We start from the raw sequence: 245,874 nt of genomic DNA on the forward strand, positions 1-245,874 counted from the left end.
AAGAGTTGGTCAACTTTTCGCTGCTGCTGAACGAGCAACTATTTAAAGCGATAATGATAGAGAATGAATTAATGAATATGTTTACAGTGCCAATATGTTTGCAGTTACTGTCAATAACTGGCAATGTTCTTCTGTATCTGGTTTATCGCTCAAAATCCATTGCTTTTAGCAGTATATATTAATGTTCACTATCCACAGGCATACATTAACAATTAAAGATGTTGCAAACTATATAAAATGAATAAATAACTGAAATGTTTAAAATCAGATCTAATAAAAAAACGTCAAAATATAAATTAACTGCTGCTTTGTAACTACTTGTGAAATAGTTCCTGCCAGGTTGACACAATAAAGGAATGCTGTAATTGCATGTGCAATTATACACTATAAATATGCACAGCCATTGTTTTATAATTTGTGATTACCCAAACTGTTATTTTAATTTTATATTTGACCAATTACAGGCTAAAATCATTTTAAACGTGCAAATAAGAAGGGACTGCCTATACAGTGATTTAAATACATTTAACCGAATGTTCTTAGCCTTTATCCATTACATTTGAACATTTTGTGGCGTTTAATAACACATTACGAAATAAATCTCACTTAAGATATGACTTTGCTGACTTTATTTGGATTATTTTGTCTTTTAATTTAGCTTAAACTATTTTATGATGACTGTATTATGAAGTTTGCTGAAGGACAGTTGTCATTTTGTTAAGTAGAATGTATTTGTAGATCCTCGGGATAAAGTAAAAATGTGTACATTTTGTCAATTTACATGTTCTGAAAAATTCGGAGAATAGGATCAGTTATTAGTCCTCAAGGCACACCATGATATATAAACTAAGTGCAGATATAGAGAATGTCTCGTGCACATGCTTTGGGTCTGCCAATGTGTCATCTGAATTTCATCACGATTAATTAGAAGCTCATACATTTTTTTTCCTTCAAACTATCCAAATCTTAAACGTTTCATGAAGTCACGCCATTGTGCCATGGATGAAAACAGAGGAAGTAGTTATCATGGAAAACATTTAATCCCATCCTTGTGTAATCACTGGGAGGAATTAAACAAGTGTTTTTTAAGGAGTCAGCATTTTTAAAGGAACAATTTCTTTGGTTTTGTCAAATGAAAATAAATCTGATGTGCTTAAAATATTTGTATTTTCCAGATGACAAAAACTGCAATGAAAGCGACAACGAACTTGACCAACAAGATGATGGAATGAACAGAGTCAATAGTCCGGATCAGAGACCACGATCACCATTCAGCCCACGTTGCGAGGACAGAGTCAAGGACAGATCTAACCCAGAAAAGAAAGGGGACTACTCGGAATCGAGGAAAGAGAATGATTCTGTCTTCAGCATCAGAAACTTGGAGAAGGACAAACTGGACAGCAGGAATTTGAAAGAATCAGATACCTCCAAAAAGGATGCAGACTCTGTGGGCCTGAGCACAGTCAAAGATGGCTTTTCCCCTCTGATGGTTCAAACGGAGAGCCCATCGCATTTCAGCGCAAGTCACTTGCAAAGTCTAGCTCTCTCTGGTTTACACAATCAACATTTCTTTAACCCACTGAGTACAGGACAACCACTCTTATTTCACCCCGGGCAGTTTGCTATGACTCCTAGTGCTTTCTCAACCATGGGCATGGGACATTTGTTAGCCTCAATGTCTGGAGCAAGTGGACTAGAGAATGGCAGCCTCTCTTCTCAGAGTACCAGTTCACCCAACCCTTTCCCATTCCACCTATCACAACATATGCTTGCATCTCAGGTATGATGATTATGATTATTTATGACTATAGCCTATAGTTGATACAACGCATTTCAAACCTATTTTCTAAATATTTGCCAACAGATACTATCACAACATCCCCAAGATCAAATATATAGCCTAGCCTAGTAGTTCTTGTTCTTTATCTGTTGAAAATCTATATTTTCTGCCATAATTTTACATTTCATCAGTTCTCTTAAACAATGTAGACTATCACTGCATTTGGAATCAAGGCAAATTGGTGTTAATGCTTAAACACAGCTTTTTTTTCATTATTATATCACGCAGTAAACGAATGCAGATCTTTGCTAACCGTGTTCAGCAACATATGTTCATTTCGATGGTGTTTCGCGCAATTGCAACACCATTGGCTACAATGTAACTAGGCCTAATTATCATATTTATTAACAAGCTGAATTTTTTCCTTTATTTTGGTCTGACAATTAATTATACTATCTTGTTGTTGTTGTTTTTCATTTAGGGTATCTCCATGCCACCATTCGGAGGACTGCTACCCTACCCGTACACGTACATGGCGGCTGCAGCTGCAGCGGCCTCTGCTCTCCCCGCCGGCAGCGCCGCGTCCACCCTCAGCCGGAACCCCTTTCTCAGCAGCACGCGGCCAAGGTTGCGATTCAGCCCCTATCAGTTCCCCGTGTCTATTCCTCAAAGCGCCGGTCTGCTCACCACCGGAATACCAAGCACTCTAAGCGCGGAGTCAGAGTCATCGAAATCAGGCAGCAGGGAGAGCAGTCCCATATCTGAGCACCACATCCATAAAACCGGAAGCAGACAGAACACTGGATCTCCCAAATCTTCAGGAAAGGATTCCATTAACGAACTGCAAAATATACAAAGATTAGTCAGCGGACTGGACAAACACAGAGACGTGTCACCCCGTAGCGATTCACCAAAGTGACCCCGTGAACACAACCACTGACTCTTTTCTTATTAGCCTACGCTTCAATGAAAAAAGAACAAAAATGTCGGTTTAAGTTATGGCTCAGACAATGGAACATCCCCTATCAACTATAGGCTATCACAGGCCCCACACCTGGATTTCGACGAGAACTGTAGCAAATCCGTCCCCCTTTCGGATCTAGCAACAATGCATGCTGATTTCGTTCCTCATTGATTTGGCGATGAAATTATACTATGAAAAAAAAAAAAAAAAAAAATTTCGAAGCATTTTGAAAAAGGACTGTAAACGCAACAATCTCTGACAACATCTGAGGATGCTCAACGTTTAAGTTGCCTATGTCTGGGACCTGTTTGTCTAATTATTTATAATAATAAAAGTAACACATATGTAAATAAGGTTAATGGACTGGAGGAGACAGATTTTAATTTATTCAAAACTGTACATTGGTGTGTAAATATTAGGTTTCGATTTGTTACATTTATATATATTTTCCCATTTACAAATATATTAGCGCTTGATAGCGGGAAACCGAATGTTATGTTTGTGATATCCTGCCAGATAAGTAAAGGAAAAGCCACTGTAAATCTAAACCTCTGGTGATAGCCTACAAAATTCATTTGTAGCTAAATTCAACAAAAGATGTTTAAATGTAATGATGGTCCATAGGCAGGGACAACTCAGGTTTCTTTCTAATCTTGCATTGAGAAGGTCATTGTGCAGTTTCTCTTATGAGAGCTATCGGTTTAAACATCTCGGTGCTGGATTTTCGGGTAAATGAGCGATTTTTCTTGCATTCTCTCAGTTAAATAAAACGAAAGTGTTCATTTAGTCTTTTGTATTACTTTATTCATGTAAATAGAACTGTATATTTATGTAAATATGATTCTGTGTGAATTATGAGCATTAAGTTTTATTTTCTGTATTGTCATTCTTTATCAGATCACTCATGCAGCTACTGAGCATGGTTATTGTCATTATTTTAGATAAAATGCGTCAATTTTGCGGCTTTTTGCCTTGCGTGATCCTCCTGGGATTTAAACAATTGTAACTCTATTTGTGAGTTCAACATATTTTAATTTAATCAAACAATGTCGTCGTGCTTCTATAAAATAGGCTACATTAATAAAGGTAAACTGATTAAACTGCCTGTGCGACATTCTGCAGTTAAATGTGATGTAGCTGCGCCATCTGTTGATCGCCGGGATGTAATCTAGTTTGTTGACAATGTTGTGACAAATAATCCCAGATAGAACACGTAAGTCTCCAAGATGTCTTATAAAGAGCACTTCCTCGGGAAAGTGCTGTGTACAAACATCTGATAAACGTTCTAGATTCTAGATCATAAACATCTTAAATGCATTTTCTATAGCCAATTTAACATTGGACATGAAACGTCTCACGAGTTGCAGATGAGCAAACACTAAAAACAATACCGCTTTCACAGATGAAAACACGCAAATCTGTCTCTGCGATGTGTGCTATCTAAGCAGTGATAGGCTACTCTCATTTAATAATGAATAGGCTTTGACTTCTGTTCTGTTGCCGTATAAAGACTAAGAGATTGGCAATATCTTCAAAAACATTCCCATCTATGTGTTCACCATAATTCGTTCACCAACTTGAAAAAGCACATTGTGTTTGGCTACGACGTGCTCTGTGCTTGTTACAATGTGTTGTTTGTTCTGTGCGGGACTTTTCTTAGGTTTCGGTCGTTAATACACGTATCTTGTCTTCTTCACCTGTTATATCTTTATCCTGTACCATTATGCCCGGGTGGGGGAGGATATAGGGAGTCGAGAAAAGTGTCACCGTCCTGGTGGAAGGGTTAATCGCCGCGGCAGGGACGCCTCACAGCCTCAGCAGCAGACAGTCCTTTGTTCACAATCCGGCGCCTGTCGCCTGCCTGCCGGCCACACAGCCTCTGCACACCCGCGCACAATGGCTGACGGGATCTCCAGAGTCCTGGCTGGTAATTAGAGAGCCCCCTCGCCTCTTTTCTTCTCTTTCTAAAACCATAATCACAAAACTCGTTTTATTGAGAGGCTATTGTTAAATTCTGTTACGTCCAATTAACAGAGCCAAATTCTCGACCTTGTACTCTCATGGAGAAAAAAATGTTTGTCTAAAACAATTAGTCAATGACTGATCACTTGGCTCCAATAGCCGCCTCAGAAAGAGTCCCAAACAACTGAAGAATGAGTGCATGTCTATCCCTCCGAGCCCTTCAAACGGCGGATTCTAGTGTTTTAAACAGTTAGTTAGGCCTACCACATATTCAACGAACGTGCGCAAATGCTATTAGCAAACAGTGTGTAGCCTATTTACATATATTTAAAGAGAAAATGATTATTATGATTGTGTGTTTCTTGTATTATAGGCATGTATAGCCTACGCCTACATATAACAAGTGTGGGTTGTTGTGGTTGTTGTTGTTGTTGTTTTTAAAATCCGGTATGGTATCGGACGGTGATTTGACAAATAAAAACCCTAGTGCCATTATTAACTAGCCTACACAGCTTTATCTACATATCAAAAATGTATCACAAAAACTAAACTTAATAAATGTTTTGTTTAAAACGCTTTCTTAGCTACACTGTTAGACATTTTATTGTATTTTTGCGGTAACTTACTGGCAGCACTATTGCCAGTAAGTTACTGTAATTGCCCCTTTACAGTAGCTTACCTGTAAATGTGTTTTACAGTATGATGCCCTTACCGTAATTTAATTTTACAGTATGATGCCCTTACCGTAATTTAATTTTACAGTATGATGCCCTTACCGTAATTTAATTTTACAGTATGATGCCCTTACCGTAATTTAATTTTACAGTATGATGCCCTTACCGCAATTTAATTTTACAGTATGATGCCCTTACCGCAATTTATTTTTACAGTATAATAATTTTTACAGTAATTTTACTGTAATTTATTTTACTTTTTATTTTACAAAATATGCATATGTTAATATGTTATTACTTTATTTTGAATATTTTACATGAATGCAATAAAACAAATAATACATTTAATAAATTCCAAATAAGAGACTTGAGTCCATGTACATCAGTATATTTTTTATTCACCGTCACAATCAATTACAAAAAACAGAAAAAAAATAGAGAACTGAATTCATTACAACAAATCAAAGCAGAGATCATGACGATATGGCAACAAAAAGTATGAACAAAATACCCCAGCTGGTCTTGGCTGGCCTCCCTACTGGTAAACTACTGATGGCTGATCTGAAACAAAACAGAGGGACAATGTGTGAGAAATGGTTTATCTCATCTAAATTTGTTCATGGACAGATGAGGTAACAACTTGTGCAACAGCAGTTATTCATAGTTATACTTGTTATATTATTATTATTCATAGTTATACTTATATTATATATCTCTATCCCGAGGACAAGCGTGCGCGCTCTGGAGATTATCATGTGAAACGCAACAATACCCAATCAGAAAGCAAGCTGCTGACGGAAGACACCTCCCTCCAGCTCACGCTGGAACATGTAAAGGCCATGTTCACACCATCTCCATTACTTCATCTAAACATTTTCCTTTCCCCCCCCGCAAATTTTCTTTAAAAAGCATTCCATACACTATCAGGGTATATACAGAACTTCTTAAGTTGAATTTAATACCTTTTACTACCTTTTTTAATACCTTCAAAATATTTTTTAATACCAGCGCGACTTCAAGCTGCAACTATAGTAGTGTAAATGAAATATCTTTCCAAATGGAATAACATATTGCATCACAATGTAACGAGGTCATTATAACTTAACATCAACTGCCCAAAGAGATGAGAATAGAAATAAAGACAGAAGAGGAAGGAGACATCTTCTTCATAGTTCATGCAGTGTACAGAGCAATTTTCACGGCGCAATACAGATTTTTTTTCTTTTTCGTTTTAAATCATGAAGGCGAGTCAGTGGATATCACACAAAAACGTAATGTGTGCGAGAGTCGGTGAAGTCTCAAACCTGGTCAATTATTCACTACTGAAAGTGAACGTAAAATCTGACAAGCTTTCGGCGCATATTCTCACAGAGACAAGAGATATCTCTTTATTTATATAAATCTGCTTTAACATATGCTGATAACGTATAGCCTATAACTGTCTGAATTTATATTCTTAATATTTCTCTTTTGGCCCATATTGTGAAACAAATTAGAAGAGAAGTATAGGCCCATTTCGTGTTAAACAAGTTTTTTTTTAAATAAAGCTGCTCTTACTTTCTGATAATACTGATATTATTGTAGTGTTCTGACATATTATAGACTGATAATAATTTTAATTATAGGCCTATAATTCCTTGTTTAATTGTGCAAAATGTATTTAAATAATGAGGAGTAAGCTAATATATCTATTCTTTTATTATGCAGCGTGTCGGTTGTGCATTGATGCATTATGAAATTATCACGGGGGCAAATTAAATGTATTATCAATTTAATAATAAAAGTAGGCCTACCCTAATCATAATAATAATCATTTATATACATAAATAGTAAATGCTAAATCTTCACTCATACAGTGAGCAGACAAGTCGCGCTCGACGATCCGAGCCATGGTGTGAGCATATAAACCATGAGCTTTGGCTTTACATCGCATGCGATCTACTCGTACAGTGTGAGTAGATAACCTTGCTGAAATCGCACAGAAATCGCACAGTGTATGCCAAGCTTTAAGCAACTTGCATATTTCGAAACAGCTCTTCAATGCCATAGATTCAAATTGAAAGAGTGGTGTTTAGTTGCAAGGTCTAAACACCACAGCACCTCAGCTCGCAATGTAGCGGTGGTGATAGGGCATAGCGTCTGCTGTCTGACGTCTGTCACGCACCTGTTGATGATGCTGCTAGACTAACGTTAGGCTACTGGCAGTGGTTTGAATCGGGAGAGCAGTCGGGGTTGAGGGCAAAGCAGTGGAGGTTGAGGTCGTTGATGCATCTGTAGCGCAGAACATTGGTATGGGAAGCTGCTCGCTACGTCCGCGCATCCTAGCTTGGTGGCTATTTGATTACATATGCGATTTGACGCCATTCACCCCCACCCAGGTTATATTAATTGTCTTCTTGCAGACGTGGCAATAAGCCTTGCGGCTGTTGCAAACTACTGGCCTAAGCCAGTCTTTAAATCGTGAGTCCTCCAGCCAGAGGTCCGAAAACTTGCATTTCCCCATGCTTTAATTACTGAATGGAAGCGAGCTCGCGTACATGTTTGTCAGCAAGCCAGCCGCGGACCCAGTTTGTTTCAGCGCGCGTGAACGAACACCACCTCACACGATATCGCGCAGGTCCTACTCTAAACATATAAATAAATCCACGCAAATTTTAGAAAAAAAAGGCCAAATTGACAAATTTATCTAAAAAAAATTTGACTCGAAAATTTAATACCTCGTCAGATGACGTTTAGTACTTTTTACTACTTTTTAATGCCCTTAATTTTGGCTAATTTCATTTACTACCTTTTACAACCCCGCGGACACCCTGACTATAAGAGCAATTTCATGATATGATATACTTTATATCACCTGTGGTGTGGTAGGCAAACGTCACCTCCTGCTCAACTGACATCTTATGCTGCCTTCACGTGCTATAGGAATTACTGAACTAGTTTCCTAGTTAAAAAATTGGACATGAACGCCCTCTCAAGTCAAAATCTGAATGTGATGAGCTCGTAATCACAACTTCAGAAGTGGGAAGTAGGAAATTTCTAGCACATGAAGGCAGCATAAGACGAGGTTGGCTGAAAATGAAAAGATAAAAGTCTCTCAGAAATTGCAAATAATTAAATACTTGCACCTGTACATACTTGCATGATTAGTTTTTAGTTCAGGTTTTAGTTGTAGTCCAGCTTTGTCCGTTTCTCCGTCTATTCCTCAGTCTCTCTGTTTTCTGGTCACTGGTTGGATATGATCTGCATATAAAATAATGTATACATATTTTGGTAACACTTTACAATAAGGTTGTATTAGTTAACATTAGTTAAAGGGTTAGTTCACCCAAAAATGAAAATTCTGTCATTAATTACTCACCCTCATGTCGTTGGACACCCGTAAGACCTCCGTTCATATTCGGAACACAAATGAAGATATTTTAGTTGAAAGCTGATGCTGAGAAAGGCTTCAGATAGGCCTCCATTGGCATTCAGTACATTGACACTTCCAATATCCATGAAAGGCACTTAAAACGTCGTTACAAAGTCTATCTCACCACAGTGACTCTACAATAATTTTACGATGTGACGACAATAGTTTTTGTGCGCAAAAAAAAATCTAAATAACATCTTTATCCAACTTGTTCTTGTCTTCCGTGTGTGCCTCCACGACGCATGCGCGAGAATATGACGCAGATTCGGCGTTCGGACACATGACCCAGAAGAGATTTGTTTACGAGCAGAGGAAGACGCGCGTGTCTAAGCTGTTGAATTCTACATTGATCGTGCTTTAGGTCTCGGCGTAGTTCTCAAAATGGGGCTTAAGTGTGCATTTCATGGATTCCCGAACGCCGGATCTGCGTCATATTCTCGCGCATGCGTCGTGGAGGCACACACGGAAGTCGAGAACAAGTTGGATAAAGGTGTTATTTAGATTTTTTTTTGCGCACAAAAACTATTGTCGTCGCATCGTAAGATTATTGTAGAGTCACTGTGGTGAGATGGACTTTGTAACAACGTTTTAAGTGCCTTTCATGGATCTTGGAAGTGTCAATGTACTGAATGCCAATGGAGGCCTATCTGAAGCCTTTCTCAGCATCAGCTTTACACTAAAATATCTTCATTTGTGTCTGAAGATGAACGGAGGTCTTACGGGTGTCGAACGACATGAGGGTGAGTAATTAATGACAGAATTTTCATTTTTGGGTGAACTAACCCTCTAATGCATTAGTTAACATGAACTAACCATGAACAACACCTCTGTTCAGCATTAGTTAATCTTTGTTAACGTTAGTTCATAAAAATCCAGCTGTTCATATTAGTTCACAGTGCATTAACTAATGTTAGCAAGATTTTAATAATGCATTAGTAAATGTTGAAATTAACATTAACAAAGATAAATAAATGCTTTATAAGTGCAGTTCATTATTAGTTAATGTTAATTAATGTAGTTAACTAATGAACCGTATTGTAAAGTGTTACACAAATTTTTAAGTGCATACAATGAATCATTTTTAATTACTTTGTCATGTTATGCTGTGACATATCCCACATGAGACTAAACAGTCACAACAAGATAACAAATAGATGCCAAGTAGGAAATGCAGGCAACAAGTATTTTTGAAATAATAAAATGTTATGCATTAAAAGACGTTAATCACATAATGTTAGTCAAAATATATACTTACAAAGCCAAAGATGCTCAGTGCTGTGGCTCTTTCTGGGGTGTTGTTAGCTCCTGTTGACACAAGAGAGAAAAAGAAGAAATTTTCATTAATGTTTATTGACTATAATGGTGCCTAAATGTTATGCACATGATAATTCACAGATATAGGATGACTGCTAGATTGACCACTTACACAATCAAATGACTATCAACACTGAAAAAAGAGAGAAGACAATAATAGAGCCTTCAGTGGCATGTAAAAATGAATTCATATGAAATAATATAATAAATAAGAAGCCACAATGAACATACTTGAACTAATTATTATTTTACTTGAATATATATTAATCCTCTGGTGTATACACTGGCGTAAATGTTCTATTTTCGAGAGAGAGAGAGAGAGAGAGAGAGAGAGAGAGAGAGAGAGAGAGAGAGAGAGAGAGAGAAAGAGAAAGAGAGAGAGAGAGAGAGAGAGAGAGAGAGAGAGAGAGAGAGAGAGAGAGAGAGAGAGAGAGAGAGAGCCTTTGACACCGCTAACGTTACTTCAAATGGCGTCACACACATTTAACTGTCAACGAAAATATGTAACTATAACTGGCCGTGAAAAGACGGAAACCATTGTTCGCGTAAATACAACATTTGGTACATAATGTACAATGCAGGTAACAGTTAGTCAATTGTATGCAAATTTAATGGGTTATGAAAGCGGTTCTTGAGGAAAATGAACAGTTCCCCGAGACTGTCATATAGTAATAGCAATTCGATATTATTATTTACTTTCTTCATATATGTAGCTATATTTAATGGATATTGGTTTACGTTTTAAAAGTATCAAAGACATTTGTGACAAATTTGTCAAATAAAAACTTCTTACCTCAGGAAAGCTCGCAGCTGGTGTCTGGCGATCCGATCCACAGGCAGGGACGTCCGTTATGCGCGCACTCGACACAAACCTCATTTGCGCGGGCTTGGCACGCGAGTAAACAATTTAAATTGTGTGAAGTGTAAGCAAAGTTTATAAATATATTTTTTAAACATTTAAAAATTACATTTATATCATCACACTTGTACTGGTATTACTCTGGCATTAAAATAATAATAAATAAAATAAAATTACGGATCATGAGATATAAAATGCTAACAGTAGGTGTGTGTGTGTGTGTGTAGCCTACCGTTAGCATTTTATATCTCATGATCCGTCATTTTATTTTGCAACGTACAGTTATAGCCGAAAAATAAACAAGTAATGAAACTTCACTTTGCCCTCAGCCTAAACGATTTGCCAGGGAACAAATTATAGATCCATGAGAGCAAATATGGGCCGTTAAATCTCCACAAGACTAATTATAGCTGGAGAACGCCACAGAGACATCAGAGCCAGCGGCAGACGTCAGAAGGGCTAGCCGAGGAAAGTCTACTCTCGCCGGGTAAACAAGCGCTGAACGCCGCTGACTCACTGGAGCTCACATCTCCGAAAACACCAGATAAAATGTTAAAATAGGCACTCTTCTTATAAATAAACCACAGATTTGAGCTTTAAACAACTACATTACCGACTAAAAAAGTCTTAAAACTACGTTTTGTCACACATTAACAGTTTTAACACAAAAAGACGTGTAAACACAGCCCATGTCAGTCATTTCTCAACAAGACGAGCCGCTGGCAGAAGCTCCTCCTATGAGGCGAATTCGAAATACATTTATAACACTAATACTTTACTCTATTTATTCTATACTCTATTTTTTCCTCTTTTTGAAAGTTGTGAAATCACTATTGTGGAGTTTTTCTTTTGCTATTTGAGCAAATGGGCACACAAAAAATATATAATTATTGTATTCTCTCATTCACCGCTATAAAATTTAACCCAACTATGACGACTTCCGCTCTGAGAAACCCGAAAATGTGAAAAGGGTAGGAGAAAATACTAAATATAAAAATTACTTCTTTGTCTCCCACAAAGAACTAATTTTACATCCTTCCATCCACATGTTTTTATTTAACTTTTAAACATCCAGTGTGTGTGTGTGTTTGTGTGTATTCTTTGTTTACAGTAGCACTACTGCTTTTACGTAAACAGTAAAATACTGCAAATTCCCATATACAGTAAGTTACTGTAAATTTCATTAAAAATACCCACAATGCAGTGCATATTACAGTAGCTAACCGTAAATAATATAAATGGTATTTTACTGGGCTTTTTTGCGGTAAGTAACTGTAAAATTGCGGTAAAGTCTAACAGTGTAAGACAACTGAGGTAAACAACCTAAAAAGTAATGACAGAAATGAATTCTTGTAAATGATAAAACATTTGGTGACCATAAATTCGGAATGCAGTTGTTTTCTTAGTGGGGGCTTCTTCTGTTGCTTCCAGCAGAGAGATACAAATTAAATCAGCATTGCTATAGCCAACAAGCGGAAAGTCAGTCTGTCGCAATAGAATTTATAGTTTGAAGAAGCCTAACAGTCGATTCTTGCCAGAATCTTGGATGACTACAAATCAGTGTGCTTGATATCCCTCAGATTGGATGCATGACCTGTCATTCGTTTTACTGAAGTTTTTGTTATTGCCCTTTTCAAGTTCACATCGCCCTCTGCTGGTAAATAATGCAATGTATGAGCCCATCATTTCTTTGAGAGGTGTGTATTGAATTTATAATCTGATTTTGAACATAAGTTGATTTTATTTTTGCCTCGAAATGAGGGTATATCACTAAATAATTAAAATAACAATGCTATTTTTGACCCTTCATACATTGATGTTTCAATGACTCCGAACTGCTGGGCAAGTCAAACCAATTTACTGTCATGCTTTGAAAGTAAATAGTGTTTAGCTCATAGCAAGACTGACACATTAGACAAGGAATTAATCAATTCAAGTTTTTAAAATAATTTCTGTCAGTATTGCGCAACCTAAATTGTTTTTGGTGCCTTGTCAGCTATCTAAAAGACAACTCAACAATTTCAGTCTTCTGATTCAGGATGTCAGCCTGCAGACTGGTCTGCTTCAAAACATTGTGTTTGGTTGAGGTTACAGTGTCTGTGTTCAGTCGAGTCACGGAATGTAACCATAACCCTGTATTTTACCTCCCTGTCTGTTTATTACACCAGCATTTTTAGTGTATAACTCTTAAGGAGTGATGAAATATTTTACTAAATCAATTCATTATGTCTGAAAATGGAAACAGGTTATGCGTTGTTTTGGTGTTGTCTTTGTTTGTGACTAAAATTATATCAGACATTGAACGACTGCACCAATGCAAAACAACTTGGATGAAACAAGGAAACATGTCAGTCTCATCTAAGATCAAGTTTTAAACTGTAAGATGTTTAATGCATTGACAATGAGAGTGCACTCGTCTTCCGACAGCTAATAAAAAATAAAACAACTGACTTTTTTAGAGGAACTGGATCTTTAGGGGACTGAAAATTATAGCAGAGTAAAAAATGTTTACTAATGATAAGATCTGCAGTGCTTATTAAAATAAAATGCACTTCATACAAGACAGTGACTAATACACTTTAATAAACTTCTCTGATGTATGTGTTCAGTTTCTAAAAGACATTTTATTTAAAAAAATAAATAAATGGCTAGGTGGTGTTGCTGACAGGAAACTGTAATAAAGAAAGAAAAATGTCATCAAAAGGCTAAAATTCTCAGGAAAAATAGTTTGGGATCTTTTACTGTTGTTGTTCCCTTAAGGCATATAACCTATTCCTTAAAAAATATTACTAACATTTGAGTCAATGTAGGGTAACCAATATGTAGGAAGTCATTTTGTTGTTAGAATATCAGGAAATTATATCTTTATAAACAATGTCTCGACTATGTGTCCTGTCTAAAGATCAGAAAGGTTTCCTTTTTTTATAGGTCAGTTCAGGTCAAGTGGAGTAACCCCAATAAAATTCGCACCCGCCCTGCCCTAGACCTACATAGGTCATCTGACATGTCATACACTATATAAAATAAAAAATTATTTGATCAATAAGTTATGACAACATATGTTTTTACGTTGCTTTAACTCATCAAAATAAGTCAAGCAATTTTTAACTTTTTTATAAGTTATACAAGATTCAACAAATTTTTTAAGTCTGTTTAATGTGTTAAGTTGAAATGACTCAAACATCCAAGTTGATTGTACTTAATTTAAGGCAGCACATTTTTTTTTTTTACAGTGTACAGAGGCTATATAATGCATGTTACGTATGCCCATAAAATTCAACATATTGAGTCAAAAATGCCCCATATGAGTTGTCTCATATTTATTTCATAGTTAAGCAATATCACACGAGTGCTGTTTTTTATCCCGAATAGCACGAGTGCAAATGTGATAGGCCTACTTATACAACAGTATAATAAGATGTTGATATTGTGTTATATTTTAGTCTGTTTTTGTCAATGAAAATATTAAATATTTAATATTAAATGAATGAAATGAAATATACTTTATTGTCCCTTGTAGGGAAATTTGTAATGGACTCATTTGAACAGAACCTGATACATTAAAAATGGTACACAATAGTCATACACACCATACACATAAGAATTATATTTATATTGTATTATATTTAATATTAAATAAAAAGCCACAGCAGAATGGATGTGCGTCTCCAAGCAATACAGCTGTGTTTCTGAAACAATCGGGTGAACCAATGATTCAATGGCCCATTCATAAAAGCTGAACTATTTTCATATTGAAGGACAGTTACAGTACAGCTTCAAATCTGTCAATTGTCAATTAAATAAAGCCAAGTAGTCTATGTAATAAACGAATATACTAATACAATGATTTGATTATATTTATTAGATACATACTGTGTGTTTGTATATAGGCCTATTATATGATTTTATATTTGAAAGGAAAGTAATTTACAATATTTATTTACCTATATCATAAGCTGCACAACCACGTCATTGCCTTTCTTTGATGACGTTGCAGGGCGTTCCAAATGAGCGATTATTGTCAGCGAAGTCCACTTCAACTGATATACCGTGCTCAGTGCTTCATTGCTGAATTACACTTTTAAACACAAGTATTGGGTTTCAGCTTCGTTATCTAATGATACAAATGTAAATACATATATATATATATATATATAATAGGCTTAAAATGTTGACGTATATCTTACTAAGATGTGATTATATAGTTTATACTCTTTATCATGTACAGAAATGGACCATGATGAACATATTCAGACAGGTTGTGAACCCTGTTTTTTTTTTTTTTTTTTTTTTTTTTTTAACCCTGTTTAATATAACTTTAAAAAAGGCCAGTACAAATATTACCGGCACTCATCAATGGCAGCTTCACAGTTGCTAGTCAACAAGAACAATCCTCTAGGCTGGATGTCCCATTTTAACAATGGTCGCTCCGACCTTCGCGGCTTTCGAAGGATGCAACCTCTGAGGCCCTGTCCCAAATGGCACCCTAAACACTCGCGGTCTTCCTACGAGTCCGCACTGTGACGTTACGCCACTTTTACTGTCCATAAGAAGTCTGCTGCTGAGCTCGCATAAGTGTGGGCTCAGCAAAAGTGCGCATCAAGAGCACATATCGACCTCAAAGAGGGCATTCGCAAGCTCTCTTCTGAGACATAAGATGAAAAATGGGACACCCTGTGGTCTCATGGACTTAACAGACATGCGTACGCAGCAACCATTTCAAGTCCACAAGACCGAAAGTACATAGTGTGTAATTTGGGACAGGGCCTGAATTGGGACACAGTTAGCAAGAGCCATTTACTTAATTCCTGAATGAGTAAGCCTTTTGAAAGAATCGATTGAATGAATGACTCAATGACTTACTCATTTAGACATTTACTACCACCTACAGACAGTTTTAGTTTTATTTAATACAAAATTATTTCATATTCCATATTAATTAAAAAAAAACATTATAGGTTTAGTCATCAGAGTATGAGCCATTATAGTGGGAGTCATTAATTAAACCAAACATTTTTAGTTATATATACATCGACATCGAGTTTACACACAAACCCGCCTCCCCTCACTCACTTTGGGTGAATATTATTGGAATTTTGGCATGGGATTGCACATATTTTGTGCTCAAATCCAAAGTGCGCGCACATAATGCTGCCTCTCAGTAGTAAATTGAGTTCTTTTTTGCTGCTTATTGTGCTTAAAAGTCAAATACACACAAAATAATGTCAAAATGCCGGTCAGTTATGTTTCATGAGAACATAAACAATTGAGAAAGAAAACAAATGTGTTACAGTATAATGGATCCGTGTGTCAGGTCTTAAAGTGACAGCACCCTAATATATCTGCTGCCAAATTATGAGCTAATATAAAAAAAAATATCTGTATGGCAGTCATTCCCCATGGTATCAATGTCAAAATTGTGGCCAGTGAAAATTCTGAGTGCCTAGTTACTTTGGAAAACCACTAGCCACAGTGGCTGGTGTGCAAAAAAAAGTTAATGTCAAGCCCTGAATACAATGATTACATTTGTAATATCTAGCATTTGGGTTTTGAACTTTTTTCGACCCAAGGTTTCTCTGACATGCTTATTTGTTATTGACCCTTACTCAAAAAGAAAGCCTTCTGTGGTGTCTTGACGAATATTATTTTAGGTGAGCTATTCAGTTGTTGAAGGCAATCCCAGGCAAAAGTGCTCCAGGAAGTGGAGAATTACTGTGATCACAAACCTGGTCCATTACCACGGTGCCCTTGAAGGCGGCGCCTTGACCAGTTCACTCTGAGGCAACTGGCGTGCATTAAAGGTGCTTTTGGAGGAAATGTGTCTGCTATAGAGGCAGTAACTGCGAAGCAAACCTTACCTGGGAACTCAGGCATACCTTTATCTAACCTTTTAAACAAAAGCTGGAATGTATTTCGAAAAAACATAGTTTCTGTAGTGCTGCTCAAAAACAACAGTTTTGCTTGGCATTATATTGCCACAATTCATTTTGTGCCAAGGAACCCACCAACTGCAATTATTGTACTGGGGGTTCACACAAGAGCCTCCATTTCCCTTTGCCATGTGTGGGAACCTTTTAGCATCTAAACCTTTGCCAGCATCGGTTCTGAGTTTCCTCAGCGCCACCTTGGTGAACAGCATGATCAAAAGCAAAGCTAATGTCAAGGCACCCTCCCCCAGTCCCCTGTAATCATTCCCACAATATTGTGGGCAGCCAAACCACGCGTGCTCTGTGTCTGTCATTAATGGACATGTGTTCCATATAAAATAAACCTGACTCACAATAGCCTGCCACTGAACCTTACTGCTGGTTGCGTGACAGAGGAGAGACTGTCTCCATGTGGATCCATTATTGCAATGTTGTGATGCTAATGTTCAAGAAACGGTTTAAAGAGCAAGGGAGCTAAAAGGGGGAGAGGGCAAAGGAAGAGTGGAGGTATGGTTCAAGATCATGAGCTGAGAGAGTTTCAGGTTGTTTGAACAATGTAAAAACTTTAATTTACACACTTTACATATACCAAGTAATGGTATTTTCTGGGTTCAGTATAGAATGGCATTGCGTTGAATAATTAATTTCAGGGTTACAGTGAAGAACTTACAATGGAAGTGAATGGGGCCAATCAATAAATGTAAATAAACTTGAATGTAAATAATACATTTTGCAGCTACAACTAACTCTCATTAGAGCATCAGTAGACTGTCTGCTTAATATCTGCTAACTCTTTATTGTGATGTCCTCCAACAGACATTCTACTGACTATAAGTAACTTTGCAACTACATGTCAACTTATTCTAACCCTAACCCTACCAGTCTACTAATACTCAACTAACACTCTAATGAGAGTTAGTAAACATGTAAGTGCAACGTTACTTATGGTCAACATAATGTAATGTAAAGGGACCATATAATAAAGTGAACCCATATTTCAATAGTATAGACACAAGATGTAAGCAATATACATCATGATCATATATCATGATTTTAGTGTGAAAAAATGCTTACTAATCTTTTCTGTGTAAAATTATTTGTTGCCATGGCAATACAACACCAGAAACCCTAAAAACAACTGCAAAAAGTGTTTTGAACAGGTTTACTGCTCAAATATTACAGTTTTAACAGAAGAAAATTCACATTTTCTGCTTTTAAATCCACGATAAAAATGGGCTTGCGGCCTTTATGTTACAGTACTTGTACTTAGAGAGTTACACAATAATGCACCAAGTAAGGTAATTATGTGGACTTAAAGGGGTGATGAATTGAGAAATCAACTTTCCCTTGAGCATTGTGATATAAGAATGTCCTGTAAGTTTGAAAACTTCCTTGTTAGTCAAAGAAAAGCTTTTATTGACACTAGGCAAACGCTCAATCTCAGAATATGTCGACCCTTGACATCATTGCAATGCTGAAACACTGCCTCAACAGAAAAATATGTACGCCTTCTGTAGCCCCGCCCACCGACTCGTGGAGCTAAACTGATCGCGCGATACCGAGCAGTAAATATGCCGAAGAAAGCAAGATATTGCGCTGTGCCTGGTTGTGGAACAACACAGTCACTGCATAAGCTTCCTTTTTTGTGGGAATCAACATCATGCCACAGATGCTATCAAATAATCTTAACTGAACATTGGAATATTACCTTAACCTAAAAATCAGCATTGATGCGCTCACCGTTTTTTAAAAGGAAATCACTAGCTCATTTCCCACATAATCTCATTCTCTGCTAGACTGTAATTGTTGTGAGAAATCATTGTATCAGGGCTGTGCTCATTAGCTCTATGGCTGCTGGAGCTTCTGTTATTCCTGCACTTGGATGGACTGTCAAATCCAGTGGAATGCTTGAGAGATGATGGGGTAAATAATGAGAATAGAGGGGGCAAACAGACCCAGATGGAGCCCTTGCACTCATTCTAAGTTAGGCTGGAGAACAGGAATGGACAGTTAGAGTCCAGTGCCTTCTGGGAAATCAGACAGTCCCATTCTTCATGTCATCACTAAATAAGTTGTTCACATTTATAAGTTGTCATTAACTGATTCACCGTAGCATTGTTTGTTGCATCATAGGCTCATTGGAAAAATGTTGTTCTACCTACATTTTTGCAATAGGCCTACTCCAAAAACATACCTAGACAACCAAGTCGATGCACTTCGGAAATGAACACTAGTGGCACTAAAACACCAACAACTTTTATTCCTTTTCACAAAAAAATGCTCAGACGTGCAGATTATTCATTAATAAAGACTTGTTTTATTTTAAAGCGGTTCCTAGCAAAATGCTGTTATTATTTTGTCATAATGTTTATGATCTCCAAACACTTTTACCATAGTGCATCATTTGTAAATTAATACAGTTTGACGTTTGCATCACATAACCTGTTCCATATGTATGGCTTTTCAGAGGTAGACAGATTGCTCTCTCACCTGGAACAGCATTGCTCTTGTGGAGTGCTTGGATAGTCCAGTGAAACATGAGAAATGATAAAAGAGCTCAAAGATTTGTAGAAACAAGCTTCAGGGAATGTTGTCTTTTTTTATACGGGTTGGATTTTTATATAGGCATTCTAGGCACGTGGGTAGTCTATTAACCTTGTATCTCCATTTTCAGTTTTTTCACAAATCATTACTATTGGTCACACTTTACGTCTGTCAATGAAATCCATTAAAAAGAGCTTGTGACTAAACTTGTAATATGTGTAATATATAAATATACACCGATCAGGCATAACATTATGTGATGTGAATAACACTGATTATCTCTTCATCACAGCACCTATTAGTGGGCGGGATATATTAGGCAGCAAGTGAACATTTTGTCCTCAAAGTTGATGTGTTAGAAGCAGGAAAAATGGGCAAGCGAGTTTGACAAGGGCCAAATTGTGATGGCTAGACGACAGGGAGACGGTCAGAACATCTCCAAAACTGCAGCTCTTGTGGGGTGTTCCCGGTCTGTAGTGGTCAGTAACAAAAGTGGTCCAGGGAAGTAACAGTGGTGAACCGGCGACAGGGTCATGGACGGCCAAGGCTCATTGATGCACATGGGGAGCGAAGGCTGGCCCGTGTGGTCCGATCAAACAGACGAGCTACTTTAGCTCAAATTGCTAAAGAAGTTAATGCTGGTTCTGATAGAAAGGTGTCAGAATACACAGTGCATCGCAGTTTGTTGCGTATGGGGCTGCATAGCCACAGACCAGTCAGGGTGCCCATGCTGACCCCTGTCCACCGTCATAAAGCAAAAATGGTTCAGGAATGGTTTGAGGAGCACAAAAATGAGTTTGAGGTGTTGACTTGGCCTCCAAATTCCCCAGATCTCAATCCAATCGAGCATCTGTGCTGAACAAACAAGCCCAATCCATAGAAGCCCCACCTCGCAACTTACAGGACTTAAAGGATCTGCTGCTAACATCTTGGTGCCAGATACCACAGCACATCTTCAGGGGTCTAGGGGAGTCCATGCCTTGACGGGTCAGGGCTGTTTTGGCAGCAAAAGGGGGACTAACACAATATTAGGAATAATCATAATGTTATGCCTGATTGGTGTAGTTTAGCATTTTCCGTTGAGTCATAGCCAGTACTGTCTTAAAAAGCCTGTGCGTATCACTTTGTCTTTTATAACATAAGATTTTGGCCAAATGGCAGAAAAAAACTGAGCACCCAGGTCTGCAGCTACAATAAAAGATGATAAAAACGTAATGCAATGCACTGACTGCCTCAGATGCGACTGTTCTAATGATGGAAAAACACACAGCTAATGTCTGACATTTACTGGTCAAAACCTTCATAACTTCATTTGAGCTTGATTTTGGTAAAATGTTAATAAAATAATGACTCATGGAAGAAGCCTATATATAGAGCCACAGCCACAATATCAACTTTCACAACATAGTGTTTAAATTATTTCCTGAAAAGTAGCAGTTTTGGTCAATCGACCCTGGCGATACGTATACCAAAACCAACATAATACAATGCTAACAGATTCACATTCATCTGTTTTGAGGAAAAACCAATGTGCTTTAACTGCCATTCAATGGAGATTTCACTTTGAAAGTAAAGTACCACAAACCGTGCAGGAAGCAAGGTCTGTGCTGGTTTTTATTGCATAGCTTTGTTGTTATTGTTTATTGTGGCGTCATGTCACAAATTTCTATTACAAGTTGCGCTGTTGTTATTTTTCTTATGGTGTGTAATGAGAATGACATTAAACCTGACTTGACCACATGAATGATGCAGGGCTTGTTAGTTTAGCAAAACTGTTCTCTAGATCACTGCTTGCATTCTTTAAAATATTTTAATTTAAGTCAAAAACTGTATTAATTTCTTTAGGTTTAAATACTGCACCAATGTTGAATATCAAAAATTGTGTTCGCTAACATTGATAACAGTCGATATTACCTGCAAAAACAAATAAAGCCTGTGTAACTCGAATTACTGTTGGACTTTATCCACAAAGTTACTCTATTTGCATTAGAATATCATAGAATAATTCTCTTGTATTATTCAAGTATGTTTGGCAGTGCTCTGTGGGCAGTGAGTGTGTTTTGACTGCTACTCATTTTGCACTGTGGTTAGAGAAAAGTGGGGTTGGTAATCTCAGGATTACCTCAGAAAATCTCAATACTCAATACTCCGCTCTTCTTAGAACCCTCAGGAAGCACTCTGTATCGCAGCAGATCGAGTGTTTGCTCCTTAAGTGTTTCTTTTGACAAAATGGGGATATACGCAGGCAGACTGAAGCAGGGATTAAAGAAAGGCCGCACCAAAACGGATCAAGCATAAGGCAAAAGGTGATTATTTGTCTAAAGAAAGCCACAGAGGTTCGTCAGGGCAACTTTGTTTGAAGATAAGCCGTTGTTAGGCTAGTCAAGCTCATTATGCTAACTCAAAGCTCTCCTCCATATAATATGGCAAAACCCTCCTAACATTATGACACGCAAGGCGATTTGTTTATCGCTTCCTTCGTGTAAAGTTCTGAGTAGAGAATGAGAACAGCAAACTGCACTTCTGCATAAACTCACAAAGTTCAGAAGAGCCATATCCTACTCTAAAAGTTAGCTGTCTAAACCATGTGTTGGACTAAAGAAGCTAGTTGCTTTCAAGGTTACAAGCAAGCATGTGACCTGTCCCATTTCACAGGGGCAGACATTTCTTAGATACCGTCAGCTTATCTGACCAAAGTTACTTGGTGATCACCTAAAGCTGGTGCATGAAGTCAAACTAAGGGATTTATTGCCTCATCCCTGGCTTAAGAAGGCTCTTATCTGAGGGATGAGCCACAGCTTACGGCCTAACAGCTTCATCCAAGCTGCTCCCATCTGACACAGATCTTAACTATCCAGTGTGTGTGTGATCCCCTCAAGGTGAGCGTACATCTTAGAGGGCATACACTTTTGACGTGAACTCACGAAGCACCACAACGCATGCACGAGAATATGGCGTAGAGCTGGCGTTCTGACACATGGCCCGGAAGCGAGGAGCTTTGTTTACAAGCAGAGGAAGATGCACCGTATCTAAGCTGTTGAATTCTACATTGATCGTGCTTTAGGTCTTGGCATAGTGGTCAAAATGGGGCTAAAGTGTGCACTTCCTGGATGCCCGAACCGTGAGAAACGAACAAGTGAGTGAGTTGATATATAGTTCACGTCAAAAGCCCAGGCGGAAGACAGAAACTTGTTGAATAAAGTCGTTATTTTGATATTTTTTTGCGCACAAAATCTATGCTCGTCGCTTCATAAAATGATTGTAGAACCACTGTAGTGAGATGGACTTTGTAACAACGTCTTTAGTACCTTTTATGGGTCTTTTGAGTGTAAGTTACATTGCTGCCAATGGAGGCCTTTCTGAGTAGTGTCATTTTAGTTTTTATTAGTTTTAGTCACGTTCATACTCTTTTTAGTCTAGTCAAGTTTTAGTCTACTAAAAGTCTGAGCATTTTAGTCTTATTTTAGTCAGAATTATCCATGACTATTTTCGTCTAGTTTTAGTCGACGAAAACTGATGACATTTTAGCCTAGTTTTAGTCAATGAAAATTGTATTTTAGTCTCTATTTAGTAATGCAATTCTATTTAACCCAGTCAATATAGTATAAGTACCTAGTAGTAGAAAACCAAAATCTTCTTTTAGCCAAACCCATTTCAAACAAGGTTATCTTATTATATTATTGTTACCTTATAGACTCAAGAATACATCCATTCCAGACACGGAAGGCACTCTGATTTGAATTTACAACATATTTATTTTACCCACCAAACATGTTAGAAGTACACACACATTTAAATAAAATGAATAAAAACACTGAGATGTCTCTTAAGGTCCGTGGTGTTTTTTCCTGTGATTTTGTGGCCACATATCTCCCCATCTTTTCCCACAACACCCGTTTTATTTTCCACTTCAATGTAATGAAAGTTTTTCCAAATGTCGTAATAAGAATAAAATGCATATTTAATTTAATAATAGGAAAATAATATCCTAATTATTATTTAATTGTTTAAATCTGTTTAAAATGAGCGGAAATAAGTCAAGTCAAGTCAGCTTTATTTATATAACGCTTTTTAACAATGTAGATTGTTTCAAAGCAGCTTCACAGTTTTAAACAGGAAAATAATGCAGCAGAATTTTATTCAGCCGTATAGCCGTTCTGGAGGAAACGGTGATGTCATCAGTTCATTTCAATTATCATACAGTGACAATGTTGGCTTTAGATCAGTAATTTAGTTTATATGGTTAATTTAGTTTAATAATTAGATTTATTTGGATATTTAGTTGAAAAATTGAGTGTCCCCAACTGAGCAAGCCAAGCCAGAGGCGACAGCAGCAAGGAAACCAAAACCCCATCAGGTGACCTAATGGAGAAAAATAAACCTTGGGAGAAACCAGGCTCATGTGAATACAGCCTCTTATTCGCTTATGGGGTAAACATAATGCTGCGGTTATTTTAACATATACAATTGCTGCCGTTATAACGGCACATTTCTAATGTTTACGTAGGAATCGATTCCGATTCCTGGTTCCGGAATCAATTGGAGACATTTATTTTCTGGTTAAAACTGTCTAAAATGCTGTGTAAAGTTTACTTAAGTGCTTTTGCACAGAATGTACGAGGCAAAATAACCACAATATTAACAAAAACAATGATATAAGACTGCACAGTTTATTTGTCAATCAGATGCGCGAGGAAGTTGCGTTCGTTACTACAGCAACAGTAGGCTCTCGGCCATTAATCTGTGCTCTAGGTGCATTTTCTTTCAGAATTATAATTGGATTATAGAAAGAAAAAAACAGCATTTTATTTCAAATGAAAATAAGACCCTTACATCTCCATCTGTTATCGTAGATCAAGCAGTGAGCAAAACCTACCATTGTGGACAACATAACCGTTTCATGATTTAAGCTAAAATTATGTTTTTGGGTGCAAAATGTTGTAAACTTGTCCAAGATGCAGGATCGCAGAAGGAAACAATGACAATAAACACCATTAACCTAAGTGAATGAAAGGTAGGCTAATAATCAGCGGCATACGTTCACGTAGCGTATGGCTTTATTTGAATGTTTCAGCGTAGCATTCCATAAAGCTAAGGCCCTGTCCCAAATGGCACCCTAAACCCTCATGAGTCCGCACTTTCACAACGTAAAGGCCTGTACACACCGGGACGAATATCACGCACGCTTATCGCCAGCGTTTTTCGGCGCGTCTTGAGTGTTCACACCCAATCGATTTTCACTGCCGATGCGCCAAGTGAACGTGCACATTCAGTAGATAGCGCTCCCGGTACACAAGGTGGTGCTGCGGCACTTTATGCTTCTGACACTCGCTTCAGTCGCTTGTCACACAGAAGAAGAAGAAGAGAGAGACAGTATTTACGTGCTTGCCAAAACCATAGATATATTATGTCTATGGCCAAAACCATTCACACACTTTTTGCTAACTGGCAAGCAGCATTAGCAGCTCATCTTCTTCTTTGTCTACTTACTACTTCTTCGTCGTATCAGTGTGTGCTCAGCAAGACCGTTTTGTGCTTGAGCGCCACCAAGTCGTGTTTTACTGTCACTTCAGCAGCTCCAGGCACGTGAACAAAAGCGCTGATCTCATTGGTCGGACAGTTTTTAACGCGCCGAGTCAAAATAAAAAAACAAACCCGAGGCGTTTTTTTTAAAATGCCGCTTTTATGCCTGACTTTTTGCGCGTCGATGTGCACACTCACATTGGCGCCCATTGTTAATCACTAGGCGTTAAACGTCAGCGATTAAAGGCGTGCGGAAATCGTCCCGGTGTGAACAGGCCTTAATGCTGCTTTGACTGCCGGGATGAAGTCCGCTGCATAACCAGCAACAGTGCGGGCTCGGCAGAAGTGCCCATCGAGGGCGCATATCGACCTCAAAGGGGGCGCTCGCGAGCACCTTTCTGAGACCTAAAATGACAACTGGGACAGCCTGCGGTCTCATTGACTTAACGGGTTCACGCAGCGGCCGTTGTAAGTCCACATGGCCTAAGTAGTTAGAATTACGCTCTAGTGACATCATTACGCGATGCCGCAAAATAAACGCTGAATTGCTTTATTTTTAACTGGTTCATTTCAACTGTCCGAAAGAACCTTTTGCAGAAATTAAATTGACTTCCAATCATTATTAGTGAGCGAAAGACAAATTAATGCTAAACTCTGTTGAAGTGTAAAGGGCTCTTTAAGAGGAGTCGATTCCCCACTCTCGATTCCCAACTCCTTGGAATCGAGGAATCGATTCTTTTTGGAATCGATTCCCAGCCCTATGTTTACGTGCTTTTCTTTTCTTTTTTTTTTAGCAGTGATGAAATATCTTGCTCTTGTAAATACTTGCCAGCATTTCAGTAATAAAAGTCTAGATCTTTAAAATTCATCCAAATTACAGCGAAGCGCAACCGTACGGTGCCTGCAGTGGTCAAAAAGGATATAAACAGTGAATTCTGAAGTGATATATTCTTGAAAACTCAGGGATGTGGATTCAGACGGCACCACACGACCTTGGTGTTTGTCAAACAGTAAGTTAGGTCATTCGGCCGGGGATTTTTACACGGGTGGTGGGAGAAAAACACTCATATTCTGGATTAATACGACAATAAAAATCACTGACTAGCCCCTGTAAATGATGAAAACACCTTACGACTACAGGAGAAACAATTACCATGCAAATAGGGCTTACGAACCCCGACTGGCCGGCCACTGGTCCCTTTCTCTGTGTCAGACTTAACTTTGTTTGCTGTCGTTAACTCACCACAGCTGCATCTTCTAAATAATGCCGCGAGTGGGGCTTGAAGAGAGTGACGTCGCCTGCGTCTGCGCAGTGCGACCTGATGCAGCCCCTGAATGAGACGCACAGAAAAACTGCAAAAAAGAAGAATAATAACAAGACTAAACGATACGAAATAAAGTTATAACATTTCGTCTCGTCTCATTTTCGTCAACGAAAATGAAGAGACATTTTAGCATAGTTTTTATTTTGTGAACCACATTTAGTCTCGTTTTTATTCTTCAACAATATTGCATTATACATTTGTTTCTAGTCATCGTCACATGACCAGCATTTACGCTGCGTCTCATCTCATTTTCGTCACGCGATAAAGGTTCGTTGACGACGATATTTAGTCATACTTTTTGTTGACGAAAGCAACACTACAGGGAGTGCAGAATTATTAGGCACGTTGATTTTCTGATTATATTTTTTTTCCAGGCACATTTGACCAATTCCAAACCACAGTAATCCTAATAACTACTATTGATTTAGTATTTAATAATGTATAAGTGATATATAATTGTTCATGAAGGCTGGAAATGAAAATCACCTTATATTCAGGTGTGCAGAATTATTAGGCATGTTTTCTTTTACAGATAAATTGAGCCAAAAAAGAGATTTAACTCAGACTGAAAAGTCAAAAAGTATTAAATGCCCATGAGAAGGATGCAATACTTATGCAATACTAGACATTGCAGTTAAGGCATGACCATTGGACAGTGAAATGCTCGTTGGGTCAGCAGGATCTGACAAAAACAGGTGGTGAAGAAAAGACACCTATTAACCGCAAAAGAATTAAGAATTAAGGTGAAGAATTAAGGGTGAAACCATCAGGAACCCTTTAGTCTCCAGCGCCACCATTTTCCAGAGCTGCAACCTACCTGGAGTCTCCAGAAGTGCAAGGTGTCAGGATCTCAGAGACTTCAGTTAGGTAAAGAATCCTAAAAAATGACCCCCACTAGATAAGAATCACAAGCTGAAGTGTTGTAAAATACATGAAGAAGGTTTTTTTATAGGCTTTATGGACAGATAGGTTGAGAGTGACTCTTGAAGGACCAGCACCACATCCTCTAGTACCACTGTTTGAAGAATTCATCTTCCAGAATCTGGCAGTACGTTTTGGGAGTTCATTTTTAGTCCATCTCTGCAAAACGGACTTCAGGATGGACTAAAATGAACTCCCAAAACGTACTGCCAGATTCTGGAAGATGAATTCTTCGTGGAAAACAGTGGTACTAGAGGATGTGGTGCTGGTCCTTCAAGAGTCATTCTCAACCTATAAAACCTATAAAGCCTATAAAAAAGCAGGCTTCATGTATTTTACAACACTTCAGCTTATGATTCTTATCTAGTGGGGGTCATTTTTTAGGATTCTTTACCTAACTGAAGTCTCTGAGATCCTGACACCTTGCACTTCTGGAGACTCCAGGTAGGTTGCAGCTTTGGAAAATGGTGGCGCTGGAGACTAAAGGGTTCCTGATGGTTTCACCCTTAATTCTTCACCTTAATTCTTAATTCTTTTGCAGTTCACAGGTGTCTTTTCTCCGCCACATGTTTTTGTCTGACCCTGCTGACCCAACGAGCATTTCACTGTCCAATGGTCACGCCTTAACTGCAATGTCTAGTATTGCATAAGTATTGCATCCTTCTCATGGGCATTTAATACTTTTTGACTTTTCAGTCTGAGTTAAATCTCTTTTTTGGCTCAATTTATCTGTAAAAGAAAACATGCCTAATAATTCTGCACACCTGAATATAAGGTGTTTTTCATTTCCAGCCTTCATGAACAATTATATATCACTTATACATTATTAAATACTAAATCAATAGTAGTTATTAGGATTACTGTGGTTTGGAATTGGTCAAATGTGCCTGGAAAAAAAATATGATCAGAAAATCAAAGTGCCTAATAATTCTGCACTCCCTGTATATTTTTTAGCCATCGGATTTCAACAAAAATATCTTAATTTCTGTTCCGAAGATGAACAAAGGTCTTACGGGTGTCGAACGATACGAGGGTAAGTAATTCATGACAGAAGTTTCATTTTTGGGTGAACTAACCCTTTAAAACGAACCCAAAATAGGTTGGAAATTACAAATCAGACACATAATTACTAGAGGCAACAATAATAATCAAAAGGTGAACATTTATCAATAAGCAGTTTAATAAATGTGTATTGTTTAATTATGTTTCATTAAACGTATTAATAATGCTCATGTATTAAACAGTATTAATAAATGCTCATTTCCAACTTTGGGTTCAATTTAAGCTATACAGCTACCCAGCAGGTTGGGCAAACATTTAACCCAAATTGGGTTGTTTTTAACCCAGCATTTTTTAGAGTATAGGCGTGAAGTGTTCCTTTACAAAGTGAGATTGCAAGCTACAGGCCTGGCAGCATAATACAGTGTTTTTAGTCGTTTTCGCGGATCCGTGTGAATAGGGATTGTTTTGACAACATTGTAGTCTGTACACGGAAAAACGCAAAGGAAACACTTTTCACAACCCCCCACAAACACGCAACCACCTTCCACTCACCAAATTATGTGATATGTAAATGTAATATATGAATGTAACCGAGAAAAAATTAGAAATCCCCCTGAAGCTCACTTCTCCTCCCCGATGCACAGCCCTCCTTTCACGTTCGTAATTCATGACTGATAGAGGACCTGCTCTTAGCCTCTTTGATAAGATAAGACACAATCAGCCCCACAGATAAAAGAGGGCCTGCTGACCCTGCATACAGGCTCCAGATGTACCATGACTCACAAACATACCGCTGGAATGAGAGCAAGAGAGAGAGAGGCTGATATATATCAGTAAGCATTCGCTGCAGGCTCTCTTCCTTTTGCAGGACAGGAGGCTGTAGTCTGAACAACAGCACTGGACGCTAGCAGATACTGGCTGAATGTGAGTTATGCAATGCAGATGAAATCACGCTGAAGAAGTGAGTTATGCTTTCACTAGGAGCGACTATCAGATAACCTCTCTACCTCTGCAGGGCATGAATGACTGACAGCCCAGACATCTCAGCCTGTTATAGTCCTTCTCTCAGCACAAGTTAAACACGTAGAGTCGTGTGTCTGTGCCTGTGTGTGTTCGTGTACAGGGGTGTTAAGGTGAACTACTTAAGCCTGTGGGCCTCTGTGTTGTGACAATTGTTGCTGATGTGCACAGCCGAAGATGAAAGGTGAGATAGTATGTTTGCTTGCTTTGTGTCATGCCTCTTGTTTCGGCTCTGTGACGCCAGTGTGCAAAGAGAAAAGCAGGTAACGCGCATGAGCACGCACAAACATGCTGAAGTGCTTTCGGGAATGATGGATGTTTGGTTCTGCGACTCCAACACCTCCCATCCTCCACCACCAAATACAACTTAACAGCCTAGTTAAACACTAATTCGTCTGAAAAGACAGTTTAACATCAATCAAAGTGTGAAATGTCTGGTTTTTAGGGGCGTCGGGCATTCATGCTTTTGGTGGTGATTAAACCTTTTTGTTCTTATCTTACTGATTACTAAGACATTGAGAGGAGGGAGCTTACTCGTTCTTATCCGGTGGGCAACGACTTTCCTGGATTGTGAAGAATCACTGAGCAGATATTTTGTCTTCAAGAATATTTCGGGTTCAAGAAAAGCTCAGTCCTCATTGCATGTGGCATAATGTTCATTAACACAAAAAATACATTAATTAATATTTAAAAATGCTGGATTATCATCAACTAAAACTATTAAAACATTTTTTTAAATACAGCGGATGTATTTGATTTGAATATTTGATGAAAATTAGAAATGCTGCCTTGGCAACTAACTGAAAAAAGTTTAAATTGAAGTATTGAAAAAAATTAAAATATATATTAAAAAAAAAAATTCAACTAATACTAAATGAAACTAACAAAACCAAAATGGAGACAAACACACACAACAACATTACTAAAAAATAAACTAAAATTATAGTTTAATTTATATATATATATATATATACACACACACACACACACACACACACACACACACTGCCGTTCAAAAGTTTTTGATCTGTAAGATTTTTTATATTTTTAGAAGAAGTCTATTATGCTCACCAAGGCTGCATTTATTTTATTAAAAATACAACAAAACAAAAAACAGTAATATTGTGAGATATTATTAAAATGTAATGGGTAAGTCAGAATTTGTATTTATTTTTCATATTTTTAGGGAAAAAAATAAAATAAATGAATACATTTATTCAGCAAGGATGCATTCAATTGATCAAAAGTGACGTTAAAGACATTTATAATGTTACAAAAGATTCTATTTAAAATAAATTATGTTCTTTTGAACTTTCTATTCATCAAAGAATCCGGAAAAAAATGTTTTACACCACTGTTTTCAACATTGATAATAATCATAAATGTTTCTTGAGCAGCAAATAATCATATTAGAATGATTTCTGAAGGATCATGTGACACTGAAGACTGGAAAATTATGCTGAAAATTCAGCTTTGATCACAGAAATAAATTACATTTTAAAATATAATCAAAGTTATTTTACATTTTAATAATATTTCAAAATATCACTGTTTTTTATATTTATAAAAGAAATGCAGCCTTGGTGAGTATAAAAGTCTATATCATATAAAAGAGTCTAAAATCATAAAAAATCTTACCGATCAAAAACTTTTGAACGGCATGTATAGCTTATTTATATATTTCTGGTATTTAAAAGTTTTAGTATTTAGAAGTTAACAGATTAGCTCCATTCACTTCCATTATCCATTACCCAGATTTTTGCTTTTCTTTTAAAGAAAAGGATGGACAAGAACAAATTTTGTGGAAATCAACACTATGCTGTCAACTAAAGTTGAACTTTTATTGAATCCAGAATATTCCTTTGATCAAGTAATCAAGCAACTATTAATGTACATAGTTTTGTGTTTCTAGTCTGTTGCAGTTACAGTAGTCCCATTTTGGTATTTGGTACAACATATCAAACCAAGTGGCAAATACCAAGTGTTTTTTTGTTTTTTTCAAGAAAATTGACTTCATGCATGACCTAAAAATTACGTTGGCACCAGCTGAATAAAAGTGAGTATGAAAATGACCTACACAAGAGGAGTTAGTTTTGAAAAAAGGTGCAGCAGCATTTGTTATTTTATTGAATGCAATGTCAGCATGTGAGGTCAGTGCAGTGTTCGGAATTTAAAACTGTAACATGCAAATCTTCCCTAATCATTTTCCTTGTGAATGTTTGGCAGACCAGATCGAGTGTGTGTTTAAAGCTGTAGAGCTTTGTAAAGTCACCTGTGAGAAGCAGGTCGGACAGTGCAGATTATCCCATCAGATTATCCAAACTACCTCCTGTACCTGAGTGAATCCCCAGTAATCCCTTTCCAGATTTGCCAACGCTAAATGTCACCCAAATAAGTTGTACTTTTTTTTTAAGTAATGCCATGAAGTTCAAAAATATTTTCAAAGGTGCATGATAAATAAATAATAATGAACACCCTGTGATATATTGTATACATTTTATTTGTAGTCATAAGCAATTTAAAGATCTGACGATATAAAAATGAGGTTATGATACTTTTTCAAGATTGCAGAAGAGTGTATTTGCTTTATTTACTATAGCTTTAGCGGAAACCATACATTGTACAGTTAATTTGTCCACTGATTATTTTTAAGTGCCTTATTATTTATGAGGTTATTGTTCAATAAAATACTGCTTCAAATCTCACAATGTTATGCATAATTACCCTATAATGACTATTATGATTGTAAGATTGTCAGTTGTAGTGTTGAGATTTTGTCAAAATATAGCAATAAGAATATACAATATAGACAAAAATAAAGATATGTGCATTCATGCATTTGTGTGGTATGTGGTGTTTGGATCCTGACACTTTGGTCTAGTTTGGTTTCAGTTCTGTGTCGGGACATTCACGCTGGGCTCTGTGGTGCACCTTTTTATATGGTGTTATTTTAGGGGCTCTGTAGCACCTCTTTTCACTTACAGTAACCAAACTACACACTTATAGATCTCATCGGGCCAAATAACTTTCGCACTCTAAGTCATACACCAGCCCAACAGGAAGTCCGCTATTATGGGTTGTTTGAAAAACGCATGCTCTGGAATTTGATATACTCCACCTAGGAGCCATCAAACTCAACAAGTTCTCACTCCCAACTTGTCACATATTGACGCTTGGTCAGGACCCATTGGCGTCATACACAGACGCGTTAAGCAAGGAACACACCAAACCGACGCCGACCAACTTGTAGCGACGAAAGCAGAGTTAGCTCACGTTGGCTCCATAGACCGTAAAAAAAATAGGTTGGCTCACATCGGCAGCGTTTGGGTCCAAAGTTGCCCTGACACACCAAGCCGACGCTCGACATCCGACGGCCAAGTAGCACGTCCGTTCTGCGCCTGCGTAAGAGTAAACAGCTTTCCGTACCAGCTGGTGGCAGTGGTCTGTTTTCATTATTCAAGGCGGGAAACCGGAAGAGCTACCCTGTTTACCCTATACAAAGCGCACCTCATAATCTCGCTCACCACAGACGGTCACTTGTTGTTTTTTTCTTCTTGTGCACTGGTTCGCTAGCAAAACAACCAATCAGAACGATCAGATGGCCTGACTGACCGACAAGCGAAGACGCCGATTCAACATGTCGAATCGGCTGAAAAATTGCCGACGAGGACAAACGTCAGCCGAAACCGTTGGCTTGGTGTGCTCCAGGCTTTAGGCATGGGAATGTTATCGTCATGATTAAATTATATATTGAGTTGTGACATGTTGGAGTGTGATTCTCAATTTAATCATCCAGCATAACGTTACTTTTATTTACATGTATTTTTTTTATTTACGCTATTTAGACACGTTTGAACATATAACCCAACCCCATCCCATCCCTAAACCTACCCATTTGTGTGTTATATGATATAAAACTAAGGATATAACAGGCAGATACGACTGCAGGCACAAGTTATTCAAAAAGTACAAATATTCCAAGTGTTCCGAGGCCAAACGATTGATTTGTGTGAAGAAAATCCCCCAAAGCAATCAGCGTCTCCATCCGATCATCCACATATTCAAAAATTGGCGCATGAACAAATGTTACATCAGCTGTGATAGTGAAATTGCATTGGCTCTCGTATGTCTCGTGACCAACTGCGTCATTACATCAGCTTTCATTGTAAAATGTCATTGGCTCTTGTGTGACTCTTTCTCGTGACCGATCGCGTCATGCTAAAGAGTCGCGTGTATCTTTTGAATGAGATATGACAATAGACTGTAAAAAAAATATGGACGTAGTGTCAGTGACGTCAACCATAAGATTCTGAAGAGCAGTTTTGAAGTGTAAAGTAGGGACGAGCTGGCAGTTGCCATCTTGACAGAGCGTAATCGTGCATCACTCCCGGATAGAAAATAGAAAATGGGCAAAGAGTCGGGACGTGGGTGGAGCTGAGGTGACGCGATGACTAACAGACAGCAGATAAATGGCTATCCACCTGTCACTCAAAGTGGCCACGCCCTTAATTATGCAGAACTTTAAGGCTTTATATAAAGTAAACGAATTAGTTATAAAAAAAATTCACCCCCTCACAGTTGTCATGAAGGGAAACACTTGGGGTTACTTGACTGTAACCCTGTTCCCTGATAAAGCGGAACGAGATGCTGCATAAGCTTATGCAAATGGGAATGTCTTTGACATAACCAGCTGTGAAAATAGTGTGAAAACACGTCAATGAAATTGACCCGGAGGTATTTATAGCCTCGGCCGGTGACGTCATAGGCGCACCTGCTGCACGAGGCTATAAATAGATGAGCTTCCGCTGGAGCAAACCAGATCTTCTTTGTTTGAAGACCAGTCCTGAAGCATCATCAGCACGGCCTAGCAATGCAGCATCTCGTTCCGCTTTATCAGGGAACAGGGTTACAGTCAAGTAACCCCAAGTGTTCCCTTTCAAAAGCTACACTCAATGCTGCATAAGCTTATGCAAATGGGAACGAGAATACCCACGCCGCCGTGCTTGATGGTGCCTGGACCCCTTACGGTTGTGTAGGTGTGCACAAGAACGCAAGAAGCCTCAGGCATTAGCCTGTGATGTCGACTCAAGGACATGAGAGCCCAGAGTGGCATGAGCATCCAAGCTATAAAGTCTTAAGAATGTGTGCGGAGAGGACCAACCTGCCGCATCACAAACACTTTGTAAGGGAGCACCCCTTGCTAACGCAGTAGAAGAAGCGACTCCCCTGGTGGAGTGAGCCCTTAATCCTATAGGCGAAGCTTGACCGCGCACCTCATAGGCAAGAGCAGTAGCATCCCTGACCCAATGTGACATTGTTTGATGGTGGCAGAACCTCTGTTACGGCCCCCATGGCAAACAAACAGTTGCTCTGACTTACGCCACTGGCTAGTGCGGTGGACGTAGGCCTGAAGAGCATGGACTGGACACAGTCTATGAAGTTTCTCCTGATCCGGCGTTGTGAACGGCAGAGGGCAGAAGGTTTCAAGAGTGACAGGATGTACAGTCGACAAAGGAACCTTAGGCAGGTAGTCAGGGCGGGGATGCAAAATCACTTTCACCAAACCTGGGGCAAAGTCTAAGCAGGATGGCGATATTGACAGAGCCTGCATGTCCCCAATTCTTCAGAGAAGTTATAGCCATAAGAAAAACCATCTTTAGAGTCAGAAGTTCGTCATACGCTGATTCTAGAGGTTCAAAGGGGGTCTCAACCAGACCCTCGAGGGCTAAAACTAAGTCCCATGAAGGGATCTTGGCTCTTAATGGAGGCCACAACTGCCTGGCACAACAAAGTGAGCAGGCAGAAGATGCCTCCCAAGCGGCACCCCATCCACCAGGGCGTGGCAAGCCAAAAGAGCGGCCACATAAACCCTGAGAGTGGAGGGGCAAGCTAATGTTTCAAAGGGGGTCTCAACCAGACCCTCGAAGACTAAAGCTAAGTCCCATGAAGGGATCTTGGTTCTAACAGGTGGCCTCAACCGCCTACCCCACGAATGAAGCGAGCGAGTAGAGGACACCCGAGCGGCACCCCATCCACCAAGGCGTGGCAAACCGAAAGAGCGGCCACATGAACCCTGAGAGTGGAGGGGCAGGTGCCTGATGACAACTTTTCTTGCAGAAAATCCAGAACTGAAGTTACCTGGCAGTTGACTGAATCTACATTGTGTCGTACACCACCTTTCAAAGACACCCCATTTATTAGCATAAACTTCCGAGTGGAGGAAGCTCTAGCACTTAGAATGGTCTCAATAACTGCAGGCGAAAGCCCCGTGTCCCTCAGTTGGTGCCCTTCAGGGGCCAAACATGAAGGTTCCACAGGTCGGGCCTGGAATGGAATATCGTGCCCTCTGCCTGAGACAGAAGGTCCCTCCTCGCCGGAATCGCCCAAGGCGAGCCGTTGAGGAGAGACACTATCTCCGAGAACCAAACCCTGTTCGACCAACGCAGCGCTATTGATAAGAAGCAAGACCCTTGTTGGCGAACCCCGGCTAGAACTCCCAGGAGCAGAGCGACTGGAAGGAGGGCATACAGACACATTTTGGGCCATGTATGAACCATCACATCCAGACCCAGCGGGGCTGGGTGACAGAGAGAAGCAGGGACATTGCGCTGTCTGAGAAGAGGCGAAGAGGTCCACTCCCTGTGGTCAGCTCTGTACTGGTGATTATATACAAGATATTTAGCTGTACTGTCCACCCGCACTAGGACATGACAGCCCCTCAATTGGGGGAGAAAGTATTTCAGGGCCAGAAATACAGCCGTCAACTCGAGGCAGTTGATGTGCCAACTGAGTTGATGACCCTCCCATTCCCGTTGGGCTGGACGACCACTTAAGGCCGCACCCCAGCCCGTCAGGGAAGCGTCCGTCGTTAGCAACTTGCGACGACAAGGTACGCCTAGAGTGGGACCCAAGGCAAAAACCGGGGTCTGAACCACATAGTTAGTGTACGAAGCCACATGGCGCGCCACTTTATTTGCCTGAGGATTGGCCCTAAGTCCTCTGGCTTTGAGCCACAACTGAAACGGTCTTATGTGCAACAACCCCAAAGGGAAACCCGTGGATGCTGATGCCATTAGACCTAACACTCTGGTGCTGATGATCAGTAAGATCTTGGTCTAGCCTGACTTTGCTCAGGGAATACTGAATGGTCTTGATTCAAGCGGGAAACCATTGTGCCCACCTTGTGACCAAAAACCGAACAAACCCTAGATAAGTCGTTCTCTGGGCAGGAGAAAGAACACTTTTCTTGGTGTTGAGTCTCAACCCTAGAGAAACTAGATGAGCCAACACACTGTGTTGAAGCACCATCTCATGTGATTGTGCTAATTTTAGCAATCGCCTTTGTAATTCAAAATTTGAATGCCCCGGAATCCCAATGGAGCCGGTAATACATCCATACATTTTGTTTATGTGCGGTTACAAGGCTAGCCAAATGGAAGACCCGAAATTGGTAAGCTTTTGCCCCCAAGAGCGAACCTCAGGAACTTCCTGTGTTGTGGCAGACTTTATATGCGAATACATGCGTCCTTCGGATCAATCGTGCCGAATCCAATCACAATGTTGAATATGCGACACGACCGCCTTCACTGTAACATCTTGACCTTGAGTACTTTAACTGCTTCACGGTTTAAGACTCGAAGATCTGAGATTAGACACCCCCCCCCCACCCTACTGGGGACCAGGAAGTAACTGCTGTCACTTGTGACAGTACAAACGCCAACTCCGCCTTCACGGAAGTGGAGACCACGCCGTTCAAACAAGGAGGATGACAAATAAATTAGTTTACTAATTTTTACTGTGCTTAACACCCATGCAGAAACGCCTGGCAGAAGTTCACACGCTGCCTGAGACTCTGAGAGTGACAATTTTAACACTTCCTGTTGAGGGGATGTTAGACGTTCTATGTCCTGGATGATAGCAGGATTTAAACACTGAACGTCTAACATTTCACTGGAAACCACTGCCCCCCCGAATCACCAGAGGCGGCGGGGATGGAGTAGTTTTGAGGATAACGGGGTGGGGCGAGCAAATGTTTGACACGCCCTGTCCCGTGGGGGCAGACTGGGCACCAGACCACCGGACTTCTTATATTGACGAAGTCTGCCCTGGGAGGTTGTTGAGGATGACGAGCCGGTCTCCAGTCTTTACGAGGGAGAGCGCGACTCGCCACAATCTGCTTATTACCCCCTTAAATCTTGAAGGACTGAAGAGAGGTTTTGTGGCTGATAGCCCCTCCCCTTGAGTGCATTGAGGAAGAAACTGAGTGAACACTTCATGTTTTTTTCCACTCCTTTAAATCTGGCCACTACAGAGTTAACTGAGTCACCAAATGAACCACTCAAATCCTTCAGAAGGTCAGCCTGATATGCTTGCAAGACAGCCATAGTGTGCAGCGCAGCACCAGCCTGTCCCTTTATATTTATTATTCTTATATAAATCATATACAATACATATTCCATATAAAATAATATATTATATATATATATATTCCATATAAAAAAATATACAATATATAATTCATATATATAAGCTTTGCCCATGACAGCCGACGTTTATTTTCTACATGGCTTTATGGGGAGGTTTGTCTCTTTAATGAAAATGCAGACCCAGGCGAGAGATAGCTCGTGAGCGTTTCCCACCTGGGGTATTCTCACATATCCACGCGATTTCGCACCCATGATAGTCGAAAATGTCGACGTCAAGGGTACAAAAACACGTGAAGTAAATGGTTTTTTTTTTTTTTCTAGACAGAAACCTCAAGCTCACTGCGTTCGGGGATCTCTCATTCACGGTACCAGACTGCCCTGGCCACCGCGCGAACAACCACCTCGATAAATTCCTCGTATGGATTCACTATCATGTGAGGAACGATCGCAGGCGGCTGCTCGAGGTCCGCGGACCCAGAGATTCATCATCATTCCCCGCGCGAGCCGAAGAAACGCCGGAGCGCGCTTCGGGATCACGCGGGGAAACATGCATTTGTTGAGCGAGCAAGCGAAAGGGACGGACCCGTCTCTTGCTCGTCAACAAACCCATTCGAGAGCTCCGAAAACTGGTGCGGACTGAAAGTAGCCCAGACGAGCATAAAGCATTCTAACTGCAAAGGCTTGCAATGCTCGCACTCGTCTGACTCAATGCAGCGACCGCATACTCTTCCCCAAACACACACAGCAATAAACGTGTGCATCCAGTTCTGTTATTTGAAAGAGAACATGGATATACAGCGTTTTACTCTGCTGACTTGTTTCCAACTGATCAGATTTAACTAGAACTCTTTCCACATATGTTTCTTTGTAACAGAGATGAGAAAGAGAGAGAAATCTGCACACTGCCATGTTGAAAACTAACTCCTAACAAAGATCTCGAGTTGAGTCTTGAAAGAGAGAGAGAATTTTTTTTTTTTTTCAGAGACTTTGTAACACACCATAACACAGAGTTGGTCTGAAAACAAAAAGACCTGGTTTGCTCCAGCGGAAGCTCATCTATTTATAGCCTCGTGCAGCAGGTGCGCCTATGACGTCACCGGCCGAGGCTATAAATACCTCCGGGTCAATTTCATTGACGTGTTTTCACACTATTTTCACAGCTGGTTATGTCAAAGACATTCCCATTTGCATAAGCTTATGCAGCATTGAGTGTAGCTTTTGAAAGGGAACATTTGATATATATACCAGGCTGTAAACATTTTTTTTCTGCTGTAAAGTTGGGCATTTTAACATGGGGCTCAATGAGATTCTGCTCCCTTCTGGAACCCTAGTGGCCAGTCGATGAATTGCAGTTTAAGGCACTTCCGTATTGGCTTCAAGAGAAACTGCGGGAGGTTGCCGCTTGGATATGACTGAGTGGAGTGTGTGTGTTCACAGAGCGGCGGGATCATCATTTCAGCGATTAAAACATTAAGATCAACTCTGTTCTTTACATGAAGGATATCGTATGACTTCAGAAGAGTCGGAATGTTACATGAGTTTGGTCAGTTTTTCGCAATAAATACCTGACTGTACTTTTATTACGGGTTTTGTATTGTTTAGAGGTGAGTTGGTTTAGGGTAGGAGTGGTTTTAGTTGCTCCAAAATATAAAAGTATACATATTCATAAAAGCATGTCTACTTTTACAAATGCAAAGAATTAAATTTGTCTTTATCTGACGCATTGGGCAAAGCAAGCACATAGCAAGTGCCAAAACCTTTACCAAGTTTTGTACCATTCCCATGAAGTAAAAATGCGGAAAAACCAACAAGTAAAATTTGTCTATAAAAAAATGAACAGCACCAGAGGGTTAAATAAAGCCCATTGCAACTCTTCACTTGAGTCATCATTCCTTTCATCACCCTAAACCTGTCAGATTTTACTTTGAAAAAACTTTTACTCAGAAACTTCTAGTAAATTTTACAATTCATTACAAAGAAACGGCAAGTAACACATTTAATTAAATGTGATATTCTGAAGTAGAAATAATATTTTATTTTCATTTTTTTTTTCTTATAAAGCCTGCTCCAATAATCTTTGTATTATTGATGATTTTGTTTATGTAAAATGTGGCAGGGAATGCAGACTACATATATTATATTAAATATAATTATTGCGGGTTTTTTCACTTTGGTCTAGTGGTTACCACGTGTTCAAGAGTTTGAAACTGGCATGACTTCCTGATCAGTTCCTGTCCAGACTTTGTTATACTTTCAATAAAAGTTTCAAAAAGAAAACAATTCTAACAGCATAAAGTGCTCGGCGAGAATACAGGCACTGCACTACGTAGTGACATCTACTGGCAAGAGTATTGAGGTCTAAATCTCCAGAATTTTCGGACTCATTAACACTTCATTTGAAGAAGGATAAGATTAGTAAGTATTCTTAAGTCCAGACAGTAAAGCAAACACTTCTATGGAGCAGGCATGAATCCCAAAAGGGAGGAAGGCAAACCTGAGCGCAACTCTCACTCACAAACAGCAGTCAACAAAAGCCAAGCGCAGGCCTCTCCACCTCTCAAGTGTCTCACAGTCTGCGGAGGGCACATCAGTCTCAGTGCGGCTGAAAGGCAAATACAGTCTCTAACACAGAGTGCATTAGGATTGTTTAATCAGCGAGTTTACAGGGAGTGTCCTTTTATGCTCCGGCAGTGACAAGAGGCCACTGCTAATTGTCTGGCCATTGTCTCTCACTGTCCCGAACAAGGGAAGCTCTGTGAGCTAGAGAGGAGCAAAGAGAAGAGCGAGAGAGAAGCTGTGTTTATCTTCCAGGCGTTTCTCTCATTTCCCGTACGTCTGTGCTGTCTTTGTGTGTGTGTGAACCAGCACTATTATCTGTTGGCACGATAAGTCTCCGAGCCTGGAGGGCTACAGATGTGGCGGGGCTGTATTGTTGTTTTCCACCTGCTCCGACTGTCCCTCCCCTCATTCACAGAGAGAGTAATCCCATCATATGACAAGACACACAAAAACATACAACTTGCCTCTATTCAAGGGCAAGAATAGCTTTTATCCACCCTCCTGCTAATTGAAGTGGTATGTGTCTGTTTAAAGGCAAGGCAATGTTGGATTTCAAGGCGGTGTCTTTGTACCCAGGATAGTGAAGGTTAGGCAGCCATTCTACCACATTGCTGTGATTGGTTGTCAGCCGGATCATTGCTACACAAGCTGGTCAGTTGTTAGCAAAAGGCTCGTCCTATGTTGAGTATCTTTTGTTAAATGAACAGTGCAACACTTTTAGTGAGCATGGGAAAATGAAAGCTCACATGAATGTGATGCTAAACGCAGTTTAGTTGTGATGTACCGCATGGAAACTCAATGTCCAAATTTATTTTAATATCGATAATACCCAACACAAGAGATTCTGTGCTTAATTTGTACAGGAGACAATTACTTCTGGGATAAATGTTGGACATTTGTGGTGACAACTGACAATTTAAAATTTGTTTTTAAGGAGAATGCACATTACACTGGATTTAGCCTAGTAAACGGAAACTACACATATGATTTTTGTGGAAAACTAGCATTTTTTTATGACTTTACAAAAGAGGCAAAATATTAGAGAGTGATTACGTTGGTCACATTTGTCATTACTCCTTCAACCGTTGAAACATTTACACAGCAGCGTTAACTAGTTTTTAGCAATATATTGCCAAGGCAATATAAGACAAAGTAAAGTGTTATAAATGTACAATTTTGTTATTTTTTAATATATAAATAAAAAAAAACTTTGGCTGGAGTTATGATGCTAATAACTGTGTAAATGTATCATCCCAGTCTGTGAAAAGGGTCCATACATTTTTTGTTCGTTCATAATTTTGAGGGGGGAAAAAAGGATAAATAATTTTCAAACAACAAATATTGAATATTGAACAAGGAGTTTAATGAATTCTCAGTGTAGAAGATTATAATTTTAAACATCATAATTTTTATGATATATTTCCATATTTTTAAGACTGAAAGATTATGTCTAGGACAAAGGTAAAACAATCAAATCTCTACAGCATTAGAAAAGTAGCAAAAAAAAAAAATTTTTGCAAAATATTTGCTTTAAAAAATCTGTTAATTAATAAATATTATAAATAATATATAATTATAAAAATATAAATATTATATAAAATCTGCTAATGATTTTATAACAATCAACCCTTGGGACATAAAAGTAAATGTAGTGTAATAAACATGTCATCATGCACAGAACATATGAGGTATCCAGAAATATAAGAAGATATTAATAATCAGTGTTTGAAATGGCAAACAACTTTCATGTTTACGGAGAGAAAGAACACTTAATTTCCCAGAATGATCAAATAAGTTGTAAGTCCCAAGTTGTAAGTCGCTTTGGATAAAAGCGTCTGCTAAATGCATAAATGTAAAAATGTAAATGTAAATACCCTAATTATTTTGGTGCTGTATGGCACAATTAAAATGTAATTAATTCAAAATTGTGAAAACTGTGTTAATTGTTTTGACATTACTGAACTATGTTTAGAGAAATATGTCTTGTATATAAATCAGTCTTGTAATATGCCTTGTAATAAATTCATTCTTTAATGGCACAAAAAGCACCTCAGAAGTGTTTGGTATATGACAGAGAGACTCTGGATGAACAGCTGTCTGTCTTCATCTCAGCACTCTTTCAGCGGAGCATGTTTTGACATATTAAACCCTCAACACCCCTACTGTTTACTGAGACCACCCAGACACATGAGCTCCACTCTGCACTGACTGTGAGAAGGAAACTGTTTGTTCATGTTATTCAAATGTAAGATAAGCAGTCTTAAATTTGTGTGCGTTATATTCAGAAAGCATTGTTTGAGTCCTTGGACATCCACTGACTGTGAATTATACTATATTTACACATTTTTAGTGCACAATGAATCATCCTTAGAGTTGTTCAGTTAACTATATTTGCCTACTTATAATGCTACATGGCCCATATCAAGTCCAAATATGCTTAGCTTTTATTAGAATTTGAGAATTTATGCTGCATTCTTCTCTTAGCCTAAATGTTTTTAGCTATTACTTTTCATTATTATAGATGTTAGCGTAATTGTTCATACTGAAAATAAGGTACATTAAGAGTGAAATTGATTGTATTCACTTTCATTTGATTGTAGTCTCTAGAGCTGTGAGTGTTTTGCGATAATATAAGATGACATCTGTATTGCATCACAGTTTATCAACAAAACTAATTGACTCCAATTCCAGCTGTGCAGTTCTGTTTAGCATAGTGAGCTCTCACCCGTCCCATAGCTCCATAATCAGTATATAGCCACTACAACACTCGTACCATTAGGCAGACTAAATAAAAGTACACACCCACTCAAAAACGTAGGTTTGCATTCAAACTGGCGCTTTTATAAACCAAGATGAAAAAGGCTGAAAGAAATGTGTATATATTAATGTATCATTTAACAAGGAAAATCTTTTGACTTCTGCAGATGAAAGAGTAAGGCCGTGTGTCCACCGAAGCATTTTTAGAGGTCGTTCACACAGAAGGGGTTTTCCAGTCCACTGCCCTACTTTTCCATTGTTTTTCAACGTAAACATGCACTAGTCGGACGTCTTTAGCCGTTGTGTTTGCGTCTTTTGCAGTGTCTCGCACATGACACATCATTCTACTTTTAAAAAACACGTTTCTAGACCTATAGCCAGGCGCTCTGCTGAGAACGCCTTGATGTAGCGTTTTTTTTTTTAAGTTGAGATGCTTTGTGTGCTATGATACAGAATATCCACAGAATATAAGTGTTTCTTGTATCTCATTACTTATGAAAATGTTAATGACAACAAAGGGGGATTTTCTGTAAAAATCTAGGATATGTTGAATAATATAAATTTGTTGCTTTACGTGTTTTTGATGTGCACCATTAGCCTGGTGTCGTCATACTCAGGGTGCTTTCACACTAGCAGTTTTGGTGCGCACCCGGGTTCGATTGACGTCAGAGTTCGGTACGTTTGGATGATGTGAACACGGTCTTCCGAACTCGGGTGCGCACCCGCGAACCGTACCAGAGTCCGCTTAAAAAGGGTGGTCTGGGGTACGGTTCATGTGAACTCCGGTACGGTTCGCTGCTGATGTGAACGCAATCGTACTAAATCGCGGAAGTGAACCGCTATTAATGACGTATGATTTGATAAAAATGTGTTTGTGTGTGTTTCACTCATTTTCCTGACGAGCGTAACTGACATACTGCAAGCAGAGAGCTGTAAACCTCATTTCTGCTCGACTTCAGCATTCTTTAGAGCATTGCAGTACATTTGCGGCAAATGGACACAAGTGCCATTACGTACTGAAGCTTTAGAAACAAAACCAACGGTTAAAAAACAAAAATATAAAAGTGAGGTGAGCAACGCTATGCATTTTGCCGCCTTCACGCTCGCTGTCGTTACTAAGCAACCGGGTAAACAGCTGCTGCTTTGATGACGCAAACGCACCCCGGTTCGGATCCAAATAATATAATATGAACACAGTCCAGCGGGGGCAGGGGGAGGGGGGAGCAATCGAACTCGGGTTCGGTCCAGGCAATCGAACCAAGTGTGAAAGCACCCTCAGATTCTAGTCAGAATATGAGTCTGATACTGCTCCATTGGGCTGTGATTATGAGGCGTGTTTCAACCGAACCCGGAAAGAAAATGCCTCTGCACTCAATTGGATAGACCTACAACCAATCAGAGCAACGGAGCGATTCGAATTTAAAGATACACGGAGTACTTACCAACACGATCATAATTTTCGACAGAATTAGTAAAAGGTGAATGCATTCTCCGTTTAGAACGAATTACACCCAAGCGCTCTTTGGGTGACATGATGATTACGTTAATGTCGATCATCTGTCCATCATCGTATAAAGACCGCCTTGACAGTTTGATTGGTCTGAACAGCTCTGGTTTGAGCATAGTTGCTCCACAACAGATCAAGTCCAGACCGAACTTCCTGACCTCAAATGTTGTGGGCGGGGCTAAGTTCGGCTGGCATCCAGGCTAGTGCACCATGCCCCCTGCCATTTAAAGGCCATTTAGTAAAGCAATGTTATATTCTGATGCTTTTGATTGTGTCACAGAGTCAGCCACATCACAAACAGCACCATATCACCAAACTCCACCCACTTGTTCCCAGTCACCAGAATACTGATTCCGTGCAACTGCACTTCCTCATCAACACACCCTATACGTTCACCACCTGGTCTCGTCGTTACTATACACTCAACAGACTCCAGTGGCTATACTTACCTGTACCACTTACCTGAACTACTACACCCATTTTCTGTCTTCTGTCATCTGACTGCCATCATCACCATCTGGTATCCGCTAGTGAGCAAAGTCCGATTAATTTCCGCGAACCTGTTCTTTTCAGACAGTTCGGCTCAATGAACCGGTTCAAAAAGCCGATTCACAGGTTCCTGACGTCATCATGCGATGATGTCACTATGCATTTCTCAATGTCATGTTATATCAAGGAAACATTCAAATAAAGTAATCTGTGTCAATGCATATTGAAACAATCGAATAAAGTTATTTGTGTGAGTGAATTTGCTGATTATTGCCTTTCATTCACTAAAGGGATAGTTCACCCAAAAATGAAAATTAGCCCATCATTTACTCACCCCAGAGTCATCCTAGGTGTATATGACATTCTTCTTTCAGATGAATAAAATCGGAGTTATATTACAAAAGCCCAGGCTAATCCAAGCATTAGAATTTGATTCATAGTTGCTCTGTTATTGAAGTCCATAAAAAGTGCATCTGTCCGTCAAATAAGGTGCTCCACGCGGCTCCGGGGAGTTAATAAGGCCTTCAGAAGCAAATCGACGCATTTGTGTAAGAAAAATTTTCATTTTTATTACTTTATCAAGTTAACTTTCGACCGACTGCATTCCGTGGAAAAGTGTTGAATGTTGAACGTGAAACTCAAGATGCGTACGTGACGTCATGACGAGCGTACCTGGCCGTGTTAGTCTTTCGATCGGCAGGGGAACTTTCAACAATTTTTCCATAAATTGAACAGGGAAGGCGGTCGGCCGAAAGTTTACTTGATAAAGTTTTAAATATGGATATTTTTCTTACACAAACGCGTCGATTCACTTCAGAAGGCCTTTATTAACACCCAGAGCCGCATGGAGCACGTTATTTGATGGGCAGATGCACTTTTTATGGACTTCAAAAACAGAGCAACTATGAATCAAATTCTAATGCTTGGATTAGCCTGGACTTTTGTAATATAACTCAGATTTTATTCGTCTGAAAGAAGAATGTCATATACACCTAGGATGACTTGAGGGTGAGTAAATTATGGGCTAATTTTCATTTTTGGGTGAACTATCCCTTTAAGTTAATGGAGTTTGTGTTCACAGTTAATTCATTTATCTTTCACGTCGGATTCGACTGAATATTGCACAACTACAGTACACATTACAGGCACTGATCAACAAACACGTATATCTTACGCTGAAGTAGCCTATAGAAAGAATAAACTTATACATTTCGCCTAACAACTCAAAATATAATCTGCATGCACAATAAACTACAGTACAATTAAATCTCTCAACAGAAAGTTTTTCGCAGGCTTTAATAAAATGTTATTTAATAACAGTAGTCATAATAAGCATATTTCCAGTAGCCAATGTGCCTCAGACTTGGTAATCCTCGGCACACTTCGACAGCTGGTTGAACTTTCGGTTCTTTTTTAGTCGGACGTGCTACTTTGGCTTTTGCGTCTTGTGTCATCAACCCGGAAATAAAGTTTGATTCAGTTTGATTGATGAACCGGCTCAACCGGTTACTTGCTGAGAACCGGCTCAAAAGAACGATTCGTTCAAGAACCGAACATCACTAGTATCCGCCTGGAAGGCCTTCCTCTCTGGTTCAGCATCTGCATTCAAACATGCAAGTCGTTCTTCATCTGACACCTGTGACCAGACTCAGCTGTGTCTCTCTCGCTTCCCAAACGACCTCTGCTTTATATAATTAAGTCTTATTGCTTGACTCACCATCTCTGTCCCTTCTGTTGCCTGACAGATTGGTTCTCGTTTGAATTTGCAGCACACCATGTGACCCAATTACGTCAATCCACATTGCCACTGAAAGCTTTAGGCTACAACCTGTCTGAGAGTTGCCACCATGACGAGTGATAAAAATGCGTTTCAGTTCTGGAAATTTAAAAGTAACTTCATCCAGAAATCTGTATTTAACCTCAGAAGTAAAAAAAAAAAAAGTTTGATTTTGTGGTGGCTGTGCTTTAAAGGGCACCTATTATGCAAAATTCACTTTTACATGGTGTTTGAACGTAAATGTGTGTTGGCCGTGTGTGTACACAACCACCCTATAATGGTAAAAATCCACCCACTCCTTTTTTTTTGAATCCCCATAAATCATAAGCAGTGTCTCAGAACAAGCCGTCTGCAGATTCCTGGCAAAGTGACGTCACATTTCACAGGCCCCGCCCACGAGTGTTGAGGAACACTGCCCTCAGAGAGCTGTACAACGTCCGCCATGTGTATCTCCTCCCCAGAGCATTTAACAGCAGCATTCAAGTAAGAAATGTGTTATAATGTGTTGAACTTTATATGCTACTAAAGTTCAATCAGTCAAGAGCAGTTTCTGTATATCTTTTGTTGTTTGATTCATATTAACAGCAAATGTATCAGTAGGTACTCTATATTACACTGCTTTCACTTTAGTACACAGATCTAATATAGGCTACACACGGGATTTCTGTACTTGCTGCATACGTGCACAGACATAACCAACTGTTTTCATGTGAACTTTGTGTGTTTCTGACATAACCTTGTGTGCATTTGACAGTTTATTTGCAATAACATGAAAGAGAACTAGTCTACTTTAATAGCCTACTCACAGACGCGCCGATATCCAGCTCTCTGTGCCTCCGGTGTGTGTGCTCAAGTTGAGAGCATAGACTGTAAGGTTGAGAGTGATATGGCTTTAAAACGCATGCACAAGCGCAAAAAACGCAAAAGCCAAAGATGTATCATATTTCAGTTTTCATTAGCTGAGCCATGGAGGCTCCGCCCTCTGGGGTGGAGAGCAGCACTAATTTGCATTTAAAGGAGACACGAACAAAACAACTAATTTTTCTCAAACCCAAAAATTAGCATTTTCAAAACGGTATATTAAATGATCTGTTAGGAACTTTGATCTGAAACTTCACAGACATACTCTGGGGACACCTGAGACTGAGGTGCCCTTTAAAATTGAATTATTATCTTAATTCAAGTGATGAAGGATTTTGAAAGTCTGACAGTAATCAGTGTTGAGTACTACCGTAAGGTAAACCTTGCCTGGTTTAAATGTTTGAAAATGATTAACAGTTCAAAACATTCGTTAGAAATTTAGAAAAGTAATCAAATGTAACCAGTTACATTACTTTTGTAAAGTCATTTTAAATAGGGTAACTTGTAACCTGTAACCTATTACATTTCGAAAGTAACCATCCCAACACTGATTATACCGATGGTGTTGGCGGTTGGTAGGTGTTGTGTTTGAATGTGATGTATGTGATTGGACGGCTGGGTAAAAAGTGAGAGTGATGAGTGCTGTGTTTTACTCAACATTCTTCAACTCTCTGCGACCGCTAAAAAATAGATGCTCAGCACCTCGTCATGCTGCTGCCGTTTTAAAAATGCGGCGCTCTTATTGAAAACAATTGGCAAAATACTAGCCTGGATGCCAGCCGAACTTAGCCCCGCCCACAACATTTTTACTCGGGCAGTTCGGTCTGGACTTGATCGGTAGAGAAGTAATTATGCCCGAACAGAAACTGTTCGGACCAATGAAATTGTCAGGGCGGGCTTTAGACGATGATGGACAGATGATCAACATTAACGTAATCATCCACGTCATCAAAGGCGCTTGGGTTGAGTTTGTTCTAATCCTAAACGGAGAACTTGTTCGTATATGCATTCACCTTTACTATTTCTCTCAGAAATGATGATCGTGTTGGTAAGTACTTTGTGTATCCTTAAATTCTTTTTTTACAACACCGGCAAAGATCATTTACACTCATCTTTTTCTTCTAACGTTAGGCTACTTATTCCAGCGTGCGTGCAGGTACAGGGTTGCCAAGTTTTTGCAACAAAACCCGCCCAATTGCTAACGTTCCTCAAAACTAGCCAAAAACAAGCCCAATAGCTTTCCAGGGGGGGTTCTCCGGGAAAAAAGGCATTTGGGGGGTAAAATATGTATTATTTTGGCAGGGCTGGCAGCTAAAAATCGAATTCCTGGGTCTGTATATCACATAATTGGGGTCGCTTCAACCTGCAGACATGGCAACACAGTGCAGTTGAGTTCTGTTGACATTTGATAACTAACGTTATGCGTCGCTCCGTTGCTCTGATTGGTTGTAGGTCTATCCAATTGAGGTCTTTCCTGGTTCAGTTGAAACACGCCCCATAATCACAGCCCAACGGAGCAGTATCAGACTCATATTCTGACTAGAATTGAGTATGACGACGTCAGGCTAGCAAAATACGCTACCCTTGGGGAAAAAACGCTTTGGTGGACCCACAGCCTAAGATTTTTTATAGGTCTAATTACATCTATAATCTGCTAAGAGGCTTCAGATTTACTGTCCAATAGGTTCTAAAATCTGGCAACAAGTCAAGAGCTATCAGCTGCCACAGACAGATTAAACAAACCCTCAGCCACTTCAGACACTCAACGATAGCAGATCACAATGTTGATCCACGGTAGGTATTGCTAAGAATTTCATACATAGCATATTTTCTTTGACAGAAATGTTTATATTTAATAAAGATTTTAAGGCTTCAGCATACATGAGCTGCAGGACTTTTGTCTGTTATCCCTGCTGAAAAAACTGCTTGTACCAGCATATGTTTTGAATGCTGTGACCAGTATGGGATGCTTGTTGCTGGTTTGCTGGTCCACCAGCTAGACCAGCACTGTACAAGCTCTAACCAGCATAAACAAGCATATATCAATTGGCTATGAATAAGCTAAAATTACATTATTGATAATGAATAAATTTAGCCATTTCTTTTTTTTCCACTTTTTGACTACCACCTACTTTTAGAGAATTCCTCCAATTTTATGAAGGAAAATAGTGGTAAATCTTTTGGTTCTGAACAACACAACTAATTTGCTAAAAGTTTTGCTCACCATTTTGTCTGTGGTTATGTGTGATGATACCTTAGATGAACTTTGACCATTTGGGACTTGCGTATTTACAAGCATTGATCCCTTTAATCGTATAGAACATGGTATTTCCTTAAAAATCCCTTTTAATACACCCTGAACAAGTGGTGAGTCTGTAAAATTTTGAGTTGAGACCTGCCTACCCTGTTAATGTCTCTGATTATCTCTCTTTTAGGATTTGGCTTGATCAAGGTTTTTACAGTCTTGCTCTGCTAGATTAAAACTCTTAATAGGGATCAGCTCAGGAGGCTCTTTTTAGGAATTAAACCAAGACCCTCAAAATCTGTTTCAGACAGAGAGAAAATCTGAAACATGTCCAAGTGCACTTCCTTTGAAAGTTGATCACATTTAATAACTTAGATCAGATTAGCTACTTTTTGATTTTCTAATGTATGTATGTTTGATGTTTGCATAAGAAGGCAATATTTATGTTCAGAATTGTTTTCTCTATGACAAACATTTTACATCTTAAGCTAATTTGATATGATTCTTGCATGTAAAATGCTTAAGTAATTAATATATTGTGCTCCTCAATGTTTACTTTTTTGGGATGCCACCATTTTGAGAAAAGGTAGATGACACAAAACAAGTCAAAGCAAATGAATTGCGAATGGTGCAAATTGAATGGACTGGTCAAATTTAGGCGTGAATGTGTTATTTCTGACTTAGCATTTAAGAGTATTTCATTTATGGAAATTAAAATCTATCTTAAATATCTGACAGGGCTCATTATGCTCATCATGGACAGAAATGAAGTATGAATAATGTTAGCTGTGCAAAACAACAGCAGTTAGCAGAAACAGACAGCATGTCCATATGGAATAATCTTGGGTTTAGGGTTTTAAAGATTTATCCCTGATTTGATCAGTTCATCCGTTTGTTTGCCTGCATTGTATCTATGAGAAGGCAGATTAACAGACTTGCACGAGATCTGTAAATAAGACTAATTAATAAGACTCATTTTTGTCAGCCAAAGTACACAGATAGACCAGTTAAGATAACCACCAATAAGAATGTCAGATGTACAACCCCAAATCAGAAAAAGTTGGGACAGTATGGAAAACGCAAAAAAAAAAAAAAAAAGAAGTGATTTCTCAATTTACTTTGACTTGTATTTCATTGCAGACAATATGAACACAAAATATTTCATGTTTTGTCTGGTCAACTTCATGTCATTTGTAAATATGCATCCTTTCCTGTCATTCAGACCTGCAACACATTTCAAAAAAAGTTGGGACAGTAAAGCATTTACCACTTTGTAATGTTGCCATTCCTTTTCACAACACTTAAAAAGACGTTTAGGGACTGAAGACACCAAGTGATGAAGTGTTTCAGGTGTAATTTTGTCCCATTCTTCCTGCAAACAAGTCTTAAGGAGGTCAACCGTACGGGGTCTTCGTTGTCGCATTTTGCGCTTCAAAATGCGCCACACATTCTCTATTGGAGACAGGTCGGGACTGCAGGCAGGCCAGTCAAGTACCCGTACCCTCTTCCTCCGCAGCCAGGACTTTGTAATATGTGCAGAATGTGGTTTTGCATTGTCTTGTTGAAATATGCATGGACGTCCCTGGAAAAGATGTCTTCTTGAAGGCAGCATATTATGCTCCAAAATCTCTATGTACTTTTCAGCATTAATGGTGCCTTCGCAGAAGTGCAAGTTACCTTTGCCAAGGGCACTGAAACAACCCCATACCATGACAGACCCTGGCTTTTGGACTTGTTGCTGGTAACAGTCTGGATGATCCTTTTCTTCTTTGGTCCGGAGCACACTGCGTCCATTCCTCCCAAAAAATACCTGAAATACTGATTCATCTGACCACAGTACACGTTTCCACTGTGTGATGGTCCATCCCAGATGCCTCCGAGCCCAGAGAAGTCGACGGCACTTCTGGACACTGTTAACATAGGGCTTCCTTTTGGCACAGTACAGTTTTAACTGGCATTTGTGGATGTAACTACGTATTGTGGTACTTGACAAAGGTTTGCCAAAGTAGTCCTGAGCCCATGTGGTGATGTCGCTTATAGATGAATGACGATTCTTGATGCAGTGCCGCCTGAGGGATCGGAGATCACGGTTGTTCAGCTTAGGCTTGCGCCCTTGTCCTTTACGCACTGAAATTCCTCCAGATTCCTTGAATCTTTTAATTATGTTATGCACTGTTGAATGTGAAATATCCAAATCTCTTCCTATCTTTCTTTGAGGAACATTGTTTTTAAACATTTCAATAATTTTCTCACTTATTTGTTGGCAAACTGGCGATCCTCTGCCCATCTTTGCTCCTAAAGGATTAGACCTTTCTTGGATGCTGCTTTTGTACCAAATCATAATTACAATCACCTGTTGACATCACCTGTTTCAAATCACATCATTATTTAACAATTTTACCTCATTACTAGCCCTAAATTGCTCCTGTCCCAACTTTTTTTGAAATGTGTTGCAGGTCTGAATGACAGGAAAGGATGCATATTTACAAATGACATGAAGTTGACCAGACAAAACATGAAATATTTTGTGTTTATATTGTCTGCAATGAAATACAAGTCATAGTAAATTTAGAAATCACTTATTTATTTATTTTTTTGCGTTTTCCATACTGTCCCAACTTTTTCTGATTTGGGGTGGTCTGGTTGTTTTAATGCATTAAAACAATATTTGAAATCTGGATTCTATTGATTGGCGGATTGGAAGTTTGTCCATCACAATATGAAGAATTTGTACTGGCAGTGCAATTCAAGATCCTAGGATTGTTCCACGGAACAATCAGAGGGATTAGCTATGTGTTAGGAAATGGTCGTGGATGGTAGAAGTCAGGTGTTTGTTGTGATCTACTAAATGTAGGGGCTTTTAAATGAATGAATCCTTTAAAGTCCCAGTGAACCAGAAGTTGCAACTGATTTTATTCAGTGCTGTGACGTATTTCCAAGTGAAACGGAATATTGAATAGAGGGCAGGGTTTTACTTCAGCGGTCCTCCTCTCCATCTCTCACTCATAGCAGACTAACGGTAGGAGGGGAGTGGTCAAGGATATTCAAACCCAAGCCGTCAAACTGCCGTCATCGGAAAGGGAACGCCATTCCAGAATGGAAGTTACTTTTCAGATTTTGATTAAAGATTATCATGGATTTTCCAGATCTTTATCTCTATCCACCTCACTAGCCACTGTTACGTCACATGTTGGATTCCAACATAAGCACAAAATATAAGCATAAAAACAAAAGCATAAACTATAAGATTGTGGCCAGCATTGCTGAGCAACTAATTAAAAGTAACAAACATTGCTAATTTAACTACAATTTAATAACATGGCAGTAGCTTAAGTGTTTCAAAACAGTTTTTTTCCACTAAGCAACTTTTACAAGGATTAACAGGGTTGCATGACAAACGCCACATCGCTGCAAGCAAGCAAGCTGAGGTGTTAATCAAAACCACTCTTCTAAAATGTCCTCTCTCTCTCTCCTATGTCGCATTTGGAAATGTGATTATTTTTCATGAATTGGTTCGTTCAAACAAACAAAAAAATGTGTTGCAATGTATTGCATCAAGGTTTTTTTTGACAGTCATAGAAGGCACAATAGGGGAGAGCGGGGCACAACCTAACGCTTTTTGACTGTCTCAGTTTAAATCCACTTGGGGTTCAGAGCATTTATTTTTTTCCCACATTATTTGCACACATGTCTAGTACAATTATGTGGTTTTGTTTCATTAATACAGTGTATACTTTTTTCTTGATTTACCCCGAAAGAATGGAAGTGAAATGTGACAACATGCCCCGTAGGTGGGGTACATTGTAACATGTGGTGGGGCACATTGTAACATGACCAAATGACAGCTTAAAATGTTACCTGATATAATAAAAAAATATTGTGTCAACAAAATACAATTATTAACTTTTTAAAATAAAATAATGGCATTTTTTAATAATTAAAAAATGCTGATTTTTGAGTTTGACAACAAACACAAATCGCTAAATACAGCATAGTTAAAAACATAATAATAATGAATAATTTCTGAACATTGAACAATTTCTCAGTCATTATTCACCATTTTCTCATGGTTTCTCAAAAGAATTCATAAAAGTATAGAATATAATATTGTAGTTCTAATAGGGGCACATTGTAACGCAGTGTTACAAAATGCCCCACCTGTGAAACTTGGATTTAACCCGCGGCTCGTGTCTTCTGCTGGTTAGATCAGCATTAAAGAATGATCTCAACTGTTACATAACAGATATAAGATTAAAATCATATCAGATTTGTCTTATTTTAAATAAACACAAAAAACAGAGATGAAAACTAAACTTAAGTAAGAAATGTACTTTTGCCACGGTTAAATAAATGTTCAGTAATATCTTCCAAAGATTTTTTAATTTTGGCGCTATTTTTTTTCTCTAAATAATGTTGATATGGCAACTAGTACTAAGTTTCGTCATCCTGGCATGTGTGGAAAGGGTTAAAACATGCACGTTACAACTAACCCCGCGTTAGGTTGTGCCCCGCGCTCCCCTATATAAGATTTTTGTATTAAAATATCCAAAAACCAAAAGCATGTGATGCACTTGTCTCTCATTAGCAATTGCTTCAGTGGCCTCGTTCCGCTCCAACGGCTTTCAGCCCCACCCTGCTTCATACTACAGTAATGTTAATAAATCTTTAATACATTACCTCATCCATGAATATGATTTCTGCCCGAGTCCCGTTAGATTATTTTCCACTGGATGTAGATTCTGCGAAATCAAGGCGTTTCATCAAGCTATGACTTTTTTTATAAGCAACCTCTAGCAGTGAAAAATTACATATTGTGCCATTTTCTGGTTGTATTAAAGGGATGGTTCACCCAAAAATGAAAATTCTGTCATCATTTACTCACCCTCAAGTTGTTCCAAAACTGTACGAGTTTCTTCGTTCTGCTGAACACAAAAGATATTTTGAAGAATGTTTGTAACAAAGCAGATAGAGCAACCATTGACTACCATAGTAGTATTTTTTTCCCCTGCTATGGTAGTCAATGGTTGCTCTATCTGCTTTGTTACAAACATTCTTCAAAATATCGTCTTTTGTGTTCAGCAGAACAAAGAAACTCATACAGTTTTGGAACAACTTGAGGGTGAGTAAACGATGACAGAATTTTCATTTTTGGGTGAACTATCCCTTTAAGGTTGACGAAAATGTAAGTTCAAAGATGTAAGATGTAAAATCAAGACTTTTTACACCCCAACAATCCTTTTTGGGTGAACTATCCCTTTAAGTAGCTTTACCAGTTCTGGTGGAGCGTAATGGATAAAACGTCTTTTGGTTTCTAAACTGGTTAATTCTAAATCGATTTTGTAAAGTTATAGTTAAAGTTTCCTTCTAAATGTTGATGTTTTCCTTCTTAAAGCTACACTATGTAACTTTTTTTGTAAAAAAATAACAAAATTAAGAGTACATCATGAATCCGTCTTCCAAACCGTGTTGATATTTTTACTACTTTGGTCGGTTTGTCACGGTTCATGGGTCTGTGTGGTCTCTGTGTGTCTGTATGTTGTTGTCGCAGGTCTGATTGCTTGTTAGCATTGCCTAGCAACCTCTGTGCTGATGAGTCAATCAGAGTGGCTGCACCTGCTCTGCATTAACGCTCTGCTATATCTGCCTCGCGTTTTGCTGTGTTTGTTGTACGATCGTTGTGTTGCTCATGTCCTGTTGTTGTTGTTCGCCAGTATTTTTCCAGTCATTGTTTCCTGTCTATGAGTCCTTTTGTGGATTACCTGCCCTGTGTGGATTCTCTGCCTCTTGTGGGTTTACCATTCTGGTTTGGATTTCCTCAACTCAGTGCTGTTCTCCGTGCTTCTACCTGCGTATCTGCATGACTATCTGACCATTTGCTTTGCTTTATATGTTGCTTCTCACTAATAAACTTTTGTTGCACTTACAATTGGACCTTGAGTTTTTTAAATACCCTGACACGGTTTGCCTGATAACCTAAGCTTGGCTAGTAGGTTTTCTTAATTTGACATGAATAGCAACCATTTTTGTTTTACAACAACACTGACATACACTATAATGCCAAAAGCTTTGGGACGCCTGCCTTTGCATATGAACTTTAATGACATCCCATTCTTAATCTGTAGGGTTTAATATACAGTTGGCCCACCCTTTGCAGCTATAACAGCTTCAGCTCTTCTGAGAAGGCTTTCCACAAGGTTTAGGAGTGTGTTTATGGGAATTTTTGACCATTCTTCTAAAAGCGCATTTATGAGGTCAGGCACTGATGTTGGACAAGATGGCCTTGCTTGCAGTCTCCCCTCTAATTCACCACAAAGGTGTTCTATCGGGTTGAGGTCAGGACTCTTTGCAGTTCCTCCACACCAAACTCGCTCATCCATGTCTCTATAGATCTTGCTTTGTGGGTACGCAGTCATGTTGGAACAGGAAGGGGCCATCCCCAAACTGTTCCTAAAAAGTTGGGAGCATGACATTGTCCAAAATGTCTTGTTATGCTGAAGCATTAAGAGTTCTTATCACCAAGCCCAACCCCTGAAAAACAACCCCGCACCATAATCCCCCCTCCACAAACTTTACACTTGGCACAATGCAGTCAGGCAAGTACCATTCTCCTGGCAACCGCCACACCCAGACTCGTCCATCGGATTGCCAAACAGAGAAGCGTGATTCGTCACTCCAGAGAACACGTCTCTACTGCTCTAGAGTCCAGTGATGGTCGTGCTTTACACAACTGCATCTGAGACTTTGCATTGCACTTGGTGAAGTAAGTCTTGGATGCAGCTGCTCGCCCATTGAAACCCATTCCATGAAGCTCTCTACACACTGTTCTTGAGCTAATCTGAAGGCCACATGAAGTTTGGAGGTCTGTAGCTATTGACTCTTCAGAAAGTTGGCGACTTCTGCTCACTGTGTGCCTCAGCATGCACTGACCCCGCTCTGTGATTTTACGTGGCCTACCACTTCGTGGCTGAGTTTCTGTTGTTTCTAATTGTTTCTACTTTGTTATAATACCACTAACAGTTGACCGTGGAGTATTTAGTGGTGAGGAAATTTCACAAATGGACTTATTGCACAGGTGTCAACCTATCACGGTCCCACGCTTGAATTCACTGAGCTCCTGAGAGCGAGCCATTCTTTCACAAATGTTTGTAGAAGCAGTCGGCATGCCTAGGTGCTTGATTTTATACACCTATGGCCAAGGAAGTGATTGGAACACCTGAATTAAATGATTTGGAGGGGTGTCCCAATACTTTTGGAAATATAGTGTATATAAGCTGCTTACCTGCTCAAAAAAATGTTGATGTTGTTAGAGACCTTCACACTGATAATGTGTTTACCTCTTACCATAAGCACAGTGGTGCACCTCAAGCAATCAGATTCACACGTGCAGAATAGCTGAACTGAAGCACAACTCAATTAGCAAAACAATGTTTCTCCCCAAGTAACTATTTTTATGCTTCAACCACAAGAGGGCCCAAAGTTACAATGCAATAGATCAAGGTTTGGTTTGTTCGCACAATCCAGTGCCTCATTATTTTATTCTAAATCATGCAAAATGTGTAATTTCTGTGGCACTAGCACCACCATATGCGACTGCAAAAATATTCCCTGTCACATTCAATAGAATCCAATTGCAGAGCGGTGGTAGGGTAGGTGGTGTAGGGTTAGGCATTTGCTAGGGTGGATCTTATAGTTGTAGTGAAGTTAGGGTTGATGATGGGGGCGAGTTTGTTAGCTCTTCCCTAACTTCTGGTCTGAGACTGCTGGCCTTGCAGTGCTTTCCTGTCACATATGGCGCTGAAGTTATGCAATTGGACATATCTCGTCCTGATCTGTCTTTATTCCAGAACTCTTATGTTGAAGGATATTTCAGTTCCATTAATTTGGTTTTCTTTTCATACGTTTCCTTCTTGCGCTTAAAGGGGTCATGAACTGGGTTTTTTTTATTGTTTTATGATGTTTCCTTATAATGTTAGAATGCTTTTACATCAAAAATTTCATAAATATAAATAAAATATAAATAAATAAAAGGCATTTTTCCTACCCTAATTTTAGCCCTCTGCTATGAACACTCCGTTTTAAGGGGCATGTCCACTGGAGATATCGCGGCTTTCAATTTGAAATAGTATTACTCCCTCTTTTAGCATGTTTTTACAATTACAGCTCTCATGGTTTACTAATCGTGAAAAGTGTTGCATTACATTTAGATCTATGGCATTATATTAAGATCGTGGCATGAAAGGTTGCAGTGATCATTGTAGCCGATCACACACATGTTGAGCGCATGAAAGCAGAGATCTCGTCATTGCAACTCAGTTTCTGTACACTAACGGATGCTTTCATCTTCACTAAAAGTGCAAAAGTGATATAGTTAAGAGATTCGTTAAATGAAACGGGAGTCACTGATAAACTCTCCTGTTTGATTGACAGCTCCAGCATGCGCTGCTCAAACGATTGCAAAGGGAGCTTTCATTGATCGCTTTCTTTATAGAATTTAATCACCGTTAAATAACAGATTATTTTCATCCTATGAGAGACAACGCAAGTTGATGTTTAGTCACTGGTCTGATTTACTGACACACAGACAAAGAACATATGACTACACGAATCATTACATTTCAGATCAGGCAATAGAATGAACACAGTTACTTACATGATCTGGTTTAAAGGACAACTCCGGTGAAAAATGAACCTGGCGTAATTAACACATGGTTACCGAGTAGATCGTTCTCTGGGATGCGTTTTCATGAAAATCGAATGTAAAGAGTTTTATCTCTAAAAACAGATTCGCTTATAACGCTAGTATATGGGGCACAGAATAAGTCAAATTAAATCGCTAGTTAATACCACTAACAAGGCTCAAAATAACCTCACACTAACACGATAGCATAATGAGGGTCCCTACATGCAAACCGAAGCATTGAGAACTTTATAAGTGTACAAACAGTTTAATAAGAAGATACTTTATGAAGACGGTACATTACGCGTATACAGACAGGAGCCATCTTGGAAAACAGTCTCGACAAGTCGAGCCACGGGTGAATAATCCGCCATCTCTTTAGTGTGTATCCTTTGGAAGCACTAGTCTCTGTTGTGTTCAGTTTGTTTTTAAATTATTATTATTTATTTATTTTCTCTGTTGCGTTCAGTGCTTTCTTCCGGAAACAACGGACCATATGAGATTCCAAGTCACAGTTCATCACTTAGCACAGCGTTCGTGGCTCGACTTGTCGAAACTGTTTTCCAAGATGGCTCCTGTCTATAAGAATTATTCAGTTTGACATCCTTTTATGGAGTCCCACCCATATCCCCACCCCCGAGATATATTTGTCCCCACTGGTCCCGTCTGGAATATTGGACTCACTGTTTCCTTCCTGTTTCCAAGCCCTTCCTTCCTCCAAGCTCCATCGTCTCTGCTGGTCCCACCCAGCTCCCTGGCTCCATCCAAATTCCTTGCTCCTCCCCCTTCACTGGCTCTGCCCAGCTTATTGGCTCTGTCCAGTTCTAAGGCCTAGCCATTCTCTGGTTCTACCCATTTGGCTGGCTCCACATCTTCCTGAGTCGCTGGCTCTCCTTGGCCTCCACCAGCACAACCATGGTTTTCTGGCCAGCCCATCCAACTGTGGTCGAAGGACACTAGACCCCAGTGCAGGCCGTTATGACCATCTGGCTATCCTGCGGTTTTCCGAGGCCATTGCTCCACTTCGGCCCTTCAACTCATTGGATGTTTACAGTAAAATGAACCCATAAATGGCTTACTTATAGTCTCAAATGCCATCATATTGACCATTATCAATTGATTTTATAAAATTGCACATTTTATGCAAAGCATGTAGTGTTGGGGCCAGCTGTAATGAGGATATGCCTTCCTGTTCATTACACAATAAGTTGAATTATCACTGACAAACACTTTGTGCAGAAATATCAAATCCATGCAGCACCATCAACCGCAAGTAGATGTGACAGGTTGCATCTATCATACACAGCATCACATATGCATGCCATCAGATCAATGTCATTACTGCTGTTTATGAAAATCATAAGGTGGCTTATATGAAATCAGCAGGTCTCAGTGCCACCTACTGCAAAGACAGTTCCAGTATGATCCCCATCATTCAAGACGTCAAACAATGGGCCATTAAAGGCCAGCCGTTTCCTGACAGGAGCACTTCCATCTCTGGGGCACCGGGGGCTGGAAGCGTCTGGTTTGAGAGATCCATTCACCAAAAGAAAAGGACAGTCACCCAAGGGATTATATCATCCAGATTCTACCAGAAAGCAGCACGCGATTCAATTTGACAGCCTACATATGGGCAAAAGGCAGTCCTCACCACTGGCAATGATCCTTGAAAGCATGTGAGACCACATGCTAGGAGAGACTGAGCTGAAATGTCAGACAACACAGGGTTTTTTTAACCCTCTACCTTGCTTTTATAATCGTACTGTTGACTATAACATTTACATTTATTAATTTAGCAGACGCTTTTATCCAAAGTGACTTACAACTGAGGAATAAGATGTTGTTTAAGATCATCCAAAGGCTGAGTGCAGTATCTGCATTTTGGGGTTCAAAGATCACATCGGTGGTCATGGTTTTTATCTATAAAAAATTTCTTCCTAAGAAGGCAATACATGTATGCATTACCACTAATCTACCCACAACATGTTTGACTGGCTGGTGTAAAAACTTTAAAGCCATTTTTCTCAGTTTCAGTGTTTGCGTAGTTACTGCACTTAGCCTTTGTAGGGCAGAATAAGGTCCCATTAGTTCATGTTAGATAATGCATTAAATAACAATAACAAAGATGTATAGCTTATTGTTAGTTAATAAAACTACAACTATTCATTGTTAATATTAGCTCAAGTACATTAAATAAAATACAAAATAAACAGATACACCTTTTGATTTGAATAAAGTATTTGTCAATTTTGAAATGAACATAAATCAAATGTATATTACTGAATTTTTCATTGTTAGTTCATGCTAACTGTTATAGGGTAGCTATTAAGCAGTACTGGGCAATCGATTAATTGTAATTAATCGCATCCAAAAAAGAAGTTTGTGTTTACATGATATATGTGTGTGTGTGTGTGTACTGTGTATAATTAGTATGTATATATTTAAGAAAAATATGTTATTTTTATATAAACAATATTTATATAAAAGATCAATTATATTTGCTTTATTTAATTAATTAATTCATTCATTCATTCCTTATTTCTTAAATATATACATGGAGGAGTACTAGTATGAAGTAAAGGTAGCTTTTCATTTAACACATGTATCTTTAAGATTGGGATGAGCTGTCAAATGTAAATGAGATGCAACCTGAGCGCCCTGCCCTAGATCCAGTGAAGTAGAAGATGAGGGTGTTTTCCCTTAGGTCCTCCTGTCACTTCAAACAAGTTGTACTTCAGCAGATCAGTTATTTTTCACCTAGTCTAGTTAGCAAGGTTAAAGGAATAAATTAATGCCACAACCACTGAAGAAGCAATCCATGTTTTCCAACAAGGTAAACAGTTTACTCCAAAAGAATACTGTGTCAACATGTTTCAAACGTGAATAACATCTTTTAAAATATTTTGTGTGAAAAGCCTGATCATCTTGAGGTAACATTTAGTACATTAACAGTAACACAAACTTCTTAATGTCAAGCCACCAGTAGTGGAGAAAATCACTTGGTACATTTTGGCAGTTTGCCTTCCACACTTGCTTTGAAAGTGAATTCTCGCTTTCCCCAGTAATGAAATCATCAACGAGTGACATGTTTTCTGCTGTAACATGGGAAAAGTCAGCAGTTCTCCAGGGGAAAGAATTGATCTAAAAGCCTCTGGACCCTGTTGATCTTCGCAATGTGGATTTTCCTCTTCACTGATCGGGCACGAGCAATCAAAAATCATCTTCACTGGCTTGGAAATGTGGCGAAGAGGTCAAGTACAAGTTCCTCTCACAGTCAGCAGAAAACTTCTCTTGGCGGTGCTTGAATGCTCAACTTGGCAATACTGTTGAAGTTGAGAAAAACAACAAGAGAGAAAGCAGGAGTCCTCCACATGACTTCATGACCTCCACAAGACTCATGCCTTCTTAATCTGTTTAAGAGCGTTATGGTTGGAAAACTAACAATAGAAATAGCACAATGATATACTTGCACATCTAAGTAAGTGCAAGCTTTCAACATACCTGCCTGTTATACAGAATACATGCACAAATCACAAATATGGCTAAAAGAGTATCTCACTGCATGGGTAATTTTGACCTGCAAGACTAGCAGCTGGAAAGACTGTGAATTATTGATGCTGAACATTGCTGGCTGCAGTATTTATCAGTGTGAAGCTGAAAGTGTACTATAGAGTTTGTAAGAGGATCCAGGAAATGTGGCAGCCATTGTTTTCTGATTGTTTGAGATATTGTACCCCCACAATTTTTATCACATCTGTAAACAATATAAAATATATCATTGCCTGAATAGCTGACGCTTTGAGACTTGTTAAAGTGGGAATATCAAAAATAAAAGCTTATTTCACACATCTAGTTAGAATCTAAATTAAACTTTTTTATAGTTCTTAGAATATAAAAATCACATGCAGCACGTGTACAGGGTGTGTGCTGTATAATGCATTGACTCATTTTATTAATTCGCAGACCCCTCCTATGAATGTGAAGTATTGAGTCATGAGTGTTGAGTGATCAAGTGATCATTCAATCTGTTTTATGTCGCAGCAGCATTGTAGCAATATTGCTTGGCACAACAAACATTAATTTACTGTTCACAGACTTTAAATTTTATCATTTAACTGGTGCACTGTAAGGTTTATACACAAACAGGTTTATGGCACATGAATGTGGGGGTTGGGGTAATATAGTAGTCAATGGCTGCAGAGATCTGCTTGGTTACAAACATTCTTCCAGGTTTGGAACAACTTGAGGGTGAGTAAATGATGACAGAATTTTCATTTTTGGGTAAACTTTCCCTTTAACTACACTGTGTTCCAAATTATTATGCAAGTGACATATCAATAGGATTTTGGAACAATAAGTACAATATGGTGCAATGTTATGCAAAAGGCATAAAAACAACAAATATTCTGCAAAAACTGAAAAGAGATTGTTGAACTGTCAAAGGTGTCCATTTGTGAGTGATTCAGGGCACAGAAGAACCCGGTCAGAAAAAGCCTTATTAAGGGAAGTTGTCAAACAAATTAATCGTATTAAAAGGGCAGCTGTAATTTTGTTTTTCCCCACTGTTGAGCAGCAAACAGGTATTTGAAGCTGCTGGTGTGGCTGAAATGCACAAGGTTTCATTTCAGCCACCCCTAACCAAAGCTCACAAAGAGAAAGAATTCTGGAAGAATATATAAGCAAAGTTGTAGAAACACGCAGACGGAGCACCACATTGTCAGTTTGAGCAAAGCAAAGCTACTGGTTCACTGCACAGTTAAGTGAATCTTTCAGGACCACAGTGCAGGGCAATAGGGAATATGCAGTATCCATTATTGACATATTGCTCTTTATAGGAAAACAAGGCACTGAGGCAGCACGACGTGAGAGAAACTTCTACAAATCATGGGAATATTTGGAGCTGTGCGACTGGTATGCCAGGCGTAACAAGGCTTTCTGCACTCGATTAAATGCCCCGTTCAATCTAGCGAGCCCTGAAACACAAAATTAATTTTTAGAAATAGAAGATTGTTAGTCAAAGACAAGGGGCCCTATCTGAGCGCATGACGCAGGTGCACTTAGGGCGTCCGAATCCACTTTTAATGACAGAAAAAACAGACGGCGCTCCAAGCGCTTGGTCCAAAAGGGTTGTACCTAGTCTCTTAATGAGTTATGGGTGTGTTTTGTAATGTGCATTAAACCAATCAGAGTCTCATCTCCCATTCCCTTTAAAAGCCAGTTGCACTTGCACCATGGCAGATTCGCTATTTACATGGCGAAATTTTCATGAGGAAAGATTGGACGCTTCTCCAGAGACTAATCCTTTTATTTTTAATATTTTTAAATGTTTGTGTGCTGCTGTGTGTACTGTGTGTAACAAGCAGTGTGTATGCCTTGTGCACCCGCCTATAGGCGCACATCACTAACGCGCCCTTTAAATAACAAAAAATACTGCGCTATTGACTTTAGACCAGGTTTTTGCAAATTGCAACGTGCCAACAATGCGCCTGAACGAACCTTGTTTTAAGACCAGCACGCCTATGGGCGAACATATGGGCGCGAGTGCATTTGCAATTTAAACAATGTGCCGCTGGATGTGAACATGATAACTGCGTCTGGGGGAAACTAGCAAAAATCACTTGCGTCGCGCATGGCATTGCATTGCGCCAGGTGTATGAAAGGGCCCAAGATAATCCACGGCATCGAAGAGAATGTTTTTTTTTACTGTTCTAGTGCATACCGTTTTAAAGAGGAACAATCCCTATGTGTGTGAGGTACATAGGGAAGCTAGAGATTTCTAGGATTTGTTGACTGTTCTGAAAGCGCTTATGCTACTGGAATTTTTGGACACGTAAAGCAATTTCTGGATGCATGTGAAATGTACACTTTACCCATTGTTGCACAAAGTTATGACAGAGCGGCTGTCATGTCTGCTCATGTAAATGGAGTTCAGCAGAAACTGTGTCAAAAAGACCATCCATCTGTGGTGTACATGCACTGTATGGCCCACAAGTTGAATTTGGTTTTAGTGGATGCCTGCAAAGGTAAATCATACGGCATGTTTTTTCACATCCTCGAGAGCGATCTCACAACCAGGAACACCATGCATACCAGCAGAACCAAAAGGAGCTCGGAGTTAAAGCTGAACTGACAGCACTAAGTGACACAAGATGGAAAAACATAGCAGCTGTAGAGTGTTCAATAAGAGCCCTACTCTCCACTCTTATCGCAGGTTTGTTAAGGCGAACAAATATCACACAAAGCATGAAAAAGAAATGGGCCCAACAGCTCTACTTTCCTGTTTTGGATACTCTGTTGAGTGAGTGTTAGTCCCGGTTTTCCACTCAGACCTTGGAAATAGCAAAGAGTGTGGATACAGTGCTAAAATGTGAACCAGAAAGTGCGCAGTGTCTTTTAGGGGGTGTTCACACTTGGCATGTTTGGTTCGATTAAAACAAACCCTGGTACGATGCGGTCTTAAAAAGGACAGAATGCTCAAGCATACTTGTTTTTTCTCATCATAGTCTCATGATGTTGCCCATCAAAGTTAGATACAGGCATCAGAACCGCGTCTCCTCTCAGATCTTCGTTTGTGTGTGTGAGATGTAGGGATTCCTGATGCTGTTTTGACTCCTTTAAACATTTTATAAGATCTTCACGAGTTCTTAGCCCAGCACACAGCATTGTTTTAGATGTTTTGTAAATTCTGTCGCAAAATAAAAGCTGACCAATTCAAGGTTGTGAACGTATACCTGCCTTTAGGTTCGGTATCTTTAGGTTCAGTGTTAAAATGCCAATGTGAACACTAAGCGGACCAGGACTAAATGTTTTGGTCCGGACCAAATTCACCTAGCGAAACGAACACACCCTTAAATAACTATAAGACCTATATCAACCCCAAAATCGGCCTGTACCGAGATAAATTTAGAGAAACTGAACTCACCTCACACATCTCCTGACTGAAGAGAGGCACTCTCGACAGACTTCGAAAAAACAAGTTGGCACTGACATTACCGGTCGCAACATGCGAGAGATAGTTTTCAGCTACGTGACGAGTAACGAACTGGATGGGTTCAACAATGGGCGAGGAGAGACTTTCATCCTTGAGTCTGCTGCATATTGAGAGTGACGACAACAGAACTAAGTGATGAGGATATCATCCACGCATATGATGCCAGGTCTAAACACAGGATTTTGCTGCATTAGATAAGGCAATGGTTATTTTTATTATTTATAATGGCTGCCATGCCAAATCACGCATACAGTATGCTTGCTTTTCAGCTAAAATTAACACTGGTTTGTGAACGTATAGCCGCTTTAATAACAAATAATTAATTCAGGAGCATTTATACTGGGATGTGTAGGTTATTGCTAGGCACTAGGATTGAAACTACTTCATGGTTATAGGTGGTCGGAAATCTATTTAAATGCATCAAGGGGAAGTGCATATCTTATGCTGCCTTCACGTGCTATCGGAATTATCGTAAATACGAGTTTCCTAGGTAAAAATTGCACATAAACGCCCTCTGATGTCGTGTTTACCACTGGGAAGTTCGGAAATAATTTTGATACCCCAACTCCCGAGATGGGCGTGTCATAAGCTTTAAACATGGTGGCGGGGAGAACTACTGCTGTGGCAGGTGTGGTTTTATTGTTTTTTTTTAGGTCGTCTTGTCTTGACATTAATGTAGTACATATTTACATGTAAGAATAATCATATGAAGCGTGTTGTATGTTTGGTACTCAGCGAAAATAGCCTGCATTTGACTGAAATTACAGAATCAGCAGAAAGCGGACTATCTGGAATGTTTATATGGTTGTCGGTGCATGGGAGACTACATGATGTTGGTTTTAATAAGATTTTCCCAATAAATAGGCAAGAATAACCATGATTCCTGTTCACTCCGACAACAAAGCACTTGAATGCAACAAGCTCGTAATCACGACTTCTAAAGTGGGAATTAGGAAGTTTCCGATAGCACGTGAAGGCAGCATTAGCCTTACCCTGGAATTGGTTCACCCTCCAACTATGGATGGTCATTTTTGTCAATTGTTTATTTGGAGTACTAATAGGTTTCATAAACAAGTCCTCGAGAACTCAGGAGGGAGGTGTGTTCATCATTGCGATAATGAAAATATATTAATGAAAACACTGTTACGAAAATTAATGTTGACCAATAAAAATATGACATGAAAATATGCCTATCAAAATATGAAAACATTACTATTATAACACAGCTAGATTTTACTTTAACCTTCTCATTCATAGCTTAGACAGCGTATACTCACAGAGATACAAGCAATAGACCATTTGCTGTTGCATAGACACAATTGACCTATCGGTAAGCCCCGCCCCCCTTAGTTACTGTTGCTAACTCGGACAAACAAACGGAGTTGCTATATCTTACAATGTACAGCTGTCAGTGTGAAAACCTTATCCCAAGATGTTTTTGGACACAGATTGTAGCGTATATCCCGTCCGAATGATGGCCAAACTTTACTGATGGTTTATCAAGTTTATTGCATCGTTATTCACTCCAAAAAATCATCGTAAGAGCTGAACAAACAAAGCATAAGAAGTGCGCATTAACGTCTCATTCACAAACTATCTCTCTCCGTTGCATTACCATTAAAGGTCCCGTTCTTCGTGTTTTTTTGAAGCTTTGATTGTGTTTACAGTGTGCAATATAACATGTGTTCATGTTTCGCGTGTAAAAAAACACAGTATTTTTCACACAATTTACTTATCTGTATACCGCTGTTCTCACCGTCCTAAAAACGGCTGGTGATTTCCTTGTGCTATGAAGTCCCTCCTTCAGAAATACGTAACGAGTTCTGATTGTGCAAGCGGTTCTTGTGCTGTGATTCGACCACAGCTTAGCGCACGTGAAAGCGGTTCCTGTGTTGTAATTTGACAGCAGCTTAGCGCACGTTGGAAAGGTCACGCCTCTTAACGGGGAGATGTATGCGTTCAATAATCTCTACAGCGTCCCTGGGAAAGCCAAACAAAGGTGATTTGACTCCTGGATGAAAATAACAGCGTCTCGATGACATGGCGATAAACACACTCAACGCAACAGTTCCTTTTCTCCACGCGACCGTCCGCTTCTCCACGTGGGACAGCAACAAGACCGCGCCCCCTTTTTCGCGTTTCTTTGTGGGCGGAGGTTAGTCTGTTCTACTGCTCTACTGACGTAATTAAAGAAGGAAGTACCAGGATGTAGTCCAAGCCAGCCGTTCGCTGTAGGCTTTGAAAGGGAACTTCTGTTAAATAAAATATCTCGCTTGGCATTGAACGTTGAGCTTTATAATTTTACAGGTACTATTTATGCTCTAACAGCAACATTACACACTAACTAAAGTTTGAACAATGGAATTGCGAAGAAGGGGACCTTTAACATACACAGCAAATTACACAAAAACACCACTCAAACAACTAACAGTAAACATACATATACACAGACCTTATGCCTTTTCGAGGGTGCAGTTAATAATCGGTAAACTTTTTATCTGCAAAACAACTCCGATAAACTGCGTGCAAGCTCTTCCTTTCGTTACCCGGAGACTATAATACCCATCAAAATAGGAGTCCTCCTTAGTAGGACATAATGTAGACCTTAAACATATCTAAAATGAAATTAATTTACATATAACCAGTTTAATATGGAGAGGCACTGAAATGTAGACCTTCGTGTTTTTGACCTACAGTGTTAACGTTACATGACGTGAGAACAGTTAGTTATTTCGGTTTGTATGTTAGCAGGGATTTTAATTGTAAATTAACGCGAGTATGACAAACAGAAAATCCTCTCAGGATACCTGGAGTCAGTGTTACAGTACCACAGGCACTATGTTTTAGCATTTTTGTAGCATAAACACCATCAAACCGATGAGAGTTGTCCGAGTTCCGGTCCCAGCGCAACTGATACTCAACTGCTATTGGCTCATCTGCGTTCGGGGGGAGGGGCTTACCGATAGGTCAATTGCATAATGCTCCAGCTTGTGCTTAGTAAATCACTCCACAAGACTAAAAACACGGTTTGACCCTGCGTCTTTTTCAAGAGGTCATTCAAACCGTGTGTTTCTGGATGCCGTCGTTTTCTGTCCCCAGTTGACGGTTATGATCGCTGTCTCTCGTGTTTGAGTGTTCAGCACGCTGAGGCGCCGTTCGTGAATGCCTCATGTTCCCACTGCGGGAACATGACCATCACAGTATTACGGTCTAGGCTCGAATACCTCAGACAGGGTGGAGTCCCATTGCGCATCCCCCGATCTAGTGGTCCTCCTTCTGCAGAGCAGAGGGCTGCTACTTTGGCTGATGCCTTTGGTGGAGACCTGAGGGTGACTGTGAGGGCTTCCACGACGGGCCAACAAGCCCCTTGGGACCCTCCCCCCTCCGCTGTGCCAGTGGAGCTTCCGGAAGAGTGGCCCGGTCCTTCCCATGGGGGACCGGCTGTCTCTTTCGGGGCTCCAGCTGAGGATATGATCTCGATAGCTGCATCGGAGGATGAGCTAATGGGCTCTGGAGATGAGGATTTGCCGGGTTGCCCCCTTAGGGTGTGGTAGCGTTGCCCGAGTCAGATCCAGAGCTTACGGCTATTCTTTACCGGGCCGCCGCGAGTGTCGGGCTCGAGTGGAACCCTCCACCGAGTCCTGAACCCTCGCGGCTGGACGATTGGTTTCTCGGGACGGCCCGTGCTGGTTCTCAGCGCCCTACCCCAGTTCCTTTCTTTCCAGAAGTGCATGAGGAGCTCACAAAGTCGTGGACGGCACCCTACAGCGCCAGAAACCGATCTAGTGACTCCTCCGTCCTCACTACCCTCGATGGTGGCGTGGCAAAGGTATTTGGGATTCCCCCAGTCGTGCGGTCCGTGGCGATGCAACTGTGTCCCAGGGCCGCTACGGACTGGCGGGCTAACCCACGTCTCCACTCCCGGGAGTGTAAGATCTCGTCCAACCTCACGGCAGGTGCTAAGCACCCTCAAACACAAGCAAAAGCACCCTCATTTGATACTGTAATAATATTGGCGAAACAGATTTGGCAGATTTGCATGTCTGAGTTCTGGAGAGCGTCAAATGCAGCTATTTACAGTGAGTTTTTGCAGCGGTGAGTAATGCAGCCAATCACAGATATAGTTGTTGATTTCTCGAACGCAATCAGAATCTCACCGCTCAAAACGCCAGAGTTTTTATTCAGTACTGAGTTAATGCAGGCTCGCGAAACCTCTCATTAACAAACAAAGTCAAGACACTATGCAAGTAAGAGATTTATTGTTGACGACTTCATTTTCATAACGGAACTTTGTGAGATCGCGATGAACTGACAAAGCAACAGCATTTTAGTGATCGTAGCGATCTTGGCTCACTTTCGAGGCTACAGTCATTCATTGAATAAAACTATTATTGCTTAGAGGACCGACGGCCAATTGCATGCAGCAAAGTTTCGGAAGTGACATCTAAATGCAAATGCCACTCTGCATGAGAAATATCCTCCTGAGGCCCAGAATAGAGGTTTTGCTTCTGTAGAGGACATTATTTAGCGAATTTCTCTGACAACATACAGTTTTAAGTCTGGATATTCTTATGAAATACAAGACATTCTTATTAGGGGTGTGCCAAAAAATCGATTCACAGAAGAATCTAGATTCTCATTTGCAACGATTCAGAATCGATCTGAAATGTCCAAGAATCGATTTAATAAATTAATAAAATCAGCTGGCTGTTCGCCTCCGTTTTGTAACTAGCCTATACGCGACATCCGGACGTCACCACGCAGCCAGTTTTTGAACGCGAGCGGCAAATCACTAAAACAGAGAGGAAGCAAATATGGATGAGAGAGAGATCCAACCAGCCCCGTCTTCACTTAAAGCTAAAGTTTGGCGTCATTTCGGTTTTTACCGAATGCCTGGAAGCACTGTGCTGGACATGACACACACAGTGTGCAAGCTTTGCAAAATGAAGACCAATTACTTCGGGTGCACAACAAATGTGCGGGCTCATATTACTAGGCATCACCCTGAGCTCAGCGGCACGGAGCAGAGTCAGCCGCCGGCTGCAGACCAACGCGCACTGCAGTGTTTCACGAAACTCCCAGCACTTTATTTTCATAACTTGTTATTCTTTAAGTTACTTTGTCTGACTGAGAAATATAGATTTTTTTTGTCTTCACCGGTTGTGTTCTACATGATATTTATGGTAAACTGCAACTTTCCTGGGAAATTATCTATTTTCAACCATTTTGTATTTTGAAGAAGCACTTTATTTTTGTTCCAACTTATTTTATAGCTAGCTACTAATGAGTAGCAATTGAGAACCAGACAATGTTTTTGATAAAAGGCACTTTCCTGAGAATTGAACTTAATAAATGTGAAAAAGACACTTTAATGTATTCGTTTGTCATTCTGTATAGCAAAGCAGATGAGAGTAGATCATGATCAGAAACCTGATTAAAAATCATTATGGATAAAATCGAATCGTTTTGAATCGAAAATCTTTTTGAATCGAAAATCGATTATGAATCGAATCGTGACCTCAAGAATCGGAATCGAATTGAATCGTGAGATGGTAAAAGTTCCCATTCAGTCGGTCAACTCGGTACAACACATGACTATGGGATATCGCGCTCTAGCGCCATCTGCTGAAGACACCTTTATTCACGCCTGAAAGGCCAATGACGCATGACGACGTGGGCGGGGTCACGACCCACAGCATATAAATGCAGTCGTATGCGTCATTTCCCTTGTTCTTCAGCTCTTCACCGTGCTGCTTGAACACCATCACGCCACATTTTCGCAAGAAAAGCCCACGGTGGTGATTATTGTCGAAATTAAGGCAAAAAGAGAAAGCTTATTTAGCAACAAGTTTAGCTTTGCTAACGAAAGGCTAATAAGTTTTTCTCAAACAAAATGTTCAAACTTATGCCACATTCACAAGATAATCCACAGTGATGACTCTTGTTAATGGAAAAGACATAAAAGAGAAGTTTTTGGCTTGAGTTTAGTACAACTAACAAATGGCTAATAAATTTTATCATGATAAATATCTGAACAGGTTATCTCCCCTGTCCTATGGCATGTGGGTGTTCATGGTATAATCATAAGTAGGGTGTTCAGCATGCTCGGGCGGCTCTCGAGGGAGCCGCTTGCGAGCATTATGAGAGCTGACACTCAGGCTGCTCCGCTCTCGGCTGGCCGTGTTCGATGAGGCCGGCCAGCCTCGTGAGCCCCGTGGATCGGTCCCGCATCCGCCGAGGCGGTGCGGCGAGGCCGGTCATGGGGCTCACGGATGGGCTGTCAGCGGGACTTGGGACTGCTGAGGCATCTTCCCAGTCTTTGTCTAATTAGGCTGGACTAGATCTCTCCAACCCCAGTGCGTGTAAGTTGTGCCCTACCGGCAGCTCTGCCGTTCCGCTTGGCGGGGCAGTGGTCGAACACGGCCCGCTCCTGTCTTCAGGTGCTGATCCAGATACGGCGATCGCCGGTTTTGGAGGCCACGGAGAGTTGGGATGATCGGGTATAGACCGAGGAGTGTCGGTGTAGCGTTCACGGGGTGATTCGGTCTCGCTAGAAGCGGGCGAGGAATGCTCTGATGATATATATTTTCAAACCGGGCAGATCGCGTCTCCCCGAGGTGGGTGAAAGTGAAATGATAGCCCTTGAATTGATCTGTGTTGGAGAGCGGCAACAAAGTTTGTCGATAGTCCTGCCGTGATACAGAAGCTTGCGGGTTTGATTCATGTAAAATCAGCGATGCAAACTCGCCTGCCGATCTATCCAGATTGGGCAGTAACCCAGCAAAATAGCGGGTTCAGTTTAAGTATGTTGTCAATAAAATGTGTGTTGAGCATACAAGACCTCATGTGTTGATTTGTTAAAACAATCAGATTGCACTGGAACCTCTAACCTCACAGTCTGGCCGTATGCCGACAGATGAGAACAATGCAGTGTTATGCAATTTACAGTGATGTTTGCAGAAGGACGCGGGATTCCACAAGTGATGCTTGAGAATCCTCCTCGCTGTCTGCCTTGAACGGTGGCGCGTAAGCGCACTAACAACACCATGGCTTCTTCGCACGATTCCAGTAGGGCTGTCGGCTGCGGTTTCTCTCGCGCCCCCCTCTGGTTTGGCGGAGTAATTGCAACTTCATTGTTTGAGAGGGGAAATCCGTGCTCTCCTCAGCAAAATGGCAATTCAAGTTTTGCCACAAGGGAAAATGGAGAAAGAGATTTTTCAGAGTAAATTCCTCCTCCTCCTCCTCCTCCTCCTCCAAAAAAAAAAAAAAAAAAAAAAAAATACCAGACTTGCAGCAGTTGAACAAACACTTTAGAGTGGTTAATGTGTCAAGTTCAAAAATGCTTGCAGTATGTCACCTGTTCTGCCCTCTGCATCCTCGGGATCGGCTTACATCGGTGTGTTTTTGCCCGATGCATCTTGCCACAATCAAACAGGAGCACAGAAAACATTTCTGAGGTCTCCGTTGATGGGATTGCCTATAGATCCTAATGGCACTGCGCATATCTGAAAGATATGCAGAAGCGGTGTTGGTTCTGCTGTGCCTTCAGAGCATAATATTGTTCTCCTATTTGGATGACGTGCTCCTGGCTGCAGACAGCAGGGAACACGCAGTGTTGTAAAACACATGCACTTGTTTTTCCATTTTACGAGCTCTGGGATTTTTCAGATAATCTCAAAAGGGGCTGTTATGTCTCGGTCTGTTATATCTTGGTCTGGGGATAGATTCAGAACCGAACAGAGGGCAGAGGACTTTTGCAGTGCTGAGACTGCTAGGGCTCATGACCCCGATAGCAGTAGTACTGCTGGATTCTCCTCTTTGTGTTTGCAGTTCCGGCGCTGGGCGTTCGGTAACTTGCTATATGCCATGTGACATTTAAGCATGGTTCAGTAGCGCTGTTGGGCGTTCAGACCATGGTCCCCTGGGAGTCCTAGATCTGTTAACAGAAGGAATTCCCCTGGGCAGGGTTACGGCATGTTCATTAGTGATGACAAACGTCACAACATGGACGAGAAACTCTGTAAGAGGAGAGTGGTTGACAGCGCTGTAAGAGCTTCACATACATTTATGTGGAATAGTTCTCCTGGTGCTGAAACACTTGACCCAGCAGGGCAAGCATTATTCAGAATGGAAAATATGACAATGGTTGTATATATGTAGGCAAGGAGGTACTCCCTCTCTGCTGCAATTGGCATGGATGCTCTTGATACAAGGCAGACCTGCGGTGGCTTATGCACTCTTGAATAGTGGTGCAGATCGGGTGCAGAAATGTGTATCTTTTTGCATCTGCAGAAAACATGCGCCGCCCGCTGTTTTCTTGATTATGGACTGGAGTGCCCCGTAGGGGGTGGATGTCCCAACACGTATAGCCCAGGATTCTGCTGTATGCAGAAGGGTCCATCACTGATTTTGGTGGCATCTTGCTGGCCAGAGAAAAAGAAATGGTACACAAGCATCATGGCATTGCTGTTAAGGACACACACCATGGTGTCTTCCCCTATGCAGGAGGCAGATTCTGCACCCTCGGCCGGAACTGTGGTCTCTAAGGGTCTACATGTTAAGAGAGGGAGAATCTGACTATAGCTACAAAACAGGGCGCTTGCTTTCTGAAGCACACCGTGTTGTGTTGAAGTAGCGCATGTTTGAAGTTTGGTGCAGGTGAAAATCTGTATCACTGTGTCAGTGCCTGATTGATACTGTTTTCTTCTCCGAAGAAAAGTCACTCCCATTCCATGCTGGAAGTTTATCGGGCGACTGTTTTCGGCTTTCATGAGGGCATTAATGGTGCTGCGCTAAAGCGCGCATTTTTCGGTTCCTTAAGAGGGTCCTGGCATACTACGATTTTTGCTCCGTTTCGGGCACAGTCGAGAGTGTGAGTTTTTCAAAGTATAGCCTACTCCATTGCCCACATCAGTGGAAAGGTGCTTTTGGCGCATGTGCACTATCTAGTGCATTTTTGGTTTTCGAGTGCTTTGGTTTTCAAGTGCTCTCTCTCTCCTCTCCACCTATAGTTGGTGTGTGGTGAGCGCGCTGGTGCCATTGTACTGTGACTGCCCTTGCATCATCCAAGTGGATGCTGAACACTGCTGGTGGTTGAGGAGAGACCCCTGACATGAGTGTAAAGCGCTTTGAGTGTACAGTAGTGCATAGGAAACATGCTATATGATTCATGTCACTCGCACATGTGCTGTTTTATGTGCACCGTCCGCGGTCCCAAAAATTGGGCTGCACACGGACAGTGTGCGCGGCCATCTGCAGACTCTCCTAATGGTGATTATTACGTCACACGGACAGTTCACGGACTGTCAGGGAACTCTCGCGTTCCACTCCATCTGTTGAGAGTGTGAGCTGGTCACGGTATACTCCTTTGGCCAGGAAGGCCGGGTATGGTTAATTTCCCGCATCCAGATGCGTCACACACGCAGTCGAATGAGCGCGGATGACCAAGTTCAATACATGTGCAGTATAATTGTTGTGACTCTTCTGTCGCTTCTGTTTTTCTTGCACATGCGCTGTTGTATGCGCACCTTCCATGCATTCTCAAAAACAATTGGGCTGCATGCTGACGGAATACTTTAGACTTAAGTGTAGATGGGTTCGGAATGCGTGCTTCTGAGTGAACTTTGTCCGCAAGTGGTCAAGTCACTCATACGCTGTGGCATGCGCACCAAAGGCCCTCCTGTTGACGAGATTTTACGTCACACGAATGGTGCGCAGAACGCAGACATCCAAAGTATACCTGGAGCTTTAAGGTCAGCGTTTTTAGGCTCGTTACAAACTGTAATGGTCATGACCTGATGGTTGATCTGGAGGCTAGGTGTGAACCTCCGTTTAAGCCTTTAGAATCCTTGAATATAAGGATGATTCCTTGTCATGGATACTGGCACCAGCAAAGCATGTTGGTTATCTTCATGCGCTATTGGTGCATCCCCTTTGCAGTTTGCACCCAAGCTGCACTTGGTGGTGTTGCATCCAAATGCGGCGTATATGCCTAAAGTCAGGTTGGGAGTATGCTCTCGTTCGAGCTGTCTGCCCTATGAAATCTCTGACTCAGAGAAAAACAGGATACTTGCTTTGTGCTTTGCGCCATTTGCGATTCGTACGCAGGTGCGTTCGGCAGTTGCATGCTATGCACTCGCCTGACCAGCCTTTTGTCATGTTTTCCAACTCAGCCAGTGGGAAGCCGCTATCTGAGCGATGTCTTTCACATTGGATTGTACAAGGCTATTTCTATAGCATGGAAGGAGTTGGTTCTGCCTGGTGAGGTGTGTGAGCACTCTACAAGGGCATGGAGATGTCAGGGGCTTGGTTTAATATTCTCGTGGGATGCCAGCTGGGCATCACTGTGCACATTTGTCCGGTGTACCCGCTAGTTGCCACTACGGCAACAGTAACTCAGGCTGTGCAAACCACAGGGGTTTTTATAGGGGCCATGCATCTTTCCCTCGGAAAAGGGTTATGTGGCGGTGCTGGTCTATTACGTTTAGTTCAGCGACTTGGCGGGGCGTGAATATATGTCCCATAGTCATGTGTTGTACCGAGTTGACCGACTGAATGGGAACGTTGAGTTATGCATATAACTACTGTTCCCAGAAGGAGGGAAACGAGGTACAACACCTCTGGGCCCCGCACAGTCGGGGCTCGGTGAAGAGCTGGACTGAACAAGGGAAATGACGCATACGACTGCATTTATATGCTGTGGGTCGTGACCCCGCCCACGTCGTCATGCGTCATTGGCCTTTCAGGCGTGAATAAAGGTGTCTTCAGCAGATGGCGCTAGAGCGCGATATCCCATAGTCATGTGTTGTACCTCGTTTCCCTCCTTCTGGGAACAGTAGTTATATGCATAACTCAACGATTCCCACCCCTAATTCTTATGAAAATATTATTACACGTTGTGGCGGAGGGGGCGTGGTTTTGCGAGGTCTGTAGCGGGAGAGAGAGAGCTGATCCCAGCGGTGAGCAAGTAGGTCAAGTGCAGATGAGTAACACCTGTGTCTGATTGCAGTAGCCCAATTGGCGTGGAGAGACTGCATATAAGCCGCAGCAGTGAGACAGTCGAGAGAGAGAGTTTGGACTGGGACGTCGCGTGTGCCTGCCTGCCTGAGAGACGCAGTGAAAACCGAGTGATTAAGCTGAAAGTGTTTTGAGTGTATTGTTGCCTTTATGCGCCCACGAGCGCTTGTTCTGTTTGTATATAATGTTCTGAGTAATAAAACCGTGAGTCCCAGTCCTGCCGACCCCGCCTTCTTCCTTCCTCACACACACATCAACCACGAACCGAACTACACACATCTTTTTTACATTTACATATTGTCCCAAAACACATTAATATGCAAATTAGATACAGTGTATACAGGTGCTGGTCATATAATTAGAATATCATCAAAAAAGTTGATTTATTTCACTAATTCCATTCAAAAAGTGAAACTTGTATATTATATTCATTCATTACACACATACTGATATATTTCAAATGTTTATTTCTTTTAATTTTGCTGATTATAACTGACAACTAAGGAAAATCCCAAATTCAGTATCTCAGAAAATTGGAATATTACTTAAGACCAATACAAAGAAAGGATTTTTTAGAACTCTTGGCCAACTGAAAAGTATGAACATGAAAAGTATGAGCATGTACAGCACTCAATACTTAGTTGGGGCTCCTTTTGCCTGAATTAATGCAGCAATGCGGCGTGGCATGGAGTCGATCCGTCTGTGGCACTGCTCAGGTGTTATGAGAGCCCAGGTTGCTCTGATAGTGGCCTTCAGCTCTTCTGCATGGTTGGGTCTGGCATATCGCATCTTCCTCTTCACAAGGTTAAGGTCAGCCGAGTTTGCTGGCCAATTATGAACAGGGATACCATGGTCCTTAAACCAGGTACTGGTTGCTTTGGCACTGTGTGCATGTGCCAAGTCCTGTTGGAAAATGAAATCTGCATCTCCATAAAGTTGGTCAGCAGCAGGAAACATGAAGTGCTCTAAAACTTCCTGGTATACGGCTGCGTTGACCTTGGACCTCAGAAAACACAGGACCAACACCAGCAGATGACATGTCACCCCAAACCATCACTGACTGTGGAAACTTTGCACTGGACCTCAAGCAACGTGGATTGTGTGCCTCTCCTCTCTTCCTCCAGACTCTGGGACCCGGATTTCCAAAGGAAATGCTACATTTACTTTCATCAGAGAACATAACTTTGGACCACTCAGCAGCAGTCCAGTCCTTTTTGTCTTTAGCCCAGGCGAGACGCTTCTGACGCTGTCTGTTGTTCAAGAGTGGCTTGACACAAGGAATGCGACAGCTGAAACCCATGTCTTGCATGCGTCTGTGCGTAGTGGTTCTTGAAGCACTGACTTTACTTTACTTTACTTTACTTTACTTTACTTTACTTTATTTTATAAAAGGACCATGTACAATTTTTAACATAAATGTTTCCATTTCATGTATTGTACCGGATTTAGCTCAAAGCTAATTTTCACCCGCAGTCCTTTGGCAGGTCAACATAAACAATAAAATAACATACCCAATACATATATACACAAATACACAAAACAAACAATTAAACAGCAACCATGTCAATGTTTACAAAGCTGATTACATTCTAAAAAAGATTTCAACTGCATTTTAAAAATTCCAATAGATTTACACCCTTTTATATCTTCTGGCGAAGCATTCCAGTTATTTGTCGCTTTCACAGCAAAAGACGATTGTTCAAAAGCAGAACGACGAAAAGGAACAGCACAATTTCTCATAGATGATCTAGTAGATCTTTCAGAAATATTAGGACGGAAACCAACAAAATCATTGAGTACCGAAGGAGCCAAACCATTTACAATTTTATAAACCATACACACATTTTTAAAAAGCACATAATTTTCAAAACTCAATAATTTGTATTTCTTCAAAATGCTACAATGATGAAAATGTTTAGGTTTTTTATCGAGAGTTTTTAAAGTTTGTTTATATAGGGATTTTAAAGGCTTAACCACATTTTCACCAGCTTGACCCCAACATGTGAGACAATACGAAATAAGAGACAGAATTGTGGCATGCATAAAAGTGTTGGCTACATCAACAGAACGACAATTTCTAATTTGTCTGAAATTTGCTAAATGATATTTAATATTCCTCACCATTTTCTTTACATGTTTTTTAAAGCTAAGATTTGAATCCTAAAATATTACACCAAGATAATTGAACTCATTGACTAATTCTATCTTTTCACCATTTATACAAATATCCACTGGTGTTTGAACCTTTGTTTTTGAAAACAACATTCCTTTAGTTTTACCAATATTCAAGGTCAAACATGAATTCTCCAACCAATGTGTAATTCGTTCCATGGCAACATGTAGCTTTTCAGCTGCTAGCTCTGCGGTTTTTGCATGCGTAAAAATAACAGTGTCATCAGCATACATTTGCACTTGTATCCCATCACACTGAAGCGGGAGATCATTTACATAAAGACTGAATAATAAGGGGCCTAACACTGATCCTTGGGGTACTCCCATTGTATAATGCAAATTACTAGACTTAACCCCTTTAATTTTTACACATTGTTCTCTGTTTGATAGATACGAGGATATCCATGCTAGGGCATCAGATGAAAAGTGGAAATTAGATTATTTCGAAAGTAGAATTTCATGATTAACGGTATCAAAGGCTTTACGCAGATCTAAAAATATGGCACCAACTAATCCCCCTTTGTCAACTTTAGATTTTATTTGCTCTATTAAATGTAATGTAGCTGTTTTAGCAGAGTAATTAGCTCTAAAACCAAACTGCATACAGTGTAACCCAGATTTCACTGTTTTTAAATAGGATGTCAGTTGTTCAAAAACAATTTTTTCTGCTACTCCAGCTGCAGCTGCAGTCCACTCTTTGTGAATCTCCCCCACATTTTTTAATGGGTTTTGTTTCACAATCCTCTCCAGGGTGTGGTTATCCCTATTGCTTGTACACTTTTTTCTACCACATCTTTTCCTTCCCTTCGCCTCTCTATTAATGTGCTTGGACACAGAGCTCTGTGAACAGCCAGCCTCTTTTGCAATGACCTTTTGTGTCTTGCCCTCCTTGTGCAAGGTGTCAATGGTCGTCTTTTGGACAACTGTCAAGTCAGCAGTCTTCCCTATGATTGTGTAGCCTACAGAACTAGACTGAGAGACCATTTAAAGGCCTTTGCAGGTGTTTTGAGTTAATTAGCTGATTAGAGTGTGGCACCAGGTGTCTTCAATATTGAACCTTTTCACAATATTCTAATTTTCTGAGATACTGAATTTGGGATTTTCCTTAGTTGTCAGTTATAATCCTTTAAAAATTAAAAGAAATAACATTTGAAATATATCAGTATGTGTGTAATGAATGAATATAATATACAAGTTTCACTTTTTGAATGGAATTAGTGAAATAAATCAACTTTTTGATGATATTCTAATTATATGACCAGCACTTGTAGATGCATTGCCTAGAATGGGAATGGCAATTATGGCCATGTTTACACACACATATTGCATAAAGTAAAATGGTATATCAAATTATTCCGTATCTTTCAAAACATTGAGAATAATCTTGATACAAAGTTTGGAGAAAAAAACACTTGAAGCATAAAAATTGATTGGTGAAGGAAAACAAAAAATGCCATTGTTTGTCTATTCACGTCTTTTAATTTTCTCAATAAAGGGGTTCTGGCATCACTAACACACACACACACACACACACACCCAAGCCAAGTACGTGCATCAGCAAAACTTCACTGCAGACAAATCAGCATGTTCAAAACTTCAGCGATTGTTTATTTATTTAAAATATCAAGTCAAGAGAGTGAACAACGCACATCAAGAAAGGAATGTTATTTCACTATTTAAGATAGCCCGTCGGGCAGGTCGGTGATACATTTTGGTAGCCCGACTGGAAAACACATTAGCCCCGGGACGTCTGGCTTTGTGAGCCGTGGCCCAAACATATTCTAGTCTGATCTCGAATCGGAGGACAATGAACCAACAACACCTCAAATACAAAGGATACTCCAGCCTGTGCCAGCGTGGCAAGTTGTTTAGTTAGACACGTACACATAATCAGTAGATATAAAGCAATCTGTAACAATGCAATACTATGAAATATTAAAAAAAATAAACATTTTACACTCACATAAGTGTGTTGCATCATTCCTGTCAGATCCAATAAAGAATGCACAGCATCATTTTAAAAAAATCTTATTCTGTCTGCAAATCCAGTCTCTTGTTTACAAATGAATCCACAGTGAAATGAAGTGAATAAACACGCAATGTTATATTAATAAAAAAAAAAGTTCTGTTATATTAATCAGTGAAGCTGACGACACAATGAATCTCTTATTTACATAGGCCCATTCACATCTACATGCGTGATTCACTCTCGAAATTGTGATGACTGACAGTGATAAATATTTATGTATCGAAATCAGGTTCATATAAATGGAAAACACGATTCCTAGCTGCATGTCAATATTCATGGATCACTGGATCTTTGGTAAGTTGTAAGGAACACTTTATTGAGTACAACCTTTAGTTTAAAATGATAATCGTTTGCTTTACTCGTGTTTTCCCCTATTAACTCCAGTCATGCAGCAGCTCTGCCACTCAGTCCCAGCTGAGGGAGTGTGTTCCGGCAGGAAATTGACGTCGATGCATACCCTCTATTTATTTGAATGTTGAGCCTCAGCTCATTGGCCACTGACACAATAGCAACCAATCAGCTGTGCTATGTAGATAATGATAAGATCACTACCAAAGGAGTTAGAGATCAGCCTGTGCCATCAAGAGTTTTGTGCTAGAACTAGTTAATTTACTTATCTGAAACAGGTAACATGTTTTGTAACTTGGCAATGTTTCTAAGGTGGAAGAATATGTTTTTTTGGAAAATGGATATTTCAATTAGCTGTTTAATATAACACCCAGGTCTTTAACTGTAGAGCAGCGTCATAGCAATTTTAGACATAAATAAAAGATTTGATATAGGTCTGTAGTTTGCTAATTCATCAGGGTCCAGTTGTGGTTTCTTAATCAGAGGCCTAATAACTGCCAGCTTGAACATTCTTGGGACATAACCTAGAGACGTCTGATTATTTGTTAATCTTGTCACCTAGGTACTGAATAACCTAGGTGTCACGTTTAGTAAACGTGTGGTGCAAGTAGACGGTAGACGAAGAAATGCAAAAAGACTTTATTAACAAAGAACTAACCATACTCAAACTAAACATTAACGAGAACCGACAAAGGGAACAGGAACTAGAGGTTGACCGATATATCACCAATATTTGTTATTTTTTAATATATCGGCCGATATCCGTGTTTAGTAGCGCCAATTTAAAGTCAGGCACATCCGCGGGCAGCCCCGTGTTATTGGTGCGGTGGAAGCGTCCGGAACTGGCATAATGCTACAGCTGGTAGAAGGTTTGCTTACTTGCAGTTAACTTTAAGGACTGTATCGAAAACTATCAGCAGCTTGCTTGCTAACATATTAGCCCCAATGTTACAAGTTCTGTTTTATTTTTCCTGTATCAGAGTCTGAGAATTTCACTTTGTGCGGGGGTGGAGAAGGCGGCAGCTCTTACAAACACTGCAGCATGATTGAGGGCGAGGGCTACGTTACTCCGCCCTGCTCACAGACAGGTTTTGCCTCTGTAAAGGACATTATATTTTAGTGAATTTCTTACAACGTGCACATTTTACGTCTGGATATTCTCATGAAATATGAGATTTTTATGAAAATATTCCTTTTTATTACTCCCATAATTACACGTCTTTTTACATTACATATTGTCCCAAAAACACATTACTATGCAAATTAGATATAGTGTATTTCATAGAATGGGAATGGCATTTATGGCCATGTTTATCATTAATACTTGGTCAGTTAATTGATTTGTTTGGTTAACTTTGGATAAATATTTTATTTTAATACCATGCAGTGCACAAAATTAAGATTCGAGAGATGGTTCAAGTCAGTGTTCAATAAATGAAGTTAAGTTTAGAAATGTTGTGCATCTACTTATTATTAGTGTGACATTTTAGCATGCAATTGAAAGAGAAAACTTCAAGATATCAGCCCTAAAAATCGGCTGCACATATCGCCAATCGGCTGACCCTGACCTCTAAACATCGGCAATAGAAAAACCCATATCCGTCGATCTCTAACAGGAACACAGGCAATATACTAAGTACAAACAAGGATGATTGGATGAACACAGCTGTGGCAAACAAGGGAACTGATGTGTAACCATAGTAACAAGCAAGATTGAAATGAGTAACCTAGGAGACTAATGAGAACTCAGGCAAGTGGGAGTATAGCAGACAGAGTGAAAATGAAACTAAAATGAGCACAGCTGTGACACTAATATTGTTTTGGTTGTTTTCCATGAGTCCTCAGAGATGCTCTGCCCTGGCAGCTTTTAGAGCCTGTCTATAGCATACTGTCTTTCCACACAGTACACATGTACTTCGTGATTTTAATAAGATACAGGACGCAAGAAATAAAAAAACACGGATACTTTAACACTAGAAGAATACACAAAGAATACTTACCACATTACACCTAGACGCGAGCAGACAAGGGGCTGAACAGAACAGGGAGAATATACACAAGCTTAACAAGGGAACACAGGTGAATGTAATCAGTAACCAACGAGACTAACTAGGGCACAAAGACTAAACTGAAAGGGTAAACATGAAACCAAGATATGTGAACTAAACCAGATAAAAACCCTGACAACAGTTCAGAAAAAGTTAGTTTTTCCCCCATTTGCATTCAAGTTTAAGAGTGATCTCTTAAGAGCACAAGTAGGCTATCAAGGCTCGACATTAACGCTTGTCCGCTTCTCCGGGACAAGTGGATTTTTTGAAGGGGCAAGTGAAAAATAATTTTACTTGCCTGACGGAAAAGTATCCTGAGCAAAATGTCAAAACAAAAAATAACTAGGGAATCACCAAAGTGCAATAATGATTCTGCATTCAGTTAGTGTAAGTGGCGATCGATAATGGATAATATAAAACGAACTGACAAGGTTGTGCTGTTGAGGCTCGCGCAGCCTCTCGAGGAGAAAATCGAAAACAAATGAGCGCCGCTCATACAAAGAAACTCAGTTAACATACACGGTTAAAATTGTGTAGTTTTTATATTTATAACATGATACAGTTAAGCAACATCACACTAACAAGAGTGTTGTTTTCCTGAATACCATCACGACTGAAAATGACACTGATTTCATACGCCAGTTCAATCAATTAACATTAAGTCACTTACATTTTAGATGCAATATGGACTTTTTTTGTTCTATTTCAGCAGCGAAAATAGTTCCAAACAAATATCACAGCAGAACCGTAGCGCATCTCACAGTAACAGCGTGTTACTGAATGATTCAGCGTTTTAATGAATCGGTTGAATCAAAGATTCAATGACCTATTAGTAAACGACCGCCAAATTCTTGAATTAATCAGCCGTTTCACTGAATCAACTCAATGACTCGCTCATTAAGATGGTCACATGCTGCCACCTACTGGTGGTTTAGTTTCATCCTTCCAACATTTCTTATTTGTATATTCAAAAATATTTAAAATAATCCCATAACATTATTTAATGCAGTTGTTATTTTTCAGTGTAAATTATTTAATTTGATTGGTAACAGCCTATAGTGTCTTATTCTAATTTAATTTATAGATCAAATTTAAGAATATAAAAGGAAAGCTGAAGCATATCCTATATTTAATAAGATTATGGAAAAATGCCCTTTATAAAAAGGTAAAAATATCACAAATATGCATATTTAAATATGTCAAAGCTGATTGAACACTGGTGAGAATATTACTTCAGAATAGATTATATTTACGAAAAAAATCCGGACAAGCAAATTTTTTACTTGGACAAGTGAATGACAGATTTACTTGTCCGAAGGACAAGCATGTGAACAGGCTTAATGTCGAGCCCTGGGCTATGATGTACCATGACATTTCTCTTTAACCTGAAGGGAGGCGGCAGTATCTTGGGTCCTAGAGAAAATTGTGCCCATATACATCAGGTTTTCTGTATTTATTAAGCATACGGAGTGGTTGAGACAGATCAGGCAGGTTACTCATAAATCGGTCTGTAGTGGTTAGAACAATAGTTAGTTATACTAGTCAATGAATGCGGTGCAATATGAATAATCTCAGCTTCACATAGTGACCACGAGATGGGATATTGTACCTCAAAGAAATGATATTACAGATCCTTGTATCTGTAATATCATTGCTTTGAGGTACAATATCTATAACAGTAACATCAGTTCCACAAAATTGGGGCCACATTCACACGAAGCCAGAGCTTTCCCTATATGCAAACATATTTTTTTTCTCGTCCTAATTATTTTTTCTACATAAACACGGCGTGGTATCAAGAAATATCTGCGCACACACAAAACTAAGGAGCCCCGCACATGACAAGCAGGAAAAAATAGTAGGCTAATTTATAGATTGCGCGCATGATTTACTAATTCACAATTTATAAATTGAGGGAACGAATTAGTAAATCATGTGGACGGTTTAAGCAAGTCGAGGGAACGAAGTAGTAAATCGTCCGCACGATTTAGCAAATCGAGGGAAAAAAATAGTAAATTATGCTCAAGATTTATAAATCGAGGGAACAAATTAGTAAAATCGTGCACACAATTTACTTTTTTTTTCTTGCACGTCATGTGCGGGGCTCCGTACGAAACCACTGAAACCTACTCAAAACTATGTAGTATACATACCAGACCAGTATGTGGTGCTGTAATTCTGCCACAGAGAAAACGGAGAAGACTTGGAGCATGTGCATGCAGTGTCTGACTAGGGTCGAGATGTGGGGTGATGGTATAACCATTTTACAAAATATACAGATTGGCTCTGTACACACGAAAACGCAAGGGCGTCATTTTCATATTTACCCACTCTGGTACCTGATTAAAAAAAATGCCAGTTTCAGGCTCCCAAAATGCCGGATCCGTCTGGACGAAACGCTGATACGATACAATTTTTTAACGTATAGAGCTAAATGCGTCTCCATGTTTACGGAGCCTGAGTCTAGTGCAGGGTCTCTGCAGAGTTTTGCTTCAACCCCAACCAAACACACCTGAACAAAGGTAATCAGTGTCTTCAGGATTTCTAGGAAGTTATAGGCAGGTGAGTTTGATCAAGGTTGAAGCTAAACTCTGCAGAAAAAGTGGACCTGGAGGGCTAGAGTTGGGAACCCCTGGTCTAGTGTATGGTTAAAGCTATAAGTGGGACCGCTGACATTTTGTTTAATCCCAAAGGAGTTTAGTAAGTGTGTAAACACAAGTCCTAATGCATCGTTTCTATATGTGAATATTAAAGGCTGTGTTCACACTGCAGGGCTTAATGCTCAATTCCGATTTTTTGAAAAAATGCTTGTTGTTTACGGAAGTAGCCAAATATGGGTGTCAGCATTGGAGTTCGTTTAGCTTTATTAAAGTTATTTTCGCAACGGAGCCAGCACCATTACAACCTTCTCATGTTAAGAAGAAAATTAAAAAAGAGGAGGAGAGCAAGGTTTTTGGCCATGGCGTTTTGTGGAGCAGTGGTAGCAACGTCGGTACAAAGAAACGTGTGTGTGCGGAGTCGCAGCCAGGAGTGGTGGGATACTGATGTGAGTGGCTTTACTGATACCAAATTCGTCAGTAACTTCAGAATGACCAGATCCACCTTCAATTATGTTTGCGAGCGCCTTCAACTAACTTTGTCACGGGAAGAGACACGTCTGCGCCGGCCCATAACAGTGCAGAAACGCGTTGGAGTTGGAGTGTATTGGCTAGCAACAGGTGCGTACTTCTTCTTTTATTGGCGGTTAGCAACTATTTCTTGTGCATTACCGCCACCACTGGACTGGAGTAAGGAACGGGAGTTACAATGATGACGTTTGTCGCGTATCAACGACGTGCGGGTCGGATACATGTGACCTGGCAGTTCAGACTGAAGACGCATTTCAAAAGATCGGATATGTATCGGATTTGGACCACATACCCAAGTGGCCTGGGTCGCATTTGAAAAGATCGGATCTGTGTCGTTCAGACTGTCATGAAAAGATCAGATACAGGTCGCATAAGGGCAAAAAAATCGGAATTGGGTCGTTTCAGCCTGCAGTGTGAACGCAGCCAAAGTATCCAACAGCGCTATCCACATTAACCAATAAGTCTGAAAGAACCTGCAAACTCTGTTAGAAAATCAACATATATAACCAGAGCAAGAGAAAGCAGGGATTATTTTCTTACATCGGAAAGTGTATTTGGCACAAGCACTTCAAATGATATAAACCTAAGACCTGTTCTCAGAGTAACATATAGAATAGTTATATCATGGCAAAACACTACAGTTACATCCCCAAAACAAATGTTGCGCTTCGATGTATGTTATGCTACAACTGCCTTTTTAGCCTCTATTTCTTGGTGGAAAAAGCAGGGTCCAGTTACCCATGCTCCCCCTCAAGCTTGTTTGCCATTAAATATTACAATGTGCCATAGTACAGAGGTGAAAGTGAGCCCCTCTGAGCTGCCACTCACTGAAATAAAGGGCCGGCCTGATGCAGCAGGTAAACAGAGAGAGCGAAAGCCACAGGTTGGGTTACAGACCGGCTGAAGAAGAGGCCCTCTCCGGCTCTGGTTGCCTATGATGGGGGGATCGCTTTACCCGCGCCTGCCACATGAAATGGTCCGGTCCAAGTTCCCTGCCCGCCTCTTGGATGGAATGATTACTTATTCATAGTTGGAGGGAAGAATAGGAGGGTGGGTTGTGAATGGGGGTCCTTGTTGTCGGTGGTGGTGTAAGGAACAGGTGACAGAAGGGTATCTGTTACCTGTTTCTCCCCGTCCACCCCTCAGCCCCCTCTCTCAGATGCCATACAAACTATCGGCACACATTGTTGTTGGGCAGCAGTCGCCACGGAATGCAGATAGCAAAGTCTACATTAAGCTTTCCCTTTCACCATCGATTTCATCACCGACACATCAGGACAGAAGCGCACTGCAAGAGTGCCTCACTTCAAAGCTACAGGGAACCGTGAGCATTCAAGCTCAGAGGCGGGTATGGGGTTCAGGGGTCGCACCAGCGGGCGGATGGATTGCCAGGGACTTTATAACACTCCTGCAAGCCCACACAGGTATCCTGACACCCTGATATCAGCCCCAGTGGATAGAGAGCTGATCCCGCCTCGCTCTAACACTGCCACCCTGACACCAGAGAGTCAGTGCCATGTTTCGACCGTGTGAAATCTCACACTGCCCGTTGCTCAGGGCCACAGAGGCTCAACAATGTTGGCAGAGCTTGCCGTGGTTGAAAGGCCTGGGCCTTTCTGATCCAGAACTACTTTCCTCACCCAGACCTAATAAGAAGATCTAAAACACAGCAAAACTCAGAATTCTGCCTAATTGTATCCAGCCACAAAGTACTAGTCTGTTCCCATGATGCCGTGGACACCAGTGGATGAACTCCATTCAGTATTTATCAGCAGACCTCTCTGCAGATCTCTGGGTAAATGCTTTAATTAAACTGGAGCCTTGCATCAAAAGCTGCATTCAAGGATGTCAATCAGCACCAGCAGGATGGAGTGAAACCAGATCGTGGCCTTATCACAGAGATGTAGGGACCAGGGCCTCCGTAGCCATTGTTACAGTCTGCCAGTCCACAGGAACGTGTAACTAAAGTCACCCAGCCTCATTGTGCCACTAGTAAGCAATATGTTCCACTGTGTGATGGGTGAAGACATCAACACAGATTCTTTTCATTGGTGTCTGTGGCATCTGCTTTGACGGAAAACTATGTGTAATGCGCAATGTTGCCACGTTTCATTTATGTTCTGTACTTAAAGCGATAGTTCACCAAAAAAATGAAAATTCTATCATCATTTGCTCTCCCTCGTTTTATTCCAAACCAAATTTTGGAAGTGGGTTGTGTTCCGTACAAACACGGAGAGGATTTTCTTTTGTTAGTTCATGTTATCGCATTGGACTAAAACAGCAAAAATAGTCAACCTGGTCTCACAAAATTCAGCCACCCAAAAATGGTAACACTTTATAATAACTGCACTCTATGAATCATTAGTCAAGCATTAGTAATAGTCAATTCATCATTTATAAAGCATTAATAGACATTAGTAAGCGGTTTATAAATACAGCTGTAAATGCTTTGTTCCGCTCTAGCGGTTAATAAACAGAACTGCATGAGTCTTGCGGAAGAACATTGCAGCTGGAGCTACTTCTCTCTGTTTATATCTATGGCGAGTCACGCATCGACTGTGCTCCTCCACAGCGGTTCCTACCAGACCGGTCTGAAATAGTCCCAATATAAACACTTATTATAAGAGTACCATAATGCTTCAGGGTAAGACAAAAACACAGTTTGGAAAATGGATTCATGTTGTACATTCTCATTATATAATTTTTGTAAATCTTGAACACAAAAAAAAAAGTTACGGACAGCCGCTTTAAGTATTTCATTATTTACAAACCAGTTTAGGAGTTGTTAGTGGTTCAAAAGATCATTTAGAAAGTGTAAGTAAATGATTAATAAACTATTTAAATATATATTTAGACCAATTATTTAGACATATAGTAATAGTTACTAAGTGTGTTAATAAATACATTATTAACATGCATTCCTACTGTAATTAATGATTAATCCAGGTAGTTATAAAATATATTTTTGTGAGCTCATCTAAAGTGAGGGCTATTTATGCCTTGTAAAGCTTTTACAAAGGAGATTTAAAGGCTCAGTTATCTTCTAAACGTAAAAAGGAAACAACAGTGATTTTATTGCTGTCCGAATCCAGAATGTCTGTGTTTTTCTCCCACCACCCATGTAAAAATCCCAGCCGAATTACCTACTGTTTTTTGACAAATACCAAGGTGGTGTGGTCATTTAATTGCCGTCCGAATCCACATCTCTGAGTTTTCAAGAATATATCACTTAAAAATTCAATGTTTATATCCTTTTTGACCACTGCAGAGCGCATGCTGTAATTTGGATGCATTTTAAAGACTTTTATTACTGAAATGCTGGCAAGTATTTACAAGAGCAATATATTTCATCACGGCTCAAAAAATAAAAAGAAGAAAAGCACGTAAACATTTGAATTATACATGTTAAAATAACCAACCAGCATTATGTTTACCTCATGTAGCTAAATAAGAGGCTGTATTCACTTATTTATGCTAATTTCCATGTGGAATAAAATGACAGTTTATTTTGAGATAAAATACAAGACAGAAAACCATTTTAACTATAATATGCGTTTATATATCTTCCTATTTTTATATCTTCCTATTATGAAATTAAATATGCATTTATTCTTATTATACCAAGCATATGACATTTTATTTACAGCATACAATCATGTTATTGACCACGTGAGCAGCGCGTTCCCAGGTGCGCAGGATCACAAAATTCGCTCCTCCACCGTGAATAAATCGCCATCCGAATGCACAAGTTTTATCACTGAGGTGGCATGCAAATTTATTTTTATGGACTTCCACGTGAGAAACAATTACGTCCGAATAGGGCTAAAGGTGTATCAAATCAAACACCTAGGCATGCAGACTGCTTCTACAAATATTTGTGAAAGAATGGGTCACTCTCAGGAGCTCAGTGAATTCAAGCGTGGCTCCGTGATAGGTTGCCACCTGTAACTGTTAGTGGTATTATATTACAAATTGGAATCAATTGGGAACAACAGCAACTCAGCTACGAAGTGGTAGGCCATGTAAAATCACAGAGTGGGGTCAGCGCATGCTGAGGCACACAGTGAGCAGAAGTCACCAACTTTCTGCAGAGTCAATAACTACAGACCTCCAAACTTCATGTGGCCTTCAGATTAGCTCAAGAACAGTGTGTAGAGAGCTTCAAGGAATGGGTTTCCATGGCCAAGCAGCTGCATCCAAGCCTTACATCACCAAGTGCAAAGCAAAGCATCGAATGCAGTTGTGTAAAGCACGACCATCACTGGACACTTTCCTGACTGCATTGTGCCAAGTGTATAAATTGGTGGAGGGGGGATTATGGTGTGGGGTTGTTTTTCAGAGGTTGGGCTTGGCCCCTTAGTTCCAGTGAAAGGAACTTTTAATGCTTTAGCATACCAAGACATTTTGGACAATTTCATTTTCCCAAATTATTGGGAACAGTTTGGAGATGGACTGTGCACCAGTGCACAAAGCAAGGTCCATATAGACGAGTGGATGAGCGAGTTTGGTGTGGAGGAACTTGACTGGCCTGCACAGTCCTGACCTCAACCCGATAGAACACCTTTGGGATGAATTAGAGCGAGTTAGAGCCAGGCCTTCTCGTCCAACATAAGTGCCTGACCTCACAAATCCACTTCTAGAATAAGGGTCAAAAAATTCCCATAAACACACTCCTTAACCTTGTGGAAAGCCTTATCAAAAGAGTTGAAGCAGTTATAGCTGCAAAGCGTAGGCCAACTCCATATTTAACTCTACATATTAAGAATGGGATATCATTAAAGTCCTCATGAAATCAAAATCGATCTTATTTACTTTGTTAGCCCACATTACAGATCTTAGGGTGAACAATTAATCCGTGCAGGTTAATACACATAAAAAAATTGTTTGCCGTGGTAATCTTTAATCAAAATCTGAAAAGTAACTCCCGGTCTTGAATGGCGTTCCCTTTCCGATGACGACTATGCGCCGGCTTGGGTTTGAATATCCTTAACCACTCCCCTCCAACCGTTAGTCTGCTATGAGCCTGAGATGGAGAGGAGGAGCGCTGAAGTGAAACCCTGCCCTCTATTCAATATTCCGTTTCGCTTGGAAATACGTCACAGCACTGAAATAAAATCAGTTGCAACTTCCGGTTCACTGGGACTTTAAAGTTCACGTGCATGTAAAGGCAGGCGTCCCAAAACCTATAGTGCATGTATATGTGTTCTTGCAAAGATAAAGGCCTCGGACCTGTGCATGTGTGGATACATGGACACCCGTGCTACCATACGCGCACGTGTACACAAACAAACTATTTTGAAAACCTCTCCTAATTGAAAGAAAACGACAAAAAACAATATTTGGTGATAATATTAGTTTAACGAGCGACTTACAAGCGATTTTTTGAAAGCCAGTCATTTTTTTACCAGGAACATCAAAGGTGTTACAGGGTTTTAAACAGTAGCCACGTTGACATGCGCACTTTTTTGTCATTCCGATTAAAATAATTCCGATTGAAAGATTCGGTGGACTGTGTACATGAGACGTTATCTAAACCGATGGTGTTTACATGCTGACTTTCAGTCGGAATCATTTTGTGACATGCGCACACAGTTTGTCTGCCGCATCAGATTCGTAACGTTGGTATCGTGGATCAAAAGTTCTGTGTTGGTAATTTTTATATTTATTTATTTTTCTGTGGGCGGACATGCAGTAGTTTAAACTAATTAATATCCTATACGATGGCTATTTCAACAGCTGTGAATGATGAATGCGGAATCAAAATTAATTCAATTAATTTATTTTGAAAAACACAAAATTAACTATAAAATGCACCCAAATTATAAATAAAAACATAGGATGTATGGTGAAACAAGAATTCAAGCATTAAAGACGTGCTCCGCATACTAGTACTAAACGCATAGATATTTCAGATGATTAAGGAAAGATACCATAATCACAAAGGTATAAATATTAACAAAAGTAATTAAAGTAGACTGTGGGTAATGTTACTTAACCGATTTGAAGCAGTTGTTTAACTTTTTTAAATACCTAACTTACGAGAAACAAAATGTCGACATCCAGCAGCTTGAATGTTCCCCGTTGCCATGGCAACTCTCAACGGCAACCAGGACTTATACAGTTTTATAAAAGCTATTCATTACTTGTTGTAAAGTGTAAGAATCACCTCAGAAAAATGTATTCTTCTGTCAGGCGCAGTTGAAGCCTCGGACAAACGCTGTCAAGATGAGATGGTGTAGCCAGGCTATGTCTGTGTCATTATTCCAACATTACCTTCATAACATGTTACGAAATAAAAAGTTTAATACCTCAGAAAAATTTACTTTCCTCTCTTGTCAACATTAGCCTGGTGTGAGCGCGGCGCGCGCTCTTCAGTTGTGGAGGCGCGCGCGCTATATATCACGTCACAGAAAGACGTGCACTCAAAGTAATCGGATCAGTTCATTTACATGAAGGAATTTTTTGTTTGATCGGTTCATGAAAAGGTTTATCCCACCCCTCTCAAACCGATTACAATTTAATTCGGTTTGGCCATTTTTATTCCGATTGAGGTGTTTATATGGAGCATTTTCATTCAGATTGGACTTTTAAACCGATTACAGTGCTCCATGTAAACGCACCTACTGTAAGGGTTAAAGGCGGTCGTCACTTTTTAAACTTTACAGTGTACGTATCAATAATGAAAGACAGTTGAGTGCAAAAAACTAAAATCGACCGACCCCATTGTATGGACAAAAATATATTCTTCAAGATATTCTTCAGACATCTTAAAAATAAAGTAATACTGGTCTGGAATGATATTGGGGGGAGTAAATGACGACGCTTCATTTTCGGATTAACTATTCCAAGTAAAATGAGTTGTCAATCATGTTGTGTAAAATAATGCAAATACATGCATCTAATCAAACTCACCAAGCTTTAATAACTTATAAAAATTTAAATATTATTATAGGATAGTGTGCATCTCTCATAGGTCTTGTTTTGGTAACTAAGTTATCAATATAGCAAAAATGTCTGTTAATGGGGATAGAATAATACTGATTGATTAAAACTTAGTATTACCATGTGTTGGATAAGCATTAGCATTTCCTGTGTTAACAGTGGTCTCTGCTGGCCTCTACTGGAAAAAAATTAAGTGCTGAAGACTGATGAAATCCAGAAAAAAACTGAGCAAAAACTGTGATCATGTGTTTCAAACTGAGAACTGTTTTGCACTTCCAGTGGCAAATCTGATGGAGATGTGGATTTTGCTGATGACTGCGATTACGTTTTTCAGGAAAGGAGTCTGTGGCTCTCAGCAAGGTATGTGGAGCCCATACACTAGTCAGTTTCAGACAATACAGGAAAACTCATGTCATTCAGTTCAAGCACAAACAATATCAAATCCAGATTTTGATTAATTAGTTATATCTTCAAAAAGTAAATAAATAAATAAATACAACATAACGTGCATAACATAGTCAGATTACTTTTTGATGTAACAAGCAAGGCATTACAGGTTAATGTGCATTACGTAATCAGATTACTTTTCTGACGTATATTAAGTAATCACATTACTTTTCTGATGTAACTGCAAAACTGCATTATAATAACACAAAAACATTTATTTATAGCCAAAAAAGGTTACTGCAGATGAAGTATTACAGAAAAACAGTCACAGTAATAGAACATCCAACAGTAATAGTATGTCCAATATGATGTCCAATTTATATGATTATATATGATATATGACATATGATTAATCCGAATTTCCTCCCTATCTAAAATCAATACATGGAACATTTAACAATGATATGACTCCTTTGATGTTACTTTTTTTACATGCAAGTCTCATAGGATAGAAGGAATGGATTGATATTCTGGAGCAACTTGGCATTTCTGACCATCTTGGTTTAGAGGAAAATAAATTCCACATACAATGGCTTGCCACTTGGTGGCAATATATAGGATTATGCACTAGTAACTGTAGTGTAGAGATGTGCAACTATGCTATCAAAGCTCATGAATACACAAGAAAATGCTTTTTGAAAAGCTGTCCACTAAAAAATACTGGGTTATTTTAACCCAAATTTGGATTAAATATGGACAAACCCAACTGTTGGGTTAAATGTTAAAGGTTGGGTTCGTCCATATTTGTCCCAAATTTGGGTTAAAACAACCCAGCATTTTTGTAGTGACTTCTATGCATGAAAGGGTTAAATGGGTCATGAACAGCATTTTTTTTATATAATATTCTCTGAGATCCACTTATAATGTTTTCACTTTTTTACATCAAACATCCTAATTTAGAAGTATAATGAGCTTTTTTCTATCCTGTTTTGACCCTCTTTCGAACCCTCTCTTTTAATAACTTTTTGATCCAGCATGTTGGGCTAAATAACCCAAAATATTTAATAAATATCATTTTTAATCCAGGATTTTTAGAGTGTATTGATGACAAAACAGATGAAAGTTTTATTCATGACTACAACGGATGGCTTAGATCAAAACAATAGCAAAAGCAACTTTCTCTACGTGTTTTTTTCCGTATCCAATAATCCAAAGCATTAACCCCCATAAATGCCAAAGCAAAGGAAAGAACAGCAAATCACAACTCAGTGCATCGAACGATCTGTATTAGACAAAGCAATTGTGACACATGGTAAAAACACTGTTACTCACACTTGTGTGTTTTGCGACTTTACTGTCAGATCCAATATAGTCTGCACTGCAAAAAAATGTTCAGTGTCTCTGAAGAGCCTGCATCAAATGGTGTCTTGTTAAAATGAACATGCAGTAAAATGAAGTCAACTGAAGCAATCTAACTGGAACTTTGTTTAAAAAATAAATAAATAACAAAATCTCTATGTGGTTTGTTCTATATCCGATAATCCAATGGATTAACCCCAGAAATGTCAAAGCAAAGAACAGCAAATCACAGCCATCACAACTATTCAGTTTGACTGTGGCGGTACATATCAAAAGATCTGTATCAAAGCAAATAGTGACACATGATAAAAACACGTTTTGCTAGCCCTATCCAATAGCTGGCACGGTCACATTCAGGGATGGGTGAAAGGAGCGAGGACTCAAGTGCAGGAAAAAATAAGGCTTTATTAATAATAAAATATGAACAAAAACAAACAAAACTCACGAGGGGGAAAACCAAACTTGACTTCACTAAACACAAGGAGGGAAACATGAAGCAAGACGGGTAACAAATGACAACGATCCAGCACAGAACTGCAACACAAGGAGAATAAATAGGAATAAATATAGCAAATGAACCAATAATAAGATAACAATATGGGCGGGGTGGACAATGAACAGGAGGGCACATGGCACAAGGAAACACTGACAACCCATGGGCTCACACCAAACATGACAAACACGAGCACATGGCCAGCACAGACAAATTACCAGCCATGTGCTCACACAAAGACAAGACCAAAACAGGAATGTCAGGGCTCTGTCACATAACCAAGAATAAACTAACAGTGATAGAACCCTGATCATCTTTTTGCAGGCACTGCATCATCTTTTACTTTGACACTTGAGGCATCTCTATCGTTTTGTTGCTGAAGAAATCCTCTCTCATATTTACTACATGACATGCAGAGCTAAAGAGGCTATGATGCAGAAGCAGACATTGAGCTTCTGCAGAGGCGTCTTTCGTTGCACTATGACATCATAATCTGACAATCCGAAACGAGTCGTTTTCTGAGCTTGGATTTGATAAAAGCTGTTTTTGGACTAACAAGGAATTTTAGGGTTCTAAATTTACAGGATATAGTATACACTATATTGCCAAAAGTTTTGGGACACCTGCCTTTACATGCACATGGACATCCCATTCTTAATCCGTAGGGTTTAATATGGAGTTGGCCCACCCTTTGCTGCTATAACAGCTTCAACTCTTCTGGGAAGGCTTTCCACAAGGTTTAGGAGTGTGTTTATGGGAATTTTTGACCATTCTTCTAGAAGCTCATTTGTGAGGTCAGGCAAACACACAAAGTTGGGAGCATAAAATTGTCCAAAATGTCTTGGTACACTCAAAAAAAAAAAAGGTTCTACGGTATATGGCACCAAAAATGGTTCTTGGCTTGTAATCATAGCGGAACCTTTTTTAGTGCTATATAGCACCAATTTTGGTGCTTCAGTGGTTCTTCAACGGTTCTTCAGAGGTTCTTCACCGGTTCCTTGACTAAGGTGCTATATAGCACCTCTGAAGAACCGCTGAAGCACCACTGAAGCACCAAAATTGGTGCTATATAGCACTAAAAAAGGTTCCGCTATGATTACGAGCCAAGAACCATTTTTGGTGCCATATAGAATCTTTTTTTTTTTAGAGTGTATGCTGACGCATTAAGAGTTCCTTTCACTAGAAATAAGGGGCCAAGCCAACCCCTGAAAAACAACCCAACACCATAATCCCCCCTCCACCAAATTTTACACTTGGCACAATGCAGTCAGGCAAGTAGCGTTCTCCTGGAAACCACCAAACCCAGGCTCGTCCATCAGACTGCCAGACAGAGAAGCATGATTCGTTACTCCAGAGATCACATCTCCACTGCTCTAGTGTCCAGTGACGGCGTGCTTTACACCACTGCATCTAACGCTTTGCATTGCACTTGGGATGTAAGGCTTGGATGCAGCTGCTCGACATAGAAACCCATTCCATGAAGCTCTCTACACACTGTTCTTGAGCTAATCTGATGGTCACACGAAGTTTGGAGGTCTGTAGCTAGCTATTGATTCTGCAGAAAGTTGCCAACTTCTGCGCACTATGCACCTCAGCATTCGCTGACCTCGCACTGATTTTACATGGCCTACTACTTCGTGGCTGAGTTGCGGTTTCAAAAAAGATTGAAAAAAATGTTTGCACAACCACCAAATAGATGTGCAATAAGTAGGTTATGTAAATCACCATTAAACAAAAGAAGAAAAAGGGTGTGCGTCTGTTTTTATGGTGAATCATCGATTCGTTGCTCTGTTTGTGAATGTCTTGTGTGTTAATCTGAAACATAGTCTGAGTTGTCTGTACTTACAGATGCTTTTTTGGAACCAGCATACCTTGATTAAGCTAGGTTTGGGTTAATCAACCCGGGAGTTCAGGGTATATGTGACGGTTAATGAATCTTGCTTTCTGGAATACCCCCCAGATGTGCTCCAACAGTTGACACTTTCAAATCCAGACTCAAAACACATCTGTTTAGCTGTGAATTTTCTGAATGTGCCACAGTCCAAACTGTTTGCACTTTATTTTATCTATGCATCATCTTTTTACTCTTTTAATTCTTTTTCTTGTTTTTATTTTATTTTTTATTCTTTTATTATATTTGAATGCATTTTAAATCTTGCTGTCAACTCTGTGGTAACTAATGTGGTTAACATTAGTCAAATTGAAAAGTTTCATGTGACTAAATTTGCTAAACAAAATAGAAAAAGTTACTGTTATGAGCCTAAAATGTGTTATTTTTCTCATTTTCGCCAATAAAGAGTGGTTGTACCATGTCAATGACCTTTCCATTTGAATCCTGGTGTCAGAATTATATGAAAAAGTTGGTTAATTTGTCTTTGTATGTTGTGTGGAAAATCAGCGTTTTTTGCCACTCGCAATGACATCACTTCAAGATGGCCGCCAAATTAACAGCCACGCGATATTAGTCGACCTCGGCAACATCAACCTTAACTAGACATCATTAGGGACCCAAAAACCAGGTTACAAAAAAAAATGCCAAAAGGGTACATGGGAACCTATTTCTCCTGCTAGACTATATAATACCTCTCTTTTATGCCTACAAAGTTGTCTGGCTGCTAGTATGGTTTAGATTTAGGTTTTATTGTGTTCATGTTCAAAATATAATGATATTGGATATTAGTTTAGTTATATTTATTTTATTGTCAGACTCTGTACAGGCAAAGAATATCACTGACTGTATTTTGGCTCTTAACAAGCTTTTTTTTTATAAGTAGACAAAATCTGACATGAGAGACACCAGTTCATGTGAATCACTCAATGTCACCTGTAGTGTGTAGAAAATGCCAGCAGATGGCAGTGTTAAATTAGGTTGTGTCTAGTTCAGTGGCATTCTCGTGTCTGTGAAAATAAAATATAAAATGGATTTGAAACAGGACGTTATACTTCCATTATGTTGCCATTTGGCAAATATTAATGTCTCACTACATTTACAAATGCTCAAGTGAGGATAAAGGGACAATCTGTCATCAAAGTACATGTTGCTACATCTCATTCTTTAGTAATTCAAAGCAAATAAATCAGGAACATTGATGAAATATCAGCCACAGTTTTAGATTAGTCAATAATTATTCTGAGTGAAAGTAAAATGACCTGAATTGGAAACATCTAACTGACCAATGATAAACTGTATTGTTGTATTGCTAGTCTATGATAGTTCTCTTTTTATGAACAGTATTGGGCTGAGAGAAAAGATTCAGTCTTATTTTACGCAACATTATGTATGATAAAAATCACAAAAACGTTTTAAAACAGTGTGATCAGCATTGAAGACCATTTGTTTAAGAATAAAAAGAAGTAGAGCAGAGCGATAAACCACTTGTTACTGTAACTTTCCATTTTGTCAGTGTTTAATAGTCCTGCTGCAGTGATGACATTTTTGTAGGCCAACATGATGAAAGCATCACCACTGGCTTTTGGATTATTACAGAAAATAAGCTCCATGTCCAACAAAAGTGTATGATTCTTACACTTTTTGTTTATCATGATAATCTTCAAAAATGAACAAAACTCTTAGGAATTTCGAAGCCTAAATACATTTTGGCAGAAGTAAAAAAAAAAGCTAAACCTAGGCTTTAAAAACTAGCCTACACCATGGTTAGTGGTTACATGACTCTAAAGTCATCACACTTTTTATTTATAGAAAAAGAAACTTGAATAGTTTGAATAGTTTGCAAAAGTGCAATTATAAACACAATGAGGATGTAAAAGCAGACTGTGAATAGATCAGTTTACCTGTTCAGTGTGATGACAACTTCTGTAGTCCCATTTAGCCAATTGTTAGCAATCGCCTTAAGTAAAAGCTTTAATAAAATCACAAGGTATTACTGATTTATTTAATGCCATTGATTACAACTTGATAAAATATATTGAGCTTGTGTTAACAGACCTTATATAAAGTTCACCATGAAATGGAAATGAAAATCAAAACTTAAGTTTCATGCCTTTAAGGGCGATAAATTAAATAACATGAATTTTGATTCTGACTCTACAATATGTTGCACAAAGTAAACATATACCTCATGATTTCCAATTAAATGATTGGCCCAATATTAAGCTTCTGTGTCTGTGCACTTGGGCCGAACAGGTCAAGGTTGCTCCTTTTGAAATACTCTGATCAAATCAGCAAATTTGCTTGCAAATCAGAAACATGTTCTAAAGTACAACAACGACTATCTGGGTGCCAATAAAATGTGAGGGATCTGAAATGTTGGGTTGACAAAGGCTGTTATTGTGCAAACATGGATTAAGATTTTTCCAAAACTAAAGTTTCTCATGGAATGTTCAGTCTGTATTTATCTAACCATTGCACAATAAATATGTAACATTTACTTTTAATAATTTAGCAGACACTTTTATACAAAGCGATTTACAAATGAGGAGAGCAATAGAAGCAATCAAACAAATAGGGCAACAATATGCAAGTGCTGTAACAAATCCCAGTTAGTCTAGCACAGAGGTGTAAAGAGTACCTGAACCATACTTGAGTAAAAGATGAAAAGTAATGACAAGTAACTTGTCCATTACAAGTTACAAGTCACCGATTGCTATACCATTTGAGTAAAAGTCATAGGCCTGGTTTCACAGACAGGGCTTAGATTAAGCCAGGATTAGGCCTTAGTTCAATCAGGACATTTAGCTTTTATAAACATGAAAACAGGAATCAGGGGTTAGATCTGATTTTAACAGTACTTAAGTATTTTACTTATACTAAATGTAGGCTCAAAGATACACTAGTCCTCAACACCCAAGAGACATGCCAGTGAAAAACAAGAAACAGCTGATTTTTATTTATCAAAATTGCAATAAATCAAGGTTGACACAACAGTCTCTTAAACCTCTACAAACACTCAAGCAGGCACGTGCAGAGGGGGGGGCTTTGGGTGCTCGAGCCCCTGCCCTTTTTCAAAATGAATCAAAAGTGCCCCTCTCAGACAAATATCAATGATAATATCGTGGTCAATAAAACTAAATAAATGTGATTATTATAACATGAAAATGCATACAATAGTAAAGGACGGCTCAAAAGTCGGACAATTTCTGTTGAGGCGTTGCCGTAACGCGTTGCTATGGGTCGCGTGCGTTTTGATTAACAGCTGATTTTCCACTGTTCGGAAGCGGCTCTCGAGCCAAATATGGTCCTTTCAGAGAGTGTGTGGCCTCGCGGGAAAAAAGTAAACCAATATTTTTTTTTCATCCATAATCAGAGCTAATGTGTTGATTTAATTACAAAGCTATATATTAGCTATATATTTTAAAGTATTACACAATTCACCAATGCCCGTTTGTCATGTATATACACCAACCAATCGTGATCTGGCAAAGCAAGTTCAAATTCCATTGGGCGATGTGAAACGGTAATTTTTTGTTCTTATTCATAAATCGGTTGAAAATTACATGGACAGACAAACTAACGTTTGTGGAACTATTTCCTGCGGTTTGGCTCATTTTATAAATTGCATCACTGACAAAATGGATTTTAACAGACAACAAACAAATTCCTGCACAAAACCACAGCATCAAAAGTCGCATTAATGGTAAGTAGTGTTAATTTCACTTGTATTTATGTAGCCTATATTGATACATAATTTACTATTTCATGAAACTATCAAAGTTAACAAAACCTATTAGGCTATGTGAAGTGTAGACTGGCAAAATGGTTACGTGAAAGGACTTTATTATACTATTTTTGAATATTATGCAGCATTATGAAATAAGTCTCTTATGTTCATCAAGCCTGCATTTATTTGATAAAAAACTGCAATATTGCGAAATATATTAAAATAATGGTTTTCTATTTTAAAATAATTTAAAATATAATTTATTCCTGTGATCACAGCGGGATTTTCAGCATCATTACTCCACTCTTCAGTGTCACATGATCATTCAGAAATCATTCTAATATGAGGATTTAATGTCAATGATGGACACTGTGGTACTCTTTTCAAGATTCTTTGATTAATAAAAAGTTAAAAAGAACACAATGTAATAATATTTCACAATATTAGGCTACTGTTTTTTTCTGTATTTTTGATTAAATAAATGTAGGCTTGATGAGCATAAGGATATATAAACATATATATATATGTTATGTATAAATATTATTATATATTATATATATATATAAATATTTACATATTTATATATATATATTTACATATATATATATATTTACATATTGCCCCTTTTTTACATTTGAGCCCCTGCCCCTGACGAACTCTCTGCACGGCCCTGCACTCAAGAGTCAGTTAAGTTAAACTCAAGTTCTCAAAAAGGCCATAAGTAAACAAACCAATATCCTTCAAAAACGTCTCTTCAATATAATGGATAAATTAGACAAGGACAAAAGTATAGCACAAAGCAACTCATATTTGGCACAAATGGAACCTCAAAAAATAAAATGAAATAGTCAAAGCCTACTTGAACTGGATGTGCTGGTTTTGGCCTCATCACCGGCTGCATTCATGTCCTCATTTCATATATGAAACACCTGCAATTCACATCTGCTAATGTATTTGCGCAAAGTATCCTTGTTGACAAGTTTGGATGAGGAAGGGCAAAACGCACAAGATATAGTACCTTCAATGCCCTGTAGATGGCAATATTGCTTCTTTTTAACAGAAATAAACTGCAGCAGAAAAAGTTAGGGGCCATGCAAATTGTAACAAGTAATTGCACTCATCACAAATGTTTTGGAATAAAAGGTACATATTCAAAAATGTAAGAGATTAGTGAGTAAAAGTTGCTAATATCTTTGAAACTCAGTCAAAGTGCAAAGTAGCCAAAATGACACTTAAGTAGGCTACAGTAGCCTAACATTACACATTTTCTATTTTAAATTAAAATACTTTACACCACTGCACAGTACATTAAGCAAGTAAAAAAAAAGAAAGAAACAAATTAGAATAGAATAGTAGGCCTTTGTGTCAGTATTAATAGGTCATGTGTTGATGAAAAAGATGCGTCTTTAGCCGTTTCTTGAAAATGGCTAAAGGCTCAGCAAGTTTGGGTGGACTTAGGCAGGCATTCCATCAGCTGGGAACAGTAAAGGTAAAGGTCAGTGAAAGTGATTTTGTGCCTCTTTGGGATGGAGCCACAAGGCGCCGTTAATAGTGAGTTTAGGTGGTGGTGCAGAGCCAGTGGTTGTTCGGTAGGCAAACATCAGTGCCTTGAAATTGATGCGAGCAGCTTTTAACCAGTCGATGAATAGAGGTGTGACGGCTTGTTAAAGACCACTCTCGTTGCTGAATTCTGGATCAGTTGCAGAGGTTTGACAATGCCTGCTGGAAGGCCTGCCAAGAGAACATTATAACAATAGTCCAGTCTGGATAGAACAAGAGCTATATACATGGATATGTGTAGCTTGCTCCAATAGGAAGGGTCTGATGTTCCTAAATTTAAGGCAAATCTGCAGGACTGGGCAGTTCTGGCAATGCAGTTTAAAGTATGATACATTTAGTAAATGTATCATGTAACCGCATCAGTTGCAAATTCACTGAGTAGCATCCAGTTATTGCAGTTGATATCACTTGCGGTTTTACCATTTCAATCATTAAGTTCATTAAGACCACCCATTATAATTTGATGCTCGCTCATTTAATATGTATTTTTAGGTCAAACCCCTAAAACAAGTTAACATTTTATCCATAGGCGTAATTCTATGGGGGTACAGGGGGACACGTCCCCCCCAATATTCAAAGAAGGACAATTTGTCCCCCCCAATATTTGATCATACTGTATGATTATGCGGGCAATATCGATGTGATTGCAAATACGCCTTTCTTTCCAGCTCCGAAAATATAAAATCCCGGCAGATCCATTTCCCAAATCCATTCGACTGGCCTTACACTATACACTAACAAAACCTATTTCTCCTGAAATCCATGTCATGTTTTCCCTATACCTTTAGTAGCTCGACGGACAAGTAGCCTGATAAAACGTAATTAACAAAAATAACTAGGGAATCACCAAAATGCAAGAATGATTCTGCATTCATTACTGTAAGTGGCGATTGACAGTGAATGATAATGTATAATGAACTGACGGTAACTAACGTTGCACTGTTGACGCTCGCGCAGCCTCTCGAGGAGAAATCGAAACAAATGCACCGCTCACACAGAGAAACTCAGTAACACACTGCCGTAAATATGTAGAAATGTGGAGTTTATTTATATTTATAACATGATACAGTTGCAATGTCACATTACCAAGAGTGCTGTTTTCCTGAATAACATCATGACTGAAAACGTCACGCTGATTTCAAATGACAGCTCCATAAACAATTATTAACATTACGTCACTTACATTTTGATGCAATATTGAGTGTTTTTGTTCTATTTCAGCAGCGAAAATAGTTCCAAAAGATCACAGCAGAACGAGTGTCACCGCAACAGCAGCGTGTTAGTGAATGATTCAGCGTTTTGAATGAATCTATAGAATCAAAGATTCAATGAACTATTCGTAAACGACCCCCTCATTCTTGAATGAATCAGTGTTTGAACAAATCGACTCAATGACTCGCTCATTAAGACGGTCACAGCGCCACCTACTGGTGCTTTAGTTTCATCTTTACAACATTTCTTATTTGTATATTCAAAAAATATTTAAAACAATCTCATAACATTATTTAATGCAGTTGTAATTTTTCAGTGTAAATTATTTAATTTTACTGGTAACAGCCAGTGTCGTCTTCTAATTTAATTTATTGATACAATTTAAGAATATAAAAGGAAATCTGAATCATAGCCTATATTTAATAAGATTAGGTGAAAATGCCCTTTATAAAAGGTAAAAATATCACAAATATGCATATGTCAAAGCTGATTGAACACTGGTGAGAATATTGCTTCAGAATAAATGTTATTTACAACACACACACAAAAAAATATTTTGTATTGCCGATTACAGCCGATGCTGTAATCATTACAGGGTGAGTATACGTTGGTTTGACGATCAGATGTAAGAAAATTCCTTGTTGTGTTACACAATTACAAACATTCAAACTCTGACTTTTATTTTATTTTGATTAAAAAAATGTGTGCATGCGCCACCACAACAAGTCCCACAGCTGTCCCCCCCCAATGTGTGATTGACAATTTCGCCCTTGATTTTATCACTTCCAGTTCCAAGTATCCTAGAGTCAATGAGTTTGTTGAATCGATTTTTGGCTAAATGCAGCAAATAAGGTCTGGTAAACATTTATCTAGAACATAAAATACATCAGTAATACTCCCTCATGATTTTGTGGCTATGGGACTAGAGGTAGTCGGAACATTACATTTCATCACCAGTGCTCGGAGGTGGGGGGATGTCAGAGTACCAGCAACGTGAGATGTGCCAGTAGGCCTACGTAAGATAAAGTGAGGGTACGCTATATATGCACTTCGAGCACTGGTCATCACATCGAACAAGTAAACTTGTCTTCTCAATAGTTCACTTTCACAGCTTCTTTGTGTTCAACGCTCTTAAAACTATTCTAACTCTTATCACGAGTTGTCGTAAGCCTAATGGTGGGGTGACGCATAAGTCATGCAACTGTGGTGTAGTTCGTTTATAGCTTACATTTAGCTTTTTTACTTCTGGTGATTGTTTTTAGGCATCACAATTCATAAGTTATGTTGATCACAATGAACAAAACACGTAAATTGGCAAGGGAACCAGGTTGATGCTAATTTTCGGGTTGGCCTACAAAAATACGTCATCACTGCAGCCCTCTAATCTTTAGGGAGCAAGAGTTTTAGCGCACTAGAATGATTCAGACAATGGGACACCGATCTGCCTATGCCCCATCAAACAACTGCATAGAAACATCTAGAAACGCCACATGCTAGCAAACACAAAGCTTTCAACATTCAAGTGTTAATAATAATAAAAATGCATTAGCCCTAAATATGCTTTTATGGCTTTTTTTAATCAACTTTCATACATGGCTTTCTAAAGCCAAAATGTAAAGTTTTGACGAAACTTTACTTTTATAGTTCATACATTGACGCACCAAGTAGCTCTCAGAACATTCTATGACAGAAACACGTGTCTATCGAAGCGTCAAATCATTGGGCACACCTTCCCATTTATTTGCAAGCGTAAACCCGCCCCGACCAAAGCGCGCAATACGATTGGTCCACTGATGCAGCGTGAGTGGTTGCATCGTTGAGGTCAAAGGACGACGTCCAGAAGTAACCCCCCCTCGCATCACACCACCGTGATGCTGCTGTCAAAGAGGCTGGGACTACACAGCCTGTACCAATATGCTGCTATATAGCCTATTAGCCATCACCGGAGAGGAGATGGCCATCAATTAGGAGGGCATTCATTCAATCAATCGATATTATAACGTCCGTTTACACGCATCAGAATTGCTTGCAGACTCTTTTCGCACGGTGAGTACATAAGCTTATTACTGGGAGTGAGTGACTGGTACACATGACACTGCACATACTGGATGGATTCATAAAACATCAACAGCGACTTTGGCTGGCGAACCTGCACAGATCATATGGCAGGAGGGTTTGTGATGGTATGATGAGTTAGCATGTGTGCTAGGTTGGCGACGTTTCTCAGTATAAGTTGAGACAGGCAGTTCACATGTTTGAAAGATGACGACATTATGACTATCAAACTGATAGAAGGCAACTGGTTATGAACTGAGTAAAAAATGAGCTCTAATGTAAGTGTTAGATTATTAAAATTGAGTGTTGCACATGTTTTAGGGTCCGCGATGCTCTGAGACTCGTTCATCAGGTTCATCAGGCTGGATGAGGTGCGGTTAGCCTATATTTTTTACATGTGTCAGTCCTGCAGGAAAGTTGCTAAATCAAGGTACAGTAGTCAGACAGGTTCGCAAAACGGGTAACGTACAATAACACCACTGTTACAGAACTTGTACTTTTGATACATTGATGTGATACATCGATGATAACACCATGGCGTTTAGATAGTCATGGTAATTCAAAGACAGTCCATGACCAAAAACATAACAATACTATGGCACTATGTCCATAGAGCTTTGGTACTTGCAAATAAGTACTATAAAGCAACCTGCCATGTTGTATAATGGTACAAATACAAATATAATAGTATTTGTAGCATAGTCATGTTATGTGTAGGTGTTGGTATTTATAACTAAAACTATTCATTTCTGTTAATTAAGATAAAGGTAAAATATAAATATTAAATGAAAAAAAGTTAACATGGTTAACTACATTAGTTAAAAAATACGTATAAAACATGTATTAGTTAGTGTTAATTAATTTACTAATACATTATTAAATTGAAAAGTTATATCTGTTAAGATTATTTAATGGACCTGAGCTAACAATAAAGAGTTGTATTTTTAAACCTTAACAAAGACTAATAAATACTGTAACAAATGTATAGCTGATTGTTAGTTAATGTTTGTTTATGCTAATGTAAACTAGGGATTAACCTATTGGACCTTATTGTAAAGTGTTACCAATATATATATATATATATATATATATATATATATATATATATATATATATATATATATATATATATATATATATATATATATATATATATATATATATATATAAAAACAAAAGCAATGAAAAGAATTACAAAAACTGAAACAAAAATTAAAATGCAAATACAAAAATACGTTTTCAAATTATTAATAGATATCTTACTGCACTTGTCTCTTTTCTAGTAAGGCATGACTTTGATAGTGACTTGCTTTACACATATTTCATGAATATAAAGCAAGTTCCAACATGCATTTCTAGAATGTACCCTGTCGAATTAAGAAAATGCATGGTGACATATTTGACAACAGTGTTATTATAATGGCACCTCGATGACAATAAAAAAAATACCATGGTATATATTAATATGGTAATCAATCATTCAGTTCCAATACATATCAAAGTTCCAACACTGATTCCTTTTTTTTTTTTTTTTTACATTGTGACAGTAAAATTTAAGAGACACATTTGCATCACATTATCCTTGTTTTTGTCATCTGTTCATTGGAAAATATATATTTAAGTAAAATATGGAATTAAGAAATCATTTATTTGCTGTAGTAACTTGTGTGTGGTTTAAAAGGTTTGAATGCAAACAAATGGATCTTCTTTCCTCCCTTAGTGCTTGCAGCCTGTCAGCGTGGCCTACCCATGGCAGAGCAGGACTCCACCGAGAAGAAGCTTCCAGCTGTGGCTGCACTGCACTCTCACTTCATTGTGGGCTCTGTGTCCGAGGACAATTCTGAGGATGAGACCGCAGGGAAGCTGGACCTGCAGCTGGAGGAGAATGCACGCTCCATTTCCCCCTCCTCCTCCTCTGTCAGTTCAGACAGCACTTATGAGATGGGGTTTGACAGCCTGGACGGAGCCTTGCTCAATATAAGGTCAGAGATGCTTTGTGCTCTTTGTTTGCAGTTATTGTGACATGGATGTCCACTTTCACCAAGTCTGTATCACGCTTTCTGTGTCTGGTACTTGAGATCAGGGTCATTGAGATCTGATAAGACTAGTACTGGTTGTCTAAATAAGTGATTACATTTGTTAGCCCAAAGTGGTGGCTTGAAGTATACTAGGTTCTTCAGGTTCATCTGGGTTCATCTCTTTGCTGTGTGAAAATGTGCACAAGCGCCTCTCTGTGTGTTTGGTAAATGTCGGTTACACTGCTAGCTTTTGGCAGCGTTTTCTCTCTGCCCACTGGGCTCTCACACGGACATGTAATAATGGGCGGTGTTGTGTGTGTGTGGCCAAGTGGGGATGCTTTAGGAACAGTTTGGAGTCAGATTGGAGGCTGTTTGACGAACACAGGAATAGTGGCAGTGTAATGGTCAAGGATCTGGACTGTTGGCGAAAGATTTTAAGTTTGGTCCCTTGTAGAGTTTCAGGTCCAAAACATGATTTTTCTCTCCAGAACTTTTCTTGTTAATATTTTTGAATTATATTTTAGTTAAAGTTTAGTTTTAGTTTTTTATATATATATATAGAGAGAGATAGAGATATATTTATTGCGGTATTGCTGAAATTACTTCTCACAAGAAAGTTTCCAAATGCCTGATTTGATGTGATAATCTTTGTTGATTAATTTAAAGGGTCACTTCAGTGGTTTAGCATTAGGCTTTGTATCAGTAGAAACCCGGTAGTATATTCAAATTATGGTACTTTCCCCCCTCAAATCCCCCTGAGACGAGATAATTATGCATTTTATTTCTGGAAAAATTTGTCATTGGCCAGAGGCTAAAACTACAGCCACTAGATGGAGCTGTTCCGCATGTTTTCAACCCGCCCATAGGGGAGATATCTCACTCACAGCATGTAAGACACAGATGGCCGCACGGACAATCATCATAACGCAGTGCAGAGTAAAATGAGTGTTTCCTGTGAATGAATTCCTGTGATAGTTTAGCTTCCATATGCGATCTGAAAACACGCCAGACTGGCTCTTAATGTTACCTCAGCTCTTCGTGATGAAGGAAATCTGACACTGCTGAGGAAATCTGACACTGCTGAATCTGTGACATGACTTTCGTTCGGCTCACTCACACTTTATTGAAAACAATAATTTTCAAAACAACAAAAGTTCAGTTTTTAATTGTAGTGTTTTAATCTCTAACTGAACGAAATGATTGTATTACTATGAAGATCAAAACGACGGTGTACGGAGTGGCCTCGTAGGGCAGCGAAGCAAGTGCATTCTGGGAGTTGTTGTCTTTCACCCACATGAGACAAAAATACATTTTCTGTCTTTTCTCAGTCTAGAAGGCACCAAATTCAAAAATAATTTCACATTTCTACTAGAGCCCGACCGATAAAGGATTTTTAAGGCCGATACTGATACAAATATTTGGTCATTTAAAAATCCGATATTCCGATATATCAGCCGATATATATTAAAAATAAATAAATAAATAAAATAACAGAAACGCGTAAAAAACACTTAAACAGATTTCCCTTACATTAGTTATTTGTAGTTATTCATGATAACTCAGCCTCTCTAAAATAATATGAAAATGCAGTTTAAAAATAAACTTGTTTGTTTTATTGTCACAACAGAACAGAGGAACATAAAAATATATTAAAGTTCTGATAAATAAAATGTATAAAAATACAAACTTAAGATATGAAACTTAGAGTCGTTTGGACGAAAACACAATCAAAACAAAAATAATCAAAGTTACCAGTATTAATAGATGTGGTAAGCTTTATAAATATAACTTTGAGCAAGACTGGAAAAAAAAATATTCAGTTATGTTCTAGAAGTTCTGATAAATAACAACAACAGCAAAATATAAACTATATACAGTATATATGAGCTACCTTATAATTACAATGTCAACTTGCTTATCCCTTTACATGCACTCTTTTAATTCTATCCATAAAGCTACAACAAACCATTTTCAATCATCATTTGCTGCCTGCCTTCTAAAATCTACTACTGATGATGCAGTAAATCCATTATGTTAATGCTGCGTCTGAACGAAGTCAGCAACGCGCTTTCGTTCACTCCTCTTCGTGCTTAACTTACGATTTACAATGCAGGGACTGGAACTACAAATATACTAGTTATAAATACAGTAATCATTACTTTATTTAGGCAGAATAAGTTTGTTGTGATTTCCAAGGCGCATTAATGTTAGCGGTCTCCCACTGATAGCCATGGTTTAAGCTAGCTTTGTGGTTAGCGTCAATGATAAGTCATAATTTAGAAATATGTATACTTTTTCAAAATAACGGGCAGGGGAGAGATGATACGTCTCATGCTGTCAAACTGTCAGACTATTAAAGAAATACATCTTATTCAGTCACATTGTCCGAGGTAAACTAAGTCAGTCAACAACCTAGCTTAATTACCAGCTCTCTTGGCTTACATGTAACAGCAAAACTGGACTTGGCAGTTACACATTTTAGCAGTTACAAATTTTGTCATGTTATTTGAGTCAAGAGAACTGATGGGGATGTTTTTTTACTTGTTATTCAAGCAATGTATGTCTCGTTGCCAACTTACATGCACTTCACGGATGATCACCGTTGTGTTGTGATTGTGAATGCAGCGCTCTCAGCTGGATCAGCTTGTGTTGCCAACCCGGCACGTTGTAGAGTGCCCTCTGGTGGACAAACTATGAAACGCCAACACTCAATGTGTTTGAGCGGTGTTTCGTCCGTTTTGTTTTGTTTTTAAAAAAATATTCATTTATCGGCCATGTTAAATACTGGCATGAAGTTGGTTTGACGTTTGATATTGGCAAATTTAGGGACCGTCTCTAAAGTTGCATACGACATTGGTATGCACGTTTCAAACTTCAATAACATTTGAAGGGAATAATTTACAGTCATAAATCCAACTGTACAGTGTTCATCCAGGTGTCGGCTATCATGCACATCTTTTATATTTTTGATTTATATTAAAATATACTGTCAAATCATACTTAAATATTGCTGTTTTTCACTACTGTATATTGGCTCACACATAAATATGTCATAATCTAAAGCTCAATAACATTACAACATAACAAGCCGACACCTGGATGAACACTGTACAGTTGGATTTATGACTGTAAATTATTCCCTTCAAATGTTATTGAAGTTTGAAACGTGCATACCAATGTCGTATGCAACTTTAGAGACGGTCCCTAAATTTGCGAATATCAAACGTCAAACCAACTTCATGCCAGTATCATAAATGCCGATACCGATAGTTCGGAAAAAGCCTAATATCGGCCGATAATACTACATAAATGACCCAGTTTAAATACAAAGCTTAATGCTAAATCACTGAAGTTAGCCTTTAATAATAAACATTTGCGGTAATTTCCCGCTTCATAAACCCCAAACTTGCGAGAGTGAGTAAAATTATGCGCCAAAATTCAGACCCTGTATGGTATCAATTTAATATCGGTACTTCGGTGTTAGATTGTGGTACCGTACTGAAGCCAAAATTGTGGTATCGAATCGAGTCATCCCTAGTAAGGGCCCTTACACACCCACCTTGTTTGGTCCAGAAAAGAGGTAGGGTGTGTCTCAATCAGCTCTCTAGTTCAGTAGTCAGGGCACTGATCAAGACATAAGTCAATGGGCTGACTCCCTGATCAGTGCCCTGACTACTGAACTAGGGACCTGATTGAGACGCACCCGTAGTCTCGGTCCGGATCAAACTGCACAAAGGTTTGGTTCGTTTCTAGTGTGAAAGCATTTTCTGTATGGTTCAGACTTTTAGACCATTTACAGGAAGTTCCTGTTTGTTTAAATATTATAATGTTATTTTTAAATTTCATCTAGGCTATATTGATTATGAAAAGTGAAAAGATGCGCAAGACAGAAGGTCAGAAATGATTTTGACCACTTCATAAAGTTTTGTTTTGTAGAAAGCCTTTCTTTAAAGTGAATTTTGTTTTGTATATATTGTCTCTTAATTTTAATTAATGTTTCATCAGCCAATTGCCTGGATTTAATAAATAAGAAGCAAATATAGCAGACAATAATCATGACATGGAGGCGTGCAGTGCTCTTGAACATGTCTCATAAATAAACCGAAACTCAGCAGGCTACTGACATGATAAATGTGACATGATAATGTGTATAGAAAGCTTGAAATGTCCACTTTTAAACGAAACAGTTCGAAATGAAAAGAAATAGTCAAACAATGCGCACTGTTCACTAGTGGCAATGCGTCTGTTCATTCATTCTTGTCAAAGACGCTGATGTCAGACGCACGTCCGTTTACAAATCCATCAATGTCAATATGCAGCCCACATAGATGATGACGACAGGACGCAAGTATGTCATGTAAAGTTCTTTAGTGCGCTCGGATAATTGCAATGTGAAACCAAAACTAACCAAAAACTTTGTTGCAGACTTTCAGGTGTGAAAACGCCCTAAGATAAATTGCAATAAAAACTCTCTTGAGAGTGGTTTCTTCACGTTCAGTGCTTTCAGAGCTCATCTCCACAATATCATGAAATATTACATTTTGCATATAATAGGTAATAGATAAAAAAAATACTACAGAGACATTTGATTGATTTGAATCTGCCCATTAAACTGCAAAGACACAGGTCTTTTAAATTGCCACAGATCTAAACTCGTGTCACTTTTTTTATTAGTCAGTATTTGTGTTTTATTTCTACTATGAAAAATAATTTAAGTTGTCTAAGGAGAGGAAAACTGCCCGCTTTAGGTTGGGAAACGTGGCCACCCTTTGTCCCCGGACCACATGCCTACAGTACTGGCAAATCTGCTGTTTATATACACCCTTGTGAACACATCATTTTATTTATTTTCATCATTATGAAATGATAAACTCTACACTAAATAATGCTCCTCATAGTGTATTTTTGTGTTTTCTGATTTTATTTAATGATGAATAAATATATATAATATGTCATGCCTCAGTCTTCGGTGCTGAAACTGCCTGAGCAGGGTAATATGCCCCTCCTCCATATATCACTCTATTGGTCAAGGGGAGGGGCTATGGAGGGCAAGTGCAAAGGAAGTACAAAGAAAGAGGAGGAAAATCGAGCAGACTGAGAGGAGGAGAGACATTCCAGTCCTTCCCCCTTAAAGGAGCACTTTATGTGTGTCAGCGCTTGCGACATGATGCAATACTGTAACTTCAGGTTACATGAAGGCTATGTTAGTGACAGCATACTACTATACTACTCATTGTTCTTACTGCAGTATGCATTATGTATGTTATGTGCAGTATGCATTTCCTCTATGCCTTGATTAATCAAATGGCGTCCTACATTTGCTAACTGAAGCATATTGTGTGAGATTCTGTATCCTACAATGCACATGCACTTGATCTTCCATTTCCAACAGAACCAGACCCAGAAGTCTGCTTTATTGACTCAAGAATCAGACAAAACTAGATATGCAAACAAACTGTTATTATATCCAGATTATAACTTGATTCCCTTGGATAAATGTAACATTCGCTCAACATGCTACTGTTTGATATGCAGCATGTAGCTTACTGCTGATTGATATGCATAATGCATACTGTACAGCAGTGATTCTCAAATGATTTGGCCTTGGTACCCACATTTTCCCGTTAAGGAAATTTCTCATTAGGCCACAACCCAAATATTTAGGAATCTGAACCAGGCACATTTCTGTATCTAAAATGGTTGACACACACAAGTACCATCCCACTTTACCTAACTAGTTTTTAAAAAATACAATACAAAAGTTAGTAAGTTAGTATTAGCAACCACAGTCATCAAAAATATAGAAAAATAACAGTGGAAATAATGTGGGTTTTGGGTTAAGATTAAGGAAACTACAGTTACCATGGTAAATACACAATACTAACATGAACTGTTAATAAAACATAAGGACACTGATCTCGATGAATAGAATGAACGACATATCTTTTATGCAAATCTTTCTTTCAAAAACGTCACTTTGCACAGGCCCCGCCCACGACTGCAGACGGACTCTGCCGTATTAACATAGATCCTGCCCTGAGCAAGTTGTGCACTGGCTGCCATTTTCTCCAGGCCGGAGACAAAAATGTCCCGTAAGCAGTTCAGGTGTTTAGTTGTTGGATGTAAGAGTGAACAAAACAGTCTTCATGCACTCCCGACATCAGACCCGCTGAAGAAGACGCAGTGGATTAGTTTTATTTTTGAATGGAATGCGCGTAATATACCTAAATTTGTTTATGTCTGTGCAAATAATTTTACAGCAGACTGCTTTGTGAACGAAGGTCAATACAAATGGACAAAACAAAACATAGGTTTTGTTCAAAAGTTGGGTAACATTTTATTTCACAGTGTCCTTGTTACACGTTACATGTACTTACCATAGTAATAACAGTAAATTGTGCATAATTACATGCAACTTACCCTTAACCAAATCCCAATCCCACCCTAATAGTACATGTAGTTAATTATTATTACTCAGTACTTAAATATATAATTACACTCACTGTAACAATAACACCTTAAAATAAAGTGTAACCAAAAGTTATTAGAGAGAAAAAAAAGTTATTAGAGTTTATGGATAAGACTTTAAAGGGTCATGAAACCCTAAACCAAATTTTCTGAGATTTTAACAGAATTATGTGCATTGAACATCATGGAAGACAATGTTACCATCTGCTAGTTTTGAATGTGGGAGAAAACTAGTTAATTTGAAACCTTTTTTCAACTCTATTTTCAACTTCCTGGTTTAAATTCGTCTTCATGTCATCGTCATAGGCTGTGACGTTTTCTCGTATTATAGTACGGCGATGACTCATCGGTGTCTCATAATTATTCATGAGACTGCGTGTCTTTGTCCTATGAGAAGACGTGCTGCTTAATTCATGACAGCATGCACTTAATTATTCATGACAGCATGCGTTGATAGGCATTTTCCTCTGACTGGCGCTTCAAACAGTGAGATTACATACAGTAAGTAAGAGATGCATTAATAGGTCAAAAACGAGTGTTTCGTTTTTGCTTTGGATGAGTTTCTGCGTTGCATACGTTCTCTTCAAGATCCTAAGTCTTCACACAAACGCGATTCATCCACACTGTGAGTGTAACCGCTCTTTACGGCCTTTTAACCAACCAAACGGCTTATAAAAACTCCACAAAATAAGCCTCAAATCAAAGTTATGCAACAGCGTGTTCATATATATTTTCGATGCAGAGAACAAATTGCGAATGGCTGTGCATTTAATTGTTGAATTATAGATGTCACAGGATATGTATATATGTATTTGTGTAACGGTGAACTTAAAAAAACCATGTGTAGGCTATATTGTGTTGTGTGTAACTTAATGGTCATTTGCAGCATGCATTGTGGGAAGCTTTGATTCTTTTAATGAGAGCGAAATAAAATTATCAGAAGCCGTTGATGTGCTGTCAGTCTCCCCTCGTCCCCCTTCACTCCGCCACTAAACCACGCCCACTTTTATATCATTTTTCAACACTGTGGTGAGAACTGACTGCTTCAGCAACAGGAGGTTTCATGACCCTTTAATGTGCACTTGTGTACTGTGTTTTATTCAGCTCTTACGGTGATTTTCTGGAGTTGAAAACGGATGCTTTATCTTTTGTGTAATGTACAATAAACTTCATAAAACTCATCAGTAAAGGTTTAGCCATCATTTGGACAGGGTTCGCTACAACAGGCTTGTATAGCAGATAAAAGCAAGATGACAACATAAGTTATAACCGTTTAAACTAAACTAAACTATACATGTTCTATCTCTATCCAGTATTTATTCTCTGTCCCTGTAGGCATCATTGTCCGATTCCGGTTCGAACTGACCCCCGCTACTTACAGTTTCTGACATTTTCAGTGCGTGAGATTGTTCTGACACACCGGAGCATGAGCTCTTGAAGCTCCGCCCTTTTCTTGAAAGGGGTCCGAGAGCACCAGATAATTTGCATTTAAAGGGACTCCCAAAAAGTGGCAATTTTAACATACCCCACAAATAACTTTTTTTTATAGTATTTCTAAAACTTCTCACGCTTCAAGTTTTTATGTACATATTTCACTTACTCTCCTGCTGCAAACATGAACAGCACCGTGTATGCAGCACCGTGTATGTCTTCTACAAATGAAATCAATATGTGCAATGACACAATGAATCATTCTGATACACAGAGACAATGGTGTAGACCGAAAAGTCAAAGAAGAATGGACACAAAAGTAACTATGCCTTTATTCTTTCTGTTAAACTGATGTGTGTCATTTGCTCAGAGATTTTAGTGTTGTAAAGCAAGCATAATTACATTTTCCATATAGACAATAACTCAAAATTATAATGCTGATTTGTTTATATATCTAAAAAATAATTAATCAGAATGTATTTGATTTGTTTATGATAATTGCTTGTATTCTGTAATGATGAGATTTTTGTGAATTTGTTGTCATTTGTTTATTTCTCTCATATTTTAATATTCATTTGTTTATGTAATAGGGCTGTGCGATTTATTCGTAATTGATTTTTCAATTTAAATTTTGGACTCCAACAATTATGAAATAAGATTATCGACGTAAAACTATTATTATGCCGCTGCCGCATTTCGTCCTGCGCACATTCCTTACCTTCACAGACAAACTTAAAGGGATGTTTCACTCAAAACATTTTGTGCTGCCATTATAATGCTTGAATTAGCCAGGACATTTTTTTTAATATAACTCCGATTGTATTCGTCTGAAAGAAGAATGTCGTATACACCTAGGATGGCTTGAGGGTGAGTAAATCATGGGGTAATTTTCATTTTTGGGTAAACTATCCCTTTTTTAACATCCAAGTCAGTTGAATAAGTGAGTGTTGTAAAATGCGGAAAAAAAATTAAGTTTACTGTTGCTAAACTGCAGGACGTGCTTGATATTAAACAGTGTTATTAAAAGCGCATTAAGCCACGAAAGGGATACTTTTCCCAATGTGGCTTTCTGTGCATGTGCTCCGAGATAGGGTGGAACGCGCATAAGCAAAGTATACTGTGGGCTTCAGATACACCTAAACAAATAGCCTACACACAAATATGTCGAAATGCTGTTTTGGTAAGTATCCTCGTAAACACAACACATCTTAAGGGAATGTAAACAGTTGAGAAAGAAAACACGCATGTCAAGTCACCTTTATTTATATAGCGCTTTTTACAATGCCGATTTGTTTCACAGTGCTAAACAGGAAAGTAATGCAACTGAATTTGATTCGGCTGTAAAGCCTCTCTGGAGAAAACGGGGATGTTATACAGCTCATTTCAATTATCATATAGTGACAATGCAGGCAGATCAGTAATTTAGTTGAAAATTGTAACGGTACATATAACAGTATATTGTAGTCATTATTGTTATTGCACTTGAATTAATAACTTTTGTAGTTTTAATAAGGATTAGTCTATATTTAAGTATACAGCAGTGTTATTTTGCAGTTATTTTATTTTACATTTGATTACTTCATTCATTTTCTGTTGTGGGCTATTACTTATCTGAATACCACTGTTAATACATCTTCCTGAAAAACCTAAAGCACTGTTTATTTCATTTGTATTTTTTTGTTCTGTTATATTTTTTTGTCGGTTTTGTTTGCAAATAATTTCTTTGTTATTATTGTATTGCTGACTGTTTACTTACATTTAAAGCTACAGTCTGTATCTTTTGGCGCTCTAGCGGTTAATGAACAGAACTGCATGCGTCTTGCGGAAGAACATTGTAGCCGTAGCTACTTCTCTCTTTTTACGGGATAAGACAAACACGTTTTGGAAAATGGTTTTATAATGTAGCTTTAGTTAAGGCCACAATATATTTTCTTTTCTCTCATGTGTGGTGCTCTGTATTTTTTTACTAAATGAAACGATTCAATATAGTCAATGCTATTATTTCATAGTGTGTTTATAGCTATAGTGTTTCTAAGGCCACATTGTGAATTATGATGGTGTTGTGTGTGTTTCTCAAGGCCTAGCATGTCAGGACTCCACCTTGTGAAGCAGGGCAGGGACCGCAGACGCATGGACCTGCAGAGAGACTTTACCGTCGCTTCCCCCGCTGAGTTTGTCACTCGCTTCGGTGGCAACAAAGTCATTGAGAAGGTAAGATCTAGTGATGCACCGATCATGATTTTACATGGCTGATTCCGATACCGTTTTGTTTTTTGTTTTTTTTTCCAAATAAAAGAATGAAAGTATACATGAACAAGATGTTTATTTGGTATTTAACAGGCTAAATTGGCTTTTGGCTAATGTAAACAAGTCCGCAATCTGAAATTAACGGGAAATTGAATTGGAAATTAAAAGGCTGAAAGGTGAAATTAAAGGCAACAACTGCATATTCTGCAATCCAAACAAAGATGTTACTTAAAGGGGTGGTAAACAACGATTTCACTATTCTAACTTTAGCTAGCGTGTAATGTTGCTGCTTGAGCATAAACAACATCTGCAAAGTTACAACGTTCAAAGTTTAAAGCAAAGGGAGATATTTGCTTTTAAAGAAATCAGTTTCTAAGAACTACAGCAAACGGCCTGTAGGCGACTACACACATTCCTCCAGGGTTGGTGACATCACCAGGCTCAATATTTACATAAACCCCTCCTCCGAGAATATTAAATAAGGGGGGGTGAGGCCATTTTGTATCGCTGCGCTGTTGTGGTTAGTAGGCTGGAGTGTTGTTGCCGCGATGCAGAGGAAACGCTGTTATTTTCATCCGGATTGCAGGTCTGGGGTACTTGCTCTGTTCAGCCTTCCTTGGGACGGGGGTGCGTTGCAGAGCGTTTAACATAAAACATGTTATATTCACGTGTGTTTGAGTCAGCGGGGAATCAGGCGCGCGCAGGGCTCCCTGCAGCACATCTAACAGAGGAAAACATCCACCGTCTTCGCGATTTCAATGCCAGATTTGCACAACGTCAGCTGCGTGAAAAAAACACTGCCGGTGCGTGGATGCACGACGCGCGCGCTGCACATTTCACGGAGGACAACACAAACTTCCACAAACTTCGCGAGTTCAATGCAGGATATGCACAACGGCTTGTCCTGAAAGCTGGATTTACAAACAGAAGCTGTTTACGGGCCACAACCTGTAAGTCTGATTTATTTTTCATCGATGTGTTTTCCTGTAATAGGTTAATTGTACGTTGTAGCAAGGAAGTAAACAGATGACAGCGCTGTTCTGCAAACCAGTCTGTTAAATGCTCATTCATACTTAACGTTATCCGACGAACATCTAACGTTACAAACATTAACGTTAAAATCTCAACAGCGAACCTGGCATTAGTGTAAATGATTCTTTGATTAGAGCTTTTATGTATTGTTTATCTACAGGCTTGCTAAACATGCTTCTGTGTGTGATTTGGCTAACTTACTAGTTAAAGCCAGTGCTTGGTGTTCGTTTTGGGTTAACGTTAGTTCTTGCGACAGATATTTGGCTATAATCATTCTAAAAATACAAAAGTTAAAGTGCCATTCACTAGCGATCATTATAGATCCGCAGTCTTTACTCTTGAGGACTGAACAGGTTCTGCTCGATCATCTTCACTCAAATGTTCTGGGTCTGATTCGAGCTCGTATGGTTTTATTGACGCCGTTGTTTCTAATACTGAACAGCCTCCGGTAAGGGGTGTGACGTTTCCGACGTGCACTGCGGTTAGCGAATCACAACACACTGGGCCAGCTAACCAATCTGAGCCCACTGCGTATTTTTGAGGGACTGGCTTCATACAACCCGGAAAGCATCAGACCGTTTTACAAGGAGGGACAGAGCAGTGTAGAATAAAGGTCAAATATATGAAAATTAAGGCAATTTTTTTTAAAACGAAGCATGAACACATGTTACAGTGCACCCCACAAACACAGCCAAGCCTTCAAAAGAATGTGTTTTACCACCCCTTTAAATCAGCATTTTGTTTTTAAATTCAGTGTAAAGAAAAAAGAAGTCTTTACCTGTGAAATTAAATAAAACCAAAGTATATAATTGTTCCAAAATGTTAAATCAAATAATGTTTAGTGCAACGAAAAAAACTAAGATGCAACAGCAGGTGCTTTTTAAATCAAATTTAGTCAATGTAATTTTAAGGTAAAATAAAAATGATCATCCTATAGGCTACAGAACTGATAGTATTTCATTTCAAAAGTGCAAGCATGTTCTTCTTTAAGCTACAAAAAGAAGTATTTTGGCTTTGTCACAAGTTAGTCTGTTTCGTTCTCATCCGATCCAACACATGAGAAGCTGAGCTGAACAAACGCTCACTATCTACGCTTGTGCAGGGCGCGGAGAGGAAAGCTTGCGCAACTTCAGCTCGCGCTCTTCATTCCCTTCAGAGTATCTTGTCTCTTCCCTCAGTTCTCCAGTTTCCATTTGTAATCATTCGTCCATTTGCGACTGATTGCAATATAGGTGTATGTGCACGTGGGCGCACTTCCGGAAAAATCGGCAGAAAAATACAAAGAAAACCGATCGCGCGCTAGAAGCAAAAAACGGCCGGTTCCGATTTTTGGCCGGTCAACCGGTGCATCCCTAGTAAGATCCATGACTGCTGTCTTCTATGCTGCTAAATGAGAATGGTCCAGTGTTAATTTGGTGTCATCACCATTATTATTATATCATTATATTTTTTTTATTAATGTTTTGAATTGTTATATTTATATTCATTTAAATTTTAGTTAAAGTTTTAGTAATTTTGTATTATTATTATTATCAACATTCTTTATCATTATTATTATTTAAAGGGTTAGTTCACCCAAAAATAAACAGTCTGTCATTAAAGACTTGCCCTCATGTCGTTCCTAACCCCTTGGTTCATCTTCTAAACACAAATGAAGATATTTTTTATGAAATCCGAGAGGTTTGTCAACCATCCATAGACAGCAATTTAATACTACTTTCAAGGCCCAGAAAGGTAGCAAAAGCATCATTAAAATAGTCCACGTGACTCCAGTGGTTCAACCTTAATTTTATGAAGCGACGAGAATACTTTTTGTGCGCAAAAACAAACAAAAATAATGACTTTATTCAACAATAATTTTTTTAAATTGTTGAATAAAGTCATTATTTTTGTTTGTTTTTTTGCGTACAACAAGTATTCTCGAGGCTTCATAAAATTAAGATGAAACCACTGTAGTCACATGTACTATTTTAACATTGTCTTTCCTAGCTTTCTGGGCCGAAAGCTCTGGGATTTCATCCAAATTATCTTAATTTGTGTTCTGAAGATGAATGAAAGTCTTACGAGTTTGGAAAGACATCAGGGCGAGTAATTCATTTTTGGGTGAAGGAATCCTGTAAAATGTTTCCTTGGTATTTAGCTGAAATCAAGGCTACATTCAGACTGCAGGGAAAAGTGGCCCAAATCCAATTTTTTTATTATTTTTTTTGCTCACATGTGAGTCGGATCTGTTTATTTATTTCAAAACAGTAGCCTGGTTTCCATTACAGATTTGCACAAAACTTTGCAAATATTTTCTAAATGTCTTTAAAAACTATTGCAAAATGGCAATAGTGTTTCCATGAACTAATTCCATTCCTATGCGACTAAAACATAATTTTTTTCCTCTTGCGATAAGTCATTCCATAAATCATGGTGACGGATGTTGGTAGGTTTACGTATATCACAGCCACCGCAGTAGCAGGCCCTGTTCCAGAATTAAATCATGCTTCTGAAATTACTGAGGGTGCTCTAGTAAAGTGCAGATAGGCTAAGAAACGGCTCCACCACAGTGTACAGTGAGAAATGTATGATTATTTATTTACAAGTCATTTACCAATAATTGGAATTTAAAAAATATTTTGCTACAAATTGTCTATTAATCAATTAGTCTGCCTTTACATTACTTTAATGCGTTACTTTTAACATATCTTCCTGAGAACCAGAAAAAAAGGTTTTGTGAATTTAGATTTGTTTGTTTGGAGCATAAAAAACAAATTTATATATTTTTTTAAATTTCTATGTTATATGCTATATCCTCTGCTCTGTAGAGGACACCAGAACCCCTTTATTGAGAAAACTAAAAGATATGAATAGACAAACAATGGGATTTTTGTTTTCATTCACCAGTCAATTTTTATGCTTCAAGTTTTTTTTTATCCAAACTTTGAATTAGGGCTGCAACGACGCGTCGACGTGCGTGAAATTTAACATTATTTACGTTCTAGAATGGAACAGAAGATCTAGAATAATGGCAGCTTCTGCTCCCGGGCATAGTGAAAATGATCATTTATCATATAAAGCCAGACCGCGACATTCAAAAGTGTGGGAGTACTTTAAACAGAAGCCGAATAAAACTGTGCTTTGTTCGCTCTGTAACGCCGGTTTCACACTGCGCGCGGTGGCAGAGCAGGAGCTGTGCGCGTGGAGAGCGGGAGCTTTCACACTGCCAATCAGTGTTGCAAAGTCCGCTTTTTTCCGCGGAATTGGGCTACTTCTACACTGTTGCCGCGGGCTGTGTCTCATGTCCGCGGGTTGAAGCGATCCCAACTATGTGATAATTTAGCCCCGGGAATGAGAATTTTAGCCGGCAGCCCTGCAAAAAAAAACACATATTTAACCCCCCGAACGCGATGTTTACCAGAGAACCTCCCCGAAACGCGATTGGGCTTGTTTTGGGCTAGTTTTGAGTAACGAATGGGTGGGTTTTGTTGTGAAAACCTGGCAACCCTGCTGCCAGTGTTCTCTCGCGCAGCTGAACCGTGGCGCGTGTATTGCAACAGACGGTCACATTTTCCGGGGTTCTTCTCCGACCCCAGTACGTCTCGTGCTTTTATTTATTATGGGCTGCATATATCTGCTGTTAATGCGACCCGGTTCCCCTCTGTCCCAAACACATATGCATAATAACTTGCTGTTTATAGGTAGTTTACATGATTAAAGTAACATTAAAGTTAAGATATGCCTCTAGATTTAATCATTTAAATGTGTCTTTGAAGTTTGGGCAAAAACTTCTGGCAGCTTTAGTCGTTGTTTATGCACATGTATCTTCAAAATAGACAACTAGTTATACTATATTAAAACTATGCTGAAAGATCCTGTATGTGAACCTTTTGCAGATAAATACAAGTGCATTTTCGTTTACTATTGACACAAATCAATAAGTAAATCATACTCAACTACTATAGTAAACAACTTTTCCTAATTAGGCCTACTCTGTATAAATTTTATGATGAATAGTATCATTATATATTATGTTTAAAAATCTTCTTGTGTTCATATATTTCATTATAAAATGGCATACTATGTACACTACCCTTCCTGAAATACAATTAATATTGTCATCATTAATTGATTTCATGTTAAAATAATATACAAATTCACTACCCTCTTTGAAATACAATAATCAGTAAAAAAGAATCATAAGATTAATCCGGAAAAATAATCGTTAGATTAGTCGACTAATCGAAAAAATAATCGTTAGATTAGTCGACAGAAAAAATAATCATTAGTTGCAGCTCTACTTTGAATAAAGATGATGCTCAATGTACAGAATAATTTGATATACCAATTTACTTTATGCAATATGTGTGTAAACATGGCCATAAATGCCATTCCCATTCTAGGCAATGCATCTATACACTGAGTTTTGGGACAATATGTAAATGTAAAAAGACTTGTAATAATACTTTCATAAGAATGTCTTGTATTTCATAAGAATATCCAGACTAAAAACTGTGTATGTTGTCAGAGAAATTCGCTAAATAATGTCCTCAACAGAGGCAAAACCTCTATTCTGGGTCTCAGGAGGATATTTCTGTCTCGTGCAGAGTGGCATTTATATTTAGATGTCACTTCCGAAACTTTGCTGCATGCAAATATGCAAGCAATAATAGTTTTATTCAATGAATGACTGTAGACTCGAAAGTGAGCCAAGCCAAGATCGCTACGATCACTAAAATGCTGTTGTCTTTGTTAGTTCATCGCGATCTCACAAAGTTCCGTTATAAAAATGAAGTCGTCAACAATAAATCTCTTACTTACATCATGTCTTGACTTTGTTTGTTAATGAGAGGTTTCGTGAGCCTGCATTAATGCCGCCTTCACGTGGTATCAGAAATTTAAATCTGACTTCTGAAATCGTGCTTACGAGCTCATTGCATTCAATGTTAGGGCGTTCATGTGCAATTTTACCTTGGAAACTCGCATTTACGATAATCGTGAAGCACGTGAAGGCAGCATAACTCAGCACTGAATAAACTCTTGCGTTTTGAGCGGTGAGATTCTGATCGCGTTCGAGAAATCAACAACTATATCTATGATTGGCTACATTACTCACCGCTGCAAAAACTCGCTGTAAATAGATGTATTTGAATCTGCCAAATCAGTTTCGCCAATATTATTACAGTATCAACTGAGGGTGCTTTTGCTTGCGTTTAAGGGTGCTTAGTACCCTCTAGCACCCCTGTAGAACCGGGCCTGCGCAGTAGCCGTTATTTTTAATCAAAGGAGACTTATGCATGTTATCCAAACATTAATGGCAAGGAAAGCCCTTTATACTTGGGAGCGCCAAGTATTAGGTGTTTCTGAGTGTCTCTCTCTTATATCTGCTTCGAGGCCTTGATAAATTGTGGCATTTCTTTGTTGTTTAGAATCCAGTATTCCCATAATTCTTTTGGTTTTTATGAGTTTAATAAATAACTCTCTCTCGTCTTCTTTCTAAACATTCCGTGCCATCTTTAAAGAATGATCATGTGACTTTTACGTACGCAAGGTGACCTGTAAAAGTTTTGAAATAGGAAATATTTTCCAAATTTTTTTTGTGATTTATAATATGGGAGTGTTTCCATTGGCCATATTTTCAATTCACAATTTCAATTTGCGCAATTTTAAAGGAATATGCAGACTTTTTGGGGCTTATTCATCGTATCCCCCAGAGTTCCTGTGTAGTAATCAAAGAACTTTGTGCCGTACCATGGGTGCAGCGTCGCAATGATATAACGCAGCGCCAGAAAATTGTCCCCAGGTCCAAAAGGATACGGTGAATAAGCTTAAGTCCCAAAAAGTCGGCGTGTTCCTTTAAGGGTAATGGAAACGCGGTTAGTGTAAAACAGCAAACCAAATGTAGTCTGATCTTCCATATGTGAACAGATAGGTCTGATGTTTTGCAATGAGACCTCAGTCTGAAAAGTCATATCGGAATTCATTCATTCTATAGATCAACAATCATAATTATGTGCTGATGAGAGTCACTTGAAAGCCGTTACACACCGGTAGTTCTTTGGTCACTCAATGAATATGAACGACGGCAGTAAAGTTAGTCAGTGCAGGGATGGTGAGCTGTTATAATCATAAGTATTACAGTGACAGCTCTATACTAGCAAAACTTGGAAAAACTGTACAAAAAGAACTTTGCTGTCTTTCTCCTCATCCTCGGTTGCGCACAAATCTGCAAACTTCACCTTATAAATGAATGCGTAAACATTTTATTGTCTATTTCTGTATAATTCTGTGCTGCTCGTCGTCTTTGTTATTGTACTTTTGCGCATGTGGATTAGTTCAGGACCGTGACCTGTTCACACTCGAATCTGATATTGGCCACATTAAAAAAATTATGTGAAAAAAAAAAAAAAAATGGATCTGAGCAATACATCAGAATTGAGCCCTAAGGCCTGCAGTCAATACGCTTTTGGTACCTTATACTTTATTTTAAAGGTGTCATTGTTACAGTGTAATTGTATATTTAAGTACTGAGTAATATTGATTAACTACATGTTAGGGCTGTGCAATTAATCGAATTTCGATTTCGATTTCGATTTTGCCTCCCAACGATCACCAAAATAGTACAATCGAGAAAAAACGATTATTTTGTCTTGCGTTATGAATGAAACGCGCACGCGCACATCCGCCCCTCCCGAAGCCACAAACTCTCTCAGATCGGGAGTCTCGTGTGCATATCATCCGCTGGAATTTAAAAACTCGGCGCGAGTAAAGATGGCAGAAGGAGGGCAGTTACAGCAGCGTTTGGTGAGCAAAAAAGGCAAAACCAACTCCGTTGTCTGGGAACAGTTTGGCTTCGAGGAATCAGACGACGAGCAGAAACATGCTACGTGCAAGATTTGCTACATGGTAGTGGCTGCAACGCAAGGAAACACCACGAATTTGTTTAACCACTTGAAAATTAAACAGAGTGACCTATGACAATCTAATAAAGAAACAAAAATTGACGAGAGCAGGGGAGCCGTGTAAACGTCCTTTTTTCCCCTCATATTTTTCAAATAATTCTCTCTTTGTAAACTTTGTTCAATGCATGCGAGTGCTGCCGTATGTTTGAATATGACCAGTCGTTTTCACCGTCATCACCCGGGTTTAGTGCCAGAAGACGCGAATGAGAAGCCGCGCGCGCTGTGAGAAAATGTGTCTCTGTGTACTCATCCGAGAGCGCGCACACGTCTCTCAGCGCGCAAATACTGAGTTCTCTTTCAAGTCTTGCTCTTGAACGGACAAACTCACACAAAACGTATGTCAACATGTCCATCTTGATGAGTATCCTAGCAGACGTAGTCTGTATATGCCTTAAGTGAACTTTATACAGTCGATAAAGACGACGCATATCCGATCCGGATTGAATAGCTTTTGTAAGTTTAATAGGATTCATCTTTAATTTATGCACTCAAATATGCAATGTTATTTTACATTTGAGACATTTCTGTACCTGAAAACTAATGTTAGATGTACCTGAAAAGCATATCTAGCCGAACCATATTGTTGATCTTATTTATTTGTGGTTATCATTTTTACGTGAATACTTTTATACTTTGATTTGAATATGTTATATTATTTATTTTAATACTTCAAAAAGTACAACAAATGTTACAATTTCAATTGAATTGTTGAAAGGTGTATTTTTAATAAATACAACACATTCCCAAAGTCATGTGAAATAATCGTGTTACATAATCGTGATTTCAATATTGACCAAAATAATCGTGATTATGATTTTTTCCATAATCGAGCAGCCCTACTACATGTACTTACTATAGGGTTAGGGTTTGGTTGAGGGTTAGTTGCATGTAAGTATGCATAATTAACTGTTATTACTATGGTAAGTACATGTAATATATGTAACAAGGACACTGTTAAATAAAGTGTTACCCACTTTACAAGGTCCCATTAGTTAACGTTAGTTAATACATTAACTAACTATGAGCATTACATTTGTAACGGTACGTAATTTGTTCACATTAGTTAATAAAAATTACAACAATTCATTGTTAGTCCGCAACTTTTGCTTTTATTAATGTATTTAAAATGTTGAATTTAACATTAATAAATGCTTTCGAAGTTTTTTGTTGTTAGTTCATGTTAACCAATGTAGTTCAATTGAACCCTTGCAAAGTGTTAACATTCATTTAACAATTAATAACCGTTATTATTTCAATAACAGAATTTTTTTTAATGGTTTATTAGTTTTAGTTCACAACAGGTGACAACCCTGACCAGGCGAAAGCCATTGAACATCATATTTTGTTGCTCCAGGTCCTCATTGCCAACAATGGCATTGCTGCTGTAAAGTGCATGCGCTCCATCCGACGCTGGGCTTATGAAATGTTTCGGAATGAACGGGCTATACGTTTTGTCGTCATGGTCACCCCAGAGGACCTCAAGGCCAATGCAGGTACGTTTTAAAGAGCTTGGCTTAACTGTTACGCCATAAGAGTTTTAAAAAATATAGCTAGAGGACACCTACGCCCACTCCTGGCTCCATTATGGACTGTCAAATGTCCTTCATTGTTTAAACTATGTCAGTTGGCTTTGTTGGTGCAGGCCTGGCCTAATTTGCATAGAAAGAGTTCAGTGAGGAGGAAGTTATTTGTGAAAAGGCCTGTAATTTCAAATGTACCCAATTAAATACAGATGTATAACTATGTCTACAGAGTACATCAAGATGGCAGATCACTATGTACCTGTCCCAGGAGGAACAAACAACAACAACTATGCTAATGTGGAACTTATTTTGGACATAGCCAAACGAATTCCTGTTCAGGTAAATTCATGTGAGCTTTGATGGCTGGTGATCAGCAAATATAGTGGCTCCATAAAGTATTTTGACACTTAAAGGGTTAGTTCACCCAAAAATGAAAATTCTGTCATTAATTACTTACCCTCATGTCGTTCGACACCCGTAAGACCTCCGTTCATCTTCGGAGCAGAAATGAAGATATTTTAGTTGAAATCTGATGGCTCTGAAAGGCCTCCATTGGCACAATGCACGGTTCACTCTCAAGATCCTTAAAAGGTACTAAAGACGTCGTTACAAAGTCCATCTCACTACAGTGGTTCTAAAATAACTTTATGAATCTGCGAGAATAGTTTTTGTGCGCAAAAAAACCCTAAATAACGACTTATATAGTGATGACGATTTCAAAACACAGCATCATGAAGCTTAGAAGCGTTGTGAATCAGTGAGTCGAATCATGATTCGGATCGCGTGTCAAACCACGAAACTGCTGAAATTTGGCGATCCAAACTGCTGATTCGGCTCACTGATTCATAACGCTTCGAAGCTTCATGATGCCATGTTTTGAAATCGTCATCACTATATAAGTCGTTATTTCGGGTTTTTTTGCGCACAAAAACTATTCTCTCCGATTCATGTAGGCAAGTAATTAATGACAGAATTTTCATTTTTGGGTGAACTAACCCTTTAAGTAACACTTTAAAGGGATAGTTCACCCAAAAATGGAAATTAGCCCATAATTTACTCACCCTCAAGTCATCCTAGGTGTATATGACATTCTTCTTTCAGACGAATAAAATCTGAGTTATATTACAAAAGTCCAGTCTAATCCAAGCTTTAGAATTGGATTCATAGTTGCTCTGTTTTTGAAGTCCATAAAAAGTGCATCTGCCCATCAAATAATGTGCTCCACACGGCTCTGGGGTGTTAATAAAGGCCTTCTGAAGCGCATCAATGCGTTTGTGTAAGAAAAATATCCATATTTAAAACTTTATCAAGTAAACTTTCGGCCTACCGCCTTCCCTGTTTAATTTATGGAAAAATTGTTGAAAGTTTCCCTGCCGATCAAAAGACTAACGCGACCAGATAGGCTCGTCATGACGTCACGTACGCATCTTGAGTTTCACTTTCAACATTCAACACTTTTCCATGGAATGCGGTCGGTCGAAAGTTTACTTGATAAAGTTATAAATATGAATATTTTTCTTACACAAACGCGTCGATTCGCTTCAGAAGGCCTTTATTAACACCCTGGAGCCGCGTGGAGCACGTTATTTGACGGACAGATGCACTTTTTATGGATTTCAAAAACAGAGCAACTATGAATCAAATTCTAATGCTTGGATTAGCCTGGACTTTTGTAATATAACTCTGATTTTATTCGTCTGAAAGAAGAATGTCATATACACCTAGGATGACTTGGGGGTGAGTAAATTATGGGCTAATTTTCATTTTTGGGTGAACTATCCCTTTAAGGAGTAGCATATAAAAAAATTATAACTTTGTCTTCTAAATGAGTATGACGTATCTTATGTATCAATATGTGTCACTAGGCCTAAAAAAGCCTAAATTAAATCTGTTCATCACGATCATATCTCTTCACAAGATTTGGTTTGAATTTCTGAGATTAAAGGGATAGTTCACCTAAAAATGTAAATTCTGTCATTAATTACTCAACCTCATGTCATTCCAAACGCGTAAGACGTTCTTCGGAAGACAAATTAAAGTGCCCCTATTATGCTATTTTAAAGTTTCCTAATTTAGTTTTGGAGGTCTCCAACAACAGGTTTACATGCATCAAAGGTCAAAAAACAGTTTCATTTTCTCATAATATACATCGCACATCACCACAATGTTCAATGATTCTCAAACGACTTGTTGGATGAATCATTCTCTCTAAATTCCTCCTTTCTGTGAGCCTACTCTGCTCTGATTGGTCAGATTGTTGTGATTGTTTCCGAAATGCATGCTGTACGTAGTAGACCAAACACCCATTACCATAACTGATCTTCAGCTCCATCCGGAGGCTTCCTAAAGCTCAGTGATTGTACACACTATAAACACAGTAATGATGACGTCGATTTTACACCCATCCCAGCGCGAGTCCGAATCGATGATGAAACATTGGAACAACTAGTTATTCAACCCGAACCTTGAGCAGGACGTTTCTCAGTGATGCTACTCAGTTTGAGGTACATTATGAGATGTTTCAACTGTAATTCCTCACCATAAGTATTAACAAGTGTGCGTCCATCAACAAACCCGCGTGCGTGTGCGTGTGCGTGCGCGTATGCGTGCGTGCGCGTGTGTGTGTGGGAGTGTGTGTGCGTGTGTTTCTAATTTATTGCGATGCACTTGCGGGAACTGTATCAATAACAGCGTACACGTTAGCTGAGCACTAATCTTGCTCCATCCTTTATCTTTACTAAAAGTAGTAAGAATTACAGACAATCTGCATTAATAGACACAGTTTTAGGTAATACTGCAGCCCACTACTGATTTACAGTAGTATTTCAGTAAGACAGTAATAATGTAAGTTAGGCGGTTAACTGTAGACCTGCACAATAAACACATTGTAGAGCACAGTGTCTTCTCAACATGATGCTATCCAGTATCCACCACAGGAATCAGCTGCAGTGTTTGAGGGGGTTCAAGTTTTCCTTGACAATCTTGATGTCACAACGAAACGGCTTGCGATTCGTTTGAAAAACGATTCGCTTAATTGACTTCGAGTCGACTCTTACTTTTCAGAGACAGTAACTTTTATATATGCTGCACTTTTGTCGCTTCATAAAATTAAGGTTGAACCACTGGAGTCCCATGGACATTTTAATGATGTTTTTACTACCTTTCTAGACCTTGAAAGTGTTAATTAAATTGCTGTCTATGGAGGGGTCCGAGAGCTCTCGGATTTCATCAAAAATATCTTAATTTGTGTTCAGAAGATGAACGAAGGTCTTACGGCTTTTTAATGGCATGAGGGTGAGTAATTAATGACAGAATTTTCATTTTTGGGTGAACTATCCCTTTAACTTAAAATCTTTTTTTGCAGTATATCTCCCGAGATGTATCTCAACGGCTGAAAAAAAGTTGGGGAATCCCTGTTCTAAGACTAGCATCGCTGCTATTGCTCATGATTAGCTAGATTCTTTATTGGGGATTTGGCATTTATTCTCACTTTTTCACCTACTGTCTTTAGGCCGTTTGGGCTGGTTGGGGTCATGCGTCAGAGAACCCCAAACTCCCTGAATTGCTGCACAAGAATGGCATTGCCTTCATGGGTGAGACTGAGTTATTATTGTACAGCTACACATTGATTGAATTATTAATGTACAGTGCTAGTGCTGCTCTTTCTATAGCGGTTTGTATCTTTCATTAGGTCCACCAAGTCAGGCTATGTGGGCTCTCGGGGATAAAATTGCCTCTTCTATTGTGGCCCAGACAGCTGGAATCCCTACATTACCCTGGAGTGGATCAGGTTAGTTTCAGCCTCAGACGGCACACATATGAACTGTTTATTAACTGTCTGATGTGTATATGCACACAGAACCGGTAAGATCTGAATTAAATCACCAATACCAACTGGCTGTTGTTCTGTTGGCGGGAGTGCACAGCTTAGTTTGGGCCCTGTTGTTCATTTGAATGAATACTTTTGTAATGTTAACAATTCAGAACGTCTCTGTGTACTTTACAGCATTAGCTGAGAGGGAATGTCTTTTGTACGGAAGCAAAATTTCATTAAAAATTAAATATGTACAAATAAATCTGAATCTAATCAAATTGGGAAATTTTCAAAGTTCAAATCTTTGAAAGATATTCAGACTCAGAGTAGGGCTGGGCCGATAAACGATGTCATATCGAATCGCGATAAAATTCATGTCGATAACGATGATAAACTCTCGACATTTTTACTCGATATGCATTAATCTAACACCCAATCACACAGCAGAAATAAAAGTGACAACAGCCAGTCAGCGTTCAGCTTTTAACTTGCACATCAAAGTACACGCTCTGCTGTCAATGAAAACTTGACACGAGAAGGAAAAAATTAGTGGGAGCGGCGACGAACGTTAAATCCAAAGTGAAACTAACCTTTGTGTTATCATTAAAAGATGACGAAATTGTTGATAAAAGGTAGCACAAATTCTGCCAATAGGGTGCCTGGTGGATAAGCCAGTCTGTGATCGGTTCCCGCAAAAGTGTAACAGAAGCAGTGGAAATGAATGAACAGGTTTCCAGACTGAGTTGCAAGGCGAAATCAAATCGGCGACAGATCAGGCTCGGTTTACCCAGTCTTGTTTTTCACTTAATATTTTGTGTTTTTAGGGGATTTTATGGTACTAAATTATATATTTATTAGGGGTGTAACGATTCATCTACTACATCGATGTATCGATTTATTTTCCTATGATCTAACTACATCGATCTGTGCTCGGCAAGTTGGCCTTCCGGACGACATATATCGATCTAACATCGTTTTAAAAGGTAATCAATCGATTGTATCGATCATAGGAAATAACGCATTGGATTTAAGCACGTCAGACTTTATATGGATGTTTTTTCTTAGCACTTTTAATGATAACGGCTTTAAACGTTACTCGTCTGCCTATCTGTGACATCATCGTAACGCACGCACCAGCAGCAGCGCTAAGAAAACAAAACATAGCATGGCGGATGGCAGAGGAGAAGCCAACCAGCGAGAAATGATCAAGCCACCAGGAGAAACAGCTTCCTGTCCTTTCAACCCTTGCTAAATGTTACCTGTGCATTCCTGACACCAGTGTGCCAGCAGAGCGAGTTTTTTGTACTGCTGGCGACATAGTGAACGCACAGAGAAGTGTTCTGCGGTCAGATCATGTTGATATTTTTGAAAAAGAAATCTGTACAGTCATTGAAGAGTAGTTGGTTACATTTTATCTTTTGTTAAATATTGTTTGTTTATTAAACTGAGAGTAGTAGCAGGTTCAGCCAGTTTATTCAACCTGAAGAAATGTTGGTTGCACTTTATTTTTGATATTAATATTGTATTTGTATTATTTTAATGTTGAGAAACAACAGCAAAAGTAGCAGGTAAACCTACCATTAATTAAACCTGAAGAGAAGTTAGTTGCACTTTATTTTTGATATTAATATTGTAATATTTTTACGTTGGAAAACAAAAGCAGAAGTAGCAGGTTAACCTACTGTTGAAATGTTGGTTGCACTTACTGTGCTTTTATTGAAAATGTATTGAATATTGAAAATGAGAGCAGAAAAGGTTAACTTCCTGTTAATTCAACCTAAACTGTTGGTTGCACTTTATTCAAATAAAATTTGAATGCATTTGCCATTAATTGTTGTTTACTTGTTTGTTTATATCCATAATTAATTGATATACCGGATTCCCTTACAAGAAACACAAGGAATCTAGGAAACTTCACCTGCACTGACCAGTATCCAGATATTTATTTCAGTCATACAATTTTTGGCTAAAAAGTTACTGAATCGATTTCAAGTCACTGAATCGTTTCGGATCGTATCGTTCTAAATGAACCAACATCGTCCTTGAATCGTATCGACAACCTCAAATCGTGATACGAATCGAATCGTTGTTAAAACGAATCGTTACACCCCTAATATTTATGCAGTAGTTATAACGGATTAATTTACTTTTTGAGCATAGACCTGAAGATCAAATTTCTTGAATGTTTTGGAGAACAGGCTTAAGTTTGGTCTCTTTTTAAAGAAGACGCTTCGCAGATTATTGCTGAAGTGAAAAAAAAAGTGGGGAAAAAGTTAACTTCTAGTTAAAGTATAAATTTAAGTTTTACATTTTTATATAAAATGTGTTTTCCAAAACATGTTTTACTCTAAAACTTCAAGAAAAGGCAAAACAAGTTGTTCTCCAACTTTGAGGTTGATATCTCAAAAAAATTAGCTTTCAGAAAGACTTTGTTTGGGCACAGGACTAGATGAAATTCCTTTCACATTCATTACCAATGCGGTCATTTTTGACCATGAGGAGCACATGGCACATTTTGTGTGTGTGTGTGTGTGTGTGTGTGTGTGTGTGTGTGTGTGTGTGTGTGTGTGTACATAGCAAGTGCCAAAACCATTACCAAGTTTTGTACCATTCCGATGAAGTAAAAAAAATCTATAAATAATTTTTTTTTTTTTTGTCAAAATTGATTGAAGAGCACCAGAGGGTTAGAACAAAGAGTACTTGTGAGGATTTTTTGACCACCATAATGCTGTGTTTGTACAGGGCTGACTGTAGAGTGGACAGAGGATGACCAGAAGAAAGGAATTGTTAATGTCCCTTCTGATCTGTACGAGCAGGGCTGTGTACACGATGTGGAGGCTGGACTGAAGGTATACTATACACAGTTACATCATCTCAATGTGACATGTTCATTGTTTAGTTCTGTACGTGACAGAGCAATTGTTTTATTGATAGGCGGCTGAACTAGTGGGGTATCCTTTGATGGTGAAGGCATCTGAGGGCGGAGGAGGAAAAGGTATCCGGAAGGTCAACGGTGCGGAAGACTTCCCCAACCTCTTTAGACAGGTCAGAGTTGTTATTTAAGTAAAAGCAAGTCAATTACAATTTATTTGTGTAATGCTTTTCACAATACACATTTTCTCAAAGCAGCTTTACAGAAAATCATAATGTTGATATTTATAATATTTTAATATCTTTACGCCATATAGTCACATTTAGCAGATTTGACTTGGGCAACAATATAGTTTACATTTTGTGACGATACAAGGCCTATGCAAGTATATTGTATGTATGTATGTATGTATGTATACCAAAAATACATACATATATATACAAAAACATATATTGCAAAAACAGCAATATTGTGGAATATTTTCACATTTTAAAATAACTGCTTTTTTATTTTGAATATATTTTAAAATGCATTTTATTCCTGTGTTGGCAAACCTGAATTTTCAGCATCATTACTCCAGTCTTCAGTGTCACATGATCCTTCTGAAATCCTTCTAATATGCTTATTTGCTGCTCAAGAAACATTTATTATTATCAATGTTGGAAACCGTTGTGTACAATGTTTTTTCAGGATTCTTTGATTAAAGGTTTAGTTCACCCAAAAATTTAAATTTGCCCATGATTTACTCACCCTCAAGTCATCCTAGGTGTATATGACAGGCTGGACTGGACAACTTTGATAATAATAAATGTTTCTTGAGCAGCAAATCAGCATATTAGAATGATTTCTGAAGGATCATGTGACACTCAAGACTGGAGTAATGATGGTGAAAATTCAGCTTTGCCAACACAGGAATAAAATGCATTTTATAATATATTCAAACAAAAAAGCAGTTATTTTAAGTTATTCATAATAAATATTTCATAATATTGCTGTTTTTGCTGTATATTTTTTGTGTATATGTCCAATTTTCTGGGAATATCTGGGAATAACATACCGCTGGAATGCGCATTTGACTAATCAGAATCAAGTATTCCACAGAGCCGTGTAATAATGAGAATTATGAAGCCTGTAAGGGTTTGTTCTATTAGAACAACTAGAATTTTACCCACCTTTTGGTAAAGCTGTTAACTTTCCAAAGTCTGTTAGAGTATCATTTCAGAACTATAACTTCAATACTGTTTTACTCAGGTTCAAGCTGAGGTTCCAGGTTCCCCCATCTTTGTCATGCAATTGGCCAAACATGCTCGTCACCTGGAGGTGCAGATCTTGGCTGATCAGTACGGTAATGCCATCTCTCTGTTCGGCCGTGACTGCTCTGTCCAGCGCAGACACCAGAAGATCATAGAAGAGGCTCCAGCTACTATTGCCACCACTGATGTGTTTGAGGATATGGAGAAGGTATGCGGACTATCATGAAGCATCAGATTCAGCAGAAGTTGAATGCTGATGCTATATTATATTTTTGCTATATAGGAATGAATAAAATATCTGCCGTCATGAAAAACTGAGTTACTTAAATGTAGGAAAATGAAGAACTGTGTATCTGTTTGTTTCAGTGTGCAGTGAAGTTGGCGAAGATGGTGGGCTATGTGAGTGCAGGTACAGTAGAGTATCTCTACAGTCAGGACAGCAGCTTTTACTTCCTGGAGCTCAACCCTCGTCTTCAAGTGGAACATCCTTGTACTGAGATGGTGGCTGATGTTAATCTGCCTGCGGCCCAACTGCAGGTCTGTATGTGAAATTTGAGTTTTAAAGGAATATTCCAGGTAAATAAAAGTTCCATAGAAAATTATTTTGGCTCATCTCTCAGTTTGTAAAAACAAAGGAAAGATGCACTTTAAATCCGCTCGTACAATTGCCTCATTGTGCTGCATTGTACTACAGTCTTTGCAGCAGACACAGCAGTCACGCGACAACTGTCGTTGCTATATAGGTCACTTGGCTGAGGCCAGTGTGCTTTAGGTTCAGTGGGAATGGGAGAGGGGGGTTAATACGCTTATGTAACACACAAAGAATGCTGCAGATGAATGAGGGGAACTGATGGAGATACTGAAAAGGGCAATGGGGAGAGAAACGCAGTGGGGAGGCACTCATCGATTGCATTAACAAGGGTGTGTAGAAATTAGAGGGAAAAGGGCATATTTGAAGACATAGGAACTAGTGTATCTTATTCAACATATTTTACTCATATCAAGAGGCCAGAATATCATAGATAATAAATTTATGCTATTTTTTTTTTTTTTTACAGGGAATTGAATAATGCTTTTTTTTTTCATTTTGAAAGGTATTTTTGGTCATTGTGACACATTTGTTCTGTAATTCAGATCGCTATGGGCATCCCACTTCACCGCATTAAAGACATCAGAGTGATGTACGGGATGCAGCCGTGGGGAGACTCCCCCATTGACTATGATGGACTCTCTACCACCCCCTCTCCACGAGGACACGTCATTGCAGCTCGAATTACCAGCGAGAACCCAGATGAGGTGTGTGATCCTTAAAGGGTCATCATGTGAAAATTGAATTGAGAAGATGGAAAATTATAACGAATAACAAAATTATGACTGATTTTTGTGCAAGAAACTTTTGCAGTAGATGCCATAGGGGAAAAAAAACTTAATGTAATTAATATAATGTAATATACAGTTAAAAAAGTGGGGGTAAGAATTTTTTTTTTTTTTACAAAATTATTACTTTTATTTGTCAAGAAGGAAATATAAAATTGATCAAAAATGGCAGTATAGATATTTATAATGTTACAATTTTGTCCAAATAAACTGTTTTTTAACTTTCTGTTCATCAGAGAATCACTGTTTCCTTAAAAATATTATGCAGACACAGCACTTTTCAACAATGATAAAATAACATATGAAATGTAACTTTAAAGGGATAGTTCACCCAAAAATTAAAATTGTCATCATTTACTTATCCTCATGTTGTTCCAAACCTGTATGAGTTTGTTTCTTCTGTTGAGCACAAAAGAAGATATTTTAAAGAATGTTGGTAACCAGACAGTTGATGGTAACCATTGATTTTCATCAACAGTTTGATTACACATATTCTTTATAATATCTTCTTTTGTGCTCAACAGAAGAAAGAAACTCATACAGGTTTGGAACAACTTGAGGGCGAGTAAATGATGACAGAATTTAAATTTTTGGGTGAACTATCCCTTTAAGCACCAAATTGCCATATTATAATGATTTCAGAAACGTCATGTGACACTGAAGACTGGCATAATCACAGGAATAACTTACATTAATTATTTTTTTTATTTTTATTAAAATAGAATAATATTTTAATAATATTTTTTTCATATATTACATTAGAACAATAATTCAGTTTTTACTGTATTTTTGATCAAATAAATGCTGATGTAGTAAAAAACAAGACAAAAAATCATACTGTACTGAAGAATATATATATATAATATTAATATTAGTGGTAATATTGTAAAGTAATTACCATGTAAATTTCTTCTGATGAAGCTTTGTTTGTGTGTGTGTGTCAGGGTTTTAAGCCCAGCTCAGGAACTGTCCAGGAATTAAATTTCCGCAGTAACAAGAACGTGTGGGGCTACTTTAGTGTGGCGGCTGCTGGAGGTCTGCATGAGTTTGCAGACTCTCAGTTTGGCCACTGCTTCTCCTGGGGAGAGAACCGAGAGGAAGCCATCTCGTGAGTACTTCCTGCCGCTGAAAATCTCAGTTGTTGTCCCCAAATGACGCCCCTCTGCAGTTTTATTTAATTAATTGCAAATTATATAAATTATTTGTTGCATAATATAAAAAAATCATTATGGAAAGGTTATGCGGGTCTGTTAACTTATACTTATCCATCCAGTGTTTGCTGTCCTGTTGTCCATTACTTGTAAAAGTATCCAAAACAAATAAAAACAAAATGTACTTATATTTGATAAGAAAAAAGACAATGAGATGTATTATTGATGAAGCTGTATGGGTCATGTTAGGAACATGGTGGTGGCCCTCAAGGAGCTGTCCATCAGAGGAGACTTCAGGACTACAGTGGAGTACCTCATAAAGCTGCTAGAAACTGAAAGCTTCCAGCACAACAGCATTGACACGGGTTGGCTGGACAGACTCATCTCAGAGAAGATGCAGGTGCATGAATCCACTATCTTCATTTCACATCACAACTCTCATGAACATGCCTGTAATTTCTTCCAGCCATTTTCAGTCAAACATTCAGATGTGACAGCAAGACATTGTGACATTTCCTGTTTGATGCTCAAATACGTTTTGCGTATTTGAGCATCACTATATAAGTTACCATTCAGTCACATCATTTAAATGACAAATGGAGCCGGTTGTCAGTTTGAATGTTTGTAAATGTGGGTGTAGGCAGAGCGTCCTGACACTATGCTGGGAGTAGTGAGTGGATCACTGCATGTGGCTGATGTCAACCTCAGGAACAGTGTGTCCAACTTCCTGCACTCACTGGAGAGGTAAAAATCCATTTTACATATCATCTTGAGAGCACGCTTTATTATTATACCCTTGTTTGTATGACTAGTCCAAATATATGAGTATTGGGGCTCGGTATTGATTTTTGATATTGAGAATGAGGAGATGTTGTCACGACACAGCACCCCGCCCCCCTTCCGCCATTTTGGGGGTCTGCCCGCCAGGTAATGAATTCGGACAGAGACTGGAGAAGAGATATTCTGATGATTACTATGTACATAGTTTTCCAAACTCAACTGAACATTAAGTTTTAATCCACCCAAGCCGATCTGAGAAAGCAGCGGCTGGTAAACGTACGCTATTATTTCACCACAGGGTGTCAGTCATGGTCTTAACTAGTGAGCGCGATGCTGAAGTGTGAGACACTTGATCAATACGAACCTTTATTTATTTGTATTAAACATGTTGATCACTATTCTGTCATTTTTCATTGTCGGTCATTTTACTGTATGCTATAAACATGTTTATGCCCAAAACGCTTAATTAATATTCAAGGTAGGCCTAGTTGACTGTCATTTTCCTCTACTGTGCATCACTGTTTAAGATTAATTCAATATTTAACATGGTTAACATTACATCCATTTAAAGCACGTACCGAGCATTCATTCTACTCAAGAAGGCTGGAATAAAAGCACCAGCGCACACAAACGATCATTTAAATTTTTAGTCAAATTAATTTAAAAATATAAACTCAACAGGTACAAAATATGATCAGTAAGAGAAAAACACTGCTAAGGATGACGAGCACTGGACTGCTGCAGGATAGTGGGGAGATATATTTATTATTCAGAATGCACAGGAAATATATTTATAGAAACATTTCAGTGCAAGGTGGTAAAGAGTTCTGCCGTGGCAGCTTGTATGGGTCAACGTTTTTGATATCAGCTTCTCTAAATACCTCAGCTTGGCGCTGGTAGTAAGTTTCTCCCTGTACGAGACCTCTTCTTCTCCATTTCAAGTTTTCTCGTAATTTCTCCGCTTAAACGCCGCGATGATAATTCCTCGAGCCGTCTTTCCTGCTCTGATCTCTGTTTCGCTCTTACAATGTTACCCCTGGCAACCGATAGCGTCGGATCCCGGAATGGTGTATGGGCCAGACTCCGCCCACGACCATGACGTATCTCCTCATTCTCAATTTAATTCTGATTTACAAGCTCTTTAACCCCTAGGAGTCTGAGCTGTTTTGGGGCCCTTTAGAAGTTTTGACATGCTCTGACATTTGTGTTTTTTTCAGTTGCTTATAAACACATTAATGGCAAAAGTGTAATTACACTGTATTCAGCACAAACTGGGCTACCATATGTGAGCAACATGTATGTACTTGCTTGTGTTTTTGAGAGAAAAATGTTTATGCATGGTTTTTGAGAAAAAAAAAGAAAGAAAAAAATTAAGGCCTCAAAACACACAATAGATATGTGTCCACAAGACCTTTGACTAATGGGTGTATTTGCCTAGAGTTTTTGCTTCAAACTAATCCTACTGAGCCTACTCATTCACAGAACAATACACTGATTTAAAATTTGTAAGACAAAGTTTTTCTTCACAAAGCCCGTATGCGAGGAGGCGTGATATCTAATGAATAATGATGGATATCACCTGAGAGGACAATAAAACAGAATAGCCCGCATAATGACCTGCATAATGAATGAGCTTCAGGAATGTGACAGAGCAACAGGACAAAGGACATATATTATATATTGTACTTATCTAGTAAATGCATCTTGATTTAAGAATGTTTAAATATTTAGATTAGAAACAAGACAAAAATTACTAAGAGCATTTTTTTGCATTAATTTTTGGTTTTTGAAAGTAGTCTCATGTAAAATTTTTATAATAAATAATTAAAATTAAGATACAATTTATACAAAACGAAATTCACTGTAAAGAAAGCAATTAACTTTCTACAAAACAAAAAAAAACTTTCTACAAAACTCAAGAATCATTTATTTAGAATGTAGTCAACAAAGGCCTATTATATTTTAAATGATCAAAAGATATGATCAAAAGAAAATTGTACTTATCTAGTAAATGCATCTTGATTTAAGAATGTTTAAATATTTAGACTAGAAACAAGACAAAAATGACTAAGAAGCACATTTTTTCAAAATTTTTTGTACTTTTTTGATGTTTTTGAAAGTACTCTCATGCTAAAATTTTTAATAATAAATTATTAAAATTAAGATACAATTTATACAAAACGAAATTCACTTTAAAGAAAGCAATTCACTTTCTACAAAACAACACCTCGATAAAACAAACTTTGATATTAAATTAAAAAAATAACATTAGGCTATAATATTTAAACATCAATATGAATAAAAATACGTTTGAATTGTATTATATTTGTAGCATCTGAGCAGACATTTGCGAATAAAAGCTTTATTGATTTGACATTAGGCTCTTTTACAATAAACATGTTGTAATCTGTCCAAAACAGGCCAAATAAATCTTGTCTAAACAGTCTTGCGTGTATGACATTTTAAATTGCAGCAGGATTCATATTTAAACGGTCTTTTTGAAACGTTTAATAATCATAGATGCTAACAGAATAAACTTAACAGAATAAAGCCTACCTTACAATCAGCCCTGAATCCGTTGCTTTAAAAAATGAGCAGCTTTTTTTGATGTTTAGTGTTCCAGGATTATTTCTCAACACGTCTCAAAACGATGTAGCTGAAGTAATGTTACAGCGCTTCACTAGATGTGTTTGTATGAGTTGATGTGTGGGCGTTGACACGTGGATCGTCAGTATTTGAATCTGAAAGAGCGCACGCTCCGTGGGCGTGGCCGCATTAGCGGACAATGAAGTGGCTTGTGGGTGACTGACATCACTCTCTTTTTAAAAAGATTACATAAACACAGCATATTTGTTTTCGATTTGGTTTACATTGTTTAAAACCTGACATTTCAACGTTTCTTTAGACATATGTCTCATGTTTGTGAGACAAGTATTCACTAAGCTAGAGTTCCTTTTCTTAAGACCATCTAAATTAACGTCTTTGAGAGAGAGGCTGCAGATCACGTTTCATGTTTGTTTTCTTTATTTTGCAAAAAGCAAAACATTTAGTTTTTATTGTGACTGTACACAAAAAAAATTGAAACTTAACAGATTATAATGATGTATAACACTTGCCTGAATGATAAAAAACGACAGAGTTATTTGAGCACTCTTTGGCACTGATAAGAAAAAAATCAAGCCAATCACGCCGGCGCGACGGCCGACTCGAGAGGGTTAAGCTGTAAACTGTACAGGGAACCCTTTCAACTGGTACATTACTAAAACATTAAAGGTTTCATGAACTGGCTTTTTAAAAAAAAATGTATACTGTTGTCTGAGGTCAACTTATGACGTTCACGTGGTTTTTACATTCAAAAACATCATAATAAATAAGTAATAGGCTACTTTCTGCCTTGGTTTTGAGGCTCGCTGAAAAACGATTGGTGGGTGTGCCGCACTGAAGACTTGAAATTAAACGCCCACGGCTAGGATTGGATAAGATTTGCATATTTAAAAAAACTTCTGCTCCCCTGTCAGTGACAGCGTATGGCAAACGGCAACCGGAATGAATCACCCAGCCCACAGCCAGGACTTGCAAAATGTCTTTATCAAACAAACATAATGATTCATCTCTCATCCACCCGTGATTGATTGGAATGTTATTTCTGTATCATTTCGCTCGATCATTGGCGAATATAACCGCGAACCGTACACACACACACACACACACACACACACACACAGAGCCCGTCTGAAAAGCACATAGCGAGCTGGCATTACAAGTCTGAGTCCACGAATGAACTAGGGGTGGGAGAAAAGATTGATGCATCGATGCATCTCGATTCGTTATCTAACGATTCAGAATCGATTCTGAATTTTTGAGAATCGATTCTGTGTTCAATTCAAACGGCCACTACACCACCCGCACTTTTTATGCAGTTTTGCACAAACGCCTTACAGCAGTCGGTCCTCCGTTTCTCTGGCCGCTCTGTGTCTGCGCCCGCTGCGGCTGCCTCTCCATTTCAAAAATGTATTTTGCTTATTAAATAAAAAAAATTTTAATTTCAAAACATTTCTAAATTAATTTCATATTTCCAACAAACGAAATTCTGAGCCAAAATAATGAAGTGATGCTCAAGTAGGCTATAAGACGCTTTCCTTGCCATTAATGCTTAATAACACTCCTATGTCTCTGATGTGGTGGCCGGGATATACCTACCAACATCCGTGGCATAATTTTTGGAATGACTTATCGAATATTGCTGAACTACTGCACAATGTTTCAAACGAATGGAAAATTCTGAACAAAAACTTCGTTTTGGTGAGTGATTCGTTAAATGTCTATAACATGACTGTTGCAGCTCGGCAAGTTCTCTCATGTGAGATGTTATGCGCACACACTGAATTTGGCTTCTCAGCGAGCACTAAAGTTGTTTTTCTTCTGCATTAGCCTATGTTTTAAAGATTTTTGTTTGTGGCTCTAACCAAAGTAAACTTTTTTTTGCTTTTAAAGACATTTTTTGTTAAAATGTTCTAAAGAAAACTGAAAAATTGTCACACTTAGTTGTAAATTGAGAACTGTTTATTCTTAAAGATTGTTCTTTGCAATTGTATGGCTTACTATGTTTCATTAGAGCTTGTTAATCTTGAATATAACTTTGTTAATAAAATAAAAGTATTGAAAGAAATCTTCACAATCCTAATTAATATGGCAATACTGTCAAACAGATATTCTAACTATAAACAAAAAACATATTAGCTCCAATTTTGGTTAAAATGTAAAGTTCATCTATTTGCACAGCAGGATAATTAGTTACCAAAAATGTATGTTAAGAATCGTTTAGGGAATCGGATCGTTACTCCCAGGATCGGAATCGGATCGAATCGTTAAGTGCCTTAAGATTCCCACCCCTAGAATGAACCAATAACACCTTCTCCAGCCTGTGACCGCATGCTAAGGTATGTAATACAATAGATATCAAACGATCTGTAACAACGGCTTGAGGCGGTGCTCGGCATCCTACTACGTCAGTGGTCGACATATTCTGAGAGCTCTCGTTTTCTGGGCCTGCTGTCGATAAAAGCTTTGACTAACAAGGACGTTTTCAGCTCTGAAACTTGCAGGATATTCTTATATCACGATGAACTTGTATATACCAAAGGCTCAAAGGAAAGTTGATTTCTCCATTCATCACCCCTTTAAAGGTTAAAATAAACAACGTCCAAAAGTCCAAATTCACTTGCTATTTATTTTTAGATATTGTTATCAACACTCAAATAAAAACAAACATTTAAATTGCACATAAGGCCATTTTTATGATTTTAATGAAAATTCATGCTTATATGTGCACTCCGTTGTGTCACAGTGGCTGTAATAAAATAAGGTTTTCATGACATATTCATTCAGACATAAATAAATGAGACCTCACTAACAGGTTAAGTAAAAATATAATGGTTATGTAAATTTAGTGTATATATTTAGCAAAATGCTCCTCAAAAGTGTTTTTTGAAGGACGTTCCTGAGGTAAATGCAACCTTATATGGCATTCTTTACAAGCTGTTTCTTGATGCCTTTCTGTGGTTTAAACACGATTGAGTGATTACATTTTAGAAAGTTGGACTGTTTCTATGGGTCTGTTTCATTTATTACGTGCTATAACTAGTAGGGGGGTAACGGTACACAAAACTGACGGTTCAGTACGTACCTTGGTTTTGAAGTCACGGTTCGGTACAGCAGTTTTACAAAATTGCTTTTTATTTATTTTTTTTTAAACAGTGATTTACTGAAAAAATTGTCTGTCCTTAAATTAATTCAATTATAACTAAACGTTTCTTAAAGATAATGCGGTAAACTATATAGGGAGCCCTTACTTGCACATTAATATAATATTAAAGGTTAACAACAGAGCCCAAACTGTTAGCCTAAATTCAGTTGGTATTTATTTTTAGATATAATAATCAACTCTCAAATAACATATTGTATGCAAACATGTAAACTTCACATAAGGCAGTTTTTTCATTAAGTTCTAAATCTAATTATACAATAGTTTTTTCTCCAATTCATTGTTGAAATATAATAATTTATACTAGAGCTGCAACTAACGATTATTTTTTCTGTCGACTAATCTAACGATTATTTTTTTTTCGATTAGTCGACTAATCTAACGATTATTTTTCCGGATTAATTTTATGATTCTTTTTTACTGATAATTGTATTTCAAAGAGGGTAGTGAATTTGTATATTATTTTAACATGAAATCAATGAATGATGACAATATTAATTGTATTTCAGGAAGGGTAGTGTACATAGTATGCCATTTTATAATGAAATATATGAACACAAGAAGCTTTTTAAACATAATATATAATGATACTATTCATCATAAAATGTATACAGAGTAGGCCTAATTAGGAAAAGTTGTTTACTATAGTAGTTGAGTATGATTTACTTATTGATTTGTGTCAATAGTAAACGAAAATGCACTTATATTTATCTGCAAAAGGTTCACATACAGGAGCTTTCAGCATAGTGTTAATGTATAACTAGTCGTCTATTTTGAAGATACATGTGCATAAACAACGACTAAAGCTGCCAGAAGTTTTTGCCCAAACTTCAAAGACACATTTAAATGATTAAAGCTAGAGGCATATCTTAACTGTAATGTTACTTTAATCATGTAAACTACCTATATACAGCAAGTTATTATGCATATGTGTTTGGGACAGAGCGGAACCAGGTCGCATATACAGGAGATATATGCAGCCCATAATAAATAAAAGCACGAGACGTACTGGGGTCGGAGAAGAACCCCGGAAAATGTGACCATCTGTTGCAATACACGCGTGGCGCGTTCAGCTGCGCGAGAGAACACTGGCAGGAGGGTTGCCAGGTTTACACAACAAAACCCACCCATTCGTTACTCAAAACTAGCCCGAAACAAGCCCAATCGCGTTTCGGGGAGGTTCTCTGGTAAACATCGCGTTCGGGGGGTTAAATATGTGCGGCAACAGTGTAGAAGTAGCCCAATTCCGCGGAAAAAAGCGGACTTGGCAACACTGACTGCAGTGTGAAAGCTCCCGCTCTCCACGCTCACAGCTTCTGCTCTGCCACCGCGCGCAGTGTGAAACCGGCGTTACAGAGCGAATAAAGCATAGTTTTATTCGGCTTCTGTTTAAAGTACTCCCACACTTTTGAATGTCGCGGTCTGGCTTTATATGATAAATGATCATTTTCACTATGCCCGGGAGCAGAAGCTGCCATTATTCTAGATCTTCTGTTCCATTCTAGAACGTAAATAATGTGCCGCCGACGCGTCGACGCATTTCACGGACGTCGACGTATTTTCGTAGTCGACGTCATCGACGACGTCGACGCGTCGTTGCAGCCCTAATTTATACACAGTGTCTGTCATTTTCAGGACAGGTTTATTTAAACAGACATTAAATAATCAAGACATCACTAACAGGTTAAGTAGAATGTAATGATTATATAGGCTAATATAGTGCATATATTTAGTAAAAGAGTTAATTTCTCTAGTGAACTAACAGCTGTGGACACTGAATGACTGCCTGAGGTAAATGTGATGCTACGTGACATTGTTCACAAGCTGTTTTATTGACGTCTTTCCACCGTTGAAACACTGAGCGATTACACGACATATGATATGTTTCAGTTAGTTGTAATGTATCCTCAACATATTTATTCTTTAGGAAGAGATGATCGGGTTCACATGTGTGCCGTGCCACCGCTTGAACAGAGCGTCAAAACGGCATTTATCGTTTGAATTTCGTGATCAAATTGACTGAATACTTAATATGTTGGTGTGGGAACTCGGATTGAAGTATGTTCCGCGCTTAAAACAAGCCTACTGTTAAAGATTGCATTCGAAACGGTTCAGTACGAATACGTGTAACGTTACACCCCTAATAACTAGTACTAAAGATGATCAGTTCACATATGCTCTGAGCAGCGATCTTTCACTCCACATGGAAGAGTGCTAAAATGGTATTTATTATTTGAATTCCATGATCGCATTTACTGACACTTTGTTTGCTATCAAAAGTAACAAAAAAAAATCATAAAGCTAATTGTGATTTTATTAGATTTTAGGCATGCTACAAATAATGTTTAGAGAAGTTTTGTTCACGTATTAACAGAAAACAGCACAATTTTGAAATGTTATGAATCCGTACCGGTTCATCAAAATGAAGATCAATAAAAAATGATTAACCAACACTATCAACCAAGCCCTAATGAGTATATATGTGGTTGTTTTTGCAGTCATAGAATGTTCTCACCCTTTTGCTCTCTTTTCTTATGTGTCTGTAGAGGGCAGGTCTTACCTGCGCACACTCTGTTGAACACGGTGGATGTTGAGCTGATCTATGAGGGAACCAAATATGTTCTAAAGGTGACCAGACAGTCACCTAACTCTTATGTAGTCATTATGAATGACTCTTCGGCGGAGGTGGACGTCCATCGGTTGAGCGATGGAGGTCTGCTGCTTTCATATGACGGCAGCAGCTACACCACCTACATGAAGGAGGAGGTGGACAGGTAGGATTCTGAACTTGAGAACATAGTGTTAGGAGAGATGTTCATGGTTCTCATACTTGAACAATGTGTATATTCATCATTTAAGGTGCGGAACTACATTTAAATGTTGGTTTGTACTTCAGTAAAAAGAAAAATATCCCGCAAGACATATGAAATAAAAAGGGGAATGGCATCTAATGCTTTCAATAATTCCATGCAGTATAAAGGACGTTTTTTTTTGTTTTTGTAATTTTCGATTGGTTGAATTTAATTTATTTAGCCCTTTTTACTATTGATTTTAACCACAATAACAATGATGCATTGCTATTCTGTATGTATGTACTTGTATATTAGGGCTGTCCATTAATCAAAATAAATATTAATTGCATGTTTCTTTAATCACACCTAACAAAAAAAAATGTATAATATATTTCACATTACATTGAACGTCAGTTCAACTCTTAAAACAGATATTGCATTAATAGTTTTTTTTTACATTTATTTTCAATGTATTAAACAAGAAATATTAATGACAAAAGTCCTTTTCCTAGTCCTTATAAAATATGACCTTTTCCATAATTATTCCGTTATATTATTACTGTTTAATTCAAAAGACTGTTATACGTTTATCACGAAAACAGATGTTTATTAGTTAAGCTCATGTTCCTATAGTTTCTGTTAAACAAGAGGAAAATTCAAAACATTTGGGAAATATTTTTTTACCAAAGCTAAATTGCATACATTGTAACTATATTAGTATAAATGTTACTGTGTTATTATCTTGATCATTGTATGTGTTTGTCTTGTATAACGAAAAAAGAAAATACAAGTATGTAGGAAAACATTAAGCATTTGATTATTCCTTAGGTATCGCATCATTATCGGTAACAAGACGTGTGTGTTTGAAAAGGAGAATGACCCTTCACTCCTTCGATCGCTGTCTGCTGGGAAACTCATCCAGTATACTGTGGAGGACGGTGGACACGTGTTTGCTGGACAATGTTATGCAGAGATAGAGGTGTGTACGAGACATGAATGGCAAAGAATTCCAGACAGACAGGGTCCACAGATTTTGTTTTTAAGGCCCTGTCCACACGAACACAGATATTTTCAAAACAGCAGCTTTTCCTTTGCGGTTTGGCCGTTCGTCCACACGCAAACCCCTGAAACCAAACTTTTTTTGAAAACGCCTGCCAGGTTGAACATTTTTAGAAACTGGTTGCAGTGGTGTCGTGTGGACAGTGAAATTTTGGCTTGTTGCGTCAGAACCGGAACCGGCAATAACATTTTTTACCAGGCTTCTGATTGGCCAACATGGCTTTACGGTTAGGGTTATGTTGCCACCTGTTTGTTTGGCATGCTCTTGACAACGTTTCATATTGTGTTTTGCCTTTTCGTGTGGACACGATTATTATTTTTTTAACATAGGGAAAAACTCTGTTTATGTGGACTAGGCCTAAGTCCATTGGGACATAAACTTTCCCAGCATACAAAGAATGTTACTGTATTTAGCCACATGTGTGATGTTAAGACATTAGGTTGCAAGTAAATTAGAATTAACAGGTCTGCTCAGTCTCCCTACTGTATCTCTCAAAATTTACATAGTGGTTTACATTTACCTACTTTTTATTGTCAAAAAGTGATTTGTGAGAGTTCCTTTTCCATGTCAGTCATACAACCGTTTCCTGTCTGAGTGGGTAGTTATCAGGTTACATTTGTACGTAGTAGTAAGTACATAGTACATAAGTAGACCAGACTTTATGGCAATAGTTAAAGTTTGACTGCACAAGACAACAAAGATTGTTGTGCATGTGTGAAATGCATTTTTATTTGTTTGCTGCATTATTAATGCTATATACATGTCTATTAGGTGATGAAGATGGTGATGACCCTGAACGCCTCTGAGTCTGGCTGTATTCACTATGTGAAGAGAGCTGGTGCAGTGCTGGAGCCGGGCTGTATCATCGCCAAACTGCAGCTAGATGATCCCAGCAGAGTACAGCAGGTACATCCATGTGTTTCATGTAGTAAATGCATGATATTTGTATGTGAGCTCATTTTAGTTTGGTTCCCTTTCAGAAGTTATAGAGAGTTGAAGTGGTTTAGTGTTTCCAATGAGTGTGTTTGTTTCAGGCGGAGCTGTTTACAGGAACATTACCCAGTGTTCAGTCTGTGGCTCTTCGGGGAGAGAAGCTTCACAGAGTCTTCCACAGCACTCTGGATCACCTAGTGCACATTATGAACGGCTTCTGTCTGCCAGAACCCTTCTTCAGTGGCAGGGTGAGAAAACGCATGGACTTCATAGCAGTAGTTCTCCACTTTTTTTTGTAACTCTAGAGTGGGCAATTTGTGTCGCTTTGCCAGACCAGGTTTGGTGACCAATCGGCATTAAGGTTTGTATGTGTGTGTTTTAGCTGAAAGAATGGGTGGAGCTTCTGATGAAGACTCTGAGGGACCCGTCTCTGCCCCTGCTGGAGCTTCAGGACATCATGACGAGTGTTTCAGGCCGGATCCCTCCAGCCGTAGAGAAGGCCATCAAGAAAGAAATGGCTCAGTATGCCAGCAACATCACTTCTGTCCTCTGCCAGTTTCCCAGCCAGCAGGTGCTGCTTGTTGTCCTTTGAATTCTGAAGCTATAAAACTGCGACCATTGTTTATAAATGTTGTCAAATTTTCATCTCAGATTGCCAATATACTGGACAGTCATGCTGCCACATTGAACAGGAAGTCAGAGAGAGAGGTCTTCTTCATGAACACTCAGAGCATTGTACAGCTGGTTCAGAAGTTAGTCTTTCATTTGAACAACCTCCACATGTCCTTAAATCACTGATCTATATAAATGACTGTATTGCTCATGACATCATAAAAAGTGAAGCCACTGCGAAGCCAATTGGTAATCATCCATTTTACTAAGAAAACTTTACACAACGAGTCAGTGTTTTTATATCTGAAGTCTCCCTGTACATTCCGCAATTGTCCTAAACATTTAAATTGATATTTGTTTAAAGTCTGGAATTTCCCCTGCTTATTAAAAGTTACATTGATCTTCATTACAGTAGCGAATATCAGATCAGCTGACGGACGAGACACCTCAACATTTGTATTACAAATGTCAAAAGGATTCTTCAGAAATCTAAACACAGATGTATGCTTTGTAAGGCATGCGCATGTACAGTTAATCACTGTGGTAATGTAATTAGTTGTGTTATATAATATTGTTTTTATTCGTACAGTAAATGTAAATGATAATTCCGATAGCACGTGAAGGCAGCATTAAACACAATCACAAACACGGGTTAACTGGCCTTCATGTCTGTTGTGTACCCAGGTACCGCAGTGGCATCAGAGGTCATATGAAGGCAGTGGTGATGGACCTCCTCAGGCAGTATTTAAGAGTGGAAGTTCAGTTTCAGCATGGTAAGACTGCACATTATTGCCTGGTTTCACAGACAAGACTTAAATCTAGTCCCAGACTAATATGCTTAACTGAAAGCAACTTCCACTGACATAATTCAAAATATGTCTGTGCCATTGTTTTGTCTGAGATGCTCACCAGTAATGTGTTTCTAAGGCATGTTTATAAAAGCTACTTAAATATCCTAATTTAACTAAACTTAATCTAAGCCCTGTCTGTGAAACCAGGCCTATATGGCCCTAAATGCTATCACTGAATGTTGCCTTATTATATCATGTGACCACTGGATGGCACTGTAACATTATGATCTGTTCTTGTGTATGAAATCATTTAAATTAAAATATTCAAGTATTTTAATAAATAGCCATAGAAAATAGAAACAAAAGATTCCACATGTATTTTAAAATGTTTACTATTTAATATTAGCTTTTTCTATTCTTTCCATTATGTTTACTGTTTAATTAATAATTAATTGTATTAATTAATTTACTATTAATTTGTGTATTTTGTGTGTATTACTGTCAGGTCACTATGACAAGTGTGTATTTGCACTACGAGAGGAAAACAAAGGGGACATGGCCAATGTGCTCAACTACATTTTCTCTCATGCAAAAGTCACAAAGAAGAACTCTCTGGTTACCATGTTGATTGTGAGTACACAGACACAATTTTCAAACACAGAGAGTTTACTTTTGATGTTAATCATTCAGAAGGCCAACTTTTGTATTGTGAGATGTAATAACGGCTGAGATACACTGCCTGGCCAAAAAAAGTCACTGTTTGGATTTAAATAGGCAAATGCTTAAGAGTCTACTGTATAATTGGATCATTATTGTAGTGATCATTATGTTTCTAGCATGTTATATGTTTGGCAGCATTCTTCTAGCTTTTAGTGTTTAGCTTTTAATTGCTTACAAAATCATGTAGGAAGACACATCATGGCCATATTCCAGGATGACAATGTCAAGATTCATCAGGCTCGAATTGTGCACTGTCAATATAAGACCTTGAACAAAAACTGATGCACCTCCTGATGGAAATACATGTTGTGATTTTATTTCCTTCAAGAGGTGCATATGTCCATGATGTGTCTTCCTACATGGTTGTTTAAGAAATGAAAAGCTACACTCTCCATTAATTAAGATCAGTTAGAAGTACTGTTGCCAAATATATAACATGCTAGAAACATAATAATCACTGCAATAATGATCCAATCATAGATTCTTAAAGGGTTACTTCACCGATTAGCATTAAACTTTGTTTCAGTAGACACCCGGTAGTATATTCTAATGACTGTGCTTCCCTCCCTCATGTCCCCCTGAGACGAGAGATTTCTGTATTTTGTATTTTAGGTCTGTAAAAAAACCTCAGATGACGCAAAAATCGCCCTTTAGCGTCATCGGAGGTAGGGCTATATGGACAGAATAATCATATTGAGAAGTTTTTTTTTATTTATGAATATTGCAATTGCGATTTTGGCAATTGTTTTTGCTTTTTCAAACATGCCAGTGCACAAGAAGTGCATAACATAACATTTCACAATGAAATAACATTAACAACAGTATTAATAGCTTGATGAACACAACTGTAATAAACTTTAAAACAGACAACATAAAATCAATTAAGGTTAACTAACCTAAATTCCAGTCATAACAATCAATAAACTTCAAAACCGTTAAACTTATATATAGCTCCATTGTTCTGCTGGACCAAATATCTGTGGTCGTGGCGTAGTAAATGTGTGTTTATGTTGTTGTTCACAAGTAACATTTGTTACATTAAAAACAAATAAATACAATGCCTTCTAAAATTGGTTGAGGGATTATTTTTCAGATTATTTGACCGCATTACAGTTCTGAATATAATTTAAATATGTTGCTTTGGAATTATATTCATTGTGAAACGTGAGAAATCTTAAATTAATTATTCATCATGTAAGTGGGTGGTAAAAAAAACTGAATGTGAAGTAAATATTTCCAGATAATTTTCAAAAATTTTATTTGGCATTAGTGGCAGTATAAAAGCTTATTATTCACTGGTGTAGTTTTGGTACAGTCTATGGTTTGAACATTAGCTTATTAGTATTAGCTGGCAAAAAAATTACAACAGCAAATGAGAATGAGGTCTGAGTTTCACAAACAAAAGTAAAAGTAAATCCACCCTCTGTCAGTAGGTGGCGCTTATAGAACAAGAGAAATCGAGCCGTTTCCCCGGTAACCTCCGAAAACAAAGCAGTGCTGAGCTAATAAAACACTGTACACGGAGGGAAGAAGAAAAGAAAATGACATCAACTCTTTTCTCAAGGCAGTCACTCATTTCCCTTCAGAGATGCATTAATAGAATTAATTCCTACTTCAATTCATAGACTAATTTCCCCTAAGCCATCGCTGTAAAGGTTGTAAAACCTCTCACTTCTTTCCGTAAAGAAACCTGCACTGCATGCTGTCTGCATGAGACCATTGCTTACTTACCGTTGCTTAAGTCAAACTAACTTTACTTTTTTTATTAAATTTTTTTTTATAAAACAAAAAAAAAAATGTTATGATCGGAACGGCTTGCGCAAATCCCATCACCCTTTTGGAGCACGCTGGTGAACGCGCGCAGAGTATGCTACGTTGATTCGCGCGCCACTAATAAACCGGGCTTCAGCCATGTTGCGCTGATAATCGGCCTTTTCAGTTCGTACAGGAACTTAGCGCTTATAAAAGCTCAGAGTGCATGGTGAGAGAACTGCGGTGCGCTGCCGCTGAGTGAGCTCTGATTGGGTAACGTCTTAAACATGCGCAAAAGAACGTTGTAGTATTCTGAATTAAAATATAAATAAAAAAATCGCAGCCTTATACGGTTTAGAAATCACAGTGTACTCAAATCGCGATTGTTTTGTGATTGCGCTTGATTGCACAGCCCTTATCGGAGGCTTTTTTGGCCAGAGGCTAGAGACTACAGCCAGTAGTAGGAGCTAATTCTGCATGTTTTCAACGTGCCCATAGGGGGTGGGATCTCACTCACAGACTGTAAAATGAGCACAACCGCTCAGGCATTCATAACGGAGCGGTGCGGAGCAACGCAAGTATTTTCAATGAATTCCTATGAAAGTTAAGCTTCCACAGGCATGAACTGAAAACGCGTCAGACTGGACATGCACCGTGAATGACTGCCGTCGTGGATGAATGACAATGCGGCCATGAATGAATATTTAGAATTTGTACCCATTCAGGGGTGGGTTGCTTGAATTGTGGGTTCCTTAGCCTATTATACTTAATGAAAAACACAACAACAAAATAGTACAGTGACAAACTCACTTAAATAGGCGCATTTCGGTTTGAAACCAAATCTTCCGTGATCATCTTGTCTGTCAGCTGTTTGCTCTCGTGATGAATGAGATCTGACTCCTGCTGCGTTTGTGCTGCGACTCTCGTTCGGCTCATGCTGTATTAGTCAGACACATTCAGAACTAAATTATTTTATTACTATAAAAAATAAAACGATGGTGGGGGCGGTGCCGCGGTGGGCAAGTGATGTAATTGGTAGGCAGGTAGGTAGGGCAGCGACATGAGCCAAAAATAAATTTTCTGGCTTTTCTCAGTCTGGAAGGCACCAACTTCTAAAATAATTTCACATTTCTACTACATAAATGACACAATTTAAATACACATTCATCGTTCCAGCAGTGAAGTATCCCTTTAAGCATAAGCATCTAAATCCAAACAGTGACTTTTTTGCCGGGCTGTATATAATAAAAACATTTATATTTTATCTGTGACTCCAGTCCACTCATGATGAAAATGTTGTCCCCAACTTCTCCCTGTAGGATCAGCTGTGTGGACGAGACCCCACTCTGACGGACGAGCTCATGGCCATCCTCACAGAACTCACACAGCTCAGCAAGACCACTAATGCCAAGGTGGCACTGCGGGCACGGCAGGTTCTCATCGCTTCTCATCTTCCCTCATACGAGCTGCGACACAATCAGGTGGAATCCATCTTCCTGTCCGCCATTGACATGTATGGACATCAGTTCTGCATTGAGAACCTGCAGGTAGGACATGCTGAATGTCTGTGATTGACTTGACAGATCTGAAGTGCTATCTGCTGAACCACTTATGATTGTCAAAATGCAGTCTTGGTGAGCAGAAGAGACTTCATTAGATAACAAAAAATTCTTACCGATCTTAATGTTTTGAATGGTAGTGTATATTTGCAGTTTCATTTGATTCTTCTACTGGCACAGAAATTACACACTTTACCTTTTAAGTTGTAATATTTTGCTTCAGAACATTGTGTATTGTCAAATTATTGATACCTTTCTTGATTTTCTCTAGAAACTGATCCTGTCAGAGACGTCCATCTTCGACGTACTGCCAAATTTCTTTTACCACAGTAATCAGGTGGTACGGATGGCTGCTCTAGAGGTAAGACTGTCATTTTTACTCTTATTTTTCCAAGAAACTGACTATTTATTTGTCTTTATAAGATGTCAAACATGGTTCCCGCTCTCTTTCCTTAGGTGTATGTTCGTAGAGCTTACATTGCTTATGAACTCAACAGCGTCCAGCACCGTCAGCTGAAGGACAACACTTGCATCGTAGAGTTCCAGTTCATGCTGCCCACATCCCACCCAAACAGGTACCTCAATATGTACCGCAGCCAACCCCCAACCCCCTCCCCTTCACCCTTTCCTACCCCCTCGCTTGGACTGTGGAGGAGTATGCCGAAAACACATTGAAATAAAGGGGCAAGTGGGGCAAAAGTGTGAATGAATTCTAAATTCGTAAGCATTTCTGCGTAAATGAAAACTACTGGTTGGTTAAAACACAGATTCTCCTCCACTGTACCACAACCCACTTCCCTTTCACCCTTAAAATGCTCTACCTGTGCACAATCTATGCCACTGATTTACTGTCTTCCGTGAGCAGGAGGTTTGTACGAAGTAGGAGTAGAAAAGCATTATTTAGTGACACAGGGTCTGAATCACAGGGCCAGCAAAAGTTCGTCTTTTAAGGTGTCTCTCATCTGTGCTGGCCACATCCGTGTGTTTCAGGTGACCCCGATCTATTGCAAACCAAAGAGTGCGACCAATAGGACATGCTCAGCGGTTGTGCTGATTGGCTGTCTAGCAGCTCGCTCTTCTTGCACTTCCTTTTTCATTCTCTGCTGATTTATGCTTGTGAACTAATTCGGTGTAGCCTCCTCAGATGCATGTTATGCTTTTTTGTAGGGATGCACCAAATCCAGATTTTTGGGGTTTGGCCGAATACCGAATCCACTGGTTAAGATTCTGCCGAAACCAAATACGGAATCCTACTCCCATCTCAGTCCATTGTCACAGTAAACACATTAATTAAGTAAACCATGTCCACAGCAGTGTAGGGATGCTCATATTGACCGATAGTATTGATTAATACTATCAGTTAAACAGTTTAAAGGTTTTATTTACGCTTTTTTTGTTTGTTTGTTTGCTTGCTGCATGGTTAAAGAAAAATATACTGTATTTGTTCACTCACGGAGTGTGTCGACACGTGCAACCACATGTCTAACCAGATATATTTTGCAAAATTAAGCAATGGGAAAGAATAAGTCTGCTGTTTGGGACCATTTCGACAGAAAGGGCGACAAAGTCTGCATTTTGGCTGCTGTCTGTAGATTCTCTCTTGCACAACTGGTATTCTTTTGGATGTTTCATACGCAAATACTTTAACAGCGGCTATTATAGGGTCTTTGCCACCATGAGACAATTTGGCATTGCAAATTGAACATGTAGCTCGACTTGAATCGCCTTCTTTTGACTGAAAGTACTGCCAAACAACACGTTTTCTGTTCACAAGTTCCATTTTCACTTTCTCACAGCCTGCATTTGAATGGTCCACCTAGTAAACACGTTCCCATAATCAACGGCGGCGTCATTACGTCCGACCAGCGGAGCGCGCGTAGCCTAGGGTTCGGCTCGGTGGAAAAGAAAATTCTAAGGTTCGGCAGAAACCGAACCCCGTCAAAAAGCCAAATATTCGGCCGAATCCTGGATTCGGTGCATCCCTACTTTTTGGTTTTTCTTGCTTATTCAGTTTGTGCATTTTAGTCCTATTTTTTTTTCCCTAGCAGTCATTGCTATGCTGCTTTGCCTGTGATTTGTGTCAAATGGCTTATGCATTATACTGTGTTAAAGTACATGAAGGAGATTTTAGCTGCATTTACTGCAGAGTTTTAAGAGCTGAATTATTGCATGTGAGGGAGGGGCAGTTATGTGAAGTGTGTGGCTTGGATGAATCTCACAAATGTAATCTCAATTTTAAACCCCTAAAATCAAAAGAAAAAAAGAAAAAAACAAACAAAATTTATATTTCACATAGGGATTCAATGATATTAAAATTCTGTCCAGTAAGCTAATATTTATTTTGGTGTTATGGCCAAATAATGAAAAACGGCTGATTGTTACAATTCTGTAATATTTTGTGTAAAAAAAAGAACAAATTCAATGTATATAAAATAACTGAAATTAAGTTTAAATATTCTCTCCTTTTTTTTTTTAAATGTAGTGTTATCAATAAAACAGTTGATGACACTAGATGATGAGGATGTTTGAATTTTGACAGAATTTTAATGTTTAAACTTTGTTTCATATTAAAAGTAACAAAGCTTTTTGTTCACACTGCGCATCAACATAAAACAGCACAGACTATAAAAGATGTTAGATTTGAGAAACCATATCATTACAGAGAAAAATTGAGAAATTAATATTGTCATTCCAGAGCTAGTGTCCACGGACATGTTTGACTGTTGTAGCTCATCCGCTTTGTGTGCGCGAAATAGACTGTGAACAAGTCAAAATGTGTTTTGCTCACTGATTTCGGCCCTCCAAAACCATTTCGGCCCGATAACAAAAATAGCTGGCTGAAAATGTTCGGTAGCTGAACTCTCGGTGCATCCCTTGCTGAATAAAAGTATTAATTTCTTTAACAGGGTTTCCGTGGGTCTTAAAGTCTTAATTTGACCTTCTTCAATTTAAGGCCTTAAAAATGTCTTAAATTGGATCAGAAAGTCTTAAATTCAATATCATGGCATTCAATTAGGGCCTTATGATGTCTGTGTTGCAGAAAACTTGGGTGGAATTGCAGAATCCATTCATAAAAATGGAATTTACTGTATAATGCAGATTGTCACAGAATTTGTCAATTCTGGATGAATAAATCAGAAGTAGGTTAGTACACTTGAAGGGATAGATCACCCAAAAATGAAAATTCTTTCATAATTTCCTAATGTCATTCCAATTGCAAACCCATAAGACTTTAGTTCATTATATAAAGTGATCAAGTCTCTTCAGAAAATTTGGTGTAAACCACTTGATTCGTATGAATTAGTTTTACGATCTCTTTATGAAGTGTCAAAGTATTAGTTGCTTAGACTGTCAATGGAGGGACAGAAATCTTTTCGATTTCATTAAAAATATCTTCATTTGTGTTTCAAAGATGAATGAAAGTCGGTAAAATTCAATTAAACCATTAAAGTGGAGTCCAGAAAATTTAAACAGAATAAACTATGAAACAAATAAATAAATTCATAGGGCCGTACATTTAATTGTTAGATAAAATTGCATGCACTGCAAAACATTTTTTTTTTTCCCAGTACAAATTCAAAACATCCTTAAATCAAGTTTTTTTTATATAGTTTATGCTTAAAACAAGAACAAATATCTGTCATTGGGTTTGAAAATTACTTGCATTTGAAATGAGTTGATTTTATAAACCCATTGGAAGATATTTGTTCTTAATTTAATCATCAAATCATTTAAGATCTCTTAGTTCAAGATTTCTTATCTCAAACTTTAAACTAATTAATTAAATCTGTTGGAAATTGTATTTTCAAACTTTGAAGTGTCACAAATACGTGTGCTTAGAAATTTACATTTAGAGAACATATTGACGTGTTATGTTCCCTTCCATTTATTCCTTCCATTTTCTTTAATTGGTCTTAAAAAGGTCTTACATTTATACATTTATATTCATAAAACCTGCATAAAGTTTTTTTTTTTAAAGAAATTGTACTTAACTTTTTTTGGAGAGGTCCTGTCCCCAATTTTTGCATTAAAAATATTTTTTTACATTGTGTTATTTAATTAATCCCATCTCTAATTCTTATTACGTAACAAATTACTTCTGACCTTGTTAGTAATTCACATTATTCTCAGTTGTCATTCCCATTTGATTATATATATAAATTTTTTTATATATATATTGTGTGTATTAATAGTAGCATGTAATACAGTTTATTTAAACAGTACAGTATTGAAAAAAGTGGAAATTGCGCAGATTTAAAAAAGAGATGTGACCTGAATGTGCAAATGCACAATGTCTTTGAGCCACTTCTCATTGGCAGCAGTCTGTGAGTCCAAGTTAACAGCGAAAGCAGAAACTGTCAGTTATGTGAAAAGGCCACACACTTCTGATCTCTGACTGACCCCTCTGATTGATGCCTGACACTAACCAATCAGTAATCAATGTTGTTTGATTGCAGAGGGAACATCCCCACTCTAAACAGGTATAGTACACATTCTTTCTTCCCTAAACCAAAGTGTAGACTTGGAAAATAGAGTAGAAAAGCAGTATGGTCAAACACATACGTTTTAAATGTAGTATACATTGTGTACTATGAAGTATTACTAAATAAGTATGCTATTCCGAACATAAAACAACCAACTTTTATCACATATAAAAGTATGTATACAAATTCATATTTTAAGGCATAAAGTAACCTGAAATGAAAAACATCCACATCCTACTGATCGATCTAATGATGAAAGTGTCTGTCTCTCAATGTTTTCAATCAACCAATTGCAGTTATGTGTATAAGTTTGTGTTTTAATGAAAACAGCCCTCCATTGGGACTTACTAATTTGCATGGCTTATTGCACTACTTTCAACACAGATGTGTGTGTGTGTGTGTCTTGTCTGAAATTACCTTTTAAAGTTGTTTGTGTGAGCGCATGCAAATAAGGATACTCCCGTGATATGTAAAGGGAAATGAAATTGTTTAGACCTCATACTTGGTTTGAATGAACTACATAGTAGTGGCTATTAAATCTGCCGTGTGTGTTGTGAAATATTTTTTTTTTTGGTACGTTCTTGTTCTATCTGTTTATGTGTGCCTACATGTATCAAAATGTGACTGTCATCGTTGTCCTCCCAGGAAACTGTCTGTCCCACTGCAGGACTACAAAGTACCAGATAACACCGCTAACGCTAGTGCCGCCACAGGGGCATCTAGTGACTCTGCTGAGAGTGAGGCCAGGTAGTGCAGGAAAGACTACAGTGTTTAATCACAGAGAGGGTTTAATCGGGCAAAAGTAATCTGGAATTTTTTTTTTTTTTTTTTTTTTTTTTAAATGAATCCTGGGTGTGAATCTTTTTAATTAGTCTTAAGGCAGGGATTGCTGTCCATACTAACATTGAACAGAAGAGTTTCACACTGAAGTTTATTAAATTATGACAGAATTTATGGTAGATGTGCTGATTTAGCTTATAATTATGGGTCTTATTAAAGGAATATTCTGGGCTAAATACAACTTAAAATCAGTTACGGCTACGGCATGTCGTCAGTTCCCTCAGTTTGTAAAAACTGGAAAAATGCATTTATAATAATGCACTTGCAATGGAAGTCTGGGCAAAGTGTACAGCACCACAAAGTAACTTTTAAACAATGTGGGCAACTTTACATCCTTTACTGGATTGGATATTAAAAGTTTTTGCTGAATAATTTATGTAAAAAACATTTTACATTTCTGCTTTTAAAACCTCTGGTCCAGGGTTTTTTGATGCCATGAACCCCCAGTTATTTCAGTTATGATCCTCTTGCTTAAAAATATATGGGAATCTGTATATTTTCAAGTACAGTATAAAAACTAATTACATCATCTGTGATTTTAATTATATTTTCTATTATTGTGCTAAAGCAAACTGCTAAAATATTACATTTTATTAAGTTAACAGTGTATCTGTTAAATATGGATGGATGGGACATGTCCCCACCACTTTTTGCCATGGTTGATATTGTCCCACCACTTTTTGTCCCTCCATCTTGCTCCACGGATTTACCTAATGCAAATTAAACATATCCATTTGACGTTAATTTGTCTTGTAGGAACACACCACAATTTTTTTTAAATAGCCTCATTTTCCAACTCCCCTAGAGTTAAACAGTTGAGTTTTACCGTTTTCGAATCCATTCAACCGATCTCCGGGTCTGGCGGTAGCACTTTCAGCATAGCTTAGCATAGATCATTGAATCTGATTAGACCGTTAGCATCTTGCTCAAAAAATGAACAAAGAGTTTTGATATTTTTCCTATTTAAAACTGGACTCTTCTGTAGTGACATTGTGTACTAGGACCGACGGAAAATGAAAAATTGCCATTTTCTAGGCCGATATGGCTAGGAACTATACTCTCATTCCTGCGTAATAATCAAGGAACTTTGTGCCGTACCATGGGTGCAGCAGGCACAATGACATTACGCAGCGCCTGAAAATAGTCCCCAGCTAGCCCGCTACCTGTGCAAGCAGGATGTCATGTTGGTTATGTTGACGGAAGTTAACCTATTTTCAGGCGATGCGTAATATCATTGCGCCTGCTACACAGACAAGTGTGTCAAACTACCGCTTAATGCTGTTGTGGAGACTCTGTCTTTCTAACATAAAGAATCTCAGGACTAACAATATATTTTATTATAGTAAATGTAAGAATGAAACGCTCGTTGATGCATTTAACTCAATGTACAATTGAAATAGATTTCTGGACATCGTAATGGCCACGACTTAATTTGTTCCCTCATTTTAACACACTGTCTATTTTTCCCTGTATGTCATGTGAGGCTCTATAGTTAAAAAGTAGTTCTGTCAATAAAAATAATCACAATTAATCGCACAATTTCAGATTTTAGAATGAAACCTGAAATGAAATGAAATAATAATATCAAATGTAATGAGTATTAAAAATAGTCATATTAAACATATTTCATTTGTATCTTATAGTATAAATGTTACATTTCACAACCCTACATTTTTCGCAGACCAGAGTTTGAAAAGCTGTGCTTGGTCAACATACCCTATAGACTTCTATTGTAAATGCGTGACAATAAACCATTTTTTCTTATGTTTTTACAAATGGAGGAATGACCCAAAATTATGGTAATTAACAGCATGCCATGTATTTAACCTGGAATATTCTTAACTAACCTGTACCACCACCATAAATTCAAATAAATAAATAAATAAATGAATGCATGAATTCACCCATTCAGTGAAGTTTCAGTCATACTTATTTTTCCCTTTAACATCTGGTCTAATTGCCTCCTGACAACTGGCCCCTTTTATAATGTTCAGCTCTTACACAATCAGCTTGTGAGGAGGCGATGTTGTTCCTATTCACACCTCGGATCAATACTGATGTGTGATGGTGATGATCTGGTCTTTCTCCTGGGGTGATCTATCACATTTTTCAGAGGTTATGTCTATGCAGCTGGGTTAATGGCAGGTCTTTTTGTTTGTGCGTGTGTGTTGTGCTCTCAGAATGTCTTTCTCCTCTAACCTGAACCACTATGGCATGGTCCATGTGGCCAGTGTTAGTGATGTGCTCCTGGACACCTCCTTCACTCCACCCTGTCAGCGTATGGGCGCCATGGTTTCCTTCCGCTCCTTCCAGGAGTTCACAAGGTTAGTGTTTAGTAAAGGCTATTAAATATGACCCTTTTCATTTGCTTATTAAATGCCCCTGATCTTAATCTGCACGATTCATCATAATGTATACAAGTTGAACCCATAAATAAACAAGAACTAAATTATTTTAAGAGTGGGACCCACTCATGCTGACACTGAGATGACAAGCTAAATACAACTCCCTTTATTTTTGTTACCCCCCTATTATTGGACACTTTCATTTAGAAAGTAAAGATGAAGGGTGAAAAGTAGACCTGAAAATATAAATATATATATTATATATATAATTTTTTTTTTTATATCCTAATGCAAACCCATCAAATCAAGACCCCCAGACTGTTGTCACTCAGAAATACATTTAAATCTGCAACATTGTTGTGTTCATACGTAGAATTATATTGTGACTAGTGAAGTGTTGTGTACTACTTTGAAGTGTTGTGTAATGACATGATGTGTGTGAGAACGCAAGTGAAGAGTAAACAAGATGAATAGATGCTGCCTTCACGTGCTATCGGAATGATCGTAAACACGAGTTTCCTAGTTAAAAATTGGACATGAACGGCCTCTCAAGTCGTATTTACTCCTGAGAGGCTCTGCAATAATTTTGATACCCAAGTTCCCGAGATGGGCGGCCCAGAAACTTTAAACATGGTGGAAGGGTAGAACGATTGCTGCTGTGACTTGAATTCTTTATTATTTAACAGCTACATCGTCTTGTCTTGACTTTAAAGTAGTGCATATTTACAAATATGACTAAAACACACAATACACCTTACATTTTTAGTGAAAATAGCTTGCATTTGACTGAAATTCTAGATTCGTCAGCAAGCGGATAGCGTGGTGAATGTTTATATGGTTGTCAGTAAATGGGACGCTAAATATCATTTTGGTTTTAATAAGATTTTCCCAATAATTAAGCAAGAATAAACCTGAGGGCTTTTCACACTGTGCTTATCATCATTCTAAACACCGCTTCTAGCCCCGGGTAAAGGAGCGTTTCACACTTGTAATTTAGATGCGTGGTTAGCACCGTTTTTACCCGGGGTTATGAAACCCTGCTTTTGCAGTGTTAACTCCGCATTGCAGTGCCAAATTTGTACAGTGTAAAACTATGCAGTGTTAGAATGTTACAACTAGATGCTTAGCACCCGACAACCAATCGCGTGCCTTATATTAATGCCTTTTGGGCAGTCACGGAAACACAGCACGATGTATATAAATGTCGTTTCTGCGTATGATAGGAAAACCACGATGGAAAATGCGACAATTGGAGCAAAGAAGAGGCCATTTCATTCTTACCTTTTATAGTTTGAATAGTTCACTCAGAAAAAACCTTAATATTACAGTCAGCAATGTGTAATATGAGGCACTCTCTACACTAGAGCCTTAATTTTAAACAGGTCACGTGCTTTGTTTGTCCAGTCAGTAACAGTGACACAGCAAATATGCAAATAAGGACTTTAACCCGGGGTTTAGGAATGTGCAGTGTGAAATGGCAGTTTATGAATACCCAGGATTAACCGTTAACCCCGGGTATAGTATGAAGCGTGAATAAAGATAACCCAGGATTCTATTTACCCGTGGTTTAGAATGACCCAGGGTTAACTATTTCAAGTATGAAAATCCCTTTGGTGTCCTCCACGATTCCTGTTCTTTCCGACAGCAAAGCACTTGAATGCGACAAGCTCGTATTCACAACTTCAGAAGTGGGAAATTGGACATTTTCAATAGCATGTGAAGGCAGCATAAGTTCGCTACTTCTTTCTTTTGTGCTTTGTTGCTGCTAACTCCTGACAGACACCACACTTTACATATTATGAATATCCGTTTCATGTTGTCTTTTATAAAGCGGTTTTCTCAAAATGTACCTAAATTTGGTGCTTGAGCGTCTAATGTGACTCTTATGATAGGAACATTAAGGATGTGTTGAGCTGTTTCTCTGACTCGCCTCCTTCTACGCCAACCTTTCCTGAGGGGGGCAACCCTGTGCTTTATGGAGAGGAGGACAACAAGGTGAACTTTTCACCCTCTGAACCTGTCAAAAAAATAATAACAAAACCAACGATTAAAAGATTGTTGAAATGAAGATCGCTATCAAACATTTTCTATACCTAGTTTTGTTTATTTTATTGTAGAGCATTCAAGATGAGCCAATTCATATACTTAACGTGGCTATAAAGACGGACAGCGACATTGATGATGATGGGCTGGCGGCCATGTTCCGTGAGTTTACCCACTCTAAGGTAAAGCGTTCTGTTCTGTATAGGTTGATTGTCTTCAATTAAAATACTCTCAGTGAATTAATTTTCATATTCTACCACAGAAATCTTTGCTATTTGAACACGGCATCCGAAGACTTACCTTCCTGGTTGCTCAGAAGGTATGCTTTTAAAATGACATTTGAGCATGTTTCCACTCTCTCACTCCTCAATCAAATTTGAACTAAATCTGTAATCAGTTAAATGTTAATTTGAATAACTGTAAATCATAGTAACTGATCTCAAGTCTGGTACACCCACTGCATGTGTGTGTGTCTTTTTCCCTGTGCTCTTGATGCCATTATTAACAGGATTTCAGGAAGCAAGTCAACTGTGAGGTGGACCAGAGGTTCCATGTAAGTAGTTGTGGAATGTTTGAGACATTGGCTCTGTTCCACAACCTTTTGAGCTGCTTCGCCGTTTACTTTCTAAATAGGCAGCTATCTACTTAGGCGACATCTTAGCCAAAATGGAACCTCACAAGTGACTGAACTGAAATGCAACTACAACTTTCACATATGCAGGTCACACCAATAGCATTACTTATCTAAAGCGCCTGAGAGTCTTTGGTTTAGCGTACAGTTGATTCTATTAGAGACATTAGCGTGTTGCTAAGCTAATGATTCAAAACTCATATAGCCCTACTAAAAGTAAAATATGTGGTGCACACAGTTCACTTTTTACTAGACTATCAGTATTTCTCAATATTGAATGTGAATTACAGTATTTTTGATCAACATTTCTTTGTCTTGATTACTGTTTTGGATGTTAGCATGTTGCTAAGATAATGACCCAATACACTTGAGTAAAAAAAAAAAAAAAAGACATTTGATTTTATTGATGCATCATTTGATTTTATTGATGATGAATTAATTGCATGATGCTGATTGATAAATCAAATGAATCACAAATCATCTCGTATATGAATGTTTGAGCCCCTAAATGGACATGGATTGGATATGGTGATGAAGACATTATTTAAATCATTGAATCAAAGTGGCTTTGTAAGTCAGTATTGTTTGATTTATGTCCATTAACTTTTTTAAATTAAATGCTATAAACAATATTATTAGAAATAATTATTTTTATTTTTTTAATTAACATTTTGACTCCTAGGGTTTGGAACAGAGCCATTATAAATGGTCTCTTAATTAAGTTGCTTACACTGTTAAGTCTTTGAAATGTGCAAATTGTACCTGTTTTTGTGCTGTAAATAGCCTATAGTGAATACACTTGTTAAGAATGTTAAGAATCTAGTGTTATTTCACTGTTAATGCTAATTGTCTTTATTTCACAGAGAGAATTTCCCAAATTTTTCACCTTCCGAGCTCGAGACAAGGTGAGTTGTTTTACACAAGACTATCAATGACAGGCACAAAAGACTGTAACTCTTTTTAAATGCAAGCGTTCATTAAATTCATCAGCAGCTTTATGTTTCGGTGGGAAAATACAAAGGGAAAATGAGGAGGTGGAAAAGAAAAAGCTGTTATATTCCTCCGTTTCTTGTCTTTGCTGTGCAAGTAACTCCATCATGATCAATGGCGTTTCTCTGGCTTCCTTCAGCCCTGATAGTTTGCTAAAATGGTTCCAGCAAAGCTCATTACATTAATGAACTTTTTAATTATTTGTCTCATTTGAGAGGGATGACATCCATTAGCAGCTGTGATTACCTACATTTACTAAATCTAGCTTGCTATTATAGCTCACGGGCACTTTCTGCTCCTGTAGACTCACTTTCTCTAATTTTAAAACGAGCAATTTCATTCCATTCATATTTTCTATTTTATTAAATCTCAATTTTTAGCGTTCATGTGGTCTTGAATGCAGATTTATGTGCAAATGTGAAGTGTAACCAATGTTTTTTTTTTTTTTGGCATCACCCTTCGCATTTGTACATATAACATTTTTGTTTTTCATCGGATTCGTTTAGAACAATGTTTTTGCATTTCATTTTTACTATACTAGCAGCTACATTTTGAATTGTGAAGGTTAATAGGTCTCATTCACTAATCATAGAATATACGTATTTATATGCACAAAACGTCTCTCAAAAATATTTTAATGATAAAAATTTCTGAATTTCGTTTGAATTGAGGTATTCTAAATGAGTGAGAGTTCATAAAACACAGCCAAACCAACTCCATCTTTCCACATAACCTTTCCTTTACAGCCTTTCGTCACTCTCAGCAAACACAATTTTTGTATGAAATAATTATTTTTTTTCATGAAAGTATTTGCGTACGGATTTCACACACAAATGGGTTTAAATAATGGTTAGTGAATGAAACCCAGTGTTTTTTATTAATGTCTCATTTTTTTCAAGATTACAATTTGATCTCAGTAAAACAACAGAAAAAGTGCTTCTGTATATTTGGAAACCGTTTTTGTGCTTTTTATACGTTTTTTAATACATAATATTTATAAAATTAAGTTAATTTTAATCGTTTTTTGGCCAATTTTTTCAATCCCTTTTTCAGTTTGAGGAGGACCGTATCTACAGGCACTTGGAACCTGCATTGGCTTTCCAGCTGGAGCTTAACCGCATGCGTAACTTTGCACTGACGGCCATCCCCTGTGCCAACCATAAGATGCACCTGTACTTGGGAGCTGCCCGCGTGGAGCAGGGCACCGAGGTCACGGATTACCGCTTCTTTGTACGGGCCATCATCCGCCACTCGGACTTGGTCACCAAGGTAGGTGCATCACTGTGATTATAAATCTGGTTAGGCGTGTGATGCTTTGCCCTTTCACACTGTGAACCTCAAACCTGGGTTTTCATCGTTCTGAACCCTGCTTTTAACCTCAGGTAAAAGAACGGTTCACACTTGTAAATCACACTTGTTGGGCAGGGTTAGCATCACTTTTGCTGTGTTAACCCTGCATTCCAGTGCCAAACGTGTACATTGTGAAACAAAGCAGTGTTATAATGTTATGGTTAGATGCTTAGCCAATCGTGTGCCTCATATTCGCGTGCTTTGGACTGTCACAGAAACACACATTGTATAAACAGTAGGCTGTGTTTCAGAAAAATGTCAAATGGTGACAGAAAACGTGACAATTTAAGTAAAGAAGAGTCCATTTCATTCTTACCTTTTATTGTCGGAAAAGTACAGATAGTACAGTCGGCAATTTATAATATGAGGATGCGCCGTGCTAGAACTTTTATGTAAACCGGTTGCATGCTGCAGTCATCCAATCAATGACTCTAAAGCACTGTTTACACCTGGTATTAAGATGCGTTTTGGTCGATTGGATCACAAGTGGACGACACTAAATACAGGTGTAAACGGGGCTAAAACATTGAGCTTGACCACTTCCAGAGGTAGTCGGAAAAGCATTTGACTGGATTGCTTTCGTAGTGTAAACGCTCATGTGATTGAATGTGTTCAAACAGGCACAAAAATGACTGCCTTCTATCCTCCTAATGACTGCCTTCTATCCTCCTAATGACTTAATGTGTAAAGTTTATGCAGGCTAAGAACCAAGTTTGGTTTGAACCAAGCCAAGCACCGTGTTCTCACACCATTCCTGATATCTAACACACAATCACTGTGTTCAGCGTGGACGAAAGCTGATGCTTTCTGTATGTTTTTCAGTTGTCTCCAGGCGCATTCTTACGTAAATTGTGCAAACTTATTTTGTCCATTACATTTAAAAGAGCTGAAAAAACCCATACATTTACCCGCCCATAGACCCTCCCCTCATAGAAATGAGGACAGAAGTGGTTGAAAGTGGACAAAAGAGACAAGGTGTAAACGGGAATGTGGCTTCCTGTCTACTTGTGATCCAGTCAACCAAAGCGCATCTTAAAGGGTTAGTTCACCCAAAAATGAAATTTCTTCCATTAATGACTCACCCCAATGTTGTTCCACACCCGTAAGACCTCCGTTCATCCTCGGAACACAGTTTAAGATATTTTAGATTTAGTCCGAGGGCTTTCAGTCCTTTGAATGTAAGTGTATGCACACTTTGCTGTCCATGTCCAGAAAGGTAATGAAAACATCATCAAAGTAGTCCATATGTGACATCATTTGGTTAGTTAGACTCTTTTGAAGCGTCGACAATAAAAGTGCGACAGAGCTTCGTTTGTAGTCTGAGGGAGACGCACGCTGTAAACAAAACAACCATCGCAAAAAAAAATATATATATATTTTTTTTTTGCGATGGTTGTTTTGTTTACAGCGTGCGTCTCCCTCAGACTACAAAAAAAGCTCTGTCGCACCAGATAACATGTCACAGCGTCTTACGTCAGCAGCGTCACTGTGGCGTCGTAAACGCGGATTCAAACAAAACCAAAAGAAAAGACAATGCTTAATAAAGTCTTAGTTTTTGTTATTTTTGGACCAAAATGTATTGTTGACGCTTCAAAAGAGTCTTAACTAACCAAATTATGTCACATATGGTCTACTTTGATGATGTTTTCATTACCTTTCTGGACGTGGACAGCAAAGTGTGCATGCACTTACATTCAAAGGACTGAAAGCCCTCGGACTAAATCTAAAATATCTTAAACTGTGTTCCGAGGATGAACGGAGGTCTTACGGGTGTGGAACAACATTGTGGTGAGTCATTAATGGAAGAAATTTCATTTTGGGGTGAACTAATCCTTTAATACCAGGTGTAAACAGGGCCTGACATGGCAAAATATGCAAATAAAAATGTTAACCCAGGGTTTAGGAATCCAAAGGTGTGAAACGCCAGCATTTGAATACCAAGGATTAGTTGTTAAAAAGTAAATTTTGAGCAATGTGAAACATGAAGCAGGATAAACCAGGATTTTGTTTACCTGGGGTTTAGAATGACCCAGTGTTACATTTTTGAAGTGTGAAACCCCCCCCGTGTGTGGTTCTCTGCTGTGCAGGAGGCGTCGTTTGAGTACCTGCACAACGAGGCAGAACGTTTGCTGCTGGAGGCAATGGATGAGCTGGAGGTGGCCTTCAACAACACCACAGTGCGCACAGACTGCAACCACATCTTCCTCAACTTTGTCCCAACCGTCATCATGGACCCTTCTAAGGTTTTAATACATTTCAATGGAATTTTATTTTTAGCAATGTACATACTTAGTATGCGTTTTGAGCCTTTGTGTTCTCATCAGATTGAAGAATCCGTACGCTCCATGGTCATGCGCTATGGCAGTCGTCTGTGGAAACTCCGCGTGCTCCAAGCCGAGCTCAAGATCAACATCCGACTGACGCCCACTGGCAAGCAGATCCCCATCCGCCTCTTCCTGACCAACGAGAGTGGCTACTACCTGGACATCAGCCTGTACAAGGAGGTCACAGACTCCCGTACAGGACAGGTGGGGCACAAAGACCGACAGGTGGGGCTCACGTGTCTCTCATTAACACAAACACATACATGCAGACATCTCAAACTGAACTTCAGTAATATGCCTTTGTCATCCTTCATTGTTTGTTAGTCATTTTTAATTTTCTGTCGATGATAAATACACTATCAGTCAAACGTTTGGACACACATAATCATTCTTTATTTTGGCTGTATTTTAGAATAATAATGAAATAATACAAATGGGAATTTTGTAGTGGATGTTGAAAAATGTTTGATATGTTTTACCTTCTTCAGATTCGACACAGTTCATTATTCATACGTGGACACAATTTAAATGCATTTGTCTGCGAAGCTAATTTCAAGCATTTAAGAATAGATCAAAATGTTTCATATTTATAAATTATGAAAATTACACTTCCATTCAAAAGTTTGGATTTTGTAAGATTTTATTAAAACCCTCTTGCATTTATTTGATCAATAATGCAGTAAAATCAGTAATATTGTGAAAGTATTATTGCAATTTACAATTTGAATATTGTATAATTTACTACTTTGATAGCGAAACTGAATTTTCTGCAGCCAGTACTCCTGTCTATAAATCAATCTATGTTAATTTTGGTCAAGAAACATTTCTAATTATTATTAAAGGCACAGTATGTAAGTTTCACCGCTAGTGATCGCTTTTTTAAAACGATAACAAAGGCGTAGCTTGATGACGCCGTGAATAAGTGTGGAATCATGGGAGTTGTCGTCTTTACCTCCACAGCTGATTGAAAGCAATCCGATGGGACTCAGGCAGAAATCATTTTCATGGGTGAGCTAATGTATTAAAGTTTTACTAACGTTATTGTGGTATGAAGCGGGTGAGGCTGAGAGCCTGGGACATTTTTACGCTGCTGTTTTACTATTGCCTATATGCCGCAGTTTGCCATGAGTGCCTGTCCTGTCGTTTTGTTGTTTATTTTACGGTTAAAGTTACGTTTAACGTCTGAGCTCCTCTCTTTCCTTAACTTGAACTTTTTTTGCAGTTACATTTGATAACTTAAATTCACATTATTCTATTTCATTCTAATAAAACCACCGCAAGTGCTGAATTACTAATCATACATCTGAAAAAATGAAATTATGGGGTAACGCAGCGCTGTTGTACTTGGGGAAAAACATTAATACTAAATATGTTTGAGTGTATTGAACGTTGTTATAACGTTACTCTATACGTTTGCTCAGTGGCTGGTATGCACACTGCAGTAAGCTAGATCAATAATAGAATACCACATTATTAATGAAAGATGGATGACTGGTTGCTAAACGGGATGCAATTAATTTTAAAGGAACACTCCACTTTTTTGGGACTTTAGCTTATTCACTGTATCCCCCAGAGTTAGATAAGTCCATACATACCATTCTCATCTCCGTGCATCCCATAACTCTGTCTGACGCACCCACCGTTAGCCTAGCTTAGCACAAAGACTGGAGGTATAAGTGACAAAATAACACCAACATTTTCCTATTTACATGTTGTGATGTGTATAGTCACAGTGTGTACAAATAACAAGGTTACATGAGACACAGCCATATTATAAACGTATACACACTGGGGACTATATTCTCAGAAGGTGCAGCACTGCTCTATTTCTGCAGAGTGCGGAGTGATTTGCTCACAGGACCGGAGAAGCCCCGCTGTTACGTCTGTCAACAAAACCAACGTGACTAGGAAGATAGTAGCGAACGCGACTGTTGCATGGCTGACTTTGAGGAATTGTCAGAGGATTTTTACTTTGTATCAAACCAAAATCCAGAACCATATCGTTTTGAGCCAGAATACACAGACAAGGAGTTACAAACTTTGGAAGCTGATAGACAAGACGCCGAATTACCTCTGGCACCGCTCATTTGTTACTGTGATAGTATTGTGTTGTCACGAACGCGTTCTGACTAACATTACAGGGGATATGGAGCACGGGAACAACTGCAATACAGTAGTGACCACCCTATTCATGTAATAGTGTCACTAACGTTACATTAGATCTAGCTAATGGCACTGTTACAGGAGGCTAGTCATCTAAAAACATAACGGAACACTTACCGCAGCCACAGGTGGTCCGCTTTGTCTTGTCTGTAGTCACTACCGATGTGATGGCCGTATCCTTCAGCCCACGTTTCATGATCTGTGTGGCAAATTCCATTTTTTTCAAAATAGTCGTCCTCGGTTAAATGTTCTGAGCAAACCCGATGGTAGGCTACTTGATGATGGCTACAGGTGTGTTTGGATCCATATCCAGAGCAAGCAGCTGCGGTAAGTACTTCCTTTATGTTTTTAGATGACTAGCCTACTGTAACAGTGTCATTAGCTATACATAATGTAACGTTAGTGACACTATTACATGAACAGGGTGGTCACTACTGTATTGTAGTTATTCTCGTGCACCATATCCCCTGTAATGTTAGTATTGTGTTGTCACGAACGTGCTCTGACTGTCACAGTAGCAAATGAGCGGTGCCAGAGGTAATTCGGCGTCTTGTCTATCAGCTTCCAAAGTTTGTAACTCCTTGTCTGTGTATTCTGGCTCAAAACGATATGGTTCTGGATTTTGGTTTGAGGAATTGTCAGAGGATTTTTACTTTGTATCAAAGTCAGCCATGCAACAGTCACGTTCGCTACTATCTTCCTAGTCACGTTGGTTTTGTTGACAGACGTAACAGCGGGGCTTCTCCGGTCCTGTGAGCAAATCACTCCGCACTCTGCAGAAATAGAGCAGTGCTGCACCTTCTGAGCATATAGTCCCCAGTGTGTATACGTTTATAATATGGCTGTCTCATATAACCTTGTTATTTGTACACACTGTGACTCTACACATCACAACATATAAATAGGAAAATGTTGGTGTTATTTTGTCACTTATTGAGCAGTAGGCTAGCTGGAGCCATATACCTCCAGTCTTTGTGCTAAGCTAGGCTAACGGTGGGTGCGTCAGACAGAGTTATGGGATGCACGGAGATGAGAATGGTATGTATGGAATTATCTAACTCTGGGGGATACAGTGAATAAGCTAAAGTCCCAAAAAAAGTGGAGTGTTCCGTAAAGTATATTGTATGATAGAGACGATGATGTATTACTGTTACTACAAATAAAGCTCTTTCTGATTTTGCTGGGTTAGCCACTTGACAAAATAGTGTTGTCTCTGAGGCATGGTACAAACATGTTACTCGTGGCAAGAAAACAAGAGATTCAAACAATAAGACTAAACATGTTGAACTATATAACAGTGATTCGTTTTCTGTCGATAAAAGTGTCCAAACAGTTGCTCACCTGTCTAATAAAAGGCATAATATTTTAAAGCATATTTGGTTTTTCCATGGTTTCCACGGAAATCAAGGGTAGTGCGGATATGACGTCATTGACAAGCGACGCAATGACACGGGCCGTTACACTGGTTAAAATAGCGGATTTCTCTGGATTTAAACATTGTTGGAAACATTTGGGATAATGTAAGTACACAAGTCAACAAAATATATAACATTGTTTTAGTGGTTTTTGGGTATTTTAATGCAAAAATCTTACATATTGTGCCTTTAATGTTGAAAACAGCTGCTTAATATTTTTGTGGAAACGTAATACTTCATTTATTTTTTTCCCAATTCTTTGATTCATAGAAAGTTCAAAAGGACAGCATTTATTTGAAATCATTCCTCTGTCACTTTTAATTAATTTAATCCATTGTTACTGAATACAAGTATTAATTTATAAAAATAAAAAAACGCAATGACCCCAAACTGTATTGTATATTTTATCATATTAAAAAGATTTATATTGAGCATTAACATTTTGATATTTATTTGAATTTTTTGTTTTGTTTTTATGAGGAAAACTAATTCAGTTATGTGTGTCCAAACATATGACTGGCTCTGTATAATCTGCCATTGTAGTGAGTTATTAGTACACTAATATCATTCTTTAAAATATTGGCGTTCAGGCATTTGTCATTGCGCTAGTTCACGGTTTCGTTTCATTTGTCAGTGATGTGCTGACTTTTCTGATGATGCTTTTAAAAATGCTTTTTTATGAAATTTAAAAGAATTGATACTTTTTAAAATGTTTGCAAATCACCTTTTGTCATTGTTACATCAACTGTCAGTCTTTTTCGTTGTATCATTGGGCAACTGATATCTGTTTGTCTATATGCGGGGATATATTTATATTATTTTTGTGCTTATCTATATTGCTTTAACTCTGCCTGACTGGCTGACTCTCTCTTGCCCTCTATCTCTCTCCTCAGATCATGTTCCAGGCATATGGAGATAAGCAGGGTCCTCTTCACGGCATGCTCATCAACACACCCTACGTCACTAAAGACCTCCTGCAGTCCAAACGCTTCCAGGCCCAGAGCCTTGGCACCACCTACGTTTACGACTTCCCAGAGATGTTCCGTCAGGTATCGTCCACATCCTGAAACAGTAGTCTAGTGATGGCCAAATGTTCAAGCAGCTCAAGTTTTGAATTTGAATTTAATTCAGGGCATCACAATGCAATTGCAAAATACTTGATGCATAACTACATCTCAATTTGTCAACAACAGCGTTGGGGTGCACATGTTTTGCATTAAAACATGCAAAAACAGACTAAATCTAAAACCAATTTTTTTTTTTAGTTTTTAAATAAATCAATGCACAAGGATGCACTCAGTTGATCAAACATGGCAGTAAAGACATTTATTTTATTCCAAATAAATGCTGTTCTTTTGAACTTTCTATACATCAAAGAATCCTGAAAAAATATATTTCAGGGTTTCCACAAAATTAAGTCAAGTCACATTTATTTCTGTAGCACAACACAGATTGCTGCAAAGCAGCTTTACAGTGGAAATGCATTTTGTTTTAGATGAAAAGCTAAAGTAATTTTTTGATTGATGAATTTCTGTTGTAAAAACAAATCAAAATGTAAAAACGCATGTAAAAAAATATATTGCTCAAAATGAAAACAATAATGTAAATATTATTATTATTATTATTATAAGTGTGAATCAAAAAATTTAAAACGCATTTTTAAAAAATAAGCACGATTTCATCTCTTAAATGTCTTAGTGTGTGTTTTGGTCATAAAAAGCTGAAATTAGATTTGAAAAAGTCTAAATTATCTCATTATTATGACTTTTAATCATAATTTAGATTTTTAAGTCATAATTTTGTCTTTAAATCCAAAATTTTGAATTTTTATCTCAGAAATGTGAAAGTCCTAATTTCAACTGTTCATCTCAACTGTTAATTTACTTTTTTATCTAATAATGAGGACTTTTAAAATCATATTTTCTAAATTTTATCTTATGACTTAGCATGTCGTATTTTCGACTTTTTTTATCACACTATTATGACTTTTAAAATCATATTTTTGACTTTTTATCTTAATTATGACTTTATGATAATTGAAATGAGCTGATCAGTAATATAGTTGAATATTTAGTGTCCCCAGCAGCACAACTGTTTTCAACATTGATAATACATTTTACTTGAGCACAAAATCAGCATATTAGAATGATTTCTGAAGGATAATGTGACATTGAAGACTGAAAATTCAGCTTTGCCATCACGGGAATAAATACAATTTTAAAATGTATTAAAATGTAATGTACAAAATCTAAAGCAATACATGCAGCCTTGGTGAGCAAAAGAGGCATTACAAATTCTTACTGACACCCAACTTTTGAATGTTAACCTACCAATGGTAACCCTGAATGGTAGGGTTATTATTTTAAAGGTATTTGAATAAACTAAATGAATAATGATCATTGTAATTAATTGCATTGCATTGCACCTGTAAATATTTTTTTTTCTTTCATGTTTTTAAAAATAAAAGTTTTTTTTTAAATAATATATATATATTATTTTAAAATGAGGGCTGGAAATATATGAAGATAAATCTTGTGATTTCATAATTTCTTACTATAAAAATATTTCTTAGTGATTTAGTTTATGCTGTCCCATTTTTCTCTAGTCTCTAAGGAAGTTATGGCAGTCCATGGATGCACACGCCAACTTACCCAAGTGTCCTCTTCCATCGGAATTGCTCACCTTCACTGAGCTGGTTCTGGATTCTCAGGGTCAGCTGGTGCAGATGAACCGCCTACCTGGAGGAAATGAGGTTAGATTGCACAATGTTAATGATACTGGCTAACTTTTTTTCCTTATCCTAAACAGAACAACTATGTTCTTAATTTGTGGCTTTTCTTGCTCATTTTCAACAAACCATCACATGCTGTACACTTTACACACTGTAGGGGGCACCTTTGCTTCTTAAATGTTGGTTTGTGAGGCTCTACAAGCCTTTATTTCAAACCTTTATTGTGGATAAAAAAATGCTTAACACGAATGATTCTTCAATTGTCTTTGATTTACTAGATTGGAATGGTGGCATGGCGGATGACTATCCGAACCCCGGAGTACCCGGCTGGCCGTGAGATTATCGTGATCAGCAATGACATCACACATAAGATTGGCTCCTTCGGGCCGCAGGAGGATGTTCTGTTCCTGCAGGCTTCAGAAATGGCACGGGAAAGCGGCATCCCGCGAATCTATATCGCTGCCAACAGCGGAGCTCGGATCGGCCTGGCAGAGGAGATCAGACACATGTTCCATGTGGCCTGGCAGGATCCGGCGGACCCATACAAGGTTTGAAGTGGCTCCAGGGGAAGGGATCAGTGATCATTAATGTAGTGATTTATCTTCTGGATGTGTGTCATAATCACTGTGTTTTTCTGTTGATTCATAGGGCTTTAAGTACCTTTACCTCACGCCGCAGGACTATAAGAAGGTGTCTGCTCTGAACTCAGTCCACTGTGAACATGTGGAAGACGAGGGAGAATCTAGGTGCATTACTTATTATCCCATACACGGATGTTTAGCTCCTTTTTGTCTTTTTAGTTTTCCTTTTTCGCAAATTTTTTTTTTTGCTGTCTTCTGCACTAAAAGGCATTAGCAATTTACACCCTGTGTTTTATTATCTTTTGGAAGGATCAGTAGTTATAGATCAATTGTGAAAAATATTACATTTTCCTGGTGTTTAGAAATGAGTTTCTGTCCAACATTACTGGCAAGCTCAGTTGCTGAACACTGTCACTGAATGTATTATTTATATCTGCTATTAGAACAAGACATTTTTTGCAGTTTAGTTTTCAATAAATGGTTTGACTGTGTTTTTTTTTTTCTGTCATTGACTATGGTTATATTCTCCTCTAATGGAACCTATGTGTCTTTGCAGGTATAAGATCACTGATATCATTGGTAAAGAGGAGGGGTTGGGTGTGGAGAACTTGAGAGGTTCTGGCATGATCGCAGGTGAATCATCGCTGGCGTATGAGGAAATTATCACCATGAACCTGGTAAGCTGACAGAACACACATACTTGTTACAAACCATAGCAAAAATTTGGCAATACATTTGGAAAAGCTCCACTTTTGAATATTCATAAAAGCTTACAAGCAATATGTTTAGTAAAGTAAAGAATATACTGTTTTCTTTATAACTGTTTTCAACATTGATAAGACATTTTACTTGAGCACAAAATTAGCATATTAGAATGATTTCTGAAGGATAATGTGACACTGAAGACTGAAAATTCAGCTTTGCCATCAAAGGAGTAAATTACATTTTAAAATGTAATGTACATTTTTTTAAATAATGCCGACAGAACACATTTGTTACAAACCATAGCAAATATTGGCAATACATTTGGAAAAGCTCCACCTTTGAATATTCATAAAAGCTTACAAGCAATATGTTTAGTAAAGTAAAGAATATACTGTTTTCTTTATAACTGTTTTCAACATTGATAAGACATTTTACTTGAGCACATAATCAGCATATTAGAATGATTTCTGAAGGATAACGTGACACTGAAGACTGAAAATTCAGCTTTGCCATCACAGGAATAAATTACATTTTAAAGTGTAAAATAATGCTGACAGAACACACATGCTTGTTACAAACCATAGCAAATATTTGGCAATAAATTTGGAAAAGCTCCACCTTTGAATATTCATAAAAGCTTACAAGCAATATGTTTAGTAAAGTAAGGAATATTCTGTTCAAAAGTTTGGGGTCAGTAAGATAAAAAAAACAAAAAAAACAATAGTACAAATAAATAAGAATAATACAAATAATTTTACTCCGCAAGGCCGAATTAAATTGATCAGAAATTACAGTAATACATTTACATTTGTTACAAAAAGAAAAACTTTCTATATATTCTGAATCCTGACATTTCTGATCAGGTAACACTAAAGACTGGAGTAATGGCTGGTGAAAATGTTGCTTTGCCGTTTGCATTTTTTGCATATGTTAAAATAAAAATAGGTATTTTTAAATAATATTTCATTTATTGTAATACTATTCCACAATATTACTGTTTCTACTGTATTTAATTACTGTAAAAAAATTACCAACTTTCCACAACGATATTATTTGTTCATATTATTAATGTTTTACAACAATGTTGTTGATCTGACTGCATTGATCTTACTTAAGCTGGACAATGACACCTTTTTCTTCTAGAGCTGCTGTACATTATTTTTGTGTTATCCCTGTAAAGCGTCTTTGAAACAATCTGTATTATAAAGTGCTATATAAATAAAGGTGACTTGACTTTCCAACCCCAAACTTTTGAATGGTACTGTTACTGTATATGATATAGTGTATCTGAGCCTCTGTCTTTGGTGGTCCTCAGGTGACATGCAGGGCCATTGGAATCGGAGCGTACCTGGTGAGACTGGGCCAAAGAACCATACAGGTGGAAAACTCTCACATCATCCTGACTGGAGCTGGAGCACTTAATAAGGTCAGCAGCTGCACATGTTAACGTGTTTTCTGCTTTAGAAATAGAATCCACCACATACCAACTTTTGCCTCCTCAAAGCAGTTTTTTTTTTTGGTTGCCTAGTCTGCTTTGTATATTTTCAAAGGTCTTCTCTGTTTAGTTGCTTCTATGAAAGATGGCATTTGCGCATAAATTATCTATTCACTCTGCTGATAAGGGCACTTTAATTGGCCTCTCTTTTAATTGTGTGAAGTAATTTGATTGGGCCGAGGCAGGAATTGTGACAGGTTAGCGTGAACTCTAAAAGCCTTGTGTGCGCTCAACTATGACCCAAATAAATGAATCCCTAATTCATGCAATTACCACGACTGCATTAAAATTTGACTTTTATGAATCAGCCAGTTTCTTATTTTACTGGTGACAATGATTGGTTGTGGTTGGCTGTGCGTTCAAGCATGTGTTAAAGGTTCACCCAAAAATTTAAATTCTTTTATCGTTTATTCACCCCTCATGTCATTCCAAACCCGCGACTTAATTCCATAACACACCAAAGGGGAAAATTTGTATGTACAAAGTGTGTACTGGTCATTTTTTGTACTATGCAATTGTCTGCATTTAGGGTTTAGTGATTTTAAGCTAAAAAAAAAAAAAAGGAGGCAAAAGCATCATATGTGCTTTATTGGGAACAGAAATTAAATCATTAAAAATTAATTTTCTACAAATTGAGGGACTGTATAAAAACTGATATCTCAGTATAAAGATAATGAAAGTCAATGGAAAGTCACCTGCCATGATAGAAAAACAAACGTGCATGTGTGCGTTTCTCTAGGTGTATAATTCACCCCTCAGTGATTGCCATCCCCCCGCATGTGTCTCTCTCTCTCTCTCTCTCTCTCTCTCTCTCTCTCTCTCTCTCTCTCTCTCTCTCTCTCTCTCTCTCTCTCTCTCTCTCTCTCTCTCTCTGTCTCTGTCTCCCGTCATGATGCTGCAGCTCCTGCAGGAATAATAGAAAGAGAAGCGTGAAGTTGTTATTTGCATAGAAATAGGCTGATGCCTGGGGCTGAGAACGGGGAGGCACACCCATATTATTCCTCTGAGAACAGAATTGAGCACTTCTACTGCTGGAGATATCCCTGTCTCGCTCTGCTTTTCTACCATCACTCTCTGCAGCAGTCCCGATTAGGGTTGGGAACCAATAAACAGTTTTTATTCAGAATAATTCCCATTAGCAGTCCGTGAATGTCTATATCCTTCCACTGGTTTGGACAGAAATACGATATTCAGATATTTCAGGCACGGTCACGATTTGTCACATCCAGTGTCCAGTTGTCCTTTCTGAAACCGCAGGAACACCTCATCTATCCCCATCTGAGAATGTCCTATTACTGTGTTTATTAGATCAGAACCATGATCTGCTCGTTTACGAATACCGGCAATGCATCACAGGTCTTCAAGTGATTCTCATTGTTATGAAGACATCAGTCTCAGAGTTTAGTGTTGTTTTTGTGTTGCTGGTCAAACCTCAGGGATTCTATCACTGTAGAAGGTATGGAAGAGTCCAGTCTTTTATCAACAACTGGAACAAAAGGGACGTATGCCACAATATAAAATGCATAAATGCCTGTCGGGAGTTGAAGTCAAGGCCCAGACAAAAACTAGATTAAAAAACTAGGACCTTTATAGATCTCATGGACTCCAGATCCAAACCAAGACTCTAACAAAGAATTTGTTCCAAGGAACATGGTTTCCATTTTAATGACTATGTAGCCATTCAGAGTCATGTAATTGTCTGAAATGGTGAAGAGACAGTGACAGAAATGGTTGAGGTAATTATCGCTTGTGGTACAGTATGTTGGAAACAGACTGGAGTCTTATCTGAGACCGTGAGTGGAGATATAGATGCAGACCAAGGGGGCTTTCACACTAGCAATTAAGTTTAAACCAGAAAATGATTTGCATGAAAAAACTGTGAAAGCTGTCATGCGGACTGGGGAGTGCACTGCAGTACCGAACCCAAGACTATAGGAGGTGGTCTGAGTTTGATTGCAGTGAAACTAAAAATAAAAATATATTGACCAGCATTGTATTTTCTGTCATGCTCACTGTGCATGTTTGTCGTAATGCAAGATGAACGCTAATGCAATCAAGGGAGTCTGAAACCAGACCAACACTGCGAGGGGTACTGGGAACAATTGCGCTCGGATTTAGACCGCAGCAAACCTGCCCAATGGGAAAGCCACCCAAGAGTAATGAGATCACCAAGACCATGTATGTGGTCTCAAGAGGTCCCAAGACTTCAAGATCAGGAGTGTGGTATGGATTATAGCCACAAAATGTGAATTTGAGTGGGTTTGGAAGGGTTCAAAAAATTACCGGGTAGTGGATTTGCTTTATTGAAAATCAAACAATTTAACTTTGAAGCATTGTTTAGTTTTCTTGTGGGGCAAGCAGAAATCAGAGTGAAACCCATACTCGGAATTTGTCCTCTGCATTTAACCCATCTAAGTTGCACACACATTAAAGGGTTAGTTCAGCCAAAAATTAAAATTCTGTCATTAATCACTCGCCCTAATGTCGTTCCAAACCCGTAAGACCGTCGTTCATTTTCGGAACACAAATTAAGACATTTTTGATGAAATCTGAAAGCTCTCAGGCCCCTCCATAGACAGCAATTTAATTAACACTTTCAAGGCCCAGAAAGCTAGGAAAGACATCATTTAAATAGTGAATGTGACTGCAGTGGTTCAACCTTCATTTTATGAAACGACAAGAATAATTTGTGCGAAAAAAAAAAAAAAGACTTTATTCAACAGTCTCTTCTTGTCTTTGCCAGTCTCCTACGCTGTTGACATAGCCCTGAAAGCGCTGCACTGTATTTACTATGTCAGAACACTGGCTTACCATTGGCCGACGCTGTTCACGTGTGCACCACAACGCATGCGTGTGATGCTGACGCAGGAGCTAGCCAATGGTGAGCCGCCGTTCTGCTGTAGAACTCGGAAGTGCTGCACCTTTTACACCACGTCGACAGCGTAGGAGACTGCCACAGACAAGAAGAGATTGTTGAATAAAGTCGTTATTTTTGTTTGTTTTTTTGCACAAGAAAAGTATTCTCGTCCTTAAATTCAAGTTGAACCACTGTAGTCACATGGACTATTTTAACTGACTTTTGTGGACCTTGAATGTGGTAATTAAATTGCTGTCAATGGAGGGGTCAGAGAGCTCTCCAATTTCATCAAAAATATTGGTCTTACGGGTTTGGAACGAGATGAGGCGAGTTTTTAATGACAGAATTTCCATTTTTGGGTGAACTAACCCTTTAAAAGTAGTGAGTAGTAAACACACACACACTGCAAACCGTGGACACATACAACCAGAGCAGTGGGTAGCTATTTTGCTGTGTCGCCCTAGAAGCAATTGGGGGTTAGGTGCCTTGCTCGAGGACACCTCCGGTATTGAGAATTGAACCTGCAAGCTCAGGAGCAGGATTGGACACCCCTGCCGTATGCCATTGTTCAGCCAAATAGGTCGTCCTGCTTCAAACTCATGGCATTTATTGAACCAAAGTTGTCAAGGAGCTCAAAACAGAAATGCTTCACAGTGTTTACACTACACATGGCCTGTGACACAACAAAAAATTGCATTACCTCTACAGAAAGCATTGTGTGAATGGTGAAAAGAAGAAGAAATCAGAGTATTGATGCAGTCCCAGAGGCATAAATAACCCCTTACTCTCCCGCACTGACCACTCAGTGATACGTCATTCTTCCTGGGTCACTGACAGCATTGAGAGGAAAGCAGACTCTCCTCAGCCTGCAGCACTGAACTGACTGCCTGTGTGATGGTATCGATCCGCAACCCCCAGGACCTCCGCTAGCAATGACACTGACATAATACACAATACACACGTCTTGCTTCCTAGTTCTATGATGTTACTTTCTCATGCAAGAAGCAAGAAGCAAGAAGAATAATTAGTGACATCACTTTTTTTTATTATCAACCTATTGTAGTTTATTCTGGCCAAGAATCACCCAGTCTCACCTAGTCTATTTTCAAGGTGTCACCCACCATTATACTATGTCATAAACTTTGACCCTTTCTGACCTTTGAAAAAAATCCTAAGTTCTTTAGACTTTGAGCATCATTGCAATACTTGACTTGCGGGCAACTTGACACCAGGGATAGCGCTATAGTTTGACTCTTGAATCCATAGAGAAAAAAAATGTATGTGATGTTTCAGGGCAAGGGTTAATTTGAAATCGATATTTCCACAATATTAGACTGGTGTGCTACCAAGTGATTGCTAATTCACATAATGGCATATCAGTCTCCATGAGTTCTACAGGCAACACTGAAAAAAATTACTGTAAAAGCTATATAGACTCAAGACCCCGATGTACTTCAAACAAAATGAAGAACACATGGTTGTAAAGTCATTTTGAACCAAATCTATCCAAAATGTTGTTTATTTCAGTGTTTCGAAACCGCTTATCAGTGCAGACTTTCTGGAAAAGTTTATGCCACTGTTAATGACCTTCAAACTGCCATTGCTCCATGATGATTGTGTAATAGGTGGGTGTGCTCTAGCTAGGACTCCATCTTCTTTGACATGGAAATCTTCAGGTTCATTTATTCACTTGCTCCACATTCCCAGCAATGTGGCTGATGATGGAATGTTCGCAAACAGTACACCGTTGCGCAGCTTCCTCGATTGAATAAATGTAGAAAAACTTTCAAAAAAGTATATTGGGGCCTTAAAGGGATAATTCACCCAAAAATGAATATCACCCCATGATTTACTCACCCTCAAGCCATCCTAGGTGTATATGACATTGTTATTTCAGACGAATACAATCGGAGTTATATTAAAACATTTCCTGGCTGTTCTAAGCATTATAATGGCTGTAAATGGCAGCCCAAAATTTGAAGCCCAAAAAAGTGCAATCCATCCATTATAAAAGTACTCCACACAGCTCCAGGGGGTTAGTAAAGTCCTTCTGAAGCGACTCGATGGGTTTTTGTAAGAAAAATATCCATATTTAACATGTTATAAAGTAAAATATCTAGCTTCCGCCAGACCGCCTTCCATATTCAACTTACGGAAAAAGCATAAGTGGCTCGACAATAGATGGAGCATAAGCGTTTTGAACTGTGTGAGGTGTTACACTTTCTTTGTAAGTTGACTATGGAAGGCAGTCCGCCGGAAGCTAGATATTTTACTCCCCCCCCCCCCCCCCCCCCCGGAGCCGTATGGATTACTTTTGTAATGGATGGATGCATTTTTTCTGGCTTCAAATTTTGGGCTGCCATTATAATGCTTGTATTAACCAGGACATTTTTTTATATAACTCCGATTGTATTCATCTGAAAGAAAAATGTCAAATACACCAAGGATGGCTTGAGGGTGAGTAAATCATGGGGTAATTTTCATTTTTGGGTGAACTATCCCTTTAACTCATGTACTGACTTCCACTGACAACTCTGCAACCAAAGCATAATATGAAGTTCTTGATTATATCTTGGGGATACCTTCGCACTAACAGCTTGTTAAAAACTTGGGTAGCCCGACTCCTGTCATTTGCATGGCAGCCAGCCATTTACCCATTACCTCTTTGCTCCTTCTCTACAGGTTCTGGGTCGTGAGGTGTACACCTCCAATAACCAGCTAGGTGGAGTACAGATCATGCACAATAATGGAGTCACACACACCACTGTGTGCGATGATTTTGAGGGAGTGTTTACATTACTTCACTGGCTGTCCTACATGCCGAAGGTATGTAGAACACACATTGACATGTAACCCGGAGAATGTGATTTTGAGTCTAACAGTGCTATTCTCCTTCAGAATATGTCCAGTCCTGTGCCAATGCTCACTGCTAAAGATCCCATCGATCGGCCAGTGGAGTTCATCCCTACCAAAGCACCTTATGACCCACGCTGGATGCTAGCGGGACGTCCCAGTCAGAGTGAGTGGATGCTAGAACCCTTTTTAAATAAAAGTTCAGCTATATTGACAGCATCTGTGCCATGATGCCAGTCACCACAGGGCTGGTTATTTTACCAACATAAATGTGGGTGAATTCAAAGTCATGTGATTTCAACCAATATGCAGAATAAACAGGAAATTATATACTAGAAAAGTCATTAAGTTTCTGTGTCAATGATATTATACTGTCAAAGCTCAAACTTCTGTTGAACTCCGAACATAGGATTTGTTGATGCTTCCTGTGGCAAGTTTTGTGTATTAATTGTGTTGAGGGATGTGTTGTTAGTTGGGGGAAGTATCCAGTAATGGATGACTGTGGTCTGAGGGTTTATGTTTGAGGCACAGCACTAGGTCTCGCCTCTCAGAGATAAGACACTCTGGGATATATGGAATGTTTTTTTATTGGTGAGACAGATTACACATCACTGTAATTACCACAGTGAGGTGGGGAGATATCGAGAGCGGGTGGCAGGGAGAAGAATCTTTGTCTCAGTGCTGAGACGGGTCTCGGTGTAATTGAATGGTAACCTCTTCCTGCAGCAGCTTCCCCCTCGGTTAAGCTCAGCATATCTCTGATGAAGATGGGGTGCTAATGCAGCTCTGATGGTCTCTCTCTCTCTCTCTCTCTCTCTCCCTACAGACACTAAGGGTGCGTGGGTGAGCGGGTTCTTCGATCATGGCTCTTTTCTGGAGATCATGCAGCCGTGGGCACAGAGTGTAATCGTAGGACGGGCTAGGTAAGCACCAATAATCAATCCCAAAAGGTCCCAAAAGTATTTGGACTCATGAAAATCTTAAAATTGTATGAATGTCATTGCAAATGCAACCTGGTTTGATACTTTATCTGAAGCCAGCAAATTACCTTAAAAAAAAAATCACTTTTAATTTTTTTGTGCTTATGTTCTCTTTCTTACCACATGCAATGACACATTTGCAAATACTGATTTTTCTCATGATTAACCATACAATCTGAGCCTTTACACTCCTCAGTGAACTTGTGTTGACCTCTGACCCCAATGCCTAAAGGGCAGCGTTTGTCAATTGGAAAGGTCCTCCTCTGATAAATGCACTTTGAAAGCCCCTGTGGGGAACATTAGTTTTACATCAGTCTTCTACTCCATTCTCCTTTAGTTGTCTGCCACAATACAGATTGACATCAAATGTGTTTTTTCTACCTTTTATAGTGTTTTTCTGAATGAAAAAGCATTTTTCTTTACTGTTTGTTTTTTACAATGTTATTTTAAATCATTTCAAATATTTCAAAATTAAGTATTATACAGTATTTTATACATTTTTGGAACCTTTAATGTTATTAATTGTAAGTAATCACTACCAATTGAAGAAATGTCATTACAAATTATAGTTACTTTTTTAACTAAACTTTATTAAACATGTTTTAAGAATATTATGTAATTTATCTTATCTTTCTCTCAGTTCCAGCTGTATATGTATCATACATACTGCAAGATGATGACACTTTTTAAAAAACATTTTTAGAAAATTAGATACAAATTTTAAATAAAATATTTATTTTTGTTATTGGTGAGTGTTTGTTTTATTCTGTTCCTGTGTAACAATTAGTCTCTTTTTGTAATTGTAGGTTGGGCGGGATCCCAACTGGAGTAGTTGCAGTGGAAACCCGATCGGTGGAGCTGTCAATCCCAGCAGACCCAGCGAATCTGGACTCTGAAGCCAAGGTGACTGCTTCGAAACACTTCCAGACTCTCCTTGTTCAGACTGTCAGTTAAATACGATATTTGTGCATATCCGATTGGAATTCGATTGTAGCAAGTGTGAACGGCAAAAAATCAAATTCAATTTCTGGAAAACTGTTTCAGTCTAACCGCTCTGATCGGATTTTGCATGGTTTATGTGACGTTGTTTTAGGAAACATGCTGCAAAGAGGCGAACTGAAAATTATAATAGCCTATAAATGGAGACATGTTTTGAGACCGGCTGAGATGACAGCACAGAAAAAAAGCTGCACCAGCCTCCTACATTTCTGACGCTGCCTCTGAAGACTTAGTAGTCCAGTGCAGCACCTACATATTGTCATGTTGTAAATAAGACAACATCTCTATTACAAACCCCTCAGTGTTGCTGTTTTTGTTTTTGGCATATGCCTACCAACATCATCATTGCCATAGAAACCAATACGGATATTCCAGAAAACAATTGCTCCCTACCTCCCCCTGCTGGACTGTGTTCATTTTATATTCATATCCAATTGACGTCAGTCGAACCCGGGTGCGCACCAAAAGTTCTAGTGTGAAAGCACCCTTATGTGGCGTTCACACCGGACGCGATTCGCGCGAATAATTCGCACTAATCGCGCGAAGGTGGACGCGTGTACATTTTGAGTTTACTCGCGCGAATCGCGTCCGGTGTGAACGCACCATTAGTGTGGACGGTCAATAATTTGGATCAGATTCCAATTGGATTCACAAATTATCGGATTTGGACTGGCTGTGTCAACATAGCCTCAGTCACATGATTCTGTCAGAAAGATGACCAGTGTTTCGTGCTGTTTCCTATAGATCATTCAGCAAGCAGGGCAAGTGTGGTTTCCTGACTCTGCTTTTAAGACTGCACAGGCCATTAAAGACTTCAATAGAGAGGGGCTTCCGCTCATAGTGTTTGCCAACTGGAGAGGCTTCTCTGGAGGGATGAAAGGTGAGTGATATGGGAAGAGAACTGGTATGTGCTTTAGTGATCTGTGATAGTCTCTGCTAACACCTCATGCTCTCCTGTCTTTAGACATGTATGACCAGGTGTTAAAATTTGGAGCGTATATAGTGGATGGGCTGAGAGAGTACAGACAGCCAGTGCTGGTGTACATCCCACCACAGGCGGAGCTCCGGGGTGGATCATGGGTCGTCATAGACCCCACCATCAACCCTCGTCACATGGAGATGTATGCGGACAAGGACAGCCGGTAAGAATTAGGATGTGGATCGAAAAGGCTTTTGGGTTTAGTTTTTGTCCCGTTTTGTTTGTCATTGTGCATTGCACTTTTTTATGTGTTATGTAAACATAGTAAGCACTGCATTAAAACAGAAAACAAAATAAAATAATAATAAAATTAAATGAAATGGTGTTGTCAGGATACTGGAATTTCCATCTTCGATATGATACCTTGAAAAATCAATTTTCGATACCCCTGGGATATACCGCCATATTTTGCCGGCGTAATTTGTTGTAATAGCTTACACACAGCACAGTGAGGCTTTATGTGAATCGTTGAACTACATTTACAAAAACATGGTAAGTAAACCGTAATGAAATAAGAACAAATAAACAAATTGTAAACGGTAGCACAAATAAATGCTATAGAATAAAGAGATTAATGAAATAAACATGACTTTTTGTAGTATCCAGTAGTAGGGCTGGGTAAAAAATATTGATTTCTCGATTTTAATGATCATTTTTATGAACCGATATCGATTCTTAAATCCCAAGAATCGATTAGTCATCTTTTTTTCAGTTTATGAATGAACGGAACATTGTAGCATGCCTCCCATTCAATAAATTGCAATAATCTTTGTGCTTTGTTACTATTGATATGAAACACAGTCTCAGATTTCAAATTACGTCCATTTTATTACGAAATTCAAAAACATAAATACCGTTTTGGCACTGTGGCGTGAGATCACTCTCGTGCAGCGCAGCTCAAGAGAAGATGAACTGATCTTTTCCTCCGCCTTAATACCAGTTACAGCACGAAATAAACATGAATGAGTATCTGAAAGTGTGTTAAAAGATACAGTACAACTTACCGAAATCCGTATCATGTCACATGGAATCGCTCAATCTGGGTTTCAACCGTGGATAAAGTCACATTTACCTCAGAAAAACCATATCCATTGTCCATAAACTCGTTAGTCAGCTAGAAAAATTAACTCGAGAGGAGCATTTTGCTAAATATACGCACCATATTACATATTCATAATAATTTTAAATGTCCTTCAATATTTAATGCATGTTTAAATAAATCTGGCAAGTTTTTATGAGTCACAATTTAAATGTTTGTAAAAATATTTCGTATAACTTTATAAAAAATAAAAAACACTGAATGTAATTTAAGTGTTTGCATACAAATCAGTAAATTTGTGCCTGCAATATTATAGTATGCTAATGTAGTTCCAATTTACAGCATTAGTTAAGAGATTTTTCCTTGAGAAAATGTGCTATGTATTGTACCTGATATATATCCAGAATAATCGATATTGTAATTAATCGAATGGAATTTCAAGCTTGTGAATCGAAAATCGAATCGAATTGTGAAATTTGTGTCAATACCCAGCCCTAGTATTCAGGTAAGAGATAATACTGAAATTAAAGTAATCAAATGTAAAATAACACTGGATAGTTTTCATTGTAAAAAATTAAATACAGATTAATGCTTGTTACAAAAGTTATTCAGTCAAGAACAGCAAATTCGTTTCTTTGATTATCATGACAGACTCCAGCAGGTTTATTAGGCTGCTGTCACTTTAAGAGCTTATGCACGGATCCAATTTACTGTTGCACAACATGCATTTTCTCTCAACTATTTATGTTCCAAAATTTACTTGAATACTTGGCAAGACGGGCATTTTTACATAATTTTTCGATGTATTTGACCGCTTAAGCGCAATAAGCCGCGATAAAGAAGTCAATTTGGTACTCGTGAGCTGTTTGAGAGCAGCACTTAAATAGATCAGTAGTCCAACCGCTTTTGGTGTGAGCGCGAAACCTGCGGGAATGACTAAAATTATGTGCAATACAAACACTATTCAGCTGGAGCGAATGAGATGAGTGAGTGACAGGAGGCGGGGGTGTGTCAATTCGCCGTCGGAGACAAAAGAGAACGAGAACGTGCTGCTGGTAGCGGTGTATTGATACTGCAGAAAAGGAGTATTGGAACCGTTTCAGATATTTCAGTATCGATACATACTGAAATATCGATATTTTTGACAACACTGAGTCAGACCGGCCAATTTGAGTGATGATGCAAGAGGAGCATTGAACCAGTGTTTCAAACATATTCATTGTAATGGCCTGAGTGAGCAGATTCATCAGTGTGTGTGTTCTGCAGTGGTGGTGTGCTGGAGCCTGAAGGCACGGTGGAGATCAAGTTCCGTAAAAAAGACCTGGTGAAGACCATGAGACGGGTGGACCCTGTGTACATGGGGCTTGCAGAAAGACTGGGTAAGTTGTTCACAGTGCTCTCTCTCCTCTGAAGTCCTATTTTGTTTTTATTGGGCGTGTATCAGTATTGTATTAAAGCACATTATCGCTGCGTTCTGCTGATTGCGCCGACCCTCGCTCTCCTCCCTGAGGAGACATGTCAATCACAGGGGTCTCAGATCAATCAGACTCCACTGCTGTTCTGTACCTCCTTCGATCGATTACCCCCTCAGCAGTCACTAAAGAGGACCGTGCCACCAGAGTAGTCTGCGGTGTCACATGCAGCCACGCTGAATGATTGCCTCTGACGTGATCGATCTCTCCTGGACAGCCACAGGGTGATGAGAGATCCTGGAGAGCTCCTCAGCTGGGCGGCACTGTGGCGGTGCGATTTTTTTTTATTTTAATTTTATTATTACTGATTTTCATGTATAGAACAATGGGTCAACACATGGATACCAAAGCAGCAGAAATCTGCCAATGCGCTTAAAGTCGCACAGTAAGCGATTTCTGAAAAACGCTGTTGATATTTGACATCACCAAAACAAACACTTCCATACCCAAAAGGATCACACCCCTAACTTGATAGCCCCTCCCCCGAATTCACGAAACACTTTGCTTTATTTTTTATTTTAGTCTTAATCATTTTAGTACTTCAACATTGAATGTTTAAATTCATATTTTATTTTATTTCAGTTAACGGAAATTCGTTTTAATAGTTTTAGTTAACAATAAAAAGGCTACTCGCTCCACCTCTGAAATGTCTTTTTGTTGACGCCAGCTAAGCAAAAAAATTATTAACAGCAAAATTGCTATTCAGTTTCATTCAGGTAATGAAAATAAATCCATGATATTATATTATTAAATCCACTATTTGATAATAGTGCTAATTACAATTACAACACACACAAAAAAAAGCGAAATAAACACAGTAATTTAGTGGCATCTTGAACTTTCCTTACATCCAAAAAAAGTTGTTAGCAGAAATACACTAGTTTTGGGACGCCTGCCTTTACATGCACATGAACTTTAATGACATCCCATTCTTAATCCGTAGGGTTTAATATACAGTTGGCCCACCCTTTGCAGCTATAACAGCTTCAACTCTTTTGGGAAGGCTTTCCACAAGGTTTAGGAGTGTGTTTATGGGAATTTTTGACCATTCTTCTAGAAGAGCACTTACGAGGTCAGGTACTGTAGGAGCCATATCTGGAATTTTGTGAGCCATCAGAAAAGAAAAGATTCATGTTTAATTTATGTATTATATATTTTTGTTGTTTAATACCTGGACTAACCTGTCCACGTGATTAGACTTGCTCCTTCCCCTTGACGCGTCACTACGGCACGAAAGCGCAGGTCTTATATAGTAAACTAGAATTGTTTGGTAGACAGGTTAGAGTGTGGAGAGCAACAGTTTCTTCAATCGCATGTTTGTTCACACGAATATTGAGTCTTCTTTGAAAGTTTAATTTTGTATTTTTGTTGGAAAGTAAACCGGAGATTGTAATCAATAAATCGCGGCTTTTTGTTGTTATGACGGCATCTCTGTGAGTGCTTTATGGACGTGCGTATCAGGAGAGACTCCTGCACTAACCTCAGAGGGCTAAAGAAGTTTGGTAAAGAAGATTAGCCTCTACAGGTACTGATGTTGGACGAGAAGGCCTGGCTCGCAGTCTCCACTCTAATTCATCCCAAAGATGTTCTATTGGTTTGAGGTCAGGACTCTCTGCAGGCCAGTCAAGTTCCTCCACACCAAACTCGCTCATCCATGTCTTTATGGGCCTTGCTTTCTGCACTGGTGCACAGTCATGTTGGAACAGGAAGGGGCCATCCCCAAACTGTTCCCACAAAGTTGGGAGCTTGAAATTGTCCAAAATGTCTTGGTATGCAGAAGCAATAAGAGTTCCTTTCACTGGAACTAAGAGACCAAGCCCAACCCCTAAAAAACAACCCCCACACCATAATCCCCCTCCACCAAACTTTACACTTGGCACAATGCAGTCAGACAAGTACCGTTTTCCTGGCAACTGCCAAACCCAGAATCGTCTATCGAATTGCCAGACAGAGAAGCGTGATTCGTCACGGAAGAGAACACGTCTCCACTGCTCTAGAGTCCAGTGGCGGCGTGCTTTACACAACTGCTTGTTGTTCCCAATTGCTTCGACTTTGTTGATCGTGGAATATTTAGTAGTAAGGAAATTTCACGAATGGACTTGTTGCACAGGTGGCAACCTCTCACGGTACCACGCTTGAATTCACTGAGCTCCTGAGAGCGACCTTTTCTTTCATAAATGTTTGTAGAAGCAGTCTGCATGCCTAGGTGCTTGATTTTATACACCTGTGGCCATGGAAGTGATTGGAACACCTGAATTCAATGATTTGGAGGGGTGTCCCAATACTTTTGGCAATATAGTGTATTTCAGGTGGGCAGCTATCTTCTGAAACGGTTAAATACCGGCTGATTACCCGTAATTGGCCTGACTGATATATTGCTCTGTCCCCATTTTTAAGGTACTTATTTTTCATACATTCTACATGAATTTGCATTTGTACATTTCTGTGTGTGTGGTTTCAGGAACCCCGGAGTTGAATTTGTCAGAGCGTAAAGAGCTGGAGAGTAAACTGAAAGAGAGAGAAGAGTTTCTCCTGCCCATATATCATCAAGTAGCTGTGCAGTTCGCCGACCTTCATGACACACCGGGCCGCATGCAGGAGAAAGGAGTCATCACTGTCAGTACTCAACTTCTAGAATAGCTTATACTAGTCTGCTCTGCTTTTTTCATGCTTTTGTCACTTTCTGTTGGAACCTTTTGATTTTGAATACATATTTCTCCATAGTCGATGAATCAGAAGCTCACATAAAATAAGACCGAAATCAATTAAATTAATCTGGACTTGATATTAAAGTGTTTTTATTGTATGTGTGTTTAGGACATCCTGGAGTGGCCGACATCTCGGCTGTTCTTCTACTGGCGCTTGCGGAGGTTATTGCTGGAAGACACGGTTAAGAGGAAGATCCAGTGTGCAAACAGCGAGCTGACGGACGGGCAGGTTCAGGCAATGCTCCGGCGCTGGTTCGTGGAGGCAGAGGGAGCTGTGAAAGTATGTTACAAAAAAACTATTGCATTTAGGGTGCAGTAAGCGATTTCTGAGAAACACTGTTATTATTTGAAATAGATACCCAAACGAACACATCCCTCGCTTCATTGCTCCACCCCAAAATAACGAAAATGCTATGCAACAGGGGCAACCACATAACGCTGGTGCATCAGACAGTTTGTGCAAGTATGGAAGAATCAGTCAAGTCACCTTTATTTATAAAGCGCTTTATACAATAATCAATACAATAAATGATTGGAAGGAAAATTATGCATTTCGGCTGTTGTTCAGCTGACGTCAGTTCAGTGTTGATTCAGTTCTGTTGTAAAGATCATAAATTAAATTAGTTTATTTCAACTATAAAGCAGTTCTGCTAATTTTTTTTGTCATTGTCTAGGTCAGTTAAGTTCTAATGCAGCAGTGTCGGTACCATAGACCGTAAAAAAGATGGACGACGAGCCTTCACTCTCTTCCACTGAAGCAAAGTGAAGCCGCCAATGTCCAAATATAGTGCTGACATCTTGCGCTGATTTGGGACCTGAGTCTGCACAGTAGGCTTGCTGCGATAGTCGGTGTTGCCGGTGTTACCAGTTTTCAGACTCAACACCGGTTACATCACTTGCCCACCGTGGCACTGCTCCCATCGTCGTTTGGATTTTTTTAATAGTAATAAAATAATTTAGGTCAGTTAGAGAACAGACAATACAAATAACTGAACGTGTCTGCTTAATAAAGCATGATCCGCTGCACAGACCAGCAGCAGGAGTCAGATTTCATTCATCACGAGAGCGAGGAGCTGACTGATGATTGCAGAAGTTTTGGTTTCAAAGTGAAATGTAAAAACGCCTATTTAAGGGAGTTTGTTATTGTACTGTTTTGTTGTTTGTTTTTCATTAAGAATAATAGGCTAATGAACCCACAATTCAAGCTACCCGCCCCTGAATTGGCGCTAATTCAAAACCGAAACTAAAATATGTATGGCCGCACAGCATTTACGGCCGATTTTCATGGCCCCCAGAATATTTTGGTGTATTAATATCTGAACATGCAATATATTAAAAGAAAGAACATACCCTCTGCTTTTAAACTAAAACAAAATCCGTATTCTAGCTTCATGCATTCTTTTTTTATCAACACTTGAATGTGGGTAAGTTTCATAAAACCAACATTTTGAGCAAAAAACTGAGAAAACCGTCAACGTTAACGTGTTAACGCATGCGATTAATTTAAATCCCTTAACGCGTTAAAATTATTTAATGCAAATAAATTACAGAAGTACGTGAAGCTGTGTCCTTTAACGTACTTTTCGTCATGCAGTTATTTGATCTTAGAAGTCGGGAGTTTATCACAATCACACTGAGCATCTACAAGCACCTGTAACCTGTAAAGTAGGAGGACATTTCCATTATAATTCTTTAACCCAATTCTGCTTCTCTGTTTGTGATGAGGCCATTTAAAGCCGTTAATCTCTGGGAAAGTTTTCAGTGATCCAGTAATCGAATTCATTCAAACAGTCCAAAACAGCGCTAATGTAAAGAAGGCCAGGCTGATCACATCAGACATATCCGAGAGAACAGAGACTCGCATTGAGTTTTTAGTGAATTATTCATTCCAGTGTGTGCTTTGCTTTAAAACACGAGCTCTTTCGTATCCTGCCATTGTTTCTGAAGAGCGCAATTTTGGTGTCGCACAGTAAGCACGTGAGAGTCTGTTAGATTGATGCACAAAGAACGTGTATGTGCGCGCTCTCGATCGCTGATCGCACGCTGCATTCATGTATAGACACATTTCAGTACATTCCCGTTGTTTCCACCAAGCGGCAACCTCCCGCAGTTTCTCTTGAAGCCAATACAGAAGTGACTTAAACTGCAATTCATCGACTGGCCGCTAGAGACAGGCTCCAGAAGGGAGCAGAATCTCATTGAGCTCCATGTTAAAATGCTCAACTTTACAGCAGAAAAAAACATGTTTACAGCTTGGTACAAATTGTGGTTTTGGTCTATACGGCTGATTTTGCCCTTCATGACAACTGTGAGGGGGGTAAATTTTTTTATAACTCATTCGTTTACATTATATAAAGCTTTAAAGTCCTGCATAATTGGGGGCGTCGCCAGGTGCCATTTATCTGCTGTCTGTTAGTCATTGCGTCACCTCAGCTCCACCTACGTCCCGCCTCTTTGCCCATTATCTATTATCCTGACAAGATGGCAACGTCCAGCTCGTCCCTACTCATCCCAGCTCGTCCCTAACGGTCTGCAAACTAAACTTTCTTTTGAACCGGCACTTTTTAGTGAACCGGTCAAACGGCAGTTTACCAAATCGGACTGAATCATTCCAAACAGTTTGCATCTCTAGTAAGCACTAATCCACAAATTTTGACGTTTCCGACTCCCCCTCTGACTCAAAATAAACCAACATCCCGGAGTTATTCAGTTACTCCCACAGTACACGGACTTAACCTACTGTTGAGAGAGAACTGATGATGATGAGCACGAGCAGCTGATATACTGAGCATGCGTAGTGAGCGACGCTGTTGTGTTTAGTAATCGTAGGTTTATGCCGTCAAAGCGGTTGATTTAGGAGTTTTTTTGGCGTCTCCGTGTGGTTCTGTTGAGTATCGCAGCTTGACCGTCTACATTTAGATTACAAATTTACATAAAATGTCTAAAATGAAAACAATCTCGTTGTTGTTGCTCTGTACACATATTGTAAATTCTGAAAAAACAGAATTCTGTAAAGTTTTTTTTCTGTAATTTTTTTTCATGGATGCTTAGGTGTGTTGTATCAATTTATTATATAACAGAATTATATGGACTTCTTATATTTGGTTATTTGGTGTCCTTTTGGAGTCTTCAATGATCCTTGAAGCTGCCGAAAAATACAGTTTTGTGAGAATCACCCTTCAATCTGATTGTTTACTTTGGATATAGCATATTATGACAAAATGTATGCGTTTAATAAGATAAACGACGTATGCTTAATTTCATGCGACGCGTGCGATTAATCACTCGACAGAGGTGCGATTTAATCACGATTAAAAAACATGCAATCTATTTGCAGCCCTAGTTTTTGTCAAAGACTACATCCAGATCAGATTCAGAATGATGTTCAAAACATAGATGGTGTAGATCGAGTCCATCAACACCCCTAAAGCTTGCACAGTCCTATACCTCGTCCTGGGTCGACATATCATTCAGTAACATTAGGCAGTTTTGATTTAAATGCTATTTAATGTTGATGATCACGTTATTTTACATATGCATCTGCTTCCATATGCTATTGCTTGTTTCAGCTTCTTCTTCACGTCTTTTGATTAGGAGATGCTTTACTCTTTCAGAAGATGTCATAGCGCCCCCTACTATAAAACTGTGAAAACACGGAAGCGTTGTCTAATAAATTACGAAAATATCTGTCAATGGCGGGGAAAGAGTTAAATGTCCCCAACTTAGTAAGCCAGAGGCGACAGTGGCAAGGAACCCAAACTTCATCAGGTGACAAAATGGAGGAAAAAAATGTGGGAGAAAACCGGCTCAGTCGGGGGCATTTCTCCTCTGGCCAGTGAACGAACACAGTGTGATTATGATTCGGGCAGCTTTACAGGTCAGAATTCAGATCAGTAACATTAAAATATATCTATTTCCTTTTGCTTGAAGATTGGATTAATCACGCCGGTACGGAACCAGCTGTTGAATCAGCTTTGATTCAACAACAACAGGCATATCTTGGTTCTGTGAAACAAAACAAAAAAAATCATCATTCGCATATCGAGCAGAAACAAAGGAACCTCAGTGTCCGTTTTTACTAGGCCTTCCCATTCTCTAATGTCTCTCTAATGCTGGAAATCTTTTCAAGTATATCATCCGAGTATTATTTCCAGTATAATCCTAGCTCTTTCCTGATTTTAAACCCTTTTTCTTCCAATTATTCTCCTCTGACCTTACAAATGTCCCACTTGCTCACTCTCTCTCTCCAGATCACCAACAAAAATCTTGTGAAGAGTTTTGAAAATGTGACCAAAGTATTGATAAATGTGTCCTAGCGAGTCTTTCTTTTACTGAAGTGGCGTGTGGACCAGGCAATATATGACCATTAGAAATGATCAGAATGGATGAGCTCTCCCGAGCTCCGACAAGGCATCAGAAGAGTCGCCACACCAGATCCTGGAGCAGAGCCAAGTCCCCAGGGCAGGTTAAAGTATCTGCAGAAGACGGTGTCTGGACCACTAATACATTACCCCAATCTGAGCGAGCTATCTTAAGCTACAATTAATCTCCACCCTGCCACGCGCAGATAGCAGAGCAACACGCTGTTTCTTAATTAAAAGCAAACGGATTAAAAATGATTAATATGGGGCATTAAATGTTCTTGCCGACTACAAGTGCTTGCGCTTTTTAGAAGCACGGAAGCCCATTAACGCCTCGACAAATCTTCACAAGCACAAGTCCAGCTTTGTTTCAGATCAGCCTGATGTTATCAGTCTAAGCCTAAATGAAGAGCCGTTGATTAGGATTGTGATTTGGTTTTCAAATAGAAACATTGTCAGAAAGTTTGTTTGGCAAGATGTTTCAAGCAAGCTCGAGGTGTTTTGAACTTTTTACTTTAGTTCTTTTGTTTCTTTATTATTTTAATGTATTCTTTTTTTGTTTGTTTCTCTCTCTCAGGCATATCTGTGGGACAGTAATGAGGATGTTGTGGAATGGTTGGAGAGGCAGCTGGCAGAGGAAGAGGGTGCAAGATCTGTCATCGATGAGAATATCAAATATATCTGCAGAGATCACATCCTCAAACAGATCCGCAGGTAACATCAAGACGCCAGCCTTTTATATATATATATATATATATATATATATATATATATATAATATAAATATAAATATATATATATATATATATATATATATATATATATATATATATATATACATACATACATACATACATACATACATACATACATACATACATACATACATACATACATACATACATACATACATACATACATACATACATACATACATACATACATACATACATACATACATACATACATACATACATACATACATACATACACCGATCAGGCATAACATTATGAAGTGAATAACATTGATTATCTCTTCATCACGGCACATGTTAGTGGTGGGATATATCAGGCAGCAAGTGAACATTTTGTCTTGAACATTTTGAACATTTTGTCCTAAAGATCTACGTTATTTAAAAAATCCATTATATATTTGGACAATGGGAGGCGCCATTTTGTTTGCGTTCTAGGTCGATGACGTAGAATGGTTGCACTCGGCAATCAACTGGCGCTACCCGTAGCTATTTTTACCATAACACAACTCGAAAATTGTTTCAGAGTTTAACAAAACCAATTAATTGCTTTTGTAATTGCATTTAAAACACACTTCTGCGTTATTTATTCACCGTTACTTTTTTTTGTGTGTGTGTGTGTGTGTGTGTCTTAAAATTAACACGTTTTTTGTCAATTTCATGTTTCTTAGCCTGGTTCAAGCTAACCCTGAAGTGGCCATGGACTCGATTGTTCACATGACCCAGCACATTTCCCCCACGCAGCGGGCCGAGGTGGTCCGCATCCTGTCCACCATGGACGCCCCTGCATCCTCGTAGAGCCCCGTCAATCATCTCAGAGGCCTGATGTTACTGAAGAACTGGAACAAGAGGAGCCAACATGGCAGTGCTCTGACTTCACTTTGTTGGCTATGAATCTGAAAATAGGAGTTACAACAAAGATACTCTGTATCAATGCACTTAAATGCGCACCTTCAGAAACACTAAAGTAAAAAAAAAAAATGTATAGTGTTGTCATTTATAGTTTTGCAGTCTAGTCAAGTGCACTTTAAGACTTAGATGAACAAAGACCAATTGTAGAAACAAGCTTCCCAAAGCTGTTAGAGGATGTTTGACTTTTTTTTCCCCCTAGAACCTTTTGTTTAAAAGGCAATAGTTTACTGTATGAGAGAACGTTTGCGAGTTCATAATCAACTTTACACTTTCTCCTACAAGTCAGGTTATAACACCTGTCCACACTAAATGTGATTAGATCGCTCCTGCTTCGCTGGTTATAATGGGTGTGATGTAGCTGTTGTGTTGCATCGATTGCAGTGTAGGGGCAGTATTATTCTTCACATGCAGGATGGTCCATTGAGCCAAATGACCGCATCATTTTGACTGTGCTTGTTTCATTCGTTTAACCAAAATATAATCATTTTTTTAAAAAGTCAATCCACTGGTATTGTACTTATAATGCTGTTTATTTTTTTAGCATAGATGAAATGTCGTAAGAATATATTAATAACTTATTAAACAATCGTATCGAAAAACAACATGGTACATTATACTGCAAGTGCGTAACTGTGGAACATTCAACAAACGTTTAGGTTAGTTGAATTTGATTGTTACCATTATTCTGGAACGACTTAACAGGAGTGTAGTGTAGAAATGTACTAAAAGCAAGCAATGGAGGGGGCAAATGATACTTGCGAGAGGTGACTTGAATATGAATCAAGATCTAAAGATGCTCTGTTGTATCCTCAGTGTATCATTGACATGATGGTTGTAGCTGCTACCGGAAAACCTCAAGCTGCCAATACTGCTCGACTCAATGAAAGGTGAAAATCCCGTCAGGTTTGCTGACATGCTGTGACCCAAATGGGTGGTGAATTGTCTCGTGTGTCTGTAAGCGTTGTTGAACATGTTACTGAAGCGATCGGAAGCTGTCTCCATGTTCAAAATGGAGGATTTCCTGTTTACTGTGGCAAAATGTGATTGCCTCTAAAAATAACTCAATAAAATCTAATTCTTACATGTTCTGCACAGGCTCTTTCTTGAGTGAAAACAGGATTTTCAGTTATGTAGTAAATACTCATTCTGTCATTTCCAACATTTATTTACTGTCTCTGGCTGAAGTTTATCCAGACCAAGATGCCCACTAGACAAGCTGACATCTGCGGTAAATAGAGCTGTTTGTCAGAAGTCCATGTGCTTGAGCAAGTCTGTGATGTGTGTGTGTGAAACCAAAAGGGCCAAGCACCGAACCCTGAAGTACACCAGTGGTTGATGTGAGTTAGAGAGGGGTGCCTGAAATACTCTATAGCACGGTTCCTCAAATCTTACCCTGGAGGTCCAATGCGCTGCAGAGTTTAGCTCCAACCCTAATCAAACTCACCTACCTGTAGTTTTCTAATGAACCTGAAGACATTGATTAGCATGTTCAGGTGTGTTTGATTAGGGTTGGAGCTAAACTCTGCAGCGCATTGGACCTCCAGGGTAAGATTTGAGGAACCCTGCTCTAAAGGATCTACCTGTGAGTTGGACTCAAACCAGAGTTTGGGTTCCCCGGTTTGTATAGATGTCAAAAATATATTTGCACATTAAACCTTCGGGATTTCATCTCAGGCCACACTCCTTTGCATACTTGTAGCGTCTGTGTGTTTCAAAAAACAAATAATCAGTGCTTGTCTTCATGCTTTTCTTCAGTCTTGAGAGAAATCAAACGACAGACAGAAGGATCCTGGAACATGCTTCCATTGATTTATCAATTCAGCCATCATGCTCTCATCTGGTCCCCTCTGTGTGGGTTTCACAGTCTATTCTCATACTACCTACCAACAATGACAAAGGCCAAATTCAATGCCCAATTAGAATTATGGAAGCAACAACAGTGAAAGCTTGGGGTTCTGATACCTCTGATGAGAAAACATTACAGAATGCTTCCAGAGAGGGAAATACAACTATGGTTACATATTGGTTTTACACTGTGATCAATGTACTGAGTGTAAAATGAAGGCATCAATGAAGAAAACACATTTTTTGACAATTGTGTTTAATATAAAGGCACTAAAATGTGTCATTTTACAAATCAAAAGAAATGTTTAGTTTAATTTACAGGAAAAAGAACCTAGGTTTGAGTCGGACGTCCTGGAAGGATTTCACCTGCAGCAGAAGTGTGTGAGAACACATGCACACACACTGGGGTTTAAGCATGTTGAGACGGATGTTTCAGTCAATGTGCTGGACCATTTGCAAACAGGGAACGAAACAGCTCAGACCTGAACACAAACAGAAGACAACAGGTTGAATTAATCTCAATACAGTAAAAAAAATTGAAATTTTAAAAATGAGCATTTTTAGACATGTTTTTGGGGACAGTAAGATAGACACACACAATGCTTTTATTTAGAAAATGCATTAAATTGATCAAAAGTGACTAAAAACATCAGTCTTAATCTGATGCACAGTCATGCTGGAACAGGAAGAGGCCATTCCCAAACTGTTCCCACAAAGTTGGGAGCATGAAATTGTCCAAAATGTCTAGATATACTGAAGAATTAAGAGTTCCTTTCAATGGAACTAAGAGGGCAAGCCCAACCCCAACCCACACCATAATCCCCCTCCACCAAACTTTACACTTGGTACAATGCAGTCAGGCTCATTCTCACTAGAATCCAGGGGCGGCGTGCTTTACAACACTGAATCTGACACTTTGGCATTTTGCACTTGGATGCAGCTGCTCAGCCATGGAAACCCGAGGCCACACAAATTTTGGAGGTCTGTAGCTATTGACTCTGCAGAAAGTTGGCGACTTCTGCGTCTTGTGCACCTCAGCATATGCTGACCCCGCTCTGTGATTTTACGTGGCCTACCACTTCGTGGCTGAGTTGCTGTTGTTCACAATTGCTTCTACTTTGTTAAAATACCACTAACAGTTGACTGTAAAACATTTAATAGTGAGGAAATTTCACGAATGGACTTATTGCACAGGTGGCAACCTATCACAGTATCACACTTGGATTCACTGAGCTCCTGAAAGCGAGCCATTCTCTCACAAATGTTTGTACAAGCAGATTTTATACACCTGTGGCCATGGAAGTGATTGGAACACCCGAACTCACTGATTTGGAGGGGTGTCCCGAAACTTTTGGCAATATAGCATATATGTATATATATGGATGCGTTAAATTGATCAAAAGAGACAGAAAACATTCGTAACAATATAAATGTCTTTACTATTGCTGTAAATGCTGTTCTTTTTACCTTTCTATTCAACAAAGAATCCAGACAAAATGTATCACGGTTTCCACAAAAATATTAAGCATGCAAACATGGTTTTCAACTTTGATAAAAGTAAGTAATTTTTTAATAATTGAGCACAGAATCAGCATTTTACTATGATTTCGGAAGGATCATGTGACATTGAAGACTGGAGTAATGATGCTGAAAATTCAGCTTTGACATCACAGAAATAAATGACATTTTAAATTATATTAAAACAGAAACAGCTACATTTTAAAGTGTAATATTTCACATTATTAATGTTTTTACTGTATTTTTTATCAAATAAATACAGCCCTGGTGAGCTTAAGCAGAAACATTTAAAAATCGTAACGTTTGACCAGTACTGTATTTATTTATTTATTTTTTATATATATATATAGTACCATGATATTACCATCTGACACCATGTTTACGGTTATGTTCAATAAAAGTAAAGCTCAAAACTTGAGGCATAATGTTGATTACAACAAAAAATTATTTAACTTCTTCCTCAAAGAAAAAGATATGATCAATGTTATGATGAGGCACTTACAATGGAAGTACATTTTCAGAAAGATAATTTAATCGAGGATTAACAGCAGAATTGTGAAGCTTATTTTATAAAACACATTATTTATACCGTTAAAAATGTGCGTCTCATATGTTTATAGTCATTTTTGTTTCAACAAAATTATGAAATTGGAAAACAAACCTGGTATAAAACAAGAGAAGAGAATCTATATACAAGTGGCATGAGGAACTCAACAATCTGTTCATCCACGACTAAAGGCCACAAATCCTAATAGATAAACTGTGGCCCTGTTTAATGCAGAGAGGACAAAAGCACACATGAACGGTCTGAGACTGAGGTGCTAATGTCCCAGAGGGGCAGAGCTGAGGCCAGGCTAACAGGCCCGTCCTTAATCCGAAATCCCTGTTAGAAATGCACCACCAGCGTTGAGGATTACAGCACGTAGCCGCCGTCACACAATGCATACAATCGGATCCAAACAGAACCTGGAGAAGCAGAGGGCTGAGGAGAGATGCTCAGGATCAAAGGGGAAAGATGAGACCCATCTCTGCTGATGAGATTTACCCAGAACCCTCATGCTACCTAGAGTCCCTGGCTCTTCCCATCACCCCATCTTGGACAAATGCATTGTGATTATCTCTTAAGCCCCTGCAGAATTTGTATGCTGCGTGTCTGCTTGCTTGCCCTTGCGAGAGAGAGAGAGAGAGAGAGAGAGAGAGATGGTGTGTGTGTACTCCCCATCCTGCAACGTCAGCATTAACATTCATGGGGCCAGTGGTGCGTGTCGGTGTTATAGAGCCGGTGTTAAGATATGGCAGAGGGATTGTGTAAGCGGGCGAGGGAAAGTGTTTATGTGTATGAGTGTATCTGGCTGCATGAGGAAAAGGTCGCCCAGAATCCCTCTCCGGCAAAGGTCACCGGTCACTCTCTGATGCCATCGGCATACATCATTATTACTGTAGTTCACCGATTGTTATGTAAATAAGACCAAGCCACCATGCACATGTGTTACTATGTTTGTGAGGCTGGCAAAGGTCAGGCTTCAGTTTGTGTCATCGGTGGCTGATAACAGTCAGTGTTATTGTCAGTATGTTGCAACTAAAAACAATAGACCACTATCATTATATATACTACATGCACTCTTTGCTGTGCATTATTATTACACTAATTTACCCCATTTGAATTGAAAAATAATATCACTTTTGGAAGTGACATCGTGGATGAACAGATTGTTGAGTTCCTCATGCCACTTGTATATAGATTCTCTTCTCTTGTTTTATACCAGTTTTGTTTTCCAATTGCATAATTTTAAATATAAACATATGATACACATTTTTAACGATACAAATAATGTAAGTGCTTTTATTGTGAATTTAATGCTACACACATACATTACTGTTCGCAAGATGTCTGCGAATAGATTGGGAGGTTTAAGATTTGATCTGTAAACACCTCACCAGATAATCCGGGCCAAACATCGTAACCGACCAGGGTCCTGGACAAGATTTTTCCTCAGATTGTCAGGAGGCCTAAAACTCCTCGAGTCTGCGCCCTGATTAAGAGGTTAGTAAGATTTTTTTTTTTTTTTGAGTGTTAATGTTTTGGTCTTTTATGCTCACCAAGGGTGCATTTATTTGATCACAAACACAGTAAAATAGTAACATTATGAAACATTACAATTTAAATGAACCATTTTCTTTTTTAATACTCAAGTGACAGCAAAGCTGAATTTTCAGCAGCCATTACTGCAGTCTGAAATCATTGTAATATGCTAATTTGGAGCTCAAGAAGCATTTTTTTATTATTATTAATTTTGAAAATAGTTGTTTTTTTGATAAAATATATTTAGCTTTATTTTATTTCAGTTTTAGCCATTTTAGTACTTTATCTGAAACTTATTTTATTTCAGTTAGTTGCTAAGGCATTATTTCTAATTTTTGAAAGTTTTTCATCCACACACACTAATTATATGAAGGTGATATTTTTTATAATTAGATATATAATATGAATATAAAAATATAATATATATATATATATATGAATATACAGAAAAAGTTGGGACAGTATGGAAAACGCAAATTTAAAAAAAAAGAAGTGATTTTTAAATTTACTTTGACTTGTATTTCATTGCAGACAATATGAACAAAAATCATTTCATGTTTTGTCTGGTCAACTTCATGTCATTTGTAAATATGCATCCTTTCCTGTCATTCAGATCTGCAATGCATTTCAAAAAAAGTTGGGACAGTAAAGTTGGGACATTTACCACTTTGTAATGTTGCCATTCCTTTTCACAACACTTAAAAGACATTTAGGGACTGAAGACACCAAGTGATGAAGTGTTTCAGGTGTAATTTTGTCCCATTCTTCCTGCAAACAAGTCTTAAGGAGGTCAACCGTACGGGGTCTTCGTTGTCGCATTTTGCGCTTCAAAATGCCCCACACATTCTCTATTGGAGACAGGTCGGGACTGCAGGCAGGCCAGTCAAGTACCCGTACCCTCTTCCTCCGCAGCCAGGACTTTGTAATGTGTGCAGAATGTGGTTTTGCATTGTCTTGTTGAAATATGCATGGATGTCCCTGGAAAAGATGTCTTCTTGAAGGCAGCATATTATGCTCCAAAATCTCTATGTACTTTTCAGCATTAATGGTGCCTTCACAGAAGTGCAAGTTACCTTTGCCAAGGGCACTGACACAACCCCATACCATGACAGACCCTGGCTTTTGGACTTGTTGCTGGTAACAGTCTGGATGATCCTTTTCTTCTTTGGTCCGGAGCACAGGGCGTCCATTCCTCCCAAAAAATACCTCAAATACTGATTCATCTGACCACAGTACACGTTTCCACTGTGTGATGGTCCGTCCCAGATGCCTCCGAGCCCAGAGAAGTCGACGGCGCTTCTGGACACTGTTAACATAGGGCTTCCCTTTGGCACAGTACAGTTTTATCTGGCATTTGTGGATGTAGCTACGTATTGTGGTACTTGACAAAGGTTTGCCAAAGTAGTCCTGAGCCCATGTGGTGATGTCGCTTATAGATGAATGACGATTCTTGATGCAGTGCCGCCTGAGGGATCGAAGATCATGGTTGTTCAGCTTAGGCTTGCGCCCTTGTCCTTTACGCACTGAAATTCCTCCAGATTCCTTGAATCTTTTAATTATGTTATGCACTATTGAATGTGAAATATCCAAATCTCTTCCTATCTTTCTTTGAGGAACATTGTTTTTAAACATTTCAATAATTTTCTCACGTATTTGTTGGCAAACTGGCGATCCTCGGCCCATCTTTGCTCCTAAAGGATTAGACCTTTCTTGGATGCTGCTTTTGTACCAAATCATAATTACAATTACCTGTTGACATCACCTGTTTCAAATCACATCATTATTTAACCATTTTACCTCATTACTAGCCCCAAATTGCTCCTGTCCCAACAGGTCTGAATGACAGGAAAGGATGCATATTTACAAATGACATGAAGTTGACCAGACAAAACATGAAATATTTTGTGTTCATATTGTCTGCAATGAAATACAAGTCAAAGTAAATTTAGAAATCACTTTTTTTTTTTTTTTTGCGTTTTCCATACTGTCCCAACCTTTTCTGATTTGGGGTTGTACATATTACATGCAGCTCTTGATGTTTCTGGACTTTAAATAAATTGTTGTACATATGTATTTAAAGGAAGGAAAAATGGTACTTGATAAAGCATTCTTACATAAATTACTGTGACTAAAATCTATTTTTGAGATTACAGATTTCCCATATAGACAACTTGTCTTCACAGGTTGTCACAAACTTAAATGCCTGTCGCTAGTGAAGACCATACCTTTAAATGACCTCCTGAGCAGACACACAAATCACAATGCAAATAGACACAATTGGTTCTGTGTTGTCTCCTGGTCTGCCTAAATGCGTGTGTGTGTATGCATTACAGTTCAGCACAATTCATTTCTGTCACCTTCTTGAGTGCTTCATGTTTTCGTCCTCTACGTGCTCAAGTAGAACAGCACTGTGACCGTGATCACCAAGCCAAGTCTATCCATCACCTCCACCTCTTCATCAATCCATCCTCTCCTCTCTAATCCTGCCTCTACATCCTCCATCTTTCATCTCTATACCTCTCCAAATGCAGCACAGCATATGCTGGAACCCTTGAAACCTCCTCAGAAATAATTACTGAGTGTTCGAGGAAAAGAAAACAATAGAAGGACTACAGAAAGAAGATCAGTGTATTCAAGTCATCATGTGTTCGAGTCTTGATTTTGTAGGACTGTGAATTCCTGTTTTAGGTGTATACAAATTAAATATTTTAAGGTAGTTCGTTCAAAACCGAAAATTCTCATTTACTCTTATTCATGTGCCTCCAAATCTGTGTGATTCTCTTCCGAGGAACACAAACATAGTTTAGCAGAATGTTCAAGCTCTGTGAAAAAGAAGTGAATATTGACTGCCATTGTCAAGCACCAAAAAGAGCAAAAAAGCACCATACTACAACTACAGTCTTCTTAAGACAGTTGATAACTTTGTGTGAGACACAGACTAAAATTAAGGAGACAGAAAAGCACTGGTGATTAACCTATGGAAGCTTGTTTCCACCACTGTATAGAAAATAAAAAAGGTAATTGTGACCTCTCACAATTCTGACTTTTTCCTCTTGCAATTTTGACTTTATAACACGCAATTGCAAATTGTGAGATACACCAGGCATAACATTATGACTTTATCACAGCACCAGTTAGTGGCTGGGATATATTAGGCAGCAAGTAAACATTTTGTCCTCAAAGTTGATGTGTTAGAAGCATGAAAAATGGGCAGGCATAACTTGTGCGTTCACACCGCTGCCGGCAAGAGCGTCAAAATGGCCGCCCTGCTATCAACGCTGTAGAAATATTTGTGGAAGCACTGACGCTCTGACGTAGATCGAATGCTTTAAACTTTATTTAAAGGGGCCAAAGCAAACAATCATGTTGATCGGCATTTGTGCTGCCTGACCACAAGCAGGGTATAACCATATAAGTTAACCTCATGAAATAATTTAAACGTAAAAAAAGATAAATGGAAAGAATTTAAAAGTTATAGTTACCTGTTTGCTAACTAAAACCAATTAAAGCCATTTGTGTGGTGTGGCTTCATTGTTAAGTGCTAGTCTGATTTCAACATGTAATTTACAGGAGACGTTTACTAGCATTTGTCTTTAATTAACATTCATTTGTGTGCAGCCTACATTACAATACTGTCCTGGTTGAAGTGCAGCATTAATGCAATTAGTCAAATCGGTGTTGTCTTGAGCAAATGAATTGCATTCCCGCTGAAAAACAAGCGTTATATAGCGAAAATGTTGCCTATAAATAGTGTTGCGCGCCTTTTTATCAAACCTGCCACAGCAATGGTCAACCTCTCCTCCATTTTGCTTGGGAACTAATGTGGTCGGAACCAAAGTTTACAGCACTGCATTCTCTGGAATCCTCTCAAGCAGAGCACTTCTACATTCCGATTGGTTGCCGCCGAACCACGTCATAGCTCATTAGCATAAATTTGACCTAAATTTCAACTCTCACACAAATTGCCACCCAAATTGGCCAAGACGCGCCGCGCCACTCTCGCCGGTGTGAACAAATTGTGATGGCTAGAAGACTGGTTAGAGCATCTCCAAAACTGCAATGGTCAGTATCTATCAAAAGTGGTCCAAGGAAGGGACAGTGGTGAACCGGCGACAGGGTCATGGGCGGCCAAGGCTGATTGATGCACGTGGAGAGCAAAGGCTACTATGGTAGTCAATGGTTGCTTTGTTACAAACATTCTTCAAAATATATTCTTATGTTTTCAGCAGAACAAAGAAACTCATACAGGTTTGGAACAACTTGAGGGTGAGTAAATGATGATAGAATTTTCATTTTTGGGTGAACTATCCCTTTAATACTTTTGTGGACACTGTGATGCATAATCTTTCGGGATCTTTAATGAAAGCAGCATTTATTTGATATAGAAATATTTCGTAACATTATAAATGTCTTTACTGTCACTTTTGATCAATTTATTGTCTTTGCTGATTAAAATTAATTCATAAAAAAACTAAAAAATCTTACCGGCCCCAAAGTTTGAACAGTAGTGTATGTTTCTTAAATATGAAAACATTATCTCACTCATATGCCAATGAACAAAAAAATAGCTACAAAACACCTGATATGTACAACTGTCTTTGTGGAACCATGGGAAATCATACAAATATGAGAAGGGGGATTAAAAGTGAAATCTTTGAAATGTGTGAGTGTTTGTGCATTTGCATATCTCCAGAGTGTGTTTGATTAGCCTGTTCTCTGTTTGAGGAGGATTACTGTTGGCTGACAGGAAAGAGAAACACACAACGGAACCATTAATTAAACACACACACACACACACTAATTCCTGCTGGTGTCCTTACAGCACAGTAATACAGTAAGGGTACAAACACAGACTTGCATACAAAAAGCCCAGTCAAATTTGACAGTTAAAAGGACAGTTCACTCAAAAATGAAAGTTCTGTCATCATGTATTCACCCTTATGTTGTTCCATCCAAACCCATTGTTCTATCTGCTATAAAGACATTTCTGTTCTTCACATAAAGCTATCATATGGCTTCAGAAGTCTGTGAATATAGTTCACAATGCATGTAAACGGCTTTTCTGGTGCTTTGTCCTTTTTCTACTTCCCCTGTATGGAAAACAGCAGCTGGTATATTCTGCTAAACATCTTGTGCTCCACAGTATGAATAAAATAAGCATTAGTAAATGATGACAGAAAAAAAACCTATTTAATCGTATGAATGATTTTTCAGGAGAAAGAGAAAATCAGACATGAGAAGAACAAGACATCACTCACCGGGCATCATCACTCATGCTGCTGTTGTCCATAGGACCCATGAAATTCATCAGCTTACTGTGAATGTGAAACCTGCCAAGAAGTTTGAAAGAATGTATAAACACACTGAATTGTGATGTTTCATTGTGAGTGATTTTGAACATTTACATGACAAACACGCAATTAAAAGAGATGTATGATAAGAGATGATATCTGAATTTCATCTATCTGGGCGTAATTGAATTAAGCTACCAAATAACAGCATATAACTTAAATGTCACAAAAATGGCTTTGTAAACTAATAAAATAAAAGCAGTGTTATGTTAGAATCATTGAGATACTATTAGTTCTTAATATTTTAAATTTGTATTTATTTTCATATTTTGTTTTCATTTTAATTTGAAACTTTTTGTAATTGCTTGTCATTTTTCATTTGTTTTTGTACGATATTAAACTAAAATAATGCTGAATCAAAGAGCTGTGATAGTTGTGCTAGAGCATTAAAAGAATACAATTGTTTATGGTGTTTAACTGTCAACACGCTACGCTCCAGACTAACCCACATCACTTAGAAATGTTACTTAAAAAAACAAAAAAAAAACATACAAGGTGTGGATTGAGGTAGGCCTGCAATTTTTTTTGACAAAAAAACTATTCTGGTTCTTCAAAGCTTCAAACGGATTCAGTGTATTTTCGTTTTGTCATCTTAATTTGGTAATTATTTAAGTGAAAAATATTTAGTGTAGGCCTATTTATTTTATTCTTTTTATTTATATTTTATCTGATCTGTATGCTGCTGTTTGCACGGTAAAATAAACCAGTGACAGACAGTCGTCAATCGTATTTTTATTTAATGCCAATTCAATATTATAATCTTATCAGTTAACTGTTAATAATTGGATAATAAGCGGCGGTTGTCGGTTGGGAAAATTAACCGAAATGAGCATCCCTACAGCAGTGTAGGGATTTAATTCGTTTTTAATTTTAATTAATTTTAATTAGGAATAGGCAACATTATGCCAGGATAACTGTCCTTCCTTTGACATACCCGAAGTTGCTGCATTTTGGCTGCTGTCTGTAGATTCATGCACAACTCGTAATCTTACGGATGTTTCATACGCAAATGTTTTAACAGCGGTTTAGGGTCTTTGCCACCACGAGACAAATCAGCATTGCAAATTGAACATGTAGCTCGACTTGAATCGCCTTCTTTTGACTGAAAGTACTGCCAAACAACACGTTTTCTGTTCATGAGTTCCATTTTCACTTTCTCATAGCCGACTGGATTTGAACGGCCCACCTACTAAACACCTTCCCATAATCAACGGCGGCGTCATTACGTCGACCAGTGTAGCGAGCGCAGTGCAATAGGGTTTGGTGGAAAAAAATTCTAAGGTTTGGCAGAAACCGAACCCCGTCAAGAAGCCCAATATTCGTCCGAATCCGAATCCTGGATTCGGTGCATCCCTAATTTTCATTGTAGCTTTTCACTTCGTGCTTGTTTTGCTTTTTTTGGGGGGGGGGCTTAGACATGTCATTGACATGTTTTGTGAGATTCACCTGTATATAATAAGTTCTGAGCATATCTCTCGAGTCTTTCAGGAGTGTGACAGTTTACCTGATCTTCCTGCCTTTGCTGGCTTTGGTGTCCACCTTCTTCTTGATTTTACTTCGTAGTTTCTGGATGGCAAGCCACTGCCTGTTAGATCAGAGGTTGAGTTATTATGGTCAAATACACATAACTAATGAAACATATACGCGCGTGCGCACACTCACTTTCCCATGGCCACTTGATCATTGGGGTCTGTCGCACTTGTCTTGCGCTCAATAAGCTCTCGAAGTAGCTGTTGAAATGAGAGAGAGCGAGCTTCATCACCTCAGTATGTCTACAATCTCTTTATAGCTACTTATCAATATAGTCATTGTTGTTGACAAATAAACTGCATAAAACATTTCATCCTGTCAGTTTTCTTACCTGGTGATAAAAGTCATCGTCATCAAAAATCTCCTCGTCCATATCTTTGAGGTGCACATTAGCTTTCAGTGCCAATTCAGCTGCCTAAAACAACAGAGAGTGAGCTCAGTCAGTCTTATAGCATGATGGAGAATATTACTTTTAAAAGTATTATTATTGTGTTACTCCTAACACAATTACACAAACAGAAATATAAAAACTCATCGTCACCTACTGAACTGGCTGGCTTGACTAATTTAAAGATATTTCACTCTTAGCTATAGCACTGTTAATCTACAGAGCAATTCAATTGACCGCTCTAAAATCACAGCCATGTCTTACCTCTCCCTCTGTGACGCTGCTGTCTATTTCAGGCGTGATGGGCTCCAGCTTCCCCAGAACTCTGTATTCAGACCTGCGAGTCTGTGTACGTCTCACCAGCCTCTCTTTGTCCATTAAAACCTGCTCCACCTGTGTCAAGATGTTCCTGTCAAATGCCCCAAAACCCTGTGTGATGGAAAAGACAAAGACATTGTAAATTACTAGTGAATATATACAAGCAGTTGACACATCAAGTGATAGCAGTATCCTACTGCGTGACATTATATTCAATCTAAAACTGAATTAAACAACATACTTCTCCTATAATTATTAGAAATGCAGTTATGACCTCATAATAACTTTAGAAATCATTAAGTTCTGTGATTTTGGGAATCAATCGTTCTTAGTGTTCAATAGTCCTTATTTACTTTTGGTTTTCGCCCACTATTCTTATTCGCTGATGAAGTCTTGCCATTTTTTTGTACAGTCATAAACATTGTTTTTTAGATCACCAAACAATTGAGTTGTTTAAGGGGTCATGACATGAGAAATCAAATTTGCCTTGATATTTTGACATAATAGGCCTTTGTACCATTAAACATCCTGCAAGTTTCATAGCTTAAAACATCCTCGTTATTATAAACAAAGCATTTATTTAATCACGCATCAAAAATGGCTCATTTTAATATTGCGGGATCTGGGACATCGATCACACAAGCAAATACATTTTTATATGCCTGCTTCCAGAGCAAGACATCATCGCATGATCGCAACATAGGCCCCACCTACTGGCAGTCGGCTGACATTTGCCTAAACTGAATGTGAGCGTTACATCAAAAGCAAATAGAACCCATTATAAATCACTGACGCAGTCTAAACTGGATACAGTACACATATGTGTGCTCGGTTTCTGACATGCACTTCAGTCGGTTGACAAGGTCAAATGGTGAAAGAACGATTTGGTGCGTCGTTTAAACAGTTAGTGGTGTCTCTGTTACAACTGTACCACTCTCCACTAGTGTGGATTTATGTTCCACGATACTGGAATTTCTAACTTCGATACGATACCTGGAAAAGTATCGATATTCAATACCTTTTTCGATAACACAGGGAAAAAAACGCTGCATATACTGTCAAATAGATATTTTTAATATTATTTCTTTTTTTGTCCATCTATTGAAAGTCTAGGCAAACAAATTTCTTCTGAAGAGATCCCTTCATATAATATAAATTATTTTTAATATATAAACGTTGATCAATTACCATTACAATTTTCTTTGTTTTAATCAAATTTTTCTTGCAATAGCTTACACACTCACACAGCACAAGGAACCTTGATTTCAAATGGTAAATTGTTTAAAAAGACAAGTAAACAGTAATAAAATAAGAACAAAAACAAATGTCTAACAATAGCACAAATAAATACAATAGAATAAAGATACAAATTAAATAGACTGCTTTATTTTTTTCAGGTAGGTCTAAAAGTAGTATTCAGGTAAGAAACTGAATAAAAAAAAACTAAGTAATCAAGTTTAAAGGGTTAGTTCACCCAAAAATGAAAATTCTGTCATTAATTAATTACTTACCCTCATGTCGTTCGACACCCGTAAGACCTTTTCAGAACACAAATTAAGATATTTTTGTTGAAATCCGATGGCTCAGAATTTAAGGACTCAATTGGTAGCAATGTAATTTGCACTCACAAGACCCATAAAAGGTACTAAAGACGTCGTTACAAAGTCCATCTCACTACAGTGGTTCTACAATAATTTTATTAAGCGACGAGAATAGCTTTTGTGCGCAAAAAAAAAAATCAAAATAACGACTTTATTCAACAAATTATTTTCTTGCCTGGGCCTTTGACGTGAACTCACGAAGCACCACGACGCATGCAAGAGAATATGACGTAGAGCCGGCATTCTGACCTGACACATGACCAGGAAGCGAGGAGCTTTGTTTATAAGCAGAGGAAGACCGTGCTTGATCGTGCTTTAGGTCTTGGCGTAGTGGTCAAAATGGGGCTAAAGTGTGCATTTCCTGGATGCCCGAACCGTGAGAAACAAAGAAGTGCACGTAAAAGGCCCAGGCTGAAGAAAAGAACTTGTTGAATAAAGTCGTTATTTTGATTTGTTTTGCGCTAAGGATGGGCGATATCTTATCGTTTGCGATATACCGGTAAAAATTCTCCCCATGATAAGAATTTGTCTTCCCGCGATAATAACGATAAAGCCTAGTTGATAGCGCGACCCATCCGCACAGTGCCACCGCTGGCCGTCTCTTGATGCTTAAAGCATTTACTTTATGATGGCCGCGGTGGCTGCGTTTGTCAATTTGTATAGCTGAACGGGGGTTGGAGAGAGAATTTTCTTGTGGTGCCCCCGCAGCACTCGGTGCCCTAAGCGCCGCGCAATGGGAGCAGCTGCACTGAATCCGCATCTCACGTGCAGAGCGTAAACAACCATGGCGGAAGCTGCGGAAGAGTTCATAGCTAAACGAGGGGCTACCTGAGGGCAATCTGAACCTGTACATACAGATGTATTTTCACTCGCTGAGCACTTGGACTGAGCGCTTAAGAGATTCGTCTCAATCGGTCGGTAAAGCACACTATTTCTGTTCAACTCAATGAATGCGCAGTGCATTTGACGCACATTAAACACTAGTGTGAGGCGCGCGACTGAGAGCGCTCAGTGTTTCACACACACTCAAAGAGAAAGCGAGAGAGTCTTATACCACAAAGAATTGACGTGCTACATGCAAACAATATCCTTTGTTGTATTTTCCTGTAATGGCGTTTATTTGGAATTATTCAGCCTTTCATGAACAGGAAGAAACGAATGCACAAACGGGAATCTCATTGGCTGGCGAGCACCTATTACGGTGCCTGTTTTGATTTCAGCAAATCAGTTTGAATGAGCGCTGACAACTTGATTAATATTCATGAACCCAGAAGCTCATTATTCCTTAGTGCAGTCTATTTTTATTAGTAGAATTCGTGGTATTATTATCTTATCAACTCAAATTACTGAAGTTCTATCATTAAATCATTATTTTCAACTTTTTTGTAATCTGAAGACATTTTTGGGATAATTACTTTTGCTGTTTCTGCTATTTTTACCACTGTTTAAACCATGTATGAATAAATACAGAATCGGTTCACATGTAAAACTTGTCATTGATTTCAAAATTATTATTGTTTGTATTGTGTGATGTTTTTTAGCACAGTTGCACTATTTAAACATTACCTGCTCTTTTACAGAAGACAATTATATCTGCAACTTTTCCATTTCTGAAAAGGCTAGTGTGGAATTTTACATAAAAAAAAATAATTAATTAAATATATATATATATATATATATATATATATATATATATATATATATATATATATATATATATATATATATATATATATATATATATATATATATATATATATATATATATATATATATATATATATATATATATATATATATATATATATATATATATATATATATATATATATATATATATATATTATTATTTTTGATTTTTTTTGAATTATAGGAGCCTATTTGATGACATGTACGTTTTACTTTAGATCATTGTTTGTTTTTCTGAAACTCGCAAGAATGCATGCAGCTTTCACTTGTATCCAAAAACATGGGGAATGATACTACATTTATCGTCATTGATATCGTTATCGCAATAAATACTAGAAAATATCGGGATAAATTTTTAAGTCCATATCGCCCATCCCTATTTTGCGCACAAAAACTATTCTCATCGCTTAATACAATTATTGTAGAACCACTGTAGTGAGATGGACTTTTTAACGATGTCTTTAGTACCTTTTATGGGTCTTGTGAGTGTAAATTACATTGCTGCCAATGGAGGCCTTTATGAGCCATCGGATTTCAACAAAAATATCTTAATTTGTGTTCCGAAGATGAACAAAAGGTCTTACGGGTGTCAAACGATATGAGGGTTAGTAATTAATGACAGAATTTTCATTTTTGGGTGAACTAACCCTAATAACATTGGATAATCTTCATTGGAAAAAATGAAATACAGATTAATCCATTAAAGTTACACAAGTTAACCCTCTGGTGCTCTTCGTTTAGGGGTTGCATTGGTTGTCTTCCCGGTCATAAGTGACCGGACACCTAAAAATACTTCCTCCACCCCAGTAAAACCAATGCAATTTATTTTTCTTCAATAATATTTTTTCTTTTTAATTTTGTATTTTGAGATGATTTGATGGTATTTTTTAATATTTATGCAATAATTATGGTCTATTTTTGCCATTGAAAATTATACACTTTATTTGATTTTATTATTGCAGTATTTCAGGTTAAAATAGAGACTAGGCCTTCAAAATATATATTTTTTGAAGGCAGATTAGCGCCCTCTTTTGGAATTATTTAGGAAATCATGCAACCATGGGTGTAATCACTAGAGGTCTCTATGGAGAATTCCCTAGTTCTGTTTTGAACAAAAAATTTTTTTTAAGGATTTGAATATATATTTAATAAATCTCAAAGACTATTTATTTTTTTGTTTGTTAGAAATATAGAATTTTTTCTGTGAATTTGTGTTTTTTCAGATTTCTTATTCATATCCTATGGTGTCATTTTTGACCGAAGAGCACAAGTGGGAGTATTTCTTTTATGACCAATTAGCATGCTCGAATCATGCCCTCAATTTTTGTGTGTGTTTACATACCTAATGCTAGAAGTCACCAAGTTTCATATCATTCCGATGAAGCAGTGATTTTTTAAAATTCCAAATGTGGTTCATAGGTTCAGTTTTTCATAGGTGTGTGTGTGTGTATAAGTGTGCGTGTGTGCGTGAGTGGATGTGTCAATATCACACTCTTGATGTTTTAGAGCGTCACCCCTTTACTGCTGTGTACTTTTTTCAGCATTGTGGACGATTTGTAGATTGTACACACACAAATTCTGTGAATTTTTGTATTTTTGCAGATTTCCCATTAATTTCCTATGGTGGTCATTTTTGACCGAAGAGCACAAGTGGGACAATTTTTTTTACGACCACTTAGCATGGTCGAATCATGCCCTCAATTTTTTGTGTGTTAACATACCTAATGCTAGAAAAGTCACCAAGTTTCATATTTTTCCGATGAAGCTGTGATTTTTTTAAATTCCAAATGTGGTTCATAGGTTCAGTTTTTCATAGGTGTGTGTGTGTGCGTGTGTGCGTGAGTGGATGTGTCAATATCCCACTCTTGATGTTTTAGAGCCCCTTTACTGCGGTGTACTTTTTTCAGCATTGTGGCCGATTTGTAGATTGTACACACAAATATTACTTTATTACTATATGTGTGCAGGCTTCAGATGCGAGCGCGAAATCTGCGGGAATTATGTGCATTCCCGCACAAAATTCAGACCCGTCACACCAACACTATTTAACCGGAGTGAATGAGAGGAGGCGGGTGTTTGTCAACTCGCTGCACTTGAACAAATTCACACAAAAATGACGTCAACATGCCTGTCTTGGCAAGTGTACTAGCAAACATAGGTTATGGCTTAAGTGAACGTAAACAGTCGAGAAAGACAACGCATGTGTACCAGTATCAGTGTACTGGATCCGTACATTAGCTCTTAAAGTGACAGCAGCCTAATATTCCTGCTGTCTGGGTTTTTAATTTTAATTAAACAACAAAGGACTGCTCTTGACTAAATAGCTTTCGTAACTTTAATAATGATTCATCTTTATTTAATTTATACAGTGAAGATTATATGCAATGTTTTACATGAGATTACTTCAATTCAATTTCTGTACCTGAAAACTACAGCTAGATACCTAGATAACCTGAAAAGCACTGTTTATTTTATTTTTATCTTTGCTCTATTGTATTTATTTGTGCTGTTGCTTGTAGTTTGATTATTTGTTCTAATTTTCTTTATTTTTATTTGACAGTGGTCATTTTTTCCCTGAATACAGCACATACCGAACATACTGAAACCATGACCCTAAAACCGAACCTACAGATAATGATTTGTCTGTAAATGCCCCTTAAAAATTGATAATTTCAGACAGATGATCAGAATGAAGGTTGAAAAAAATAATTTTCTGCACATATATTTGTTATTTTGTGCATAAAAAAATATTAACATAGTGAACCTCAAAGAACATATTAAAATATTTAATTAAAAAATATGTCATAAATCATAATGAAATAAATCCATGTCATGAGACCTTTTAAGGGGTGGTAAAACACATTCTTTTGAAGGCTTGATTGTGTTTGTGGGGTGCACTGTAACATGTTTTCATGCTTTGTTTAAAAAAAAAAAATCATTATTTTTCATATATTTGACCTTTATTCTACACTGCTCTGTCCCTCCTTGTAAAACGGTCTGATGCTTTCCGGGTTGTATGAAGCCAGTCCCTCAAAAATACGCAATGGGCTCAGATTGGTTAGCTGCCCCAGTGTGTTGTGATTCGCTAACCGCAGTGCACGTTTGTCAGAAACGTCACGCCCCTTCCCTTTACCGGTAGACTGTGCTTTGGTCAGTATTAGAAACGATGGCGTCAATAAAACCATACCAATCTGAGCCCGAATCAGACCCAGAACATTTTAGTGAAGATGATCGAGCAGAACCTGTTCAGTCCTCAAGAGTAAAGACTGCGGGTCTATAGTGATCGCTACTGAATGGCACTGTTACTTTTGTATTTTTAGAACGATTATAGCCAAATATCTGTCGCAAGAACTATTAACCCAAAACACTAAACACTGGCTTTACTAGTAAGTTAGCCAAATCACACACAGAACCATGTTTAGCATGCCTGTAGATAAACAACACATAAAAGCTCTAATCAAAGAATCATTTACACTAATGCCAAGTTCGCTGTTGAGATTTTAACGTTAGTGTTTGTAACGATAGGTGTTCGTCGGATAACGTTAAGTATGAATGAGCATTTAACAGACTGGTTTGCAGAACAGCGTTGTCATCTGTTTACTTCCTTGCTACAACCTATTACAGGAAAACACATCGATGAAAAATAAATCAGACTTACAGGTTGTGGCCCGTAAACAGCTTCTGTTTGTAAATCCAGCTTTCAGGACAAGCAGTTGTGCATATCCTGTATTGAACTCGCGAACATTGTGGAAGTTTTCCTCCGTGAAATGTGCTGCGGGAGGGAACCCCCGCGCGCGTCGTGCATTCACACACTGGCAGTGTTTGTCTTTATGCACCTGACGTTGTGCAAATCCGGCATTGAACTCGCGAAGATGGAAGTTTTCCTCCTTGAGATGTGCTGCGGGAGCCCCGCACGCGCCTGTTCCCTTCTGTCTCATACACACGTGCATATAACATGCTGTATGTTAAACGCTCTGCAACGCACCCCTGTCCCTATGAAGGCTGAACAAAGCAAGTACCCCAGACCTGCAATCCAGATGAATATAACAGCGTTTCCTCGGCATCGCGGCAACAACACTCCAGCCTAACTATACCACAACAGTGCCGCGATACAAAATGGCGCCCCTGACCCCCCTATTTATTCTCGGAGGAGGGGTTTAAGTAAATATTGAGCCTGGTGATGTCACCAACCCTGGAGGAATGTCTGTAGTCGCCTACTGGCCGTTTGCTGTAGTTCTTAGAAATGGATTTCTTTAAAAGCAAATATCTCCCTTTGCTTTAAACTTTGAACGTTGTAACTTTGCAGATGTTGTTTATGCTCAAGCAGCAACATTACATGCTAGCTAAAGTTAGAATAGTGAAATCGTGGTTTACCACCCCTTTAAGGTTATAGACGCTGCTGATAATTTAAAAATATTTTTACCTTATTGGTTTTGCCCGTTGTTAGCCGCGTCTTGTCATACCATTTCTGCAGGGTGGCATCACGGTAAGGCAGAAAAGCGGCAAACCGTTTGGCCATAAAGTTGGGATACTCCGCCATTTCCAGTTTTCGTTTGGGTGGTCCTTTCCGAACTGCTCCCTGTTCTTCCTCTTGGCCATCATCCCCATTTTCCATATCATCCTCACTGTTAATCTCTTCATCATCTTTAGGATTGCTATGCGTGACAAAAAGAGATACATAAGGAAATTATACAATGTCATGTAAGAAGCATCCCAAAAATAGTAACCTGCAATTCATTTATGAGCCGATGAAGAATGAGTCACATGTGGAATAATTCAACCTAATGAACATTGTCAACATTTTCATAATAAAAATGTACTTTAAAAGTAGAATATGGTACCTCCTGGCTCCCCAGGTCTTGCCCTGAGAAATAGCTCTGGTTTCAGGGTTTTGGCAGAGCAGCAGATCTTGGAGTTCCAGCAGAGATCTCTGTAGAGCCTTCAGGGCTTTATGACCTACCACACACAGATATGAGCTTATCACAGCACATATCGACCACAACATCAATTCAGTACACTTCTGTAAACACAGGGTCATTACAACTCACCTCCTCTGATCTTAGTCATTTCTGCACTACACTAGTTAAAAACATCAAACCACACAAAGAAATTAATTCTACAGCCCAAGGCAAACAAGCCATCAAACAAGATTCTGATTCCATGGCATAGAAGCAAGCTTAAAAGGTGAAGAATTCTTTAGACGTACATTGGAGGAACAAGCATTTCTAGTACAAAATTTTACCTGAAAGCACAAAAAAATCCCCAAAACAAACCAAAGTGAAAAAATAAAACAACCTTGTCCTGTTAAAAAAAGTGAATCGTTTTAAGATCTTATGAAAATATGCCTCCTAGTATTCCTACAGAACTAGCCCTGAAAAAAAAGCCTATGCTACAATTTACTTCACATAATAAGAGCAAATAAATAAAAGGACTGGTGTGGGGGGTGGGGTTGCTCAGATTGTGTCATCTTTACAGCTAATCAAAAGTAGGCATGCACAGCACCCTCTCCTTCTACCCCAAAGCAACGTGCTGTTCAAAATTCAGAAGGACGGTCCCACATCAATCATTCGCTGGCTAAAGGACCAGTGCAATAAATATGCAAATGAAGAGCAGGTAGTCTCTCTAAGCACCCAGATCTGCTTGAGAAGGAAGGTGCACAAATGTATTAATTTCTCTGAGCTCGAAGGATCCTGATATTAAAACCACAAGTGATGTTGGGGTCGTGCTTCCTTAGGAGATATTGGTTAACCGAACAGAAGATGTCAGGTTTAAATGATGATAAAAGCGGAAATTTAACAGCATGCTCATATAATTCCTAATTGACTGTAGACTTAAAAATAGACATAAGATGGGAGAATTACAACGAGTTTCACGCCTTTTCTTCATCTAACCATGTTAACCATCTTTTAGGAGAACATAAGCATATAAACTACCTTTTAAAGATTTAGGGTTGGTAAGATTTTTTTTAATCTCATGATCACCAAGGTTGCGTTTATTTGATCAAAAATACAGTAAAAACTGAAATATTGTGAAATATTACAATTTAAAATAACTGTTTTCTATTTTAAAATGTTTAAAATGTAATTTGTTTCTGTGTAGGCAAAGTTGAATTTTCCACATCATAACTCCAGTCTTCACAGTCACGTAATCCTTCAGAATTCATTGTAATACTATTTGGTGCTCAAGAAACATTTCTTATTAATAGCAATGTTGAAAACAATCATGCTGCATAATGTTTGTGGATTCGTTGATGAATAGAAAGTTCAAAACAACAACATTTATTTGAAATAGAATTTAATGTGACCTTGCTGAGTAAAAGTATTAAAGGTCCCGTTCCTCGTGATCCCATTTTTCAAACTTTAGTTAGTGTGTAATGTTGCTGTTAGAGCATTTATAATACCTGTAAAATTATAAAGCTCAAAGTTCAATGCCAAGCGAGATATTTTATTTAACAGAAGTTCCCTTTCAAAGCCTACAGCGAACGGCCAGTTTGGACTACAGCCCTGTACATCCTGCTTTAATGACGTCAGTAGAACAGTTTGTCGACTAACCTCCGCCCACAAGAATATGCGAAAAAGGGGGCGTGGTCTTGTTGCTCCCTCGTGGAGAAGAGGAAGTGTTGCGTTCGGTTCGGTTCGGTTGCGTTTGTCGCCATGTCGTTCAGACGCTGTTATTTTCATCCCGGAGTCAAATAAACTTTGTTTGGCCTTCAGGGGCTGTAGTTTGAGCGCATTCATCTCCCCGTTATGGTAAGAGGCGTGACCTTTCCGGGCAATGTGCGCTATGCTGCTGTCAAATCACAACACGGGAACCGCTGGCACAATCAGAACTCATTACGTGTTTCTGAAGGAGGGACTTCATAGAACAGGGAAATCTTTCAAGCCGTTTTGAGGACAGTGAAAACAGTGGTATACAGATAAGTAAATTGTGTGAAAAATACTGTGTTTTTTTACACATGAAACATGAACACATGTTATATTGCACACTGTAAACACAATCAAAGCTTCAAAAAAACACGAAAAACGGGACCTTTAATGTCTCTAAAATAAAATAAAAATCATACTGACCTAAAAGTAGACTTCACTACTTTAGTGTAGTTGACCAATATATGAAACAGTACATTTAAAATGTACTGTAAGACCAATGGAATGAAACACCTTTATAGTATTAAAGTTACCATGACATCAAAATTGACTTTTTTTTTTTAACATTGCAGCATTTATTATGATTTATCCATGCACATCATTAATTTAAGATTCATGTGCCCTCATATTCTATAATCAAAATAACTTCCCCTCCCTCTTGCAATGACATTTCTTCTCTGATAAGATTTACTGGCCAAGGCTGGGACTTTAACCTCTCCCGTTCAGTCACTGAGTATCGTAGCAATACCAAATGACAACGGACAAATCAATTCCATTGGACAAAATCAAGTCCCGCCCATAATTTTTTTGTAGTCCCTAGTTTTGTCGTTTACCTTTACTCACCCTTATGCTATGTGCGACGTTACGCTTTTTTCATTATAAAAATTCATTATTTCATTATAAAAATGTTGGGCTCCCATTCACTGCCATTATAAAGCTTGGAAGAGCCAGGACATTTTTTTGATATAACTCTATGACATTCTTTTTTCAGACAAATACAATCATTCACCTAGGATGGCTTGAGGGTGAGTAAATCATGGGGTAATTTTCATTTTTGAGTGAACTATCCCTTTAAAGTAGTTAAGATCTAGTCAAGCTACCCTTCTGAAAAAGTATTTAGCTACACTACAACTATCAAAAAGTAGCTAGTGTAACCCCTCCTGTTCGAACCGCTCACTCTAAGCGGGACTCGAACCCGGGTCCGCCGGCATGAGTCAGATGCTCTAACAAGGAAGCTAAAGGCTGCAACCCTTAGCGTCAGTCGCTAGAGCATCTCTTAAGATCAGAGGAGTGAGGTTTACTCGCACAGCGACTACTAGCTAGCCTCCGTTACACTAGCTATATTGAAACTACTTTGATGGGTTTTTTTTACAATGACATTGTATATTACAAATAACTGAATAATTGTTTTGAGCTTCTTTTCGATTGACAGATGCTTTGCCAGAGCAATGACGCAACGTTGGTGATCTTTTAGGTTCCTTACAAATTTGTGGCGGGACAGATTAAACTATGACATGTCATCAGAAATCAGAAATAGACATTTGATATAGAGTGCAATAAAGCAGGACAATTAATCAATTTAAAAAGGCTATTATTCACCTGTATGTGCTTAAAGTCTTCGATGCGGATAGCGTTTTAATCTTTGGCTTGCATATATATTTCATACAAAAGTGTAACCTTTACTAGTCGATTAGTGTGAAATCTCAACTGTACATCCTTTACATAATCAGTCAATCTCTTCTCGGTGAACTGTAAAGCCGCAAGATACACGAGGAAACAATATATGGCGGTAATGCACAATTTTAGTGATTTAATAAGACGACGACACTTCAATGCATTGCAGGCTCTTCAAACAGCATAACTGAATGTAGGTTGGTTTGTTGCGCTAAACCGCTGGAAAAAGAAGTTAGCAACTGGAAAAGCTACACTGTTTTAAAAGCAACTGAGCTACTGTCAGGCTACTGAAAAATGCAGTTAACTTAGTGGCGTCACAACTTGTTTCATTCACATTAAATGTCACAATAGGGACTCACTTCCATTTCATGCAAACTTTTAAAGGAACACTCCACTTTTTTGAAAATAGGCTCATTTTCCGGCTCATTTTCCAACTCCCCTAGAGTTAAACAGTTGAGTTTTACCGTTTTCGAATACATTCAGCCGATCTCCGGGTCTGGCGGTAGCACTTTTAGCATAGCTTAGCATAGATAATTGAATCTGATTAGACCGTTAGCATCTCGCTCAAAAAATGACCAAAGAGTTTCTATATTTTGTTTCGGCATAATAATCAAGGAACTTTGCTGCCGTATCTTGGGTGCAGCAGGCGCAAAGATATTACGCAGGAATAAGAGTTTAGTTCCTAGCCTAGAAATCGGCCTAGAAAATTGCAACTTTTAATTTTCTTAGGTCTTAATACACGATGTAACTACAGAAGAGTCAAGTTTTAAATAGGAAAAATATCGAAACACTTTGGTAATTTTTTTGAGCACAATGCTAACAGTCTAATCAGATTCAATGATCTATGCTAAGCTATGTTAAAAGTGCTACCGCCAGACCCGGAGATCTGCTGAATGGATTCGTAAAATGTTTAACTCTAGGGGAGTTAGAAAATGAGCCTAGTTTCAAAGAAAAGTGGAGTGTTCCTTTAAAGGTCCCATGGCATGAAATTTTCATTTTATGAGGTATTTCAATATTAATATGAGTTCCCCTAGCCTGAATATTGTCCCCAAGTGGATAGAAATGTTGATCGGTGTAAACCCGAGTTCTGGCTGTCTCTCTCTGCCTTTGAGAAAATGACAGGCCAGACGAGCCAATCCTGAAGTCTCCTGGTTTGACGTCCAAGCAGGAGCAGTTACCTCCCTTTTCCCCGCCCAGAGAATCTGGCACGCCCATGCAAACACTCGAGATCATTAACGTTACTTGTGAACGAGTGAACACTGGCAGTTTCTCAGTGTTTGGATGTACAAATGAAAACAGAAGTCTTTCTTCAGTTCCTTCTGATCTGTGATCATTGATTTCTTATGTGTAGCTAATTATTTATTATTTGTGGACACGCAGCGGCTTCTCTCTCTCCCGACAGAACGGTGTTTTCGTGTTTTCTATCTTGTGAGTCAGTGTTTTTGTACGTCCTTGTCGCGTCTATCTGTTCTAAAATGTGCATACAGTCTTTTCTGTTTAACATCAGCAGTCCCATCTTTAGAGATAAACTTCACGCACGCCGAAGCTCGGCCTCCAACATCCCCGACCCCCAGTACTGCATCTGGCCCACAGCGGAGGCACCAAACGCGGCGTGAGATTAAGCAGAAGGAGGGTAAGCGTGAGGGTATCCGGCTAGGCTAGCCAGCTTTCCCCACAATAAACCGGATTACATTCGATTACTGCTGTTGTGTCTTTGTTTGCGCTGTGTAACGTTACTCAATGCGCGTCAATGACGCTATTCATATGATTGGAACATATCTAGAAATAATGCTATACTCAACACTTACTAACTCGTTCATCTCGCTGTAATGGTACATTGCATGTGTTACAAAGTTGGTAGAATAATGATGAAGAGGACTCTGTGTGACTGGGACTCGTGTTTATTCAGAACTCTCAGATACAAACACAATAAACTCGCGCTGACTGACAGCGCTCTCATAACTCAGTAGTTACTATAAATAACTTTGTTAGCAATCGCTTCGTCTCCGTGATGTCCGGTTCGCAAACGAATCATTCTTTTGAATCGGTTCTTTTTAGTGAACCGAACCAGTTCACCAAATCGGACTGAATCGTTCTAAACGGATCGCGTCTCGAGTCAGCGCTGATCCATAATTTACTAAAGTTACTAACTTTCTGACATGAGTGACAGCCCCTCCGACTAGAAATAAACTAATAACCTGAAGTATATGCTAGTAACTACAACAGTTCACCCTGAACTGAGACATGCTGAGAGAACTGATGAGAAGTGAACACAGGTCCATCCGTCTCTCTGGCAGACTCGTGCCTGCTCGTGCCTCGTTAAACCACGCCCCCTCCGCTCATTTAAAATGCAAAGATGTCAGCCAATCACAACAGTGGGCGTTTTTACTGAAGTCTCACAGCAGACACGCCTCTTGAAGCAGGGCATTCAGCCACAGGGCAAACAGCAGTATAGAAAAAATGCCTTTTATTTCTAAATTATGACATTTTATGATGTAAAAATCATACTAATAATATAAGTACACCTCAGAAAACACTATAAAATAATAGAAAAATGCCATGCCATGGGACCTTTAATTAAAGTATTAATACATGAAATCCGAATTTGGACATTTTTTTCTATAGATAATGCATTAAAATAGAAAAGAAAATGTTATCGCTAGAAGTCGACCCAAGTTCCATGAAATTTCAGACATATGCACATTTGCAACTACCAAAGTTCAGTTAGGATTAAGGAATGATTAGAAAAACAATTATTTTTCTATTACTGTTAAATGGGTAAAATAGAGTCAATTCACTTACTGTTTTTTAAAGCTTCAGTATATTCAGCCCCTCCCCTGCTCTTGAACTCTGGGAATGTCTGTGGCTGTGGAAGCTGATTGGCTGTCACAAGAGCCTTCTGCATTTTGATTCGCCTTTCAAGCATCAGGTCCCAAAGAGCTGGAGAGATTTGAAAACAGCATAAAGTCGAGTACTATTTTTCTGGCATTCTCTAATTTTCTTATAATAGATATTGTAAATGTATTCTTGTTACTTATTTATTTTAGAGCACATTGTGAATGTGCATCCATACCGAGCTGATTTTTCACTGCTTTGCCTTTTTCGACCTCTTCATCAACTTTCTCTTTAGAGAATGTCCTCAAGGATGATCCCTCCTCCTCATCATCTTCCTCACTCTCTCCTTCACTTGCTGCGGAGTCCTCTTCTTCCTCACTGTCTCCCAGATCATCCATTCCCTCTGTGAGTTTCATAAAGTCTGTGCTCTTCATTTTAGAGACCAAGCTGGACATCTGTGAGCTATCGTCTACAATGAGATCCTCCTCGACATCGCCTTGATCATCTTCATCATTATCATTGTCACCATCTTCATCATCATCATCCTCCTCCTCATCATCTTTGATGCACTCCATGTACTTGTCCAGCATTCCATTTTCTTCTTCATCCTCATCATCATCATCATCATCCACTGAAAATGTGCATATAAGTTTTAGTTCCTCATTCCCAGCTTATTATGCTATAGGCAAGTTATTCTTTAGTTGATTTTTCAGTTATCAAAACATCTCTCTTTTTGTTCAAGCAGCTTTTTTGTTACACAAACATTTTCACCTCACCTGATCCATCCAACTCTTTCTGTAAATCCTTTCTGGATGTTGCCTTGCCACAATATCGACGATCGCTGTCAGCCAGAATGGCAACGGAGCGCCTCCGCAAATTGCCAGATAAAAGTTCTGCCTCATCATCATCAACACCACCTTCATCAAACTTCTCTACGACTTTGGCTTTCGTCTCTGCAATGAAATATTGTGATTTATTTTAGCTAGGAAATCATAGGAATTTACAGTTGTAATCATATTAACAGTTAGTGATACATTTGTTATACTGACTATTTCACTAAACCATAATAATGACTATTGCATAAGCAAAGCCTTTCACATTTGTTGTAGTGTAATTATCAACATCACCTGCTGTAATAATTATCTTCTTAATATAATATTATAATATATTATTTTTTATAAATAATCTGGTAGTATAGTATCATGGTACAATGATGTATCATTGTAGTAGTAATAGGTATCATTGTATCACAGTAATACCACGGCACTGAATGGTTACCATATTCCAAACATATAATTACGTACCATAGTATTTACATGATACTTTCAAGAATAACACGGTTCTATCACAGCACACTAAATAAACATATGTACTGTGGTATATGAACATTGTGTTAGTGAAAGCTTAAAATAAGCAGACATTTAAACAAATAGGAGTTATTTGGCATTATATAATATTTAGCTAAAGTACTCATTTTATGTGTTACTAAATTAAATCAAATGTCATGAGTCATTGATAATCTTAATAAGTGTGAAGTTCTCAGTACACTGAGGCATTGCAGACACATCGTGCTTGCAATTAAAGTCACAGATACGTCATTATAATAGCGCAAAAATGGCTTACAACACATTAAATGAACGGTAATGATATTTATATATATAATACCTTCATCTTGGTCGTCCTCGGGATCCACGAAGTTTGGTAAAGGATTTAACAAATCCTCGAGCTGCTGTGATATGGAAGCTGCCATGTTTGTCCCACGCTGCACCTCTAACCATGACATCATCGGAGCGCGCCCGAGGAGTCATGATGAGTCTCGTGACGTGACTACAAAATAGGTTTGTGTTTGTTTGAAACGCTAAGTACACTACATAGTCAATTGTCTTTTCTCAAGGAAAAACTTTAGCGTGTGAAATTTAAATAATTTATACTGCACACTGTTATGTCATATGTAAACCTGCGGGTCTGTCCCCGAGAGATCGAGGATATCTTTTTTTTTTTTAAAGAGATAGTTCCCCCAAAATATTAATTCTGTCATCATTTAGCCTACTCACCATCAAGTTGTTCCCTGTATGCATTTCTTTCTTCTGCTGCACACAAAATACATTTTGAACAGTAACCAATTATTGCCTATTGAAATCAATGAGGTCCATCAACTGTCTGGTTACCAACATTCTTCACATTTTCTTTTGTGTTCAGCAGAAGAAAGAAATTCAAACATTTTCATATAATGTTTATCTTATTTGGAGACTATTGTGTTAATAATACATTATTTTTTAACCAAAACAAACATGTTAGGGCAGACATTAATTGAGCAGGAGTAGGCCTTTACAAAAAGTGTGATGCATATACACTATTTGCATTCAGCATGATAATATTGAGCATTTGACATAATATCGAATTAATAACTGAATGTTAGTACATTTGAAATAAGTACATATTTAAAGAAAATTGCATGGGCCTTTTTTATATGTCTGTTTGTACTCATGTGCAAAGTCCCTTTAATTTTACTTTACTGCCATACTGGCACATCTAAAATGTCATTAGATTAGATCAATAATGCAACTTATATGCTCCTAGAGATAACCAGCCTATGTGGTTCTGCTATTCTCGAATAGAATAGTTTACTGTCAGTGAATGTTCATAAAATCTACATTTTGCAAGTCATTTTTTGGATGTGTGTTTTTTTGTTTGTTTTTTTTTACATTTATTACATTTAGCAGCAAGGAGGAGCTCCTAACACTGACATTTTAAAATCCCCAAACAAAATCCATAAATCGCCATTTTCCCACTAAGAATGCCTCTGTGTCCCTCATGTTTAACAGTTTTAAGGATTAAAATGGCAAATTATCAAATAACCCTAATGCATGAAATGATCAATGAGCATTGGAAATGAGTCAATCTCAGTGCTAGAGTGGTTTTCATAAAAAGCCCATTTGCAGTATGTATTTGTGCTTAAGTTGTCAACATGTATTTATGGTTTTGTTTAGTGTATTCTTTGTGCAAACACAATATCATACAAACTAATACAGTGAATCACAAGTCAGATATAAATTGAATTAATACAAAAGTTTGGTTCCTTGCTTGAAGAAAAAGTTCATGTCAGTATCAAGAGGGTTTTTTAAGTCATCGTTGATATTTAAACCCCTGAAGAAAATATACGTAAACAATTGACTCTCTGTCCACTGACCGTATGAAATGATTTTTTTAGAAGGTAGACTTTGTCTTATAATTCAAGTCATATTTCATTTCAAATAAAGGGTTTGTCCCAACAATTTTAAGTTTCCTTTTTAAAGGCAAACGCTCTGAGACTTGGTGGAACTCATAACTCCACCACATGGAGAGCAGAGAAAGATTTTGGTGTGAGATGATTTCAAGTGTCACTATGGCAAATCCTTGAAAGGCAAAGAGGTCCGAGTCGTCAGGTTATGATAGAAATGTGAACAGACACACCAGGTGTTGTAAATATAAACATTCTGTTTCGGCTTTTCTTAAACTGTCGTTGTCTATAGCACAGCTATAAGGTCTGCAGACCCATATATGACATTCCACTTTCAAAATACACAAATACTGCTTAAATAGATAAATACATTAAATAAATAAGTAAACGCATGAACAAATAAATAGACAATTATGTCAATAAATTAACTAAATAGAAATATTGTTGCTATAAAATCACATGAACAGAACATTTCCACATATTTGTATCCTGAATTAGTCTGTTGTTTGCTACCAAACTGTCCCTTCGTTCATCTCTGAGGACAGTTGATTGCTGTATCCATTGCCGCTGAGAGAGTTCAGGGATGTGAAGGGTGGAGTGGAGTCACACATGTCAGAGATACTGTGGATGGAGGTGGGTGCGCTGGGCTCTGGGCTGGGGGAGTCCCCTGGGTGATGCGATATCATCTCACTGAAGCATTGTGTCTCATTGGAGGGGTGGTGTGCTCCGTGATGGTGGTCCATGCTCCCTAGAGGGGTTCCAGCTGGGCCAGAGGAGGCCATGAATCCTAGATCACCTGGAGTCTGGGCTTGGGAGGATGGTGGACCCTGAGGGAAGTAGTCGTAGTTTGAGCCCGGGCCATAGTACTCGCCTTGATAGTCTGTAAGAAAGAGGAGATCATCAAATGATCATTAAATGTGATCATCAAAGGCAAAACCATGGAAACATTAATGGTAGTGTATTCATTGATGTATTAATAATAAATGATCAGCCTTCAACCCTAACTTTTTTAATATATTTGTGCAAAATGCAAGTGTAGGCTATTTTTTGCATGTTTTATTTTTGTAAGCACACTCTAAAAAAAAAAGGTTCTATATGGCACCAAAAATGGTTCTTCGTCGTAATCATAGAGGAACCACCTTTGGTGCTATATAGCACCATATCTTAACATGTTCTGTGTATGGTAGCGGTGCTATATAGCACCTTAGTCAAAGAACCGGTGAAGAACCTCTGAAGAACTGCTGAAGATCCACTGAAGCACCAAAATTGGTGCTATATAGCTTAAAAAAGGTTCCCCTATGATTAAGAGCCAAGAACCATTTTTGGTGCCATATAGAACTTTTTTTTTTTTTTTTTTGGAGTGCATGGAAACATTAACGATTGTGTAATAAATTGTCTTAAAGGGATAGTTCACCCAAGAATGAATATTCTGTCATCATTTACTCACCCTCAAGTTGTTCCAAACCTGTATGAGTTTCTTTGTTCTGCTGAACGCAAAAGAAGATATTTTGAAGAATGTTTGTAAACAAGCAGCAACCATTGACTACCATAGTATTTTTTCCCTAATGGTTGCTGCTTTGTTACAAACATTCTTCAAAATATCTTCTTTCGTGTTCAGCTATCCCTTTTTATAGTTTCATAACTTTTATAAGTTTTATACACACACACACACACACACATATATTATTGTAAAATATTTGTTTTAAATTAACTGTAATTGTATAATTGTTATTTTAATAATATAGCATATATTAATAAATTCACAGCCTTAAATCCTTAGACTTTGATATTTGTGCAAAGTCTATGCTATTTTTTGCGTTACACATTATTTTAAGGTGACATAGTTCTACTTACTCAAATAAGTACTGAGTAATATTAATTAACTACATGTACTTAGCCTAGATAGTGTTACATTTAGGGTTAGGGTTTGGTTTAAGGTTAGTTAGCTACTTGTAATTATGCATAATCTACTAATATTACTATAGTAAGTAGGCTACATGTAGTAACGCACAACTAAATAAAACAGTAATAAAATGAAACAGTAATAAATGTGTAATAAATTATATATATATATATATATATATATATATATATATATATATATATATATATATATATATATATATATATATATATATATATATATATATATATATATATACTGCTCATGTAGCCTATATGTGTACATTTATGTATAGGCTATATGACTGTAACTTGCTGCAGCATTCCAAGGAATGTAGCCTATACCATTTTTTTTTCTAGTTAATATTCATGAATATAAACTAACCGCCATAAAAAGAGAAATGTCCGTTGGCCATGAGCTCTCCTGGTTCCATTCGATCGCCCAGCGTTCTCATTCTCCTCGGACTGCGGAAGAACAAGTGTCTCCTGGCGCCCAGCGCGCTCAGCTGCTTCATGCGCCTCTCTTTAGAGCGCCGGTTCTGAAACCACACCTGCACGACAGAAAATACACAAAAGAAACGGGACATTAGTTTCCATATTAATAAACCCCAGAAACATTACTGAGAGTAACGTTGTTGTTTGACCAAACGACTAAGGGGGAAAAAAACGAATTTAACTGCAATATTAAGATTCAGATGAAGCACGTAAATATCGATATAATCCATGAAGAAGTCAAATTAAAATGAAAAAATTGGAGAATTTTGTTTTTATAACTACAAAATCTATTGTCATTATTTCTGCCGCAAAATGCTCTCCACGTTTAATAGTCCATAAATTCGTTACGACGGTCGTCACTGCCGACAAGACAATCCAGCACTATTAGCCTATCTACTGAATGTCATTTTTCTTTTCTTTTTTTTTAGATATTACGTCAGACAATTGCAGGGGACATATTTGCATACCATCACGCCTATATCCAATCTAGGGGCCTTATTATACAAAATGTATTGTCACTGCAGTCATTTAGGCTATACAGGGCAATATCCGCCCACTTTCAGACATTTATAGGCTACCTTTGCTACTTGTTTTACCAAGTTGTGCATACGTCACTAGTAAACAGGACATTTTAAACGAATATTTCCGACTATAAAACCTAATTTGACGAGCTGCGGTCGAATGCGTAAAATAGCAAACGCACTCATCAGATAAACCCTCGCTGAGAAGAAAGCTTTGTAGCTGCATCCCCGTTTTAGGCACACTTGCCTGAATGACTCGCATGTTGAGGCCTGTTTCCTGCGCCAGCTGCTCTCGTATGTGTCTGGTAGGTTTGGGGGTGGCGGCGAAAGCTGCTTTCAGTGTCTCCAGCTGCTTGGCTTTGATGGTGGTTCGCGGCCCGCGACGTTTGCCACCCAGATTCTGCTCGTCGTTTTCATTGTTGCAGGTCTCCTTGTCTGACGTGTGTCCAGTCTCGGAGTCTTTATCATCCTGTGGGTCTTGAGATTCTGGAGATAAGCTCGGGTCACTGCACGTAGTGACTAAAAAGCATAGAATGTTGTTTCTGTCATGAATAAACTAATGCGCAATTTGTATTTTCTTTCAAAATGCAACACGTGCCACAAATTCGAAGACAACATATAATTGCATAGCCTTTATAGCTACTTAATGGTCTTGGGTTTATCCTGAACTATGTCCAATGTGTAATTCGTCGTGCAGACAAATTTATATTAATCTCAGGCAGGCCCACAATGTCCAAAATTACTCACCTGACAGAAGGTTTGTGTCTTTTCCGACGCTGTTGTTCATGTAATCCTCCTTGCAGACAAATTTATATTCATCTAGAATGTAAAGTTCTTCGCCAGTGGAAAGCTGTTTATTGCACATGATGCAGGTGAAACAGTTGAGGTGAAAGACTTTGCTTCGCGCTTTCCGAACTAGATCACTTGGCGAGATTCCCTGCGCGCAGCCTCCACATTTAGTGCCATAACGTCTGCGAGAAGAGCATAAATATACAATAAAGCCATGGCAGTCAAAAAAACATCACAAAACCAAACTAATAAAATAGACTCGAAAATGTAAAGATTGTTGGCACTGCAACTGTTTCATGAAAGTATAGGTTCTACCAATTCTTAAAAATTGCTAGTTTAATTCCTAATTTTATAGGTTTATAGGTCTATTCTTTCATTATATATATATATATATATATATATATATATATATATATATATATATATATATATATATATATATATATATATATATATATATATATATATACGTGCACTTTAATTTAGGGTGTCAATTTACATTACAACTTACCAAACGGGAATTACAGGATTTTTTTGTGACTTATGCTTTTGTTAATTATTTTACTTTTATGTCATTAATAATATAATATTAATGTACCAACATTGAGCTATTTCAATCTATATATTACAGTAAAATGTGCAGATTATAACAGAGGTATACAGCCAAAAACCTTATGATGGCTATAAAATTGGTCTTTCCAGCAACGAATAAAGACAGAGCACAATAACATAAGAGCAAAGCGCGCGACACTTAAATATTGCATGAAACATTAACAACATACAAGGTAAAACATTCCAATGATAAAAAAAGTGCTGGTTTGTGCAGGGAATTTTTGGGAATTACCTTTTAACCAAATTATAAGGCGACGCTTTATTTATAAAACACCATTTTAACAATATGTTGTCATGTTAAATATCATATATATTCTCTTTTACATGTAAAAAAATATATATATATTTTATTACACAATGATCTTTATAATATAATTGTTTACCCTATATGGTAAAGAATTAACATGTTTTTTACCTTTGTGTTTTTTAAAAAAATTCTTAAATTGCTAACATTTTATAGAGATCATAGTAGGCTAAATACATTTGATGCACCCACAAAGATGCATGAACTAGTGTATGCAGAATTACTCTATTTCATTTTCAGAGTTGCTCATATGTTCAGCCTTGATTTGACAGAATGTATTAACAGAATAAACTTCGCAAGCGACAATATACAATCTTTTGTCTCTGCGCGTGCATGTAAATGCAGTTCACCGAAATGGTTATCAAATGCGCTCTGGCTGGATTTCTGTGGCTTTCCTCTCGAGCTCATTCATTATTCAAATCCACTTATCGCATCTTTGCTCTAGCTTTTGCAAACAAACGCGTGCGCTACGGAAGATTGAGCCAAGGCAGGGCACACATCCGTCAGGTGCTGGTGGAAATCTCATCCCCTGCTTGCCTGACACTCATTCCTTGTAAACAAAGAGAACTGTTTTAGTCTGTCACGTAACAAGTTGTCTAGGATTCGGGGGTTGTAAATGTAATGGGCACCAGTTGTTTCGAAATCTCTCTTTTTATTATTTCGTGGTGCATTTATTTTTTTTTTTTAGCTATGCTGTATATTCACGAATTTATTTTGAATAGGCCTATATATTTTTTAATAAAAAAAATGTATGGGAAAAAAAAATCTAGTTCAAAACTGTTTTAATAAGAAAGGTCAGTAGCGGGCATGAAGGATTTCTTCGATTCAAACGCTCACCTGAAAAAGTCGTTTTTGCAGTAGAGTCGTCCTTCTCTTGAAAAGCATCTATCAGTTAAATTGCATTTACAGTCACAACATTGCACACATTTTGCATGCCAGGCTCTATCCAAAACGCTGAGCAGAAACCTGTCCAGAATAGGCCTCTCGCATCCAGCACAGTGGACCATATTTTGTGACTCCAGTCACTACGTTGCTATCCTTGGAGAAGTAAAAAAAAAAAAATCTGTTTCCAAAAGTTAGAGAACACTACGTGGTCCTTGATCCAAGTAAACAAAAAGTCGTCAAAAAGGCAGACATTGAATGTATGGCATCCCAAATTTTGCCTAAAGATGACAGCACATAAACGGACAAGTGTCAGCTCCCCTTCAGACGATTTAACATACGTCGATGGTTTACCATTAAGATGAATAAAACAAACTTTAGTTGAAGTGTTAGTTCAATCTCACGTGGAATGGTTACTTATTCTACATGTAAACCAGCAGTGCGCGCGGACTCTCCAGCGTTCCCAGCGCTTGAACAGGAACAATAAACGCTTAAAGGTGTTTAATTCGTTTTTTTAAAAGTTAAAATCAATTATTTCAAAGCATAACGCACATATTCCTGGTCGTTTGGTTTAATTTCCACGTGCATCTCGCTCTGCTTCAGTCGCTGGCACGCGTTTGGATGCTGCCGAGAGACCTTATTCCCTGCGATGTGACGTCAGGCTGGAACGGAACCAATCAGATTAGAGTAATTTAGGTGGCTAACACTTTCCCCTGCAATTTCTGCTGCCTATACAGTCCAGTTGGAAACAACACATTGTTGACTGTTACCAAACAAACTTGAATGTTGACTAATTACATTTTAAATGTGGAAGTCCTACTGTGTAAAAGTATTTGAGGTTAATGCAATGTTATTTAGAGCTTTCTATTTTTCTCAATTGATGATAAATTCAGTCGTTGTTGTTAGAAATTAATAATGGTTAGTTCGTTTCTATAAAAGCCCACGGAATGCAAGACATGGATATGAGTAAGCACCTTCTTGACGATTCTTGTAAAGAACGACAGATTAGCCTATGGTAAATCTCGGCATAGACGGAATATTGAAGCTTGTTAGCAATCTGAGGCAACTTGAATGCAAGATGATTTGATATTTAATAGCCTCCAACATGTAGCCTAAATAAGAAGAAAAAATGGGTTATTAGCTAATTGCTGAAATAAACATGGCAAAATTATTCTATTGGCTATGCAAGATATAGGCCTATTTTGTTTATTAGCTATTTATAGGCTATTATTAGGCTACATGTTATATAGGCTAGGCTACACCATAATTTCTACATCCAGTAGCCCAATAATTAACGAAATTCAGGCCTATTTGAATATTTTAGTTAGTTTTAGTGGATTCATGCAGAAATGATTCACAATTCGAAAAAACACGACCTCGACAGCCATGTGGGAAAAGAAGGACACGGCAGTTTCCAGCTCAGATTAATGTTCATCTGCGATTGTTCTTCAGTACGGGTGAGAGGGCAAGGATCACTAATGATTATAATATAAAGTCTCCGGCTGCTGGGAGATATTATCAGCGCGCAGGGAGCCATTGGAGGAGCTGCAGCGAGAGATAGGCCACAACAGACAGCGAACAAGCGTCCTGCCTGTATGCTATAGATATCATTAGCCGTGGGATTTGATCCTCAATGCAACGAGAGAAAGTGTTCTTACGACTTTATTGTTTAATCAACACAAGTCATGTGTGCGTGCTTTACGAGATATCTAATCTAGCAGCAAAACTTCGAAAAATTAATCATTCAATGCATGAGACGTAAACCCCTAAAACTGTCAAAACACTAGGCTACTATCATAAAAAAATACAGGTTCTAATAGGGGTTTTGCTTTTCTATTGTTCTTAAAAAAAACACAGCAATGTCCTGGTGATGTAAAGAACCCCGGGGGGCTTCACTTTCCCTCTGTTAATGGATGATATGCTATTTAGAAAATAACAATTTAGGTACAACACACACCCTAAGAAAATTTTGCTTTTCACTACTCCCATATAGTGTGTGATTGCAGAAGAAAGATGTTTTTGTATTGAGCATTGATGGATCAACAGATTTTGTGTGAAAATAAATCATAAAAGTGATTTATTTGGTTGAAAAAATCTTATAAATGTATGAGGTGGTGAGGGGGGCCACCCAAAAATATCAATAGGCTACTTTGGCTAACATAATATGTTTTTAATAATGTCTAAGTAAATATTTGTTTAAAACAATCACTTTAGCAAAGTTTGCGCTAATTTCTGTTTATTTTGATAAATACAATAATTCAATACATACACTGTCCTTAAAATATGTTAATATAAAAATATATTAAAAATAAATCGAAATAAAATTATTTTAAATAGTAAAGAATCTGAAAGCATAGAAAGTGATTTTCAGTAGTAACAATAAATTATATTTTATGATTTTATGATTACCTATCTTTTTTCTTCTTTTTTTTTTTTTTTTTTTGTAAAATATGATGTTTTCATTATAAAAATGGTGATTATCTCTAAGTCTGACACCCAACTTAATATATGATATTTACCATCTGAATCTAACCATGTCATGTCAACAAATACAAAAGTCAGCCGGCTATTTATTATCATAATTATTGTGCCTTTAGTCCCAACAACAGATGCGCTTTTTACCCCAAATACCATTTATTGACAAACTGTTGCTATATTTACCTTGAACAAAACTAAAAATTGTTTAGAACAGGGTTTTTTAAACTGGGGTCCGGGGACCCCCAGGGGTCCTCCGGAAGGTTCTAAGGGGTCCCCAGAAAATTTCAGAGAATAAAATGACAAAGCAAAAATGTATTAAGTCTATAGCGAACATTCTAACTGTTTCAGGTCTAAATGTTTCTCTCCTTTCTTGCCATATACACTTTCAAGAATTGTATATGTTTGCTTTGTATCTTTCTAATGAGTTTTTCTTCACTATAGTCCTATTTTTCTTGCTCACTGGGGTTGTGAAGCAGTATTCTTAAAGCAGTAGCTGCTTAAATACATTTATTGTGAAAGTTGCTTATTCCATACATAAAAATAGATATGGATTTTAGGAAGGGGGTCCCTCATAAAAGGTTCATCATATTTGGGGGTCCTTGGCTTCATGAAGTTTGAAAGCCCCTGATTTAGAAGACCTTTGTCTCAAAATATATTAAATAATTTTTGAGATTCTCGTTTTTCTGTAACATTAAAAAACACATGAAATATTAGATTGTGCATCTTGAAAAGCGGATGTTTTAGAAAGTGCTACCGCAAGTTTTTGTGCCATGTAGTGGTATAGAGAAAAATAGAATCAAAGGTGCCTTTTACCCCGGTGCGCCTTCAGCTCTCTGACTTAAACTGTAAAGAGTTGGAGCTAAAAAAAATCATGAAGAACAGTGTTTATAGTGTAAGACAATAATAATGATATTTTTTAAAAAGAAGAAGATTTACAGGCTTAAATATGGTTCTAAATGTAATAATTAATAGCATTGAAGCACCTGGATCCCTCATTTTTTGACCAATGGCTATAACGTTAGGAACATAGTCAACATAAGAACTCTATGGAAAAAAATGTATTCTTTGATAAACCATGCTTTTTTAAACATTGTTGTATTGGAAGTTCTGCAGAAGATCAACAATGCAGGAATTATAGCCTATAAATATGAAAGAGAACATGGCTTTATTCTCACAGGGACAGTGATATCTCACCAGTGTCCGACTTGCACTTTTATGCCTGGAATATTTGTTAAGCAGATGAAAAATATAGCCAATACTCCAATAAGAAAGGGTTGTGCAGTTAACTTGTGAGAGAGCGAGAGTGTGAATACAACTGATAGTAAAACGTACTGTCTTTTGTGCTTGAATGGGTGTAAAGACATGGTGTGTTACAGAGCCACCCTCAAAACAACCAAATAAATCAAAAACCACAAGACAGTGCTTAAACATCTTGTTTATTTTTGCCATTGCTTCAGCTTGGTTTGAATGATATGCATGAGTAAGATTTATTTACAATCTTGCTTAAACTGTAGTTTGAATCCTCTAGTAAAGTCTGCAGAGACTGTTGCGGTGAACCTGACCTTCTACATTCAGCCTCTGTTGCTGATAGATATGAGGCTGAGCTCTCACTGTTTGTTTTGGATTCCACTTCATCTCATTAGCACGTGCTAATTACTGCTAATTGAGTTCAACAAGATGAGATGCCAATCCAGAGGGACCACTCATTCACTTAATTTGCCGAAAACATAATTGATTATGATTTGCCAAATGAAACCACTTAGCACAGTTGTAGCCACATACAGGTGGCTGAGTGAATGTGTTTGGGGGGTTGTAAAATAAGTTTGCCGTACTGATCAAATTTAAACCTTCAATCATCTTTATTTATATAGCGCTTTTTACAATACAGATTGTTTCAAAGCAGCTGTACAGTGATAACAGGAAAATAAAGTTTGTTTCGGCTGTACAGGAGATCGAGAAGAAAATAGTGGCATAGTCCAGCTTAAGTAAGTTCAGTGATGGTTAATTTCCGTCAAAATTTTATTGATTTAGTAGAAAACAGTGATGTCATCGTCCAGCTCAGTTCAATTCTCATACAATGGTGCCAATGCAGGCAGATCAATAATATTGTTGAATATTTAGTTCCTAACTAAGCTGGCCAAAAGCCAAAGGTGACAAAGGCGACCAAAACCCCATCAGGTGACAGAATGGAGAAAAAACCTTGGGAAAAACCAGGCTCCGTTGGGGGAACAGTTCACCCCTGGCCGAAAAAAAGTTTATGATTATGATTCAGGCAACATTACAGGTCAGAAGCAAGCAGCAAGCAGCAATCCTCCGGTCTCTCTCTTGAATCCAACATGGAAGTCTTTCTCTGCAATTCCTCAACTGGCCGCTAGAGACAGGCTCCAAAAGGGAGTCAATCCCATAGACCCCCCCCCCCCCCCCCCATGTTAAAATGGCCAACTTTACAGCATCTGTTTAAATTATAATAAGCCTTAAAGTTATGCATAATTAAAGGTGTGGCCACTTGAGTGACAGATGGATTGCCGCTGCTTTCACTAGCCGTTTGGCGACCAGGCACCTCAGCTCCACCCACATCCCGCCTCTTTACCCATTTTCGGGTTATCTGTGAGTGGCGTGCGGTGACGTGCTGCCAAGATGGTGACCGCTGGCTCTGCCGACTTTTGGCTTCAAAAATGCTCTTCAGACGTCACGGACACTACGGTCTATGGTCTATGGCAGGATCAGAATTGGACACCCCTGGTCTATGGTCAGAAGTCAGATTGGATCGGAACATTCAGAATATTTATCCAGTTCCATCTTTCAGTCTACTGCTCATTTCCAAACAAGAACATTATGTGTTTATGATAAAAAGTAACAGGCTCTTTGTTGAAGAAATATGCTTGATGTTATGCTCCTTTTAGTAATGTAATAGCCAAACCTGTTATGCCTGCTACAGACTGTTATTTCGGCAATCCTATAATATCATTACAAATCACACTATACGACATGGATGGATCTAATAAACTTGGGTATGACATGTATGTAGACTGTAAGATGATGACACCTATTGAATCGTAGGCTACAATGCAAATTAAGGCTGATTTATACTTCTGCGTCAGGCCTATGATTCAAGTTAAGGCTGATGTATTCTAGCCTCTACGCCATGGTCTCTATAAGCCAAAGGCTAAGCATCGGTTTTCATTTTTACTTCTATGTCGTTGTTCGCGTAAACGTGCAATTACACATGTAATTACACATACTGCATGCTAGTAGGCAGTGCCCACGGGCATGTTGATGGTGTAACTCACAGTATCAAGGCAAAAGCAGAAGAAGAAGCAGCTTGTTGTGTACGCTGTCGGAGAAGCAGCAGCAGTGATGACAGCAAATAGACCGAAACTTTTGTTGCAGCTTGACTTTTGTTGAGTTGTTAAAAATTGAAGAACAGATCATTTATAATCCGCAGGCGGAAATGCGTATGAGGAAATGCAATGCTTTCGCAGATTTTTTTAACCTGAGGGAGGGGTTTCTTACAGACCAATCACAGCACTTGCAGTCCACGCAGAATTTGTGGAGAGGTGCACGTCAGGTTATGCTTGCTACACACAGCCTACGACATAGCTACCGCAAAGGTTCAACGCAGAAGTATAAACCAGCAAACACACTGGCTGCATCCGGAAACGTAAAAATGCTGCCTTCAGAGGACGCATTCCAAGGTAGGAAAGCATCAAGGCACATCCGAATCCAATGTTAGCTTCACTTCCTGTCGCCTAAGACACCTTCATCTGATCGATTTTTGAAGGCTGCATAGATGTATCCTTCGCTGCCTTTGATATCCCACAATCCTATGCATTTAATTCGGTGACAGCTAGAAAAAGAAAGATGGAGTCTGAAAGTTGCCGTTGCTTGTCAGTTTGTGTGTAAATAGGTTTCCTTGTGGTGTCGTTAAGCATCCTCTCTCTCACCTGATCATTCACACCCTTCATGACAGAATGATGGACCAACCACGAGTGAAACATAAGCACTATATATACAGACAAACAAGCTAAATAAGATAACAAGAGTGCGTGGTTAAATGGTAACACCTGAACAGAACTAAATCAGCGTGAAAAACTACAAAGAACTACAACGCAAAACACACAACAGGAAATAACATAAAAGTCCACAAACAGACAGGGAATATATAACAGTATAGCTCATTAAACTGATACGCTGCCTCAGAAGTCTGTCCGAAATCAGTTTCATGAGGTAGCGACCTTCCTTCACAAATGCTTCCTGCAAAGTCATTGCCTGTAAGGTAGCGAGGCAACAAGTCAGCTGCCTAAGTTTTCAGATGCAGCCACGGTGAAATGGTCATGCTAAATTACTGACACCCTCAGAAAATTATTATTGCAGGATATCTTTGGTCACAAAATGTCCAAATACTTGGTCATGTAGTGTAGTGGGTTTTTATCAGTGAGACTGTAGTTCTTAATGCAGGGTAAAGGGCTTTGCTCAGAGAATGGAGAGAAATCGTCATGGCAACCATTTGTAAAAAGGGAGCTTGAGGTCAGGCCGGTTTGGGTGTAGTGGAGAGCAGGTTTACTTTGTGGTTTTTATGCAGATTGCCCCCAGTGTGAATGTCAAAGAACTGAGGTTAAATTGGAGCTTGGTAATCTTGATGCAAGGTCTTTCATGCTTATCTCCTTATGTATGAAGTGTTAAATTAAACCCCCTTAGTCCTGGATGCTCATTGGTCAGTGTGCTAAAATATAGAAACAATAGGTTACTGTTCATAACCCTGACTCTAAATAGGATCTCAAACACGAGAAATCACTCTAATGGAAATGTTTTCCGTTTTTCTTTTTCAGAATTTAATCTCATTTGTACATTTTCATTTAATCTGCTCAAACCCTAGGGTTTGCTTATAGGACCAGGGTTAGGGGTGGACCTTCATGCTTACTTTTTTTTTTCTAAAAGTCAGTAGTTTTTACACAAATTATGAACAAATTCATAAAAACTTTCTACAGTTAAAGTAAAACTACGGAAACCATTTTTTTCATGAGATTGGGTTGACTGACCATAGTTTATACGTCAACAACTAGATATTCTAAGAATAAACTTAATTTGCTTTCTAATGGGTGTCCATAATATAAAAAAATATATAAAAAAAACCCATTAAGGCACTCGAGGCACATTCACAACTTGCCTAACAATGCCTATATTCTGTCTATATATTCACTATATAGCATGGTCTTTTGTAATTTATTTCAATAAAAAAAAAAAAAAAGAATTCTGAAGAATTTCCAGATATGTACTATAATGTTATCTGCAGATTTAGCAAAAACCACAACCCCATCATTTTAAACCAGTGGTATTTGAGTATTTTTGATATATTTCAGTTTCTGTTTTAGTAATTTGTTGTATGTTTTTGACACTTTTAGTTTATTCGTTTTATTTTATTTAGTTTAAGTTATTTTACTACTTTAAATTAAACTAAACGAAAATGAGAAATGGTGCTATCTGAAAAGTTTTTTGTATTTTATTTGTTTTTTGTTTTAAGGCGATAATGTTTTTTTATGGTTTTAATTTTAGCTCTACACTGTAAAATCCAACAGTAATTCACTTTTTAGTTAACTTTACTTAATGTCTAAACATAAAAGTAAAAATCTAGTAATCTGTGCTATTCACATACTATTCCTTGTTTACTCAGAAAACCCAAGTTAAGATTAATTGATTGGTTTGAGTGCCATTTTGTCAAGCACAAAAAAAAACAACCTCACCATTATGGTGATTAGTGTTCACTTTTTGGTTGGGCACTTGGAACATTTATATTATTATAACTCTCTTCAAATTGATGCAGCGATGCAACAAGAAATCACAGTTACTTGGTTTGATTAAGTCAGAAATTAAGGTCACCTTTTAAAATGTAATACCCTTTATGTCTAATAATGATCGTTTACAATTTTATTGCTAACACTTACGTCATAAACACTTCTGAAACATTTAATCGGGTTGATATAATCCCTCTATATTTGTAACAATATCTTGCAGTTGGCCATGCTTGAGTCACACACAGACTTCAACATTCAGCATCAAAACACAACAATGGTATAACAACAATGGTAGCTATACGAAGTCAAGAGTAAATCTAAAGAAAAAGATCAAGTAATTGCTACAGTTCTTTTTTAGTTACTAGAACTCTTGTGTAAGTGAACTATACTAACTAAGCATTTGTTAGCACAACATATTCCTATTTCACTTGGGTTTTTTAAGGCAATCTGTTTTCATGCTTTTTTTAAGTAAGTCTAACTAATTCGATTTCACAGTTACAATAAACATAAAACAGTTTAAGTGAGCTGTGATTTAGATTAATGCTGCTTAACCTAAACCTAAAGAGAATTTTTAAGCATATATTTCAAATGCATGATGAAGCTACAGACAGTCACTCCTGACAGCCGGTTGAAGAGTTTATCAAGTCCTCTTTTTCTGTGTGAATGAGGCTGATCGGATGTGTTCTCTGTCCACAAACCCTTCACACCTGTTCTGCTTCACTTACCTGGGTTGACATGCGAAACGCAAAGGTATGAACGTAAACAATAGGGAGAGACTTAATCTCTAATCCCTATCGACTGTCTCTCATTCTGCCAATTGATATAATGGATTTGTCTCAGTCAATGATGTCCCTGCATCAGGCTAGCCCATACCAATGACTTCCTGTGAGTTAAAAGATGTTCAATCATGCCAGAAACGCTAGAACTCAAACCCAAAAGCATCAACACAAATATACTGTATGAGCCTGAAAGTGAATTGTTAAACTGAAATTGGAGGGCCACCTGCTCAACTTGAAAGGCATGAAAACAGAGGCCATTTATACAACACCGTTTTCGACTAAAAATGGAAAAAATTTTATGAGATTTGGTTATTCATTTACACAACAACAGGAAGCCTGAAAACTCAAACTTTTGAAAACAGTTCTGTAAGAGGAAGATTTTGAAAATGATATCATTATCATCTCCATGCAAACTACACAAATGAATGAATTTGTGACAACGAGGATGTCATGTGCATGTGTATTACGTGTTCAGTCTATAAGTGTGTCGTTTTTCTTCACAAAATGACATCACCAACTATTGACCTGGCAGCAGAATACAGCCATTTTAATAGTTTTCGTGGATCCGTGTGAATGGGGATGGTTTTGACAACATTGTCGCCTGTACACAAAAAACGCAAAGTAATTTTTTGTCCATTTTTAGTACATCGTTATCGTGTACAGTCTCTCAGGGCCCTATCATACAAGTGGCGCAATGCGACGGCAGGTGTGGCGCAAATGTTTTTTGCTAATTTCAGCCTGATACAGTTATCATTTTCACGTTGTTTAAATAGCAAATGCACTCTCGGCCATCTGTGCGCCCATGGGCGTGCTGGTCTGAAAACAAGGTGCGTTCAGGCACATTGTTGGCGCGTTACTATTTTGAGGCAACTAAAAACGACTGCGCCATTGACCAACAAAAACCTGGTCTAAAGTCAATAGTGCAGTATTTTTTGGTTATTTAAAGGGCGCGTTAGTAATAAGCGCCTATAGGCGGGTGCACAACGTGCGTACACTCTGCTTATTACACACACAGGGATGCGCAGCAGCACACAAACATTTTTAAATATTCAAAATAAAGGGATTCCTCTCTGGAGAAGCGTTCAGTCTTTCCGCTTGCATATTCCGCCATGTAAATAACGAATCCGGCATGGTGGAAGCGCAACTGGCTTTTAAAGGGAATGGGAGATGACGCTCTGATTAGTTTATTGCACGTTACGCCCAAAACACACCCATTACTAAGAGACTATACAACCCTTATGGACCATGCGCCTGGTGCGCCGACTGTTTTTTCCGTCGTTAAACTATAGCAAAAGTGCAAGTTTTTGAAAACGATAATGTTATCGTCTCCATGTGAACTACAAAAAATATGGCATTGACATTGTTTTGAAAATGATGATGTCTGTACATGAAAAACACAAAGGAAGAATTCTTCAGTTTTAGTACTAGTAAATGTACTTTAAATGTACCCTAGAGAGGAGAATTTGGGAGAATTTGAGCATAGAAGGATGGTGATCTCGATTCATGGCTGTACAGAGGAAGAGAGACTTGGCCGCTCTCTTTTGCCATGTACCCAGAGGGGGTGAGACAGTGGTCTTCTGGCAGTGAGAGGACCCTGGGGACTCAGTGCCTTGAGCCTGCTGATGATGGAGATTGATGCAGGCAGAGCCGCAGACGCCCCAGACGTTCAGCAAAATTAAAAGGCTATTTTGTCAAGTTGTAAAAGAACAGAATGGAGCAGAGGGTGATGGGCTTCCCCTCCTCCTTTCTTCTGTGTGTCTCTTTAGTGTCATCAGGCCCTCAGGGACAAGAACCGTTACATGCCTTTTACTCTCGCTCTCTCTATCTGTCTGTCTAAAC

General features: G+C 38.4%; 4 protein-coding genes and 1 long non-coding RNA gene across 10 annotated transcripts in view; 2 read left to right on the top strand and 3 right to left on the bottom strand.

Moving 5' to 3' along the window:
* Positions 1–5,197, top strand: part of tbx2a (T-box transcription factor 2a) — an 8,921-nt gene extending 3,724 nt beyond the window's left edge. For both annotated transcript variants that reach the window (XM_079815709.1, XM_079815710.1), the window contains exons 6-7: positions 1,176–1,780; positions 2,262–5,197. In XM_079815709.1, coding sequence (XP_079671835.1) covers positions 1,176–1,780; positions 2,262–2,699 — 1,043 coding nt within the window. In that variant the 3' untranslated portion in view covers positions 2,700–5,197. The remainder of the gene's footprint in view (positions 1–1,175; positions 1,781–2,261) is intronic.
* Positions 5,198–5,846: 649 nt separating this feature from the next.
* On the bottom strand, positions 5,847–11,010 carry LOC307124728. The gene is made up of 4 exons (XR_013816293.1): positions 10,900–11,010; positions 10,048–10,097; positions 8,516–8,620; positions 5,847–5,941 (listed from the first exon to the last, which is right to left on the bottom strand). It is a non-coding gene; the product is annotated as an uncharacterized lncRNA (long non-coding RNA).
* A 94,678-nt stretch (positions 11,011–105,688) lies between these two features.
* Positions 105,689–199,873, top strand: acaca (acetyl-CoA carboxylase alpha). 5 transcript variants are annotated; one of them, XM_079814514.1, is made up of 55 exons: positions 105,689–105,874; positions 107,604–107,865; positions 117,879–118,011; positions 127,378–127,516; positions 127,776–127,885; positions 131,058–131,139; positions 131,238–131,336; positions 134,103–134,209; positions 134,295–134,405; positions 135,484–135,693; positions 135,852–136,022; positions 136,620–136,781; positions 137,807–137,970; positions 138,263–138,413; positions 138,654–138,757; positions 147,104–147,331; positions 148,178–148,328; positions 149,181–149,315; positions 149,444–149,590; positions 149,725–149,913; positions 149,994–150,094; positions 150,639–150,727; positions 151,251–151,375; positions 154,537–154,764; positions 155,048–155,137; positions 155,233–155,351; positions 159,234–159,257; positions 159,906–160,007; positions 162,281–162,424; positions 164,338–164,440; positions 164,563–164,670; positions 164,751–164,807; positions 164,997–165,041; positions 165,983–166,024; positions 167,163–167,378; positions 169,547–169,702; positions 169,784–170,008; positions 170,744–170,791; positions 174,255–174,410; positions 175,967–176,113; positions 176,371–176,640; positions 176,741–176,838; positions 177,230–177,350; positions 178,694–178,804; positions 184,413–184,556; positions 184,629–184,749; positions 185,410–185,506; positions 186,370–186,466; positions 187,307–187,442; positions 187,527–187,704; positions 189,847–189,959; positions 192,514–192,668; positions 192,870–193,040; positions 197,699–197,835; positions 198,545–199,873. In XM_079814514.1, the coding sequence occupies exons 2-55, from the start codon at positions 107,633–107,635 to the stop codon at positions 198,669–198,671; spliced, it is 7,227 nt and encodes a 2,408-aa protein (XP_079670640.1). In that variant the 5' UTR covers positions 105,689–105,874; positions 107,604–107,632; the 3' UTR covers positions 198,672–199,873. The 5 variants fall into 5 exon arrangements, with proteins under 5 accessions (XP_079670640.1, XP_079670641.1, XP_079670643.1 ...); XM_079814515.1 differs by lacking the exon at positions 159,906–160,007; XM_079814517.1 differs by lacking the exons at positions 159,906–160,007; positions 170,744–170,791.
* A 700-nt stretch (positions 199,874–200,573) lies between these two features.
* On the bottom strand, positions 200,574–228,036 carry aatf (apoptosis antagonizing transcription factor). Its single transcript, XM_079814536.1, has 12 exons — positions 227,927–228,036; positions 227,038–227,214; positions 226,500–226,892; positions 226,229–226,366; positions 219,950–220,064; positions 219,532–219,763; positions 211,765–211,929; positions 211,444–211,527; positions 211,245–211,312; positions 211,087–211,167; positions 209,490–209,561; positions 200,574–201,112 (listed from the first exon to the last, which is right to left on the bottom strand). The coding sequence occupies exons 1-12, from the start codon at positions 228,009–228,011 to the stop codon at positions 201,067–201,069; spliced, it is 1,656 nt and encodes a 551-aa protein (XP_079670662.1). The 5' UTR covers positions 228,012–228,036; the 3' UTR covers positions 200,574–201,066.
* Positions 228,037–229,990: 1,954 nt separating this feature from the next.
* lhx1b (LIM homeobox 1b) lies at positions 229,991–235,111 on the bottom strand (the record flags this gene model as incomplete). The annotated part of the gene is made up of 5 exons (XM_079814283.1): positions 229,991–230,361; positions 231,769–231,934; positions 232,647–232,918; positions 233,147–233,370; positions 234,942–235,111. 5 exons carry the CDS (start codon positions 235,109–235,111, stop codon positions 229,991–229,993), a joined length of 1,203 nt encoding a protein of 400 aa, XP_079670409.1.
* Positions 235,112–245,874: the final 10,763 nt, after the last annotated feature.

This window comes from Gobio gobio (assembly GCF_949357685.1).
Source record: "Gobio gobio genome assembly, chromosome: 4".
Taxonomy (NCBI): Eukaryota; Metazoa; Chordata; class Actinopteri; order Cypriniformes; family Gobionidae; genus Gobio; species Gobio gobio.

Coding starts and splice junctions, on each gene's coding strand:
- acaca (XM_079814514.1), top strand. CDS start 107,633: ATGGCAGAGCAGGACTCCACCGAGAAGAAGCTTCCAGCTGTGGCTGCA. Junction 136,023..136,619: donor TGCCTGCGGCCCAACTGCAG/GTCTGTATGTGA, acceptor TCTGTAATTCAG/ATCGCTATGGGCATCCCACT. Junction 137,971..138,262: donor AACCGAGAGGAAGCCATCTC/GTGAGTACTTCC, acceptor GGGTCATGTTAG/GAACATGGTGGTGGCCCTCA.
- aatf (XM_079814536.1), bottom strand. CDS start 228,011: ATGGCAGCTTCCATATCACAGCAGCTCGAGGATTTGTTAAATCCTTTA. Junction 211,313..211,443: donor ACGATGACTTTTATCACCAG/GTAAGAAAACTG, acceptor TCATTTCAACAG/CTACTTCGAGAGCTTATTGA. Junction 201,113..209,489: donor AGCATGAGTGATGATGCCCG/GTGAGTGATGTC, acceptor GTTTGTGTTCAG/GTCTGAGCTGTTTCGTTCCC.